Below are 288,358 nucleotides of genomic sequence, written 5' to 3' on the forward strand. Positions count from 1 at the left end.
AGACATTCAGATATTAGTATGGTCGCTAGGTAATTTTCAAAATTTTATAATTAAATTTTTAAGTTTAATGTTTTACTTTTATACTCCATTCTTATGATCATGATATATTTGGTGAAAAAATGGTTATGAAGATTTTAAGGCATCCATGCATTAATTTCCTGAAAGCCTGTTTGTGACAAAAGCTGTAGTTAACTGCTTTAAAATTTCAAGGAGGCAGTTTCAACACTTTTAAGCTTTAAAATCTTGCATATATCAAAACAATATATATCTTTGAATGCTAAAATTTAAAATGAGGAAATATAAAAGAAATGAAAAAATCGACATTTTGAAAAAATATCTGAAATACGCAAAAATATTGTTACAAATCCTGTAAATAGTAAATATTGTAGGAACGTAACCTGTAAATAGTTTCCCGTAATGAATATACAACCCCTTTTTCATTCGGCTAAAGTATACGACCCCTATTTTCTTTCTTTTCATTGATAACGGTCAACGCATTTCGAGAAGCGTGTGGAATATTTGAGAAAATTCTTTTCGGTGTATAAAAGCCGTTAGCGATGGATAAACAGTTAGTTTCGATGGAGATTTCGAACTGAGTGCATTTTTGCTCTGTTTATTGCGAGGCAGTTCGCTGTGTTGTTTTCGTATTTGGAAGTAAATACGTGTGTAAACGTTGAGTTTACGGTGTTGTGTGAGAATTGCTTAATTGCTGATGAATAATTTAGCAGTTGTTGAAGATCTTTCCTGTACATAGTGTAAATAAATTTCCTGTGTTTTTATCAAGAACTGTGTTTTCATTTCAAGAAAGTGGAAGTCGCACCGAATCCGTAACAATTTGGCGCCCAACGTGGGGCTACTTCAGGACTTTCTTGCAGTAAGTGTGACTTTGGACATTTTTTCATAAAAACTTTTTGAATTTGGACTTTAATTTTATGGTGATTACTCGCGCAATGGATGAACAATTAAAACAACTGCTTGATGCAATCAACTCTGTTAAAAATGAATTGGCGGCTAATCAAGACCAATTAAAAAGTGATTTGACTGAAAGTTTTACTGCAAATCAAGAACAATTAAAAAATGATATGGCGGCTAATCAAGAACAATTAAAAAATGATATGGCGGCTAATCAAGAACAATTAAAAAGTGATCTGACTGCAAGTATGTTGGCAAATCAAGACCAGTTAAAAAGCGATTTAACGGTGCTGAAAAAGGACTTAACGTCTAACCAAGAAGAAATTAAAAACGACCTTATTTCGGTAAAGACTGTGATGGAAAATAAATTTAATGACATAGAGCATCGAGTTGATGCTATTGAAGAAAAATTTAATACCGTTGAAAGCCGATTCAATGCTGTAGAAAATAAATTTGAAGATGAAGATAGAAGATTTCATCTATTTAAAGAAGAGATCTTTAAGGACGTGGAAAGGAGATTGGCGACCGCGGAAAGCAGCTCTGTACAGTTTGGCGCTCCCACATCGGTTGCTCGACCGTCCATTAAACTTGCCACATTTGATGGGAAAACTTCGTGGCAGGTTTACAAAACTCAATTCATGATAGTGGCGGAAGCGAACGGATGGGACTCTGCTACCAAGGCCTGTCATCTTGCAGCATCCCTGAGAGGTGACGCAGCGGACATTCTCCAGACCCTTCCGGACAGCCAGCGCCTGGATTTCGCCGCCCTCACAGCTGCGTTGGAGCTTCGCTTCGGTGAGAAGTGCCAGAAAGATTTCAGCCGACTCCAGTTGAAGTCCCGTTTCCAGAAAACTGGGGAAACCCTGCAAGAGCTTGCGGCGGACATCGAGAGACTGTCTCATCTTGCTTTTTACGACTGCCCTGCGGATGTTCGAGACAACCTGGCACTCAACTACTACATCGACGGGGTTCGAGATCCGGAAATCCAGAAAGCTCTACGGATGGCGGATGTCAAAGACCTGAATTCTGCCGTTGTGTATGCGATGAGATACGAGGCCGCCCAAGAAGCAACCCGTGTGGATCGCCATCTAATCCGGACTCAGGAAGCTGATGAGTCTGATTCCAGGACGTCCCACCTCGCTGAACTTGAGAGACAACTCGGTGACTTGACAAGACATCTGAGCAGCATAACAGCCCAAAAGAAACAAGAGCAGAAGTGCTGGAAATGCGGTAGTGAAGGACACCTGCGAAGGAGTTGTCCGGCTCGCCAAGCTACGCGAGGGAAGGAAATCACCACCACTAGAGCTCTGCAGATTTCCTCTTCTAGTAGTGGCAGTGATGGACTTTTCATTTACGCACATGTAAATGGGAACCCCTGCAGACTGATTGTTGACACTGGAGCCAATGTGACAATCATTAGGACAGATGTGGCTCGTGAATTTGGAATGAAACTGCTGTGGACATCGCCACGCGTAAGTCTCCAGACTGTGACAGGTGACAAGATCGAGATTGACGGTAAAGTGGACTTGGAAATAGTGTTTGGGAATGCCACCTACCATCATACGGCATTCGTCGCTAACATCACGGACCCCTTCATTCTCGGATTGGACTTTTTGAAGAAATATGACTTCACTCTCGACTTCAAGACTAATGAGCTGCACTCGATGAGAGAAGACATAGCCGTTTTCCCTGCAGAAAGTGATGTAAAATCCGCTCATCAAATAATAGCCCAAACAGATATATCGATTCCCTCAAGGTCAGAATCATTAATACCCGGCTCCATTGAAGAAAGCAATAGTTTTCGATTTGGACTCATTGAATCCCCCAACTTAAGCAATAGCCTAAAAGGAGTGCTGGTAGCATCTACGCTTGTGGACCTTTCTAAGGATGTAATTCCTGTAAGAGTCGCCAACGTGAGTGGAAGGCCAAGGAATATTCGGAAAGGTGAAGTGTTAGCAACTTGTACTCCAGTAAACTGCATCATTAGAAGAATCAATTCCCCCGAGACTGTGTCTTCTGAGTCCTTGACATCGAAGTTAATTGGGAGTGCACCCTTATCGAAAGATCAAAGAACTGCTGCGGAACAATTGGTGGATGACTTTAAGAATCTGTTTTCATCTACATCGGAGGATGTTGGCCGTACGAATTTAACGCAGCATAGGATCTACACTGGAGAACACCCACCTATTAAACAGCATCCAAGACGACTACCGTTCGCCAAGAAGGAAAAGGTTGAGACCCTCCTGAAAGAGATGAAGGAGAATGATGTAATCGAACCCTCATCCAGTCCCTGGGCCTCTCCCATCGTCTTGGTCCGAAAGAAAGATGGCTCCACCAGATTTTGTGTCGATTACCGACGACTGAATGAAATCACCAAGAAAGACAGTTACCCTCTTCCACGGATAGACGACACCTTGGACACTCTTTCCGGACACAAGTGGTTTTCGACCCTGGACTTGAAGAGCGGCTACTGGCAGGTTGAGATACACCCTGATGACCGAGAGAAGACAGCGTTTACAACTGGGCAAGGCTTATGGCAGTTCAAAGTTATGCCCTTCGGCCTCTGCAATGCACCAGCTACGTTCGAGCGTCTTATGGAGACAGTGTTAAGAGGACTCTCTTACGAATCCTGTCTGGTCTACTTAGACGATATCATCATCATGGGACGCAGCTTCGAAGAACATCTGGCAAATCTTAGGAAGGTACTGCAAAAGCTTAAGGAAGCCAATCTGAAGTTAAGCCCGTCCAAATGTAATTTGTTCCGCCGGGAAGTGAACTACCTTGGTCACATCATCTCTTCTGAGGGTGTGCAAACCGATCCAGAGAAGGTATCTGCGGTCAGGAGTTGGAGTCGTCCCGAAAACATCCATCAGTTGCGAAGTTTCCTGGGGCTCTGCACGTACTACAGGAAGTTCGTGAAGGGTTTTTCCAACATTGCACGACCTTTGCATAAGCTGACGGAGAGCAAGCAAAAGTTTGAATGGTCAAAAGAATGCGAAGATGCATTTCTACGACTGAAGGAGGCTTTAACATCAACGCCTATCCTCGCCTATCCTCAGCCTGAAAAATCCTTCATCCTGGACACTGATGCGAGCAACGAGGGAATTGGAGCTGTTTTATCCCAAGAAATTGACGGAAATGAACATGTCATCGCTTACTGGAGCAAATGCTTATCAAAGTCGGAGCGAAATTACTGCGTCACCAGAAAGGAGTTACTGGCCATAGTGAAAGCTGTAGAACACTTCCATCATTACCTCTACGGCCGAAAATTTCTGCTTCGGACAGATCATGCCTCGTTAACTTGGCTTTTGAACTTCAAGAATCCAGAAGGCCAGATAGCCAGATGGATACAGCGGCTCCAGGAATATGACATGGAGATCAAGCATCGAAAAGGGTTATCTCACGGTAATGCTGACGCTTTATCAAGGAGACCCTGTCCTGAGAACTGCCACTATTGTTCCCGAATCGAGAAACAGTATGGAACGACTAGCCCTACCGCCTATCAGGTGACAGTGACTCCAACATCATCAGAACCTGATCTATGGAGTGATGACCAAGTTCGAAAAGATCAACTTGCAGACCCCGACATAAAACCAATTTTAGAGTTCATGGAAAGTGACAGTCGACGCCCTAGCTGGCAGGACGTTTCCATCTTCAGTCCTGCAACAAAAAGATACTGGGCTTTATGGAACTCACTCCATTTACGGAACGGCGTGCTACACCGGAAATGGGAATCTGACGACGGCAAAACATCTAGGTGGCAGTTAATACTTCCCCGATCAAGGATTTCAGATGTTCTGAAAGAAATACATAGTAGTGCGACTGGAGGACAGTTTGGTGTGTTGAAAACCCTCAATAAAGTTCGGGAGCGCTTCTTCTGGAGCAAGGCGAAGGATGACGTGGAGAAGTGGTGCCATTCTTGTGACGCCTGTGCTGCTCGTAAAGGACCAAAGAAGAGAAGCAGAGGGAAGCTGCATCTGTACAACGTTGGAGCTCCTTTCGAACGAATTGGGATCGACATCCTGGGTCCTCTACCAAGAACTGCTGATGGGAACAAATACATTCTTGTTTCCATCGACTACTTCACCAAATGGCCGGAAGCATATCCCATTCCAGATCAAGAGGCTACCACCGTAGCAGAGACTCTAGTTCAACATTGGATCTCGAGATATGGAACACCTTTGCAGATTCATTCCGATCAAGGGAGGAATTTCATCTCTGCTGTGTTTAAGGGCCTATGTCAAATTCTCGGAATTGAGAAAACTAGGACAACACCACTACACCCACAATCGGACGGCATGGTGGAGAGATTTAACCGCACCATCCTGAATAATCTCTCACTTATGGTATCCAGAAATCAACAGGATTGGGACAAGAAGCTACCTTTGTTCCTGCTGGCCTACCGCAGTGCTGTCCACGAGACTACCGGATATGCCCCATCTCAGATGCTCTTCGGACGAGAGCTTCGGCTACCTTGTGATCTCGTCTTCGGTCGTCCTCCGGATGCGCCTGCATCGCCTGAGGAGTACATCCAGGATCTCCAGGCCCGGTTGGAAGACGTTCATAACTTCGCACGAGAGCGAATCAACATCGCGGCGGAGAAGATGAAGACCCGATGCGACACAAGGTCTACTGGACATGAATTCAACGAATGCGACAAGGTTTGGTTATGGAATCCCATCCGACGGAAAGGTCTTTCACCCAAATTGCAGTCGCATTGGGATGGACCCTACAAAGTCCTTAACCGACTGAATGACGTCGTAGTGAGGATCCAAAAATCACCTAATGCAAAACCTAGGGTTGTACATTATGATCGGTTAGCCCCATACTATGGCCATAGTTCATGAGTATTACGTAAACAACCATGGTTGATAACATAAAAGTTGTAGATAATTTTTGCTTTTAATGTTTAGTAATATTTCTTGGTATTATTGTGTTTTCTGTATCTGTTAGTTATTAATTAATGTGTATATTTGTAAACTTGTGATAGAAGTTTGGCACCCTTTCTGGGGATTGTACTGCCCGGGACGTGCAGTCCTTAGGAAGGGGGCAATGTTACAAATCCTGTAAATAGTAAATATTGTAGGAACGTAACCTGTAAATAGTTTCCCGTAATGAATATACAACCCCTTTTTCATTCGGCTAAAGTATACGACCCCTATTTTCTTTCTTTTCATTGATAACGGTCAACGCATTTCGAGAAGCGTGTGGAATATTTGAGAAAATTCTTTTCGGTGTATAAAAGCCGTTAGCGATGGATAAACAGTTAGTTTCGATGGAGATTTCGAACTGAGTGCATTTTTGCTCTGTTTATTGCGAGGCAGTTCGCTGTGTTGTTTTCGTATTTGGAAGTAAATACGTGTGTAAACGTTGAGTTTACGGTGTTGTGTGAGAATTGCTTAATTGCTGATGAATAATTTAGCAGTTGTTGAAGATCTTTCCTGTACATAGTGTAAATAAATTTCCTGTGTTTTTATCAAGAACTGTGTTTTCATTTCAAGAAAGTGGAAGTCGCACCCAATCCGTAACAATATTGAGTCTGAAGTTTTATTTTGACTTGATAATATCAAATAAGCTTCAAACGGGTACATTTACAAATTTTAAATTATTTTAAAGTGAAAAAATGCAAAAGTTAAAAAAAAAAAAAACTCGAAGAAATTACAAACATTGCTACTAGTACAACACAATTTCAGCGGCCTCTAAAAAATATGCAACTATTGTCGTGGGAACATTGTATTTTCCGACCTACAGTAAACTCCGGATTATCTGCAAGTCATCCAACAGTCAGGAACATGTATTTTGCAGGCAAAAACAAAACTCAATGACTTTTTTCAAAACATTTTTACTGTACTGTACATATTTTCAGTGTTTGTAAAATGTATTACGTATGAACACAGCCAATGTTTTGAGGAAGAACAATTTCTGCCCTCATTTTAGCCTTTTTGCGTTCCGCGGCACTTGTGCCACCCAATTCGGGATAAGAATCAGGAATAATAAATAAGGGTCATTAATAAGGAATAAGGATCAGGAATAATAATTCGGGATGAGGATAAGGATAAGGAAGATAATCGGGAGAACTGTATTATGCTTCTAGGCCCCTTGGGAATTTTTTTTTCTTAGTTACCGAATGTGGTTAAACGAAACTTGATTTCCAGGCATCTTTCAGCGTTCGCTCTGCGTTCTACCATGGGTTTTTGACATGAATCTAAAACGACGACACAACCTAGAGCATAATTGCAGCTCTTTCTCAAAGTTCTCAAGCCTTCTAGAGTAATTGACTTCAAACTTTGATTCTTTTTGTTTCAAATTATTAACTTTAAGACCGGTTAACTACGAAGGCAAAGAGTAACCCTTGTTATTTTCTGTTTTTCTGAGTACCAGGGCCGAATTTAGGTCCATGCCGCCCGAAGCAGATTTGAAATCTGCTGCTCCCTTCCCCCTGAAAGAAGCAAAATTTCCTTCACTCAAAAACACGAAAAAAAAAAGGGTTCGCGAAATTTAAACTGTCAAGCTTATAAAGAAATGTTGAATTTTGCTGACGATTCGGCAAATTTGGAGATAATACAACCATAGAAATCGGTAAAGTTAGAATTTTCCTCCACCCAAAAATTTTAGTTCAACGTGCCTCCGTTTATGTTATTTAACTTTGTACATCGTTCAAGGCTCAAGTACTGCTCTTGGGCAGGTTATCAAATAATTCATGTAAGACTAATTTAAATAATATTTACACTATGTATATTTATTTGCACTCATCAATTAATAGAGCATAGTTATTATCTTTTCATGGCCCTATAGTTTAATTAAACATCTTTTCTTTCATTCTTTGAAGTTTTAAAACATTTCCTTGTAATGGCAACGCAGATGAATTACTGAAAAATAATATAGACACATAGAGTAAAGAAATTACTCTAAAAAGGTAAATTTCTTTGCTCTATGTATGGACATGAGTTAGACCTATAAGGAAATATATATAATGATAGAAAACATGGAAGTAAACAGAAACCGAGATTTGTATCGAATGCTAAGCATGTTAGGGTGTTTCACCAAGGGCTTCACTTGATGAAGCCTTGGTTTCACAGAAGACAGCATCTTTATTTTTATAAGTAATTAACTAACTTCTTTACTGTTTCATTATTTGTCATCGTTTGCTCAGACTTTTTGATTTTAGAAAAAAAAAAAAAAACCTTTAATGTCTTGTGCGTTAACAATTTTATCAGTTGTCCTCTTTATTTATAACAGCATCCTGTTATTATTTTCATCTACAAGTCAACGATTTGAATAATTTCCTCTGTTATTACGTTCAGCGTTCACTTACTTGTGTTCTTATCACTCCTCACTGTTCGATGGTATTTCATTAATAAATGTAACTATATTGCGAAGAGTCCAAAGTTTCCGCTTTTGAATACCGTTCAGTTGAAATAAATGTACAACCCTTAAAAATTGAAAAATATTCGATTTTCATAAGGTGTGTGAAAGTAATCATTATTAAACTTCAAGAAAAATGGTCTCCGTGGAAAATCGAATGCGTATATTTTACTTTCAAGAATAAAAAAATAATTTTAAAAATGTGTAGTTAAAGCAAAATTTATCGCCCCGGAAAATTTTGCCGCTCTAGGCAGCTGCCTACTCTGCCTATTGGGAAATTGGGCCCTGCTGAGTACTATACTATGCTGAGAAATTCATCCTATACTTATTTCCGAGGGTCACCCATGGCTTTAGCAGATATTCAGACACAAACAAGGAAAAAAAAAGTAATAAAAACCGCATTTTCAAATGACGTTTGCCCCCAAAGCCAAGAGCGAGCCACCAAATTATTTATGCTGTCATGTACCTAATATCAAGTATTATCCATATTTGAAAAAAATGGTATGGGTCACACATTGTTTTTGAAGCAAAAATGATCATATATTTAGTACCATACAACGTACCATAGTCCTTTTACTTTGACTTCTACTCAGGGACAAAAATCAGATTTAATATAAAAAGAAGCTTCTCTATGAAAAGTAAATTGAAAATATTTTATTTGTTAACAAATAGAAATTGGCAACAATTAAAATTTTTAAATCACTGTGTTCCTCTCCTTGTTGGCAAACAATGAATTCGGTTACCAATGACGTGAATAAAGGCTTAGCCGTACTTAAAATCTGCTTTAAAAAAAACGTTACAATTCGATGGAAGTTTCAAACACATTCTATCAGACGCAGGAAAAAAATATTCTGTATTTTGGCACTAAATTTTTAAATTTTTGAATGTGTTTTCACTGCAAAAATCGCGACAAAACCTTTTAGGGTTTTCAATTAATATCTTCGTTAATTAATCTCATCCAGACGCAACCTAGCTAAAAACACTCTCGATCAACTCTCCTTTCGAACAAAAATTTTTTTTTTCCGAAATCGGCTAATCCGTTTAGGACAGACATATACACAGATACATAGATGTAAGGCCCCTATAGAGGAGGAGCCGACGCATCCGCCATTTTGGAGCAAACTTGATCCAGTGCTTCGTAGCGATAGCATTGCTGCTGGTGTTTACATTTCTTTAGCATGTGTTAAATTGAGTCAAATGGGTGGTTGTTCGGCTGTAAATTGTGCAAACATCTCCAAAAAGGGATTTCAGCTCTTCAGATTTCCAGCATATGCAGAAAGAAAAAGGAAATGGATAATTAATAGCCCGCGAAGTGACTAGCAGCTTGGAAACGACGCCAACTGTTTCCAAAACGTCGCCAATGTTCTCCTTCGCTCTCCGACTCTCTCGTTCCCTGTTTGGCGAATGATTGCCAATAAAGGTAGCATTCCCTGTTGTACGCTTGCTCCAATATGGCGGATGCATCGGCCTCTCCAGTTACAGGGGCTCTACATAGATGCACAGACACGTCAAACTTATAACCCCCTTCCTTTGTGTGTCGGGGTCGGACATCATCGAAAAAAAAAGGGCTTCCAGTAGGAAATTTTTGAAATAACTATCAAAGTTGAAAATCCATGAATGTGATCTCTGTTCTCCCAGCGGTTGCTCGGGAAAAAAGACAAAAACTGGTAGCAATGCCATGGGCAATATGTACTGCGCGAAAAAAAAAATCTCAATGCACTATGCTGACAGAGTCTTATGATAAATGAACTCAGGGGTTCCCACTGATTATGAGCACGTTCGCACTCTTCTAACTATCGCAAAGAACTCCCTCAAAGAAAGAACACCCCCCAAGGGAAAAATACCCCCCCCCCCTTAAAAATTTCAACGGCGCAGCCTGCGCCATGAAACCTTGCCTAGGTGGGCACCCCTAAAAACCCCTGAATCCAAAAAGGTGTGTACGTGTGTGTGTGTGCGTGTTTGTGTGTGCGCAGGTGTGTATGTGTGTAGGTGTGCTCGCGTGTGTATGTGTATGTAGGCTTGTGTGTGCAGGCGTATGTGTATGTGTAGTTCTGCGCGGGTGCGTGTAGGCATGTGTGTTTATTAGTGATGTTCCGGATATCCGAATCCGTGGATATCCGAGGGAAAATAAAGATCTGTATCCGTATCCGCTACGATTTTGACGGATCTTAAACAGATCTTTTCTATTCTAAAAATTCTTAAATATTTGAATAAAAGACTCTTAAATTCCACTTAAATTAGGTTTTATTCCCTGTTTAAATTATAAGGTATCATTTCAGAAGCCAATTTGTACCACCCGTTGCAAAAAGAAACGGATAATAAGTTTTGAAAGTGTATCTGTGTGTCTATTTGTGGTATCATACCTCCTAAACAGATGAACCGATTTTGATAGTTCTTTTTTTGTTCAAAATGTGACTTGATCGAAAGTGTTCTTAGCTTGGCCTCGTTTTTGCAGAACTTTAAATACCGGAAATATTAATAAAAACCGACCTATTGTTTTTTCGAATTACGGTAGTAAAAACTTAACTGCACGTTAAAAATATTGGCCCCAAATTGAACGAACTAAGTTTTCTGCGTTAACTTCCAAGTTACATACAGAAAAGCTATAATCTTGTTAAGGAAATTTTAAATACAATTCAAAGCCTTTATACACGTGATCGGTAGCTGTTTTGTAGTCGGATAAGGAGAAAAAACTCCATGATTTAAAATTTCTATCCGCTGTCACTTCATATTTGTTTACAATGTGTGTTCTAACCCGCGAAATCCATCTTAATATGAGGTCGGCTCTCTGGGACATGGTTTTTTTAAATTTAATATTAGTTTTGTTATTGATTTAGGGTTTCTGTCATTCTTCATTTTTGTTTTTCTCGGCATCCTTCAAAAAAAGTGAGACTAAATTCTCTATTTACTGTTTGTAAAGGTGTTCCCGGCTCTGTTGTTCTGTCGGTCGGAGTAAGTTGGGTGGAAGGGGCCAGCGCTGCATTTATGCTGAAATAAAATGCGAAAAATTATTTCTAGCCTGTCCAGTAGCAGCTTTACACTCTTGCTCCTGTATCCTACATCTACCGAGCAAGCTAGAAATATTTTTTCACATTCTATTTAAGCATTAATGCTGCGTTGACACATTCCTTCCAACTCTCCCTCAATTTTAACGGAGATTTCTTTCAAGAGTAAATCAGAGTCTTGATTATATTTTCACCGTAGATGACATTTTTTGAAGAAGCAGTGTTATTATTCTGACGAGAATATCTTCCGTAACAAATTAAACACTTGGATAGTTGAATTGGGTAATAAAAAAAAAATTGAGATCCACTGCAAAAACCGCGAAAAATCCTTTAGAGGTTTTTAATTAATATCTTCGTTAATTAATGTCATCTAAAGACGCAACCTAGCTAAGAACACTTTCGATCAACTCTTCTTTCGAACAAAAAAAAAAAAAGTTTTTCAAAATCGTTCCATCCGTTTAGGCCCTCGAGGGCCACAGACAGATACATAGATACACAGACACGTCAAATTTTAACCTCCGTCCTTTGTGTGTCGGGAGTTAAAAATACGAAGATAAGATCATTACAACCGAGCACTAATTTTATCAAGGATTTTTTCAGTTTCACTAAAATTGCTTTTAATTCTGCTACTTACACAAAGCCATTTTATTAACTCCCGGCACACAAAGGAAGAGGGTTATACGTTTGACGTCTCTGTGTATCTGTGTGTTTGCCTGTGGCTTTCTGGCGCCTAAAGGGTTACGGACCGGTTTTGAAAAAGTTTTTTTTCCTTCAAAAGGAGAGTTGATCGAGAGTTTTCTTAGCTAGGTTGCTTCTTCGGATGACATTAATTAACGAAGATATTAATTAAAAACATCTGAAAGGTTTTTCGCGATTTTTGCAGTGAAAACAAATTTAAAAATTTTAAAACTTAGTACCGAAATAAAGAGTATTTTTTTCTGCGCCTGATAGAATGTCTTTGGAACTTCCATGTAAAAAAGAATTCGAATTATAGCTCTTTTTTTAAAGCTTGTTTTAAATACGGCTAGGCCTTTATTCAATCAATTAGTAAGCGAATTCATTAATGGCCGACTAGCAGATTAAAAGCAAAGATATAAATTTTTATCTGTTGCCAGTTTTATTTGATAACAAATAAAATGCTTGTAATTGATTTTTAATCATATAGGGCTTTTATAAATGGTTTTTCAATTTTTCCTCTTGATTCTACATTTGCGACTCAGTCGGAGTTTTTTTTTTTTTTTTTAATTTTAGTTACTTGCCTGCAAAAAGGTTTTTAAAAGATTGAAAGTGGTTGTTCTTTGAAAGTGGACGCCAGCAACTTTTTCAACTTTAGACTATAAACGATAACGGATACCGTTGGGCGAGTAGGAAGCTAATATTGCAGCTCGGCGACAACCTGTTTTCCTCGCCACGGCGACGCAGGCTTTCTTTATACAGTTTGGGATGTGTTAACATGCTCCAAAGTTTGAAACTAGACAAATTTTAGACAACACGTTGAAAGTTTTCAAGGACTGCTGATCGAAAACTTTTCTTGCCAAACAGTGTCATTGATTCTCTCCTTTTTTTAAATTTTAAAATTAATTTGCAGCATTGTTATAGTTAAGAAAATTATTTTTTTACAAAAATTTAGATCAAAAATCTAGACAACAGCAATAAAAATAACCACCCTCCCTAAATATTGCGAAGAACCTCCCCAAAAGAAGTGAAAAATACTCCTCAACACCCCCCTTAAAAATTTCAATGGCGCAATGTGCGCCATACCCCCTCCCCAAGTGGGCACCCATGTAAGTGTTTTTTTTCTTGCTGTTAGTGCTGAAAACTAATTTAATCTTGTGATTGTATTCGATTTTTTAGTTCATAGTTAAAATGTAATCGAAGTTTTTGAAACGAATTTTTGAATTTTGCTAATTAAACAACTATACGTTAATTTGTAATTATTATTATTAAATTTTTTCCAGAAGGGTTCATGACAAAACAATCAAATGAGAATATTCAATGAAAATAACAATGATTTTTTTCTGCATCTGTTGTGAAAATGGAAAGGATGCAAAATATAAATTCGTAGGAAATCACTTGACATAACGGAGCTTTGACTTATTTGCTTTTTTACACCCTGACAGGAGTCGTGGCTTCGACGGACCATCCGTTTCGGTGACTGTGTTATGAAAATCGGAAAAGAATTTAAATCTTTTATTATTAAAAGCTGAGTGTATGTACCTATGTATGCAACTATGTATGTATGTCCAAGTTACTTCTCTCGAACGACAGTGAACTGACCATCGAACCAGGTATCGATGGATTTGTCATCTTCCCGTCTTTATGTTTGGCTATTTAACATAATCCTTCGACAATAATTAGCGGAGATATCAGTTAAAAACTATTAATTAGGACTCTGAGATTTCGATATAAAATCCCTAGTTTTTAAAAGCTTTCCTCCATTCAAATGATTATTCACAGCGCTTCATCTCAACTTTTCATAACGATGCTTTTATTAAAATTTGTAGCGTGAAGAAAATCATCAAATGAATGATCTGTTGCTATTTTTTTCTCTCGAATGTGAGCAAATAAAATTCTGGTTTTTGTTTTGAGGCTTTTCCTGCAATCAGGGGATTTAAAATGTTTCCTTTTTGGATATTTTTCAGAAATCTGCCGCAAAATTTTACTGATTTTTTTTTTTTTTTTGTTCAAGCCTGATTGTTGACCATGTGTTACTTGACATAACTTTTATTTTCGAGGTAGACCGTGCAAAGCCGGGCGACGCAGCTAGTTCAAATATTAAAATATGAACAATTTCAATAAATAAAAAGAAACTTTTAACCACCGCTATTATATCTTGATTTGCTTTAGATATATTCCAAAACCACTTTTTGAAGTTGCTTAGGACGTTTTTTCACACCCTAAATTACGTTTTGGGTGCCCAAAGCTTTGGGTGCTTAGAATGAGATGTCCCAACATGGAAACCCTCACTCATGGAGGAGTTAAGAACATTATTCTATTTTTACAAAAAATTAAAACAAAAATCTCAGTAACTGATTTTTTTTGCTACTACTGCTGAAAATTAATATTAGTTTGTGATTGTGATCGATTTTTTAGTTCATAGTTAAAATGTTAGCGGACACATCTTGTAAACGATTTTTTAATTTTGCTAAATTTACAATTTTTTGTTAATTTGTATTGAAATATGTGCCAGAAGACTTCATGAGAAAAACAATCAAATGAGAATATTCAATGAAAATAACAATGATTTTTTGCTGCATCTGTTGTGAAAATGGAAATGGTGCAAAATATAAATTCGTAGGAAAGCACTTATCATAGCGGAGCTTTGACTTGTTAGCTTTTTTACACCCTGATAGGAGTAGTGGCATCGATGGCCGATCCATTTCGGAAGACTGTGTTGTGAAAATCGGAGAAGAAGTTAAATTCAAATACTAAAATTTGAACAAAATTTCATTATAAATATATAAAGAAACTTTTATCCACGTTAATGTATCTTGACCTGCTTTAGATATATTCCTAAACCACTTATTTCAAGTTGATTCGGTCGTTGTCGCAATCTATAAATATCCTTTTGGACGCTCAGAATGAGATGGCCCAAAATGAAGAAATTGACTTAAATCTGAAACACCTAATTTATGAGACGCTTCGTAGTAGAGCATTTGGCAGGAAATGAGAGAGACAGACAATCCTTGGCATCATCGAAAAATACGTTTTAAAAGGAGAAAGTTTTGACAAAACCATAAAATGTTCATCACGACTGCGGATCTCTTCTTTGTCGGCAATACCTCTTGATAAGAAAAATGAACAGAGCAGATCAACAACAAAACTAACAACTCAAGATGGACCGAAAATGATGGAAAATCCATGGCCGTGATCTCTGTTTTCGCGGGAGTTGCTCGATAGAAAGAAAAAACTGCTAGCTACGACATGGATAACATTGCGAGGCAAAAAAAAAAAAAAGGTATCGAAGCGCTTTTGACACCACTCATACTGAATCCTATCAGGCGCGGCGCCTGCGGTCGGCGACCTAGGCGGCCGCCTAGGGAGAAGAGTTTAGAGGCAGCAAATTTCAAAATGGGAACATTTTATGTTTTTTTCTTTTTGCGAATATCTGTATTCTGCGCCATAAGATTCACTGCTTCAACGATTAAAAAAAAAAAAAAAAGCGTTTGGAAAAATTTATTAAGAATTACGCATTAATATTAAAAAAAAATCGTATGTTTTCTGTGTTTAGTTTAAATTTTTTATTACGCGTAATTTTTGATATGATATTAAAATAACAATAAGAAATGCTCTTCACCTTTGTAATACAATGTTTATTAAGCACTTTTTCTCTTTGTTCCTTGTTTTGAAATTAAAATTTTCGTCAAATGATGTACGCCCGATAATAAGTCGAGAAATCACGTATTCACAGATGCCAAAGCGTCAACGCTCACAATCACGCCAAGTGGAAACAAAAACAGGGGTAGCCAGTGGCGCCCTCTTTGTTGCCATGAGTTTCAGCGATTGCCACGGATTTTAAGTATTCAGTGGGGCCATGCTTGAAGAAAATCATCAAATGAAAGATCTATTGCCGTTTTTTCCTCTCGAATGTTAGCAAATAAAATTCTGGTTTTTGTTTTGACGCTTTTCCTGCAATCAGGGGACTTAAAATGTTTCCTTTTTGGATATTATTCAGGAATCTGCCGCAAAATTTTACTGATTTTTTTTTTGTTCAAGCCTGATTGTTGAACACTTGTTACTTGACATAACTTTTATTTTCGAGGTAGATCGTGCAAAGCCGGGCGACGCAGCTAGTTCAAATATTAAAATTCTAACAATTTCAATAAGTAAAAAAAAAAAAAAAAAAAAACACTTGAAACCACCACTATTATATTGTGACTTGCTTTAGATATATTCCAAAAGCACTGTTTCCTGTTAGAAATGTCTGGCTGTTTTTTGTATGTTACGTTTTGAGTGCCCAAATCTTTGGGTGCTTAAAATGAGATATCCCAACATGTAGACCCTTCCTCTAGTAGGAGTTAAGAAAGTTATTCCTTTTTACAAAAAATTATATCAAAATTCTCAATAACTGTGTTCTTTTTTTTTTTGCCACTACTGCTGAAAATTAATTTTAGTTTGTGATTATGATCGATTTTTTAGTTCATAGTTAAAATGTTAGCGGACATATTTTTTAAACGATTTTTTAATTTTGTTAAATTTACAACTTTTTGATAATTTGTAATTATTATTATTGAAATATGTGTTAGAAGACTTCATGACAAAAACAATCAAATGAGAATATTCAAAGAAAATAACAATGATATTTTGCTGCATCTGTTGTGAAAAGGAAATGATGCAAAATATAAATTCGTAGGAAACCATTTGACATGGCGGAGCTTTGACTTGTTAGCTTTTTTGCACCCTGACAGGAGTAGTATGGCATCGATGGCCGATCCATTTCAGAAGACTGTGCTGTGAAAATCGGAGAAGTTAAATTGAAACATTAAAATTTGAACAATTTCAATAAATACAGGGTGATTATAATTAAAGTTCCACTTTCAAACCGCTGTGAAAATAAAACTACTGGTCAGAATGACCTCAAATTTCAAGGAATATTATTGAAGAAGGGGAGAAACGTATGGGAAAAGAAAAATAAATAGTTGGAATTTTTAGCAATAGATGGCGCTGCAAGTGTCAGAATATGTAAATCAAAACACCTGTCATGCGCCCGGCTCATTGAAGTTCTTACTTGTATTATATTCTGTATTTGGCGTAAAAACGCCAAATACACGTTTTTTTACTTCATTTCGCATCTAAGAAGTTCACTATGACTGTCCCAATGAAAGACCTGGCCGTTCCGATCACCTGATCTTAACCCGTGTGACTTCTGGATATGGGCCGATGTGAAAGCTGTTGTGTTCAGTGCTCCGATTGCAAACTTTGCTGAGCTGAAGGCATGCATTACGCAACACATTCTAAACGTGACCCCGGAAACACTTCAATCAGTCGTGGAACTTGCTGTTTCTCGATTTCAACTTGTTACAGAAAACGGGTACATTATATTGAACATCTTTTGCGCCCGTCTCACGAAAATTAAAGACCGATTTTATTTTAACTGATGCTTCTTATGCGGTGTTCGGCCTCAGGACAATTAAAAACCGATTTTTCCCATTCGATGTGATATGATCTTTCCGTGTTGGATGGGCTTACTTAACTAACAGTATCACACCTGTACCCTCGTGCACGCTAAGTAGTACGGTGTTTTAATGTATAGTTTACACCTTAGGTAATATTTTATGATTTATTTGTCATTTGTAGTCGACTACTATTAAATTATGATGCTAGCAGCGCCATCTGTTGCTAAAAATTGTAACTATTTATTTTCTTCTGCCATCAAGTTCCCCCCTTCTTCGATAATATTCCGTTGAAGTTTGACGTCATTCTGACCAGTGGTTTTATTTTTACAGCGTTTTGAAAACGGAACTTTAATTATAATCACTCTGTATATAAAGAAACATTTAACCACCACTAACATATCTTCACCTGCCTTAGATATATTCCGAAAGCACTTACACCGAGTTGCGTTTCCTCATTGTCGACACCCCCACTGCCGACTTACATAGAACTATTAGGAGTTACATTGATTCTGCTAATTTCCAATCCTTCACCCGGCAACTGCCCAGTGAAAAGGAAATCAGATCTGTCATCCGGGGACTTCCTATCTCCTACAACATTCAGGAGCTTGAATCTGAACTAGCCGAACTCGGTTTCTCCACCACAAAATGCATTCAAATGACAGAGGTAGAGAAAAAACCCTAATGCTGCCCCTCTTTTTTGTTCAGCTACCCAAAAACGAGAAAAATAAAAAGATCTTTAACCTTCAGGCAATTTCCTACTACAAAATTAAAGTCGAGGCAATGAAGCGCAAGGACGGCCCCACTCAGTGCTTCCGTTGTCAGAGACACGGGCACTCCTCCCACCTCTGCACTGTTGAACCAAAGTGTATGAAATGTGGTGAAAATCACTGGTCAAGATAATGCACCAAACCCACCTCCACCCCCCCCCCTAAATGTGCAAACTGTGCGGGAGCGCACCTTTCAAACTCCATTGAATGCACCAAACGACCCCAGCCTCGCAAGCCCCAACCCCCACCCACCCCCCAAGAAAATATTTGGCAAAAAAGAGAAGCCGAGTTCCGCCAAAAGCAGGAAATTTTAGCCGCCCCCAAAGCGACAAACAGCACACACCCCTTAAACACCCAAATTGCGGCCATGTTCGCATCTATAATCAACCAACTACAGACGCTTGCCCAAACAATTTGTTCCACACTCATAAACAGTCAACATGGCCAGCCATAGACATCTAAAAATTTTCTCTTGGAATGCTGCCAGCCTCAACTTTAAGAAGCGAACCGAGCTTACTGATTTCATTATTCAAAATTCCCCCGACATTATTCTCGTGCAAGAAACTTTTCTGAAGCCAAGCAATAAATGAAAAAATTCCAAATTTCACCTGTCATCGGACTGACCGAGTGACTGGTAGAGGAGGAGGTACTGCAATTTTCATCCGCAGAAATATCCCCCATTATGTAAATTCCATTCAAACCACCAGTTTCGAAAATACCACTATCACTCTCGAACTCAGAAATAATTATAAGTTAACAATCTCATCCATTTATATACCGCCGTCCAATGACATCATCGAAGCTGAGCTCAACGTCATCTGCACTACGAACCCCCATTTTTTTTATCGCTGGGGACTTCAACGCTAAAAATCAGCTTTGGAGCGCAGGCTTACCCAATGTAAACGGAGATTCCACGATTTGTGTATCGAGAAAAATTACGACATCATTGCCCCCTCCAAGCCCACCCACTACTCCCTGGGAACTCCAACCACCATTGATTTTGCAATCTCGAACACCAGCTGGCCCGTTATTACGGATGCAGTTGATGATCTCTCTTCGGATCACCTCCCGGTTATGCTCCTCTTCGGCCTGGATTATAGCCTACCTAAAGTCCAACTCACCGCCCCTGTAACTAACTGGGGGAAATTCCATCACATCATGAGATGTACCCTCCCTGGCACCCCCCCCCCTGTAGGACAACTCAAGATATTGATCACGCCATCTCCGACCTTTCCAGCGCATTTAACCATGCGTATAATCTATCAACGCACAATATCAATATCACCAACCAAAGATACTCCCTCCCCCCCTTCATTAAAGCCCTTATTGTGCGGAAAAATAACCTCGGAAAATCCCACCACCATAACCCTGATCCCGCCATCAAAACCCAAATTAATAAACTTCAAAAAGACATCCACTCCCTAATTGCAATTTATAACGATAACAGGTGGACTAATTATCTTGAAAGCCTAAATCCGGAAAATTCCTCCCTTTACCGCCTAACTCGCTCTCTTAAAAAGTCAAAATTCAATGTCCCGCCCATTAAAGACTCCCAAGGCAACATCCACCAATCAGAGAGCGAGAAAACAAAAATCCTGGCAGATACGTTTGAAAATATTTTCAAACTTAATAATGATAACATCTGCCAGAGAAACAAAGATTTTGTCACCAACTTTGTGGATAATAAGCTCTGAAACCACGATAATGATGACCCCCCTCCCTTCATCTCCCCCACCATTATTAGCAATATCATCAAGAAATTGAAACCCGGCAAAGCCCCGGGCGAAGACCAAATTACTAACAGACAACTCAAGTCAACACCTGTTAACGTTGTAACCTGCATTACCAAAATCATTAACTCCTCCCTCAGATTGCACTACTTTCCCACATCTTGGAAAAATGCATTAATTCTCCCCTTCCATAAGCCAGGAACCACTAATAGCCCTGAGAATTTCAGACCAATTAGCCTCCTAAGTAACCTATCTAAGATTTTTGAGCATGTCATTAAGACACTCATTAACAACTATCTAGAAAGCAATAACTTCATCCCCAACCAAATCCGCAGCTTGCCCTGCATCAGCCCGGCGGTTCTCTTGCTCCACGTTAGCATGTTTTGTATATAGGCGCGTATTTATTCAAGTTTTCTTTTTGATCTTACTTCTCCTTTTTGTTTTGTTATTATCCATGATACCTATGTAATCAAGCTACCAGTTTTTTTTATCTCATCTGCTATTTTGCGTTGCTAAGTCCTAAGAGAACGGCCGGTTGAGAAGCCCACGATTTCGCACCAATGAGGTTCCTTCCCTGCCAGGGGATAGCTCTGCTCTCCCATTGGCCCATCCCACTCCCCTTCTCCGGACCCCCCTAAGGGGCCCGCGCTAACGAAATGTTTGGTCTCCTCTCTCACATTCAACCTAACGAGCATGGCAAAAGGACCTCACCGGTCCTGCAGGCCTCTACATACCGAAGCCGAAGCCGAGTTGCGTTTGTCGTTGCAAGGATCTATATTTATCGTTTTGGGCGCTGAATGAAAAGGAAGAAATTGACTTAAATAAGCCTGAAACACCTAGCACATGAGACGCTTCGTAGTAGAGGATTTGGCACCAGATGAGAGAGACAGACAGTCCTTGGCATCATCGAAAAATACGTTTTAAAAGAAGAAAGTTTTGACAAAAGCATAAAATTTTCGTGACGACTGCGGATCTCTTCTTTGTCGGCAGTACCTCTTGATAAGAAAAATGAGCAGAGCAGATCAATAACAAAACTAAAAACTCAAGATGGACCGAAAATGATGAAAAATCCATGGCCGTGACCTCTTTTCTCGGCCGTTTCTCGGAAGAAAGAAAAAACTGGTAGCTACCACATGGATAACATTGCGAGACAAAAAAAAAAAAAGGTATCGAAGCGCTTCTGACACCACTCATACTGAATCCTATCAGGCCCGGCACCTAGGGTCGGCGGCCTAGGCAGCCGCCTAGGGGGGGGGGGGGCAGAGTTTAGAGGGCTGCAAATTTCGAAATTGAAACATTTAAATTTTTTTTGGCGAATATCTGTTTCCGCGCCATAAGATTCACTACTTCAACACTAAAAAAAAAAAAAAAATTTGAATTTTCGGCATCGTGAATTCAAATTATGTTTTTCGCAATCACGAGCGTGTGTGTGTATGAATGCGCGTGTTTGTTTGTGTAGGCGCATGTGTGTGGGTGCGTGTGTATGTGTGTATGTATGCATGTGTGTGCGTGTTGTGTATGCAGTGCTGTGTGTGTACGCGCGCGTGTGTGTGTAGGCGTTCGTGCGTGTGTGTGTGTATGTAGGCATATATGTTTGTGTCTGTGTGCAGGCATGAGTGTGTGTAGGATATGGTTGCAACCTGGAGACGGTTTTTGCAAGAGGAGCAGCATCGTGAGACCGGTCGACGCGACGGTGGTGCTGGCAGAGGGTGCTGGCGGGAAAATAAAATGATAGGAATTCAAAGCAGTCAAATGAGAACAATAAACAATCGTGATTGCTCAAAAAAAATAAATAAATAAATAAAAGAAAAATTAATTTGAATTTTGACATTTTGAATTCAAATTATGTTTTTCGCAATCACGAGTGCGTGTATGTAAACATGTGTGTTTTTGTGTGGGGGTATGTGTGTTTGTGTCTGTGTGCTGGCATAAGTGTGTGGGTAGTTGTGTTTATGAATGTGTGTGTGGAGGGGGGGGGGGGTATGTGTATGTGTGAGTAGGCATATGTGTTTGTGTCTGTGTGCAGGTATGAATGTGTGGGTAGTTGTGTGTATGTGTTTGTGTGTGTAGGACTGTAGGTGTATGTGTGTGTATGTATGTGTTTGTGTATGTGTGCGTAGGTGTATGTGTGTGTATGTGTTTATGTGTGTGTGTGTGTGCATGCATGTGTGTGTAGTTGTGTATGTATGCGCATGTGTGTAGGACATGGATGCAACCTGGAGACGGCTTTCGCTATAGGAGCAGCATCGTGAGGACCCGGTCGACGGTGATGCTGCAGAGGGTGGCGGTAAGAAAATAAAATGATAGGACATCAAAACAGTCAAGTGAGAACTATAAGCAATCATGATTGCTCAAAAAAAAGAGTGTGTACCAGTGCTCGGATATTCAAAATACAGTTCGGAATTTAACAAGAAATTAAATTTAATTGTGGACTTAATAATTTAAAAGTCTTTTGAAAATATTAATACCGGTTTCAGTGCCAAATAGATGCACTGCTTCAGCGGTCGGCAAACTAACTTGACTGAAGATTAACTTTCCGAATTCGGTGAATACGAAGATCGACTTGGAGGGGAGGGGGGGGGGGGAGAGTTAAAAGATGTGATGCATTTGTAGTTAAGTTGAGATTATGCTGACTTCAAATTATAGGCAAACTCTTATCAAAATAGACTTTACTACTTATTACATAGTTGCTTCAATTTGATAAAGTAATGATACTTGAAAACTGTTAACTCATACAAATGTTTGCACCCCTAAGTGTGTTGCTTGTTTTAAAACTAATAAAATAGTGAACATGAAAAGTTCCGTTAATCATAAAAAATTTCGAAAATTTTAAAATTATTTGGACCTTAAGCCTAGTTTTCTTTCAGAAAATGGTGCTCCGATAGAAACTAGGGGGAAAATATTGTCGTGATCTGCTGAAAATAGGTTCGAGATCGACCGGTCGATTGCGCTCGACGGTTTGTCGACCGCTGCACTACTTTAATGTTAAAAAAGATAATAAAGCGGGTAGCAGTGCTTGGATATGCAAAACCCAGTTTGGAATTTAATTAGAAACTCACTTTTTTTTAAGCACCTAACTATTCTTTATTTTATTTTATGAATATATTATTATTTTATATTATTATTATTTAAGGGGGTCCGGGACACAAAAATCGTCAATTTTTGCAATTTTTTTTTATCATGAGAAAAATTTCTAAGTTTTTTTCTGCTTAAAAGGACGTTTGAATCTTGTTTCTATCTTAACACTAGAACGACTGACATTTTCTGTACACCTGGAAAGACTAAAGGGGCCAGTGTGGCCCCTACCTATTTTTGGGGTGAACTCTTTAAAAAAATTCTTCCTGAGTGAGTCCACATGCCCAATGCACCTTCTTTCATGACTAAATGAAAACTTAGTACGTAATTATTTTTAGTTTTTATCTCTATACTGGCTAAAAGGTTGAATTAGTTTTTCTTTAAAAGAGCAATGGCTACCGTTAGGCTGATAAGCAGTCGGTACTGTTTATAGCATTTGCATATCCTACCGGCTGCATAAAGAGGAAGTTATAAGTTAAACAAAAGTAAATGACATTGTTTATGATGCAACAATAAGGAGAAAAGAAAAAAATATATATTTTTTTAATTCTAAAAAAACTCAGGGGCCACTGTGGCCCCTTCCGTCTTTCTAGATATAAGGATCAACATTTACGGTACTATGAGGCAAATGATAAAATGATTAAACCAGCATTCAAATAGAGTCATATAATGAAAAGTCAGAAAGTTCCATTAAGTTCCGTCAGATATTATCCGAGTTATTAAACAACAAACTACGCGAGGGGCCACTCAGGCCCCTCCGTCTTTCTAGTGTTCAATAGAACGAAAGATATAATTATTTTTGTTGCATACACCTAACTAATGTGCACTTAACTTTAAAACTTTAAACGCGTTTTTCTCCATGATGCAATTTTCCCGATTTCTTGCATTCAAACTCTTATAAGTCAGGAACCGATAAAGATAAAGTAATGAAACTTGGAGCATATCTTTTTCAAACAGTTTACTTTAATTTTTATTCGGCGAATTTGAAAAAAAAGTTTACTGCAAAAATTATGATTAAAAAAAAAAAGTATCTTCGAATTTTTCTTCAAATATTTTTTATTTTTTATTGAATTAATATTTTTAAAATCGCCGAATAAAAATTAAAGCTTAGATATTTGTGCGTAATTTATTTTTAAAAAATTGAAAATTGATCAAGAATATTTTGAGTTTTAACAATTTAAAGCAGCCCCATTAAAAAAAAATATTTTCATATTTGTTATGATTTTGCTTATTAACTAAATGGTAAATCAGAGCAAAAGATGTCAAAACTCTAAAGTATATAATAAAAAAAATTTCAAAATGTGTCCCGAACCCCCTTAATGTGAGTGGTGTGTGGGGGGGGGGGATTGCACTTGTCAAATTCGCCTAAGGCGGCAGAACTAATAGAACCGGCCCTGATCCCATACAAAGTAAACACCGAAATTCCAATATGAGCATCGTTTTCTCCTATCACCCATCAGTTTTCAGAGGAGTGCTTCCCAACTTTTTTTCTGTCTTCTAAAATTTCGTAGGTTAAAGGAGCCTCGTATTAACCGTTGAACTTCCTCTGAGGGACTAGAGAAGTGAAGCGTTCGAAAGTATTCTTTGTATATTCAGTAAGTTACCGCCCTATAGCCAGGGCTAAGGCAGAAATACATGAAATACACCGCCAACTCAGTCAATTCCAGCTGAGGACTGCAGTTTCGTGCTTATTAGCACTCATCAGCCCGGCATAGGAGTGCCTGAGCTGGAGGTGGAAAACCTCTTAAGGAAGCCAAGAGTGCCAAACAAACTTGGCTTCCTTAAGAGGTTTTCCACCTCCAGCTCAGTTAGTCCTATGCCAGGCTGATGAGTGCTAATTAGCACGAAACTGCAGTCCTCGGCTGGAAATGACTGAGCTGGCGGTGCATTTCAAGTTATTCGCTCGTTTTATCGCCCATATTTTGCGTGATATTACTTTCTAATTTTTATTTAAACTACTCCAGTAGCAGTCGCATGATAAATAAGTAATGTTAATTTTTCATAATTAGTTCATTTGACTACACTAACCAATAAAATGTAGCCCGTACGTTATCTCTTTATCTATACTAATATTAAAAAGAGAGAGGGCGAATTTTTGTATGTTTATATGTTCGAGGTAATCCCCGGAACCATTGCATCTATTTGAAAAATTCTTTCACTATATGAAAGGTGCATTTGTACTGAGTGACACTGGCTATGAATTATGCAAATACTTACTTACACTATTTTTTTTATAAACCAATAGTTTGTCTTCGCCACCAGTTTATGTTTCTGACCGTTTCATTGTTATAACCCTAAAATCATTCACGATTGTTCCGCAGTGAAAAAAAATCAAACTCTCTTTGTACTGAATGTGGAGGGATGGAGACACGTAAAAAGCAAATAGAAAAAAAAAAAAAAAATATTAATTTGAATTTTTGGCATCTTGAATTCAAATTATGTTTTTCGCAATCACGAGCGTGTGTGTATGAATTCGCGTGTGTGTTTGTGCAGGTGCGTGTGTGTGTGTATAAATAGAAAAAAAATAAAAAAATATTAATTTGAATTTTTGGCATCTTGAATTCAAATTATGTTTTTCGCAATCACGAGTGTGTGTGTATGAATTCGCGTGTGTGTTTGTGTAGGTGCGTGTGTGTGTATATGTATGCATGTGTGTACGTGTGTGTATGCAGTGCTGTGTGTGTAGGCATATGTGTTTGTGTCTGTGTGGGGGCATGAGTGTGTGTATGTGTGTAAGTAGGAGTGTGTGTTTGTGTCTGTGTGGGGGCATGAGTGTGTGTATGTGTGCAAGTAGGAGTGTGTGTTTGTGTCTGTGCGCAGGCATGAGTGTGTGTAGGCGTGTGTGTGTAGGTTATGGATGCAACCTGGAGACGGTTTTCGCAAGAGGAGCAGCATCGTGAGGCCGGTCGACGCGACGGTGGTGCTGGTAGAGGGAGGCGGTGGGAAAATAAATAGATAGGAATTCAAAACAGTCAAATGAGAACAATAAGCAATCGTGATTGCTGGAAAAAAAAATTGAATTTTGACATTTTGAATTCAAATTATGTTTTTCGCAATCACGAGTGTGTGTATATAGGCATGTGTGCTTGTGTGTGTGTGGGAGGGGGGTGTTGGTGTGTGTGTGTTTGTGTCTGTGTGCTGGCATAAGTGTGTATGAATGTGTGTGGGGGGGGGTATGTGTATGTGTGTGTAGGCATATGTGTTTGTGTCTGTGTGCGGGCAGGAATGTAGGTAGTTGTGTGTGTATGTGTGTGTATGTATGCGTGTGTGTATGTAGGCATATGTGTTTGTGTCTGTGTGCAGGCATGAATGTGTGGGTAGTTGTGTATATGTGTGTGTATGTATGCGTGTGTGTAATGGTTTGTGTGTGTATGTGTTTGAGTGTGTATATGTGTTTGTGTGTGTGTGTGTGTGTGTGCGCGTGTGTGTGTGTGTGCGCGTGTGTGTGTATGTGCACGTGTGTGTGCGTGTGTAGTTGTGTATGTATGCGCGTGTGTGTAGGACATGGATGCATCCTGGAGACTGCTTTCGCTATAGGAGCAGCATCGTGAGGAGCTGGTCGACGGTGACAGGGTGCGGAGGGTGGCGGTGGGAAAATAAAAAGATAGGACATCAAAACAGTCAAATGAGAACAATAAGCAATCGTGATTGCTCAAAAAAATCACAATGTCGGCATGAGAACCACGGAAACGGATACATGACTGCAGAGGAAATGGTATATAGTATTCCAGAGTTTCCCAAACTGTGTTCCGTGGACCCCCGGGGGTCCGCGGTGCAATTCAACTAAAATATTAAATATAATTGAGTTCGAAGGATCAGTTACGATATTTTAATTCAGAAAGAATGCACATTTTTGAGGAATAAAAACGTTCGGCTCGAGTACATGCAGAAGCACCCCCCCCCCTCGGCCCTCGGAAGCAAACACACTACACATTAACTTATTTTGTGTACATGACGAAGTTCATATTATTACAAAACTACTCGTAAATAATGTAAAATGCAAAAACTGAGGCACATTTTTACAGCTGGAATATTGTACTTCAAATCAAACATTTTTATTCCTAATTAAATTTCAAATAGAATTTTACTTCCATAACTTAAATTACTAAGGTAAGAATGAAAACCAGATAAGAGCTCTGAAAAACATACAGAACAATGAATAAATAAATTTAAAGGGAAAAACGCTTAAAGATATATTAGAAAAGAAAAAAAGATTTAACCGTGGCAATTTTTTTTTCTTGTTTGTGCATGCCGGGGGAAGGGACCGCGAAGTTTATATTTTTTTTTGGAGGGGGTCCGCGGAGGTCTGAAATTTGGGAACCCCTGTAGTATTCCATTACCCTTGGACGCTGCGAACCATTAAGAGTTGTAGAATGCTTATACATCGAATTTTTTTTAAAGGAATTGGGTCGTTTCCAAAATTTCAAAAGTTTTTTTCTGAAAGAGCATGCTTAAAAACATGGAATGTTATGATAAATTTGTTTAGGTATAATATTTTTAAAAAATTACTTAAATCGTTGCGCTTTCATTGTTTACGTTTCTGTCGTGTGACATCACAAATGATGAAATGCCATTCAGTGGCTTGCCATTCACGGAGAAAAATATTTAATTCGCATCTTTACTCTCGTGCATTGGCAACGATATGGTTGATAGCAAGCATAGAGCGCAATATTTAATTCGCTGCTTGATGATCCTAACGTGGAAACGTAGTAGAAAGATGCGGCAAAGTGCATCATTTGTGACGTCATCAAGACCACGCCTTGTTTGAAAAATCGGACATTTAAAAAACTTAATTAAAAAAAAAACTGTTGGGAAAATAAAAGTATTTTCTGGGTCCATGTTTTTTTTTGCTCATTCTATCCATTTCAATGACTTGAAGTAGTACTTTTGACTGAAGGAAACCATCCCATTATAACTGAGATTTGTTTCGGTCTTTGAATTTAAGCAGTGCAGACAGACGATATTAATCCGTGTGTCCAAAAGTTGCAAGTAGGACTTGTTAAGAAGAAGTATTGTCATCTTGCCCCGTGTTTTGGCCCGTCATCGTGCCCCGGTCTGCCTGTTTGAAAGGATTCCTCTTCATTGCTATAAAGGAAGGCAATTAATTGACGTTTATTCATAGTAATAGGCAGTATATAAACTAAGTTACTCATAAATACTAAAAAGAAACAATCTATCATTTTTGTATCTTTAGCAGAGCTTATTTACACATGCATAAAAGGTATAACGTAGCAGCGGTAAATAATCAGAGCTTCAGAACTACTACAAAAATGACAATTTCACCGTCTTTATACTATTGATGAACGAACAGCCGATAGGAGAGCCAGTAGTATCCAGTTGATGCTGTTTCCTTGCGAAAAACGCAAAAATTAAGACATTCATCATCTTGCCCGGGTCGTCATCTTGCCCCGATCTCCCCTACCTTTTGCGGAAAAGCACGAAATAGTGTTCATGCTGGCGGGATTTTTTTTAATCACGCTTTTCACTTCTCTTAATGGCTTCTTTTCTTACATGGCGGATGGGGATATTTCGATAATTGGGAATCTGGCGCTGTCGTCTTTTTTTTTTTTTTTTTGGCGTAAATAGTTTTACTTTGGTAACCCTGCTGATTTATAGTAACCCTATGCGAATAGATGTTTCCGTTCTCTTTGTTTAGATTTGAAATGAAAAATGCCTCTCGCGCAGGTGCTAGAGCCAAAAATTGACGCCAATGAAGGAAGATCGCCAGATTCCCAGTTATGGAAATTTCCCCCAACTGTTGGATCTGTTTTCGTTTTGATTGAATTTCATTTCCTATTAGCTGCGTGGCCCGGCTTTGCCCGGTCCAAATTGAAAATAAAAATTGTGTCAAGTGACGTATATTTAACAATCGGGCCCAAATAAATAAATTAAAAAAAAAAAAAAATCATGCTAAATTTCCCTCCCAAACAATGACGACAGATATTAAAATACTTTTAAGAAATTAATTCGAGAAAGATGGATTTAAAAAGCGTAACCGTGGAAATACAAAGTAAAATAAGTTTAAGTAATTGGAATGCGAAAGAAAATGGTGAACAATTCGAATGGACATGAGATTTTTTGAACTTGATTTAAAAAGGCTTGTAACTGTTTTTCCTTTCGAGATAGAAGCTTAGTTTTCCGACCATAGGTTGAGATAGATGAGATAGATCTGGAGTTAAAAATGTCGCTTCTTCCAATGGTGTCAAAAAAAAAAAAAAAAAAAAACTGTGGGACAATTACTTTACTTTTTATTGATAGATTTAATGAAGAGAGTAGTGCCTAAATTTCAGCTAAGCCCAAACAAATTCGAGCTAAAAAAGCAAATAACGCCCGCCGTAAGTAGGGTAGAGCATTGAAACAAATTGCGTAAAACGCAGAAAATTCTACCCTTTTCAACGACTTGTAATATTAATGTGTGCAAATAATTTTTGACCCCCATATTCGGCAATTTATGTAACATTGGGCCTAGATTGGAATAAAAACAGAATTATTCAGCGAATTTTTTTCGAACCGATCTGCAAACCTTTTCAGGACTTAAAGGAACAAACTGAAAATTTCATCGAAATCGACCCGGTAGTTCTCGAGTTTTGAACGTTCAAACAAAACAGACGCTTTTTGAAGACTTCATTTTATACTATGTAGAGAAGACAACTTTGAAACACTGTTAGATCTGTTTTAGCTGTGCAATTTCAGTCAGAGATTAACAAATCCTATGAGCTGAGAGTAAGTACATAAAAATTTAGGGGAAATTAGTGATTTTCAAACTTTAATTACTCCGGTCCATGATGTCCCCGGGGGTTGAATTTTTGTATATGCCCTCAATGGTCCCCCAAATATATGTATACAAAAAATCATTAACAAAGACCGCCGGGGAGCTGTTACAGACCCCTGGGAAGGTATAATTTGGGGGACAGAAGCGAAGGGGAGGGGGTCAAATGGCACAAAAGGCACATCAGTAGGGCACAAGAAATTTGTGTGCAAAATTTCAGCTCGATCCCTCTTTTCGTCTGGGCTGTAGCCCGGTCAAATAAGACAAAAAGTTTTTTGAATAGCGATTTTCTAACTTAAATTCCTCCTCCCCCTGAAGGACCTGGGGATTGTATTTTGGTATACTTCGTCAAGGGTCACTAGAGATGGAGTATTCCAAAAATCAACTCCGGGGGTCTTCATGGGGCTGAGTTACAGAGGGGTGAAAACCCCAACTTGTTCTGTCGTGTAAACTGTTCTTAGTCGCGTGTTTAATTTCTTTCGTCTTTCTTGGCGGTGGATATTTGACTTTGCTGGTGGCTGATAATTTAATTTTCTTGGCGGCCAGGTGATGTACATAAATTCATCAAAATCTAAACTTGAACTAAACGGTTAGATTTTCATATGCTCTAAAAACCAGCCTTTGCAAAATTTTGTACTTTTTGCTTCTCTTTTTTTTTCTTTCATTTTTTTTGTTGCCGCTAAAAATTTTACGAATTTCAGTTGTTTTTTCGCCCCTCCCCCCTTTTTAGTCCCAATCGCCGCCTCTGTGTAACAAAGTTCAAAACAAAGTGGCTACTCCATTGAGGAAACCGAGACTCTTTCGTGTTAAACGACCGAACGAGCACAAAAACAGGAGTTTCCACCTAGCAGGGACGTAGCCAAGGGGAGGGGGCCCTGGGGTTCGGACCCCCCCTTCCCGATAGGTCACTGTCCCCCTGCACTTACATAAACAGAATTTTCAAAAAAAAAAAAAAAATTTAATTTAATTTTTCAAAAAAAATTAAATTAAAAAATTCTTTTGCCCTAAATATTTTTATTAATCGACAACTTTCATACTTATATTATATCATTACTTAATTAAACTAATTATCATATTTATTAATTGTAGTTTTGATTGGAATAGTATTAATTTATATAATTAACAGTTAATGCTTCTGATTTAGCATGCTTCTATTTTTAAAGTTCGTGCAACCTTGCCCCTTCCCCCTTAACAAAATCCTAGCTACGTGCCTGCACCTAAGGGGGGAGGGGGATCATGACACAGACTGCACCATTTAAATTTTAGGGTGTGTGTGTTTTGAGGGGTTTTCTCATTTTAGGGGGTGGGGAGGGGTCTTCGCGTTATTGGGGGGGGGGGGTCTTGCTGTTAGAGGGGAGGGGCACCCTCGACTAATAAATATCAGCTTCCATTAGTTGAGTGTGCAGATTTTTGAAGAAGAGAATTTTGTTGACCACCCGTCCGTTGCAGTGATGCAAATTCCCCATGTCAGGAAAATGCTATGCGCTGCCGTATCAATTAATTAGGGTAATGCAAAGGGAATCTTTGTATGCAAGAAGTCAACCGGGTTTTCCATATTTAACCTATTCGAAGAAGCGAAGCGATTGGACTTCGTTCCACTTACACCCCCTCCCCTCCACAACGCAATTCATTGTTCCAGTTTTGGAGCGGATCATTGAAGAGGGGCGTGGGTGATTGGGGCGATCACTTCACTTTGAATTGTTTGTAGGGGAAAAAATAGCTAATCGGCTGTGATTTATTTGAACAGTATAAAATTATATAACAGAATTTAAAAAAAATACTAATTACTTTTCATGTAATGCACTTAAAAGGACAAAATAACTATTTTTCAGAAATGTTTAACATGCAGGGAAAGGCTTTATTGTGACAAGGCTGAACTAGATCCGGTAACTTAACTGTTTTACTGGTAAGACTCATTTCAGGGGAATGAAGTAACGAAAATGTTTTGAATCAAGATGTATCAGGATACTAAGTATCCTGATACATCTTGATTCTAAGTCTTAGAAAGAAGCTAAGAATCTTGGATACAGCGGTGCAATTTCCGGCTTCAATTTCCTAGTACAGCGGGGCCTCTCTATGTAATTTCTTTACTCTATGTTTCAGGGGAATGAAGTTTCGAAAAAATTGTCAACAATGAAAGCTACCTACTGGAGTTAGGGTTACAGTTTCAACTATCAAAATATCACCAAACAGGCAATGGCTTCGTTCAAATGTAGAAGCAATTTTCACCAGTCATACCTTGACGGGCGATTTTCTAGGCTAAAGAGAAATTCAAAGGCTATAATAAATTTAACAAATACTTTAGATTAATAGTCCAATTCTATTACAGTTTAAAAGACCGAAAAAAAAATCTCTATAACTGAGGATCCAGAGCATCCAATTTCTCAAAAAATCAAAACGGCAATTACGTTTGCTACTGATAAAAAGATGTACTGAATGATTGTAATAACTAATTAAATACAGTACAACCTCTTAATAAGGGATATTAAGGAAACTAGACATTTTGTAACTTAAATAGAGGTCTCCCTTATTCGGAGGTATATCTGTTTATGCATGCAATGTGTTAGCTTAGTACAATTCTTTTTATGAACTTAGACTATTAACAGTTAAGATTAAATATTATAATTTTTCATACACAACTAAATAAAATTCACACTTAATATATTTTTTTTTTGAGTTTTTATTATTATATTAATTATAATTAAGTCAAAATTTGGTAATTCCCAAATTTTTCAGCATAAAGCAATTATTATGAAGCATTACATGAATTTGCTTCATGTCACATAACTTGTAATGCAAGACATTGTGAATTGCAATTAGTTTTATTATATAAAAAGCTAGGAAGTTGTGCCCTCTCCTTTGGCCCTGAGCCTACTTGAATAAGTATCTTGATGGGCAAATCGTGCATGTAACTTTCAGCAAGACTTTTACAATATGTACTTGTTTCTTTAAATTATGTTAATGTTAAACTCTCCTCCACATTAATTTTTAGAGGAAAAGTGAAACTTGAATTCCAGTAAATTCACTCTTTCTTATGCACTAGCACTTGCACATAAATTTTTGTAATTTTTTTCTCTGTGACTGTCCCTTAAATAAAGTGTCCCTTAATTAGAGGCAAATAAATGGAGGTCCCTATTCAAAGGGACTGAGACCATGAGAAATGTCCCTTAAATAGAGGTGTCCCTTAAAAAAGTTCTACTGTACATATGTATGTAAGGAACACGTGGTAGCTATTTGAATGCACTAATTCCAGCTTTATATATGTATGTTTGGGTGTGTGTGTGCGCGCCTGTTTATGAGCCTGTTATATATCGCACCCTGCTAATAGAACTGGCATGACTCAGCATCACCAATACTTCAGTAACAGAATTGAAAAAAAAGTACTAAGCACTTTTCATAATGCACTCAAAAGTACAAAATAACTTTTTTGGGTCAGAAAGGGCAAAATTTAAGTATTCCTACATTGTTAAAAATTTTCCAGAAAATTTACGGTAATTGTTACTGCCATCCATGTTGCCAGTAATTATTACGCTAAAAACCAAATGTTACTGTAAAATTTTACGGTTTCCTCGGTAGGCCACAGCAACCTGAGCTGGGGTCGCTTATTTTTCCGGTATAAATTACTGTAAAAATCAGCGATGCGTTAAGTCAGCCATTTTACAGTAACAATTACCAGAAAATCTTCGTGAATTCTTAACAGTGTATAGTTTTCAATTATTCCAAGAAAATGACTCCACAAAGGAGGAAAAGTGCGGCTCAAGTCAGATAGAGAATTTCTCTAACTTTCTGTCATAAATTGAGTGTTGAAACATTCATATTTTTCTAGGAAAGTTTGGTTTGAAATGGCTTGAGCCGCACTTTTCCTTGTTTGTGCAGTCACTTTCTTGTAATAATCGAAAACTACAGGAATACTTAAATGTAACCCTTTCTGACCAAGAAAAGTAATTTTGTCCTTTTGAGTGCATTATGAAAAGTGCTTAGTATTTTTTAAAAAAAATTCTCTTATTTTATTCTTTTTACTGTAAATGTATTTCAGAAATAGTATAATGTTACGATCCGGAAATTTCACCTATTTTTTTCAAATAAATGCTTTATATTAAAGGGGAAAAAAAACTATATACGTGTCTAAAACTTTAAACATTTGGAACTAAAAATTATTCCTTGTTTCCCTCTAGGATTTGTTTTGTGTGCAAATTTAATTAGAATCATTTGAATATTAACGGTTTCCGAAACTATAATTCATTTCGCAACATAGAAGTTACTCGTGATAAAGATCCTAATATGTGTCTTTACTTAGCCCCGTTTTCGATTATTGGTATAGATGAGGATAAAAATCCTAAGAAAGCAATGAGAGTGGATAAGTTTCATGCTTGCTCCAGAGAAGCCATGATTCAAAATTTTTATCATAATTATTATTAGTATTGCTGTTCTAAGGCAACAAAATTGGCAACAATGGGTTGTATATTTAAACATTTAATGGAGGAAATTACACGAAATTGGCTGTTTTCCATCCTAACCGATTTTTTTTTTTTTAATTTTAGAATTGAATTTTTTAGCGTTTAGTTGTATCTTAAGATTACGCAAATCATTTAGTGAAATCCTGAAGTCTCTAATTGGTCTAAATGCTGCGATATAAGCAAAAGCAGGCCTCAGGTTTTTCCGTGACAATCAGGCCAAGTACGATAAAAGTGCTTTAAAACAGGAACTGTTTTAAAAATGGAGTTATAGAACAATAAATAATCCAGCCCATTTAACTTCATATAATTTAGTTCGAAGGAAAAGAACTTCAAATTATGAACGCAGAAAGAGGTCGATTGTAAAATAAAGTTAAACTATATTACATTTCAGGGTACCCGGTACCTATCACTACATGGAATTTAACCGGTTGGGTGGGTTCTCGAAGACAGCTCTTGCTTTTTTGATCCAGAACAAGAGCTGAGCAACCCCTCAATCCAGGAGTTACAGAGAAACTAAAGGGGCAAATACACCGTTTCATTCCTCGAGGGTAACACGGGTTCCCCAAAATTATGGGGGTGCGTGAACACCCCACTGTTCCCACGAAACAGTTCGCAAACCACTTACGACTCTAGACGCCGTGAATTCAGATACAACACCTGATCCGATGGCGCATATTTGTCCACATAACTTACCACCCCAACACCACCGATCAGATAGGGGAGGGTGGCCCAAAGCGGGTAGGTTTTCGAAGAACGCTAGAAAATTGTAGTTTTTGGATTTTAATCGCAACAATTCGGGTTTTATTTCCTAGCAGGTTTCTTGAACTTCAAAATAAAAAGTGATTTTTGTATTATTTCAAATCCAAAATTTTTCTTTATAATCAAATTTAATAAACATGTGAAAAAAAACCGCTTTGCCCTACCATTGAGCCCAAAGCGGTTAAGCTTAACTAATTGTAGTTTGATACATTTTCCAATCAAATATGAAGTTATGAATAATTAAAATAGTTGACTAGCTACCTGCCATTATATAAAGAAATATAAAACAGTTGTACTTATCCAATTTAAAGTCAGTACATTTGTTTATAAAACATAAAGAAATAACTGAGTTAATTAACAGACTAATTAATTGCCATCCTAAGAAATAACTTTTTAAATTTATACTTATCCTATTGAAAGAGAAAATTTAAGTCAGCACACGAGTCAATAATTCTTAATATATAAAAATCTTCTGTGCGGACGTTTGTCACCATAAGGCTTTCAAACAGCTGGACCGATTTCGATCAAATTTTTTGTGTGTAGTAAAGTTGTGGCAAGCATGGTTTTGAAGCGCGATGGATCGAATCGTAAACGTTTTTGTTAATTAATTTATTTATTTAAACATTGGATGGTTATATCTCCTAAATGTTTAATATTTATTTTAACCTATTGTTGAGCGAGAACTGAAATAAATATTTAACTCGTTGCCAAAGGACAATAAGAAAGCCAGCTTTGCTTTTTGTAATGAAATTTCCTACTGTGATATGTCAATTGAGAATAGATAAAACGTAGAGAGAGAGAGAGAGCGAAGCCTTCATTTCTTGAAAGCAACGACTTTAGGTCCAGTGATATATTTTAACGTAAAGAATTGGAAGGTTTACGCAAAACGTGTGTTCTGTCGTCGTAGTTGAACCATGTGGCCGGATCGGTGCTTTAGATTTCTCTAACCAAATTATCAGAAAGTACCGTACCTAGCAACATTTGTTTCTCGGCTGAAACCCATCTGAGTTTTGGCACCAATGTCCAGAATACTTTAAGGATTATTTAGTATTAGTACATTATTAAAGGAAAAGATGATGGAACTTAAAGACGAAAAAATGTTATTTTCGTCCAGATAAATTACAACAGGATAGTTCTGTACACAAATGATCGGTGCAGTGGAAGATCTTTATCTTAGGTGGAAACAACAAATTAAGCGATATATAAAGTTAAAATCGTTTTTTAAAAGATCGGACTGCTAATCGGTCGAAGTTGGCTTCGCTCACTGATAGGCTGGATTACAGTAACGTGGTGGCTTGGCGACTTTGGCTATAAAAAATAAGAGTTGCGTGGTCATTTGTTTACATTTTAAAGCTGCTGTTTACTGTTAATGTAATTTATTCTATTTTTTTTGTTTATTAGGCGAAATATTTCAAATTGCAAAAAAATGTTTTTCGTTTTTAAAGAGTTTTTAGTCATTTTAGTTGAAGAATGTGTTTATTTTACATCGGGAAGGGGAGAGGGATGAGTGATTTTCGCTTATTCAGAGAACTGTTTTTACCTTTATCATTTTTTTTAAACGATATCCTTTCGATTGTTTTGTTCTTTTTCATATGGGGGACGTTACAGCGGGATTTCCCGTTTGTTCTAGGTGGGTAGTTAGTTTTTTACGCTTATTATCTGAGGACGCTTTTTATCCTTTGAGAATGGCTGAAGGAACAAGCTATCAAGTACGGGAGAAAAAAATAGTTAATAAAACAACTGCTCAGTGGGCATTAGATAAAACAAGTTGCAATAAATATACGCATTCTGACACCAAGCAGCTTCAAAACATTTTTCTTTTACTTATTTTTTTCAACAGAACGGTTCAAACACTTGATAGTTTATTGAAATTTCTTAATTTTTCAATTTACAAAGTTTGAACAGAACATCGTCTGTCGGGTCCTCTAGTTTTAAATAAATATATGATTAAATCCTATACCCGCTTTGCCCGAAGGCACGTTTTTTATTTCAATAATTACAATCTTAAATTAATAATTAAAAAAAACGGAATGACCATCGTAGTTTATTGGTTGATAGTGTCACTTTAAGTTAATATTACTGGCAAAAAAAAAAAAAAAAAAGGCTGTTCTTCAAGTAATCACACGTTACAAAACTTCATTTATTATTTTTTTTAATGTATCATTTTTTTTTATTTAAGTTTAACCCCGGTTGCGGAATGGCGCTTCGCTGGGACTGATAATAACTCTGGGGTGTTCGGGTGAACACGACATACGTATTCATCGCAGCTAACACACCGTGGGGGGGGGGGGGGGGGAAGGCATACTAAGGCCTACCCGTTTGGGCGACCTACCCTCTTTGGGTCATTCTCCCCTACATATCTAATCAAACAGCCGTAAGGTGAGAAATTTAGCGTTACCCAGGCCAAACCACATGGTGCCCTATTCGTCTGAATGGGAATTTAAAAAGTTTTTTTTGACCACGCGATATTTGAAGGTGCCCCATTCACCATTAGCAATTACAGAAGATCGCTGCCATTGATCCCCGGATCCTCCCGTATGAGTCCGACGCCTTACCGTTCAGGCCACAATAGTGCTTTTGGAAAATCACACATTTATGATTTTTAAACACTTTTATTGTACTTGGCCTGATTGTCACGGAAAAAACTGAGGCCTGTTTTTGCTTATATCTCTGCAACTAGACCACTTAGAGACTTCGGGATTTCAGTTAATGATTTGCTTAATCTTAAGGTACAACTCGAAGCTGAAAAATTAAAATTCTAAAATAAAATTATTATTTCGTTTAGGATGGAAAACAGCAAATTTCATGTAATTTTCCCATTAAATGTTTAAACATAAAATCCATTGTTACAAATTCTGTTGAATTGCAACAGTAATGTTAATAGCAATTATGATGAAAAATTTGAATCAAGGTTTCTCTGAATCAAACATGAAATGAATTCCCTATGATTGCTCTCATCATTGCCAATAGTCGTTAACGGGGCTAAGTAAATAGACATATTCCGATTTTTATCACGAGTAACTTGTACGTTTTGAAGCATAAATTAGTTTGGGAAACATTTAATACTTAAATGGTTTGAATTAAATCTGAAAACAAATCTTAGAGAGGAACAAGGATTAATTTTTAGTGCCAACTGCTTAAAGTTGGCATGTATATGGTTTTTTCCTTTTAGTACCGAGCATTAATTAAAAAAAATAAGGTGAAATTTCGGGATGGTAAAATTATTCTATTTCTGAAATACATTTACGCTAGAAAGAATAAAATAACAAAATTTTTAAAAAAGCACTTTTCATAATGCACTTAAAAGGGCAAAATAACTTTTCTGGGTCAGAAAGGACAATTTAAGAATTCCTGTAGTTTTCGAAAATTCCAAGAAAATGACACCACAAACAAAGAAACGTGCGGTTCCAGTCATTTCACCAAACTTTCCCCAATTAGAGAAAAATATGCAAGTTTCAACTCTCCAAGTTATGATTGAAAGCTTGATAATGGTAAGAAATTCTCTTCATGACCTGAGCCGCACTTTTCTTCGTTTGTGGTGTCATTTTCTTGGAATTTTCAAAGACTACAGGAATTCTTAAATTGTCCTTTCTGACCCAGAAAAGTTATTTTGTCCTTTAGAGTGCATTATGAAAAGTGCTTAGTACTTTTTTTTAAATTATGTTACTGATAAGTATTGGTGATGCTGAGTCATGCCAGTTCCATTAGCAGGGTGCAATATATAAGTACACTTAAACAGGCGCGCACACACATCCACACATACATATGTAAAGCTGGAATTAGTGCATTCAGATAGTTACACGTGTTCCTTACATACAATATGTATTGAAATAGTTATTGCAACCATTCAGTACATCTTGTTATCAGTAGCAAACGTAATTGCCTTTTTGATTTTTTGAAAAATTGGATGCTGTGAATCCTCAGTTATAGAGATTTTTTTTCGGTCTTTTAAACTGTAATAGAATTGGACTATAAAACTAAAGTATTTGTTAAATTTATTATAGCCTTTGAATTTTTCTTTAGTATTTACTTAACCAGAAAATCGCCCGTCAAGGTATGACGGGTGAAAATTGCTTCTATATTTGAACGAAGTCATTGCCTGTTTGGTGATATTTTTATAGTTGACACTAACCCTAACTCCAGTAGGTAGCGTTCATTGTTGACAATTTTTTCGTTACTTCATTCCCCTGAAACATAGAGTAAAGAAATTACATAGAGGGGCCTCGCTGTACTAGGAAATTGAAGCCGGAAATTGCACCGCTGTATCCTAAGATCCTTAGCTTCTTTCTAAGTATCCTGATACATCTTGATTCAAAACATCCCATTGCTGTGTCTCAATTGGTTGTAAATTTAAACTTAGATATTAATGCAAGTTTATGAAGCACGTTTTTGAAATTGCATTAAAACATAAATTAAAATGCAAACCAATCCGCTAGCCACTTGATTCGGTCTCTTTGCGAGATTGGTGAAAACTATTCTCGAGAAGTGATCATGTTATCATAACCCCGCTTATTAATGCACCGCATTATCCCATGATTCCGGCTTCAATTTCATCTAATTTTTATTATAGACGGGGCCTCTCTATGTATATTTCTTTATTCTATGCCCTGAAATGAGTCTTACCAGTAAAACAGTTAAGTTACCGGATAGAGTTCAGCCTTGTCACAATAAAGCTTTTCCCTGCATGTTAAACATTACCGAAAAATATTATCAAATTATCATGCCGTGGCGCGAGTTTTATTGTCGAAACATGCGGGTTACTCGATCATCGGTTATTATATATATGAGGATTCTATGAAAGAAGTTATTCATATTCACGAAATTAGTTGTATTTCCGTACACATGTGCAAACATTTTCTGCCTTTAGCTGGAAAACTTTATTTGCCTAGTTTGCTCCTCGTGTTTGCTCGAGTGTTCCATCGAAGCCCCTCCTACTGCACTCTTTCGGAATTCCAAGCACCCCGTACATTGATCCAAGGTCCATGGAAATTCGAGGGGGGAAAGAAATTTCTAATCGCCTTGATGGAATATATGGATGAGTGACTACCGTAAATTGTTGGGAAAGGGAGAAAAAAGTGAGGGAGGGGAAAATATCGAACTTGTGATGACGTATTCATTCATCTAGACTTTTAAGGGGGTGGCCTGGTTTCCTTTCTTTTGATTCTTTTTACCCATAATGCAAATCATTCATATCCGAAATGGACGTAATGGATGGGTGGGACTGCGTTAACATACGCCGATGATGTTGGCTTGCTGTTTGACATCTCTTTGCGTTGTACAATCAGGAGCTGCTGATGATTTTAATCACTAATTTATGTCATCAGGAGATTGTTGTGATGATAATGTGAGGTGATTCCCGTAATCGTGGAGTTGAATCGTGTGTTTTCATTTGTGTTTAAGATAGATGTTGCTGATAGAAGTGCACCTCCCTAACTAAATTAAGCCTAAAGTTTTTGATTAGGTTTTGAATTAAGGTAATACTTGTAACCAGCGTCGATGAAAAGTCATGCTAGCCAAAGTGAAAACAAGGTTCCCAGCCGTAGGAAGGGCGGAATTGGTGAAGTGTAAGCTTTTACGTTTTATGCAGGGGGGGGAAGGGGGCCTGTGACCAGGGGTACCCACAGGGGCATTATGTCTCCATCAAAATGGGGGGAGGGGATTTGAATTTTTTTTATGTATTTAAATGTATTTATTGATTTATTTTGAATTTAAATTATTTTATTTTATTTCATTCTGTTTTCTTATATTTCATTTATTTATATAGTTTGTGTGTGCGTGTAATTCCACGTCAGAACTTTTCTAATAAAATTATGATAATAAAAATAATTAAAAATAAATAAATAAAAAATATTTTTAAAAAATAAATAAAATAAAAAAAAGCTAAAAATAAAAAAAGGAAAGAGGGTTGAGAAAACTGGGGGAGGGGGGATTTGTGCCATTGAACTTGGGAGAGATGGGCACCCCTGCCTGTGACCAAACGGACTCTCCGTGGCTCTCGGCGGCCCTTTCGTAACCCACCTTTTTTTCTGTTTTTTGAGCTTGTTTTGTGTGAAGTAAAGGAAGTGCAGTAGAACCTCGTTGCTCCGGCCCCCGTTTATCCGGAATCCTGGATAATCCGGATCAACTTTGTAGCCATTAAATACGTTTTACTGTGATGAGTTTAAAAAAATTAAAGTCGAAGATGAGTGTAAATTTTCACAGTTCGCTTTTTTATTTTAATCTATTAAAGATGAAGCGTATGTATGAGAGTGTTTCATTCAAACGGCACTGTTATCTGAGTCTAAAGACATTGGACCTTGCCTTGTTTAGAGAAGTGATGTGAAAAAATATTTTTACGTTTTTTGAGACCTTTTTAACAATTCTGTGCAATTTTATAAAATTTGTTTGTTTTTGTCGTAATGTCGATAAGGCTGCTTAGGGGAGAGTGTTGCACCTTGGGACACTTTTCATATTTTAATTTTTATCGTCAATTATTTGAATACAATTCAAAATCTAAAAGTCACATTAAAATAACCCAACATATATCCATGCAATACGTTTTTTTTTTGAATTCAGACAGTTTGAAAATAAACTATTACCAGCCATTTAAAGTAAGAGTTCCGAGCTGTCCCCTGCTGTAAGAGTCCCTAAGTACAACATCGTGCTGTACCTTGGGACACATCCTGTTGTACTATGGGAAAGTCTTCATGATTCAGGAAACAGCTATATACTTGAACCAATTCAGCACCAAAAAACAAAAACAAAAAATTTTTTTTCATGGTAACGAATGAAATCATGAATAATGAATAATTCATTATGAATAATGAATTAGGAATTATTATCTAACAGTAAATGTGTTTAAAAGGCTACATAAGATTAGAACATTGTTCCATGTTCCTAAATATATCTTAATTATTAAGAATCATGCATATGTTGCACCTTGGAAGGTGTCCTAAGGTATAATATGTTTGGCTGTTCCAAGGTCACCACGTGGTTTAGGAAAAACCAATATGGTGGCTAATCTACATGAACTATCATTATTTTCTCACAACCAACACATTCAAAGTACTTCTCTTTTATAGCAAAATAAACTAAAGTTGATTACATAAAAAGTAGTCGAAAACTTTGTACTGCATAGTGAATAAAGTATGACAACGTATATAAAGTACAAATTCAGAATGAAAAAAGGTTAAAAAACCAGCAAACAGCTGTTTCGGCACTCTAAAATACAAGTGCCATCATCAGTGCAAATAAAAACGAAGACAGGTTCAACCCGACTAAAACACAGTCGAGGCGAACATTGGAAGAGACGAGTTGTAAAAGATATGAGAGCAGTATCGGAAACGATGACGTCAGGGTTACGTCAGAACTACAGAGGACAATTGCACTCAGGAGAAAAACGTCACGGACAAAAAATAAATCAAATAACAGACTTCCAAACATTAGGAAAAGGGGGGAGTGTGGAGGAGGGCAATTGTCCTCTGTAGTTCTGACGTAACCCTGACGTCATCGTTTCCGATACTGCTCTCATATCTTTTACAACTCGTCTCTTCCAATGTTCGCCTCGACTGTGTTTTAGTCGGGTTGAACCTGTCTTCGTTTTTATTTGCACTGATGATGGCACTTGTATTTTAGAGTGCCGAAACAGCTGTTTGCTGGTTTTTTAACCTTTTTTCATTCTGAATTTGTACTTTATATACGTTGTCATACTTTATTCACTAAAGTTGATTAGTTTTACAAATACAAAGACAGAAAATGAAATAAAAATGAAGAAAATATTTACTTTGGAGTCGTAAAAGTTTCTTTCTCTCACAAAATTGTTAATTTTACTCATTTGATACTGATTTTTTCTATGGCACCATTTAGTGGTGAAGGTTACTATTAGAGATTACAACAAACATGGCTGCTAAAAATAGATTCTTAGAAATTAGCAGCGTCTCAAAAGGTACAAACGTCCCAAGGTACAGCACTCTCCCCTATTTCAAGATTTGCTTTACTTGCTACTGATACTGCATGGTTTATTCGGATTATTAATCATCCAGACTGCCTTTGGTTGACTTTAAAATTGCATGACGCGGCCAAATGTAGCTTCAAATGGTGTTTAATCAGTTTCAAATAACTTCTGCAAAGACATCAACTTTACATCTTACAAAAACATCAACTTGACATCTTACAAAAACATCAACTTGACACCTTACAAAAACATCAACTTGACACCTTACAAAAACATCAACTTGACACCTTACAAAAACATCCACTTGACATCTTACAAAAACATCAACTTGACATCTTTCAAACACATCAGCTTGACATCTTACAAACACATCAACTTAACATCTTACAAACACATCAACTTGACATCTTACAAAAACATCAACTTGACATCTTACAAAAACATCAACTTGACATCTTACAAAAACATCAACTTGACATCTTACAAAAACATCAACTTGACATCTTACAAAAACATCAACTTGACATCTGACAAAAACATCCACTTGACATCTTACAAAAACATCCACTTGACATCTTACAAAAACATCCACTTGACATCTTACAAAAACATCCACTTGACATCTTACAAAAACATCCACTTGACATCTTGCAAAAACATCCACTTGACATCTTGCAAAAACATCCACTTGACATCTTACAAAAACATCAACTTGACATCTTTTTCACTTTTGAGGTAGCTCGTGCAACGCAGCAAGTAATTAAATAAATATCGGAAAGTGACTGGAATCAGAAGCTGAAAACGTTTTATGCAAACAAAAAGGGGATATCGGTAGCACAGAATATCGTGTTTTCCATATCAATAATCCATCTCTACCTTGTCAGAAACAATATTTTTAACAGTTGACTCAGCGGAGGAATATGTAATCTTCTTTACTAATAATAAAGCTGAAAGTCTCTCTGTCTGGATGTCTGGATGTCTGGATGTCTGTGACACGCATAGCGCCTAGACCGTTCGGCCGATTTTCATGAAATTTGGAACAAAGTTAGTTTGTAGCATGGGGGTGTGCACCTCGAAGCGATTTTTCGAAAATTCGATGTGGTTCTTTTTTTATTCCAATTTTAAGAAAAAAAAACTATCATAAATTACGAAATTATCATAACGTGGAACCGTAACATGGGCACAAGCCAATTGGCGAGATACGAAATTATCATAACGTGGAACTGTAACGTCGGTACAAGCCAATTGGCGAGAAAATTCACCATACATTATTTGTAAATATACAGGCAAACCAAAAGACCTTTAATTTTTCTATTACGGGAGACGCCGTGCGGGTGCCACTAGTCTCTAATAAATTGATATTTTCTGTTTTGCAATTACATTTTTTCGTGCAGAATTACCAAGAAACCGTTCTGCATTGGAAGAAAAGGGCTTGATGACTGAAAACTTCTTTAGTGACTGGAATCCTAAATTGAAAATGAACTAAAAAGTAATCCTGTACACCGTTAAATATTCAGGAAACTTTTATGGTAAATATTACTGTAAAATGGAGTGTTTACAGTATAGAAAAAAATTACAATAAATTGTACCTAGGAAAATAAACCATTGCAGCGCCAATTGATCCACCACGTAACTTACATTGTGAGGCAAATAACACAATATTTCCCCTCACTCGACGTGTACCAACTGGTATGGTGGGCAGCAAAGCCGTCTGCCAATCCGAAGGTCCCGAGAGCGAGCCTGCAGCTTGCATTTTGCATTTTTTAACTCTCGTTTATTCTATCGTAATAATTTACAGCAAAATAGAATTTTACAATAAAAGTTACTGGCAACATGGATGCCAGTAACTTTTACTGTGAAATTTCAGGATTTTTTTTAACAGTGTAACCAAACGTGCGTGTGCAATATTCTGGTATATTTTGATGATTATATTAGTAAAAGTTTTGTGTTTTTTTATGCTTTTATTAAACTAGTTGGCCATTTGATGCAAGCTGTCCATCATATACACAGTCGGGTCCCGATAACTCAAAGCTTATAAATTCGAATATTTCTTTATCTCGAAGTTTTCCTTGGATCCCAAACTCATGATACTGTTAAGGAAACTTCCCATAACTCGAAATACCAATAACTCGAGAGGTTTAGCCGGTCCCTTGGGACTTCGAATTATTGAGAGTTGACTGTAGTTGATAATTGAATGGTTAACAGTCCATGGTTCATGACTAAAATTAGGTGACAGTTGAATTATTTTACACCATAAATTCTTTTTTCGTTACTAATTTATTGTTTTCGTTCTTATGTTTCTCATAACGATCTAAGTGCTTTCCCATGTTTCATCTTATTTTTCAATGTTTCTATTGGCTAAACTACGGCAATCAGAGTAAAAAGTTGTCATAGCACGTGAATTAACACGTTGGAAACATTTTTATTCGGCGAAACTGATCATTAGAAAACAATAAATCATTCGTCCTCACGAGCATTCCCACGTGACGGCCACAAATAGAAATGGCGCAACCTGTGAAAGTCTGTCTGTCTGAATCCGACCCTCCTCAAAAATGCAAGAAACATTTTTTTCTGTCTCTCGCTCTGACAGTCAAGGAAAGTTCATCCACTGACAACAATTCATTACCCCTAAATGTTGAAAAACATCGATTGTTGGGGCTTCACTCATCAATCAGTGTTTTTTTGCTCTGGCTATGGACTTAGCTGTTGTGTAACTATCCTTCAGGTGGGCGTTTGGGGCGTGGCTTAGCTGCATTCATCACCACGGTGATGAGAAATGTTTGTTGCACTGCATGAGACGTTTCAGAGACAGTGTAGAAGGCTCCCGCTTATATATATATATATATATATATATATATATATATATATATATATATATATATATATATATATATATATATATATATATATATATATATATATATATATATATATATATATATATATATATATAAAGAAACACTATCATATTTTGTATTTATAATCTGGACAAGTAAACCAAAATGAACTTCACTAAAAATGAACTTCACTACCCAGTTCAAATAGGCGCCACAGGCTGCTCTATGATACTGGTAGACAACACATTTGATAGCAATATAATGATTGAACAAGAACGAAAAATTCTTTTAAAAGAAGGAAAAAATAAAAAAATCCCAAAATACCCTGGGGCCTCATCAGGGGGTACTCCCAGATGAGGCTCCAGGGTATTTTGGGATTTTTTCATTTTTTCCTTCTTTTAAAAGAATTTTTCGTTCTTGCTCAATCATTATATTGCTATCATTTATATATATATATATATATATATATATATATATTCATTTTTTTAAACTTTTCACCTCATAGTTTAACTTGGTATTCTTCGGTCCACTTTCATGTCCAGGAGTGACGTAATAAAGCTTGGGCTCTATAACGCGTCAGATAAAACAGGTTTTACTTTACTTTTGGTTTTTAGTAATGCAAAAGTTAAAAAAAAAAAAAAAAGTTGAAAACAACTATATATAATTTTTAATATGATTTAAGGAAAGGCCACCAGCAGTTGACAATGTACTTGTAAAACAAGAAATACCGACGCAAAATTGCAGATTACAGCAGACACGTGTTTCAGGGTTGTGAAAATTATTCAACTTTAGTGTTCTTGTAATTGACCTTTATAAAGAAGAAATAAATTAACAGGAGAAATACTATTCTTAGCTCAAGTGCCAAATCTTCAGCTAAGAATAAGCTGAAAGGCAAGCATTGCACATTTAAGCATCATTTTGTAGTGTTATAATTTTTGGACAATTTTATAACTTGGCTATTTTTTAATTTTTGCTTCATAAGTGTCAGCTACTAGAAAAAGAGTCAGCAACTGATCATTTTACCTTAACTGCTCAAATGATGGACACTAGCATGTTTTGATGATCACGAAGCTTTCTTCCTTAAAAGTCGTATGCATGCTCAGTGCTTGAATAAGAAAAGATGCCAAATGAACGATTCTTCCATAAAAGCCATACGCATGCTCTGTACTTGAAGGAAAGAGGCCAAATGAACGATAGTTCCAAAATAAACAATGCCTCTATTGCGTAGCCAGAGGAAGAAGAGTAACACCGAAATGTGCCCTTTCCCCCAGTTTCGCTGACACGATAACCCCCCCCCCTCTCCTGATTTTCAGTTTTAATCATACCTTTTGATACACGGAAGGGGGGGGGGATATTAAATGTCGGCGAAACTAGGGATAAAACTACCGAAAACCATAGGAAAAAAATCTCAAAGTTTTGTGAGGACAACAATGAGGGAACTATATTGTTCATATATCATATTGTTCATTCTTCATACATACGATATATACACATATACAGTGTATGAACAATATCAATACATCCATATTTAAGGTATTATCATAACCATAATTAAAATTTAATATATGCATGACTGTTCGGGTAACTATTAGTTTCAATGCGTCACTTATTTCACTTATTTCTAAACAAAGCCATAGTCACGTAAGTTCATTACAGTAGTTAACTTTCATCACGCAAAATCCTTTTTTCGTGCAATTTGAATCCTCTAATTAACTGACTCTCATGTTCTCCGCTCTGTTATTAGTGGGGCACTCCGTAATTAGGGAGGCAAAATCGGAACCGAAAATAACTTTCAATTTAGCAAATGCAAAAGCGCGGGAGTTCTTCGTGAAATATCATTTCACGAGCTGCTGAGTTTGCAAAATATTGACCTTTAGAACGCAGCAGCGCACTTCACTTCCGTTCGGACCGTTTTCGTTTTATGACAGCCTTTTATCGCCGTTGCCATACAATTATCCTGATGGGGAATAATAAAATTTAATTAACATTAGATGATTGTATTATGCAAATTCGGAATATTAGTTTCAGTGACAATGGGAAAAATCGCAGTGCATTCGAAACCTTGTTGTTGTAGTTACAGGACAGCATTTTTCCCGTTGAAGATTTATCGAAGTTGTCGTTTTTCGTGAGCGATATCATTTCTCTTTGAGTCGCGGCCCGATTCAATCTTATTTTTGAAAATATGTTGTTTGATACTGTTTTAATAGAAACTAAATACAAAAAAAAAAAAAAAAAAAAAAAAAGAAAAGAAAATAAATTTGAATTCTGAAATTTTGAATTCAAATTATGTTTTTCGCAATCACGAACTGCGACAGAAACGTACTCATTGGAGTTATTGTTTCTATAGAAACGACTCCTGTCCTCCCAAGACAGCCACTTCTCCTGGGCGGTTGGTTACGTGTGCATAGTTGTGTGTGTATGCACGTAGGCGTGTGTGAGTGTATGTGTGTGCAGGGCCCGATCAAGCCAAAGTGGTGTCCAGGTCCAGGTAAAATTTGGTGCCCCTCTTGCAAGATAATCGGTACATTTCCGAAGTTATAGTTCCAAAAAAAAAGTGCAAAAAGAACAAAATTTACCCTATTTTTGTGCCCCAAAAATTGTGGTGCCCAGGTCTATGGACCCGCTGGACTATGCATTAATCAGGCCCTGTGTGTGTGAAGTCTTGTGTGTGTGAAGTCTTGTGTGTGTATGTGTGTGAGTGCGTGAGCGTGCGTGTGTGTAGGACATGGATACCTCCGACCAGAAAAAGCGGATAACTCGGGACCGGAGGAGCCGCGCCTGCAGAGGCCGGTGGGCGGTGGTGCTGCAGAAGCCTCTGGTTCAAGCTGAAAAAGGAACCGGACGCCAAAGACGGTCAAGTGAGGACAATAAGCAATCGTGATTGCTCAAAAAAAAAAAAAAAAAAAAAACATAGTTTGAACGGGCTGTTATTGTAGTGTGGCAAGAAGCCTCTCTAAGGGCATGGGGGGGGGGAGGGGAGGGCAACTTATCAAAGGTAATACTTATACTATCTCGCTGTGAGGACTCTCAGAGATAACAAACTTTTTCCCTGAATTCATTTTTTTCTTTTTTTAAACTATAATCCCCACATTAAAAATAGTTTGGTTTGGGCCTACTTCAAAGAACACTATTTTCTAAAAGCAGCACAACATTTTATTAAATACTAGTGGTACCTGCACGGCTTTGCCCGTAATAGAAAATTAAAAGGTCTTTTGGTTCGCCTGTATATTTACATATAATGTATGGTGAATTTTCTCGCCAATTGGCTTGGTTACGGTTTCACGTAATGATAATTTCGTCTTTTTCTCGTCCATCTTATGAGAATTTTGTTCTTAAAATTGGAATAGAAAAAGAAGAAAATCGAATTTTCGAAAAATCGCTTTCAGGTGCACACTCCCATGCTACAAACTAACTTTGTGCCAAATTTCATGAAAATCGGCGGAACGGTCTAGGCGCTATGCGCGTCACAGAGATCCTGACAGACTTTCAGCTTTATTATTAGTAAAGATAATCATATTAACTGAGGAGCAGTATAAAAATTGAAAGTGTGTACGTTCTACAAATAATTTTTTTTTAAATCTAAAATTTGTACAACAAGTTCCTCTACGTACTTTCGTCTCTTTAAAAAATATTTGTATTCAGAAGTTTTTTCTACGGCGAAAGGCAAGAAATAAAAAAGGCTTGTGCAGTGGCACCTAGTACGTTAGGTAAATTTGTGCTTATGTTGCTTAAAACGGTTAACAATGTGTCGAAAAATAAGATCTTAGAAAAAGTTCTATAAAACGTTGACCCAATAAACTTTCTCCACTAACTTTTGTAATAGCCAAGTTTTATAGAAAAGCCATAGGAACAACTTACTGAAAAAAGAAATTAATTTGTGAAATTTTATAAACTGTTTAAAAAATCTTTCAAAACTCTAACTTTTATTGAATTGTAACACATATTTCTTTTCGGAGTTACGCTAGAAGTCCTCCTTGACAATTTTTTGTTAGCCAAAAAAGGGTTAGTTTTGATTACTTTGAACTCAAAACTCAGAGTACTGATAGGTCAAATTTCTTACTTTAACTCAAAAATCAGGCATTTCTGCATGTTGGTACGGAGTCCTTCAAAGGAAGGGAACCCCTTGTTTCCGCCGTTTGTTACGTAGGTTTCTGTACAATATCTGATGTACAGAAGAACTCTAGTTATTTAAACTCTGACTATCCGAATCACTGATTCACCGAACCGCTTTCAGAAAAAAAAAGAAGAAAAACTACATATTAAATTATTCGCATTTTCAGAGCTCGAAAACGCTACCTTGCGGTGATTAACACTACTACCGAAAAAGGTAAAACATTCCATTCGACGTGTTTTCTTTGGGGTAAATTACAGGCTTCAGACAGTTCATGGTGTAATGTAATTTCAGAAGAATAGAAAAGAAAGCTTCCCACAAACACGATGAAAAATTACTGTCATTCACTAAGCGTCAAAGCAAGTTATAAGTTACGGCATTTGCCGCCATTTTACAGTACCTGCAGCGCCCCCTATAGTTTATTGGAGTTTCGAATTGTCTTTCTTTGAACTAATTAGAAACTATTTTTCACCAAAAATAGATTTTCCCCCCACTTTGAACATACCTACATTAATTAATTTCAACGCACCCTTTTTTCAGAGAAAATCCAATTATCCGAACTTTCGATTTCCCAAATAGGGTCCGATCCCAATGACTCGAATAACCGGAGCTCGACTAATTAAAAATGACTCAATATGGCTGCCGCCGAAGATCGGCATGATTTTTTCCCAATTCCTTGCGCCATCTGCCGGTGAGGTTACGCAACGCTCTGGCGAATAAAAATGGCGTCTTTGAATAATTGACGTCGGTGAATGGATTTGGGACAGGCACGCTTTTCACTGTGGACATTAAAGATGCACGATGGAAGAGTAATAAAAGCTGTTTGGTTGGTAAGGAAAGACCACGCGACCTATTTCATTCGTTATTGACATTCGACGGCTGCCAGGTTCCATTAGAACGCTTTGGTGTGCTGTTCTGTTGGAATGCCATTGTGGTTTGCAAACAAATACACTACGGTATAATCAAGTTTTAACTTTGAAATTGATTTTTCGTAACCATTTTCAGTGTATGACACTGGCGATTTTGTGCCTCGCATTATTTTATTTCTAATCCCCGCCTGGAGTTCCAAGATAGGCTAGATTATTACTGAACTTGTTCCTCACTCGCGGTACCCACACGGCTTTGCTGGTAGTAGAAAATTAAAAGGTCAATTGGTTCGTCTGTATATTTAGAAATAATGGACAATGAATTTCTCGCCAATTTGCTATGTTCATTTGCTCGTCCATATTATGGTAATTTGTTCGTCCATGTTATGGTAATTTGCTCGTCTATGTTATGGTAATTACCTCGTCCATGTTATGGTAATTTGCTCGTCCATGTTATGGTAATTACCTCGTTCATGTTATGGTAATTTGCTCGTCCATGTTATGGTAATTTGCTCGTCCATGTTATGGTAATTACCTCGTCCATGTTATGGTAATTCGCTCGGGAAAATGGGTTTAAAATTGGAATAGAAAAAGAACAAAATCGAGTTCTCGAAAAATTGCTCCAGGGAGCTCACCCCTATGCTACGAACTCATTTTGAGCCGGATTTCATGAAAATTGGTCCAACGGTCTAGGCGCTACGCTCGTGACAGACAGAGATCCAGACATACAGACTTGCAGCTTTATTGTTAGCGAAGAAGATAAAGATACCCGTCTGAGTTTCGTTCTAATAAAAGTAGATATCCTGCATGATTATTGAATTTGAATTTTTGGGAGGATGAAAGTTCTATATTTGGCGAATGGAACTCCAAACTTCGCCGAATGGAACTTAAAATTTTGCCGAATAGGAACTTCAAATTACCGAAGGATGATAATTTTGCCCAACCGTCTGACAGAAATTCCCGAATGAGGAAATTTTTGAAAGGTCACAACGACCTGTGAGGTAATGTACCATAGGTAATGTACCCATTTTTATTAAAAAATTGAATTTTTAGCCATTCTTATACTTATAAGTATATTACAAGCTGATTTAATTTGCTGCTAATATTCTGAAATTCAAAATAAACATGCAATGAAAGCGTTTGCATTTTGTTTAAAATATTTTTTTAATGACGCCATCCCCTCCCTATTCATTCCCCCTAGCTGAAATTGCAAATAAATAAATAAATAAATAAATAAATAAATAAATAAAATAATAAATAAAAAAATAAAATAAGTAAGTAAATAAACATTGTTTCTATCTATTTATTTCTCTCAAAGTAAATGAAGAAAATCGATCCTTTTCTGAAAAAGATGCGGACTTACAGGGGTTAAACGAAAAAAGAATTGAGACATTTACTGCTGTAATCACTTACTGTATAAAACAGAAAAAAATAATCAAAACATTCCATTTGCGCTGTTGTTTGTTTATTTTTAACGGTGATTGTGTAGTGGATTCTTGTTATTTGAGGACTTAGTTGATTCCACGAGACTGACAACTCTTATTTTGTTGCAGAATTCTTGAGTGAGTTATGATGATGATAATCGGGTGGAGAGCCATCATATAAAGGCAACTACGCATTTACAGTGGAAGTTTCTCCTAGGAATTGCATTTACCCGACAGTATCCGTTTCAAATACATATTTAAAAGTTCTTCAACACACGGCATGATCGTGAGATATGGAAGCTGACGATTTACTGTACCTTGAAAATCCGCCGACATGAACCAAGCTTGAACCTGCGACTGTAGGCGAAAGACTGCTTTGTCTCACCACTACGCTACACTGCCGGCGAAATTAGGTAAAAGAGTATTTTTTGTCTCTTATTATTGATTATGTTGCTTTTCCTAAATTTTATTGATGATAATTTAAGGTAGTGAGAAGCAAAGGGATGTAAGTGGACAATTCAAGTTTTGAGTAAAACGCATTTAAAAATGACATCCTAGGTAGGCTTTCATTAATTTTTTTCTAAATCATATTGTACAGCAGCACCTACCAGGGCTACTAGTACTATCTCTTGCCCCAAGACAGAGGAGAGGTTCCCGTACTATATGTACTGGTTATCTCCAAATTTTGAATTTTGCCACTTACATCTATTTGCTTGTCACTGCCTCATTTGATACCTTTTCACCTTTATAAAATCAGTTTTTATATACGGAAGAAAATTCAGAATGTTTTTGGGCGATGGGGGCGATCGCCCCACCCTTGAGGAACTAAATGCAAGTGGAGGTCATCTTTGAACGAATGAGGTTCAAAACTCTCGCCAGGGCCGATCCTAGCAGGTGTGCAGAGTGTGCACAGCACAAGAGTGGCCAAAGCAAGGGGCGGCCGCAGGCCGCATCATATCGTACTTTTAATCAAGCAAAATTCCTCAAGAATTTCTCAAGATAACATAATAAGTCGAATAATTATGCAGAATTTTAAATGTTCAATTATCAAAGTGCCAATTTTCCAACAGCATAGCATAATGAGAAAAATGGAATGTTAGAGCACATTGTGTTGCTCCATTATCCATTAACATCAACTCTTTACTCACATGCTTCATTTGGTTGCAAAATTTGTGACAGAACTGGTAATCAGGCATGGATACAAGGGAGGGGCTCTAATGCTAATCACCAGTCTCCCAAGCTGTTATTGACTCTTAACAATGAAGACATATTTTATGTTAAAAAAAACTATGCTGATAGAATACTCTCGCAAGTATTTCAAACAACAAATTCTGTGTTCAGCAGTCGTGGATGCGTGGAGACTGGAGAGTTGCGACTCTCCTGAGAGTCAATCATGTATAATTAACGAACTAAAATTTTTAATTTCCCCCCTTACAGCAATTTTTTTCTAATTAAAATCACGAATGAACTGCCCGGTTTCAGATCAGGTAGGAGGACAGGGCCCTTGCCCCAGATTACAAATTTTAAGTGTAGCTCCAAAACGAAGATCCAAAAGGATGCCTTGACAAGACTAACGAAGGCTTCAAACTGCGTTTTTAGGACTTTAATTCCGTAAAATTTTGCTGGTTGAACCACCGATTTTAAGGATCCAATTAAGTCTCTTATTCACCCTTTCTACCTTAATGTAATCAAACATAGCCTAAAAATGGTGACCTAAAAATGTCTTTTTTGGGAACAGCCCTTCCTAACGTCATCAAAAATTGCACAATGGTATTTTTCGAATTTCTTTTTTGAAAATTTTACTGTAGAGGACCCTGAAATTCATTCCCTAAGATTACTACCAAAGATGATCTGAATTAGCGTCTCTAAAGAGGCCCCCAATCCTACCCCCTCTCGCTTAACGTGTTCAAAATCAAACTAAAATTGAGTTTTTCAATCATCAGTTTCGAAGAACTTTGGGGAAAATACCGCAGATCCCCCCTTTCTCCAACGTAATCACTATAGCTCAAACTTTCGTTTTTAGGTGGTTCCGTGAAGCCACCAAACCCTTCCTGCCTAAACTAGCCTGAAATTGACTTCAGTTTCAAAAAACAGTTCTTGAGGGCACACTGAATCCCCAACCGCTCTTTGTCCCATCGTTATCAAACAATGCCTAAAATACGATTTTGGGACTTCCATTTCTAAAACATTCTGGATGGCTTACATAAATTTTCACGGCGCTAGTACATCTGGCATTCCCCATCAATCGGAGACACGTCTTTAGTTGTATTTTTCAGATATTAATATCGAAAAATATTCAGAAAGATCCGCTGAAGCTTCTCGGTTTCCTTAACGTCACCAAAGATAGCACAAAACTGCGCTTTTTAGAGCCCCAAAATCCTTCCTTCACAAAAATAGTCTAAAATTGATTTTAATTCCGAAAAATATTTCTCTCAGTTCGGAATATTTCCCCGTTTCCCCTATCGTGTTCAAATCTAGCGAAAAATGTGTTTTTAAAACAATAATGTCAATAAATTACCAGAGGAAAGATGCCAGACCCCCTACCGTCACCAAAGACCGCCTAAATATGAGTTTTAAACTTCAATTTTGAAAATTTTTGGCAGGAGACGACCAAATCTCCCTCCCTCCAGCAACGTCAACAAAGATAACCCAAAATTGCTTGTTTAAAACTTCCGTTTCAGAAAATTTTCCGGAAGAGCGCCGATCTTTTCTAAACTAAGGTTACAAAAAATAGCTGCAATTTAACATCAATTTTGAAAGAGTTTTAGGAGAGAACTCCAACAGTACTTTTCCCTCAAGTCTCGAAAAATCTCCTAAAATTGCAATTTTTGACGTCAATATTGAAAATTTCTCCATGGACCTTGAACGTTCCCGACCCTTTTGTCCTTGCAACTTGCAACCAAACACAACCAAAGATTAATTACAGCTATTTTTCATACGCCAATTTCGAATATTTTCTGAGGGCGATCCCCCCCTCCCCCCGTCTCTCCCTCCTCCGTCTTTCCTCTGATGTCACCAAAGACAGGCTATAAAATGCGTTTTTACGATTAGTAAATTTTTTGTACCTATTACTTTCTTCAAAGATATAAATTGTACCTAAGGAGCTTTTTCAAACTTTTTACATAAATTCACCCTTCTTGTTTTTATTTTTTAAATTAGAACTTGATACAGAAATTTGAAGAAAGATTTATACGAGCGTTATAGTTAAAACATGCAAATTGCTCTTCAGGGGCGGCACATTAGGTCTTTGCACACGGGCGGCCGACACCCTAGGATCGGCCCTGACTCTCGCACGGAAACTTTTCGAAACTCAAGTTTTAAAAAAGCTACTTTAGAAGATCTTTGGGGATATCTTGAGGAAGAATGGGTTGGTAGCCTTCTCCCGGATGTTTTGCATAATTTAAGTTATAAAGTACCGATTTTAGACCATTTTGCGTAGTGTTACCAGAGGGGATGAGGTTCAGGAAATTTTTGTAACTGATGTTTTGAAAAAAAAAAAAAAAAAAACAATTTTAGACGACTTTCATGATGTTGAGGAAAGAGGGGTTCGAAATATTCTCCTGGAGATAATAAGATATTGAAGTTATAAAAACGGCAATTTTAGAATACCTTTGATAACGTAAAAGGAAAAGAACAGATCCGGGAGCCGCTTACCTCCATCTTTTACACTAAATCTCTAAATTTTAGTTGCTTCAAATAAAAATGATGTTGCACCCCCCTCCCATGCATGTGTAAATTAGATACGTAGTAAGAGGTACGTAAAAAAAGTCAATCGCCCCTCCTTGGGAAATTTTTGGATCTAGCCTTGTTTGACATCAAGCTTAACTGACTGCCGAAGGGACATAGATCTTTTCTAGTCGTGAAGCAAAAAAAAAAAAAAAAATGTCAATGTTTCTTTTTTTGTACCTAAACGGTGTAAATTGTGTAAAATTTTTTGAAAACTCTATGCGTGCTATGTTATTTTCTGTGGTTAATACATAATATGCATGCAGAAATTTGTCTACATCATTTTCGGTTGTCTACCTTCTATATTTCATTTTTCGAATTTATTTCGAAAACGGAGGAATTGAACTACTAATTCTATCCTCATATACATAATTTATAGCAAATTAACTGATCGAGTAACGCTCTGACGTCATCAACAATTAAACTCGCGCCTTAGCATGATAATTTGAGCACATTTTTTGGTAATGTTTGACATGCAGGGAAAAGCTTTATTTTGACAAGGCTGAACTGGATCCGGTAACTTAACTGTTTTACTGGTAAGACTCATTTTAGGAGAATGAAGAAACGAAAAAGGGGTCAACAATGAACGCTATCTACTGGAGTTTAGGATCAATCTACTGGATTTAGGATTAAAATGTCAACTGTCAAAATATCACCAAACAGGCAATAGCTTCGTTCAAATGTAGAAGCAATTTTCACCCGCCATATACGAACGAGCGATTTTCTAGTTTAAAACTTTTTCTTAAAACAATAAAAAGCTTATTTCTTCACACATTTTATGATCGTAGATTTATTAATAAACGAAGACACCGGTGTAATGTTTGTGATACATTTTGTAGCTACGGTTATAGCAATGAAATATGTTCCTTCCTGTGATTTTAAATTTTCTATGGATGCTTTCACTTCAAAATAAACATTGGTTTCACTTTAAAGAATATATTTATTAATGATTACTTTAATTATTATTTATTAGCTGTCAATTGTCAATTTTAAGTATGACACATCGAAATTTTTCTTACAGATTCTTCCGGGAGATAGCCAAAAAACTACGAATTTTGTATCCTTCAAAAATGTTATTTCATTTATAAATGTATTGTGATGCCATTTTGTTCTGAGAAAATATGATCCATAATTTTAGATTATTAAAGTACTGATTCATATCTTCAGTGATGGTTCTGGGTTTAGTTATACAATAGTAGCTCCTCTAAGTAGCAAAGTTTCATTAGCATTCTGTATTCAACTGTTACTTTTTATTTTTTAATACCACCAATCAAAAAAATGAAGTATAAGTAGAATTTAAGACAATGAATAAATAAATAAATGGAATCTAATTAATCTGACTATACCGCAGTTTTCTTAGTTTTTTCTTCTGACTACACATTCTTCTGCTTAGGATATTTTTACATAAAACAGCACCTGTGTTTACTAAAAGAGATTTAAGAGAACTTCTCCAATCTGATTTTTTAAAATATATATTCAATGTTAAAGAAAAAGGGATTGGGCTTCGAAATTCGTCACTTTTCAATCTAGAGTTAAGTGGAAAGCTTTTCCCACAAATGAAGAAAAAGATTTATGCAAAAAGTAAAAGTAATTGTTGTTTGTGTTCGTATGCTCATCGCATGGGGTATATGTAAACATGGGATGAACGGAAACAAACTGCATAATCACAGTTGTTGGGATTTCAAAACTAAAGTAATGGTAAGTAACGGCTCGCAATCAAGGAAGGACATTCAGAGAGTTCAATGTGTTTCTAACTGCTGTGTAAATGACACCAATGTTTTTAAGATGGTTCTCTAAAAAAAGTTGTTCATCAAAGTTTAGTGATAACTCTCTGAATGTCCTTCCTTGATTGCCGAGCTGTTACTTACCATTACTTTAGTTTTGAAATCCCAACAACTGTGATTATGCAGTTTGTTTCCGTTCATTGTTACTTGGAAAGAACTTTAAGTTTCAAAGGATGCCTTTGAGTACTCTGACGAGATTCGTATGGATTCGGTGTCTGTAGATCACTTTAATTCAGCATGTTGACTGTAGTTGCTTGTAGTCTGCATGGTAGCTACACCCTGCCGTCTTTAGACATGCTTTTAGAAAATAAAATCACAACCAATCAAAATCAGGACTGAAGATCGTTTTCAGATGATTCGCTCAAAAAGACTACTGCCATGATGACCCCAGCTCCTCCCAAGGTCGTTCCCACAACTGAACCCACCACGACGACGACAGAAATGACAACAACGACAACGGAACTGGCGACAACAACATTGGAGCCAACCACCACTGAGGAACCAACAACTGAAGAACCGACCACCACGGAAATGCCCACGACAACAGAAATGACTCCCACAACTACTCAGATGACGACAACCACGGTGGCTACCACAACCACGACGAAGGCCACGACCACGATGAAGCCCACAACTACCACTACTGCACCTACAACTACGACTACCCAAACGACTACAACGACTACTAGAAGAACAACCACCACGCGTCCAACTACTACAACCTTGCCTCCGACAACAACTCCGGATCCTTCAGGTATTGTTGTTACAAGGCTTGAGAGAAAGAACAGTGGAAATTTTCAATTTCAAAAGATTTTTCATGCTGCAATAAAAATACAAAACATATTTTTACAGCAACACTTACATTAGTAGAATATTCAGCTTGAAGGAAATCTAACTTAAGGATTCAAAGAGAGGTTGGGTGAGATGAGTTCTTAAGGTTTTCTCTAACACTTCCAAATTTTCAACTCTTTCCAAATTCCATCGGTAAAAGTTAAACTTGTGTAACTATTCCAGAAAGATAGCTCATTGGCACTAAATATTCCATGATTAGAAATTAGGCTGGCATAATTGTTTTAGAAGGTTTTCTCATTGGCGCTCATTTATTCCATTATTACAAAATACGATGGGATTATCATTCCAGAAGTCTAGCTCATTTTGCTCGTTTATTCCATCATTAAGAATTACACTGGCAAAACTATGAGAGAAAATGATTTATCGGTTGTGGTATGACATAAGAGGGAATTGGCAACTCTTCGCTGTTTAACGAGTAAGTACCTCTGGGCTGGAAAATTAAATGAATCAGTTAACCAACGTTTTGATGCACAAAAATTGCAAATTACTGCAGACACGTATTTCGTTCTTATAAGAAAACACCTTTTTCAATGCAAAGAAGTGTGAGCTTTTGGATATAAAGTCATCCGAGGAAAGCATCTTTCCTCGGATGGCTTTTCATCCAAAAGTTTATCAACGTCATATTGATGAAGGGCTTCCTTCTAACCTCGAAATATGCGCATGCAATATCTTTGGCAATTTGTGTTTCTACAGCATGAGTTGCTTCAGAACAAAGAAAAATACCATCCTTCATAGAATGGAATGCATACAAAAAATAATCTCAGATTTTAAGAAATCTCAAAGAGAATCTTTCAGAATTCTCTCTCCTATCGAGTTAGAATCTAAGCTTATTAAATCAACGTGGGTACTTTTCCTGTACCACAATACTACTTTCTAACTTAGTTTACCAGTTATCGAAAAAGGTCGGAGTAGCTATATTTGCTATATCCCTCCCCTCCATTTGGTGCAGTCAGCAATGCCAAGTTAAATTTCCTGACACCCTTCCGTTTTTTTCTGATCGGTTCTATGCTGATGGAAAAAAATCCTATTTTTTTGGAATTAAGTTGCAATTGATGTTCAGTTTTAACTTCACAGATCTACAACTGCCACCAACTCGAGGTTTGGGATACTATCAGTTTCGAAGAATTCAGGCGACATTAAGTATTTCAAGAAATGTTTTGACGCTGGATTTTAATCGGATAGCTTATCCAGCCTGGTTTAGTCTGCCAATCCTTAGAACTGGCGACCGAATGTCTGGCAATATTCGCAGACCTGATTACTAAATAGGCCAACTAGGTTGTGATCTAGGGCCTCCAGATGACTGAAATGAGTTTAGTCTCTATGGCTAAAACTGTTTTAGCTAATGGCTAAAGTTATCAAGTTTGAATACAGGGGCCCCCAAAAACGTATTTGGCTTATGGCACCTCGATATCTTAATCGGACCCTGAATATTTAAACTCGCCCTAAAACATCCCTCTTCCCCAGATAGCAGTGGCGTACCTAGCATGGGTGACACCCGGTGCTGTAATTTTGGGTATCACCTCCCCCCCCCCTTACAGACGCAAAAGAGACAATAATAAAATTTTATGCAAACATGAAATTCATGCAATTTTCAGAAACAACTACATTGGTGCTATGACGAAATTTTTAGTCGGCTAATATACAAGAAAACAGTGAAAATGGAGGATCTGGGGAGTTTTTCCGCGGAAGATTTTCAAATTTGTAGTCTTAAAAATACATTTTAGCTTCATATTTTTCAAAAACTTCCAATTCCACTTAGGGTGTCATCTACCAGACGGGTGACACCCGGGGCGGGCAACCTCCCTCGACCCCCCCCCCACGTAGTTACGCCACTGCAGATAGGTACAGTGTTTCCTGATACCTTTCTACCTGTGCTATATAATCAGTAAATTTCTTCCAGATACCAGATACGCTGCAACGTCCACCTTCCACCTCTCGGACCTGCTGGCTGCGGGGACGCCCGTGTACAGCGACGGGCCGGTCCATTCCTCGGAGGAAGGGCCAGAGGGCTTCGGTACTTCGGCAGACTTCGGAGACAACGAGGCGAAGCCCGAGCGCTCCTGCCTCAAGATCGGAGAACTGACGAAAGGTGGCCGAATGAGCAAGAAAGCCGTCGAGGAGCAGAACAAGTGCTGGAGGAACCCGGCCAACTGTAAACTGGGATTTTCAGCAAGCATCTTCGGGCAACTCATTTTCAACAGGAAAGACGAAGGCAGACGATATCTGTACAGTACCGGTTAGTATCGTGTCGTGTAGTACATGTTGCGGATTTCTTCAGAGTAGAAATTTAGTTAAAGCAGATGTCGGACCTTATACTGTCCACCTAGGAGAAGTTGAGCTATGGCATAAAGCAAGTCCATTTCTTTCAAGGGAGAGCAATCAGTAAGAAGAGGAATTGTTAGGCGCAGAGTTGGGCTACCATTGCAACCCTTTTATTGGCGAGAAAATCCTGTACCGCTTGCTACTTCTTACTTGAATAGTAATACTGTTCGCCAAATGGGCAATTACACCGCCAACTAAATCCATAAGTTCTTAAGCCGTTTTTCCTCACACCTATTTCAACTAATGGAATCGTTGAATCAGTCGGCTCAACTTGCGAGAGGTAGACTGTAATGCTTCCACAGTTTATGTTACTAGAGTTGGAGCAAACTTAACTTGGCCGCATTGTTAATGATACGCATATCCTACTCACAGCATTATGACACTGTCAGGTTAGGTCAACCCCAACTTTAGTCCTGATTGAGAAGGATGCTGGAAGTCTACTTCCATTTAGCTAACGACAATCTACTACCAAGAAGGCTTACAAACTGGACCCCCGGACTACGACTTATATGGAATAGTTATACTGTTCTTACTGTTCTTACTGAAGCTCTGTCTTGAAATGTTTCTTTGAATCATGGTGAATCAATCCTAATTCAAAGATTACTTGACATTGTAATATAGTTTAGCCTTGAATATTTAATTATTTCATAAAATGTTACTTTTAATATAATTGTAAGTGAACGTGACTTTAGGTTTTTAAAATATTGTCAGAACGACTGAAGATGAGATAAATGTTGTAACGTAAAGCTTGTTCCTAAATTCAACTAAAATAAAATGGATATTAAACGTCAAGGAGTCTCAATACATTATCTGACAGACATGACTCCGTTTCACTGAGCTAACAACAATGCTCAGTCCATCAGTTGTACGAATTTTCAATTACTCATAAAAGTTGATTGCAAATTTGATCTTATTACTATTTGAACCACGTGGGTATAATATATAACTTTATAGTCACCAAACGTACAGTAAAAACAAATCAGAAACGTTCCTGGAAAAAACTGGTCAGCTAATGGGCCTAGTTTCTGCAACTAGGCATGTCTTGAAAAAAAATAGGAATGTTTTTCACTAATTTTTAGTAGCGTTTATGAAAGTATCCTGGAAACTGTCTGAAGAATTCCAGAAATCTCCTCGGATAAAGACAATCGTGTCTCTGGCACTTTTCTGATTTACCGAGAAAGCTCCGAGACCATTATTGCAAAAATCGCCAAAGGTAAGACAGAATTGCAGGTAAGTATCAATAATCTAATTCGCCTGCAATTCTTGTGAAGCTGAGGAATCTAGACACTTATTCTCTCCCATTGGGAGCTTAATCGATCTGGACGAGCTCTAATCGAACTGAAGCCGATACACTAAATAAATATGCTCAGTTAATTTTGAAACAGGGAGCTAAACATACTTTTTCCCAACAGTGAGAAGTCTGCATTCGTGCAACTTGTAGCAATTCAGGAAACCTTTTGACAAAGATACTTTATTTCACATGAAGTTAGTGAAAACCTGTGAAATCGCAAAACGTTAAATAGAAATTAAAGGTAAAGTTTCGGAATTATTTTAGTGTATGATTAAATAACTATGAACAACATCAGTAAGGCACGAGAGTTTGTAACAAGATGCAATTTCGCTTCAGTTATAAATTATAATTAAACAGTTGGCGACACCTGCAGCACGAGCTAATATGTTTTTTTAAACTGTTGTCAAAGTTTGAAAAAAGTTTAATACCTTTCCCTCACTTTTTCCTTAATCGTCCTAATATTAAACGCCTGTAATATATTGCTCCCCTTTATATATTACTAGCAAAAATACCCGGCGTTGCCTGGGTCAGTAATAATTGTGAGAAACAATCGCTATTTTCTTTTGTTTTCTGTTTTAACTGAAAGAACTCAAAACACACCGCTTAGACGTCATTAAAAATTAAGCTTCATCCTTACCCATAAAAGTAAAATCGCAATAAGTATAAAGAACGATAGAGTATTCATTTAGAAACGAAAGTGCAAAGTGAAGCATATAAAAATTTGAAGAATTTCCAAAATATATCTAACAAAACAAAGGTGACTAAAAAAACTGTGCGCTTTATTTACTTAAATAGTACACACACACAAAAAAAAAAAAAAAAAACCTCTCTTCTATGTTTACCTAAGTGTGCAAAAAGTGAGTTTCCAAATGTTTAAATAACTTTAGACTCATTTTTGCTCCGGAGAAGCCTTGATTCAAAATTTACATTATGATTACTTTTAATGTTGCTGTTGTTAGGCAACGAACAATGGGTTTAATCCATAGACTAATAATAAGAATAGACCATAGACTAATAATAAGAGTAGACCGAGCTATGGCAACCCTTTTGCTGCTCATAAACCAAACCATGTGACTGGTGGATATCCTAGCAACAGCGAGCGTTAATCGTAGCAGACGATCAACGCCAGCGCGAAATAAAATAAATAGAATTGATGGAACACGGAAGAATGATCTTTTATGGAGTCCGATTTGTAAATTTGTTATTCTAAGTTGTAAATATTTTGTTAATATAGTGAGTTTTTCGTTTAGATAGTATTGTGCATTTTCTTTAGTCAATTTCAATAACTCTCTAAGCAATTAAAGATGCAAGCGACCAAGAAGAATCAGCAAACGGTAAGATTTTTTACCTACAGTTTCAATTTAAGATACCGATTAGTACATTTTTGCGTTAACGCAAAACGTTTACGCCATTTCGTTCACGCCAACGCTGACAGCTCCAAATGAAATAAAAGTTACCGAAAACTGATCAAAAACTATTACTAATGTCAAAATAATGCATAACTAAAAGAAAAACAGTTCAATCTCTGCACCTGGAAGTTTTTTAAATGAAAACACATTGTCTTAAAATACATGTCGAGTGCCAAACTATAGATAATGCTGCCATCTAGCAACCATGCTGCCAAAGTCTTCGCCAAGCCCTTCCACTAGTCACATGATACATCTATGAACCAATTTTCTTCATCAGCAAGAATGAGAAAGCTCAGTCTACTCTTATTATTAGTCTATGGAATAGACCGAGCTATGGCAACCCTTTTGCTGCTCATAAACCAAACCATGTGACTGGTGGATATCCTAGCAACAGCGGGCGTTGATCGTAGCAGACGACCAGCAATCGCGAGAAATAAAATAAATAGAATTGATAGAACACGGAAGAATGATATTTTATGGAGTCCGACTTGTAAATTTGTTATTCTAGGCTGTAAATATTTTGTTAATATAGTGAGTTTTTCGTTTATATAGTACTGTGCATTTCCTTTAGTCAATTTCAATAACTCTCTAAGCAATTAACGATGCAAGCGTCCAAAGAGAATCGGCAAACGGTAAGATTTTTACCTACAATATCAATTTAAGATACCGATTAGTACATTTTTGCGTTAACGCAAAACGTTTACTCCATTACGTTCACGCCTGCGCTGACGTAGCAGTTCCAAATGAAATAAAAGTTACTGAAAACTGTGATCAAAAACTAATGACTAATGTCAAAATAATGCATAACTAAAAGTAAAACAGTTTAATCTCTGCACCTGGAAAAAATTATAATGAAAACACATTACGTCTTAAAATATATGTCGAGTGCCAAACTATAGATAATGTTGCCATCTAGCAACCATGCTGCCAAAGTTTTCGCGAAGCGTCCCACTAGTCATATGATGTATCCATGAACCATTTTTTTCATCAGCAAGTCTGTGAAAGCTCGGTCTACTCTTATTATTAGTCTATGGTTTAATCTTTAATCATTTGATGTGGAAATTACATGACATTCAGTTTTCGTTCACGCCGTTTTTAAACTAAGATTCTTAGCAATAAATTATAGCCTAAGTTGGTAACCGATTATGTAGCTATCTATGGTGAAAAAATGGTTAAAATCCCTCCAGTAGTTTTAAAGTTTACCCCGGACATCCGGACAGAGATTAGCCCTTTATGTATAAAGATAAGGATGCAACTCCTAAGAAAGCAATAAATGTCAGGCTTGCTCCAGAGAGGCCTTGATTCAAAATTTACATTATGATTAATTTTAATGTTGCTGTTGTTAGGCAACGAATTTTCGAAACAAAGGGTTTATTTTTTAATCATTTGATGTGGAAATTACATGACATTTACTGTTTTCGATCACGACGATCTTAAACTAAGTTTTTTAGTAATAAATTATAGCCTAAGTTGTTCCCCGATTATGTAGCTATCTATGGTGAAAAAATGGTTGAAATTCCTCCAGTAGTTTTGAAGTTTACCCCGGACATCCGGACAGAGATTAGCCCTTTATGTATAAAGATGAGAGCATTTCTCTCTAAATATGGAAAGGAGCTTCCCACCAAAATCTTATACTTATGACCTGGGAACCACACAAATTGTGCAATAAGGAAAAAAAATAAATGGATATCAATAAAAAAAAGTAAGTGAATCTATTTTTTGACTCCCAAAGTCACCTCCGTTATCCAGACTTAAAGTCTAGATAACGGGAGGGGGGAGGGGCTTTAAGTCTGCTGCAATGTTTAGAAAAGTGGCCAAATTTATGTACTTGGATGGTACCATGCGACTTCATATGTTCGTCGGTATATGGCCATCTGTCTGCAAAGTGGGTGAAAGATGTCTTCAATTCTCACCGAAACTCCCTAAATTTGACTACTTTTTCTAAATATTTCGACAGACCTTAAGACCTTTTAGGTAATGGGGAGACGAGATCCAGTAATGAATGTGGCCAAAAACAAGTTTATCACTCTTTTTTTATTGCTAATTATTTAATTTTTTTTCGTTATTTAACTATCGTATGGTTTCCTGGTGAGAGATCAGTGAAAGTATAGTTTGCAAACCACTGATTAATGTTCCCATTCTCCAGCCGAGTTGAACCTCAGTCAGACATCCTTCAGATCAACTGCAGCTGTCTGATTGGTTAAGGCTTCAATTGACGATTCAGGTGCCTGACTGAGGCTTAGCTCGACTGCTCGACTGGTGATTATTATCGATAGACAATTCAACTTTGCTCTCATTCACCAGCTGAGTCGAACCTCAGTCAGACATCCTTCACATAACTGCAGCTGTCTGATTGGTTGAAGAAACCTCAGTCAGGCATCATTCAGATCAACTGAGGCTGTCTGATTGGTTGAAGAAGTCTTCGATCGATTCAACTGATGTTCATCTCGACTGATCAGTACGGCCGATAGACTATTAAAACTTTGTTTTTAGGAGGCGATGAGGAGGGTACCCCCGGTGTGGCGGTGTACTACAAGGGCATATACCTGCACGCACTGGTGTCTACGGGGGAGCACCTGTGGAGGGTGCATGTGGCTGGTCTGGTGCTGAACGACACCTGGAGCAATGTTGCCTTTGCTTGGAATGAAAAGGAAGGACTGGATGTAAGTATGGTGAACCTGCTCTCGCGATCTTTATCTTTCTCGTATACAGTATAACTTCGATTTAACAATACATGATTTAACGATTTCCTCAATTTAACGAAACATTTCACTGATCCAGATTTAATTGCTTTGAATATACAGTAAACTCCCGATTATCCGCGGAATTGGGTGGCACAGGTGCCTTCGATAATAAAACTCATGGATAAACGGCAAAAAGACTAAAATGAGGAACAAATAAGGTAAAATTTGTCTTTCCTCAAAAATTTTGCTTTGTTGATGTGTAATACTTTCTTGAGACAGTGAAAGTATATATAGTACAGTACAAAAGTTTGTATTTTCGCACAACAGGACTTAACCTCAACAAAGAAAAGATGTATGTACTATGAAGAAAGTAAAAAACAAATAAATAAAGCAAAAACAATTGAGTTTGACTTTACAAATTTTCGCCAATGAAACAGGCATTGGTATTTTCTTTTAACTACGAAAATACATGTTGCTGATTGTGGATTGAATCGTGGATAATCCGCCCCCCTCACTCGCGGATATTCGGGAGTTTACTGTATATGCTCCTCAATTTAATGAAATCCCTGATTTAAGGATAACTTTTTCCAGTCCCTTGACAATCTCTAAATTGAGGTTGTACTGTAGCAACAAAAACTCACAGGTCGCGTTCGAACAAGTCAACTGGTTAACCCGAACTCACCGGCTCATTTTCGAGTAGAGCCAACGATTTACCAGTCGTACCTGAAGTCATTCTTACAGTATTACCAGTTGAGCACCTAGTCATCCTCAGAGGAAATGCATTCTTAAGCCGTTTACAATACAAATACAATACAAAAGTGACGACCAGCAACAGGTTCTGGACCCAGCTAGACTCTTCCTAGTCAATTTACAATCCTCAGTGAAGATCAATGGCCCTTTTAAAACTTGCTCATTACCACATCTTCCGGTAAGCTGTTCCAAGGTTCCACTACTCTGCTAAAATAATAATTTTTCCTAATATCAATGTTAGCCTGAGATTTAAATAGCTTAAAACAATGACCCCTTGTCCTGTTTTCAGTGCTATACTTCAGCCCCATAACATCACTCATTTTAATAAATTTAAATAACTGAATCATGTCCCCTCGGTCTCTTCTTTGCTCAAGACTGTGCATTTTTAGCCTTCTAAGCCTGGAATCATAATCTAAGTGGGAAAGTCCATTTATTAGCCTTGTAGCCCGCCTTTGAACCCTTTCCAATACATTAATGTCTTTCTTAAGATAAGGAGACCAAAACTGAACAGCATACTCCAAATAAGACACAGGGTACATTTGGCTTATCAAAATTCGTCAGCTTCAATTGAAGTTTTAAAAGTAGGTTTGTGTGCATTTGTATTCTCAAGAAACCGCGGCTTGAACCATGACCCCACTTAATTCTGATATGCCGTGACAATCTCTGAAACGTATGGCAACAAAGAGGGCGCTGCGGTTAACCCCTGTTTCCATTACGTTGCCATTGATTGGTGGATGCAGGGGCTCCATTCAGCGCCTTTTGCGGTAAAAAAGGGCGACGTCCAATCAAAAATAAACAAACTTTGAAACGTTTGAACAATTGAATTCGAAACAATGATTGGTGGATGCATGGAGCTGCATCGGTTTATCACAGAAAACTCATAAATTGTTAGGACCCGCTAAGCGTCAGCGCCATCTGGTGGGGCCCTGCTTGAACAAAAGGGGTCATATGACCACGTGAAATCAGAACAATCGATCATTAACTACTTAATTGGTGTCATTAACGTCGTGCGATGAACCGTCCGGGTTAGCCAGTCGTCGAATCAAAAACTACTGTAGACTTTGAGAAACGGCGTAGTAGTTCTTACAGAATAAATGATGTGCGTCTTTGATTGTTTTACAGTGGTCTAAATAGAAATAAGTTGATTTCTATTATTAGTCTTTCTTTGCCTGACGAGAAATTTAAATAAAATTCTGTCAAGTATAAAATTTAATGTCTAATCCATTGGATGCAATCTTTGTCATTTTTGGGCTGATAACTGAGGCTTAACTCCAATTAACCTATGAGTTTAAGATGCAATAAAAATATTCATAAAATTCACGAAATAATTGGATAAAATTAAAATCATCTTTTATAAGTTGGTTTATCAACACGGGAAAAATATCTAGGCATTAATTGGATCTTTCATTCTAACAATAGGAATGTGGAAGCTCTATTGTTTTCAGTTAATTTTCATATATTAAATGATCTGATGAGTGTCTTACTTAAAGTTCTAGAAGCTTGAATGCGTCGCATTTCGGTGTTTTAGGAAATTAGCCAATGAGGTTGAACATTTCAATTTGGCGTGAAAAAGGCAGACGCCTCATTGGTTGTATCCTACGTAAGTGAGTCAGTCTCGGTTTCTTCTTTCAGCCGCCATTCGCCTGATATTGCACTATTGCAGCACTTCCTGCAGTTTACATGAATTACGAATAGTCTGTGAAGATTTACGTAAAACTGTGCTTGACTGAAATCCAGTGAGTTCCCATGCAAATTAAGCCCTGATTATTAATATGAACAATCACATAAAACTGTACATGAGCTGAACTCGATTTAGCTCTCATTCAAATTAAGCCCTGATTATCAGTACAGTGAAACCTGTGTAAGTTGACCACCTGCGGTGCAGTACTTTAGTGGTCAACTTAGACAAGTGGTCAACTTACAAAGGGTTTGTTGTATGATTCTCAACCAAATTTGGTGCATATTGGTGGTCAACGTAACTAGACAGGTAATCATCTTACAAGGGTGGTCAACTTTACAGGATTTACTGTATGAACATTTACATACAACTGTACTTGAACTGAACTCCTGTTAGCTCCCATGCAAATTAAGCTCTGAATATTAATATGAACATTTACATAAAACTGTACTGGAGCTGAACATCAGTTAGCTAACATGCCAATTACATCCTGAATATTAGTATGAATATTCAAATAAAACTGTTCTGAGCTGAACTCAAGTTAGCTTCCATGCAGATTGAGCACTAATTATTAATATGAACATTTACATACAACTTTACTAGAGCTGAACTTCAGTGAGCTCCCATGCAAATTAGTCCTAATAATAATAAGAACATTTTCACAAAACTGCATTTGAGCTGAACATCAGTTAGCTCCCATGCCAATTAAACTCTGGATATTAATATGAACATTCACAAAAAAAAAACTACTGCAGCTGAACATCAGTTAGCTCCCTTGCAAATTAAACCCTGATTACTAAAAAACTTTCATTTTGGAATGAGTTTCCATCTCATTTCCAGTTGTATGTGAATGCCAAGAGAGAAGCTTATGTGAAGTATCCAGAGAAAGTGCCCCCGCCGCCCCGGCAACCCATGAAGCCCCTGCAACTCACAGTGGGGTGTCGTCGACTGGGCAAGGGCGTCTACGAAGACTTCGTCAGGGGCAAGTTGGACGAGTTCGTCAGTTGGCAGCATAGAATCGCTCCAGAGAACGCTTCGTTCTTCTTGGGAGGCATGGGTGAGTTCTTCAGTTCAGTTCTCTTGTAGGGAATCCTGAAAAAGACTTACTGTTTAAAAAAAAAATTCAACAGAAGAAGGTTTAATGATAAAAAACCAAGTTCTTGTAGAAAATAAGTGTGGTAAGTTTCAATTTTTTTTTCCTCAGAGTTCTAAATTTTAGTTCAAAAATATTTCAATAGATGGCGCTACACATAGTAAGCCTGTAAGTCAAAAAAGAAGAATTGAAATTCACCGATTTTTCCTCCGATTGCGACACGTGATTACAACTGACAATTGTTTGAAAATATTGTTTTGTTCTTTTGTTCATTATTTTTGAAAAATTATGATGTAAATTTCCATTTTATTATAATTTACTGGCTTACTATCTAAAGCTCCATCTACTGGATAATTTTTCAACTAAAATTTAAAAGTCGGGGGGGGGGGGGGATTTACGGCCCACCACATGAATTTTCTGCAATAACTACTTTTTATCATTTACCATTTTCCTGTTATAATTTTTTTTTAACATTCAGTCTTTTTTTAGGACACCCTGTAGTTCATTCAGGGAGATGTGATAGCGGATGTAAAAGAAGAGGGTAGCTGTTTGGCGCCAACAGTTGCCGTTTCCATGTAATATTTGCTGGAATGGCGGATTCTGTTCTTGACATTTCGTTTATTTGATCGGCACAGTTTTCAATCACTCAGTCGCCAAGCAGACAACGGTATCGCCAATTGCACGCTGCGAACATCAAAGCTATGTGAGAAAACAACAGCTGAATAAATCCAGTATTGCTGAACACTGTTGGGAATCGAATCACTCTTTTGATTTTAACTCTTATCAAATTATCCAAAAATACCCCAATTCGTTGGATCTTGATTTTTGGGAATCTTTTCACATCCTGAGGAACCGTTCTAATTTAGTTAACGATCTTACTGCAATTCCCTATTTTTCCTCTGTGTGGACTCCTTTGTTAAAATTGGTTTAGATTTTCTATTATTTTTATGTAAACGTCGTACATTTCTTACTTTTATTTTTTCATTTTTTGCTTTCTTATTTCGTTTTGTGATTAACTAATTCCAATATGTCTATCCTTCACTCTGTTTTTTCTGCATTTCTCCATTTGATACATTGCTTCCATACATAGTTTTTCCCGCTGGTAAATTTATTGCTAATTTATTCAGAGTGGTTTCATTTTTGGACTTTTTGCATTGTTTATGGGTTTTCTTTTAAAATTTATTACTTAACGGTTTTTTCCTGATGGAATTATATAATAAATTTTGTCTCCATGTGTCATTTTATCTTTTTTGTTTTGTTTAATTTCTATTTTTTGATATTTATACTACCTCCTGTTCCACCGTGTTGCTTTTCTCGGATGACTTTTCATCCAAAAGCTCACACTTCTTTGCATTGAAAAAGGTGTTCCTTGTAACACCGAAACACGTGTCTGCAATCATTTGCAAGTTTTGTGCTTAATAACGTTGGATTACTGACATTTTAATCTAATACAGTGGTTTAAGCATATGAAAGGGCTGGTTTTGATCAAAAACTTCCCTTCAGAAGGCATTTAAAATCAAAAAATCCCTTTCAAAAGGTATGCTTGATCAAAAAAAAAACTCTCCAAAAAGTACTTTTGATTTAAAAAAAAAAAAACCCTTCAGAAGGTATTTTTGATCAAAATTCCCTCCAGATGGTCTTTCGATCCAAAAATCCCTTCCAGAAGGTATTTCTGGCTGTGCTAGTGCCCTTGCTGTTAATATAATGTTGCTTTGATGAGATGAAGCTTGACCTTGACAATATTTACTTCTTTCCGGGAGGATTTCAATGGAAAAGGGAAATGTTACTGTCCTGGTTGAGATGAAATACCTTCGCTAAACCACAGCGAAAGATCCTATCTCAGGTTAGCGCCAATTACCTTACCCAAATACGCCCAGAAGAAGTTAACCGTGGTTAAGCTTCAACTTATCACAGCCAAAGCACAGCACGGCAAAAAAAAAAAAAAAAAAAAAAAAAAAAAAAACATTAGGATTGAAAGAAAATTGTAATATTTTCAAAACCAAAGCATAGTGGAACTTTAACAACATGCAGAGAAGCGGAATTCGTTGGAGGTTCAATAGGTAAACCAGTGTTAGAAGACTGAAAGAGATTTGTTAAACTTAAATAAATATTAAACAGAAATTACATTTAAAATTAGCTTCAACTATTACTTTTATCGCACATATCAATACATCTGCTTATATAAGTACCAGAGTAGAACCATCAGTGGTTGACCCAGCACTACACTGTTAAAAATTTTCCGGAAAATTTACGGTAATTGTAACTGGCATCCATGTTGCCAGTAACTATTACCGTAAAAATCAAATGTTACTGTAAAATTTTACGGTTACCTCGGTAGCCCACAGCAACCAATCGGCGCAGGGATCGCTTATTTCTCCGGTAGAAATTACCGTAGAAATTAGCGATGCGTTAAGTCCGCCATTTTACAGTAACAATTACCAGAAAATCTTCCTGAATTTTTAACAGTGTAGTAGTTGATACTTTTAAAGAAAAACCAATTTAAGGGGTCACAGTACCTCAAAAATGATCATTCGATCAAAAAATATTTTATTGCTTATTTCAAAACTACAAATTGTTCCAAACACATGGAAAAAATTTCATCGCTTTAGTTCAAATAATATTTAAAAAGTTATGTGTAGTTTTAGGTCATGCTCGCTATGTGTTCTTATGCAAAAGAAAAACTTTAAATTGCTTTTTCTCGATGATCGTGTTTTTTTTTTTTTGTGTTTTCATGTCATTAGAATCCCTAAGGATTTTTTCTATTAAAGATACAGCTTTAAAGTAATACTTTTTGCAGTCAGGATAATATAGTTAACAAAACTGTGCATTGGATAAGCATTTTATAAATTACTCAAATGTTTAGAGCATGTTATACATTTAAAAAAAATACGATTTTTTACATAATTAATCACAGAAAATGTTCCAATACATATATAAACAAATGAATGCACAGATTTTTAAGGATGAATATTGTGATTGCTTAGCAAAAAACTTTTTTTAAATAAGTGCAAAAATAAAAAAGCCTTAGAAATTTTAAATTTTTTGAATTTTTAAAAAATGGGGACAGTATTTTAAGATTTTGAAAATAAATTATTCGTTGTGAAATGAGTGTGTATGTTATGGTTTTAAAGAAAAACCCAATATTCATAAATTTAAAAAATGTTCAAAAGGTACTGTGACCCCTTAACAGGAGAAACCAAATATCAGATAAGAACAAGCTGAAAGGGAAACGTTGCACATTTAAACACTACTTCATATTTTTTGCAAAATTTTATAATTTATCTTGTTAATTTATTTTTCCTTTAAAAGTGGCAACTGCTAGTGTCGACAACTGATAGTTTTACTTAAAGTCCCATAACAATAGAATAGTGCCTACTACTTTTGCCAGAGTTCAAACTTTTAGAGAATTATTTATATTTAACATGGGAATTTTTTGCTTGGGATGTTGAAATTCAACTGAATCACAGATAAAACTTCTTTTATTTTGATTTGTTTACTTTTTTTCATGTCTAACTATCTCATGTCTAACTGAATATGAGCAAACAATTTTTATATTTTTATCGAAACCCGAAATCCACGTATTAAGTCCAAAAAAGGAAATAAACAACTATTGTCATGGCAACACATACCATGATGTGAGTCTTAATGAAGTATTGCCACAGTCGACGAAAAACATTTCATTGCGCGCGCGTGTCATCGGCACATTATCTCCCCATTACGGAGAATATTTCTTTTTTGATGGCAACATGAGACGCCCAAAGTGACAATAATCGGTGCAATTGAAGGATACTGCGAACCAATTTCACACATTAGTAATGATTGTTCCATGGAAAAAGTGGTTTTTCCTCTTAGACATACGTGATCCGAAAGGTATTTGTTCTGTCCTAGATTCTGATTGCTAATGTCTTCGACTCTAAATTTTTATATTTAAAATTTCGTTAACTGATTTCTCTAAAGTTTAAATGAAAAAGAACATTTTCTTTGTGTGAGTCGGGGGGAGGGCGGGGCTGGTCAACCTTTTTGGGAATAGTGCAATGTTCTGAAAAATTAAGTTCTGTTTGCTATTTTCAAATTTTTCAACATGCTGAAAAATATTTTAAAATTAAAAAAATAAATAAATAATAATAATTAATTCGAATTTTGACATCTTGAATTCGAATTATGTTTTTCGCAATCACGTGTGCGTGTGTATGTAGGCGTGTATGTTTGTGTCAGCGTGCAGGCATGAGTGTGTGGGTATGTGTGTGTATATCTAAGTGTGTGTGTGTGTGTGTATGTGTGCATGTATGCGTGTGTGTGTGTTTGTGTCTGTGTGCAGGCATGAGTGTGTGGGTATGTGTGTGTGTAGGTGTGCATGTATGCGTGTGTGTGTGTGTAGGATATGGACGCGACTTGGAGACGGCTTTCGCTAGAGGAGCAGCATCGTGAGGCCGGTTGAGAGTGGTGCTGCAGAGCGAGGCGGGGGAAAAATAAAATCAAAGGACGCCAAAACAGTCAAATGAGAACAATAAACAATGTGGTTGCTCAAAAAAAAGGGCTGATTGTGTGATGATTCAAATAGAATATTGGTTTCTATGCCAGTCTGAGTATTGGAGAAACTCTGTACTTAAAAGATCGTTTGTTAAGAACACTGGCCAAATACGGGTTAGATGCATTTTGTTAAGACAGCGCGCAACAGGGTTAGCAAGGAAAGACAAGTTCTAGTCCTTCGCATGAAGAGCTTCGCGATTTATAGTAACATGGCTTACTTAAAAACACTTATTCCCAAATAATTTTCAAAATAAAGAAATGAGAGAAAAGCAATGCAGTAACTGTGCTCTGCGCAAATACTATAAGGGAATAGTGAGTACAGGGTCATTCATTCCATACGAAATGAGCAAAATTCGCAAAAAAGTGGTAGTAGGGTGGTAACAGATTTTGATGAAATTTGGTATACAGGATCCTTTTATGCCTATGTAAAAGTATCTACAATACTTTTGCTTAAAATTTTTTATTTGGATAGTTACATGCGATTGAAAATTGGTCTAATTGAACAGCATTCTCATAAATGCTAAATGTTGCATTTTTGAAGGCTTGTTATCTTATCTTATCTTAATTATTAGATCTTATTAACTATTTAATGAAAACATAAAAGTTATATGTTGTTGCAATCTATGGAGTAGGGTAATTAATCTGATATCAATAAAATTTTCAGAGTTAATATAGTAAACTTTTAAACAAGTTTCAAAAACTGAAAATATTTCTATTTTCTCATAATTAAGCATTTTTTTTTTAAATCTCAACCTTTAATGAATGCTTTAGCTTTGATGAAATTAATATCCAATAATGTGCTAAGTATCATAAAAGAAATACCTCACTTTTGAAGTTGTATTTTAACTGCTTTGTCTTCAAAATCAGTTTTAAACTTAGTGACATTTTGTAAAATGATGATTTTCCCCTACACATAGACACACAAATTCAAATGAGGGATCATTTAGAAAACTTTGAAATTTTACAATAGAGCTGTGTTTCTACTATTTACTTGAAGAAACTCGAAATTGGTTTTTGATTTCCAAACGTAAAATAAAATTCAGAAAAATAGCATTTTCTTTGTGTTTTATGGGTCAATCCATACAGGTTCGGCAAATGTGTGCGCTCGACTATTTTTAATTTTTTTGAAATTCATATTCATATCGCTAAAAGCTGCATATGAAAGATGCTTAAAACCACTTTTATTTTTTTTCTCTCACTGGACCTTTGATTTTTTAGAGGCCATTAAAAGTGATTTTCGTAGTCAAAATTGGGACTTTTAGACCTTTGCATTTTGGCCAAAATCTATTTGAATTACATTTATGACAGCTAATTTAACGCTTTGATGTTAAAGTGCATATGTTGATAGTCTTACATGCTGGGTTACGTAGCTGTAAGTTAATCGTTAAAATAATGGCAACAGTTTAAAGTTCAAGGTCAAATGTAAAAATTTATTCATTTCAAAGGGGGATAACTCGCGTAGGGGACGGAAACACAAAATGAAATACTGCAAAAACTAATCACTGGAACCATGCTAAAAAGAATATGTAACTGCTGCTGTGTGTTTGTGTACCCTTTATAGATTATAGCCCCTCCAAAATCGGAAAAATGACAAAAATGACATTTTTAGACCCCTATAAACCAAAAGGGGAAGGAATTAAAAATTAAATTTCCTGGCCAATTGAATATTCCATTCAAGTACTAAACATGTTATACATATGTTTTTTTTTTTTTTTGTAAAAAAAATACAGGTCTTTGAAATTGAGCAATTTTGCTACTCAATTCACACACTAAAACAGAAATAAAAAGTGTAGAAACTTCGTGGCACCTTCTTAAATTACATATATTGTGTCCTACATAATGCATTATACTGAAAAAACATATTGTAATTTTCAAAATAATTATTTTAATTAGATAACTTAGAAATATTTGAACATGAATGAGTAGTTTATACCGTATGGAACCTGTATGGATTGACCCTTATGTGAAATTACGAGAATTCAAAGAACTAGATAAACGACTAAATGATGCAAAAGCATGTAAAACTAACATTTATTTCAGTTTAAAAAATGTACATTTCAGCATGTACTTCACAAACATGCTTTTGAGAAAATAAAATACGAAAGAAATGGTTAGTTTTGCTAAACTTACGAAATAAAAAGAAGTAACTAATGAAATTTTACCTTAGTTCAAGTTACTCTAGTAACAAAAATACTCTGATTCCAATGATTGAAATTTAGTAGCATCTTAAAGACACTTCAATATGTTACGTAAAAAAAAATGAGTAAATTTAGAGCATTCCCTCATCTTCAAAAAAGCGTCTGAAATAGAGGAAAAAATGAATTTTTTTTTAAATTTTCGATTTTTTAAAGTACAATTTCGTCATCAAGAAATTCATAAACAGTTACTAAATTAGATCAGATAGTTAGTTACAGATAGTTTTTTAATCTGAATCATTTTTACTGTTATTTTTTAATTAAAAGAGCTAGAAGAGTGATTTAAAATCTGAAGAAAATTGGCAAAATTTCAACCTTTGTTAACATCTCAGAAATAAAAAAAAAAAAAAACGAATAAATTTTACTTTGCGATTTTCTAATGGTTATTTGTTTATAGAATGCGGAAATATTTATTTTTTAAGTGTACGTTTTAACTTATGGAGTTATTGAGTCACAAACTGGCAGCAATGAACTCTGAAAATTTAGGCTTAGCGTAAGCATCAACTTCTAATTTCAATAGCAAAGCAACAAACAGTTCTTAAACTTCCATACTTTGCATTCCTTCATAGATACGCATGGTTTACCTAAATAAAAATTTTCATTGAAATCTGTGACCTGTCAGCCACAGCTGATTTGCTCATTTTGCATGGAATGACCCTACAGTGAGACATTAAAATTTCATTTTTTTTCTTTGTTAAAAAGACACAGAAATCAACTCATTTTAAATGGTACATATTATTTGGCACTATCATAGGTATTATAAAAATGGATCTAGAAAAAACTACGAAGTCACCTAAACTATAAAAATAAAAACGAAATGTGTGCAATTTCGTCCCACTGTTCCCCCAGTAAGTGGAAACAGTAAGAATCACTAGTTTACCTGGAAAATATGAATAATTTTTGTCGTTTGGTTTTGTATACCTTTGGAGAGGTTAAATTTCGTGTCGTCTTGACACACAGTAGAGACATATTCTGGAACCGGAGATTGAATGATGTAGATGATTCTGGATTGGTAAATTGTCAAATGATGGTTCTATGTTTTTTGTTATGCTGTCTCCAAATTTTATGAATAGACAAACAAAATTTGCCGAATAAGCATATTTTTGGAAGATGTGTTATGTTTGTTATTTAAATTTTTGACGCAAACTACTAATTAATGTTCTCTTTTTTATTTCATGCCTACAAAGATCCAAGTCAATGTAAGTATAACTTCGAAACTTTTTTTCGGACTAGTGTGTTCCTTTTTACTTCCTTTTACAAAAAAAGGAAGTATTGTAATCGCGAAAAAATTTTCACCCAAAAATCGACCTTAAATTCCATTTTGCTCACCCCCTAATGAATGTTGAGTTTTTTTTTTCAACCCGACCACACGTGGATATGTGCCTAGGAACGTACAGACACCCGAAATATCCATTTTGACGATCTCCGAGTTAATTACAACGAGTTTTCTCGTGACTTCTGTATGTACGTATGTATGTGCGTGTGTGCGTATGTATGTCGCATAACTCAAGAACGGATTGTCCTAGAAAGTTGAAATTTGGTACGTAGACTCCTAGTGGGGTCTAGTTGTGCACCTTCTTTTTTGGTTGCATTCATATGCTCCATAGGGGGTATCTTGCTCCTTTTTGGGGGGAAATCATTGTTAATTTCGATGTAAACTCACGTGGTGTTATAATTTGGCGGACACTTGGCGATATATCACCAGTCTTTTGGTCGCCAACTTGGCGATTTTTTTTTTTTAAATCTGGTTTCTATTTGGCCACTGTTGGTGATATTAAGAGAGTAAACTATTGAATCATATTAAAACTGCCAATAATGAGAAAATGACATTAAATTGGAGTAAAAGGAAGTCATGTGATGCACACACACATCAGCTCGTTTTATAAACGATTATATGTAGAGTCATACCCCGTTAGTTCGAACCAACTTTAAACTATATCAGCAACACTCGCGATCCCTGTCCTGTCCCTAGAGGTCCCTTTCAGTTCATTTTGACGAGGTTTAATTGTAGTATGAGAACTCATTTTCCCGTAATATTTACAATACAGGTAATCTAAATGATAATCGCGATTATTTTCATAGATTAAACCTTACTCCACTGAATAACGCATCGAGTGCAGGAAGAATTTAACTGTTTTTAGGGTTTCATTCACCAGAAATTGAATGGTTCTGTATTCATTAAAGTAGGGTAACAACCCCAGTAATTGGCACTTTAAGAGTTTATCCTTAAACTTACCTCTGTTTTCATTTCTTAAAAAAAGAAATATTTACTTGTAAAAATTTTTGTATCAAAGAATGCACATCTGTGCATCTATTTATTTCACTAAAAGATAAAACTTTGAATAAATACTTTTATAAAAATTATTATATAAAAATATATCTATAATAAGTTACCAGAATCACTAGTAATTGGCACCTGATACCCCAGTGTATGACACTTTGTGATCCAGTGATTGGCACATGTTAATAAAACTGGAAAATCACTTTATTTTTTCATTTTTAGATTATATACAAATTTTATCAGCATAAGAAACATAGTTAATGTTAATTTAAAGTAGGCAATTTTGCATAAAGTAATGTTAAATAACACTTATTGACATTAAAAATGTATTTCAGAGAAATAAAGATTTGGAATGTTACATGGAAAAAAATATCGAGATTGTTGCTGTTTCATCAGTCGGCATGCAGTTTTGATTTTACGATTTATAGCTATTTTCACATAAAAAAGAACATTAACCCGATGGTTCAAAGGGACCATAAAAAATAGAACAGTTCTCTACAGTTGCAATTTCTGACTGTGATGGCCAAACATATTTTTTTTTATTGTTTCTTTTAAATATTTAACAGTAGATTCTGGACGTTTCAAATCAATAGTAGAACTCATATAATATTGTTGCTGAAAAAGTATCAGAAATAAACGAAGTGACACATTGCATAACACACTAGGGACTATAAGCATATATGCCTTTTACAGGGGACTAGCAAAACTGAAGCACCACTAAATGGCATTAATCATTTCTTCAAAACTCCAAAAGGAAACAAAAATTTACTTCTACCCACTCACAGTAACATCTTTCCACGAGACAAAATTTTTGACAACCAAAACTGAAAATATATTTAAGCCAGATTTTAATGGATTGATGCGCATGCTTCCCTTAAGCCAGAAAAGAAGCTTTTCCAACAAAAATGGCTGATTTGACACAAGCCACAATTGTTTCTCTTTCCTATGCTCTGCTACTATTTAGTAATCTGAATTGAAGTTATAATGTTTATAGTAAATGTACATTCAGAGTTGATATATGGCCTATTTTTAAAAGATTGGATATGAATCTTATTTTAAGATATTTTTGTTGGAAGTGTCAATCATTGGTGCCCTGCCAATTACTGGTGGTGTTACCCTATGTAATGTTCAATTCTTTAAGCTGAATATTTCTTTAAGCAAAGAAATATTTTGATTGAAAATTAAAGAAGAAAAATCTGTTATTAGTATTTGTATATTAAATGAGTTGAGTATCAGAGTTTAAAAAACTTTAAAGTATACAATTTTTTTTTTTTAATTCAATCTTTATATATATATTTTTTTTTTCAACAAAAAATATTTTGATTGAAAAAAAATATGAATTTTTTATTAGTATTTGGTTATTAAATGAGTTGAGCATCAGAATAGAGAAAACTTTTCAGTATGCAATGTTTGATTTTCTAAGCTGCATATTTTTTTTAACAAAGAAATATTTTGACTGAAAATTAAAAGGAAAAAAAAAACAATTTGTTATTAGTATTTGGATATTACATGTGTTGAGTATCAGAATTTAGAAAACTTTAATGTTCAATTAATTAAGCTGCATATATTTTTAAACATAGAAATGTTTTGATAAAAAATTAAGAAAAAAGAATTCGTTATCAGTATTTGGATATATTAAATGAGTTGAGTATCATAATTTGGAAAACTTTATGAAAAAATAAATATTAACCGATTGCTATGAATTTATATTTGACTAATTATTCTTTAATGACCTTAAATAATGTATTGTCTGTTTAATATTAAACAGCACTTTTTGTAAAATCCTAAGTATTAAGTTGAAAGACGTTGGTACTTTTGATTGCATTATTTTGTTGATACTTCTAAAATTAAACCATTGACATTAAGGAAATCCTTTTTTTTTTTTTTATAAGTACTGAGAAATGACACACAGAAAATAAATATTTTTGTTGATGGTGTTGGTTGGCATTGAAGCGACGATATGATGCTATGCCATAGGATGTCTGGCTTTGATAAAAAAAAGTCTAATCTTGGGAGAAAAAAAAAATTTCTTGAGGAGATCACGCAGTAAGACAGGCTACATTTACTCAGCTGGATTACTACCGTTGCACGTTATTAGCTAGTAATTCAAAATCACTCGTTATGTTTTATTCAATTCTTCTGACACTTTTTTAAAAATATTTCATATGTTTTACGAGCGTGCTCTATGTTTTCGAATAGAACATACATTTTTTTCGAGCAGAACACGAAAAACCAATCTAGGTTATCTAATTAAACAATAAATGGATTTAATTAAATCACTTGTTCTTTTACGTGGCGCCATCTAGAGAGTAACTTGATAACTAGTCAGCGGATCTCCTGCTACACTAATAAATAAAATCAGAAAAACATTGGACAGACACGGAAAAGTGGTTATTAAAAAGAACGTGGATGATTTGAAACACTCTTAATTTTTCTTAAACGAAACGACTTCCCATTAGTATGCGTTAATCAAACAAGGCCAGAACTACATTGATCGCCAAATGAGCAATAACTATGCCAACAATATAAACATGCATTTTCTTTCTTAAACTGGTTCCCCTTACCTCTATTCTGTCGGACTTCATCTTATCAGAGATAAAATCCATTTGAAGTGACTTTGAGTATTGTTACGCATCCTAATGTTCCCAATTCGTTTTGCAGTGTGCAACCCACCAAAACATCCAATGAAATGCTCCACTGACATGAAGAAACTTTTGAAGCAATTGGTAAGGGTATCTTAAAGAACTCTACGTTAGATATTTTTTTTTTTTTTTTTTGTCTTTGTGCGACATTGTGTTACTTTATCAACTCTATCTCACTTGCATTGTTACCCTCAAGTTTAATTTTAATTACTATTTATACTATTTATACTGTTGAATGCTTCAATGCGAGTTATTGTCTTTTTTTTTTCTGGAGTCAAACAGTCGAATTATTGTTCTGTGTGAAATATTTCTTACTTGTGTAAAATTTGTAAATATTACTGTTTAATACATATTTGTGTTTGTACTACTGCGGACAGTGCCTTTGGCGCTCTTTAGTGTTGAATTTACTACTAACTCATGTTGAACTATAGTCAAGATTTTCTTAAGGTTTTGTTATGACGTTTGTAATTTATGTTTTATAATTTGTAAGTTTTAACTTAACTTTATTTTATTTTGCTTACTGTTATGTATATGTATTTTGTTAGTAAATCTTATCTATAATTAATATTTTATCTAAGTGCCAAATTTCGGCTAAACTTAAATGAGTTTGTTCTGAGTGGTAATATCTCATGTTGTTATGCGTAGTACTTCTTAAACCTTTCTCTTTTGTAATAAATAACATTTTTAAAATTGTGGTAGAGCGAGGGGGAAGGGTCTTGTGTCATCTAGTCTGGCTTTTCAAGTGTGCTGCTTCCCTTATCCAAATGTATCGTAATTTAGTGTGACGTCCGACTTCCACAGTACAGCACACATGCCATACTGCCCCGTTTATAGGCTAGGCAACCATTCACAGCACAACACTACATTCACACAAAAAAAGGACAGGAGATAGAAAGTACATCCATGCCCAGGCTGGCATTTGAATCCGGAACCTCCCAATCGCTGTCGAAGGGTTACCCCTTCAAAGAACCCTTATGTTTTAGATATATTGCCACTCTGTGGAAGTAAAGACTGTTGTGACGAAAGGCTCCAGGAATTTTTTTAAAAATCTTTTTATAACCAGAGCCTTTAGCCTTTTCACAGGAAAAAAAAAATCTGGTTTGCTATGACTAAAACCCTTCCCACAGAGGGAAAACGGTTACTTTTCTTTCTTCCGCTTCTTTTTATTTAATTATTTACTTGTGGTACCCGCACGGCTTTGCCCTTAGTTGAAAATTAAAAGGTCATTCGGTTCAACTGTATATTTACAAATATTGGATAACGAATTTCTCGCCAATAGTCTATGTTCATTCGCTCTCCCATTCCACGTCATGATAATTTCGTAATTTACTCGTCCATCTTATGATAATTTTACTCCGGAAAATGTTCTGAAAATTGAAATTGATAAAGAATAAAAACGAATTTTCGAAAAATCGCTTCGAGGTGCACTCCCCCATGCTACAAACTAACTTTGTGCCAAATTTCATAGAAATCGGCCGAACGGTCTAGGCGCTATGCGCGTCACAGAGATTCAGACACCTTACAGACATCTTGACATCCTACGGATATCTAGACATCCAGACAGAGAGACTTTGAGCTTTATTATTAGTAAAGATTTTATAATTCTTTCAAATTATAAATAAATGAGTGATAATGTCAGCATAAAGTTTTAATTGATGTAATGTACTTGGATTTTTGTTAGGACGACATGGACATGACAGATTTGGACACTGCCATGACAACAATCCAGCACATTGCTGATGTATCCAAAACGTCTGGCAAGGTCAAGCAAAGTGGTGAGTTCATTTTTCCTGAAAGCAACTAGTGGAAAAGCGAGTTCAGTTAATGATACAACGTCATTGAAAGTACAAAATAGATTTTTTACTTGAAAAAAACTTAATTTCACAAGTAGTCGTTTTGAGTCTAAAGAAGCGACATTCGTCAGTATTTTTTCCAGACAGCTGCTTTGAGAATTTTAACTCTTTTTTTTAGCATTTTTATTTGTAAATTTAATTTCCTGTATGAGCTGAATTTGATATTTGTAACTATTTGAACAATTGTTTAGAGGAAACACGAAAAGAGTTTGTTAAAAAAAATGTCTACTTTATATCATTTATCTTTATCTTATCTAATTTATTTATTAGTTTTTATTTATTAGAAGTATTGCCAACTACAGAAAAAAATTAGTTAAAGAGGCAACAATGATATAAATAACAAATTTTTTTTAAAAAAAGTACTAAGTACTTTTCAAAATGCACTCAAAAGGACAAAATAACTTTTCGGGGACAGAGAGGACATTTTAAGTATTCCTTTAGTTTTCGAAAATTCCTAGAGAATGACACCACAAACGAAGCAAAGTGCGGCTCAAGCCATGAAGAGAATTTCTTATCATTATCTAGCTTCCAATCATAACTTAGAGTGTTGAAACATGCATATTTTTCTTATTGGGAAATTCTGGTTTAAGATGACTAGAACAGCATTTTTCTTCGTTTGTGGTGTCAATCTTTTGGAATTTTCGAAAACTACAGGAATTCTTAAATTGTCCTTTTCTGACTCAGAAAAGTTATTTTGTCCTTTTCAGTACATTTTGAAAAGTGCTTAGTATTTTTTAAAAAAAAATCTGTAATTTTATTCTTTTTAGTGTAAATGTATTTCAGAAATGGAATAATTTTACCATCACGAAAATTCATCTTATTTTTTCATATAAATGCTTGGTACTAAAAGTGAAAAACCTATATACATGTCTAAAATTTTAGGCAGTTGGCACTAAAATTTAATCCTTGTTCCTCTCTAGGATTAGATTCCAAATTAGATCTCTGCTTGCTAATTTTATGCTTGCTTCAGAGAAGCCTTGATTCAAAATCTTCATCATGATTGGTTTTTAACATTAGTGCTGCAAGGCAACGAAATTTGTAATAACGGGTTTTATATTTAAACATGTAATGGGGAAATTACATTAAATTTGCTATTTTCCATCCTAACCGAAATAAATTTTTTTTCAGAATTTTAATTTTTCAGTGTTAAGTTGTACCTTAAGATTAAGCAAATCATTGAGTGAAATCCAGAAATCTCTAAGCGATCTAATTGTTGAAATATAAGCAAAATCAGGCCTTAGATTACTCCATGACAATCAGGCCAAGTATAATAAAACTGCTTAAAAACAATTAAAACAAATTATGCATTTAAAATATTAAAACGTAAAGACTAAAAAAGACATAAATTGTAAAATGACAAGTTAAAAAAAATCTAAATCACGTCAATGAATGAAAAAATGAATAAATGAAATTGAATTTTACAATCAAAAAATTTGTAAACTTTAAATTAAAAAGACAAATTATCAACATAGTTCCATCTGGTAAAAACCATTTTACAAGAAGAACGACTCCTAAGAGTCTTACTTGGGCACAGCAAGTTGTATCGATTATTACATAAATTAGAGTAAGAATGAGTCAAAAAAATCTGGATTATCAATTTTGTAAACGCAAGTAATAAACAAATAATTCCTCTTCTTGTTATCAATAATATTAATTTTTGTGCGCGTCTGTCCGTGTGTGTATCTGTGTGTTTATAACCCTATCTCCTCCGAACTGGCAACATCTACTAGGTCAATAATAGTGTTATTGGATGCGGGACATCCAGGGGAAGACATTTCGTTATGTCTCAACCCTCAAAACCTTACGACGCCGGATATCCGGTTGAAAAATCATCAATTATCTCTCGCCGCAGATGGTGAACTTGGGTTGGCGAGCGAAGCGAGCAGGGTTAGGATACCCTAGTTATTATTATTGTTCCCTTGCCCCCCCCCCCCCTTTATACACTATCCGCCTACGGCCGCCACAACCTGCTCTCTTCGGCATTTAAGCAATCGGAGAATAGGGAAAGAACCAGGGTTTCTCTTAGCCAGTTTTGCCGGTTCAAACTTTTGAATATGTTTACTTTTCTTGTTTATTACTTGCGTTTCTAGTCTATAGTCAATTGAACTGCTTCGGTCTTGACTGTAATCGATAACATTTCATTTATCTTGACTCCGTGTCTTAACCTAAATTATTTTACCACTTTCATCTAAAGGTTCCAAGGAGTCGGGCAAAAACAAGGATTCACTGGTGACAGAAGACCAAGAGGAGGAGGAAGAGGACCCTGAGAAGAAGAGGAGGAGCAATCTACGGGACATGATTGCTATCGTCAAGAAACTCGTCAACAAGACTGCCACGTCCTTTAATCCCAGTGCTGAGCCGGAAGACCTAGGCGTGCTCTACGTAAGCTTCCTCCAATCAAAAGCAAAATGAGTTATGAACACATTTAATGCAAGCGACGTCTCTATGGGCAATATTTATTTATTGCTTGTAGTGAATTAAATTGGCATGGGCAATGTTTTTCTTTTTATTTATTCGTTCATCAGAGGATCGTAAATTATTTTGCCCGTTCATTTAAAAGGCTTACCTAAAGTTCTAAAAATCTGATATTAAGAACCATTAAATATTAAACATTATAAATTAGTTGAATTATAAGTAATTAAATACTAGGACAATAGGCAGTAAAAAAATTAAACTTACTTCATTAACTTCCCGGCGTAAAAATATGATGACGAATACTGAAGCATAAGTGATGCCAAAAGTTTTATTCTAAAATGGAAAAGAGAAACAACTAGGGTAAGGGCACCAGTACCAGACAAGGGTCCAGTAGCAGACAGTCACAAGTTTGTATTTAAGTAATAAGAATTTTACGCGGGTAAAAATGATGTTGCTGTGGCCCATGAATACGGTGCAACAAGCACCTAGTGTTATCAGAGTGAATTTTGTGAGCCAGTCGGTATTGACAAGGCAGTGGTGGAAGGTTATGAACAGCTACCACAAGGTCAGCTGGTATTTCATATTCATTTGAATTTAATACGGTTTTAGTTCTAAAAATAAAGAACTTTTGCAAATTTTGAAGAAAAAAAGGATTTATTTTAGGTGTATCGAAAAAAACTTTTTTTCGAAATTCAATCTGTAAGGTGTTAAAAAGTTGCCCCTACCGAACCACATCTTACAGAATTCTTTTTTTCCGAATCAAAAAATATTTAGGTGTCCCGCACGAGGCTACAAGTTTATAATTTTCTTCAAAAAATCTATTTTTTCTAAATTTTTTTTAATAACATTAAAAATGTTAAAATTTGTTCAAATTAAAGATTGTGAATAATAAAGCCCGGAAATTATCGTTAAATAAAAGGTTTTGCTCTCGTGCGGCTTGCTCTCATGCTTTAGTTTCCTGCATAGTACGCAAAAAGCAGGATTTTTTTAAAGTTCAAGTTAGAATTTTCAATACAAATGTATTAGCTTTTTTTTTTGCAAATGTTGGTTAAAAAGTTTCTTTGTTAATAAAAAATGTTTGATGCATGTCTTTTGTTTGAAAGACAGAAATTATTTATTTTCTGATTATATTGCAAGATTAGTTTTGTGAAGTTGGAAAAAAAAAGGTTTTAAAATAATCTTACAAACATCGTTTTCATTTTATTACATAGAAGTATGTTATCACAAGAATTAATTATAAAAAACTAAACGCCTAAACATATGTAGAATATTATATGTATTATCATATTATATAAAGCTTTTTCCATACTACTGTTTTTCAACAGCTCTAAAAGGATGCGTGAGTTTTGCTAGAGATTTTTTCAGTGCACCATTTGTAGAGTACTGGAAAGTTACATAATAATAAACAACTAGCGTTTGGTACACAAAAGTGAACCCTTTGCTTCGTATGGGATGGGAAGGGATTTTTGCCCGGGCTATAAAACCGCGGGCTATAGCTCTACAGCAGTTAGTTTTAGAGTTTAAATAATTTTGAACATTTAGCAAAAGATCTCTGCAAACCTCATGACCTTCCAATATGTTTTCTAATATTTTTCTTTTCTTAAGGGAGTCGTGCTTGGCTTTTGCTCAAGAACAGCAAATTTCGAACAAATGCGATGTCTTTGATTTGTGTACTGCTGTATCCAATTTAACTGTCTCAGTAAAAGTTTTAAAATCAGTTATTTTAAAATCGATTAAAACTATTTTATAAAATCAATGAAAAACTATACAAGATTAGAAAAGTGTTGACATTTGAAGATTCTATTTCTTTTTGATGATCTTAGTCATTTTTGAAATCTATTGTTTTAAAGACTTTTCTAAAATCAACTGCCACCATAATTATTCCTTTTTTTTTAACAGAAAATGCAAGAAATTGTTAGTACAATTTTTTCGGAGAGCAATGCTGATTTATGGAAGGAGCTACAAGCAGTAAGTGGATTTATTGTCTCTGCATTTTTCCTTAAAAAAGTAAATGATTCCCCCCCCCCCCCCCGAAACGAACATCATGGCACCAAATACTCTAATATCGCTTCACTCAGTCCAATTCATTTCACTCTGCTTGGATCCGTGCTTTAGTATTTATAGGGCGAGATCCTACTAGGCTTGACCTACACTCATCGAGTTTCCTAAAACTGTTACTATAAATGAGAAGTTTCAATATTGAAACTTCGAACAGCAGCAACCCTATGATTGAAGCACTTTTGCTTAAAGGCAACCCTATACCATCGATTTTGCAATACTTTTACCTACATTTTTGTAATACAGTGGATTCCGCTTAATTGGACCACTGGTTAACCGGACCAGCTGCTTATTTGGACCAAATCTTAAAGAACCAAAACAATTTCCATTACACAAGCCTATAATATTCGCTTAATTGGACCGAAAATCCGCTTAATCGGACGAAGGAATATGAGAACAAATTGGAAAAAAATTAAAAATCGTCCACTTGAAGCGAGTTTCAAGTGGGTCAACGAACCTAATAGTTAGTGCAATAAAAATTAAATAATGGTTCCTTGTAACTTTCAATTGAATTCGGCAATATTTACAAGAAAAAATGTTAAACGAAACAACCATTTCATAGCAGCACTGTTCCAGCGGAAATCAAAATTTCAGTGAAATTTCAAATTTCTTCAATTTAGTTGTAAAATACGCAATTTACATTTCATTGGAAATTTTCAATGACCGATCAGTATTTTTTAGCAGTTATTTCTTCACTCTCACATGTTTAATTACTTTTGATTGCTGAATTGAATCGATACTGACGACTGGAAGGAATGACTAAAACCATTTCGGTCTGGGACGAGTGTAAAAAGTTTATTCGCTTTATTTTAATTTAATTTTTAATAGGAAAATTTCGTAAACAGCAATTTCTCTTCTTTGTATGCTTACCATATGTATGGGGACTCACAATAATCATAAGGGCATTTATATGTTTTGTGTATAATATGTTCATTCAAGCTGGGTCCTGTTCGCTTAATAGGACCAGCCGGTTATTAGGACCAAAATGATCCTGTTCCAATGTGGGCCTATTAACCAGAATCCACTGTATAACTTAGGTGGAGACTTGATGAGGGTAAATTACTCATTTTTTGGGCACCTTTTGCCCCTGACGACCCTGGTTAGGGACCGGAAAAGGGTAGACATTCTCACTTTAACGTTTTCTTTACAGCTTTAACTCTTCATTAAAACAATTTTTGGAAACTCGATGAGGGTAAATTACTCATTTTTAGGCACCTTTCAACCCCTGGCAACCCTGATTAGTTCATGTGAAAAATGTAGAAATTCTTACTTTTCACGTTTTATTTACAACTTTTACTCTTCATCTATGGTAACTAATTTAGGATACTCGATGAGGGTCGGTCAAGCCTAATGGGATCTTAGACTATTAGGCTCTGATTTTTTATTTGGAGTGAAGTGAATAGAACTGAGTGAAGCGAGATTAGGGTGTCACGAAGAAAAGTTTCTAGTCCCGCCTTTTACAGGGGCGCAGCGAACTTAATTTTTTGAGTGGGCGGAAATTCTTATTTTACGGAATGGAACTCTAAATGTTGTTGAATGATGATGATTTTGCCAAATCATCAGACAAAATTTACAGAATTGTAATAACTTTGCCGAATTGTCAGACAAATTTTGCAGAAAGGTGATAGTTTTGTCAAATCATCAGAAAAAATTTGTCGAATTATAATTTTGCCGAATAGTCATACAAAATTTGCCGAATTCTGACAATTTTCCCGAATCGCCAAAGTTTGCTGAATTGTAACTGTGCCGAATCGTCGGACAAATTTTGCAGAATTGTGATAATTTGGCAAATCATCAGAAAAAATTTACCGAATTATAATTTTGCCGAATAGTAAGACAGAATTTGTCGAATTATGACAATTATTCCGAATTGCCAAAGTTTGCCGAATTGTAACTGTACCGAATCGTCAGACAAATTTTGCAGAATGGTGATGATTTTGCCGAATCATCAGACGAAATTTGTCGAATTATGATAATTTTGCCGAATTGTCTGTAAAAATATACCGAAATATAATAGTTTTGCCGAATCGTCGGACAAAATTTTCCGAATAAGGAAACTTTTTGAGGTCATCTGTGACCTCCTGCAACTTCCTGTGACCTCCCATCGGGGCGCTCCTGACCTCTTATCAAGCTAGAGAATCAAATTCAATAGGAGGTAAAATAAAAAGTAAGACGAAACATTACGAGTAAAATTCACAGAATTTTAATGTTTCAACTTTAGATCTTTCCGCTTGTTTAGGGTGAATGGAAAGATATAATTTTTGGCATTGCATAAAAATCTATATTTTCTGAGAGCAACTCTACTGCAAACCTAACACGGCAGTATCGTACTGTTTCGGTTAGGATCTGCGTAGCCTTCACAATACTGCCAGATTAGGTATGCCGCAATTAAAGGTATGAAAATTTTGATTTAGCTCAGAAATCTAAGTCAACAGAAATTACGACAAAAATGGTTTCCCTGCATAACTGCACAGCATGTAAAACGTTATAATAAGTTAATATTTAAAAGTAAAATTCTGTACAAACTGTCTTATGTACGATATTTGTTTGATTGTATCTGTCTTGACAGGAGGGAGAAGATGGTGTTGCTTTGAGCAACTCGGTGCAGGACTGGGCCATGTCCAAGCTGACGGAATCCAAGGTGACCCCGGAAAAGGAAGTGGACTTGCTCATGATATCAGACAATGTTGGTGAGTATGTAACCGCGAAACAATCGGCCCGATTCAATTCCGCTTTGGATTAACTTTGATATCGTTTTTGATTCGATCAGAGGGCTACTTTGATGTCAGTTTGGTGAATCGGAAGCAATGTAATCTTCGTGACAGTTTGGAAACAGCTGGGAAGAATTAGGGTAACGGCACCAACAGACATGCGTATGACATCGCTCTCTGGTTAACTAAATTTTCTGAGCTTTTTAATGTATTTAGACTTTTTAGACTACTTTTTTCTCATGCAACTACATCTCATCTAACAATTGGCTGCTTCTGGATCCTTTGAATTACAGTCGAACCTCCATATATCGAACTTCCTCATATCAAAATTTTCTATATATCAAAATCCCAGGAAATTTCTATGTTCATTACGTAGAAAAATTGTTTCTATATATCGAAAAAAATCTCTATATATCGAATTTTTTTTCGAGACATTCGTAGATTTTTTCCACTTTAGACTGTTTGTCTCATGAAAAATGAAGGTTAGGGGAGAAAATTATGTTTACTTAAGTTTGCTACGAAACTCATAAGGAATCTGGGGTTCAGGGGTGTGTAGATAGGTCGTTGTTTCGTTCTGGAGTTCTTAAATTCCCTCAAGTTTATTTCAAATCTTAGTTGTAACCAGTAACATTGTAAAATCAGTTTCAAGTTCTCCCTTTTGTCTGTTTATTATCATTCCTAGTCTTTTTAGCTGCAGTAAAAATCATTCAAGTTAAGTAGATTGATTTTTTACTTTTCTTTCGATTACATTGTCATCTTATAATGTTGCGGATCAAGTTGAATTGAAGAAAAATGAAGATGTATATATGAACGCACAAAAATGTAATTTCTGCTATTTTTTTAACTATTAACTTTTATTTAATCCGATGCTTGTATCAATTTAAAATTGGGTTTCATACACGTAAATTAGCTTTAATTTCGATGTTTTAGGAGACTTTTAGGATAAAATACGATCGTTTTTATACGTCGAAATTTTTATATATCGAATTTTTTCCCTACAATTTGCTACTTCGATTTATGGAGGTCCGACTGTAGTTAAAATTTTTATTTGCTCAATTTCGAAAAAAGTTCCGACCCTCAGTAACAGACACCGGTAAATCTGATGATATCCAGTAACAGATTGGATGAGAAAAGGATGAGTAATGGACAAAATTCCATTTTTCTCGTCAAAATGTGCAATAGTTCTTTATTTTTAGAACTCAAACCTTTTTAAATTTAAATGAACATGAAACACCAGCTGATCTCTTGGTGGTCGTTCATAAGTTTCCAACACTGCTTTGTAAATACCATCTGGCTCATAAAATTCACTTTGATAACACTAGATGGTTGCACCGTATTCCTAGGTCGCAGCAACATCAGTTTTACCCGCCAAAAATTCTTATTTAAATCCAAACGTAATGGTAAGTCTGTTACTGGTGCCGTCATCCTACACGGTATGAGAGTCTTTCGGAGTGCCTTCATCCGATTCCCCATACGACAAATTTGATGTCTGCTTGATGAATCGGAAGTGGTTTCATCAGCAGCCGCGTTCACAACTTACTTTTCGACCCGGTGAATCCCCGCTCTGGCTCCGCAAAAAACCCGATTGAAAAATTACCCCGTTTCCATGTAAAAAGAGGTTCTCCCATTGCACCAGAGAAAGCGGTTTTTACCCAGCATCCTTAGCGGGTATTAGACGAACTTGTTTCGCGTAATGCATTCCGGGTAGAAACACCGCTTTCACTCCAGTAGCTAGCAGGAGTAGAAAGATTCCACATAAAACCCGCTAATAACCGAAATGTGGTGAGAAGCTGATTGAAAAATTCCCCGTTTCCATGTAAAAAGAGGTTCTCCCACTGCACCAGAGAAAGCGGTTTTTACCCAGCATCCTTAGCGGGTATTAGACGAACTTGTTTCGCGTAATGCATTGCGGGTAGAAACACCGCTTTCACTCCAGTAGCTAGCAGGAGTAGAAAGATTCCACATAAAACCCGCTAATAACCGAAATGTGGTGAGAAGCTGGTTTTTTCCGGGGTCGAAAATGTCCATGGCAACGGCCCTAGCGTGACTGGTTGAAAACAAGAGAAAAAAGCTCGAGATGTAAGATAATCGCATCAATCCCCTTCTCCGTATGACAAGTTAGATAATAGCTTAATGAGACGGAAGCGATTTCACCCACGAAAAGGGCAGACTGCCGATGAAAACAGAGTAGCATTCACATACGGTTGCCGTACATCAATCACGTGACTGAATTCACCCACCGGAGAGAAGGGCGCGCAGCTCGGCGGAAACCATTGAAATGCTGTTTCAGGTGGAAAAAATCGGTGTGGACGTGACGGACGGCCGATAAGTGAACAGCCCCTGCTTGATTGAAACCAACAGGGGAAAAAGCACGACCGTCGCGAGAATCCTTCTGAGTGTATCGAAAGAAAATCGATGACAATAGTGAAGTGCTTATTTTTACTCTCGTTTGTTTCCGAAGTAAATATAAGCAAGCTTGGGACACCAAAAAATTTTCAGACGGACTTGGAGGTTTATTTTGCACCCGCACTGGATCATTACGATTCGCATTGACGTCATAACTCCTCCCTCAACCGTCGCAGCACTGAAATTCCATCAGCAGAGACAGATTAGGATTGCGCAATCACTTTGAAATAATCTAGTGTATTTAGTCATTATTAGAGCCCGGATAATGATATGCAAATATATATGTGCACATGAAATCGCATATGCTTGCCATTTTTAACGATAACGCAGTTAAGTGCATGAAAATGCCAAATGTTTAAAATAAAAGCATAGTACTGGGTTTTCTTTTATTCAAATATTTTTTCCGCATCGATAGAAAAACAGTTTGGAAAACACAAAATATTAACTTCGCCACAAGGAACGGAAAATAATAAAGCTCATAGAAGCCAGTTTCTGGTAATGGATGCGGTCCCTTAACTGTGCCAAAGAAGTAGGCCTATTTCTATACAAACGTGAATTTAAGTACCTTCGCAATCAGAAGTCAGCAGCAGTAAGATCCGGAGACCATGGGAAAAGACATGACTGTTTCCTACTGTCGACCTCAGAAGTGTTGTTACAGGAGTCGCTATGTGCGGATGCTCTCTATTGTGCATTCAAGTATGGGCCACATCACCTGTGAAAGAAACGATTTGAAGTTCGTAACTATGAGGCTTCTTGAAGTCAAAAGGGCCATTGATTCAACTGCAGTGCCACCTTCGGTCAAAAATGTAATTATTGTATTTTCATTTCAAACAAAACTCATATGTTTTTGAACGTTTATGTGCTAACCGCATCGTTTTATTGTAAAAAGTTTAATAATTATAATGTTCTAAAAGGTCTAACGATTTTTAGATCACTTGGAATGTTACTTTCTTCATTTGGCATAGACAAATACACTATTTGGTGATTTCGAGACTAATTCAGTTTTTCTTTTCCCAGCGAGTCAGAGCTTAAAAGGCAATCCCAAAGACTTGAAGAAAAAGCACGCTCCTTATCTCTATTACCCGGATTACGGAGAAAATCCGAGGTGGGCGGAGCTAAGAAGGAATTGGGGTGGAGCATCCGACCAAGTACGAGTTCCAGTGGCTGTTTTCGGTGAATCTGGTAAGTGCACAGATGGTCAAAAGATTTTAAAAGGACACATTGAAACTTTTCCCTCCTCCCAAAGAAAGGAACATTTTTTTCGAAGTATTTTTCATACAATTATAGCTAAAGTTTAACTTAGGGAAAATGGTTGAACAAAAAGTCATTGATAGAATACCACATCTTTGGTGACTAGGGGACGTTAAACATGCTTATGCTTGTGGTCACATAGTCCTCCAAGTGAAATGATACCTCTGGGGGTGTTAGGCCAGAAGTTATTCGACTTCTGGTCTGGTTCTAAGTTATCGAACTATCCAGAGACGGTGCCATCTGTCGTGTTTGAGCCAAATCGGACTTCCACCTAGAAATAGGCGCTCAGTTAAACGAAAGCCGTACCGCTCTGCCTTAAAATAGAATAGCATTGCTATTCGGGCTTCGGGTTTCCAAGTGGCATAAGTAACAACAACAACATACCACATGCTCTGCATTACTGACAATCATAATTTCCTTTCACAATCATAATTTCCTTCCGATTCAGAATTGATGCTTTTATTTCTTCCTTAAAAACGAGCTTGTTTTTCATTCTTAAATTACTAATTTTGGCCTCAGCATAGCGTAGTCTTGCAAAACGAATCTGAACTTTAATTCTTTTACATCTAAAACGCTAAAATTTTTCTTAGAAAATACTGTTTGTCATATGATAGGGGAGTGAAGTAGAACTTCTGCATACACGGGTCTGGGTACCCGCAGACCCGCACTGCGGGGTCTGCGGGTATCCAGACCCCGCAGTGCGGGAAGGGGGTGACACTCTTAAGGGGCCCAATGGCCCAAGAAATTGAAGAAAAAATTGCAAAAAAAAAGAAAAAAAAACTTGAACTAAAACTTTTCAGCTTTAAAAATATACACTGCTAGCCACTTGGTAAGGGGCATTACAGATTTATTTCAAGGGGGCCCACTATTTATAGATCCGGACTTGAACTTTTGGCTTTTTTTACAGACTACCTGAGGGAAATCTCCTTGTTGATTATCGTTGGCTATATTTCAGTTAGAATGAAATCAATGCAAGAACAATCTATCTAGATCGGGGTTCTCAAATTGGGTGCCGCAAAATTTGGCGAGGTGTGCCGCGAAGTGTCTGGTTTTTGTGGCAATTCCCTCCAGGGCTGTGAAAGCATATTGAAGAAACATACTATTACTAATACAGCAACAGCGGTGATTTTACCAGAGGAAGAAGTTGTACAAGTTTTGTTTCCCATCGGCCCCTGGGCCGATGCGCTCTCCCGTCTATCTGTCCTTGTGCCCTTAAGTCTAAACACCTTTTTTATTTATTTACTTTTTTTACATTTTAATTTAATTTATTTATTTTTGGTGCAAATGTCTTGTCTTTTTTTTTTCGCTCACAAACTTGTGCGATTTTACTTCGCTTTCCTTTTCTTAACTCGTAAACTTCTGTACCATTGTTTATTTTTTCTTTTCTGTTTCTTTCTTTTTTTTTTTGCACCTTTTTTTTGCACTTTTTTTTGCACCATTTCTTTTTTTTTTTTTTTTTGAGGCCAAGGTTGGCGCCCTCTCACCCAGTCCGCCCATGGTCCCAAATGTTTAACATGTTAATCTTTCAAAATGCGGCTGCTATCATGTCTTAAGACTAATTCCTGTTACACTCGCTGTGGCATGTCACGACCAATAGTCTTTCACTTTCCAACAAGATGCGACACCCCCCCCCCCCTTTTCTGACAGAAGTTCCCCATTTTCTCAATAGCGAGCTTTCTTGTCGTTGGGTTTGTCGAGTTGCTGACAACGACAATCACCTTGTTCCAGTGGCGCAGCGAAGGAGCGGGGGGGGGGGGGGAGTGAAAACACCCACAAGAGGCATTGGTTTTAACATTAATACAAATCATAATTTAGTAGTTTATGCATTATGAAAGGGTTGTTTTGAACAACCTCCCCCTCCCAAAAAAACCCTATCAAAAAACCCCTTCAGAAGGTTTTATGATCAAAAAAACCCCAGAAGGTATTTCTAGCTGCGCTAGTGCCTTATTCCATAGCCACTGCGCTCTCCGGATCTAACTCCTGGCGATATTTTCATGGCGTTTCATCAAAGATAGTGAGTTCGTATCCTAAGAGATTTGCAAGGTTTACGCCAAAAGATCACAACAGTATTTTCTAAGATTGATCATAACATGTTACTGCCAGTGAAACAAGAATTAGACTTTAGACTTAATTCCTTGTATCGAACATTTCAGGAAAAAACTTGGTTAGATCGGGTTTTTTGGCGCAAGATCCTCGGCTATACTGCACCAATCAAAGCTTCTACAGTTTCATTCTCCAGTAAATTCAACCTTGTTGCTGTATTGATAATACATTTGTTTCAATAAGGCTCCTAAATCCTGGAGGAAATTTTGATATGTATTTTATAGAGACAGAATAGGACGCCATGAAAAAATTCTAATTCTTTACAGAATACCGCGAGTCAGAAAAATTCGAGAACCCTCGATCTAGATACAAAAGTAAGATTTTAAAGGTTTAAACCAGGGTTCTCAAACTTTTAGACATTGCGACCTCCTTTTTAGACTAAGTATTTTGGCAACCTCCCAAAGTTTTAACTCTGTCTAAATCCTAAAACAATAACTAAGAACTACACAAATGAGATAAATAAATACCTTTGTGCTGAACAGTAATGTAAGAAAAACAACGTTAGAAGAAGCACAAATGGTTAAGTTTTATCCTTAGAAACACAAGTAACTAGTAAAACAAATATGAATTTTTGTCTCTTGAATTGTTTTATAATAAGAGACAGTAGTCTACCTTACTGATTGTATAATTTTGTAGTTTTATGACAGTTATTGACCTTGCGCTCCTTCAAGTTCTATCATTTCACGCAGTACGAAAAAGAAACAAGCAAAGACTAATAGAACACGAAAACCAACTTGTTCATGTATTAAAAGCTTTATATGTACTCTTTTTTTTTTAAATAAAAACACAGCAATTAATAAATTTATTTTTAACTTTTCTTCCACATCTCGCGACTCACCGTTTGAGAACCCCTGGTCTAAACAAATGGTTTAGTGAGACCTTCTATTTTAAACAAAACAATATACAGGTTTCGCATAATACCTGATTTTCACCGCAAATGTTTTAATGAAAGGCAAGTAACTTCTTATTGAATCACTATTTCCTGTCATTAAGTTTTACTTTTTCGTATAATAGTCATATTAGTTTTTGTACAATGTCCACTCACGTATTTGATTATTCATTGCAGTGGAACCCGTCAGTGTTCAATCTTTGTATTACAAAACCTTTCACAAGATGGCGTCTTTGCAGAATTCTATCACGTAAGTTTTTTTTTCCTTCACATCTAGTTCAATAAATTTTGCCAGAGGTCAAAATTAAATTCCAATTTTTTTTCGACTTTTTTTCTGAAGTGACCTAATTTATTCCTGGTTTAATTTATGAAAACAAATGTAGTTGCATTTTGAGAATTAAAACAACATTACTGTTAAGAAAAAATGAGATTCCATGATCATTTTCGATCATAGTCAAAATCCATGACTTTCCAGGCGCGCAGACACCCAGTTTATAGTTTTATATATGTCTCAACTGCACTGAATGCAGAGAAAATTTTGAGTATAATAAATTTTAATTTGCTTTTTCTAGTATTGGTATGCTGTCCTGTCTATTTAACTGTTTTTGCAAAACACATACTACACGCAAACCTGTTTTTATGCGGTCTTTTTTTATGAGCTTTTTTTTTTCGATTTTTTTTTTAGCACTCACGATTGCTTATTGTTCTCACTTGACTGTCCTTGACGTTATGGTTCCTTTTTCAGCTTGGACCAGGGCTGCAGCACCACCGTCCACCGGCGGCTGGTCCTGAGCACTTCCACCGGAATCCACTTTTGCTGGGCGCTGGCGTCCATTTCCTACACACGCATGCTCATACACACTCCCCTACGCGCGCACGCCTTTACACACATACACACGCCTACGTGCACACACGTAAGCCTGCACACACAACTATACACACGTAATCACCCAGGAGGAGGGACATGCTTGGGGGGGGGGAGCCATGTCTAGAAACAATCTCTAATCAGTAGGGTCTTGTCGCAACTCGTGATTGTGAGAAACATAATTTAAATTCAAAGTTTCAGAATTCAAATTAGAGTTGATTTTTTTTTTTTTTTTGGTGCGATTTTTTTTTTTTTTGTGGTATATTAAAATTTTAATCAGATTGGGATTGAATAGACAAAATTATTCTTAAAACGAGTGCGAGATAGTTTTTTTAAGTGACGACATAGGCACCCCCGATGGGAAGTCACTGCGACCTCCCCAAAAGTTCCTTGTTCGGGAAACTTTGCCCTACTACTCGACAAAAATTATCAACACTTGGTTTATTTTGATTTCGTTTAAAGATTATTTTGTAAGTTTTTGGGTCATTTTCTATGTGAGACTTTTTTTCTGCGAGTTCCTATCCACCGCATAAAAAATATTTTTCAACTGTGTAGCGAAAATAATTTTTTAAAGCTACTCGTGAAGTTTCGAACAATTTTTTTATGCGGTCCCTATAAACCGCATAAAAACTGATTTGGGTGTACCTCAAAAGTAGCCACCACTGGAAATAAAACAGAGTTAAGTTAATCTTAACAATGAAAGTTAGCAGATCTAAAAAGAGTTGGCAGTTAAATTAAGCTTAAGAAAGAAAATTTGAACTTTCCCTCTTGTGCGAGCATTCCAGAATTTTCCATTCCTACCTTGAGACCAGGCCCGACGACACTGACGCAAAAAAGAAAAAAGAAGGAAGGAAAAGAAGGATATATATATATATATATATATATATATATATATATATATATATATATATATATATATAATGTGTATATATATATATATATATATATATATATATATGTATATATATATATATATATGTATATATATATATATATATATATGTGTGTGTGTGTGTGTGTGTGTATTGTATATATATCTAATTTGAATTCTGACACTTTGAATTCGAATTATGTTTTTTGCGATCACGAGTTGCGACAGGACCCTACTCATTGGGGGCTAATGTTTCTAGAAACGGCTCATGTCCTCCCAAGCCTGCCCCTCCTCCTGGGCGGTTACGTGTGTGTATATGTGTAAGGACTTGTTTGTGTGTGCGTATGTAGGAGTTTGTGTATGCAGGACACCGCCTAGGAGGAGGGGATTCCGGTGGACAGTGCTGCTAGTGGTGGCTAGGACCAAAGGAGCAGCTCCGTCCTCCGGTAGACGGCGGTGCTGCAGAGGCCCCTGGTCCATTCTGAAAAAGGAACCAGACATCAAGGACGCTCAAATGAAAGCAATAAGCTATCGTGGTTGCTCAAAAATTGATGAAAACTCCGAATAAGAGAAAACCTAAAGATGAAGTAAAATTTACTCTTTTGATATTTACTCTTATAGCACTTAAAATAGAGTTAATTGTTTTTAGTAAGCAGTTTTGATATAGTTTTTCCCTCTACTTTTTTTTTTCTTTCTTCCCCTTTTCTTTTCCCTATTTTTTTCTTCTCCCCTTTTTTTATTTTCCCCCTTTTCTTTTCTTTTTCTTCTTTTTTTCTTTTATTGGGGGGGGGGGGAGATGCCTGTTGACATAACTGACAAGGGTCCCGCCTTGGCACTCGGCGGCCTATCGGGACCCCTCTCCTTATTTTACTACCCCCGTTACGTCGTATTAACTCCTTTTAATTACAGTCAATGAATTAGCAGTTGTTTTTGGACGATTAACATAACTCTTGCTTATGATTGGGTGAGTAAATATTGTCATGTAAATTAATTTTGTTTTTACAGTGGTGCCAATGTGTCGGGGATCTTTCTGGACAGCCGCATCATCACATTCGATGTCAAACCCACCTACGAGAAAGATGTCCTTCTTGAAGACCCCGTCATCATTTTCTTGGAGCACCAAAGACACGTAAGAAGTCTTATTGCTCATCCTGGTTAAAAGAACATTCAATGCTAGATATCCTACTTCATATCATTGACGGATACAAGGGACGGGAGGGGGCGATCGCCCCTCTTCTGAGGGGCTCTGCTGGCATTTTTTCGGCATTGAAGTCCCAAACTTATTTTTTAGACCATCTGCGAAGAACTGAATGAAGCTCTCAGCTGGAAATGTTTTGGAATATTTCAAACTTGGGGTCTTAAAAACTGCGATTGTAAACAACCTTTGGTATTATTAGAGGAAGGAATGAGGTGCAAACTCTTAACGATATTCGGTTATCTATCTATCTATCTATCTATATATATATATATATATATATATATATATATATATATATATATATATATATATATATATATATATATATATATATATATATATATATATATATATATATATAAATGAATGTTTGTCTGTATGTCATCCATGAACTCAAAAACTACCCGGCAGATTTGGCTGAAACTTTCACCGGTTGCTATTTTTGGTACAGGGAATGTTTATAGACCAGTTCAAAAAAAATCCGATCGATAGTTCCTTTTTTATTCCAATTTAAGTCACAATCCATTGGATAAATACGAATAAAATTATCGGCTGCAGAAATTAATTCGCGTGAAAGATCTCATTGATAAGAAGTTAGCTGTTTCCATTTTTCTTGAGTTTGAACAAATAAATTCTTTCTTCATTGTTTTATGGCTTTTCATGCAACAGGGGGATTTAAAACTTTTTCTATTTGATATTTTTAGCGATTGATTGATCTTGCAAACTGCGTGAGTACAAAATTTGAGTATAGTCACGGCTTCACTTGATACCTGGATCGATTATTATGAAAATTGCTATATATATGTATTTTTCCACGGAGTAGGTGCATAATATGCTCATTGAAGCCACTCGCCACCAGGTGGCACTGCAGAGTAGCAACTTCTGCCCCGTTCAACCGATTGTCATGAAAATCAGTATAATGATATATTTTTTTGTTGGCGTAGCAACGCGCGTCGGGTACAGCTAGTAATACTAATATATACTTATAATTCGGTTCTATAACTGTCTATTTTTTTCAAAATTGAAGTTCCAAACACGCAATTTCGTCCCTCCCTTGAAGAAGTCCTGGATGCGTCCTTGCTTCATATCGGTGTCTATCTTGAAAGGAAATAAGAATAAAGTAAAATTATTAAAATATATACATATTTTAAATTAACAAATTGAAGGTTCGTTTTCAAATTTGCAGTGCATAAAGAAAGAGCAGTGCATTAAAAAAAATAATTCTTCCATTGAAGCACTATTTTTCTTTTCTTTCGCAGTTAATTTGTACTTTAAAAAAGTGTAGGAAAATGTCAGATGGGCCTGTTCATGGGAGGAAATGATCATTAAAATAGATTTCTTCTGAACGAATCTTTATAAAAAGTATTTTTCTCTAAAGAAATCAATCGAAGAAATAAGTGAATTAAAAAATGAAGGTAGAAAGATATGAATGAGTGAGGGAAAGAATGGATAAATTAGCGAAATAATAAATAATTGAAGATAGAAATAAATGAGTTAATTATTGATTAAGTAAATGAGTGAATAAAATGCTAACTGGAAGTGAAAATTACTGAATGAATAAGTAAACAAATTACGTAATGAGTGAATACGCATATGATTAAAAAATATGAATGAATGAATAAATGAAGTAAACCACTCTTTGTACATGAAATACACCGCCAGCTCAGTCCTTTCCAGCCGAAGACTGCAATTTCTTGCTTATTAGCACTCATCAGCCCGGCATAGGAAAGTGACTGAGCTGGAGATGGAAAACCTCTTAAGGAAGCCAAGAGTGCCAAACAAACTGGTAGCTAATATAGAATTCGCACAGACCAGACGAGTGACCGAAGCAATGGTTCGGTTCAACTCTTCGAGTTGAACTAATTTATTTATATTAGCTACCAGTTTGTGTTAGCTAATTTATATTAGCTACCAGTTTGTTTGGCACTCTTGGCTTCCTTAAGAGGTTTTCCATCTCCAGCTCAGTCGCTTTCCAATGCCGGACCGATAAGTGCTAATAAGCACGAAACTGCAGTCCTTGGCTGGAAATGACTGAGCAGGCGGTGTATTTAATGTATTTCTGCTTTAGCCCTGGCAAATGGGCGGTTATTTACTGAACATTACTCTTTGTCTTGCATGCACCTGTTTTACAAATTGCACCAAACATATAAAATTAAAACAAGCGTGATATAAAATAAATAATTAACTTAGGTAAATACACCAGTAATAGCCAATGCTTCAGTAGTGGCCACTTCAGGGTATATATTTGAACAAAAAGGATTCGACATCTCCCAATAGATTCAAAAGTGCGTCAGGTTGCGTGCAAGTTGGTAAACCTTCTGCACGTTTGATCCCATTGGGAAAGGTGGAATATTGTTTTTCAAACATAAACCTTGAATGGACTCCCTACTGAAGTTTACCTTTTTTCACTGAACATGAATAGATCTTAATCGAAGCTGCTTGGAGCAAAGATGAAATTGATTCTATGTATGGGGAATGTATAGTTATACAGGGTGAGTTTGATCGAATCTACCATACGAAAGGGGGTGATAGAAGAGCCCAGACGGAACATAGAACCACCCATTATCGTGTCAAATCCTTACAGTGGCGGATCATGCGATTTTGGGGCCCCAGGCGCAACCTATCCGGAGGCCCCCTTCAATTGACACAACGAAAGTGATATGGTTTCCTATATTTACAATGTAAAAAATCATATTTTTTTTAATCAACAAGCTTTTGGGGGGGGGGGGGAATATTCTTATTTAAAAAGGAAAAACAACGATATTTCTGACAAAAAAAGTTTACTGCGAAAAATTGTCTTTGTTTTTTGGTAATTTAGGTAGTGCAGGGTGTGAGATCCGAACCCCAATTTCAGACTATCTAGCAAAATCGCAGCTTTCCCCTGTTTTTGAATGCGCATCATTCAGTGGCGCAACCAGAGAGAAAAAAAAAATCTTAGGGGCCGGAGGTTTTTTCCATTTGGCCCAGAAAAAAAGAGAGAGGAGAAAGAGAACCTTTAATTGGATAGGAAAAATAAGGAGAGAGGGGGTCCGGGGGAAAGTTCTCCCCCGGGAAAAATTTTAAACTCGTAGTTTTAAAAACGCAGTTTTAGACTTTCTTTGATGATGTTAGGGGGCACAAAGGTGCAGCTGCAGGCAGGTCCGGATCTGCGCACCCGCAGACCCCGTAATGCGGGGGTGCACCTGGTTTTTTTACGGCCCAAGAAATTGAAGAAAAAGCTGAAAAAATCTAGCACTCTAAGACTTATTAACGTTACAAATATACACTGCTGGCCTCTGAGGCCCTACAAATTTTGTTGTAGGGGGTCCGAAATTTATAGATCCGGTCCTGGGTGCAGGGGTCTCAGCGGAAAGTTGTTGAAATTGAAGTCCTAAAAACACGATTATATGTTATATTTATTGACGTTAGGGTAAGGGATGGAGCTCAGGGACTGCCTTTAATCGATTTTTTTTTTTCAAAACAATAGATAGAGATCAATTCCTCCCCCCCCCCCCCTTCCCAATTTTCGAAACTGTATAGTTTCAAAAATACAACAGTAGACAAACTTTACGGGATATTTAAAATGTGATGAAAACCTTCGTGAGAGATTTGCTTTTGTTTCTTTCTTGAAAATTGTACAGTATGATGCAATCCATACTTAAAGGATAACTTAATAGGCTAGACCGGTTATAGTTTAGACACATTTTACATTTTGATTTTTGTTATATTTGTTATTTTATATTTTTTTTTACGAGGGTTACGTACCAAATCAAAATTTCATCGGATTCAAGCAAAATTTTCTTATTAAATAATGATTTCAAACCTTTGTAGAGATAATGTATTCGCAACAATAATATCTTAAATTTCTTCTCGAAATTTATTAACTATACTCAACGTGAGTCAAGTAGATACACAAAAGAATAAACTGTTGCGCTGAAGTAATAAGCGAAATGAAGTTTTTAAGGGTTGTTTTGAAAAAAGATTTTTACAAAATATTTTGTTCGAGTGAGATGCTAAAAGTAAATTTGATTTAGTTAATGTAAATAAAGTATGGCTATCTTCTCCGAATTACGCTCTTTTAAATATTTCTAGAGTAATTTCATTCATTTGAGGGTTTTTTTTTTTTTTTTGAGCAATCACGATTGCTTATTGTTCTTATTTGACTGTTTTTTGGCGTTACGCTGATTTTATTTTCCTGCCAGCACTCTCTGCCAGCACCACCGTCGCGTCGACCGGCCTCACGATGCTGCTCCTCTTGCGAAAACCGTCTCCAGGTTGCGTCCATGTCCTACACACACACGCCTACACTCTCATACCTGCGCACAGACACAAACACACACTCCTACACACATACACACACTCATGCCTGCACACAAACACATATGTCTACATACACACATACGCACACTCATGCCTGCACACAAACACATATGTCTACATACACACATACGCACACTCATGCCTGCACAAAGACACAAACACATATGTCTACATACACACACACGAACACCTACACACACAGCACTGCAGACACAACACGCACTCACATGCATACATACACACACACGCACCCACACACATGCGCCTACACAAACATACACGCCTGTGATTGCGAAAAACATAATTTGAATTCAAGATGCCAAAAATTAATTTTTTTTTTTTTTTTTTTTTTTGAGCAATCACGAATTGCTTATTGATTATTTACTTGACCAAAGTTGGTGTTGCTCTGATTTTTCAGATTACCATGGCGATGGCTGTTTTTATTACTTATTTAGAGAGCAAAATTTTCGTAGTCATAGTTACAAATCGTCTGAGGCCAGGCGCTTCAAATAGGGAGGGGGGGTGAGAGGGGCGGTTGCACTCCCAAATTTTTCACTCAGAAAAATAAAAAATGGTCAATTCATTTAAGATAACTTATAAAATCATTTGCTTGCATTTTCAGAACAGAAAAAACTGATTTAGAATAATTATTTTCCTTAACTAAAGAAGTAGTCTCTTCATATGGGTTAAATATGTCAAAAATGCGTAGTCTATGTTATGATCGGGCATCTTGTATGAGATGCCGGTACAGTGTTGAGACTGCGCAATTTTTACGCGTAAACTCCATGTCATTTTACATAAATATTAATGCTCATGTTATATTTTAATGTTTAGCTAGTAAGTATTCATTGACTCCTTGTACTAGAAACACATTTTAGTAACTCGATGTATTATATGCTTTCTTAGAAACTCTTTGTAAAGCTATGCTCTTTTTGAAAAACATCCTATATCAAAAAATACTTTCACGTCTACAAATATATCTTGATGCTCTTTACTTGACAATCTCTGAGTGACACACGATGGTATTCAAGAGTTAAATCTATAAAAGTCCTCTGGACGAATTACTGGAAAGCGACTTTTTCAATGATAGGAAATCTGATGTCATTTTGATTGGTATGACTTTGTTTGAATTTTCGTTTACTGTACTTATATTGTGGAGCGTTTTTTTGAACAATGCTACACTCTATCACAAAACTTTCAATCCGTTAATCATAATTCATGGATTGACAATTGAAACTTAGTAATTTTCGAACAAAATGATCAATTCAGTTTCTCAAGAAATTGAGACAGGATTTGATTAGATACATTTATCATTGGTCTTAAGTTCAATATTACGTAGATCGGTTACAGAAAACAAAAAAGAAAATATTACACTTATAAGTTAAATTTATAGCATGAGGGAAGAAGAACTGTTTTGTGAATTGTGCGACTATACTTTTTAATGACGCAAAATAAATACTAGCCCAATTTAAAAAGTTTTCTTGGTTATTTTACAGAGAGGAATCTGAAGGAAATGTGTTTTTTAACATAACTTTCTTGCTTCCATTGTTTTTTGACTGTTTCAATCAGGTCAGTCATTTGAAAGATGACTTTTGTGTCTCGCTCTCAACATCAAAATTGCCTTATTATTCTTAACATTAAAACCATTTTATTATCACTTCCTGTTAACCAATATGTATTTTATACCATACTGAGGAAAATCCTGTTCAAGAAAATCGACCCCCCAAACGAAATGCCGAAAATACCGCCCCTGTCTGAGGCTTAGCTCAAGCAGACTTGGCATTTAAAAAAGGCTTTTTTTGCGTAAAATTAAGTTTTTCAGAACAAAAAACTTATCTAGATGAAATTAAACAGCAAAAATTCATCTGAATACAAAATTTAAAGATTACTAATTCCCATCTTTTGAGATTGATAAGAAATAAAAATACATAACGTTATATGCTGCAAATAATCTTTATTATAAGTGTACCTACTGGTCGATATGGGCTATTAATTCTTCATCTGTATTACCGTATCCGAATCACCATTTCTTTTTTGTGGATATGTCTTGTATTACCAGGAGGGTGTACAGAAATTTTGGGACCCATCACAAATAAAACTTTTACGGGCCCCCTCCATATTATTTACCCCTACTATTTGGGCCCCCATCAGGCTCGGGCCCGGGTCAACAAGTGTCCCTTCTCCCCCCCCCCGTGTACTCCGCTAATGCGTATTACCAATTCTAGAAAATCCAAAGTCATAATATGACGGGTGTAACGTTCTTGACCATTTCCATTATCTTCCATTTGTAGAAACAAGAAACCCAACATGTAGGTACTTATCGCAATTCATGATTGTAAAAAGCGTAATTTGAATTCAAGAAGTCGAAATTCAAATGCGAATCCTGGATGTTCTTTTTTTTTTTTGTGTGTGTGTGTGTATAGGGGGGGGGGGGGTCATTTCTAAGCCTTTCTGGAAAAAGAAAATAACTATTAAAATTTGTGAGCGTAAGTATAATTCGGTTTCAACTAGATCTAAACGCAACGTATCAACTTGACCGAAACAACACCATTACGTTAACTCAGAAACGTGGGAAAAAAACATCAGCGAATATCAGAAACTTCTGTTAGGAAAAATCATGTCTTCTATTCAAGGAACACAAATCTTGGTTTAATATGATATAACTACTTAAACACCCTACGCGACAGTTGAAAACAAACTATAAAAATTTACTTTTGTGCGCAAGAAAGCAGTTTTTTTTACGGAAAACTTGCAAACAAAAAAAGACAGCTGTGGAATAATCATAACTCGGCGGCAGGGCTGTGGAGTCGGAGTCAGGCTCATTTTAGGGTAAAGGAGTCGGAGTCGTTTGAAAACATGTCGACTCCGACTCCGGGTTTCATTTTTTTTCTTTAATTTTTCCTGACTCTCCTTGCATTTTTTGAAAAATTAACTACCAATTAATTTGATTACATGTATAAATACCTACTAATAAGAAAATAACTCATTGTGGCAACCAGCTGGCTTGATTGTTTATCGAATTTTCTGTAACTGCTACCTACGCCGTCTCCTAGTTTGCTTATTTTCTAACTTAATTTAACTGATAGCAAACAATTTTGTTGCCTAACATTTTCTAAATAATTACTTTGAAATAAAAATAATATATTTTTTACCTCGATCTCTGTTATAAAATAGTAAAAGGAATGCATGTATCGCTTGAGCAAGTCGAGAAACTTTTCAGGGTGCTTGGTAAATTCAAAAGAGTGTTGGTACGAAAGCACAAATACAAAAGATCCGATAAAATATAGGGGATAATGTTGTACCTTGGAACACTTTTCATATTTTAATTTTTAACGTCAATTATTTGAATCAAATTTAAAATCTAAAAGTCACATTAAAATAGCCCAACATACTTCTATAGAATATATATTTTTTAATTCAGACAATTTGAAAATAAAATGTTGCCAGCCATTTAAAGTATAACTTCCAAGCTACCCCAAGGTTCAACATCCTATTGTACCTTGGGACACATCCTGTTGTTCTATGGGAAAGTCTTCATGATTCAGGAAACAGCCTTTTTATACTTGAACCAATTTTGCACCAGAAAAGAAAAAGTTGTTTAAAAGACTACATATAAGATTAGAACATTGTTCCATGTTCCTAAACATATCTTAATTATTAAGAATCATGCATATGTTGTACCTTGTAACGTGTCCTAAGGTACAAAATGTTTGGCTTTCCTAAGGTACAATCACCAATTTAATGAAAACCAAAATGATGGTCAATCTAGAAGCACTATAAATAATTTGCTTATGAGAAAATAATGAAAGTACTTCTCTTTTATGACAGAATAAAATTCAGTTGACTAAATTTACAAATACATACAAAGACGGAAAATGAAATGAAAAAGAAGAAAATATTTACTTTTGAGTCATGAAATTCGCTTTCTCTCACAAAATCGTCAATTTTACTCATTTGATGCTGATTTTTACTATGGCACCATTTAGGGTGAAAGGTTACTATTAGAGATTATAAAAACACGGCTGCTAAAAATAGATTCTTAGAAATTAGCAGTGCCCCAAGGTACAACACTCCCCCCCCCCCTAAATGTTTTTTTAATTCTAAAAATTTTATCTAAGAAAGCTTGGTTAACACTGAAAAGTACAAAATAAAATTAGTATATGATTTATTGCTTACAACACTCAATAATTATAATTAATCCTAAAATCTTCATATTAAGGTTCATTCTGAAGCCGTCAATTAAAAAATTAAAATTAAAAATTGAGCCAAGAAATGTAGGTATCTAGTTAAAGCTATTCGTACAAAGCTGTATACCGCCACATTTTGTGTAAAATTTGCTCCAGACGTACATGTACACGACCTCTCTCCGCAATATAGTGCAATATTTTTGTTGAAATTTTTAAGATGAAATTTAAGATTTATTATTGGGGAATTTTTTCAGAATTAAAGAATCTCAATTTGTATAAACTCTGAAATTAAGTTGAGGTGTCACCCACCAGATGAGTGCCACCAGGGAGGGAGGGGGAGGGGCGCCACCTCTCAAGAGAAAAGTTTTTGACTTAGCAAAAAAGTTTTTTTTTCTTTCAAAACTCTTTCTCTCACTCTTCTCAGTGCTTTCAAAAATTGAAAGCACATGATTTGATCAGCATCTGTTAAACATTAAAGGGGAGAAAATTAATCTTTTTCATTTTTTTAAAAAATGGGACTTTTTAGTAATCTTACTTTAGAAATCGCACCTATCGGATAATTTGATTTTCATATTGAATTTCTAACGTTGTATGCATCTTAGGTTTACAATAAAATACAACGCGAAAATTTCATTAAAAAGGAATTAATATTTGAATCTCTATTTAGGAGTTTTCCCCCCTTCCCATAAGGGGGATTTGAAAAAATAAATTTAAAAAAATAAAAAAGCCGCAGTCGGAGTCGGATGTTTCAAAATCTTGGAGTCGGAGTCAACCATTTTCCTTCCGACTCCGCAGCCCTGCTCGGCAGCAAGAAAAATTCAGCATCGTAAAAAGAATGTTGCGTAGGAGCATTGCCTCAAAAAGAACTTTTCCCGACTCTTTTGAAACAATTTCGTTTTTGAACTTATGACCAAAAAGGAAAACGCATTGGAGAAAAAAAAGTGTGATTGCTCACCTAAATCCCAGGGCTGTTTTATTTTTGTAAATGCTTTTTTCTTTCATTAAACTAGCAAGATTCTGAACACTTACAAGACAACACTCACTGACTGAACTACTGAATTGGATTGAAATGGACCGGACAGAAAAGTTCTCGCGGCGATTTTCCAAGGTCAACCCAACTCCCCTGTCTTAGTGCCATAAAAATGCCTTTCCTTTTGTTACTTCTTATCTAACACCCCACTTTCTCAGGGACAAAATACGACCTTGAAGAAAAAAGCGGGAATTCTCCTATCTCAGAAAAAGTGCTGAGTTACGGTACAGTGCGAAATATGCTAGATGAAGTTTTCCGGAGGAAAGAAACAAATATATATTTTGAAACTTAAACCTTATACACATACAAAAAAAGAAAAACTGTCCAAAATTTCTCTTCTGGAAAAATTTAAACAAAGCCACCAGAAGCCTGGGGCCCCTTTAGATGCAGGGGGAATTATTGGGAGCAATCAGCCAGCATCTAAAATCCATGACTAATTGTCAATTTCCAGTAGTTTTGAGCATTTTCCACTCAAAATTATGATTTTCCAAGGCATATCCACACACACACACACAAAAAAAAAAAAAAAAAAAGCAGTTTTTTCTTCCAGAAAAATCCAAACGAAGACAACTGAAGTCTGGGGGCCCTTTAGACGCAGGGGGCCCTATTGGGAGCAACCAGCCCGCGCCTAAAATCCATGACAAACTGTCAATTTACAGGACTTTTGAGCATTTTCCACTCAAAATTTTGACTTTCCATGGCAAATTCTCAAAAGAAAGTTTTTGTCCCAGAAAAATTCTAACGAAGGCAGCTGAAGTCTGGGGCCCCTTTAGACGCAGGGGGCCCTATATTGGGAGCAATCATCCCGCGCCTAAAATCCATGCTGTCAATTCCATGGGTTTTGAGCATTTTTCACTCAAAATTATGACTTTCCATGGCAAATTCTCAAAAGAGAGTTTTTTTCTCCCAAAAAAAATTCAAACGAAGGCAGCTGAATCCTGGGGCTCCTTCAGACGCAGGGGGGCCCTATTGAGAGTAATCAACCCGCGCCTGAAATCCATGACTAACTGTCAATTCCATGGGTTTTGAGCATTTTCCACTCAAAATTATGACTTTCCATGGCAAATTCTCAAAAGAAAGTTTTTTCCCGGAAAAATTTAAACGAAGACAGCTGAAGCCTGGGGCCCCTTTAGACGCAGGGGGCCCAATAGGGAGCAATCAGCCCGTGCCTAAAATCTATGACTAACTGTCAATTTCCAGCAGTTTTGAGCATTTTCCACTCAAAATTTTGACTTTCCATCTTTTAGGAAGTGACGCGGCTCCGAGGCCCCTTGCTTTGCTGGAGGCCCCAGCTAGCGCCTCATGCGCCTATTCGGTGATCCGCCACTGAATCCTTAACTGTAACCGAGCTATATTAAATATAAGAAAATATAGCCAAAAAAAAAAAAAAAAAAAAAAATCTGAGAAAACGATCGAATTCTGAGATTCCTGTGGAACCTGTACCCAAAATAAGTACAAGTTTGGAAAGACAAGACTAAATCCTACAAAATGACACTTTTCTCATCAAGATAGTCGCATTTTACAGCGAGCTACAAGTTTGAAACACTGGACAGACTCAGAATTGAAATGGTGCCAAAGTTTTCAATCGACATTTTCAAAATAACCGTATGAGCTACAATCGGGCAAATCTCTCAAAAACTTGCCCATTTCACAAGCTTTCAGATGATACAACAACAAATCATAATGGACCTTCATTAAGTTCAGTAGAAATTCAGGCTTTTGTTTGAAACTGTAAAAATCTCCATTCGTTGAAAAAGGAAAACCAGCGAACAGTCGCACTTTTCTGTTTTAAATTTTCTTTTTCGCGTAAGTATGTCGCTTTCTTTGTTTAAGACAATCATAACTTTATATCAGGATAATAGTTTTAGCATTTTACTAAGTGAAAAAACACAATAAGTAGTAATAAAAGAAACATTACTTTCCCGTGCTTTTCACAAAGGAAAAATCAATAATAAAAAAGTTACACTAACATCACAATCAGTACATTTAAAATATCTTAAAATTTACGGTAGATGCTGAAATTGATCGCCACCACACCTAAAACATGCCCTTGCTTTTTGTAAACGTTAACAACCGTTGCTCTAAGTGAAATTTCATTTCTTAGTTTCACTACTACTGTTCCATCAAGCCAGTTGCTCAATTCCTGCAAACTGGCTACTTCTGTTTTGCAAACTTCTGGTTTTAAGAATCCCCAAACAAAGAAGTCCACTGGAGTCAGGTCAGGTGGTCTAGGTGGGTAGGGAATGAGGACCGTACGACCAACCCATTGGGATACTGTTCAGTCAGAATATCCCGAATGGCACTTGAAGAATGTGTAGGGGCTCCAGGGTATCCTGGTATCGAGGAGAAACAACTTTTACATGCATTTTTGAACCACCCTTCTGTACATATATAGCCAAAAAAGGGGGGGGGGGTAGCTGCTGTAGATAGTGAGAGTTTACTCATTCAACATTTTGGCTCTAGAAGTGTGAACCTGATACCTCTAGAATGTGTGCGAAAACCAAGTTGATTTTTTTTATATGTATAATTTTGATTCATTTTTATTGTAATTTTAAACTCAATGCATTCACAACTCTAGAGCTCCTTGCGGTGATTAACAATACTACCGAAAAAGGTAAAACATTCCATTCCACGTGTTTTCTTTGAGGTAAATTACAGGCTTCAGACAGTTTATGGTATAATGTAATTTCAGAAGAATAAAAAAGAAAGCTCCTCACAAACACGATGAAAAATTACTGTCATTCACTATGCATCAAAGCAAATTATGTTATGGCGTTTGTTTGTTTTACCTTTTTCATCCGCCATTTGACAGTGACTGCAGCGCACCCTATAGTTTATTGGAGTTGCGAATTATTGATATTTAGTTTCTTCATTCCAGAAAGCAAATCTGCTGCGAGGGGATTCAGCGGAAGAACTCAACCAACCAAAGGTAAGACCTTATTACTGATTGTCTAAACTTATTTAAAGGACTAACGCGCACTCTAACTACCATATGTGAATGTTTCATACTGCAATCTAGTTTTCAAATACTAAGCAAACTCATACAGCTTTCTCAGTGCTAAAAATAAGTTAATGTCCCTAGCTTTTCCAATAGCACACAATGTCAAGAATTAAACATAAAAGTCACTGTGTTTTCGAAACTAGGCTTCGCAAGTGGTCACTATTTGCATAGTTAAAACACCAACACTTTAGCAACTTTTTTAAAATAAAAGATCGAATTCCTTGAAGCAATTTTACTTGTAAAAGTAAATATAAGTAAATAGGTTATTTGTGGTCTAGGTTTATTACGTAGAATTTACAGCGTGTCGGAGATATATATATATATATATATATATATATATATATATATATACATACACTGACCATTGAACCAGATATCGATGAACCCGTAATTTTCCCGTCTTTATGTTTGGCTATTTAACACAATCCGATAATAATTAGCAGAGATATCAATTAAAAACTATTAATTATGATACTTAGGTTTCGACTTAATATCCCTATTTTTAGAAAGCTTTCCCTCCATTCAACTTATTATTAAGTGCTTCATCTTAACTTTCCGCAACAATACTTTTATTGTCAATTTGTAGCGTGAAGAAAATTATTGAGATGAAAGATCTATTGCCATTTTTTTTTCTCGAATATGAGAAAATAAAATTCTGGTTATTGTTTCGAGGCTTTTTCTGTAGTTTGGAGATTTAAAATGTTTCCTTCTTGGTTATTTTTCCGGAATCTGCCGCAAAATTTTCCGTTTTTTTTTTTTGGTTCAAGCGTTATTGTTGATCACGCGTCACTTGACATAACTTTTATTTTCGAGGTAAACCGTGCAAAGCTAGGAGACATATAAGCTACCTTTACTAATGTACGGGCATGCATATAAGCTACCTTTACTCCTGTTCGGGCATAGGATTATTTCTAGCCCACTGATTGGTTGTTCTTGGATGTCAATCAAAGTTTCGACGCGATTGTACTCTTATTCTGTCTCAAACACTATATTTCTAGGTTAAACTATCCATTGAATAGAATTTGTGTCTAAGAATAAGATCTGTAACTGTGAATTCAATGTAGCTAACGAAAATGTCTTTGTTATTCCCAAGAAATTCAATCTCTTATAACACAAATTATAATGTACAATTTAACAACTACTTTAATAACAAAGTAAGTGGTGGCGCCCTCTCTTAGAGAATACAAAAAACTACTTTTCATGAAATCACTGGAATTCGAATTAGAACATATTTTTAACGATGTGTCAGTGTAAATTACTTTGTAGCCTACTAAGTAAACTATTCATATATTTATTTATTTTATTTTTTTCATTCTTCATAATATTCAATTTTATTCTTAAAAATAAATAATTTAAAGATATTTCTTTGCAATGAAATCATTGACAATAAAAAAAAACAAATATTTAATAATTGTCGACGTAAGTCCTTACTTGTTGATTGCTTACGTAATGTAAAATAAGTAATTTAAAATGTTTTCATTTAAATTACTACAATTTTCACAATCATACAAATCAATTTCAAATTACTATATTTCTAGGTTAAACTATCCACTGAATAGAATTTGTGTCTAAGAATAAGATCTGTATCTGAAAATTCATTGTAGCTAACGAAAATATCTTTGTTTTTCCCAAGAAATTCAATATTTTATAGCACAAATTGTAATGTTCAATTTAACAACGATTTACAAGCAAATACTGGTGGCGCCATCTCTTAGAAAATACGAAAAACATCACATTTAAGGATGATATTTGAATTTTAATGAGAATATATTTTTAAACATGTCTCACTGTAAATTGCGTAATAACTTACTCTGTAAATTGTTCATTTTTTTTCCACATGGTTCATAACATACTTGTTTTTTTGTAATTGAAAACAAGTAATTTTTAGATATGTGATAAAATCACTGCCAGTTAAAAAAGCCAATATTTTATAATTACTGAATTTAGCCCTCACTTCGTGATTGCTTACATAGTTCGAAGAGGTTATTTTAAAAATTTTCATTTTCAATCCTGCAATCTTTAAAATCACATAAATGAGTCTCAAATTATTAGTTATTATTGTAATTGGAGAGAAAACCTTGCAATTAACGAAAAAATTTTTAGTTAAAAAAATAATTCATAAAAAGACGACATTTTTTAAAAATTTCTGCACTTATTCACTCAGCATATTTTGGGTGAAATCGAAATTTTTAATTTCGCGGATATATTTAAGTTATATACGGTTGGTTTTTGACCAATCTATAACTTGCGGTCAGAATAATGAACTTATCCGACATAATTCGAGCAAAAAAAAAGCCTGAAACTCTGGTTCCGAAAACCACGTAGAAATTTTTATTTCATTCATATGTCCATGTAAAAAATTATTTATGCAGTTTGAATCGTTTAATCGCTTTAAATAGTTTATTTTAAATTTTTCTTCAAAACTGAGAACAAATGAAATTAGAAAATTTTGACGATCAAGAGTTCCTTTTCATCCCAACCTCCTGATTCCAAAGCCCATTTCCTACAATCTTCGAAATTACGATCATCACTACTGTGTAATAGTATTTCATGACTTATAACTTCCTTTATAAATAAAAATGAAAACCTTTATTTTTGAACTCAGACATGGTAACTGTTTTTGCATTGATTAAGAAAGAGGCAACATGAAGTTTTTTTTTTTTTTTTCATAAAATGATATGCCAATTATTAATTTGGTCTTAGAAAGAATGCAATTCATTAAAATCAGAAGAGACATTTTCGTCTGAAATAAACTCGATAAAATTTTCAAATGTCCGGAAAGTTACAAAATTTTGTTTTTACAAAATATTTGTTAATGAACCAAAATTTGTTAAAGAAATAAATAATTACAGAAGTTAAAAAATGTGTTGACTACTTCTTTTTTACATTTAAACACTTTCTTTAACCAGTAGAGATTAATTTCAAATTATAGTAAATATTAATTTGAAATTAATGTGTATTAATATTACATTTTTGTGTATGAATTAAAATGAGAACACTTTGAATTACTGAGTTCATGCTACGTAAGCAATCGCTAATCTAGCTAAAGGATAAAGTCAGTGGTTATGAAACATTTACAATTTGAATAACAGGCTTTTAATTTAAATATCAACTATTTCATTACAAAGATATAAAATTAATAACTTCTTATAATAAAAATTTAAATATTATGAAGAACACGAAAGGGAATTGAAAAATTATCTGCGTAAACTACGAAATATTTTACATTGATGCGTACTAAACGTTGATTCAACTAATGATAAAAAAAAACAGTTAACATGTGTGACTTTCAAAAAGAAAAGCTTCCATTTTCATTTTCAAATAAAGTTAAGAGTCATCAATATTATTACGCAGTAATGATCGTAATTTCGAAGATCCCAGAAAATGGGCTTGGAATTAGCAGGGTGATGTACCGAACACAAAAAGGAATTTAAAAGATAAAATTTTTACTGAGAAAGATTCGTTTGTCCTCAGTTTTTAAGACAAATTTAGAATAAACTAAAAAAGCTATTGAACTGTTAACTACATAAAATAATTTTTTACATCAATATTTGATTGAAATGAAAAAAAAAAATGACGTGGTTTTTTAGGACCAGAGATTCATGGGTTTTTTTGCTTGAATTATGTAACGGGTAATTAAGTTCATTATTCTTATCGCAAATTATAGATGGATCAAAAGCCAACCGGACATAGCTTTAAAATATGTGTGATTTTGTTTTTTTTTTTTTTTTTTTTTGTTTTTTTTAATAATTTTACCAAAATATGTATTAATGACACAAAATTCGCTGATAAACTATGCAGAAATTTAAAAATCTGTAGTTTTTTTTTTTTTAAATCTAAGAAATCTTCTCGTTACCAGCAGGGTTTTCAATTATAATGATGTGCAGTAATTTGAAACTGATTTGTATGATTGTGAAAATTGTAGTAATTTAAATGAAAACATTTTAAATTACTTATTTTACATTACGTAAGCAATCAACAAGTAAGGACTTACGTCGACAATTATTAAATATTTGTTTTTTTTATTGTCAATGATTTCATTGCAAAGAAATATCTTTAAATTATTTATTTTTAAGAATAAAATTGAATATTATGAAGAATGAAAAAAATAAAATAAATAAATATATGAATAGTTTACTTAGTAGGTTACAAAGTAATTTACACTGACACATCGTTAAAAATATGTTCTAATTCAAATTCCAGTGATTTCATGAAAAGTAGTTTTTTGTATTCTCTAAGAGAGGGCGCCACCACTTACTTTGTTATTAAAGTAGTTGTTAAATTGTACATTATAATTTGTGTTATAAGAGATTGAATTTCTTGGGAATAACAAAGACATTTTCGTTAGCTACATTGAATTCACAGTTACAGATCTTATTCTTAGACACAAATTCTATTCAATGGATAGTTTAACCTAGAAATATAGTGTTTGAGACTGAATAAGAGTACAATGGCGTCGAAACTTTGATTGACATCCAGAACAACCAATCAGTGGGCTAGAAATGTCCCATGCCCGAACAGGAGTAAAGGTAGCTTAAATGCAGCTGGCATACATGGCTAGTAAAAATATAAATATTTGCAACTTTAAACAATGTATAACAAGAATGCTTACAGTTGAAATAAAATGCTGTCTGTTGCAAAAAGATGTTTTTTTTTTTTTTTTAAGTACCTTAAAGTTAACACAAATAGTGTCAAACTGCGAAATGTCGCGTAAATTTTTTTTTTCACTCTCATAAAATTCTGAGGTACGAAAATTTTGTTTTTCTTTCTTAGATCGGAAGTTGGGAATGTGTACGATGGTCGGATTCCTTGGAAATTCCGGAGTAAGTGAATGAAAAGTATTTCCTCCTTCGTATAAATATGCTCATAGCAAGCAATCTTGTTCAGTTAATCCGTTTCTTCCTAGATGGCGCCACAAGAAACCTTGAAAAGTAGAACTCCAATTATCCGAATCAATTGGGGCCCGGACCCATTCAGATAATCAAAAATTCGGAAAATTGAATTTTTCTGAAAAAAAGCTCCCTTTTAATCAACTACTGTATGTCTGTTGAAAATGAGAGAAAAACTTTTTAAAGAAATAGAGCTTTTATTAATCAATTAGAAAGGTGAAGCTTTTCATTTTCATGCTAAGGGAAGCCGCCGTGGAGCCAAAGGGAAAATCACCCGCTTCGATTCCGGTTCTGAACTTTCGACTCCGACTCATTTACATTTAAATCAGTTCCACTCCAACTCCGGACGCACTAACAGGGTTGAGGACTTTAAAGGAAAATGACCGATTCCGGCACTGGAAATTTTTGAACCTTCGGTAGTCCGACTCCTTTACACTTAAATCAGTTCTACTCCGACAATGACTACGGCCTTGTAAGCACTGGCAGACTTGAGGACTTTGAAGGAAAATGACCGACTTCGACTTTTGGAAAATTTAACCTTTGACTCCTGTCTCCAACTTTTTTACGCCGAATCAGTCCAACTCCGACTCCGCAGAACTAAGTGTGCTTGCATGTGCTCTACATTAATAGTCTGTCCTATGTATATTTTATTTGTCTGAAATGCCGGGTCAATTGGCCATTAGGTCATTAAACCATGGGCTCTCCAATATCTCTCGGCAACATAATTAAAATTTGTTAGTTCTGAGCAGTCGTCCAGACGAGCAACGTCCATGACTTGTCCACAGTTGCGAAAAGTACAGCTCGGAGAATCCGTCAGGTGGAAACGGTACAAACATTTAGACAACATACATACTGCACCCACAGCAGCAGCTCGAGGAGAATTCGGGATACAGTGGGACATCTCACACAGTTTTCTCCAGGGTTTGCCGTCGGCTGCCTGGGAAGCAGCATGACGAATTTCTGTAAATTCTTTTGATCTCCAATTTAGCAGAGTGGAGTGGTAAGGCTCCTTATGGTCTTTGGAGAATACTAGTTCATTTCATAACCAAAAAGTCAGCCTTTTCACTTCCTGGCAGACCACAGTGGGATAGTACCCACTGAAAAGCTACAGTTTTCCCAATACTTCTCAGGAGTTTTTTGCAGCTCTGTGTACGAGAACTCTTAAGTTCATGGTGATTACAAGATAGAGCCTGTAAAGCAGAGGTCGAGTCTGAAAGTATTACTACTTTTTGGCAAGGAGGCAAATGAGAAGCAAATATTTAATCCCACCGCCTGCCCCAAGGGATGTAACGTAGCAGGCCTCCTCGTGGTGCACCCTCGATAACGCTAAATCTGATACAGCGTCTGTCACTCTTCTTGTACTATGTATAATCCGTATTGTAAGTGAAAGTCATTGTTTGAGAAGGGAAAGGATAAGACTGTGCGTCGACATATTCATTATTTTGCGAATCGCAGCTATTGCAATAGCCTTAATTTTTTTTAATCAAATTCTCAAAACGATTCTGATAATAGGACATTTGGATAGTTAGAGTTTGGATAATTGGAGTTTTACCGTATTTAGATCTTTAGTGGAGCCATCATTGAGCAACCTACTAACTGCATCTTTCACTTCGTGAAAATCTCTAAACGTAAAAATAAGAAAAAAAACAACAACGTATAATTGCACAAAATTGCAGAATACTGCATGCACGTGTTTCGGTGTTACGAGGAACCCCTTTTTTACTGCGAAATAAGTGAACTTATGCACGAAAAGACATCTAACGAAAGCCTTTTGCCGGATATCTTTTCATCCAGTAGCTCATTTCTTTTGCATCGAAAAAGGCGTTCCTTGTAACATCGAAACATGTGTCTGAAGTTATTATTTATGTTTTGTGATGTTGTTGTTCCTTAATTTTACTTTTCAAGTACAAAGTTGTTTGTTAAACAAAATCTGTAAACTTTTTTTTTTTTTTTTTTGCAGTGTTTCCAAACCTGGTGGCTGGACTTCGGAAGGGTGCACTGCTTTCAATGCGACCGAGCTTTATACAACCTGTTCATGTGATGCTCTAGGAATGTATGCACTTATCGCAATTCCACCCATACCAAAGGTACGTCCTCCCCCAACCACGCAATTTCCTTCACCAATTGCGTGAATCCTTATTCTTTAATTTCCGTATGGGCATTACAATACCCCTACTTTTCGATGCTCTGAATCGATACCGAATCGAATCGATGTCTTTGATATTGTTAACACCGAAAAGAAATGAATCCATTAAATCAAATGAGTCGAGTGCTAAAAATCACGAAGTTGAATTTTGACATTCATAAATATAATGTATCAAGATGAAATTTCCAAGTACGCCAAGTTTGATCTCATTAGTCAAGATATTTTCCTCTGTATTCAAGTTAAGTTAAAATGCTGCAATATATTCATGACCCATTATTTTGAAATAAAAACGTTTATTTACATATGTACACGTATATAGTATTTAACATCTTTATAGAGGTAATTCAGTCACGTTAAGGGTGACTGCCATCAAGATACCGCATCGATTGATTCAAGAGTCAAGTTTCTAAACCGGCATTCAGCCTATTTAAAGGGCGCATACCACGTCATTAGATCACGTGATGAATTTACATTAAAATACTTCAACTTCAAGTTTAACTGAAACGAGAAAAAATACATGCAAATTATAAATGCAAATAAAATATTTAACACACATCATGAATTCAAATTATGTTTCGCAATTACGAGTTCCTCTATGACCAAACTCGTTGAGTTTCTTGTTTCCACATACGGCTACCATCCCCCGTAATCGACCTTATTTATACCAGACCCTTTCGACTTTAGTCCTGTAAACACCCGATTATCCGCTAGTCATTCAACAATAAGAAACATATGTATTTTTGTAGCAAAAAGCAAAAACCAATGGGTGTTTTTTCTCGAACAATTTTAAATTTAAACTTATAGTCGTTTTTGTTTTATTTATTTATTGATTTACAGCTGACTCTCTTTATTCTGAACACTCATTGGACCAAAAAAATTGTTCAGATTACAGAGGTTTTCATTATAGAGGGAGTCTGGATAATGCACGTATATTTATTCCATTGCGTTAGTAGACTGTGTGAAGTACTTTGTCCAATGAGCTATACCAGTAACTGAGATAGAAGTGCTGAAATTTGGATTGGTGGCTAGTGCAATGTCTAATTCAACTCAGTACAACCCAAACTCTTGCATTTTTTCTTTACTTTTCCAATTTAAAAAATTTAACGTATCATCTTTACTAATAATAAAGCTGAAAATCTCTCTCTCCGGATCTCTGTCTGTCAGGATCTCTGTGACGCGCATAGCGCCTAGACCGTTGGGCCGATTTTCATGAAATTTGGCACAAAGTTAGTTTGTAGCATGGGGGTGTGCACCTCGAAGCGATTTTTCGAAAATTCGATGTGATTTCATTTCTATTCCAATTTTAAAAACAAAATTATCATAAGACGGACGAATAAATTACGAAGTTATCATAACGTGGAACCGTAATATGGGCACAAGCCAATTGGCGAGATACGAAATTATCATAACGTGGAACCGTAAAATGGGTACAGGCCAATTGGCGAGAAAATTCACCATAAATTATTTGTAAATATACAGCCGAACCGAAAGACCTTTTAATTTTTCTATTTCAGGCAAAGTCGTGCGGTTACCACTAGTTCAGTATTAAAATATTACAATACAGCTATCGGTACCATACCTGAAAAAAAAAGTTATTTTTAATCTGTTTTTGCGTTGTATACTCTCATGCAAGGTACGTGTTATCATCGAAGTGAAAATGTTTCCGTGTGATTCTCAGCCGCATTTTGCTTGTAGGTAGTCATGCTTTAAAGGTTTTGAATAAAAACTAAATACAATGGTTGGATTCTTGAAATAAAGTTTACTGATAGAAACTCCAGGCTCATATTGCTCAGCTAAATGATTTCATGTGATGCAGTAATATCCAGAAAAATATTTTTTCGTCTTCCTCCCTCCATTTTCTCTTTAATGCCCTTCAATCATTGCGATAAAACCGTGAAAGTATTTCAGTCTTTCCAATTTGGTTCATAGGAATTCCCGAGTGCCGATTGTGAACATGTTCAGTATTACAGGGGGTTCCGTTTTAACCTACAAGACCTTTATTTTCGCAACCGTTAGTCCTAGATGTATACTTCCAATTGCAAAGATGTTGAATATCAGATGCAGAGTTAAAATATTGAAAGTTTGAAGTAAAAATAAAAATAAGTCAAAAATTACAAAATTTAACTTTTTATACGGGCCCTAGGTCCCCTAACTTATTTTTAGGGAAATAATCTCCATTGAAAAATAATTCCAGCACAAAAAGTTTAAAATTAGTACTACCAATACTTAAAATACATCGCCAGCTCAGTTACTCCATCCGAGGACTGCAGTTTCGTCAGCCGTTCCATCAGCCCGGAATAGGAATCCTATTTCGGAATATTGATTCCTCTTCCGGGCTTATGAGTGCTAAAAAGCACGAAACTGCAGTTCTCGTATGGAACAACTGAGCTGGTTGTGTATTTTAAGTATTTCTGCTTTAGCCCTAGCTTTAGGGCGGTAACTTACTACAAAATAGTACTACCAATGTTCACCGAGATATGAAACGCAGCGTTTTGTAGCTTACACCGCTTTTCACTCGCCGTCAATAACACCTTTTGGGGGAATATATAGCGGTTAACGAGTGTTTGAAAATATATGTGTGCATAGACTATGGTTTTTAAAATGTTTCGAGATTTTGTCGTGTGTTTTTGTGAATCACGTCATAACATTTGCATTTCTTTTTGAATAGCAGTGAAAAAAATAAAATACCTTGTTTTTTTATTTCGACAATATCATTCTTCGGAAAGGGCGATAAGTTCCAGTCTCATCTTCTGTATGGTCCCTAAAAACTTTGAACTCAAATATCTCCTTGAGTTTTGTCGCATAAATGTCAAGTTTCTGTTGTGTCAGTAAGTTTTCAATGGAGATTATTTGTCTAAATATGAGTTTGGGGACCTAGGGCCCGTATAAAAAGTTAAATTTTGTATTTTTTGACTCATTTTTATTTTTGCTTCAAACTTTCAATGTCTTAACTCTGCATCTGATTTTGAACTTTTTTGCAATTGGAAGCATACGTCTAGAATCAACGGTTGCGAAAATAAAGGCCTTGCAGGTTAAAACGGAACACCCTATAGAGGGACAGTAATCGAATGGGGTTAAAAATAGCGTTCATAATACTGGAGTGTTCATGTTATAGGGTGTTTAGAGTACAAAGAAGTCAGCCTATGTTAAGTCTATGGAGATTCGCCGGGATCATCAAAATGTGTTAAGAATATCGGGGTGTTCACATTAGGGAGTGTTCAGATAGAGGGAGTTCACTGTATTCATTTTTTGTGCTTTCTTCATCGTACATGTCCTTGTTCTCTAGTTGTATCTCTAGTTGAATTTATTATTCATACAGTTGTACGCATTTCTACCACTGAACCACCCGCTGCATTTTATTTTATTTTTATTTTATTTTATCTTTTATTTATTTATTGAGATTTCTCATTTTCTCATCACATTTATGTAAATATTTTATCTCTCTCTCTCTCTCTCTCTCTCTCTCTATATATATATATATATATATATATATATATATATATATATATATATATATATATATATATATATAAAGACTTAAAAAGGCAGAAAAATGTAGGTATGTAAACGAATAAAAGATCACAAACAAATATAATTATAAGAACAAACAAGCTGCTTCTTCGTCAGTGGGAGGGTGCAGCATGCCCTAAGCAGAGCCTCACATGTTTCGGAACTCGTCGCGATAGTCAGCAAGTAAACCAGATTATATCATTATAAACTAAAGCTTGCAATAAATACAGAATGAATATTTGTTAAAGATGAAGTACCCACTGACGAAGAAGCAGCTTGTTTGTTATAACAGAAGTTGCTTGTTATAATGTTGTGTTTGTTTGTGATCTTTCATTCGTTTATATACTCACATTTTTCTGCCATTTTAAATCTTAAATATTTGATATAATTCTATGTGCTGCAGTTTGCGCTTTGTTTACATTGATCTTTCGTTCGTTTCAAGTTCTGTATATATATATATATATATATATATATATATATATATATATATATATATATATATATATGAATAAACATCAAGGTCTGCTTTCTGATTGTTTCTTCCTTTTGATGGTTCACCTGAAAATTCTTTCATTCATTATTTTTCAGGTTTTCTTGTTCAATTTTCCTCCAAGGCTCTCGGGGAGGGTAGCAAGTTATTGGGACCTTCCCTCTTGCTAAACAGAAAGGGCCTTGTGAACTTAGGGACCGGTCCTCCCCTTGAGAAAGTGTCGGTCCCCTAGTTCACCTTTTTTTTTTTGATGTTCTTGCTTTTTGCATCTTCAATTTTATTTAGATTGTTCATCCATGAATATGTTTGTACTGTTTTTGTTTATAGCAGCTTTGCGCTGGCATTAGAGTACACTTTAGTATTTATTCTTTCAATTTTTCAGTGTCTTTGAATTTAGTATAATTAAAATATGTTCTTAAAATGTATCTCATGTTGTGTATATATATATATATATATATATATATATATATACATATATATATATATATATATAGAACAAAATTATTCTGTATGTATCAAAATTGAATGATGGGATGTTTGTAAATTTTCACATGCGTCATCCCCTAATTTGTTCAGTTTAACACTGTTCAATATGTACAAAGGGATGGCGTATTAAATTAAAAAAAAAAGAAAAGTTGTGCACGTCTCTCTGTGTAATTCATGGAATGTTATTTTTCCTGGACAGAAATATGTAGAACCAGAGGATGAGGTGTGGGTGTTCGCGTTGCGCGGACTCGGATACTCCTTCTCCATCATCGTCCTCATTGCCTACATCAGCGCCATCGCCTGCAGACCGTAAGTACCGTTGCTGATGCAGAGACTCAGTGACTAAAATTAGTTAACTACACAGTTAAGAATCCAGGAACAATTGGAAGTAAATATTACTGCGAAATGAAGTGTTTACAATAAAGATAGAGATTAACTTTGCCATGAAATTTACTGGTTAAAGATCCGACATGGATGAGTTTTGATAAGGGACCATGTACAAAACCAAATTAACCACAACTCTGAATTTTCAAACAGTAACCCCTATTTGTTTTGCTACATAAATGAGTTTAAGGGGGATGAATGCATCTACGGTACCCCAAATTTCATTGCATTCCGTCCAGTAGAACAAAAGATATTCGTGAAAAACTATTAAAAGTCGCATTTAAAATGGCATTGCCTACGTCAGCGCCATCGCCTGCTGACCGTAAGTACCGTTGCAGATGGAGTGACTCAGTGACTAAAAATTAGTTAACTACACTGTTAAGAATCCAGGAACAATTGGAAGTAAATATTACAGCGAAATGTAGTGTTTACAATAAAGATAGAGATTAACTTTGCCATGAAATTTACTGGTAAAAGATCCGACATGCATGAGTTTTGATAAGGGACCATGTACAAAACCAAATTAACCACAACTCTGAATTTTCAAACAGTAACCCCTATTTGTTTTGCTACATAAATGAGTTTAAGGGGGTTGAATGCATCTACGGTACCCCAAATTTCATTGCATTCCGTCCAGTAGAACAAAAGATATTCGTGAAAAACTTTTCAAAGTCGCATTTAAAATGGCATTGCCTACGTCAGCGCCATCGCCTGCTGACCGTAAGTACCGTTGCTGATGGAGTGACTCAGTGACTAAAAATTAGTTAACTACACTGTTAAGAATCCAGGAACAATTGGAAGTAAATATTACAGCGAAATGTAGTGTTTACAATAAAGATAGAGATTAACTTGGCCATGAAATTTACTGGTAAAAGATCCGACATGCATGAGTTTTGATAAGGGACCATGTACAAAACCAAATTAACCACAACTCTGAATTTTCAAACAGTAACCCCTATTTGTTTTGCTACATAAATGAGTTTAAGGGGGTTGAATGCATCTACGGTACCCCAAATTTCATTGCATTCCGTCCAGTAGAACAAAAGATATTCGTGAAAAACTATTCAAAGTCGCATTTAAAATGGCATTGCCTACGTCAGCGCCATCGCCTGCTGACCGTAAGTACCGTTGCTGATGGAGTGACACAGTGACTAAAAATTAGTTAACTACACTGTTAAGAATCCAGGAACAATTGGAAATAAATATTACAGCGAAATGTAGTGTTTACAATAAAGATAGAGATTAACTTTGCCATGAAATTTACTGGTTAAAGATCCGACATGGATGAGTTTTGATAAGGGACCATGTACAAAACCAAATTAACCACAACTCTGAATTTTCAAACAGTAACCCCTATTTGTTTTGCTACATAAATGAGTTTAAGGGGGATGAATGCATCTACGGTACCCCAAATTTCATTGCATTCCGTCCAGTAGAACAAAAGATATTCGTGAAAAACTATTCAAAGTCGCATTTAAAATGGCATTGCCTACGTCAGCGCCATCGCCTGCTGACCGTAAGTACCGTTGCAGATGGAGTGACTCAGTGACTAAAAATTAGTTAACTACACTGTTAAGAATCCAGGAACAATTGGAAGTAAATATTACAGCGAAATGTAGTGTTTACAATAAAGATAGAGATTAACTTGGCCATGAAATTTACTGGTAAAAGATCCGACATGCATGAGTTTTGATAAGGGGCCATGTACAAAACCAAATTAACCACAACTCTGAATTTTCAAACAGTAACCCCTATTTGTTTTGCTACATAAATGAGTTTAAGGGGTTTGAATGCATCTACGGTACCCCAAATTTCATTGCATTCCGTCCAGTAGAACAAAAGATATTCGTGAAAAACTATTCAAAGTCGCATTTAAAATGGCATTGCCTACGTCAGCGCCATCGCCTGCTGACCGTAAGTACCGTTGCAGATGGAGTGACTCAGTGACTAAAAATTAGTTAACTACACTGTTAAGAATCCAGGAACAATTGGAAGTAAATATTACAGCGAAATTTAGTGTTTACAATAAAGATAGAGATTAACTTTGCCATGAAATTTACTGGTAAAAGATCCGACATGGATGAGTTTTAATAAGGGGCCATGTACAAAACCAAATTAACCACAACTCTGATTTCAAACAGTAACCCCTATTTGTTTTGCTACATAAATGAGTTTAAGGGGGTTGAATGCATCTACGGTCGTACCCCAAATTTCATTGCATTCCGTCCAGTAGAACAAAAGATATTCGTGAAAAACTATTCAAAGTCGCATTTAAAATGGCATTGCCTACGTCAGCGCCATCGCCTCCTGACCGTAAGTACCGTTGCTGATGGAGTGACTCAGTGACGAAAAATTAGTTAACTACACTGTTAAGAATCCAGGAACAATTGGAAGTAAATATTACAGCGAAATGTAGTGTTTACAATAAAGATAGAGATTAACTTGGCCATGAAATTTACTGGTAAAAGATCCGACATGCATGAGTTTTGATAAGGGGCCATGTACAAAACCAAATTAACCACAACTCTGAATTTTCAAACAGTAACCCCTATTTGTTTTGCTACATAAATGAGTTTAAGGGGGTTGAATGCATCTACGGTACCCCAAATTTCATTGCATTCCGTCCAGTAGAACAAAAGATATTCGTGAAAAACTATTCAAAGTCGCATTTAAAATGGCATTGCCTACGTCAGCGCCATCGCCTGCTGACCGTAAGTACCGTTGCAGATGGAGTGACTCAGTGACTAAAAATTAGTTAACTACACTGTTAAGAATCCAGGAACAATTGGAAGTAAATATTACAGCGAAATGTAGTGTTTACAATAAAGATAGAGATTAACTTGGCCATGAAATTTACTGGTAAAAGATCCGACATGCATGAGTTTTGATAAGGGGCCATGTACAAAACCAAATTAACCACAACTCTGAATTTTCAAACAGTAACCCCTATTTGTTTTGCTACATAAATGAGTTTAAGGGGTTTGAATGCATCTACGGTACCCCAAATTTCATTGCATTCCGTCCAGTAGAACAAAAGATATTCGTGAAAAACTATTCAAAGTCGCATTTAAAATGGCATTGCCTACGTCAGCGCCATCGCCTGCTGACCGTAAGTACCGTTGCAGATGGAGTGACTCAGTGACTAAAAATTAGTTAACTACACTGTTAAGAATCCAGGAACAATTGGAAGTAAATATTACAGCGAAATTTAGTGTTTACAATAAAGATAGAGATTAACTTTGCCATGAAATTTACTGGTAAAAGATCCGACATGGATGAGTTTTGATAAGGGGCCATGTACAAAACCAAATTAACCACAACTCTGAATTTTCAAACAGTAACCCCTATTTGTTTTGCTACATAAATGAGTTTAAGGGGGTTGAATGCATCTACGGTCGTACCCCAAATTTCATTGCATTCCGTCCAGTAGAACAAAAGATATTCGTGAAAAACTATTCAAAGTCGCATTTAAAATGGCATTGCCTACGTCAGCGCCATCGCCTGCTGACCGTAAGTACCGTTGCTGATGGAGTGACTCAGTGACTAAAAATTAGTTAACTACACTGTTAAGAATCCAGGAACAATTGGAAGTAAATATTACAGCGAAATTTAGTGTTTACAATAAAGATAGAGATTAACTTTGCCATGAAATTTACTGGTAAAAGATCCGACATGGATGAGTTTTGATAAGGGACCATGTACAAAACCAAATTAACCACACCTCTGAATTTTCAAACAGTAACCCCTATTTGTTTTGCTACATAAATGAGTTTAAGGGGGTTGAATGCATCTACGGTCGTACCCCAAATTTCATTGCATTCCGTCCAGTAGAACAAAAGATATTCGTGAAAAACTATTCAAAGTCGCATTTAAAATGGCATTGCCTACGTCAGCGCCATCGCCTCCTGACCGTAAGTACCGTTGCTGATGGAGTGACTCAGTGACGAAAAATTAGTTAACTACACTGTTAAGAATCCAGGAACAATTGGAAGTAAATATTACAGCGAAATGTAGTGTTTACAATAAAGATAGAGATTAACTTGGCCATGAAATTTACTGGTAAAAGATCCGACATGCATGAGTTTTGATAAGGGGCCATGTACAAAACCAAATTAACCACAACTCTGAATTTTCAAACAGTAACCCCTATTTGTTTTGCTACATAAATGAGTTTAAGGGGTTTGAATGCATCTACGGTACCCCAAATTTCATTGCATTCCGTCCAGTAGAACAAAAGATATTCGTGAAAAACTATTCAAAGTCGCATTTAAAATGGCATTGCCTACGTCAGCGCCATCGCCTGCTGACCGTAAGTACCGTTGCAGATGGAGTGACTCAGTGACTAAAAATTAGTTAACTACACTGTTAAGAATCCAGGAACAATTGGAAGTAAATATTACAGCGAAATTTAGTGTTTACAATAAAGATAGAGATTAACTTTGCCATGAAATTTACTGGTAAAAGATCCGACATGGATGAGTTTTGATAAGGGGCCATGTACAAAACCAAATTAACCACAACTCTGAATTTTCAAACAGTAACCCCTATTTGTTTTGCTACATAAATGAGTTTAAGGGGGTTGAATGCATCTACGGTCGTACCCCAAATTTCATTGCATTCCGTCCAGTAGAACAAAAGATATTCGTGAAAAACTATTCAAAGTCGCATTTAAAATGGCATTGCCTACGTCAGCGCCATCGCCTGCTGACCGTAAGTACCGTTGCTGATGGAGTGACTCAGTGACTAAAAATTAGTTAACTACACTGTTAAGAATCCAGGAACAATTGGAAGTAAATATTACAGCGAAATTTAGTGTTTACAATAAAGATAGAGATTAACTTTGCCATGAAATTTACTGGTAAAAGATCCGACATGGATGAGTTTTGATAAGGGACCATGTACAAAACCAAATTAACCACACCTCTGAATTTTCAAACAGTAATCCCTATTTGTTTTGCTACATAAATGAGTTTAAGGGGGTTGAATGCATCTACGGTCGTACCCCAAATTTCATTGCATTCCGTCCAGTAGAACAAAAGATATTCGTGAAAAACTATTCAAAGTCGCATTTAAAATGGCATTGCCTACGTCAGCGCCATCGCCTCCTGACCGTAAGTATCGTTGCTGATGGAGTGACTCAGTGACGAAAAATTAGTTAACTACACTGTTAAGAATCCAGGAACAATTGGAAGTAAATATTACAGCGAAATGTAGTGTTTACAATAAAGATAGAGATTAACTTGGCCATGAAATTTACTGGTAAAAGATCCGACATGCATGAGTTTTGATAAGGGGCCATGTACAAAACCAAATTAACCACAACTCTGAATTTTCAAACAGTAACCCCTATTTGTTTTGCTACATAAATGAGTTTAAGGGGGTTGAATGCATCTACGGTACCCCAAATTTCATTGCATTCCGTCCAGTAGAACAAAAGATATTCGTGAAAAACTATTCAAAGTCGCATTTAAAATGGCATTGCCTACGTCAGCGCCATCGCCTGCTGACCGTAAGTACCGTTGCTGATAGAGTGACTCAGTGACTAAAAATTAGTTAACTACACTGTTAAGAATCCAGGAACAATTGGAAGTAAATATTACAGCGAAATTTAGTGTTTACAATAAAGATAGAGATTAACTTTGCCATGAAATTTACTGGTAAAAGATCCGACATGGATGAGTTTTGATAAGGGACCATGTACAAAACCAAATTAACCACACCTCTGAATTTTCAAACAGTAACCCCTATTTGTTTTGCTACATAAATGAGTTTAAGGGGGTTGAATGCATCTACGGTCGTACCCCAAATTTCATTGCATTCCGTCCAGTAGAACAAAAGATATTCGTGAAAAACTATTCAAAGTCGCATTTAAAATGGCATTGCCTACGTCAGCGCCATCGCCTGCTGACCGTAAGTACCGTTGCTGATGGAGTGACTCAGTGACTAAAAATTAGTTAACTACACTGTTAAGAATCCAGGAACAATTGGAAGTAAATATTACTGCGAAATTTAGTGTTTACAATAAAGATAGAGATTAACTTTGCCATGAAATTTACTGGTAAAAGATCCGACATGGATGAGTTTTGATAAGGGACCATGTACAAAACCAAATTAACCACACCTCTGAATTTTCAAACAGTAACCCCTATTTGTTTTGCTACATAAATGAGTTTAAGGGGGTTGAATGCATCTACGGTCGTACCCCAAATTTCATTGCATTCCGTCCAGTAGAACAAAAGATATTCGTGAAAAACTATTCAAAGTCGCATTTAAAATGGCATTGCCTACGTCAGCGCCATCGCCTCCTGACCGTAAGTACCGTTGCTGATGGAGTGACTCAGTGACTAAAAATTAGTTAACTACACTGTTAAGAATCCAGGAACAATTGGAAGTAAATATTACAGCGAAATTTAGTGTTTACAATAAAGATAGAGATTAACTTTGCCATGAAATTTACTGGTAAAAGATCCGACATGGATGAGTTTTGATAAGGGACCATGTACAAAACCAAATTAACCACAACTCTGAATTTTCAAACAGTAACCCCTATTTATTTTGCTACATAAATGAGTTTAAGGCGGTTGAATGCATCTACGGTACCCCAAATTTCATTGCATTCCGTCCAGTAGAACAAAAGATATTCGTGAAAAACTATTCAAAGTCGCATTTAAAATGGCATTGCCTACGTCAGCGCCATCGCCTCCTGACCGTAAGTACCGTTGCTGATGGAGTGACTCAGTGACTAAAAATTAGTTAACTACACTGTTAAGAATCCAGGAACAATTGGAAGTAAATATTACAGCGAAATGTAGTGTTTACAATAAAGATAGAGATTAACTTGGCCATGAAATTTACTGGTAAAAGATCCGACATGGATGAGTTTTGATAAGGGACCATGTACAAAACCAAATTAACCACAACTCTGAATTTTCAAACAGTAACCCCTATTTATTTTGCTACATAAATGAGTTTAAGGCGGTTGAATGCATCTACGGTACCCCAAATTTCATTGCATTCCGTCCAGTAGAACAAAAGATATTCGTGAAAAACTATTCAGAGTCGTATTTAAAATGACATTGCCTACGTCAGCGCCATTGCCTGCAGACCGCGTTGATGCATTGACTGAGTGACTAAAATTAGTTAACTACACTGTTAAGAATACAGGAACAATTGGAAGTAAATATTACTGTAAAATGAAATGTTCACAGTAAAGATAAAGATTAACTTTGCCGTGAAATTTACCGAAAAAAGATCCGACATGGATTAAAGTCTTCTTTAAGAATAAGTAAAGTTTGTATAAGGGACCATTAAGGTGGTTCAAAAAATTTTTTTCAGCTAGAGTCCACCACACCCCCTATTTTTTTTACTCTTACTAATAGTATTATGCTGTAAAAGTTTTACCTTCTTACTCAAATTTTAAGAGGATGCTCAATGACCTCTTCATTTAACAATAGCCGTAGCATAGAAAATGCCACAAATTTAGAAACATTTCAATTTACTCAACTGTTTTTGCGTAAATAATCACTTTATTGCAATGCATATGCATATTTCTAGTGTATATTATAATATGTAGCATTGTTTTTTCAGTTCGAAGTATTATTTTAACCCCCCTCCCTATACTGATGACGCTTGGGGGAGGGGGTTGAGCACCCTCTTTCAGTTGAAATAGGAAGCTAAAATTCTTCTAGTATATTACTAGAGACGAGTCTAAAAATATTGAGAGGCGTTTTGTTGTCTAGGAGAAAAAAAATTTTACGTGTATTTTTGAACCACCCTAGGGGATCCCTCTTTTTTTTGCTACATAAATGAGTTTTAAGGCTAAATACATCTAGGGTACCTAATTTCATTGCATTCTGACTGATAAAACAAAAGATATTCGTGAAAAACTATTCAGAGTCGCATTTAAAATGGCAGTTACAAGGTTAAAAAGACCAATGCAGTAGATAACGAATAAATACCTTTGTGCTGAAAATTAGAACAGTTAGTAATCCAACGCTGTATAGCACAAAAATTGCAATTTTTGTGCTATATAACGTTGGATTACTAACTGTTCCAATGCAGTAGAGTTACATTTTTTCAATATTTTTTTTTTGTTTCAAGGGAAATAACTCAAGTTACTCGCAATCATTCATGTAGTAATTAATTGACAGTTTAAGTAATAAACTGACAACTTTAGGGTTTTGTTAAAGCTATTTAGTTCTATAAAACTTCAGGGAAAAAGAAAACCTTTAATATTTCTGACCTGACCTGAGCAATTAAGACTTTTTTTTCCGGTAAGAGAACATCAGACAGAGAGTAAGCAACCTCATTACGCAAGCCTATGCTAGGTGCCACGTTGTACAATGTGCAGTGGCCGTCGTGGCCTAATCGGCACCCCTTACCGATCGAGTCCTTCCCGGACTCGATGCCAGCCGGAGAATGATTATCTGTCCTCATTAATGGTGACTGGGGCACATTAAATAAGTTTTTGGTCACAAAGCCTTCCAAGTTTTCATTGTAAATCAATACCTCTGGAGGGTGCTGGATCAGGGGTTTTCCCGACTTCACACTCTAGGGTCCCACATACTTGACACTATTTGTGTCTTAACAAGATGGATGGAACCCTGGAGACAGCTCATATTTTTTGAACCAGACCAGCAGCCGAGCAATCCCTAGTCCAGCACCACCAGAGGTATCGTTTCACTTGGAGGATTTTGTGACCACCAGCATATTTAACGTCCCCAAATCACTCTTAATGAAGACTGGATCTTCGACCGTCTAGGATCGAAGGAGTCTGATGTCTTTAAAGGGCAGTTCACAATACAGCCATTCGTCCTGTCCATTCTGTTTTTTTTTTTTTTTGATGTGACGGGCTGCCGACGAAAGGCAGCATTCACATTCGATTACCGTACATCAATCACGTGACTGAATTCACCCACTAGAAAGAGAGAAGAAGGGTGCGCTGCTTGGCGGGAACCAATGAAATGCTGTCCTACTTTTGACGGCCGTCAGATATCAAGGTTCTTCTGATCGAAACCGGTCCCGACCAAGATGGCTTCCAGTCATGGCAACCAGGAAAGAAAACCTGTTTCGGGTGGAAAAAATTCGTTACGGACGTGGCCGACCAACTGGTTAAACCAGACGTAGGGATAGTTGCGGGAACCCTCGAGTGTATTTCAGTGCGAAATGGGCAGTAGGAAGTGCAGTCCCGTGTTCAGATATGTATTTCTTCTGAAATACAGATATATAGATGGGGATATACTCTGCATGTAAATGAGGCTCTTTGCAGTCAACGTGATCAAACAAAGGCGCGTTTTGAACCTAATATTTTTGACAGTAGGGGAGACCGGGGTTAGTTGTTACAATTTTTTTCAATATTTTTTTCACACTAAACTATTTAAATTATTAACACGCGTGAAACTTTAAAATGCATCTAGATTGTTTAACATTCATAACATATTTTTTAAAAAATGATTAGAAGCTACTACTCCAAAATATTTCAAGGTTTTTGAATAGAAGTTGATTGTAACAACTTACCTCACCACGGGGCATGTTGTTACAGTATATGGGGTTAGTTGTTACATGAGATATATTTTTGTGATGAAATGAATTTTACACATTTTCTGATTTATTTTGTTAAATTTTAAAAATACTTAACCACGTTAAAAATCAAAACTTTTTGGCTTTACAAATTTACTTCATTAATGACTTATTCTAATAAAATATCATCATCATTATCATTGTCCGAATTATTATTTTTACAAGCATTTTATTTATCGAACTTAGCACATCGGTCATGTGCCCATTTGTCACAAAAACGACATTGAAGCCCTTTAGTTGGTTTTTTAGATTCTGAGTACGGTTTAGAGCACTCTATGCAGAACCAGTTTTCATCATCTTCATCCGAAGGACGCACTGTTTGGACGCACTTTTTTGCTTTTTTTTTTTTGCCTTGTGTCTGTTGATTTCTTCTCTGTTAGACACAATTTCCTTTTCACAGATTTTTATTTATCAGCTCCGGCGTGCTAAACATTTTTTACTGGTGTATCTATTAAAGTGGCGCTGACCTATAGTTTCCGCTTGCGATCCGTCTTCACTTCTGCACTCCTGCAACGTTGGAGAAAGACCTACATTCGAATAATACATTATTTATTATTGTTATCATTGTTGTAATTATTATTTATTCAACCATACATATTAACAATAAATTAATCATAGAATGAAAGATATCAGAAATATTACTTTTATTACTATTGTCATCCAACTACAGTACTTTATATGAATTAAATCATTTAAGAAAACAGATCAGAAATAAGACTTACCACCACTAGCATTTTTCATCTTACTACAGAATCTCTCTAGTGTCATGAAATTCATCGGCTGCCTTTCGTAATGATCTACCTGCAATTACTTCTTTAGCCACATCCAGGTATGTTTCTTTAGGTGTTTTGCCCCTGCCCGTCTTGTTTTTATAGTCCCCCGCTATATCACATTTAAAAAGAAAACATAATATTAAACTAAAACTTGCATGGGGCAAGTTGTTACTTGTAACAACTAACCCCAACAAAATTGTAACAACTTGCCCCATACGACGCCACTTTAGTTCTTGGCACATATTACTGGTATTATATCTTTGTGCAAAACTTTTAAATACGTTAGCAGTTACCTAAAAAATGTAGGCTTTCACGTGGTACAGAAATAAATTCGTTTTCTGCAGCGGCTTAGTCACAAATAGATAAATAACAGCAGAAAGAAAAATTACTTCCAGACTCAAAAAACCGTTTTCCTTGAGCATGCTACTAACTGCAAGCACTCCAGTGATTGTCAGGGAATGCAGATGGGTGAGTGCTATCATCTACTGCAAGGAAAGTCAGTTTCTCCTGGCGGTTATTTTTAAATTCGAATGTAACAACCTGCTCCGTGTAACAACTAACCCCGGTCTCCCCTACTGTATAGAAGAAGTCTTTTCTTTCTTGATTTGATGGTGCTGTACCACTTTGTAGTTGGCATTTTTCCCGAATCTTGGACCGTTTCGTATATAATAATGCTAACTCGAAATCTTGCCACCACATGGCACTGTAAGCGACTTCTTTATCCAGTGCAGCGCAACTTTACAACACTTTGACACCACTTTTATAACTGCAGCTCTTGTCGTCCGTTATTGAAGTGGCAACGTACTTTGGCGGGCGCCAAGTGACCTCAAATTGTTAGATCACGCAACAGTGACCTGTCGGCTTCGACCAACTGGCTGTTACCTAAAAGAGCTGCCGGCGCGCTTGCCACTTGCTTCGTTCGCTCTTTACATTGAGATTGGTTGCTCCGGATCAGATTTGTGCTATAAACTCCGCCCACTCTCAGTGTCTAGTTGTTTAAGGTCTATGGTCACTCCGAGTATGATTTTCTATTGCAGGTGTCTACATGATCAGTTCCATATCATCCGTCTAAACTTGTCCATAGCAGCTGTCGGCACCATGTTATCTTTCTTCTCAGTGGACTTCAAGAGACATGACCCGGTGAGAAATTTCTTTTTCACTCTTTTGTTCTTCTTTCATTTTTCTGTGCTAAGTGGCACGTTAATATTTTTTTCGGGACATCATCGTAATTTCATCAGATCTGAGCGGCAACGAATTTTCAATTGAAGGCTCACCTAGATTTTTTGCATGAAATTAGTTAAAATCAATTATAATTCACGTTCCAATTACCTTGGATTGCTGGAAACATTTTTAGCTGATGTAGAAAAATGGGGGGGGGGGGGATTATGAATATTTAAATTTTAATCTCTGCTAGCATTTTTTTGGCCTCATATTAGAGGATAAAGCTAAAATATAGATTAAAATTGGAATAAACTAATAGTTAATGTTTAATTAATTAGATTGATTATAGAATATTGTATTGTCGTCGGGTCTGAGGTAACATACAAAATTTCCAAAGAATCCGACCACAGGAAGTGGGTGAAAATTGAGTTGCACGATTCCACCCGAACAGACACCAACGAAACGAAGTCAATAAAAACATGGTAAAAAAATAGCTTGAACAGCTCTCAAAAAGTTTTGAATTTTTCAAAGGCAATTTTTTCTTTAAAAACAGTTCTCAACAAAGCATGTGTGTCTATAAACAAAGTCATTCGCTCACAACTCTTTTGCCATATCCTATTGATCCATTTGTGGTCATTCTTGAGACTGCTCACAACACCCTCCCCTCCCCCTCCATTTTCAGTAGGTAGCCCGTATTTAGATCCAATCCCGTTTTTGAACCGCTTCCAATCATCCAAGAGTTTGAGCATATCCACATATAAATAATAGCCGATGATCGAGTAACCCGCGTATTTCAACAATGAAACCAGCGTCACTGCGTCATAATTTGATAATATGTTTTGGTAATGTTTAACATGCAGGAAAAGGTTTAAGGCTGAACTCGATCCGGACACTTAACTGTTTTACTGGTCAGACTGTATCATTACAGGGGAATGAAGAAACGAAAACAATTGAAGCTACCTACTGGAGATTAGGGTTCTTTTACTAGAGTTAAGGTTCAAATTTCAACTATCAGAATATCACCAAACGGGCAATGGCTTCGTTAAAATGCAGAAAAAGAGAAGCATTTTTCACCTTGTCATACCTTGACGGGCGACTTTCTTGTTATTATTAGAATACACATGAAATCAAAGAATCAAACGCTAAATTCAAATTAATTTAAGGTATATAGCTGGAATGTAATACCAATCACTGTCACAAAATGAGTGGGAGGGCTGCCGTTGTTTATCCTTCACAAATTTTTGAATATTAGGTTGTGACAGTGGCAAAATACACGTTCATTAGCCAGTGAGTTTCGTGAGACTTTATGAACGCACCCTGGGCAGGCTCCAAGGACGTAGCCAAGGGGGGGGGGGGTCCATGGGGTCCGGACCCCCCCCCCCTTCCCGAAAGACCCTTCTCCTTTTTTCTCAGTTGTTGCATCTCGCATGAACAAAATTTTTTTGAAAGATAATGATTTTATAAAACGCAGCATTCTCTCCCCTTAAATATTCCCAGTAATCGGCAATTTTCTCAGCGCTTGAGTCAATTCAGAACACGAGAACCTCGTGCAACAACTGCAGCTTCCCAATTTTCGTTTCCTTTTTGCTGTGTCACCTACTCCGTCCGAAACGGGGAAATGTCCCTTTCGACTTTCAAACCAGCTGGGTCCTGTGACCTTGAAATTGAGCCCCTCTCCTTGGTCCATCAAATTGCCATTGGCAAAGTAAAAACAAGCATTTATTGCCACTTCCGCTGTATCCCACAGGCTCTTTGGCGTGGTTTTCTTTCTTTCTCTTTTCTTTTTGGATTTTCGTGGATTTCGTAGACGCATGTTGTACGAAAGACAGCCAGAGTGAGGTGCGTTCCTGGTGAATCAGTAATTGAATTCCGATTCTTTTCTGTTTTAACACGCAGTTTTTATCTACGTTATACTTATAGAAAACATATCTTGAACAAAATTGTATGCAAAAGAAAATTAAGTTTACCCAAACTAGGTAAGTCGCAGTGCTCCCTTTTAAAGTTTTCTTGATAATACGAGCAATTTTACTTGTTAATGTGTTTTTCCATTTAAAAACTAATTTTAGATTCTAAGCCAGCAGCGAAAAAAGAAATTCTACACATTTCGTGTGTTTGAGGATGAGAAAAATAATTATTGATTTTTTTTTTTTTTTTTTTTTTTTTTTGCATTTTAACTCTATATTTTTGGCATGGTTCATTTCAGATTCATTTTATATTTTGTTAAAAATTTTATTTGAACTCTTAGATTACTTTTAGCATCTCTCTCCTTTCTGAGTGACAAATTACGTAGATTTTTTACTGATGTTTTCCCCCCAATATTTAAGCATGATCATGGAACATATAAAATGCCCAAAAAAAATTCGTGTTTGAAGGTAAAATAAATAAAATAAATGAATAAATAAAACTTGAAGTTGATGTAACAAACTTTTTACGGTATCAAAATTTTATAGAAAAATTAAATTGAAAAGTACTTGAATATTTTACTGTGATTAGTTTATGAAATTACAAGTTCGGCCATGTTAACGCATGTGATAAGTAATTTATTAGAAATTATTACTTTTAAATCTTACTGAATTGTGATTCTATGATCCCAAAAGAAAAACAGTTAGTTTTTAATTGACGAAAAAAAATCTTATTCGATGTTGTTCCATAAAACATATTTGTATATGCATCATTGGAATACATTTTCTGATTGTTATTCACTGGCTTTGTACTAAGGAGTTATTTAATTAGCATCTATGCATCCATCTTTAGTAAATTGTGAAGGTAGCATTAAATTAACAAAAAACAGGCATGTGCATTTAACTATAAATTACTAGGTGAAAATTACCGCTATTTACTGCGTTACAAGCAAAGAAACAAAAAAAGGTGAATACGAGGTAAATGTTTTTGAGCTTTTCTGTTATATATTGCCTTTTTTTTTAAACACTTATTTTCTTCAGGCTAAAGATATTTACTATTTCTTGCAATAGAGTGTTTTGCTAACATCGTATTGAAGAAAAAAAATCATTACCTGCGTCGTAAAATATGATATGTATTGTTGTTAAAATTAACAACATGTTGTTAAAATAAAATTACACAGATGCTTAATTTAATTCATTAGGTATACATTCCATTAATCGGCATGTAAAAGATCCCTTAGGTCGTATCACTTATTTTCAGGAGGACAGAGGTTCACCCATATTTGGAAACTTTGTATGTGATTTCCACTTAACATAAACTTTTTGTTAACTAATTTTAACTAATGACTCTATTAATTTCAATTATTTAATTAATTTTAGTTAATTATCATATTTTAATGATCAGTTTTAATTGGATTTATCTTAGTCTTGTGTAATTATCAGCTACTAATTCTGCTTTAGCATGCCTCCTCTTTTGAAGTTCGTGCAACCTTGGACCCCCCCCTTAACAAAGTTCTAGCTACGTGCCTGCAGGCTCTAGTAGTTTTGTCGTTCTAGGCGGTAATGACAAATCCCCCCCCCTCAAATTGGATAATAAAAACATAATATATAAAATTAAGATATTAATAAAATAAAAATAATTGTACAGTGCTAACAATTAAAGTGAGTTTCTTGTTAAATTCCAAACTGAGTTTTACATATCCAAGCACTGGTACACACTTCAAATTATCTTTTTTTGCATAAAAGTAGTGCATCTTATGGCACTGAAACATATATTAATAGTTTCAAAAGACTTTTAAATCACGCAATTTGCTGCTTCTAAAATTAAATTAAATTTCTAGTTAAGTTTCAAACTATGTTTCGCATATACAAGCACTGGTACACACTAGGTTATTTCTTTTAGCATTGAAGCAGTGAATCTTATAGCGCTGAAACAGATACTCTTACTTTTTAAAAAAGTTTCAACTTCGAAATTTGCCGCCCCTAAAATCTACCTCCTAGGCGGCCACCTGAGTCGCCTACCCCAGGAGACAGGCCTGACGCACCCCTACTTGCTTCTCGTCACGTTGATGGAACCCGTCAACGTGCAATACTGCCTGCTGTCATGGCAACGCCGACCGAAAACTGGTTTTAGGGAGAAAAAATCGTTGCGAACGTGACGTGCGAACGATGTCTGAATAACGTTTATTAATGAAAATCCAGATTCAGGACATGTGTGAATAATATATATATATGACTGTGCCATTAATATACTGTGCCTCATCATAGTGAGTTACCGATCTGTAGGCAGATGTCGCCTCATTGAAACTGAGAGTGCCAACGAACTGGTGGGGGAAGTAAATTTATCTCACCGGTACACAGTTCAACTTGTCCATTGAAGACAAATCTCGCGGGTATTAAACACAGGGCTGTGATTTAGAGGGACCAAAATTGGGCAATTGCCCCTCCCCTTGACTTGGAGAAATCAAAATATTTTTATGTAAGTTGGCGCGGTTTTGGATGTTTTTCGGTAAAATTTGCATCGAGTATACACCCTAAACCCCCTCCGGAAAAATTCGAAATGACGGACCTAATTAAACAGACTAAAAATTTAGTAAATCGTAACTCTAATGTTTTATTATTTGTTCACAGGCCTTCCTTGATTTTCTTCTACGCCCCCTGGGGAGGTGGGTCCTCCAAGTTGAGAACTGTTGACAGAACAAAAGTAAAAGAGTACATAACGCTTCACTACGTTAGTAACATTTTTTAACAAAATTAAACAAAAATTATTTCTCATTTTTTACTGAATATTCAAGAAAGTTGTTTTTAACGTCATGGGAATGCGTTCGAATTTTCGATATTTTGGATTTTTGAGGTTCTTCTGTGCTCAATAGATGACGCACCTTAAAATCTTGAGCAGAAAAACTGTTTGATCGCGTCCTCTATTGAGTAGCTTGTTAACTAGAGTGGCAAATTGGCTGAGAAAATGCCATCAAAATCACTGAATGTTCACCTTTTTATCTAACTTTCTGAAGTTTTAATATTTATATTAGGAATATAATTTCAAATTCATAATTACCATAAGTTATCACAATACACAAACAATATTTACTTCGAAGATTACCGAATTATTTTATAATTCAGAAAGTATATTTATACCAACAGTAAATTTTTTGCTTTAATTATATAAATAACAGACTGACTGTTTCGGGACAACAACGTGTTACATGTACATTAGCACACCAGAAGACAACGCACACCCATCACATTTTGACGAGTGTTAAGAGAATTTGTGTAGGCAGTTATGCGCGACAGATGGCCTGCGAGCCATATCCTGCCCACCAAGATATCCGTGTGGCATGTTGATTACTCAATGTTCCAATTCGAAAAGCAAGATTATAAGAATGTCTCAAATTTCGAACTTAGTTTCTTAAGAGCTGATGTATTCGAAAAAAAATTATTAAATAAAAACAAAAAAACCCGACTGCGTAAAAACCAAAAAAAAAAAAAAAAAACTAAAAAGAAAAATATATAAGCCCAGTAGTTAAGAATGTTATTAAGTACTACTGAATAACTACACCGTTGAAATTGTTTTATAACCGTACACAGATAGGACAAATCATAAATTCAAAAGCAGAATAGAAGGATCAACAGTCGGGGCTCATTCAAATTTTACGGGGTTCCTTGAATCAGAAAGGAACATAAATGCAATTTCTAATACAGTATTTTATGCATATGAAAGACCTGTTTTGATTTTTGAAAAATTCTTCAAAAGGTATTTTTGATCAAAAAATCCACTTCAGAAGTTATTTTTCATCAAAAAACGCTTTCCAGAAGGTTTTTTTTCACCAAAAAACCCCCTCCAGAAAGGTATTTTTCATCCAAAAAACTCTCTCCAAGAGATATTTTTGATCCAAAAACCCTCTCCAGAAGGTATCTTTGATAAAAAAAAAAACCCTATCCAGAATGTATTTTTCATCAAAAACTCCTCCGGAAAGGTATTTCTCATCAAAAAATTCCTCCGGAGATGTATTTTTCATTAAAAAAACCTCCTCCAGGAGGTATTTTTGATCAAAAACTCACTCCAGAAGGTATTTCTGGCTACGCTAATGCTCTACGATGACGATTTAATGCTAAAAATGTTTTTATAAATTGGCAACGACGGCAACTCTTTCATTTGAGTATAAAATCCTTGTTTCTGTTTTTTTCCCAGGAATTCTGCCGCGTCTTGTCTGGCTTCATTCATTACTTCTACCTGTGCGTCGGAGTGTGGCTGGCCATCCTGACGCACTCGCTCTTCAAGGGGTTCATCAAGGGGGTTGTCGACGGCAGAGTGAGGTTCTACCTGCTCATCGGCTGGGGTGAGTTCCGCTCGTAGTTAATGTGCAATGTCTTTAATGTATTGGCGAATGAAAGGATACGAAAGAGGTGTGGTATAAAAATACCAATGTCTTCTCTTTAAATACACAATTTCTTGTCTGAAGCTCTTTTTGAATCGAATTAATTCATCAAAAGTGTTAGTTACATCTTAAACTACAACTACATTTCTGACAAAAAGTTATAACGATTTACTTACTCTTAATTTTATATTCTTCATTATTTATTCGAATTTAAGTAAAACAGCAAATATATATTTCAAACTTGTATTCATATAATGGAATAAAGAGAATTAATTTCAAATATTTTACCGGTACGAACAAACATTAAGACATTACTGCATATTTAACACGGAAAGTAATAATTACATTTGTCTAAAATACTTCCCCTGCTACATTACTAATAATAATAATGTTACAGAAATAAAACATTTCTCAGATCACCACACAGAGCTAATTATAGCCGAAAGAACGTGTTAAAAACAAAGCAAATATTAAACGAAAGCACTAAATACATTTCACAATCAAGTTAAGTAAATAACACCAAATGCAAAATAAGTTTGATAAGTAGCCAAATGGCATCTATTCCTTCTCCGTGCTCTGGGACGGTAGATAGAGTAGCCAAGTGCCGACGGATGATATGAAAAGAAAATCGCGCAGCTACAGGGTGTCCAGTAAAGGACTTCCTGATTTCAAAATTCGATATCTCGAAAACAAAGGACGATATTAAAATAAAATAAACGGTAGCGTTATTGCGAAACCCATAAAAATCATATACAGGAACTCCGAACTTAGTTTTAAAAAATGCCAACAGGTGGCGCTGCACAATGTAATTGCAATAGAAGTCTCCATAAATAGTGCTGCGAAAAGTTCAGTTGTTTTAGCAGTAGTTTAGTCTCTCAGATATGCTTACATATACGCTACAAATGATCGTCCAACCTCTTCGCAGCACTACTTATGGCGACTTTTATTGTAATTACAGCATGCAGCGCCACCTGTTGGAAATTTTTAAAACTAATTTACAAGTTTCTGTAATAATTTTTATGGGTTTCACAATAAACCTTCCGTTTATTTATTCCAATGTGGTCCTTTGTTTTCGAGATATTTAATTTTGAAACCAGGGAGTCCTTTGCCTGTATGTTTTATGTATCTCTACTGTATTTAGCAGTTATATTGCATGTAACTGTACGGTGTTGGCATCTACGTTGTACAGACATGTGCTGAATGTTCATGTGATCAACATCTGTAGACCAAGCTTTTTAAATTGTTTGGACATGTGGCCACGATTAATAAAACCTTTGATGGTTAATGGACTCTTGTTAATGTAAGAAACAAAGGGATAAATAACTCAGTGCGCGTTCTATACAATATCACCAAAATCTAGTGTACGAGCTGAATACGAAACAAACTTTTCGAAAAAAAAGTATCGTTTTAAAACCTAACATTACGAATATAAAACATGTTTTTAAATATCATTCGTGAAATATTATATTGCAGTGATATACAGGGCGTCTTGAAATAGACTGACTGATTTTAAAAATTAATAACAGGAAATCGGATGAAAAAAAAAATTCTTGTAGAAAATTTATGTGGTGGGCCGTAATTCCCCCCCCCCCCCATAGTTCCAAGATTTAGTTCAAAACTTTTTCAATAGATGGTGCTGCAGATAGCCTTTAAGTCAGAAAATAAGGATTGAAATTCAATGACTTTTCTCCGATCACGACACGTGATTGCAGCCGGCGGTAGACATTTTGGAATATTGTTGCGTAATTTTATGTATTAAAAACATTTTTCGAAAAACTATAATGTAATTTTGTACATTTCTTTGATTCGCGGTTTTACGATCTGCAGCGCCATCTATTGGACAATTCTTGAACTAAAATTTCCGTTGGGGGGGGGGGCAAATCTTACGGGACACCGCATGAATTTTCTGCAAGATTTTTTTTTTTTTAATCATTAACCGTTTTTCTGTTATAAATTTTTCAAAACAGTCAGGCTTTTTCAGGGCGCTCTGTATTTTAATCGTGTTGAGCTATAAATGATTAAGAGGGAATGAAGTGATTTTTAGTACTGTAAAAGCATTCGTTTTCGCGAATAGAAAATTTTGAGGAAATGTATGTATCAGTGATTTCGCGATTTTTAAAACATATGAAGTTCAAATAGATCGCGAGAATCGAATTTTCGTGAATATGATTGGCTCGCGAAAATAAGTACTTTTGTAGTTATCAAGTCTATTCATGGCTAGAAAAAAAATCATTTTTTTAAAATTGAAATTGGGTTCAAATAATTTGATGGTTTACTAGGCAAGGGAAATGAAATGCCTTAACTTGAAAGTGATTTTGCATGACATGACATGAGTAAAAGTGAGTAACCTTGCCAATCAGGAAGGTATGCTTGCCGGCTGCCGGATGCCTATGCATGCGTCGTGAAATTTGATTGGAACTGTTGGTCTACTAGACAAAACTATAAGACTTTTGGTCGATCGGATTGATTTTAAAAATGTAATGTAATGTGCATTTTGATGTGTTTCCCAACAAAATTAATTGAATCCCCCCCCCCCTCTGTTGAAATTTTTTAAATGACGCACTTGGATATGACTTCGTTTTTTAACTGAGCAGCGTTTAGGACGTCCAAGAAATTGTATAGGTAATGATAATACTGCTGCCATCTATGAACTATCAACCTAAGTAATTAAATAGACTCACATATACTACGGCTAATAGAGATGTATTTTGCTACTGTGAAACTGTTAAGATTTCAAAATAAGTATTTCAGCATATATGAGAAAGAAAAGCTCTCGAAAGAATTCGATAATGTAGAACTTAAAATGTGTGACAAAATATTTTTTATCTGACAAAATTATGCGCATTATATCTTTCAGTTTTATTTCTTTTTTATTACTGTATATATAAACTAGCAGTACTCGCCCGGCGATACCCGTGCTAAGAATATAAAAAAAATTCGTTGATCAAAAAAATCCACGACCACCTCCTCACCCATGTAAAATACTCACTTTTCAAAAAAAAAAAAAAAAAAGAACCTGTTAATGTCTTTTTGAAATTTAAAACTATTCGCGAAAACATTTTGAAAAATCTACAGAAGCTTTAAGACTCAAAATAATCATCCAACTGTATAGTTCATCGCTTAACGTGCCAAGGTTCCATGGTACCATAACCCTATCCTTTTGCGAATGAAGCGGTTTTTATCTGCAATTTGAAATGCTTCATCAAATAACCAAAAAATACATCAAATAGTATCTCTCAAATGTAAAATAATTTTGCAACTCTATTGCTTGTCGCCAAACTCGGCAAGCGACCACGCTACCGTAACTCAGCTCTTAGCGAGCGAAGCAAACTCCGATTGATTAACCATCCCATCTAACGAAAAAGAAAAAAAATCCCGTGGAATATTCGAAAATCGTCGCCAGAAAAAAAAGAAGAAAACAACAAATTTTATTTAATTAAAAACAAATCAAACTTTTTTTTGGAATTCAAAACAATCCGCCAAAACATTGAATTACATTTACAGGTAACAAATAAATACCTTTGTGCTGAAAATTAAAATAATTAGTTATCCATCCTTGTGCTTCATAACTTTGGGTAACTAATTATTTTACATTTACAGTTGCTTTAAAACTTTAAATAATTTTCCAACTATTGTTATCGCCTAACTCGCCAAAAGAACGGGATACTGGAATTCAGCATTTTTGCGAGTGAAGCGGATATACATTTTTTTCCTTTTATTTTCTTTGCAATTAAAAAAAGTTTCGCCAAATAAACGAAAAAGACGTCAAATTACATGAACAGTAGCTTTTAAAAGTAAAAAATTCCCCTAATCTATTTTTTATCGCCAAACTCGCCAAGTGACCCCACTGCTGTAACCCAACCGATTTACAGTTGATGCAAACTCCGATCGATTAGCAACATGATCAAAGAAAAAAAGTCCCTTGATTAAAAGGAATCCTCCCTCCCCCCTCTGATGTAAAATAATCAATTTATTTTACTAAAATGCGTAAACAGCCTTTAAATAGCTGAAAACAATTATTTTCAATTTAAATATTTCGCCAAATAAAAAAAATATTTTTCAAAATTACATTAACAGTAGCTTTTAAATTGTAAAAAAAAAATCCTGCAATTCTATTACTTATCGCCAAACTCGCCAAGTGACGGCGCTACTGGAACCCACCCAATTAGCGAGCGAAGTGAACTCCGACCAATTAGCGATCCACTGTTTTTAACGAAAATGTTCAAACGAAAATTACACAGCAGAAAAACAACGTAATTTAAAAACACGGTACATCTACTACGAAAAGGAAATCTTGTATCCCGTACCCCGTAAAATGTAAGACAATTTGAAAAATATGCTTACATCGACGTCATGTCTGCTCCGTCTTTTCTAATTTCTATTTTAATGGAACGTTCGCACTTATTTATGACTCGATTTATTCATTTAGCAAATAATTTTACATGTTAATGGATCATTTAAAGTCTATTTGGCGAATTACTGCGGATTTTCATTTGGCGGAATTTTTACTTTAAATGGCTTGGTTTAATTATTTGGAAAATTACATTTCATTTCATTAATTTTGTTTCAATTCTTGTTTTTTGTTGAAAAAAAAAGCACAGTGACAAAATAATGCATGGTTTCATCATAAAGTTTCTACGTAGATATAATTAAACATGCTAACAAAATAAGCTAAACAAAAACAATCGATTAACGAGATTAATAATGCGCCGTAAAGTACCTATAACGAAAAAAAAACTTGTCTCCGATATAATAAAGGTAACAGTTTTCAAAGAGAGTCGACGGCTCTTTAAAATCCTCGTCTGCAATAGTTTCGAAAATATTCATCAGAATGGGTGAGTCTAAGGGCATAAAAAACACGTTTCAAATAAGAGAAATATTCCTCAGTATCGCCATTAAAACAAAATATATCATTCACCCTTAAAAATAACGTTTTTTTTAAGACTGCACATCCATTAAAATCGTACACGAAAACATCGACTTGCGAAAGCCTAATCAAAAGGGTAAATATATTTTAAATGCCCTGCTACAGACAAAGCATCAATGCATTAAAAACCGATTGCAAGAAATTTTACTTCTAGCTACTCAAGCAAGAAATGGCAGCAAATAATATTGTTCAGCCTTTCTTCAAGCTAAAATTAATCTCGCGCAAAAAATGGAGGAAGAAATTTCTTTTTGAAATAAATTAATTTTTACTTCAAATGCTTATAACTTTTTTTGTATTCATGCTTCGATGTCCGTGGTTTTAGTCCTTGCGGATATTTTCGAAATGATTATTTTTTACAGGCTTTCCAACGGTACAAAAACCGAAAAAATCGGACCATTTTTTTTGGCATAGACGTATGTTCAAGTGGACATAAAATTGAGTTTTTAATTAATATCTCCGTTAATTAGCATCCTACGTGGATGAGGCTGAAATATTCGTAACCCTCGTAAAATTTAGAATTTTTTTAATACCTGGTTCGACCCTGAACTCGAGCCCATTGTTGAGAATGTTGCATATGAGTGCAGAACATTCCCCATCCCGTTTCACCCCCTTAAAATCGAAAAATTCTTTCTTAGCACACGCTTACGTCATAAAATGAACCTATGTTCCAAATTTCAGTTTTTTAGCGTCAGTAGGTTTGGCTGTGCGTTGATTTTATTTTTTCAGATTAACTCCCGGGTGTCCGATATGGCTTACCAAGTTCGCAGGTGGGAACGGAGATCAAAAAATTCAATTCGGTGGTACGTGGAGTGTCGTAATTGTTATGGATTTAAAAAACTAATCTTGTATTACACAAAACATATACATTATAGATAATAATGGATTTTGAACTGGATTTACATGGAAGATATTGCAGTACTTCACAGGTTAAGCCTCTCACTGGAGGAGATGTTTGCTCACGACACTTTTCTTTGAGATTGTGATTCATGCTACGGATAAAACACTTTTTTCAACTTATTCGTACCTATAGTGCAAATTTACAGGTAGTTGCTCATCCGTTATGCTATCGTAATTCACTAAACTTTTCTTGCATGTAAGGGAAACATAAACACAATAAAAAAGTAGTAACCACTTAATATGCCAGAATGTCACTGCATTTTCGCCCAATGTCTAAAGTATTCGTTCTTAACAAAACTCAAACCATTTACCAGCTTCGTAAGAAAACGGCAGTTTTTTCCTTTTGTGTGTGTGCTGCCATCTACTGACGTTCTCAGCAATATCTTTAATAATTTCCGTCTTATTCACCATTGAAATTATTTGATATATATGATTTTAATTTTCCAAATAAAGTTGTTAAAATATTCTATTTGATGATATTTTAACTTTAACACCCGTTGTACTTTGCCCTGGAAAAGGAGCGGATGCAGAAATTTTTTAAAGGAAGCAGGGGATTCGAAGTCCCCTTAGCTTCTCAACAAATTTGCTTAACTGAATTTTCATGAGTGTCATTGAAAATGCTTTTTAGATAATCCCTTAATACCAATTAATCCACTTAAGTCCAGAAATCTTGTTCTCTAATTTACTTCGAATGAAGACGTAATATAGAGATCAGAGATGGGCAATGGCGTCCTTTTTAATCATCCGTTCATCAGAGGATCGTTCATTCTTTTTGGCCCGTTCATTGACTCGTTCATTTGAACGCCGTCGTTCAGTTAAAAATGCTTCAGGTGATTCTCTATGTAAGATATACTCACGTAAATTTGAAATATTTCACAAGAACAGCAGCAATATTCTTTCAAGGATAAACAACAAAAATTATTTAAAAGTAAGAAAATGTGCCTATAAAAGATTAATCAAAAAATATTTTACTTAGGCTCAGATGCTTACAGCCAATTTTTACCGATGGACCAGTGGCGCCCAACCTTTTTTTGCGCGGAAGTCACAAATCATCGTGGGCCAGAGCACATAAAATTTCAAAATATTTCATTCTGTACTAAGCATGGAAAATACGGAAAAGGGAAGAATATTTACTAACCAAATTCACATCGCACTACTGCGATTTATCGATAAATTTACATTATATATGCATTCTTTGACACCCTCTTTTAAATTTTTAAACTTCAGGCCTAAAATTTCAAGAATTCCTTTAAATTCATTCAGTGTGCTTTTTCTTTACTAATAATAAAGCTCTGAGTTTGTTTGGATATCCGTCGGGATATCTGTCCGGATCTCTCTGACGCGCATGCCTAAACCATTCGGCCAATTTTCATGAAAATTGGTACAAAATCAGTTTGTAGCATGAGGGTGTGCATCTCGAAGCGATTTTTCGAAAATTCCATTTTATTCTTTCTCTATTCCAATTTCAAGAACATTTTCCCGAGCAAATTATTATAACATGAACGAGTAAATTACCATAACGTAGACGAGCGAATTATCATTACGTGGGCGAACAAATTATCATAACGTGGACGAGCAAATTACCATAACAGAGGCGAGCGAACTAACGTAGCAAATTGGTAAGAAATTCATCATCAATTATTTGTAAATATTCAGGCGAACAAAATGACCTTTTAATTTTCTACTACGGACAAAGCTTTGGTGGATACCACTAGTACTGAATAAACATTAATACAATACACAGCGATATTTGTTCACTTCTTTCAGCATGCAAAATCGTGCAGAACATAAAGAGCTATGCTTAAAGAAGAAGTCTGAATTATTAGAGCACGTTTATTTATGCTTCGTCAATAAACTACAGTGAAACTCCTCCGAGCGGCCACCTGTCTTAAGCAACCACCCCTCTTAACGGCCACTTTTTGCGGCACGGATTTTTTTTTGCCCATAGACTTAATGTTAAAAACAACCCTAGCGACAGCAACCCAACCCTTCTGAACGGCCACCGAGTGCATGCGTCCATTGTATTTTTCAGGAAAATCTATTCACTTTCTGTTTCTAACCTGCTGCTTTTCAGTTCAAAGAGGATAATTCTTATTGGCCTTTAACGAATTCCGATACTTTTGGAGTAAAAATGCCATTTATGTTTATTTTATTAGTTGGTCAGAGTGTGCGTGTAATCCGGGTTGCAAACAACTCTGTCGGCGATCATTTTATGAATCGCGAACTAATTATTGAAATTCAGAGCTTTATGAACGCGGAAAATCGGCGACAGAATTAATAGAGTACAATTTCGAATTCCTTCCAGCACGAAACAGCAATAAAGAGCTTTGATAATTACACTGCCGACTGAGAAACATTTTGTGGTTAACGAGTCAGCGAAAATAAGCGTTTTTCAATCAAATCTAGTATTAGTTTGGGATTGGTTCAGTTCGTTGTGTGTAATTGACGTCTTTTGAGCAAATTCATTTTCATGCCCTTCAGGCACTAATTCGGCCTCTGACAATCCATTTGCGTTTTGTAATCATGAGCAAACTAAACTTTCAACTGAAGTGATTTTGGGGATAATAAATAAAGTCATCGGAAAATCAGATGCAATGACAAATGAATTGGTTAGAGCTATTTATTTATCATTTTAAATTGAAAAACATTTTGAATAGCAAAAAGCAACATTTTGAATTCCATTTTAAAAACAATTGGTGGAGAAGATTAAAATTTTAAGCCTCAAAGTGTATCCTTTCTTCGAAACATGTAAACAATAATTAAATTATATACTATTTCCCTTTAAGAACAGTCTCACACTTCATTCTATGTATTAGACTTGCTTATGTTGTGTATTTTAAAATTATATTGCAAATGTAACGAAAACCCTTTAAAGCGGCCACCCCCTCTCAACGGCCGAAATTTTGCGGAACGGAGGATCGGCCATCAAAGAGATTTCACTACATACTAATATGTTTCATCAAACTGTTTAAATTTATTCGGAACTCCAGCGCTCGAATACGCTACCTTGCGGTGATTTACAAAACTGCAAATGAAACTAAAACATTGCCACGTTGCGTTCCACGTGTGTCTGTTGACGTAAACACAGGCAGTTTGTTCTGAGTATTTATTAACGCAATCGAAGTGTCTTAGTTTGCTTTCAGCTACAGAAATTAATTCGTCCCTTAGTAATATTCACGAGCTTCTCAAAATAATGTTAGTTTTCATTATTTCCTTCATAATTGGTGAAAGCGAAAATTCTGGATTAACAAACTTGGATAACGTTATACAAGGTAAAAAAATTTTTTGTTTTGTATGAATTTGTAAGAATATGGGGTTTTTTTTAATCTTAAATTAATTAAACTTACCATATTTTACAGCAGCATTTAGTTGGAATGGACAGTATGCAAAATATTTTCTTGAATATATTATCGTAGAACAAAATGAATAACCGAGAAAGAATTTACTTTATTCCTTTTATTCTCAGCTGAAAGGTTCCGCCAAATTTGTTTAGGGTTATAGTTTTAGTATTGTGCGAGCTAAGTATCCTTGGCGAGATTTCGCGTTTTTAGTTAAACCATTTTTAATTTTTATCATGAGTGGAATAAAATGGTAGTAAGATTACAGAATTCGATAAGTGAAAAGAAATAATGGTCAATCAACTGAAAAGAAAACTACCACCATATATCCGTAACAATTTTGTTGATGATTTGCATAACATGACACAATTAAATCGTAACTCAGAAATTAGAAAAATCGAAACAGAAAATTTTTAAATTAACCGATTTGGGAATTCGAAAGAAATAACTCATAGAAATGCAAAAATATAAGCGCTACCCAAGCAAGGCAAAAAAATATCATCTTCTTTCGATAACAATTTGTAATGTCATATTGAATTTTCTAGCATTAATTGTTATTCTTGTCAGGCCACAATTATTATTTAGTTTTATCAAGAATTGATAAATATCGAATTCAACATCGTGGAAATAGCTGCTCAGAACTACGAACTACGTAGTTTGCATTAATCTTTGACGTTTAGTAATGCTTCTTGAATTCTCATTTCTTTCTACGTGGGCCAGAATATCCACAAGACTTTGAAAATTAATTTAAAAAGAATAAAGCGAAAAAATCATACGTACGAACAAAAATCACAACACTTTTAGCATTTTCTTCGTTACCATGTGCGTTTGTTTTAGTTTTTAAGTCCGCCATTAGACAGTGACTTCAGTGCCCCCTATAGTTCGTTGGAGTTGCGAATTTTCAATTCATCTTTAAAAATACTTGTTTATTTATTTAATTATTTTAATACAATTTTTAGTTTTTGGCATTGTCACCAGGGATGGAAATTTCATTGCAACTAATTCTTTAGAAAATTTTGAGAAATCCTAGATTTGGGTTACATCTCTTTGCTTCTCACTGACTCATATGAGGTCACACTTTGAGGGGGCAGGATTTCATAAAATTGTGACAATTTTGATTATGAGAAGGGAGGGGTTAAAAGGATTGCGACGTCACGCATTCTTTACCACGATATGGTTATACAAAATAGCGTGACACGAGATAAAGGTGGGATGGGGAATCTGAAGCTTGCACAATAGAGAGGGAGTCTCATTTGTTGAAAAAAGTGTAACGTCATTTGTACGGGACGCCCCTAAGTTCTGTTCTTTTTGTTTTTCAGGATTGCCTCTTGTGTGGGTCGGCGTAATCGTTGCATCATCACCCAGTTACGGTTACGAGGACAGGTAAGATCTAATCTGTTTGTCTACAAATGGTTTTAGTTCCAATAATTACAATTTATTTCCATTAATTACATTTTAATTTCCATTAATAGCTAGCGCGTGAGTAATTACTTTTTTTCCTGGCTCTAATGTTCCCACGCGTGTTACTGGGCGCCATATTATGAAAAGCAGAGTACGACTGCAGTTATGGCGCTCGTTTCACGTTTATTGGTAATTTTTGAATTTATCTTATTTTGTTGTTATTATTATTATTATTGCGTTTTAACGCTATAATATTAACGCTATAATAATTGCGTTTTAACGCTAAGATTGTTGTCAATTTAGAGGGACAAAGAAATTTTCCTCGCTTAGTCAAATACGCCGCTTGATCGTATAATCTTTCTTGGAACCGAAGATATTCGACTAAGCGGGACCGATAGTAATTCGAAAAAGAATAAAGATAAAATGATGCGGTCTGCATTAAACAGAAGGAAAAGAAGCCGGATTTTGCCTGGCAACGAAACAAAAATAGTTCTGTGGGCGACCAACAGATGGTGCTGTCCTATATCTAATGCAGGATGATGCAAAGCAACAAACGATATAAAAAAGAGCAACTATTGCAGAAAGTTGGAGTTATGCCTTGGAATGCTGTGCATATGAGAAAGCCCTTTTAGTTAAACTACATTATAAGAATTATGGAAATACAAGCTGCGTCGCTCGGCTTTGCAGGGTATACCGCGAAAATAAAAGTTATTTCAAGCGACACGTGCTCAACAATCAGACTTAAACAAAAAAAAAAAAAAAAAAAAAACAGTAAGATTTTGTTGCAGATTGTAGAAAAATAATCAAAACGTAAACATTTTAAATCCAGCGAGTACAGGAAAAGCCTTTAAAACAAAAGTCAGAATTTTACTTATTCATATTCTAGAAAAAAATGGCAATAGACATTTTCGTCTCCATTTTGTTCTTCACGCTGCAAAATTTTTAAAGCATTATTACGGAAAGTTGAGCTGAAGCACTGGATAATAATTTGAATGGAGGAAAGCCTTCGAAAAATAGGGGTTTTGTGTCGAAACCCAAGTATCATAATGAATAGTTTCAAATTGATCCCTCCACTAATTATTAGCGGAGGATTATGTTAAATAGCCAAGCATAAAGACAGGAAAATCTATCAATACCTGGTTCAATGGTCTGTTCATTGGCGTTCGGAAGAAGTAACTCGGATATAGATACATACATAGATACGCTCAGTTTTTAATTATATAGGATAAAAAACTGCAGCGCCATGTATTGGTCGCCAACAACCATTTTTGTTTCGCTGCCATACAAAACCGGGCTACTTTTCTATCCGTATCGTGCAAACCGCATTTTTTTTATCTTTATCCGTTATCGAATAGTTCAACTTTAAAGTTCGTACTGGCTTTTGGATCACCATGTACTTTGAGGTGTATTCCCCTATGACGAACGTTTCAATATTTAGTAAATCCTCTATAAGTTGCAATAAGAACTTTGCACCGACCCATCAGGGAAAAAATTTACTTCTGAACGCACTCCTACCCTATTTCACGGAACAAGAGCCTGATAGTACTTTCATAAAAATAAGAAATTGCAGCGTCAAATAGCAATTTACAGTAATATGCAATTTGAAGTTATTTCTTTTTTACTTTTTATGCACAAAAGGTACTTATTTAACAAAAAACTGTCATTTTGTTTATTTATCTATTTTTTTTTCTTTTTTTTTTTAATTCTTAGCTGCAAACTTCATTGCAGCAATTTTGTACCCGATGAAGATCAACAAATTTCAACTTAAGATTTTCCCCAAAATTAACAATTGGCATAGCTTGAACATGCAAAACAAAATCCTCGTCATGAAAAACATATACAGTAAAACCTCTCAATGAGGGGCGCTAATGGGACCAGGCATTTTGAAACTTAAATAGAGGTGTTCCTTCTTCGGAGGTATTTTAGTTTATGTAAGCAATGTTTTAACACAGTCATGCTGTGTTTTTTATGAACTTACACTATTAACATTAAAGATTAAATTCTAAATATTGTATATCTTATACATATAAAATCTGAGTATCTATCTATCTATCTATGTCCAAGCTTCTTCTCCCGAACGACAGTGAACTGACCATCGAACCAGGTATCGATGGATTCGTCATCTTCCCGTCTTCATGTTTGGCTATTTAACATAATCCTCCGATAATAATTAGCGGAGATATCAATTAAAAATTATTAATTATGACTCTTAGATTTCAAAATAAAATCCATATTTTTCGAAGGCTTTCCACCATTCAAATTATTATTCAGTGCTTCATCTCAACTTTCCGGATGAACGCTTTTATTAAAATGTATAGCGGGTGAAGAAAATCATTGAGATGAAAGATCTGTTGCCATTTTTTTCTCGAATATAAAGAAATAAAATTAGGCTTTTGTTTTAAGGCTTTTCCTGTAATCAGGGTGTTTAAGTTGTTTACTTTTCGATTATTTTGCCGTAATCTGCAGCAAAATTTTGCTGTTTTTTTTTTTTTTTTGTCCAAGCCTGATTGTTAAATACGCGTCACATGACATAACTTTCATTTTCGAGGAGGACCGTGCACGTCGTAAAGTAAATGAGTGATTTACAAGTTATTTGAGTTCTTTGAGGGTTTGTACCTGGAAAACGGATTGATGTAATTCTTGTACGACCATGTGGATAGAATCCATCCAAATATTTATCTGAGTGGTATGTTGCATTAATAAACACCCGGGAAACACCGGGTAGTAGACTATTTTATGTAAAAAGCGGATTGTTATTGTGCATAAATATTTCCGATATAGTCTATCAGATGTAATTCAGTTTAACGTGAGTAAAGATTATTGTTGATAATGCATATATTTTCCCCTTTTGTGCTGACTGAAAATGTACTCATAACTTGTATCATTGATAACGATTATTAACGTTGATGAGGTGTTTTGGCAAAAATATGTTTTACTGGTGTTTTGCAAACCTTGCTTTACGCGCATTTATTTATTCCTTAACGCGTTAGAAACTAGTGTCAGTGTACTACAAAAGCATCAACTGGACTGCTCTTACATTTTTTAGGTAGCCCGTGCAACGCCGGGCACGCAGCTAGTATATATATATACAGTGTGATTATAATTAAAGTTCCACTTTCAAAACGCTGTAAAAATAAAACCACTGGTCAGAAGGACCTCAAACTTCAACGGAATATTATCGAAGAAGGGGGAAAACATATAGCAGAAGAAAAGTAAATAAGTTGGAATTTTTAGCAATAGATGGCGCTTCAAGTGTCAGAATATGTAAATCAAAACACCTCTCATGTGCACGACTCATTGAAGTTGTGATAAAAACGCCAAACACACGTTTTTTCCTTATTTCGCATCTGAGAAGTTCACTATGACTGTCTCAATGAAAGACCTGGCAGTCCCGATCACCTGATCTTAACCCGTGTGACTTCTGGATATGGGGCTATCTGAAAGCTGTTGTGTTCAGTGCTCTGATTTGCAAACTTTGCTGAGTTTAGGCACGCATTGCACAAACATTCTAAACGTGACCCCGGAAACACTTCAATCAGTCGTGGAACATGCTGTTTCTCGATTTCAACTTGTTACAAAAAACGGGGGACATCATATTGAACATCTTTTGGGTCAGTGTCACGAAAATTAAAGACCGATTTGATTTTTACTGATGCTTTTTATGCGGTTTTCAGTCTCAGGACAATTAAAAACCGATTTTACCCATCCGATGTGATATAACCTTGCCGTGTTGGATGGACTTACTTAACCAAGAGTATCACACTTGTACCCTCGTGCACGCTGAATAGTACGGTGTTTTAACATTTTGTTTACACCTTAAGTGATATTTTATGATTTATTTGTCATTTGTAGTCGATCACTATTAAATTAGGATGCTTACAGCACCATCTATTGCTACAAATTCCAACTATTTATTTTTCTTCTGCCATGAAGTTCCCCCCTTCTTCAATAAGATTCCGTTAAAATTTGACGACATTCTGACCAGTGGTTTTATTTTTACAACGTTTTGAAAGTGGAATTTTAATTATAATCACCCTGTATATATATATATATATATATATATATATATATATATATATATATATATATATATATATATATATATATATATATATATACTAAATAAAACTCACAGTAAATGAAAAACATATACAGTAAAACCTCTCAATAAGGGACGCAAATAATTGCATGGATTTGCTCCATGTAATGTAATTTACAATGCAAGACTAGATAGTTAGAAGCTACAAAACTAGTTAGTTTCTGTGTTAAAAGTCTAGTTATTTTTTGTACCCTCTCTTTTGGCCCTTAGCTCACTCGAATAATTATCCGAGTGTGCTAATCATGCATGTCAATTTCAGCAAGACTTTACAATATAAACTTGTCTAACTTATGTTAGTGTTGAAATCTCCTCAATTAATTTTTAGAGGGAAAGTGAAGCTTGAACTGCTGTAAATTCACTTTTTCTTATGCAGTGACTGTCCCGCAATCAGAGTGTCCCTTAATTAGATGCAAATACATGGAGGTCCCTATTCAAATGAACTGGAACCAGAAAAAATGCCCCTTGGAATAGATATAGAGAATTTCGAGAAACATGAAAATCAGGGCAAAAAAAAAATAATAATTTGAATTTTTGTTTCTTGAATTCAAATTATGTTTTTCGCAATCACGAGTGCGTGTCTGTATGTAGGCGTGTGTTTATATGTGTGAGGGGGGATGTGTGTTTGTGTGTGGGGGTACGTGTATGTAGGCATGTGTGTTTATGTCTGTGTGCAGGTATGAGTGTGTGGGTAGTTGTGTGTATGAGTGTTTGTGTGGGGTGGGGGGAATGTGTATGTATGTGTAGGCATATGTGTTTGTGTCTGTGTGCAGGCATGAGTGTGTGTCTGTGTGCAGGCATGAGTGTGTGTAAGTGTGCAGGCATGAGTGTGTGTATGTGTAGGTGTCTGCATGTAATGCGTGTGTGTGTGTGTGTATGTGTACACACACACACACGGATAGTACTAAAACAGATTCTGTTACAGTAAACTAATTTCGGAAATTTCGAATTGCAACACCAATATTTTTCTTGCGCAAATTGATCCGCGTATTGAAAATCCTGAAATTGCGTTGTAACGAGCGGCGTGTGACAAAAACTGCAAAGATTAAAATTGTTTATGTTAGTGACAATATAAAAAAGAAGCATTTTGCATAACTCACAGGATAAGACAGTAGTAGAAGCACCAACCACTAAACACCAAGCGCAAAGCTTAAGGACAAAGTCTTTGAAGTGCAGAGTGGAAAGTGTGTTTCTTCAATTGGTGCTTAAATGTTCGAACAAACAATTTTCTTCACATGTCGATCGATCCAACGCCTTTTTTGGCTCATCAATACACTGAACAATTTGCGCAAAGAAAAGTGAGTGTTGTCATTTGAAATTTTTGAGATTCTATCACTGTAAACGCAGTCAGGAGATCACTGCGTTGTATAAAATCAGCAACCTCAAACGCATTCCTTCAGATAACCGTATCTAAAGTTCAGCGAATAGGCCGCTAGGACTCCGTATACAGGGAAAGTTACTTTTGTATATTCAGAAAATTACAGCCCAATAACCAGGGCTAAAGCTGAAATACATGAAAACACCGCCAGCTCAGTCATTTCCAGCCGAGGACTGCAGTTTCGTGCTTATTAGCACTCATATGCCCGGCATAAGAAAGTGACTGAGCTGGAGATGGAAAACCTCTTAAGGAAGCCAAGAGCGCCAAACAAACTGGTAGCTAATATAGAATTAGCGCAGACCAGACGAGTGACCGAAGCAATAGTTCGGTTCAACTCGAGGATTGAAGGCAAGGTATATTCAGTAAATTACCGCCCAATAGCCAGGGCTAAAGAAGAATTACATCGCCACAGGCACGTAGCTAGAACTTTGTTAAGGGGGGGGGGGGGCAAGGTTGCACGAGCTTCAAAAGAGGAGGCATGCTAAAGCAGAATTAGTAACTCATATTTACGTTAAAAAATAAATATAATTAAAACTAATTATGAAAATATAATTAACTAAAATTAATTTAATAATTGAAATTTATAGAGCAATTAGTTAGAGTTAGTTGACATTGCTGTCTTTGTGGATTTTAAATCGGCTTTTGACCGCGTGTGGAGAAGATTGCTCTTTAAAAAACTTTCTAACTTGAAAGTTTCAGGCTATCTCTTTAAATGGATTAGTGACTTCTTATCACAGAGGTTCATAAATGTCAAATTTGGAAGTTCTCGTTCTGGCTACGGGCAGACTAGGCAAGGCCTTCCTTAAGGCTCAGTGATCTGCTTTATGCTGATGACCTCGTCATATGGTCAACTGGCTCTAATATCCCTGCCTTGGAGGGAATCCTTAATAAAGCCCTTGAAGCTCTTGAAGCATGGACCCTGGAAAACGAGTTCAAGATAAATTCTGAAAAGACAACTTTTGGACTTTTTCACTCTGAGCACAAAGAAGCACGACATCCGTTTGATCTATAGTGATACATATTTGAACAGGACTGATTGTGCAACTTACTTGGGCATGGCACTGGACTCTAAACTACACTGGTCTAATTACATTCATCTCGTGGTCGAAAAGCTGACGAGTAGATTTAACTTGCTGAAAAGAATAGCTGGTGTAAAATGGAGAGCTACCCAGAGCGTTCTTATCTCCACCTTCAATGCATACATTAAACCAATTTTCGATTACAGTGCTGAACTCCTTATCACCGCTTCTGATAGTGCTCTAGATAAACTGGACGTTACACAAAACAAGGCATTAAGACTCATTACTGGTGCGGCAAAATCAACCCCTATTGCTGCTATGGAATTGCAAACTGCGACTTATTGTTTGTCAGATAGAAGAACCTTCAGTGCTCTATCTCTAGGTGAGAGATTGCTTAGAAAAGAGGGATTTTGGAACAGCTACATCCCTCCTCAGATCAAACTCAAAACACAACATCCTTTCTTATTTGAGTTTCACAGACTTGGTACAGACCTCGATGTCTCGAGCATCAGACAGCCCAATTTTAGACCATCTATTTTCCCAGGTACTTTAAATTACGCTACTGCTAATTTGGACTTGGTGTACTCTTCGTAAACAGTCTTCCTCACAGGCTGAGTTAAGGGCTTCTGCCCTGGCTACTATTCATGAAAGGTATCCATTTCAAAATTGGCTTCACGTTTATACCGATGGATCTGCCACAGCCTCCACTGGTAGGGCTGGTGCAGGCGCTTTTTCCAAATTTTTCAGCCTGAAGGAATCTCATAGTGCCTGGTCAGATAATTTTGACGGTGAAGTTTTTGTAATTTATGTGTCCCTTAGGGCTATCACTGGGATTTCTTGCCAAAAAATTGTTATTTTTGTTGACTCTCAAGCTGCAATACAATCAATCACAGACTATAACCTTTTCCCAACAGAGACTGAGTTTGAATGTAAACTCATTATTAGTTCACTTCTTGAGACCGGTAAAGACGTTGTGCTCCAATGGATACCAAGCCACTGCGGCATCCATGGCAACGAGCAAGCTGACTTGTTGGCTAAAGAGGCTTCAACATTAAATCCACCTCGCCTCCCAATCCCTCTTCGAAACGCCAAGCGACATCTTGGGAGCAATATCAGGCTCAAAAGAATTTCATCTCTCCGTTGCATTGCCAGCGGAAAATCTTGGGCGTGTCTTCTTGAAGACTAAACAAGACTGCAACTTCCCTTCTCCCTAGAGTTGAAGGGGTTACATCTTTTCGTCTCATTACTGGTCACGATTACTTACAAGCCCATCTTTTTAAAATCGGACTGGCCAGTTCCCCGCTGTGCCCACTATGTGAAGGGACTAAGCAAATGACAGGGGAGCATCTTTTTGATTGCCCCGTTCTTCTCGACGTGCTGAAGGATGTCGACTTCAGGGAGCTTCCCCGCTCTGCTACAGCATCTTTGTTGTATTGGACTGAAAGACGCCTTATGTCCGAGAGGACGTTGGTGGGCGTAATTTAAAAAAAAAAAAAAAAATTAGTTGACAAAAATTATTTATGTTTTTTAATTTAGTTTTTTATGAAGTGGCAAAGAAATTATTGTCAGTTTATAAAATTAACATTAAACTATAAGTTATCCCATACTAAGTTTTCAAACATGGATAGAAAAATTTCATCACATAAGCTTCCTCTGTTCTGATGCTTTGCAAATGAGTGATATAATTCCTATTAATAAAAAGTTCACAATAAAAGAAAATCGGAAAACAAAAACTGTTCTAGGGATTACTTGGAAAATGCAGGTGATAATTTAATAAAATATTAAAGCTTTGTAGTATATTTCAACAAAATATGTACAAGTCATTTTATTTGAAAAAATAAAGAAATTTGTATCTATCGAGTCGAATGTATAACTGTATAAATGCTATATAACGTAATTCCGCCACCCTGTTCGATTTGAACAAGATTTCTCGCAAAATTCAACCACCCTCTCGACGAAAATATTAGCAAGGTTTCATTTAAAAAACTTTAACTAGTTCTTTATTTATTTACGTTTATAACATTCTCTTGATCAGACGAAATTGAATGAAATTTCTAATTTTATCCGTTTTCTAATTATCATTTCTAACTATCATTTAAAAGCTTGAACAAACTATTAACTCTTTGAGGGACAGACTTCCTTTCCTGCAATCATTTAAAAAAAAAAAAAGGCGCATTGCCGTTTTTTTATCGTTATTATTATTTTTTTTTGCAACGAATTGGTAAAATAAGCTATCTTAGAATCCGTTATGGTATTTTTTTTTATTTCTAATGGGGCTTCGTTAGTGGCTTTAGCTTTTTCGGACCTAGGGTGAACCACCGATATGGCATCTAGTCTTTCATATGCTAACATTAATTCGCGGATGTGACTGGCACAGGAGGTTTTGACGCCGAATTTCCACCAGATGGAAACACTTGAGCTCTCTGCGATGCGAAACTGCACTAGGGGTTTAATTTTGTCAAGCCAAACGAATACCACCTATCTCACCACCAAACGCGAGTTCTGTTTATTCTGCTGATACAACACAACTTCTGTACAAAGCAGTCTTTTTCAAATTAAAACTAGTATGTTGTGGCCATTACGAAACTTTCTTCTATATTTTTCTATTTTTTCTGATCCCTCCCCATGCTTGACGAGGAAGAAATATTCCCAACAAAAACAAAATTACACATGCAAAAACTTGACGACCATCCCAATGTCTGAATTATTGCAAAAGCAAAGCAAAGAGTGAAAATTGAAAGTTATTTTAAAAGCCTTGCTTGAATTAATTACAAATATTTTATTTGTTAACAAACATAAGATGGCAACAGTCAAAAATTTTAAATCATTGAGATAATATTTCCGATCATTTCATACAATTAAAGTCACGAGAAATACGCAGACGACGATCTATTACGATTTATCTTTCTTATTGTTGCATTAATAAAGCTATTTTTATTCGAAAAAAAAAAATCAGCACCTCTTGCAGCGATTGGCGTCAATGTTGAACCAAAGCCTGTTTACATATGGATTCACATATATTCCAAATTTCAACCAGAACGTAGCATTTACTTCTTGAGATAGGGCACTCGCAATGGAAAAAAAGAACGGGCGATTGCGCTACCCCATTTTTAGCTGTTGACACCAAAATAAAATCAGCTCTTATACCCACTAAGGGCTACTTGCTGATAAATTTTTCTTTCATTCCGTTCATTATTTCTTGAGATACAGCAGTCACAATTGACGACAAAAAACGTTCTATAGCTCAACCCCCGTTTGTGTTATTGACACCAAAATTGAATCAGCACCTGTTCCTGTTAATGGCAACATATGGATCAAGTTTTGTTTGATTCCACCAGTTACTTCCTGAGGAATAGCAAGCACGCGCAACTCAAAAAACGTCCCATTGCTCCACCCCCCTTGGAGGAATTCGCACGAAAAACCAATGGGCACAAGTTCACATAGCGGCACATATGTGTACCAAATTTCGTTCGATTTCATGCGGTAGTTTTTGCTGTAGAGCGGCCACAAAAAACTGGTCACACACAGACGTGACACACATACACACAGACAGACAGACAGTTTCCAAAAATAGTCGAAATGGACTCAGTACACCTCAAAACGTTCGAATCCGTCAAAATTCGAAAATTTGCACGAATCCAATACTTTCTTCTATATATTAGATATAGAAGAAAGTAAAAAAAAATTGTAAACAACTACAGGGAAAATGGCAATATGCTCTGTTACAAATTATCGTGACAATTTTTGATTATAACCTGCTTACTTTACTGTCTTGGCGGCAAGAAGGAACTGCAGTTTCACGAGGTTCTCGTGTTCTGAATTGACACGGATGCGGAAAAATTGCCGATTAATGGGAATATTAAAGGGAAAAATACCGGGTTTCATAAAATTTTGCTCTTTTGAAAAATTTTTGTTGACGTGAGGTGCATTAACTGACAAAAAACAGACAATGGTCTTTCGGGAAGGGGGTGGGGGTCCGGACCCCATGGACCTCCCCCTTGGCTGCGTCCTTGATCGCCAGCTTAGTCATTTCCAGCCGAGGACTGCAGTTTCCTGCTTATTATCACTCATCAGCCCGGCATAGGAAAGTAACTGTGCTGGAGATGGAAAACCTCTTAAGGAAGCCAAGAGTGCCAAACAAACTGGTAGTTAATATAGAATTAGCGCAGACCAGACAAGTGACCGAAGCAATAGTTCGGTTCAACTCGAGATTGAAGGCAAGGTATATTAGGTAAATTACCTCCCAATAACCCGGGCTGATGAGTACTAAAAAGCACGAAACTGCAGTCCTCGGCTGGAAATGACTGGGCTGGTGATGTATTTCTTCTTTAGCCCTGGCTATTGGGCGGTAATTTACGGAATATACCTTGCCTTCAATCCTCGAGTTGAACCGAACCATTGCTTCGGTCACTCGTCTGGTCTGCGCTAATTCTATATTAGCTACCAGTTTGTTTGGCACTCTTGGCTTCCTTAACCCTTACAGGCGCGGGTCATTAAAATTTTAGAAATACACATAATAAACTAGTATGTTGTGGCCATCACGAAACTTTCTTCTATATTTTTCTTTTTTTTTTTTCTGATCCCTCCCCATGCTTGACGAGGAAGCAATATTCTAAACAAAAGCAAAATTACAGACGCCAAAACTTGACGACCATCCCAATGTCTGAATTATTGTAAAAACAAAACAAAGAGCGAAAATTGAAAGTTACTTTAAAAGCCTTACTTGAATTAATTACAAATATTTTATTTGTTAACAAACATAAGATGGCAACAGTTCAAAATTTTAAATCATTGGGATAATATTTCCTATCATTTCCATACAATTAAAATCACGAGAAATACGCAGACGACAATCTATTACGATTTATCTTTCTTATTGTTGCATTAATAAAACTATTTTTATTCGCAAAAAAAAAAAAAAAAAAAAATCAACACCTCTTGGAGCGATTGGCGTCAAAATAGAACCAAAGCCTGTTTACATATGGATTCACATATATTCCAAATTTCAACCAGAACGTAGCATTACATCTTGAGATAGGGCACTCAAAATGGAAAAAAAGAACGGATGATTGCGCTACCCCCCCTTTTTAGCTGTTGACACAAAAATAAAATCAGTTCTTATACCCACTAAGGGCTACTTGCCAATAAATTTTTCTTTCATTCCGTTCATTATTTCTTGATATACAGCAGTCACAATTGCCGACAAAAAACGTTCTATAGCTCAACCCCCGTTTGAGTTATTGACACCAAAATTCAATCAGCACCAGTTCCTGTTAATACCAACATATGGACCAAATTTTGTTTGATTCCGCCAGTTACTTCCTGAGGAATAGCAAGCACGCGTAACTCGAAAAACGTCCCATTGCTCCACCCCCCTCGGAGGAATTCGCGCCAAAAACTAATGGGCACAAGTTCACATAGGGGCACATATGTGTACTAAATTTCGTTCGATTTCATGCGGTAGTTTTTGTTGTAGAGCGGCCACAAAAAACTGGTCACACACAGACGTGACACACACACACACACACACACACACACACATACATACATACACACACACACACACAGACAGACAGACATTTTCCAAAAATGGTCGAAATGGACTCAGCACACCTCAAAACGTTCGAATCCGTCAAAATTCGAAATTCGAAAATTTGCACGAATCCAATACTTTCTTCTATATATTAGATATAGAAGAAAGTAAAAAACACAATGGATGGGATAAATTGGTTATCTGGACATAGATTTCAAAGTCAAAATTTTTTTTAATTCACCCCCTCTAGCTGGGGGTGGTGTCCCCGTTTGTGACCACCGCCCTCCTAGAGCCGAAATTGTTTTCTGAAGAGGTTATGTTTACCTCGTATGATAATTGGAGTAATTTCAAATATTTCAAGCTCTTAAGCATTTTTACTTATTATTTCAATAATTTATGCCATTAAGAATATTTAGAACACAAAATCCAATATTTTTACTATAAAAATTCCAAGATACAGATGAAGTAAAATTCAAGAAAGTTTATATAGATTATATAAAATTATCTAAATAAGCAACTTAAAATGTTAAAAATATTTTTGGCACATTGTTCTTGCTTTATGGTGCATTCTTTTTGTGCTATAAAATATTAAATGGAAAAATACTACTGTATAATACCATTTACAGAAAAAATAATATCAAAGCTGAGAATAAAAAAGTATACAACTGTCTGGCAGGAAAGGCAGATCTCAAATGTGTGCTGTCATGGGCCTTCAAATTCACCTGCTCTGGGTCAAGAACCCAAAATAAATAAACCAAAGCCCGTTGAAAACTATTCTTTTGGGTCCCCCATCTCTGAAATGTTTCAAATTACATCTTTCACCCACAACAGTGAGATCAATGCTCTAGAAGGGCGGTGTCCACATTTGGGGACACCTGGAAAGAAACTTTGTTTATGCATTCAAAAATGAACTTGAATCTTTTGCAAAATTATGATTGATTAGCTCAGGATTCCTGAGGGAAAATGGTTGACTAATTTAGATTATGGTGTAAATTTTAAAATCTTGAAAAAAAATATTTTATTTGAGCTTGAAAATCGAGGTATTTTAAACAAGAAATTAAGCCAACAAAAAGAGTCATATTTAATAGTGTTGCCATCTGTGTGCATTAAAGAGAAATAAAAGCAACTAATGCAGCGATTTTTGGAATTTTAAAGAAAAAACTTTTTTTTAAAGAAATTTTTAAAATTGGTGTCCTTTTTTGTGACCACCGCGCCAGAAAGGGTTAAGAGGTTTTCCATCTCCAGCTCAGTCACTTTCTTATGCCGGGCATCTAAGTGCTAATAAGCACGAAACTGCAGTCCTCGGCTGGAGATGACTGAGCTGGCGGTGTATTTCATGTAAAGTTAATTTTGGACACCCCGTATAAACTATTAAACATTTTACATGTAAGGGTTAATAACAGTAATGTTTAAGCATTAATAATATTTAGACATTATTTTGGCAGCTATGCTAACTAGATTCGGATCTACGGTAACGTTTGGGTCCTGCGGCGACTTATATGATGGTGACGTTATATCTGCTTGGAGTGGCTGCTATGGCGAGAAATTAAAGAGATATCGCTTAGTTGGCATCATTTTTGGAGCCAAATTTGGCGAAAAATAGCTAAATGTCGCCAAATTTGGTGACTTTTTAAATTTTAATAGGTTACTGCTAATAGAGTTTAAAAGTATATGCGAGTGTTGATTTTTTCAGCTATCGCTTTTAATTTATTTTGTAGATTATCCGCGGTTACTATGTCGCCCTATTCTGCAGATAATTGAGAGTTTACTGTACTTACACTGACCACTCATAATATCAATGCATTATATTTAGTAGTTTGCTTTAATATTTCATCATTATACGAGTGTCTAGGGTGGCTAGATTTTCCTCCTGTAGTGCCTTTGGCGTCTGATATATCAACGACGTCACATGCGTTTGTAGTCTATAGATACCGCAAGAACTTGGAGATATAATATAAAGTTGGCGCCATTTTTTGGTGACTTAGTTTTGGCGCCAAACGTCACGAAGTTTACACGACATTTTAACCTAGTAGTCATTATTGTCGTGTAACCATCATCAAAGTCACGTGACATCTGTGATGACGTCATCCACCCAACAACCAAACAGGGGTGACCTCAAGGGGAACATAAATACATACAGACATGTATCCGGTCCGATTTTAACAGTGTAGATATCAGATTTTACAGTGCTAAAAAAGTGGTCAACTACTAGCGCACGCTGGTCAACTACTGGAAGTGAGTGGTCAACTGCTGGCGAAATCTCCCTTTTTAACTTCTATTCGAAATAACTTGAAAAACAGTAAGTAAAACAGAAAAATGATTAGTAACCGTTGATCCTCATAGTTTTATAGACACATAGAAAAATTTTCAATGTTTTTCCAGTTTTTTTTTTCCTGTGAAATTAAATAGAACTTGTAGAAATTGCCACTAAATGGCCAACTACTGGCAAATCACTCTACTACAAATACACCTAAACCTGCGTCTGTGCGATTGGTGTAGACCGCATAAAAAACGATCGTATTAATAAGTCGCTCTAAATTTCACAATTGAGCACTCGTTCTAAAGATAGTTCAGTCAACTGAGTCCCAATTGGTGTGAAATTTTCATAGACCGCACGAAAAAAAGAAAGGAAAGAAAGAAAGAAATCGCACAAAAAAAAAAAACGCACAAAAATGTGATTAGATGTATTTTATTTGTAAACAAATACAAAATGGCAATCGATAACCATTTAAAGTCACTGAGTTTTCAACTATGAAATCGTTGCCAATCACGTGAATAAATTTGAATGAAAAATTACCCGGAAACCACACGATGGGGTAATAATTAAAAAATAAATAAATAGCGAAAGAGCGTTGGGAAAAATTTTCTGGATGCACAAATTGTATGCCCTCGTATCCCTGTTATCGAAATATGAGCTCTCAAAGTCTGCCAAAATGTAAGAAAAGTCGCCAAATTTAGCGAGTTCCGTTGAGTATGGAAGACATCTTTCACACGATTTATAGATGGATGCAGGCGGTGAATTTTCCCAATTGTTCTCGCCAAATCTTTAAATTTGGCGTTTTTCTCAAAATTTTGTCTGGTTTTAAGATTTTATATCTTGATAACGGGAGGCAAATAATTTTTGCGTCAGAAATATGTCATAATTACAGTTCTAAATTACTTGCAAGTTCTAAACAATTCATTTTGTTTAGGTACATATATTTTAGATGTGTGAGGAAGTTTTCATTACTGAAATTACGAAAAAGTGCCAATTTTTGCAGTTTTGGATTCCAGAAAGTCTCACATACCTGAAACCTAGCAAAGATCTCTCTCGTTCAAGCCGCTTTTCGGAAAAAAATAATTAAAATTGGCTCATCCATTTAACCAAATTGCTTCTGGAAATCTTTACTAATAATAAGCTAAAAAAAAGTCTGTGTATCTGGATATCTGTGTCTCTGGCTGTCTGTGTGTCTGTGTTTCTGGATGTCTGGAAGTCTTTTACGCGCATAGCGCCTAGACCGTTCGACCGATTTTCATGAAATATGGCACAAAATTAGTTCGTAGCATAGGGATGAGCACCGCGAAGCGATTTTTCGAAAATTCGATTTCTTTCTTTTAATTTTAAAAATATTTTACCGAGCAAATTATCATAACGTGGACGAACAAATTAACATAGTAAATTGGCTGGAAATTTATCATTTATGATTTGTAAATATACAGGCGAACCGAATGACCTTATAATTTTCTACTACGGGCAAACCCGTGCGGGTACCGCTAGTTAGCCAATAATAGCTAATCGGTTGGAAATCCTCACTCACAACAGCGAGATTCCTGTTTTCGGAAGTAATCCGCGTTTAAGTGGTCGTCCATAAACAATGTGACGCTTTGAGGGAGAAGGGGATTCGTGAAATTTTAGGAAAAAGGGAGGGAGGGATGTGTCAAAGGGAGGGGTAAGTTGAAGCGTGCCACTTTGTAAGACTCGGGAGGGTGGGTTCAAAATGTTGAAAAATTGTTCACCTCGTTTATGTACAGTCCCTAAAAGAAAAGTTATTTTTCTCAAACAAGAAGAAAAGTGAAAACAAAGGGTCCTTTCGGGGGAGGAGGGATTCATTTTGTCACAAAGATAATGTTCATAACCATTGCGACAGGGACAAAATGCAACGTAATCAACAGCTGCTATGGAACCAGTAGCGACGATTTATCAAATCCGAATGACGTCATGATGTAATCGATAAACCACTTTGCTGTGGACGAAACTAATTTTTAGTGATGGGAGCACAATATGCCAAAGAGCAAGTAATTGTCGTTGAAAAGTGCAGCTTTACAATCTGACCACCAAGGAGATGATAAGGCTAATATCCGGTTTACAGGCGGAAATGGACGTATCTATTAGTTTTCCGGGACGCCAGCTATTGCATATGTCTGTTAGTTTTTTAAAATTGTCACTCACTTTGAAACGAGCAAAACCATAATCTTCCGGATAGGAGCGGTCATGTGGGTTACGGTGAAACACGCGAGGCAAATTTTTACTTTTCCCCCTTCCTTCAGATAGACTCGTCTCAACTGGACGTTTGCGAATATTATAGCAACCGTGGGCAGACAGTAAGGAAACAGCACCAGTAACCGACAAGGGTCCAGTAACAGACAGTCGTCAGTTTGGATTTAAATAATAACAATTTTAGGCGGGTAAAACTGGTAGGCTGTGGGACGAAGGCATAAAAGATGCTTAAAAACATGGTTTCGTTTGCCAACTTCGGGGACTACAAAAAGTGATATTTTTCTGAACCCTTAGTGTCTACAGATGAAAAAAACCCAATGTTCACAAAAAAATAGTGTCTCATATTTTTTTTACCGACCATTATAGATACATGAAAAGGAGTGAAACTGACAAGCAAGAGGCAGACAAATTTTAAATACATAAAAAATATTGTACATGTACATTTAAAATATTATGCATGTGCGTTAAAAAACATTATGCATGTACGTTAAAAACATTATGCATGTACGTTAAATACATTATGCATGTACATCAAAAATAGTTTTTTTCAAGAAGCAAACTCTTCATTCTGAAATATCATCGTCAGAATCACTGAATTCATCTATCCTGTTTTTGTGTATAGAGTTATTTTCCTCCTGAGAGTTCATACAGCTACAGTCACTAGAGGAAAATTATGTGCATGAACAATTTTACGTCTCGCATGTACTGCATCTCTTCGAAGAACACCGAGTTTTCGGGCATGCACAGGAGACTAGTTTTTGAACATTATCTGGTGCAATGGAAATAGTGCTCCATTGTATTTCAATACTGCCTGCATTTATAGTCCATCCAATGTTCTGATGAATTGGGAGCATGGATTAAATCAGTGGTGCTCAACCTACAGCCCGCGGATCAAATGATGACCCATGTGCCCCGTCGTTGTATGCAGTGTTAAAAAACGAAAAATATATTTTAAAACCTTCCAAAAATACTAGTAATCTTCTTTCGATGTTATGAATTTTGAAGTCAAGTAGTCAAAAATTGATTTCTGAAACACAGATGCAATAAAATAAGCATGTAGTAATTAAGACAGCAATTTTGATTTGTAATTGTCTTTCGTTTCCCTTGTTTTCCCATGCTATCTAGAAAAACTTAAACCATATAAATAAATTTGATATTTGTTCTGATTCACGAGATTCCTATTAATGTGAGTTGTGGCCCGCAGGTAAAAAAAAAAATTATTCACCACTGGATTAAATTATTCAAGCATCAGCAATGAATATTTGCTTGATAGTTAGTGCACAAACGAGGGGACAGGGTAAGAGTCACAGTCCGGAATTGGTTCTTTTTCACTCCAGTTCCGCAGCCCTGGTAAAAACATTTGCGCTTTTAATTAATTTTGATTCAGTCATATTAATCTCTGATTTTCGTCAATGTTAAGTCTATGAGATATGGTATTTCTATATTTACTAATAACTTTCGTTTTTACTTCCTTTTACAGAAAATGAAGTACTGTATTCGCGAAAAAAAATGTCACTTAAAATTCGGCCTTAATTTCCATATTGCTCAACCCCGAATTAATGTTGAGTTTTTTTTCAACCCGACCACATGCGGATAAGTGCCTAAGAACGTATAAACACTCGAAATATCCATTTTGACATTCCCCGAGTTAATTACAACGACTTTTCTCGTGACGTCCGTATGTAGGTATGTATGCATGTGTGTATGTGTGTATGTATCTCGCATAACTCAAGAACGGTAAGTCCTAGAAAGTTGAAATTTGGTACGTAGACTCCTAGTGGGGTCTAGTAGTGCACCTTCTCTTTTGGTTGCATTCGGGTGTTTCTAAAGGGGTCTTTTGCCCCTTTTTGGGGGGAAATCATTGTTAATTTCGATGTATACTCAAGTGGTGTTATAATTTAGCAGACACTTGGCGATATATCGCCAGTCTTTTGGTCGCCAAGTTTTGTCGCCAACTTGACGACAAATTTGGCGATTTTTTTTAAAATCTGGTTTTAATTTGGCCACTGGAGGTGATATTTAGAGAGTAAACTATTGAATCACATTAAAATTGCCAATAATGGGAAAATTACATTAAATTGGAGTAAAAGGAAGTCATGTGATGCACACATCAACTCGTTTATTTTACACTACTTTGACGAGAAAGTAGACTAAAAATGAGCTCAAAATATCGTCTGTGATCAGAAAGCAATATTATTTAAAAAGGAAAAGATAAAACATCGTGATATGAAATATACTTTTTAGTTTTCAATTTATCGTCTGCTAATATTTAATTTTATAATATTTTTTAAACATCTATTCGGAACTCCAGCGCTCGAATACGCTACCTTGCGGTGATTTACAAAACTGCAAATGAAACTAAAACATTGCCACGTTGCGTTCCACGTGTGTCTGTTGACGTAAACACAGGCAGTTTGTTCTGATTATTTATTAACGCAATCGATGTGTCTTAGTTTGCTTTCAGCTACAGAAATTAATTCGTCCCGTAGTAGTATTCTCGAGCTTCTCAAAATAATGTCAGTTTTCATTATTTCCTTAATAATTGGAGAAAGCGAAAATTCTGGATTAACAAACTTGGATAACGTTATACAAGGTAAAAAATTTTATTGTTTTGTATGAATTTGTAAGAATATGGGAGTTTTTTTAATCTTAAATTAATTAAACTTACCATATTTTACAGCAGCATTTAGTTGGAATGGACAGTATGCAAAATATTTTCTTGAATATATTATCGTAGAACAAAATGAATAACCGAGAAAGAATTTACTTTATTCCTTTTATTCTCAGCTGAAAGGTTTCGTCAAATTTGTTTAGGGTTATAGTTTTAGTATAGTGCGAGCAAAGTAGCCTTGGCGAGATTTCGCGTTTTTAGTTAAACCATTTTTAATTTTTATCATGAGTGGAATAAAATGGTAGTAAGATTACAGAATTCGATAAGTGAAAAGAAATAATGGTCAATCAACTTAAAAGAAAACTACCACCATATATCCGTGAGAATTTTGTTGATGATTTGCATAACATGACACAATTAAATCGTAACTCAGAAATTAGAAAAATCGAAACAGAAAATTTTTTAATTAACCGATTCGGGAATTCGAGAGAAATAACTCAGCTACAAATGGAAAACAATAAGCGCTAGCCAAGCAAGGCAAAAAAGTATCATCTTCTTTCGATAAAAATTTGTAATGTCATATTGAATTTTCTAGCATTAATTGTTATTTTTGTCAGGCCACAATTATTATCTAGTTTTATCAAGAATTGATAAATATCGAATTCAACATCGTGGAAATAGCTGCTTAGAACTACGAACTACGTAGTTTGCATTAATCTTTAACGTTTAGTAATGCTTCTTGAATTCTCATTTCTTTCTACGTGGGCCAGAATATCCACAAGACTTTGAAAATTAATTTAAAAAGAATAAAGCGAAAAAATCATACGTATGAACAAAAATCACAACACTTTTAGCATTTTCTTCGTTACCATGTGCGTTTGTTTTAGTTTTTAAGTCCGCCATTAGACAGTGACTTCAGTGCCCCCTATAGTTCGTTGGAGTTGCGAATTGGCATCTGTTAGAGTTGTTTATGTTCTTAAGATTTTGTAGGTCAATTATTGCTCTATTCGGTGATTCGTTAATATCTTTTTTGTGAAGTAAAGTGCCTTCTAATTTTTTGTACTTAACAATGTCTATGTGCGCTGGCTCTAGTGTAATAGACGAAATCTTGAGATGAAGATCATTCAGAGCTGCGGATTGATACAATTTTTGATTTCCTTTTAGTTACAAAATTACTAAGCGAAAGTAAGTAAATTAAAACGTATTAATATATTTTGCAACGAAAAATTGAGCAAAACAGTAAAATTTCAGTTGAAAGACTGTTTATTAAATTTTTAGACTATAAATATTGTGTTTAATAGCGCCATCTAGAGACAAATTTTTTTGTATAAGTGCTAACAGTCCATGGAACAAAGTTCCTATTTCAATTACTAATTTAAACTCAATGAGACAATTCCAGCGTGTGAACATTGTATTTTTCTATTGAGTTCATCATTTATAATAGATTTCAAGCAAGTTCACGTAGTCCCTAAGATTGGTAAACGAACTTGAACGATATTTGCACTCGGCCCATAGACTATGGTGCTGCTGCGACCCATGAATACGGTGCAACCATCTAGTGTTATCAGATAGAATTTTATGAGCCAGTTGGTATTTATATACAAGGAAGTGGTGGATGGCTATGAACAACCAACCATGAGGTCAGCTGGTGTTTCATATTCATTTGAATTTAATAAGGTATTAGATCTAAAATTAAAGAACTTTTACACATTTTGAAAGGAAAAGGGGAATGGGGTCGCTTCCAAAATTTTAAAAGTATCTTTTTCTGAAAGAGCATGCTTAAAAACATAGAATCTGACCATTTTTTAAACAATTTCTTTTAGTTTAATTTTTTAAAAATATTACTTAAATCGATGCTCTTTCACCGTTTAACGCTTCTGCCGATGACATCACAAGTGATGAAATGCCATTCACTGTTGCCATTCATGGTCCAAAATATTTAATTCGCATCTTTACTCACGTGTATTCGCAACGATAGGGTTGATAGCAAGCGTAGAGCGCAATTGTAATTCGCTGCTTGATTATCATAACGTGGAAATGCGGTAGAAAGATGCGCCATAGTGCATCATTTGTGACGTCATAAAGACCACGCCTTGTTTGAAGGATCGGACATTTAAAAAAAAATAATTAAAAAATAACTGTTGGGAAAATAAAAATATTTTCTGATTACATGTTATTTGTTTTTTGCTTATTCTATCAATTTCAGTGACAAAAAGTACTGCTTTTGACTGAAGGAAACAACCCCATTCTATTTATTACTCATCCTTTCCTCATCCCATCTGTAACTGGGTATCATCAGTATTGTCGGTGTCTGTTACTAGGGGCCACACCTTTTTCTGAAATTCAGCAAATAGAAAGAGAATAAAATGATTGAGAAGATCCAGAAGCACCCAAACCAGGCTTGAAGTAATCGCCGATTACGTAATCGTAATCTGCGTAATCGATTACATCTTTGTGTAATTGTAATCATCATCATAATCTGTCAATGGGACACTCGTAATCTTGTAATCGTAATTTTAATCAAATGTTTCTTGCATAATCGTAATTGTAATCTAAGTTTAGATAATCGTAATTTTGTTCCGTAATCGTTTAATCCCGACTTGCTGAAAGTGAAAACTTTCAAGTTGCATCTCTACAATGCTATGCAGTCGATGGGATCTGGACTGAGGAAAAGATTAGACTTCAATAGAAACATACAAAGGACTAGACAGCAGGGCCTTTAGGCCCTGCTGTTAAGTGCTCGTTAGCAAAGGGTTATAAACAAGCCGCATCTTAAGTAGTTTGTGGGTTTTGTACCTTGTAGGTGTCATTGATAGGAACGCGTCCCCAAGTTGGATTGGTCATCAATTTTCCTTTTCATCTGTGAATGACAAACATACAAGCGGAGCTACCGCCTCGGAAAGAGAACAATACCAACAGTGCTGTATGAACACATGTTTTCGTTTCGAGAAAGTTCTAAAAAACAGTTATATGCCTTTGGTGGTTTTTTTTTTTTAATTTCATTAGCGGAAGAGGAGGATTTTTGTCAAAAGAAGAGCGAATTTGGATTTGCCCTTCTGTGCTCATTCACGCGCACTATCTTAGCGGTTCTTTGATTTTTGTGATGACATCACTCTGGTAAATGAATTTTCAAAATATTTTCGCATCAAATTTAATCTTAAATTTATACTTTATATTTTAATGCTGATAATTTTTAATAGGTACATAAGAGAAAAAAGTTTGCATTTAAAGATTTTAAAAACATTTGTTGTAACGTCTATGAATTATTTTTAAATGTTAACTATCGTTTTGTGCTTAGAATATTGTCAATATATGCCTTTTGCATTTTAGTTTGTTTTACATTCATGTTTTTTGAGGAAATAAAAACACTTCAGTGTTCTTTAAAAACTGAGATATAAAAATATTATTATAAAATGCTTATGCATGTGGGGAAAAAAATAATGCCTGGAAATCATAGCAAAACTTATTATACTCATTTTTATTTTTTAAAGTTCTTTCCAATTATATTGCTTTAAAAGTGTTCAAGCACCATCTTGAGGACCTCCCATTGAGCTATAACACTAAGAGGAGAGAGAAGTTCCCCTTCTTCTACACTGAGGATCACGGTCTGAATTTCGAGCGAGTTTGGCAAAACTAATTGCATTATAAAATATCTTGTTTAATGGCAAAAGACCGGTTCTTTTGCCACAACGATTTGAACACATTAAGGATTTGAAAATTGCATGGCAAAAGGCTTTACATGATAAAACTTGAGTTTAAATGTTAAAAGTGCGATTCTTTTGCCATACTCGCTTGGGCAAAAAACGGACCGATTAGTTCGCTCTCCTCTTAGTGTTACAGCTCAATGGGACCTCCTGACCAAGAATTTGCAATACTCGAATACGACAGTAAAAAAGCTATTGTCAGAACTAACTTCTAGAATGAGTCACTATGAAGAATCGGAAGTATTTCAAGTGGCTTTATTTTTGACCCAAGGTTCAAATGCTACTGCTACGATTCATGCACAAAAAATAAAAGAAAAGAAATTATCAAGGAAGAAATAAGGTCTAACAAAGACTGTTATAACATTTGTATTGAATCAGAAGCCAAGGACACAAAAGATGTGTCACCAAAACAGCCTGCAAAAAAAGGGAAATTGTTCGCATTTTTAGAAAAACGAGCCAGCACTTACAAAAATAATAATTCCTTAATAGAGGAGAAAATCTAAAACGAAATAAATACTAATAAAACTAGCGCACCAAATGGGCATAATATTGATCCCCTAGAATACTGGGGATCCAATATTCATGTATACCCATTACTGAGCAAAATTGCTCCCAAGTACTTGTCAATTTGTGCATCATCTGCACCAGTTGAGCGGTTATTCAGTATTGCCGGAAAGTTTTATACCTCACAGAGAATGAGGATGAAACATGATACATTTAAAGCATTGGTATTATCAAAATGCAATAAAAAATTGTTTTGATTGCAGTATTTAATTTTGAACATTTATTTTCCTATCATTTATTTATACTATTAGCATATATTTTAATACTATGCATGTTTTGCAAAATTAAATACAAAGGTTTATTTTTTTTTTCAAAAAAATAGGTTGAAATAAATAATCTTATAGCAAATTGTAGAGAATAGAATGTAGAAATATAGTACATAAATTTTAGAAACTGTATTGATTGTATGAAAAATAATAATAAAAATTTAAATCATGTACAAAATGCATTATGATGGGGCAAGTCATTTGGATATGGCACACCTAATTACCTGTGCAGGATATATGGTCAAAATAGTTATGTAGCATTTAAAAGCACAATCAAAAATCATAATTTTTTAACTATGACATTGTTGCCGCAAAATAATAAGAATAATATAGTATATGTGTGCATGTATTTTCCTCTCACGAGTCCGTAATCGTAATCAAAATCGTAATCGGCACATCGTAATTGTAATCGATTACATTTTTGACATAATCTAATTGTTGCTGTAATCGTAATTACGTTTTGGCAGAGGATTATAATCGTAATCGTAATCTCCTATCTTTCGAGCTGGTAATCATAATCGTAATCGATTACATTTTCTCGTAATCAACTTCAAGCCTGACCCAAACCTTAGATGAGATGTAGTTGCATGAGAGAAAAATAGTTTCAGAAGTCTAAATACATAAAAAGGCTCGGAAAATTGAGTTAATATGAGAGCCATGTCTTAAGCATGCCTGTTAGTGGTGCCGTTACCCTAATTATGTAGTCAGCGATGTGCATTGAAAGTTCACAATCATATTTTTGTCGATGTCGCAAAGAGTATGATTTGACTATAACTAACGGATACAAACTCACGAGTCATTTTCTGGAATTTCAAGAGTTGCTGCGAATCTTGTAAAAGTTGGTTTGCAGCGCCAGCAGAGTACACCTCAACTTGACTCGCCAGTGCCAGTGTTGACGTTTTGAAAAGCCTGCACGCGGCAGTCGGCAGCTGGTCATTTTTCCCTTGACTTGTCATGCTGTAGTTTTACCTTTGAATGTCTTTTACCTGTTTTTAGTTCTTTACAATGATCGTACTTGTTTATTGTTTTAAAAGATATTAAATTGGTTCTTGGTAAACGAATGCTATGTGCTCCTTTTTTCGACTCTGCATCTGAGTTTTCTTTTTGACTGTTGGTTTCTTTGCAGATGCATGGTGGGCCCAAGTCGAGGGATGAGGTGTTCCTTGGCATGTCCTCTGGCCTTCATCAGTGTGGTAAGTAAGATTCGGAAAAAAAAAAGAATATCGAACACTGATTTAATAAATTTAACTCATAAAAATTAAAGACTTTATTAAATGATTTCTTTTGTATTTTCTTTCTTTTTATATACGGTGTGGCCAGATGCCTTCCTTCTTTTAAACCTCAATAAAACACATTTTGTGGTTGGTACAGAATGCTTTAGGTTTTTTTAACGATGTAGTTGCATATTTAAAGTTTCGTTTTAGTTCGTAAAGTTCGATAGTATCCATCAAGAAGTATCAACTTATAGAAAAAGTACTTGTTGCTGTTGGTGTCGTGTGGCAAGTACAAAATGAAAATTAAAAAAAAAAAAAGAAAAAGTTTCAGTAAAACAAAAGAAAAAAGAATTTTTTTTAGTAAGAAAAAAAGTCAAATTAAGCCGGTGGCTTGAAGAACGGCCCTGGCAACTTCTTTCGCCTTGTTTGTACACAGTGTTCGCTTTGTACAGTTCAGGTATATTTTGAAGAGGACCACTATGATGGACGGGCAATTGAAAATGTGTTCCAGGTCAAGTCGCTTGCCCGGCCAATGTAGGCAATCTTGAAAGATTCCAGATCCATCGGGTTTAATTTTCATGCCCAAAGGTACTTAATATATGAAATAACTTAAACTTAAAATATAATAAAAAATAAATAAATAATCACGGATTAAGGGCAGTTCACTTATCGGCCGTCCGTCCCGTCCATCCCGTTTTTTGACGTGACGGACTGCCGACGAGAGCAGAGTAGCATTCACATACGGTCGCCGCACATCAATCACGTGACTGAAATCACCCACCAGAGAGAAGAGGGCGTTGCTTGGCGGAAGTCGATGAAATGCTGTCCTACTTTTGACGGCCGTCAGATATCAAGGGTCTGCTGATCGAAACCGGTCCCGTCCAAGATGGCTAGCTATCATGGCAACCAGCAAAGAAAACCTGTTTCGTGTGGGAAAATTTGGAATGGACGGGACGGACGGCCGATAAGTGAACAGCCCCTTAGGCTGGGGGTTTGTTAATGAAAGAACGTTTTTCTTGACTTCAGTTTCAACCTGATTCATCTGGATGCTTTGTAAACCGCTTTGTAGTGCTGTAGCCTGATAGTAACCACCAAGAAGTACCAACGTACAGCATATGTACTTTTTGAATAATCATAGGTTGAGAGTTGATTTTGGTGTTAAACGACCGAAAAAAAAAGTCTTTCTTTCTGTCTTACTGTTTAAATAAAAATAAGCCTATTTGGGGTACAATTTTAAGGATGAATGAATAATGCTTGCTTCATGCATCAAATCATTTCCCCCATTTAGAGCTCTCTCATCTGGAGCGTCGTCATCTGTTGTAATTTAACTTCACCGCAGATCAAAAGAGAAGAAGTCGTTCAAGAGCTTAAGTGAGTGTTATGACATTTTCTTGCTTTTGTGAATTATCCTGCTAACACATTTTCCGTCTTCGGACTTTTTTTGGATCCGCTTGGACAATTTTATGAATGTTCTTACCGTAAATGTAAACCATACGTTGTGCAAAACAGTTGAAAATTTTAAAAATCATATCCAATTACTATGTGACTCCCTCTATCTGAACACTCTAACGGAAACATCCGGATATTCTGAGCACATTTTGATGGTACCGGCGAAACTCCATAAACTTAACATAGGCTTACCTCTCTGTACTCTGAACACTCCAGTATTATGAACGCTATTTTCAATCCCCATCAGTTATCACCTCTCTACATGCTAAACATGTTCACGATCGTGTGCTTACCACTCTGTACTCTGAACACCCCAGTATTATGAACGCTATTTTCAATCCCCATCAGTTATCACCTCTCTACATACTCAACATGTTCACAATCGTGTGCTTACCTCTCTGTACTCTGAACACCCCAGTATTATGAACGCTATTTTCAATACCCATCAGTTATCACCTCTCTACATACTGAAAATGTTCACAATCGACATGAGAACATATGAAGAATACTTGGATATAAAATAAAATTCTTTTATTTACAATTTAAAAATATAGACGTCGTACATCCTGCCACCAGCCGGCATGCAAGTAGGAGACAGAATCTAGCAAATAAGCGACTCGCTTATAAATAAATTTTTTTTTGCTGTTGACACACGCTCGGTGGCTAAACTTTTCAGGATAAAGTAAAATTACATGCAAATTCGACTGAATATGCAAAAATAATAAGTCCTCCACATGTTCGTGGCTCTATATTTCGTCGGTCGGAGTAAGTTCGGTGGAATGGGTCAGCGCTGCATTTATGCTGAAATAAAATACAAAAAATTATTTCTAGACTGTCCAGTAGCAGCTTTACACTCTTGCTCCTGTATCCTACATCTACCGAGTAAGCTAGAAATAATTTTTCAAATTCCATCTAAGCATTAATGCAGCGCTGACCCATTCCTTCCAACTCTCCCTCAATTTTGACGGAGATTTCTTTAAAGAATAAATCATATTCTTGATTATATTTTTGCCGCAGTTGACTTTTTTTTGAAGAAACTGCCATTATTCTGACGAGAATACCTTCCGTAACAAATTTTACACTTGGATAGTTGAATTGGGTAAAAAACATTTTGAGATCCGTATCTGTATCCGTATCCGCGGATCTTGACACTAATGATCCGGATCCGTATCCGTATCCGCGGATCTACTTTTTTAACGACCCGGCAGCATATAAGCTACCTTTACTCCTGTTTGGTCATAGGAAAATTTCAGGACCACTCATTGGCTTATTCGAGTGTCAATCAAAGCTTCAAAGACGCCATTGTAATGTTGCTAGTCGTCTTTCGCACTGTGTTTCTTGCTTGTAATCTGCTAAATACGAATAGGCATTTGCAAATGATATCTTTGATTGAATGTTGCTGGCAAAAACAGCATTATTATTTCCAATCAATTTCATTCTTTGCAAAACAAATGAAAGCTGCCTTTGAGGTACTATGCTTTGAAATAAAAATAGGTGGCGCCACCTTTGGGCAAAAAATGCATGTTTTGCGACATTGTTTTGATTTAAATTGAAGTTATTTTAAAAATAATTCTCATGGTAAATTATTTTGTAGATGGAAAAGAGCGAATTCTGCAATTTTTTCATATTCTTAATGACATTTAATGCAATTTAAACAGCTCTTCTTATAAAGAAATGATTACCATTTAACCTAATAATAAATACTTCTAGTGAATAATTTAATACATAATAATTTCTAATATAATTTTCTCTTGTGCCATTTTTTTCTAGCTAATTTCTATTGAATATGAGTTAGCATTCAAGAATAAGACTTCCAATTGAATTTTGAGTGAGTCTGGCAAACATATCCTTCTTGTGTCCTTCTAATTTCATAACGCATAAAATAAAATAATGCTCTGCTTTTTTTAAAAACCTGTAAAATATATAATTAAGCGAATAAATATCTTTATAATAATCTTTAATTAATAATCTTTAAGCAAAAAATGTCGCTTTTGAAGAAAAAGCTATTGGAGTTTAATTTAACTCATTTGTCAACTAATTCTCAATGTAAGTTTTTTTAATTAAACTGCAAATTCTTTATCTTTTAATATTCTTCATAATATTTAAAGTTATGTAAAAAGGAATAGGTAATTTAAACTCTTGAATGAAATAATTGAAAATAACATTAAAAAGCAATGTTTCATAATGTAAAATTATATAAATATTATTTCAAGTCAAACTTTCAGAAATCGCACCGTTTTTACCTTAAATTCATTTATTATTAATAAAAAAAAATTTTCACACACAGTTGATGAGGCAATTCAAGAGAATTTCATGCAGTTTCATTTACTATTTAACTTAAATACATTTTGGGGAAAAAAAGTTTTACAAAATTCTAACTTGTAACTCAACCATTTTTGAGACAATTTTGAAATCAATATATGACTTTTAATGTATTGTAATAAAAAATACAGCGAAATTTTTTAGACTGACCCATGAAGAGAACTGCAGCTGTTAAATATTTTCAGCAAAATTAGCAAAAAAGTTTTCCTTATTTTTTTGCTGTACTGCTGATAAGACTTTCGTGGTTTCATGAATAGTTCTGAAACAATTTGAATGTAATCATTCAAATATATTAAATATCATACATTCATTGAAATTTTTTTTAAAGTATTTAAAAAAATTGAATTTAATGAAGGTGGAAGCCTTTCTTTTTTAAATACAGACATCTCAATTGTTTTAGCATTTTATAAAGAGTACACATCGACTATTTATAATTTAATTCAGGATTATGAGTTTAACCAGTGAAGACACACATAAAGCAATCCAATCAATGAACGATACGATAAACAAAATATAGACAAAAAAAAAACGGATTAACATTAAAAAAATGGACAACATGTAAGAGAGCTATATAAAGCTTTTAACCAATAACGATATGATATTTTGTTCAGCTGACGTTATCAAATAGTAGTGCACGAACAGCTGATTCTTTTAAACATAATCTTGAAGTAAAGGATTAGTTTTTTTTTTTTTTTTTTTTGTAAAGAAGGAAATTCTTCCAAAACAAAAAGGAACTTTTTCCAGATGGACTCACTTCTCAATTAAAGGTCTTATTCTTGAATGCTAACTCATATTCAATAGAAATTAGCTAGAAATAAATTGGCACAAGAGAAAATTATATTAGAAATTATTATGTATTAAATTATTCACTAGAAGTATTTATTATTAAGTTAAATAGTAATCATGTCTTTAAGAAGTGCTGTTTAAATTGCATTAAATATCATTAAGAATATGAAAAATTGCAGAATTCGCTCTTTTCCATCTACAAAATAATTTACCGTGAGCAGGGGCGTAGCTAAGGGGGGGGGTTTTGGGGACAAAACCCCCCCCCGAAAAGTTAGTCTCAAAAAAAAAAAGAGAAAAAGAAGAGAGAAGAGAAAGAAAAAAAAAGAAGAAAAGGGAAAAATTCCAAGCGATTATACATATATATATGTATATATGTATATATATCAGGGTTGGCCGAATTGGACCCAATTGGGTTGGACCCAATGGGTTTTTTTGAAAAAATCCATTAAAAAAAACCCATTATTTAGCCCACTTTTGGGTTTTTTTAAATTTTATGAGAAGTTTTAAAAAAAATTAATTAATTTAAATACTTTTACAATTTAAACTTCTTTTTTATTTGTTCTTCACCATAGACAATGAACATAAAAAATGAATTTTGAGCTTTAATAGTATTTCTTAACTCGTAACGGCATCAAAAAAATACTTCAAAGATTTTAAATAAATGTATTTAACTTTTTCTTCTGGTCAATAAATAACTCAAATTATCTTGACCAAGTCTTGTCACGTCTGGTTTTCTCAATATTTGTAGATTGTACAGAGGAAACTAATCTAGTTAAAAGGCTTTCATGTAAATTATTTTCTGCAAACCAACACGTCACAAATCTTGAATAAACACAAGGTAAATTTTTTAGAAATAAACAGATTTTTCAAACGGTCGACAGAAAACAGAACAGGTACAGTATTTTCATTATTTTACAAAAAAGTTTAATATTTCTTACCCTGTACACAGAAATAGAAAAACAGGCAACATAAAATTCAAAGAAATGTCTTGATTAAGCTGGAATTCAGTAAAAAGGGATTTAAACTAATTGAGGTTCTACAGTAGTTTTGCATAAAAAAATGAAATACTATAAAGTAAAATGCAAAAAAAAAAAAAAAAAAAAAAATTAGTAATTAAAAACGAACAATAGATTTTATCACCCGAGAAGTAACTTTGCCTTAACTGTTGGTAATAATGAAAATTAAAAAATCTGAAACTTAAACATTCTTGGGTTTTTTCGTCTTTTATACTTTTCTTCATAAAATGCTGAATTTTAACTAGTTTTCCAGCTTTTTACCCGAAGATAATTTTTGCGCTTTGTCCATATACTTACGCTACAATATGCTACAAGTACCCCACATTTTCCCTAAAGAAAGACAAAAAAAACCCACATTTCTTTTAAAAAACCCAACTTTAGTTGGGGTTTTTTTTTGGGTTTTATTTAAAAAAACCCAAAAAACCCTGGGTCCATGGGCTTTTTTAAAAAAACCCGGGTTTTTGCCAACCCTGATATATATATGTATATATATGTATATATATATATATATATATATATATATATATATATATATATATATATATATATATATATATATATATATATATATATATAAGAAGTAACCCCCCCCCGAAAGTCGGGTCTAGCTACGCCACTGACCGTGAGAATTATTTTTAAAATAACTTCAATTTAAATCAAGACAATGTCGTAAAACATGCATTTTTTGCTCAAAGATGGCGCCACCTATTTTTATTTCAAAGCATAGTAGCTCAAAGGCAGCTTTCATTTGTTTTGCAAAGAATGAAATTGATTGGAAATAATAATGCTGTTTTTGACAGCAACATTCAATTAAAGATATCATTTGCAAATGCTTATTCGTATTTAGCAGATTACAAACGAGAAACACAGTGCGAAAGACGACTAGCAACATTACAATGGCGTCTTTGAAGCTTTGATTGACACTCGAATAAGCCAATGAGAGGGCCTGAAATTTTCCTATGACCGAACAGGAGTAAAGGTAGCTTTTATGCGATCCGGCACATCACTAATTCTTACATAACATTTTCCCAGTCGATATTTTACGCCACGGTCAAGGTTTGGCAGGGATTTCATTTGCGTCTGGAAAGTGAAAAACGTATTAGGATGAGCTGTTTTTTATTTCTTTTACAAAGAATGAATAGTGTAAAAGAAAATAAAAAAATCGCACTATGTATGGCATGCTTTGTTTTTAAATAGTATCGCATCATATACAAAAACAAAACAAAAAAAAATGTATCGAAAAAGATTGAGTCTAGATTCCAACTTTTTAATAAACGTTTCTTACACAAAAAGGTTTAATTTTTTTTTTTATAGTGAATTTAATAATTAAATCACCCCTGGTCAGGTTAACTGCAATGCAACATTTTTTAAGGTAGTGAAGTAAGAAATTAACATATTTTTGAAGTCGGAGTCGGGCAACATGTTTGCTGAAGTGTCTGTCTAGGATGCCGGTATCATCAGTGAAGAGGCAGTGAAATGAGTGTCGGAAGTTGAAAAATCATGGTAAGAGTATTGCTCAATGTAGGTCCCATTGCCGATCCCCTGGGAACCCCCGCCATAAATGGGTGTTTAATTGATAGGCAATCTTGGATTCTAACTTGAAAAGTTCTTTTATCTAGATAGTGGTGGATGAATTTGATGTAGTAATATGGGAAATTCAATTTGATAAGTTTGTAAACGAACCCATCATGGCAAACACGGTCGAAAGCTTTGCTAATGTCAAAAAATACACCTACACAGGGCCGCGCCAAGCCTGATCGGCGCCGTCGTGCAAATGTCTTTTGAGGGCCTTTTTGCTCTGGCGTTCGAGGAAAATATAGTTAACACCTGGTGGGAGGTATTGTAGACAAATATAAAACGGAAAAAAATACGTTTGGCCTTTAGTTTATACAAAAAACAAAAAGTGTGAATATTTAATTTCGCAATATGGTGTACGTTTTTACTTCATATCTCGAAATTATTTTGCGTTCTGCAGCTCCTCTGATATAAGTTAAAGCCACTTTGAATATCTATCTAATCTCTAAATGATGAATAATTAATAAAACTTTTATGCCTGTCAAAACATGACAACAGAAGTAGTGACGCAACTGAAAAATAGGTTTAGGGGGCACAAATTGAAAAAAAAAAAAGAAAAAAACTTTTAATAAGAGGGGTCCGAGGATTCTCCCCGGAAAAATTTTTGAAATATGTATTTTGAAAAACGCGATTTTAGACGGTCTTTGGTGGTGTTATGGGGGGAAAAGGAAACAAGGCGATCTGCGGAAATTTATAGAAGCTGAAGCCTTAAAACATGATTGCATAGCTCATATCTATAGACGTTAGAATAAGGAATGGAACCCTGAGATTCTTCCCGATCGTTTTTTTCTTTGAAAAATAGATAGAAACCAATTCCCCTTTTCTCTCCACCAATTTTTCGAAATTGAACAAAAACGCAATTAAAGACACTTTGAAGATTTTTACAAGAACGAAATTCTGGAGCTCCCCCCCCCTGATTTTTTTTTTTTTTCAAAATTAAAGTCCTAAAACCTAAGCAGTGTTCTGTGATTTTCGGAGAAGTGGTGCAGAGGCTATTTAACTTAGGTTTTTCAAAAGACTTATGAAAAATGTACGTTTTTATGATATTTAAGAAAGGAGGTTCGGAGGCCTTTGCCCGAATATTTTCTGAAAATGAAGTCTTAAAAACGTGATTGTAAGACCACATTTGGTGACATTAGGGCCGGCATTCTTTCGAAATTGAAGCTCTAAAAACGCAATTTAGGTGATTTTCGAACGGAGTTTCAAGCGATGTTGTTTCGGATTCGGGAACTTTCTCGAAATTTTGTGAAATTTAAGATCTGGAAACGAAATTTGAGATGCTCCGTAATGCCTTTAGCGGGGGGGGGGGGGGGGGGGGAGTGATTCGGCAGAGTAACATTTTGAAAACTTTCTTATTTTCAAGCGAACTTAAAAATATAAAAGGAATAGGACGGAGGGGGAGTAGCTGACCAATTTGTGGATATTAAAGTTTTAACCTAACATCATTATTTTTTCCTTATTAAAATCACTTTGTTGGACGCGTTCCTCCCGCCCCTTCAGAAGTAAATTTTTTTGAAAAACATTCAACCAAGCATTCTGGAGAGGAGGGGGCACGGGGCAGTGCAACCAAAGGGGTGTCCTGTGGACAACTCTGGTTGCGCCACGAAACAGGAGGTGACTGATTATATTTCAGAATTAAAGGATAATATTGCAGAAGATATTTCGCTTTAAAATCTGAAACTAAAACTTGCCGTTAAAATGAATACTTCCAACTTACGAAGTCGTTAAAAAGGCATTGAATTTAATGTCTAAAACAAACACATTGTCCAAAGCTCTTTCTTAAATTTAATACACAAATAGTTGAAGAAAAAGGGGATGAAACTTGAAAGGGGAATTGAGCATGATGAAATTGGAATTGAGTAATCATGGTCAAGTCGTTACTTTTCGGAACTAAAAGTTAATCTAAATTATTGTCTTTAAATAATCCATATTACGCACAAGTAAATAATATGCTAATGTGCTTACCGTATTTTTTAATGTATGATAGCATGATGCAGTGGAATTACCAAAGACAGTAGTTAAAAATCACAAAAAGACATATTGCACAAATTATAACATATTCACCACAAGAATAAAATGGGGAACAGGAAATTTCTTGCACTGCTTCGTATGCTCAACCTTGTGAAATTATAGACATACCGAAATAACATTCATGGCTCCCACATATGAAGAAAAATGCCGATGTATGCATTAATTAGCATCACATGTTTTCAGTATAAAAGGTTGCGCTTCTGAATAGCATATTCAGACACAACAAGGCATTCTTTCCCCCTTATAGATAGGCAGCAAGTAGGATTGTCTGTTTTAATGAGCAGTATAATTTCACAGGTACTTTAATAGAAAAGTAAAAAGTTCAATTTTATTTTATTTTTTGGGTTTTAGATTTTTTTTTTCATTTGGAGCATTTATTCGTAGAGCTCGGCGCCTTTTTGGCTCTGGCGCCGTCGTGCACCGCACGACTTTGCACATAGGGACGGCGCGGCCCTGCACATACAGCCTGCCCACGAATTATAAACTCCTGTTTGTGAAAATTGCAACACTACGAAGGACTTACGCGAGTGAGCTGAAAATTGCAGGAAATGTAAAGTAGGGCATGATTAGAATTGCAGACCGGTAGCGCATGCGTATGCTGAGCAGCGCCCTCTGAACGGCGGATCGAACCGAATATAAATAGACTGCTGTAGCAAGGCGTGTATGATTATCGGTGGTTATATGCTAGAGCAAACGTTAACTGAAGCTTTACTATGCCTCTTCGACGAAAGAAAGCGAAATTTGAGCAAATTTCGGAGTTTAACGGGACAGAATCGTCGGCCTTCGTGATGCTGGCTTGTCTTATCGTGCAGTATCCGCTCGTGTGCAGCGTAACAGCAGCACAATCATGCGTGTTTGGAAGCAGTGGACGGACGAGGGTCGGACAGCTCGGAAATCCGGGAGTGGACCTGATTGGCAGCAGGTCGTATTTTCTGACGAATCCCGTCACAATTTGTGGCACCATGATGGCCGAATTCGTGTCAGGCGCTGTGCCGGTTAACGGCACATTCCGGACTGCATTATCGAACGCCACAGTAGACGAAAACCCGGAGTTATGATCTGGGGTGCCAGAGCATATCATGGACGATCACAATTGCTACGAATTGTGGGCAATTTGAACAGTAAACGATACATAAACGAAGTTTTACAGCCCCAAGCTATTCCTTTCCTGCAAGGATTGCCAGGGGCTGTATTCCAGCAGGATAATGCCCGTCCACATGTCGCCAGGACTGTCAAATCCTATCTTGAATCGCAGCAGGTACAGCTTCTTCCTTGGCCTGCATATTCCCCGAATATGTCACCGACTGAACACGTGTGGGATTTCCTTGGGCGGCGTCTCGCCCGTGATCCTCGTTCCGCTGCTTCGACAGACGAACTTTGGTTGCGCATACGAACAATATGGAATACTCTTCCGCAGGCAGATATTCAAAGTTTGTTTCACTCCATGCCAAGTCGTGTAGCAGCTCTTACTGCGGCGCGTGGTAGCCACACAAAATACTAATTTCTATTTCTTTTTATTGTTTGTTTGGTTTGAAAATGTAATCATTTATTTGTACCATTACCACTCAACTGTGTATTAAATTTCTTTCAACTATGATGCTTCCTTCATAATGTTGCAATTTTTACAAACAGGAGTGTATGTAATTGGTTAACGTCCAGTTAAGACGAGTCTATTTGAATGAGAGGGAAAGTAAAAATTTGATGCGCGTGTTCAGCTCATTTGAAGGTGACTCTGCTTTAGAAGCTAACACACATCTGCAAAAGCTGACATCCCTGAAAACTAATAGATGTATCCATTGACGCCTATAAACCGGATGTTGGTCAGACTGTATTGCGAGTTTTTCATTATTGATGTTGTCTTGAATTAAATCAGTCATTTATACAATCTGTTGTTGGTGGTGACTTATTCCTCTTGTCCAGCTGCTGGCATGTCGAGGTCCAAGAGCCCAAGAGTCTTCAAGAAATTCTACACCAGGAGTTTACTGGAACAGATGTCCTCTCTGTCAAGCCTTGTACAATGTAAAAGATGATCCGGAGATGCGTGCACTAATTTACATTTAGTACAAGTCACATAAGTTATTTAATCTAAGTGAAAGGAAAGGCACTTGATGCACCTGCTTGCAAGCCTACTAATTGTTGCCCGAGGCAACTATCAGTAGGCCGATTGACACACGAAGGCAGGGGACTGATTTGACTCTTTTATTTACTGGGTAGGGCTGTTAACCCTACCCTCAACCCCATTTTAGTCGCCTTCTACGACATGAATTGACATACATTGGGACTGTTCTTGCCCATTGGTTACCACATGGTCACCTTTGGGTCACCTCGGTCACCACACGGGGTATTTATACAATCTGATGTATAGTGGAGTTGGGGGTGGGGTAGACGCGGGAGGGTTTTCATAAAAATGGTTAAAGCCTTTTTCACCTGAGAAATAGTAGGCTCATCATATTCGTGAGCATTTAAATGGAAATTTTCCTCCAGTGTAGCTGTGTCGCTGGCCTTATCTTCAATTGTATAATGCGATCCTCCGTGATTGACCTGAAGGCATAAGATAGTATATGACTAATTGGTAAATTTTCTCTCCAGAGTGTAGAAGGATTTTTTTTAAAAAGTGAATCATGGTAATACATGATTGTGTTTATAAAAAATTAAAAGGAGCATTTAAAAGTCCCCCATTGCTTTTCTTCCAGCTCCAGCACCAAGATGTTGTTCTTCGTGTCCTTGGCCTTTACTGGCATTTGGATCCCTGGACTCGTTGCTTGGCTGGAGATGGATTCGCACAATCTCAGGGGTTGGAGGAAACTCTTCCAGATAGCCAACTCGTGGATGGTGAGTGCTTTTGCTGAGCCAACCAGGCAGCCGTTTCTGGTCCCTGCGTTCCTTTCACTGTGGTATTGTGTTTTTGAGTTTTTTCAGCAATCAGCATTGCTGTTATCGTTCGTATATAAAACACAATTTATGCTTAACATGGAGCCAAAAGAATAGCTTAGTAAGGAAAGAAGTTTAAACAGGCAGCAGTCGAAAGAGCATTTTTAGATTGAAACAGTTTTTAATAAGAAGTGTTTGAGAATTAATTATTTCATTTTCATTAAAATTTATTGAAAATTCAAATGAATAATTAATTTTAACACTTAATATTATTTTAAGTTTTAATTATTTGAAGAGACGCTGGTTCTTCCTGGATGCCCGAACCATTCCTAGTTCTACCCTGTCTGGAGAAGAAATTTTGTTAATCGATTAGCTTTGAACGAAAAGTATATTTACCTGTATGTACGATCATGGCTTCTTTGGCAACCACAAATCATTTTCTCATGCAAGCATTGGTAGTCTTGTCTCACAGTGCAACAGTGAGGTAGCAGTTATTACAATTCCTTCGGAAATAGAAAACAGTTAACTTACTTTTCTCCACCTGCCTCGTTTGAGTTTGACGGTCACAGCATAAAACATACTACAGTGCAGGAACTGAAAAATTATTTATAGATGATTTTAAGCAAGTCGTAATTTTAGCTCCTGCATACCCATTGATGTGTCCATCAGAAAAATTTCTCTTCGATTCATGAGTTTACGAGACATTTTTCAAGTGCACTTATTTATTTCGCAGGGAGTCTTCATCGTTTTTCTGATGGGTTGCGGATCCAACCATTTTCGATACGCAGTTTTGGATAAATATTTCAAGTTTCTACGCACCATTTTTCATGTAAGTATATTAGTATGTATAGTAACAATCTTTCATTTTAAAGTACAGTGGACTCTCTGTGTCCGAACACTCCCAAATGTGAACACTCCGATATTCTGAACACATTTTGATGGTCCCGGCGAAACACCATAGACTCAACATAGGCTGACCTCTCTGTACTCTGAACGCCCTATAATATGAGCACCGCAGTATTATGAACGTTGTTTTTTTGACCCTACTCAGTTATTACCTCTCCATGTACTGAACATGTTCACAGTCGATACTTGGGAATTCCTACGTATCAAATCGGAAACCCTGAACTACATTTACAGTTTTATCACAATTATTGAAGACTGTTAAGGGGAAGATGGAGAGAGGAAGATGAAAAATTATTTTATTGGATATTACTGCATCACATAAAAGTCATTCAACTGAGACATAAGGAGCCTGAAGTTTCTGCCACTGAACTATATTTCAAGAATACAACTATTGTACCAGGCAGGGTTGGCGAGATTGGACCCAATAGGTTTTCTTGAAAAGACCCATTTAAAAAAACTTATTATTTAGCCCACTTTTGGGTTTTTTTAAATTTTCTGAGACGTTTTTAAAAAAAATTAATTAATTTAAATACTTTGACTATTTAAACTTCTTTGTTATTTGGTCTTCACCACAGACAATGGACATAAAAAATTAATTTTGAACCTTAATAGTATTTCTTAACTCTTGACGGCATTTAAAAAATACTTCAAAGATTTAAAAAAATATATATTTAACTTTTTTCTTTAGCTGGTCAATAAATAACTCAAATTATCTTGACTAAGTCCTGTCACGTCTGATTTTCTCAATATTTGTAGATTGTACGGAGGAAACACTCTAGCTAAAAGGCTTTCATGTGAATTACTTTCTGCAAACCAACACGTCACAAATCTCGAATAAACAAGGTATATTTTTTAGAAATTAACAGGTTTTACAAACGGTCGGACAGAAAACAGATGTACAGCACAGGACGTACAACAGGATGTACAGTATTTTCATTATTTTAGGAAAAAGTTTAATATTTGTTACTCTGTACACAGAAATAGAAAAACAGGCAACGTAAAATTCAAAGAAATGTCTTGATTAAGCAGGAATTCAGTAAAAAAGGATTTAAACTACTTGAGGTTCTACAGTAGTTTTACATAACAAAATGAAATACAATAAAGTAAAATGTAAAAAAAAAATGTAGTAATTAGAAACAAACAATAGATTTTATCACTCGAGATGTAACTTTTCCTTCACTGTTGGTAATCGTGGAAACTAAAAAATCTGAAACTTCACTATTCTTGGGTTTCGTGGTCTTTTATACTTTTCTTGAGGAAACGCTGAATTTTAACTAGTTTTCCAGCTTTTTTTACCCTAATTCAATTTTTGCAATTTGTTCATATACTTACGCTACAATATGCTACAAGTACCCCACATTTTCCTTAAAAAAAGACAAAAAAAAAACACATTTCTTTTTTAAAAAACCCAGCTTTAGTTGGGTTTTATTTAAAAAAGCCCAAAAAAAACCCTGGGTGAATGGGCTTTTTAAAAAAAAAACCCCGGGTTTTTGCCAACCCTGGTATTAGGTGGTATTCAGGACTATTTTCAAGAAAATGCGGTTGATAATCACCCAGAACCATTTTCACTTGGATGATAACATGTACCTAGCATGAGAATACACAATGCAAAAACAGATTAAAAACCACTCTTTTGTTTTTGTCTCCACATATTGTGCCGGTAGCTGTTTTGTATGTTAAATGTTATGCAAAACTTTTTAAATTAAAAAAGAAAGAAGTAAATGCAAGACTTTATGTCCTAATAAGTTGAATCAGACATTGCACTAGCGCCAAACATTAGAAGAAACATTAATGGGTGCCAATGTAAATGGTATTTATAGGTTTCATATAATACGTACATACTCTAAAATACAAGAACTTCTTAAAATACTAATGCGCGGAGAGAATGATACTATATTGTGTAAGAAAAGGAGAGAAAGGAAGGCCAACATGAATTGTAGGCCGCAGGGCCGTATTATGATTTTGGGAGCCTTCGGACAAACACTTTTTTGTGGGCCCTCAAGCCTTGCCAGTTAAGTCATTGGCCAAAACGATTTCAGCTCTTTGTGACCCCTAAAAGGAGGGTACCCTAGGCCACGGCTTAGTTGGCCTATTCAGTAATTATGTCCTGGTAAGCTCAGGGTTGCACTACGGTTTCATCGGACCCTGTTCCTTTCTTTAATCAGTACCAAGTTAGTTCCAAAAATACAGAATTCTTGTAGTTTTTAGAGGGCCCTCACACCTTACAATTTTAGCCGTTGGCTAAAACAATGTCTGCACTTTGGTGGGGCTCTTAAAAAGTGGGAACCTAGGAGCACGGCCTAGTTGGCCTATTCAGTGATCAGGCCCTGATATTCCCAGGGCTGCACTATGATTTCATTGGGCCCTGTTCTTTTCTTAAATCAGATCCAAGCTAGTTCCAAAAATTTATAATTCATGTCAGTACAACGTTCCAAATTACAAACCATTTGCAGTTTAAAAGAAAAGCCGTTAATTTTTTAGGTGATCGTACCGTACCGTTCTTTTTAAAGAATCGGTCTTTTAGACTCGTTCCTTCATGAACGATACACCCCTAACTTAAAGCGTAGTCGTGCCACCAAGAAATGGCGGATGAACTAGAAGTGGAAACACTCCGCATCATTTTATAATAGGTAAGATCAGCAAGAACAAGTAGTGAACTTTTTACTGATCGCGCATATTCGCTGATCGTACCTACTACAAAATAAAGTGCGCGCATATTCGCTTATTGTACCTACTACAAAATAAAGTGTTTCCAGTTTATCGCCATCTGTCCGAAATTGTACGACAAAAATTTGTGTTTTATACGTGTTGCAGGTGTATTGTAGTGTCTCAAACGCAAAACGAAAAAAATCACTATTTTACAAGTTAAAAAAAATAATAATATTTTTTTTAAAGTTAAATACATAATGGTTCCTTAAATTAGCTTATATCATAATCAAAAGCTTAAGTTTTAAATTTTTGCAGCAAACTCTAAATGTATGAGCAGAAACTTGTTATTTGTGTAAACGGATTAAGCTGAGTGAACGTTCACTCAGGCTTTCAATACTCGTTGTGTTCCATGCTTCACCCAATTTACCGAATGAATGGATTCGTGTGTAGGTACTCCCTGAAAATTTATTTCCTCTATAAAACTTTTCGTAGCATAGCTTTGTATTTATGACTTTCGAACTTTTTTTTTTATTTTTTATTTACTTAGTTACTGTTTTTTTTTATTTATTTATTTATTTTTATTTTTTATTTATTTATTTATTTATTTATTTATTTTACAGAGTAACGAAATCAGCCCAACAAACAATTTTATATATACAAATGGATACCGCTTCGAATACAAAAATTGTAAGTATTCCTTTTGCTTTCTCTCTCTCTCTCTTTTTTTTTTCCTTTTTTTTTGTGCCCTTCAACTTTCCTGAGTGCCAAAGGCTACCCTTGAAATTATGAAACAAACAATGGTAAAAGTAAAAGTAAAATCGTTAAGATAACAAACCTTTTTAGAAATAAACGAATTGGAAATTTCTTTTCAATATTACAGTACACCTAAAGAAAAAACAATACAGTGGCCGTCGCTTATATGAATCACGTTTGGTTCTAAGCAATTTTGATTCATTAAATCGGCCGATTCAATGAAGCGGCAAGTTCAATAAAGCTAGATTCAGGGCGGTCATTCCAAGCTCGTCAGCTTGCGAGATCGAGATTCTCGCTCACGTGATCGGTTGTGACGTTGAAATGTCGCAAAGTAGTATTCTAATCTACTCGAACCAAACCGCAAGCTAAGTTCGAGTAGATTAAAATGCTACTTTGCGACATTTCTACGTCACAACCGATCACGTGAGCGAGAATCTGGATCTCGCAAGCTGACGAGCTTGGAATGATCGCCCTGTTCTGATTTTGTCGATTTGATTCATTAAAGCGGCGGATTCAATTGACCACTGATTCAATTAACCAGTGTCCACTGTACCTTGTGTAACAAAACGTGCAATAAGATGCTTTTTTTTTTTTTTTTTGGCAGTAAATTCGTATTAAAAAAAAAAAAAAAGTGGAAAATGTTCGTTTCTTTTTTTCATAGGGTAAAGTGAAAAATAATTTTTTTCTAATGAAATATTTTACATTGAGCTTACAATAACTCAACTGATTAAAAAGTGAATGCATGGTGCAAGAAATGACAAAAAAAAAAAAAAAAAAAAAAAACACGGAAGTGATCAACTTACTGTATTTGAATTCTTCGCCCGTCATCCTAAATCACCCTGCATTTGATCCTAGATAATCTCTAAATGCAGTTAAGAATGTGTACCTGTGATGATTTTTTTTTTTAATTTTTGAGCAGTCACGATTGCTTATTGCTTTTATTTGACTGTTTTTGGCGCTCTATCATTTTATTTTTGCAGCACCACCATCCGCACCATCACCGTCGACCGGCTCCTCACGTTGCTGCTCCTATAGCGAAAGCCGTCTCCAGGTTGCGTCAATATTCTACACTTACACGCATGCATAGCCAACTACACACACACACACATACACAAACACATACACACACCTACACACTCACGTACACCTACACACACATACACAAACACACACACAAACACATACTCACACGCATACATACAAACACCTACACATACACACACACACAAAAATCTACACACACATACACACAACTACCCAACCATTCATGCCTGCACACAGACACAAACACATATGACTACACACACATATACATACCCCGCCCCCACGCACACACATTCATACACACAACTACCCACACACTTATGCCAGCACGCAGACACAAACACACATGCCTACACACACACATACCCCCTACACACAAACACACATACCCCCACACACAAACACACACACTCGTGATTGCGAAAAATATAATTTGGATTCAAGATGTCAAAATTCAAATTAATTTTTCTTTCTTTTTTACTATTAATTTTGTTTTATATTAATGATATTTATCATGAGTTTTACTATATTTAATACTTGTTTTAAATGATCTTTTTTTTTTCTTTTTTTTTTCAGATTATTACTGAAGAACAACAGATCGATATTCATCAGATTGAAGAACTTTGCTATTACTTATGTGTTCTGTGTGCTTTTGCTTACAGCTGTGAAGCCGAAACACTCTTCAATCAAATTGGGAAGTTGCAGTCAATCAAACATTGGCATGCTCAGTATCGCAAATTATTTTTTGAGTCTCAACTACGAATTAATCGATTGATAAGTTCGGTAAAATCTAACCTTTTTAAAGGTATGAATAAAATATTGAGAAGGAAAAAGAAAGTTTCAATTTTTACGTCAAAAGTTGCACATTCTCTGACTTGAAAATTTGGACGGCAGCCAATTTTGTTCGGAGCTAGAGGCTATTTTTTATCGTTTAATCATCGCTCCTACAGAATAACAGCAGCGAAGATTTTCTTTTTTTGTTTCTTCGGACAGACAAAAAAATTTCGGACGGAAAGAAAAAAAGAGTAGGAATTTTGTTTAATGTTTAAGTAGAAATGTGAGAAAAAATGGAAAATCAACATAAAGTACTTAAGCAAATAAGTGAAAAACGGGGAGGGGGGGGGGGAGAATGTAAAGTTATGGGAGACTTGCTTTCTTGCTGACATAACTTAATAAATAAAATGAGTTTCCAAAAATGAGGAAAAAAGCACCACAGAGCTAACCAGAAGTGATTAAACAAGTAGAGGAAAGTGGGGCAAAGTAAAGTTGTGAAATATTTGCTCTGTTTTTAGCGTCACCTATCTAGTTATATTTGAACTATGTTGTACCACATAGAGTCTATTACTGTCAAGTAAAAATTACCACCGAAGTTTAAAGCATATGATAACACAGGCAATTTTCAAAAATTGATACTGATACCGTAATATTTTTTTGTAAATCAAACATTATTTTTCAAATTATAAAATGATAAAGTTCGTGAAATTAGCTTTAAAAACGTCAATTGAGACCTTCTAATACTCAGTGTAGTACTTATTTAGCTGACATTAAGCTTATTTATATTTTAAATATTTTGTACAATGAGTCAAGTATATGCGGGGCTAAGTGGATGGGGCAAAGTGAAATAGTCTATTTCGTTTACTCACTCAATCATTTACTAAATCCCTTATTTATTCAGTTATTAAGTAATTCATTTTATATTCCTTCATTTAGTACTTCCTTTATTTGTTCATTCATTCGCTTATTTTCTTATTCATTCACTCTCTTGCTCACTCATTTATTTCTCTTCATGTATTAATTACTTTATTTATTTAAATATTCGTTTATTGTTTCATTATCTTTTCATTTCTTCATTCAACCTTTTATTTACTAATTCATTGGATCAATTTTTTTACGAATAGAAAATATTTAATTAGAAAAACACTTTGTTTTTCATTTTGCTCCATAAAAAATTTAAAAAAAAAATAAAAAAAAGTGAAAATTTCCTCAAAAAAAAAAAAAACTCAAATTACTACCAAAAATGAAAAACACTGTTTCATGCGGGTTTTATTTCAAATTACAATGTTTTTTCTTTATGTACTGTAATTTTCAAAATCAATTTCCCATTCGTTCAAAGATCAGTCACCTTCCTTTTTTCACTTTGCCCCACATTCCCTACTTTAAAAACCTTTAGACAATAATAATTGGATCAATAAAACATTTAAGGAAACAAATTCAAAATTAAGTAGAAATATTGAAGTACTTAGAAACGTATAACAATCACTCCTTTCAAAAAAAAAAAAAAAAAAAATCGTTTTTTTTTTTTTGGGGGGGGGGGGGTTAGAACAATTCTGTGGGCGGTTAGGGGCTCATCTGTTTTTTGCGGGGGGGGGGGGGGCAAAAATGGAGAGATTGTAATTGTTACTAATTGCTCCCTTTCATGAAAGAACAAGTTCTCAAAAGCTGATTTTATAATGTAAATATGACCCCTCCAGCTATCTAATAAATTATATCCTGCTCGTCAATTTTATTGGTATACGTGTAACAGATTTAGGATTCTAGTTATCTAGTTGGGCAGCAGATCGCCTGCTACTCTAACAACATATCTATTTGCTAGTTATTATTATTATTATTATTATTATTTTCATTATTATTATTATTATTATTTTCATGCAGGGAAAATGTAAGAGAATGACACTGCTGTTTTCTTGGCATTCTTATAAGAATGGGGTGGTTTCCTTCAGTTCAAAAGTACTACTTTTAGTCATTGAAATGGATAGAATGAGCAAAAAAAAAAAAAAATTACATGGACCCAGAAAATACTTTCATTTTCTCAACAGATTATTTTTAATTAATTTTTTAAAATGTCCAATTTTTCAAACAAAGCGTGGTCTTTATGGCATCACAAATGACGCAATTTGGCGCATCTTTTTACTACGTTTCCACGTTATGATAATCAAGCAGCGAATTAAAATTGCGCTCTACGCTTCCTATCAACCCTATCATTGCCAATACACGTGAGCAGAGATGCGAATTAAATATTTTGTTCTGTGATAGGCAACATTGAAAGGCATTTCATCATTTGGGATGTCATACGACAGAAGTGTAAACAATGAAAGCACACCGATTTAAGTAATTTTTTAAAAATATTAAACTTAAATAAATTATTTAAAAAATGGTCAGATTTATGTTTTTAAGCATGCTCTTTCAGAAAAAAAAAATACTTTTAAAATTTTGAAAACGACCCCATTGTTTTCTTACATTGTCATTTATTATATTTATATTTGTAATATTGTCAAGATTATGCAAACAAGCGCTTACTTGTCTCAATTCTTATGATTAAAAGAATGGCAATCAATTAGTACGAGCTCACCGAGCTCACCTAATGCAGCGTAGCTTTCAGGAAGCCAGGAAGTTATGAGGATGGAAGTTATTTGTAAGAAATCGCTGTATTATTTTCTCCTTTGAATCATGTGCAAAAAATTTAGAGCTTACGATTTCGCTGTTCATTAAATTAGCATTCAATTTACCGCTGCAGTTAGTTTGCTTCAGGAAATGAAAAGCTTGCTTTCTGAAAGCATTATGTTGTAAACTAACTGCGTCGCCCGCCTTTGCACGGTTTACCTCGAAAATAAAAGTTATGTCACGTGACGCGTGTTCAACAATCACGCTTGAACAAAAAATCTGTAAAATTTCCCAACAGATTGCGAAAAAATAACCAAAAAGGAAACATTTTAAATCTCCCTATTACGGGAAAAGCCTCAATACAGCAGCCAGAATTTTATTTGTTCATATTCGAGAAACAAAATGGCTACGAATCTTTCTTCTCAATGAATTTCTTCCTGCTACAAATTTCAATAAAAGCACTATAGCTGCGTCTCCCGGCTTTGCACGGTCCACCTCGAAAATAAAAGTTATGTCGAGTGACGCGAGTTCAACACTCAGGCTTGGACCAAAAAAAAAAAAAAGGTCAGTGAAATTTTGCGACAGATTGCGGAAAACCCCCAAAAAGTAAACCTCAAAACAAAAACAAGAATTTTACCTGTTCATATTCGAGAAAAAAAATGGAAACAGATCTTTTATCTCAATGATTTTCTTCACCGCTGTACATTTTAATAAAAGCGTTGTTGCGGAAAGTTGAGATGAAGCACTGAATAATAATTTGACTGGAGGAATGCCTTCGAAAAATAGGGATTTTATGTCGAAATTTAAGTGTCCTAATTGATAGTTTTTAATTGATATCTCCGCTAATTATTATCGGAGAATTATGTTAAATAGCCAAACATGAAGACGGGAAGATGACGAATCCATCGATACCTGGTTCGATGGTCAGTTCACTATCGTTCGGGAGAAGAAGCTTGGACATACATAGATATCCTCAGTTTTTAATTATATAAGAGATTGTTACGGAAAGTTGAGATGAAGCATTGAATAATAATTTGAATGGAGGAAAGCCTTCGAAAAGTTGGGATTTTAAGTCGAAATCTAAGCATCATAATTAATAGTTATTAGTTGATGTATCTGCTAATAATAACCAGAGGCTTATGTTAAATAGCCAAACATAGGAGCGGAAAAATTTCGAATCTATCGATACCAAGTTCGATGGGCAGTTAACTGTCGTTCGGAAGAAGTAACTAAGACATAGATACATACATACATTGATACGCTCAGTTTTTTGTTATGTAAGATAAAAAGTCTTCGTGCATGAAATGCGACGGATTTTAAGCAACAAATGCAACTTCCCAATTTTCAGTGCTCTCAATGTTTGCCTTTCGTACATCATGTTTTGTACTTCTTTAGTATTAGATCCATTTCATTTACAAACTGAATAAAGTGTGATATTTCTAACTGCTTGTGAAAGTGTTTGTCATAAAATGAACACTAATATGGCGTGGAGTCTTTGTTTGGTATTATGGCGCTGCTGAATGCATTATCTTCAGCGTATTTCAACGCTGCAAGGGTAGCTTGCCTACCCCACGAATATGGTAATTTCTGCTAAACTGAGAAGCTCCTAGAGAGGGCTCATATGATTTGCCGGCTAAACTAAGAAAGCAGTGCCTCCCAAATTGCTCATTTTAAGAAAATGAGCATTTCAGTGTGGTGCTATTTCGCTAGGTTAGACAAACAGTTATCATTGTGCACAAAGTTTTTCTTTACATCTTAGTGCTTTTAGGATAGAGCCATTTCACAGTATTTCGGGCTAATCTGCGTTGCGCAACATGAAACCTTTTTTTGCCATAGTTATTTAATTTACTGTTTGATTTCAAATTATTTTAATTTGAGTTTGTGTGTTGGTTCGACAAACTTAAAAAAAAAATAATGTGCTAATCAAACGGTAAATTAAAAAGTTATGGAGAAAATAGTGTTGTTACGGACTCTACATAGTTGTCCAAAATGCCGTGAAATGAAACGACAGCATCAGGCCAGGATCTGCGTACCCGCAGTGCGGGGGGAGGGGGGAGGGGGCAAGTCCTTAATAAGCCCAACGGCCCAAGTAATTGGGGGGGGGGGGGGGAAAAACAGCACTCAGACTCATAAATGTTTCAAATATACACTGCAGGCTTCTGGAGCAGGACTCTACAGACTTTTCTGCGGAGGGCCTAAAATGTATAGATCCGTGCCTGAATTGCATATATTATTATGCTAAACCTGGGAAGACGAGTCAACTACAAATGCGCAAAAAATTTAGACAATATAGTCCATTTGAGAAAACAAGTCCATTCCTTAAAATAGGTAGAGAAGGAAGAAAGGACACATGCCATATTATGAAATTTAGCAACCTTTTGGCTATATATATTAAAAAAAAGAACCAGTATATTTTCTCTGTGTGATTATTAGAGCTGAAAGATTTAAGTTGCAGCAAAAACTGCATTTAGTTGGCGAAAAAGTAAAAACGATAAGCTTTACAGTCTTTGTTGCAACCCTACTTTCGCCAATTTTCAATTGAAATTAATTACAGGAGGAGTTGTTATCTCTGACCATTGACTGCTTAAAGAAGTAAAACCAAGATACCACCCACTTACGTAGGATATGACCTGTCCAACGAGACATCTGCCTTAAAATAAAATGTTTTACCTCTTTGGCTGATTTCTGAAATTCCAAGGCGACGTATTCAAACTCTAAAAGCAACGATGCATTTGCAAATTTTGTTCCAACTTTCCTCAACACATCGCCCCTTCCCGAAAGTGGACAATTCTGAAACAAGGCGGAGCCGAGGGTCAACCCTTCGCGGTCAAACTTTACACTCCCGATTATAAACGACTTTCACTCTTAACAAAAAAAAAAAAAAATATTAACTGAATGCAGATTAATGCACGCATTTGAACTTAATAAGTGCAAAATCTATTTTTAGACACACATTACCTTTTTCTTTCTTCCATCTCCCTTCCAAAGACATCAAACCTTCAAAGGTCACCGAAATTAGACATGTCAAAACCTGAAATTTAAATCTACACTCTAGTTGCCTTCTATACTTCAGATCTACATCACTTACTAATTTTTAGATCTATATCGTAACTGAAATCTACATAACTTACGAGCGGAAGCAAGTTTCAAGTGTCGCAGAGTAATCTTCTGCTCGCTTACGTGTGTAATCTGTTTGCAATGAGGAGGGACCCATTTTTTAATTTTACGTGCATTTTTTACATACACATCGTTTCAGCCAGGGCATATGACTTGTGACCGGAGGTTCCCAGGTTCGATCGTCGCTGGTCGAAGATCCACCGTCGTCATTGATGGTGACTGGGAGACGTTAAATATGCTCGTGGTCACACTGTCCTCCATGTGAAACGATACCTCTGGGCATTCGCTTCTGGTCTGGTTCTAAATTATCGAACTGTCCGTAGATGGTGCTGCCATCTATCGTGGTGTCTGAGCCAAATCGGATTTCCACCTAGAAATAGGCGCTCGCTTGAAACGAAAGACGTAAACCCTCTGCCTTAAAATCGACTAGCATTGCTATTCGGGCTCGGGTTCCCGAGAGGCATAAGTAACAACAAACAACAGTGTTATTATCTTCTAAAGCCATTTTATAAACTAGTAATAATTTTTCATATCGCACCTATTTTCACTGTACCACGTTTTATGTTCAATACAGTCATTTTTAAGCATAAGACAATTTTTATCGTCTTTACCCCTCATTAACCCCGACACACAAAGGAAGGGGGCAGCGGCGTAGCGTAGGTTTCTGCCGCCCGGGGCAAGCACCAAATTTGTCGCCCCTCTTACATTGTCAAGTAGAAATTTCACGGCAATGAAAATGAAACTACCGTTTTGACATTTTTTATAAGAATAAAAATAAATTATTTTAGCAATACAACTAAAAAATTAACATTTCAGTGATAGAATAAAAATCACTGCATTGCCATTCCTATGAATTGGAAATATAGATGAATAAATAATAAATTTAAGAATCTTCAAAAAGATAAAAACATACATAATAAAAATCATATCCATGTAATATAGATAATGGCAAGGTAACCATGCCTAAAATTTTAGAACAGCACTCATGTACGATTGGCTGCAGTGAAAGTAAGCATTTCGGAAAGGACCAATAAAGCATGCCGGCTCGACGGATTGCTAGATACGCAGGTTGCTTCGGGTATGCCTGTCTGTGTCTCTAAGCGTCAGGTGGAAAGCTATTACTATTTGTGATGATACTAAAAGTACAAGTTTGTTATTTCATTCTACAATTTAAGACTATACATGATGTTCGTTTATTTTCGACCTTGTTAAATGAAAGAGAGGAACGTAAGTCGACTAAAAAATCTTAGAACGGTTTATCTCCCAGGTTTTTTTTACTGATCGTTGCAATATAAGTTAAAATTTCAATTTTTCAGTCATACTGCAGGATTCAAATATATTTTAAGTTCAAGAATGGCACCTCTCTTAAGTTGGAGCGCGACATTATCGCGTCATGAATTGTTGTCGTTATGCCTTTCGTAACGCGACACACATCTAAAAAACATGCATTTTGGAATGTTTGACTGTTGGTACTGCTATACATATGCGATCTTTCAGTTTTTGCAATGTTGTAGGCAATGGGGGATTATAAACACTGTCTAGGCGGCGACATCATGAAGAAGGTAGAGAGCAGCCTCTGTTAGTACTAGGTACCCGGAGCACCCAAGGGTAGAAGTCTGACTTTGCTCCTTTGCCTGCAGACCTTAGCTGAGCATAATGGAACGGCCTTCACGCCTTGGGTGACCCTACCAGGAGATTACTCTCCCGACGTTCTTCACCCGTTCCGCCCAGGTACACCCCCTCGCCGACTTTGAGGCGGCCTGCAGGACTTGAGGGGGCAACCATTATACCTATAAGAAAACCTGACAAAAATGCAACCTCACCTGATGCTTATAGACCTATTGCCGTAACTAGTATACCCTGTAAAGTTATGGAGAAGATGATTCTTACTAGACTTACCTTTCATCTCGCTTCCAAAAATCTTTTACCAAAAGAACAATTTGCATATCGGAAAGGCCACAGCACTACTGATCAGGTTTTGTATTTATGCCAAAGGATCAGGGATGCTCAAAACAACAAGCCAACCAATCACACCGCTGCTGTATTTTTGGATCTCTCCAAAGCTTTTGATAGAGTCTGGTGGAACCGTCTAATAATTAAACTTCATGATAAATTTGGAATAGAAGGCAGAGCACTCTCATGGATAGCAGATTTTTTAAGGGATAGACTGATTCGTGTTAAATATAATGGAGTTCTATCCAGTAGCTACAGTATGCATCAAGGTGTCCCTCAGGGATCCGTCCTTAGCCCAACCTTGTTCTCATTGTACTTGGCCGGGATTGAAAAGATAATATCAGATGGAGGGTGTGAAGTTGGGAATGTTCGCTGATGACATTGTCCTGTGGTGCTCTGGCCCCGATGTCAGTCTTATAGAATCAATTCTAAATTCAACGTTAATTGACGTGACGAACTTTGCAGATGACTTTAAACTGGTTTTTAATGTTTCAAAGTCATATACGGGATTCTTTACTACTAATAAACATCTTTACTCGTATCGCCCCCAGATTTTCTTTAATAACCAGCCTCTCTCATATGTCAAACACCCTAAGTACCTGGGTTTCGTTTTAGATCCAGAGATCACGTGCAATGGGCACTTACTACATTTGGTCAACAAGAGTCGCAAGAGACTGAACATCCTTAAGTACATCTGTGGAAGAAATTGGGGTGCTGATGCAAAAACACTCAGGGCAACGTATATTGCTCTTATTAGACCTATCCTAGAGTATGGGTCCCCACTATACTTCAGCGCCTCTTTAACGAATCTCTCCAAATTAGAGAGGGTTCAGTTATGTGCAGCTCGTATCATAACAGGTTTGAAAAGCAGCTGCCCGAACGACATTGTACTCTATGAGGCAAATCTTCCACCACTTGGTCTTGAAAGAAACTCAAATTCGTTAAATATTTTAACAAATTACGCAGCTATGGAAACCATAATAGAACATCACAATATTTGTGTAATTGGATAAATAATCAAAGATTAAAGAAATATAGCCCATTTAGTTTGCCTGATAATATGAAGATAATTTCTAAATCAGTAGAGCAGTCCTCTCTAAGACCTTGTGTGAGCCCGATTGTGGGCCTATCCGGAGTTCACTTCCATACTGAACTTATGTCCGTCACTAACAAAAACACAGATGCTCCAGATTATTTAAGACAGTTGGCTCTAGAAGTTATAAATGGCATCCCGAGTGATGCCATTTTGATTTACACAGATGGCAGTAAAGATGAATTGAATACCACTGGGAGTGGTGTCTTTATCGAAAGTCTTTCTGTTCAGCTTTCCAGACGCAACCCGGATAACTGTTCGGTATTCAGAAGTGAATTAATCGCCATAAATGAAGGATTAAATACCATCCTTCACGACACTAAATATGGTGACATTTGGATCCTTACTGATAGTCGGAGCTCGATTCAATACCTACAGAACTGGAGCAGTGTGTGCGACCTTGTGGGTATACAGATTATCACCTATCTCAAAAATCTAACCAAGGGAAGGGAAGTCCACTTTCAGTGGATTCCCTCTCATGTAAACATCCATGGCAATGAAGCCGCAGACATCTTGGCTAAAAGAGGTTGTTCAGAGTTGCCCAACAAAGACTTCACATTAACTTATAAGGAAAATTTTCTCTATGAAGAAACAAGGAGACAGGCAAGTCTGGATCACCCCTCCCGCCCATCCCTGGTACTGCAGGAAGACCCCGGGAGGCTCGTTAGATTTCGAGGGTGACAGACATGATCAAACGGCCGTCTCGAGACTCATAAGTGGTTATCTGAAGAACATAATTTTCAACTCTGGGTGTAAGATCTTCTCTTTGTGCAGCAAATGCAATCTGAAACCGGCATCTCCCGACCACATCCTTGATTGTTTGGGGTTCACTCTGGCAGATGTCTGTGCTAGCCAACTACTGCTGCTTGACATCGCTAGGGTTCATGGCATCATGAATCTGATCTAGCTGCCGCTGGATCAATGAAGGATTGTAAACAACAACAACAACAAACTGTCTTTGACGAAACCTCATAAAAACAAATTACGTGGGGTTAGGTTTGGGGATCTGGCTGGCGTAAAGGGTAAATCATCGTTACTTTCAACCAATTCGGCCAATCCAGCCTTGCGGAACGTCAGTGGCGCAGCGAAGTGGGGGATTTGGGGGCAAACCCTCCGCCCAAAGGTCTTGGTTTTAACATTGTTTCCAATCCTAGTACAATAGTTAGTACACGTGTAAGGACTGTTTTGACCAAAAAACCCCTTCCAGAGGGAATTTCTGGTTGCGCTAGTGCGGAATGTGCACATCTAAGTAATTTAGTTCGTCAAGGAAAACGTTCAAAATTTATCTTTCTTTTTATGTATCATTTATAGTGGTAAGTCTAATAGCTTATCTTACTATATAAAAATCTTCTGTGCGGACGTTTGTCACCATAAGGCTTTTAAACGGCTGGACCGATTTTGATCAAATTTTTTGTGTGTATTTAAGTTGTGGCAATGGTTTCGAAGCGCGTTGGATCGAATCGAAAGCGTTTTTGTTAATATATTAATTAATTTAAACATTGGATGGTTATATCTCCCAAATGAAAAATATTTATTTTAACCTATTGTTGAGCGAGAACTGAAATAAATATTTAACCCGTTGCCAAAGGACAATAAGAAAGCCAGCTCTGCTTTTTGTAATGAAATTTTGTACTGTGATATGTCAATTGAGAATAGATAAAACATAGAGAGTGAGTGAAGCCTATACACACACACACATTTCTTGAAAGCAACGATTTTAGGTCCCGAGATATATTTTAAAGTAAAGTACTGGATGGTTCACGCAAAACGTGTGTTCTGTCGTCGTAGTTGAAGCATGTGACTGGATCGGTGCTTTAGGTTTTCCTAACCAAATGATCAGCAAGTACCGTACCTAGCAACATTTCTTTCTCGACTGAAATCCCTCTGAGTTTTGGCACCAATGTCAAAAATACTTTAAAGATACTAATCAGTAATCTATTAAAGGAAAAGATGATGGAATTTAAAAGCGAAACAAATTTTATTTTCGTCCAGATAAATTACAACAGGGTAGTGATGTACACAAAAGATCAGTGCAGTGGAAGACCTTTGGTGGAAAGAACAAATTAGGCAATATATGAAGTGTAAAAAGTTTTCATTCAAAAGATTGGACCGTTAATCTGTTGGAGTTGGCTTCGCTCACTGATCGGCTGCATTACAGTAACGAGCTGGCTTGGCGATTTTGGTTACAAACGATAGAAATGCGTGATCATTTGTTTACATTTTAAAGCTACCGTTAATGTAATTTATTGTATTTTTTTTTAATTTGGCGAAATATTTCAAATTGCAAAGAATTGTTTTTCGTTTTTAAAGAGTTTTTAGTCATTTTAGCTGAAGAATGTTTATTTTACATCGGGAGGGGGGGGGGATAAGTGATTTTCGCTTATTCAGAGAATTGTTTTTACCTTTATCATTTTTCTAAACGATATCCTTCCGATTGTTTTATTCTTTCTCATATGGGGGATGTTGCAGCGGGATTTCCCGTTTGTTCTAAATGGGTAGTTAGATTTTTACACTTATCTGAGGACGCTTTTTATCCCTTGAGTATGGCTGAAGGAACAAACTATCAAGTACGGGAGAAAAACAATTCAAACATTTCATGGTTTATTGAAATTTTTTAACTTTTCAATTAACAGAGTTTGAACAGAACAACGTCTGTCGGGTCCTCTAGTGAATTATAAATTTTTAAAACTGGGATATCCTTTTATGCTAACCCTGTATATTTTGCTTTGAGGAAAGTGTCCTGGGACTGGTAATTGGAATTTATTCTTTTGAGACACAGAGCACAACAAACGATGTATATCCGTCTCTGGCACTACATAACTATGATCCTCTTATATGTAATTTGCCAAGGATCGAGTAACGCGCAAATTTCAACAATAAAACTGGCGCCACGGCATGATAATGTGATTATATGTTTTGGTAATCTTTAACATGCAGGGAAAGGCTTTATTGAGACGAAGCTGAATTCAACTATCAATTTCAACTATCAAACTATTACTAAACAGGCAATAGCTTCGTTCAAATGTAGAAGCAATTTGCACCTCTCATACCATGACGGGCGAATTTCCAGTTATAAAATAACAACACTTTTTTTTTTCCATTTCAAGTTCTTCTGCTTTCTAGAAGAAATGCCTAGTTCAGTATATGAACTATTTTGCTCTTTTTTTAAAGACGATTTTTTTAATTTGGTCCCAGATTTTGATCAGTAACGTTCGCTGGATTTGTATCCGATGCTGTTCTTTCCTTCTTTCCCTATTACTCCATGTCCATTGTTTAATGAATACGGTCGATGTTTGATATACGGTTAGTGTTGCTAAGTAAGGAAAAAAAACGAGTTTATTCCCCGGATTTTTTGGGAAGGAAAATTTAGAAACTCTATTCAATTTAAAAGTAATTAATGAACGGAAACTATGCATGTATTTTAGCGTTTTACCTACGCGATTTAAAAACTGTATTCCTTTTACTGTTGTAAGTGCAATTTAAGTAACTTTTCTCTGAAAAAAATCATACCAAATAGACTGTTACGAGCGTTATAGCTACCTTTAACTGACTAGATTTTTATCGGTTTAAAATTAAATACTTAACTGATTTAATTTGAACTTTTAAAATTTTTATGGGTACTATCAATTTGTGATTACACTTTTCAATGATTTATTTGCATATTTAGCACTCTTTAATAGTAGCATTCAGATAAGTCATATTTTTCATAAAACTTGTCACACCAGCAAGGGTTGCTTATGTAGTTGTTATTTTTGGACATCAATCAACAATTTAAATTTAAAAAAAAAAAAACTTGTGCAGATAGCATAATTTTTGGTTTTAATTCAATTTAAATTTTAAGTAGTATTCTGTACTGAGGACAAAGAAAATTTTTTTAGGGGTGGTATCATTTTGAAAAATCCTACATAATCGTGTTTTAATCTTAGAATCAACGTGGAAAAGCACGGAGTATTTTTACGTCAAAATTTCCCAACGTTACGGGTTTATTCCCCAAAATTCCCGGGTTTAAATCAAATGATTTTTTGGGGTAAAGTTTTAAAGTTAATGTTTCTGAACAACACATACGCATGTTTTTGTCTTCACGATTGCTTTCAAGAACTGTTTTTTTTCCCCCAAATGTATATATTATGCATGTCTTTTTTTTTTCTTTTATGCCCGAGTCATTTCATTTTTATTTCCAAACAGATGGCGGTTCCTCACTTTTACATCTCATCCAGCAGATTCTTTGGTTTAACTAGTTAACACTTGCAAGTATTTCTACCACGAATAGATTACTTTATGATTATGAGCCTGAAATGTTTCTACTTGGGAAGCGGCTGAACTGCGAAAAACATCCCGAATATTTGACTTACATCCTTGATCAAGAGATTCTCAGTCATGCTCATATGAATAACTTGGTTTTAAGAGGCAAACAGAGGCTGAACATTTTTAAATACAGTAGAGTCTCGAAAATCCGAGGTTCCGCTTAATCCGAGGTGCTTTGTCATTATTTTTAAGGTATACTTTTATCGACAAATATGTTTTTGTCTGAAAATTGAAATATTTTGCGACGTAGCACTTTCCTAACAATATACAAGGTAATAAAAAGAAATTGAAAGGTTTATGTCAATAACATTTGCCAAGTGACATGAAATATTCTTTGACTATTAGAGATTCATTAAGTAAGCCTTGGAGAAAGTAGGAAATTGGTTGATACAAAAAAAAAAAAAAAAAAAAAAAAAAAAAAACCCTTGAAATTAAAACATTGTTTTGCCTCAAAGGACGAACACACAGTTTTTTTGGAATATCCGATTGCGATATAAACGGAAGTGCGAAACTTGACGCTGTACGAAGCATACATACGAAATTTTATCCTTCTATGACTAACGTTTTTGTATTATGTGAGAAACATAAGTACGCTCACGCGCAGAAGCAAATGACATGACAAAACTCATCAAAACTTAATCGAGGACGATCAAAGGGCAATTTTCGGTTGACTTGAAGTTGACACACAAGAACGTGCAGATATCAAAACTCGTTTAGGGTTAATTAAAACATAATTTTATATTGATATTTGAGAGATAAATTTTTAGAGAAGACAACAATATTTCCTCTTCATACCTTAAGTAAAGAGCGCATGTCCTTCGGTAGTCCAAATAATTTTTCGGATAATCCGAGTCTTCAGTCATCCGAGCTGGGAGAGCCCGAATTACCTCGGATTTTCGAGATTCTACTGTATATCTTTAGTAGGACCTGGGGAGCAGATGCTCAAACACTTTTATTGCGTTCATTCATCCCGTTCTTTTAGGTTTATCCCCAAGATTCATCACGTCTCCGAAATAATTGTTCAATGAATTTTGTATTGTTTGGGGCAGACTTGCAGCTTATTCCGAAACAGAAATCTCTTTGCCAAATACTTTGCTAAGCTTATTAGTTATGGTAACCAGAACAGAACCTCGATTTATGCGTGAAACTGGAGCAATAATCGACGCTTTAAAAGAGAGAGAGAGACCAGTTAGCTACGATGAAGGTGAGGATTTCTTGTGTAAGGAAGTTATATATAATTTGTTTCACTGACTTGTATGGTTTGGGTGCTGCTCCGTCATTTCAAGAACGAGTATTCTTCTAACCTAATTTATGATCTTACGCTAACAAGGTCACCCAAGATAACCGGAATACCTCGGACAGCTTGCCTTGGAGATTATTTATCAAATCCCCTGCTATGCGTTGCATTTGCAGTAAACAATGGGCACTGGAGCAGTTTTGAAACAGCGAAAGAAAGCAAAAACGTGAAGTAGTATTGACTACAAATCGAGTGTATTTAGCTGAAAAACGCAAAATTAAGGATATAATCTGCATCGAGATCAATTTCTGGCTGCAAACAAAAGTTAGTTTAATTGAAAGAGAAAAAAGGAACCACTTAGTTCAAATACTGAGGTTGGTATTTCTTCTAGAAAGCAGAAGAACTTAAAATGCACAAAATGAAGTTTTGTAATTACAAAAAGTGTTTCGTAGAAGCCGTGATAACAATGTTGTGCTGTGTTAATACACACACAAAGGTATTATGAGGACTAGACGTATTTAAATACGTGGTGATAGTAAAGGAATGTGGGGTAAAGTGAAGTAGGTAAATTACTTTTTTCAAAATGATCAAGTTGGAAATCTGTTCTGAAAATATGAAATAATCAGTACATCCTCATACATACCATAGCTAATTCACTGATAGAGTAACGCTGACTTCACCAACGATGAAACTCATGCCATTGCATGATAACATTTTCTGTCAAAGTTTGACATGCGGTAACTTAACTCTTTTACTGGTGAGTGGTCAACAATTAACGGTATCTGCTGGAGTTTAGGGTTAATCCACAGGAGTCAGGGTTAAAATTTCAACTATCAAATTATCACCAAAAACGAGCAATTGCTTCCTTCAAATGAAGAATATACTTTCACCCCTCTTATCTTGACGGCCGATTTTCATGTAATAAAATAAGCATCATTGTTGATGATTTTTTCTTCTCTTTCCATATTTTCCCTCTTTATTTTGAAATGAATGAAATGTGTTGAAATTTAATTTGTGTTCCGGCCAACGGAAATGGTTTTAGTATGATGTACGGCCATCGGGCAGAAACAGTTTGAGCACCACTGCACTAGATCATCTATTGTTGAGTTGAATAAAAAGAGCAGGGAATAATAATAATATATAATTATAAGATAAAAATAAATGTAAAGTGCTTCAAATTAGAGTGAGTTTCTAGTTAAGACGGAATTTTAAAATACTTAACATAAACTGTTTCTATTTGGTAGACAGTGTACATGGTAAAGAGCATCTTATAGACAAAATTTCAAGTTTATCGGTGAGAAATTAATCAACTTATGACACGTCCAATAATCCGGACATATGTTATAGAAATACATATTTCAGATAACAAAACGATGAAACATCGAATAAACTCCTTTGTAAAATATTTCTTTGTAAATTAATGCCGCTAAAAGCAGAGTAAATATTTTACAATTTCACTTTGCCCCACAATTTCCTACTTGAGAACATTAAACGTAGGGGTCTTCAGCCTTTTGAACATCAAAAAGTTCAAAAGTTTGACCGGGACAGTCCCGGTTTTCGGACAAAATCCCGGTGTCCGCCGGTTGACTTCATGTCCCGGAAAAAGATAAATTTGTTTACAAATGGCTAAAAAGTTCTAAAATTAATTATCTGGGAAGGATCATTTAGAATAATTACTTTATCATTTGCAACATTGACTTGCAAAATGAATACCGGATTAGCATTGAGGATATTAACAAGATTAAAACCAAAAATAACAATGTCTAAAGAAGTCCTATAAAATGAAAAGTATATCTAAATATTGTTTAATTTTTTATTCCTCATTCAATGTGTTTTTTCTAACAAAAATAAATCGTAAATATTTAATCTAGAAGTGAAATGTTCAAATTTTTTTCTGCTTATGTCAATTTTTAGTATCCCTGTTTAGGTTCATAATCAGTAACCATTTGTTCATAGCATTGAGCATCCATAAACTGCCCTATAAAACACTCCAAAAATCAGCCACAGGTGTCGTAACCTTTTGAATACTAGCACGTTGGGGTGGGGGTGGGGGGCATTCCGGTATACGGATCATGATTTAACTTTGGTGGAGAGCGTAAGCTCTTTTGTCGGATGTCAGGGGATTGAGTCATTGTTGGAACAGATCATTGTAGGTGTGAGGGGATTAAGTCATTGTTGTAACAGGTCATTGTAGGTGTGAGGGGATTGAGTCATTGTTGGAATAGATCATTGTAGATGTGAGGGAATGAGGAGGAAAAATATACATAAATAAGGGAATCATTGAGGGCCACTTGTGTATGTACAATATTTACAAACACATGTAAAGTAGTTTTGACAATTATGAAATGAAAGATAAATAGGAACGTATAATATGAGTGACTATTTACAATATTTACGCAGAACATCCAACGAGGAAGATCAATACGGGTAGGGCCTGTCCTACCCATAAGGTGGATTCGGGAACCGAACCGGCTGCCTGAACGGCAGAGAAAAAAAAGGAGAAATTTAGCCATCGGGAAGAAGGGGAGTGCGCCTGGATCGCTTTTTCCCCTTGAGTTGGTAAGAAATAAACAGTGTATCAGGATGGAAACCAGTGTCTTATTCTTATAAGTAATTTTTTTAGGCCACTTAAGAATAGCTGTTAGGTTTTACATTGTGGCTGGCATTTTTTAAATTAATTTCTTCAGTCTGCTTCCTAAAACTCTCTAGAAGAGGTATATGGGTGGTTTTCAAATGGATTGACACATTAGGTTCGACAGACCTTGAAACTTTTTGTGTTATAAACATTAAAACTTTCCTAGGATTAAATTCCTCACAGTTTATAGCTTTCTAGCCAGGTGATTATTTGTGTGAATTAATGTGCTTAGATTTTAGAAAAGAATTCCAAGAAAAACGTTTTCCTAAGTCACGACTTTTTCTCATGAGTGTTACTTCATAAACCACTAGCTGCATTGCCCGGCTTTGCACGGTCTACCTCGAAAAAAAAAGTTATGTCAAGTGGCACGTCTTCAACAGTCAGGCTTCAATAAGAGAAAGAAAAAACTAAAATTTCCCGTCAAAATAATCATTTTCAAAGATACGAAACGGCGAATTTAAAATTCCTGAATTAATTAAATGCCCCTCCATAAATACAATCAAAATTCTTGATAATATTTTGACGCCAGTACAAAAAAAAAAAAAAAAAAAAAAAAAAGAAGATAAATCGCCAAATAATAGTTAAACCTTCTGAACGCTGATTTAAAATGAGATCGCGCAAAAGATAATTTGCCGACAGGAAATTCTGTTCCATTAGGCTTAAAAATACTTTAAATTTTTTTCTGGGTGATTTTACAGCCTCGTATTTTTTTTTTTTTTTTTTGTAAATTCGAAGGTGTTAATTCAATTTCAGGGGTATTTTTCGCGAGGTTTCGAATAGCGCTAAGTGCGAACTGATCGGATAATTATTTCGGGTTAGAAAGAGGCTTTTAGTACTATCTTCAGGCAACTGACTCCGATGGAAGCAATTGACCAAGATAAAGTAGTTCATTGTGGAAAGTCTTTTCAGACCTATATTTTTGAACTTTCTCGTTTTGGGTCTGAGCACCCAGAACGTTGAACAAAATATTATTATAGGCTATAGAAAATTCCACATCAACCCTGTGGGTTTTATACACTTTCAAAGCATGCAGAAAAAATATTAGCGGTTGAAAAAAAAATTATGCTTTTGAAAAAAATATTCAAATTTTACTGTTGAATTTAATTTTTTTTTTTGTTTACACAGCACAGTCTTTTAGAATGGATGGTCCATCAAAGCCATGACTGTTGTAGGAGCTTAAATAGCAAACAGGACATAGCATCGCTGTGTCAAGACTTCTTTATTTTGCGTCGTTTCTTTCTCAACACTCATACAGCTGTAATAAAAATAATAATAAATAATGATTCACGATTCATTGTTTTGTCATATACTTTTATCTGTAGCTATTTCAATAATCACAATTACAAAATAAACTAGAAAATCGCCCAACAAAGTATGACGTGGAAAAAATTGCTTCTACATTTCAACGAAGCCATTGCCTGTATGGTGATATTGTGAGAGTTGAAATTGTAACCTCAACTCCAGTGGATTCACCCTAATCTCCTGTAAATAGCGTTCATAGTTGACTTTTTTTTTTTCTTTTCTTCATTCCCCTTAAATGACAGTCTCACCAGTAAAACAGTTAAGTGACTGAATCGAGTTCAGCCTTGTCACAATAAAGCCTTTCCCTGCATATTAAACATTAACAAAACATATTATCAAATTATCATGCCGTGGCGCGAATTTCATTGTTGATAGGAGCGTTACTCGATCATTTGCTATTATGTATATAAGGATTATTGTATACCTTACAGAGTGCCATTACATTATATATTTTATATTATTATTTCATGTTCAAGAAGTAATGAGAGTTACATTTTGTTAAAAAGTGTTTTTACGTATTATCGTATTTGCATCGTTATGTACTGTGTTGTATGTTATGTATTGTACACACATACCGTCTTACCACTTTATTCAGTTAAATGTCATATTATTTTTCTGATCTGTATTTTCTCGGTCATTTTCGAAAATCCCGCAATTTTGAAAATCCAAAATAGTTCTGATTTTCGACATTCAGTGTTTTCCACTGCAAATTCATGACGTCATACTTCTTGTTATCCTCTCCCTCCCCCTTGTTACGAACTGCTACAGTTTGGGGAATTCCCCTCCATTCCTCAAAGCGAGACGCAATTTGTGCTTGACTCCCATCATTTTTATTTTCAGTCTATTTTTCTTTTGAGGTAATGAAGTTGTTTCCATTCCTCAACTTCTACTTTTAGTCACTAAAGTTGATAGAATGAGCAAAAAAAAAAGGAAATTTTTATATTTTTGACACGTTTGATATTTCATTTTTTTTTTTTTTTAATACCCGATTTTTCAAGCACGGCGTGGTCTTTATGAAGTCACAAGTGATGATTTTTGGCGCGCTGAATGCTTACGCTTGGACTCTACCGCGTTCCCAGGTTATGATAATTGAGAAGTGGATTAAATATTGTGCTCCACGCTTGCTATCAACTTTATCGCTGCCAACATGTGTGATAAAAAGAATCGAATTAAATATTGCGCTCTGAGCGAATGGAATCAGTGAATTGCATCTCATCACTTGTGATGTCGTGCGCAGAAGCGTAATAAATGAAACTGAAGGAGCGCAGCGATTAAAATAATTGTTCAAAAATATTAAACCTTGTCTAACTATTTTAAAAATGGTCAAACGATATGTTTTTAATAATGCTGTTTCAGAAAAAAATGCTTTTAAAGCTTCGGGAACGACCCCATTTTGTGTCAAGTACAGGGATTGGATTTGGCCGTTTTTCTTTTCTTTTTTTTCTTTTGAACATTCACAAATCGCTCATTACACTCACTTGACCAAAGTTGATGTTGCGCCGATTTTTTCAAGATTACCATGACAACGGTCGTTTTTAATATTTATTTAGTGAGCGAAATATTGGTCGCCATGCTCACAAATCGCTTGCATTTACTCAAGGCATAAATTAAGCAGATTTTACTTTTAAGAAGGGGAGAGGTGTAAAATTCTTTTTTCTAGAAAGGAAAAAAAAAAAAAAATGAACAAGATGAACTTAAACAGCAAAACTTCATGTAAATAAAAAATTTCCAAATTACTAATTTCCATCGTTTAGGATTCATACACAACGGTAAATGCTGTAAATAATCTTCCTGATTAGGGGATATCGGCCATAAAATCTTTATGCTAATCACGCTAGCATAAATATGCTGATTAGCATAAGCGTGAAATTGCTAATCACTGCTAATCATTCTTATGTTAATCACGATTTCTCTTTTTATGGATATGCCTCATATTACCTATTCCACAGAATCGCCTGTTATAATATGGTGCGATTTCCTTGGCCATTTCCATTCCTTTCCATCTATAGCAACAAGAAACCCAACGAGTCGGGTCCTATCGCAATTCGTGATTGCGAAAGTAAAACATAATTTGAATTCTGGGCGTCAAAATTCAAATGATTGGGTTTTTTTTCCATTAAACTGAGTGCAGAAAATTTTTGGTCGAAAGAAACTGAAATAATTAACTTAAGTGCAGGAAAGCGTTGGTAGGTTTCACTATAATATAATTTACTGAAATTCAAATTTCAATTTCATGACTTTGTTATACATGTTTGTTCGTAAAATAATGTTCGTACTTTTGCGTAGGAACAAATTTTTTTAAATTTCGCTCTGATAGTTGCTCCGATGAAAATTATTCTCCAAGCAAAATAAGCAGTTCATCTAGTTCTTAGAAGTAAATAGTATTTGTATTCTTCTTTGATAAAAATAATACGAAAATTTGAAACTTCATATCCACTATAAATTTTTGCAACAAATAAATTAATAATTATAGGACAACGGAACGATTCAGAGGGAAAAAGGTCTCTTTATATCGAAATTTATATCTTCTAAACATGTTTTTATTTAATGATCGTAATGAAAGGATACCTACATAGAATGCAGAAAACGAAGAATAGTCCAGCAAATGAATGCTCATAACAGGGGTGTAGCGTTCATTGAACATGCGAGAATTTTTAAATTTCAGAATATTGTTAGGCGTAGTTAGTAAGTAAACATACTAAAAGTCCCCGCCCCTAGCTGGTGAGCTAAAGGTGGGAGTGAGGGGGGAAGAAAATTTTGGGTTTTTCGAGAAAATGTCAGAAACGATGAAAAAATACGTTAAAATGAAAATTCAAGCTAAATAAACATCCCACGAAACTGTTTCTACACAAATTTGTCAGATTTTCAATAATTTTCTTGGTATATGTTATGAAAAATCGATGATTTTCGGAAGAATTCTCTCTTTTTGTCAAACATTTGCTCATAGTGCCTCCCAGGATCAGTATTCATGAAAACTGTGAATGACAAAGTTGTAGAACTTTTAATTTCCTTTAATTTGATGTGGTATTTTGTTACATTTTATTCAACCAATCAAAAGTAACAGACTTTCAAACACGAACTTTCATGGCAAAAAATGGAACACTTGCCATTCACAAATTTCAAACTGACTCGAAAGGATCACACACTTCCTCTTTCCTCAATGAATTCCACAATCCTGATCAGGGTTGCCAGACGTCGCGGATTTCAAGACACAGTCCCGTATTTTGAAAAATTGTCCTGCGTCCCGGGGAACTTCCATATGGGACGGCTAAAGTGCCGTATTCTGACTGATGTAACGAGACATTATTTTAAGAGAAAAAAATAAAGTAAAACAAATGTAAAATAATGAGCATAAAGAAAATCATGTAGCAGCAAACGCAAAACTTATTTTCCTTTTGATTTGGTTTATATGTTTATTTTATGGCCGAAGATCACATGAGGAACCCCGCAGGCACGTAGCTAGAACTTTGTTAAGGGGGGGGGGGGTCCAAGGTTTCACGAACTTCAAAAGAGGAGGCATGCTAAAGCAAAATTAGTAGCTCATATTTACGTTAAAAAATAAATCCAATTAAAACTAATTATTAAAAATGATAATTAACTAAAATTAATTAAATAATTGAAATTGATAGAGCATTTATTAAAAAATTATTTAACAAAAATTTTACATTAAGTGGCAAAAAAATTAGTCAGTTTATAAAATTAACATTAAACTAAAAGTTTTCCCATACTAAGTTTTCATACATGGATAGAAAAATTCCATCACATAAGCTTCCTCTGTTCTAATGCTTTGAAAATGAGTGATATAATTCCTATTAATAAAAAGTTCACAATAAAAGAAAATCGGAAAACGAAAACTGTTCTATGGATTACTTGGAAAACGCAGGTAATAGTTTAATAAAATATTAAAGCTTTGTAATATATTTCAACAAAATATGTACAAGTCATTTTATTTGAAAAAAATAAAGAAATCTATATCTATCGAGTCGAATGTATAACAATGAATGCAATATAACGTAATTCCGCCACCCTGTCCGATTTGAACAAGATTTCTGGCAAAATTCAACCGCCCTCTCGACGAAAATATTAGCAAGGTTTCATTTAAAAAGCTTGAACTAGTTCTTTATTTCAAATAATCAGTAATCCAAGTTTCAGCACAAAGGTATTTATTTGTTATTTAGTTCTTTATTTATCTACTTTATAACATTCTTTTGATTATACGAAACTGAATGAAGTTTCTAATTTTATCCGTTTTCTAATTATCATTTCTAACCATCATTTAAAAACTTGAACAAACTATTAACTCTTTGATGGATGGAGACTTCCTTTGTTGCAATCATTAAAAAAAAAAAAAAAAATGCGTATTGCCATTTTTTTTAAATCGTTATTATTATTTTTTTGCAAAACGAATTGGTAAAATAAGCTATCTTAGGATCCGTTATGGTATTTTTTTTTTCTTTCTAATGGGGCTTCGTTAGAGGCTTTAGCCTTTTCGGACCTAGTGCGAACCACCGATTTGGCAACTAGTCTTTCAAATGCTACCATTAAGGCGCGGATGTGACTGCACAGGAAATTTCGATGCCGAGTTTCCACCAGATGGAGACACTTGAGCTCTCTTCGGTGCGAAACTGCACTAGGGGTTTAATTTTGTCAAGCCAAACGAATACCTGAGAGATCTTTTACCTGTCGAGTAGTGGAATGTATGGTGAATGAAATTAAGCATCTATGTATTTTTATTTTAACAACATTTTGGAAAAAATGCAAATGATTGCTTTTGATAAATGTTTTTTATAAGGTCATGAATGATTTAAACATTATTGGCGATTTTCCTCTGATGTTTTCAATTTGATGTTTCGTTTAAAAGATCAAGAGGAGGCATCGCACCCACCTATCTCACCACCAAACACGAGTTCAGTTTATTCTGCCAATACAAAAAAAACATCTGTACAAATCAGTCTTTTTCAAATTAAAAATATAATTGTAAACAATTACAGGGAAAATGGCTATTACGAATTATCGTGTCAATATTTGATTATAACTTGGTTACTTTACTGTCTTTATTAGCAGTAAGCAAGTGTTCGACTCGAAAATTCCATGATTTGGAGTCAAACGTCAAATTTTGATCATTAAGGAATCTTCGTCCCGTTTGCGATTGCGATAATACAGTAGCATTAAATTAGATACATTTTCAACAATATGTAATATGCATAAAGCTAGCCAATTTTTGAAATCAAAACTTATAGGTTTCTTATAGCCTCAGTTTGTAAATTTTTTGCTCAACAGTCATCTGATGTTCAAAAACCTAAAGACAATCTTTTGTAAAAAAAATCTTAGAATGATTGTGGTTAAAAATCCAGTAATGATTTAAATTTACCTTCCAAAATTCATCTAACAATAATAACACTTCTGATTCTTTCATTTTCAAATTGGTATAACTTCCATTCTAGCAGCGATTTTGTAATCATCATGTATTCTCGAAAGCATATCATATTTTATAACGTAGGTATTGACTTTTTTTTTCTTTCTTTTATGTGATGTTAGTAAAAGATATTCTATTGCAAGAAATAGCAAATAATTTTAACTTGAAGAAATTAAGAGTTAAAAAAGAAAAAAATCTAAGATAGACGTGAAAAACACAAGAAAATGTACCTCGCATTGACCTTTTTTTAATTATATGCGTAGTAAATAGCAGAAACTTTCACCTAGTAATTTTATAGTTAAATGCACATGTCCGTTTTTTGTTACGTTTAATGCTACCTTCGCAATTTACTAATGATGGATGCATAGACGCTTATTAAATAATTCCTCAGTAAAAAGGCGGTAAATACTAATCAGAAAATTTATTCCAATGAAACAAATACAAATATGCTTTTCTTGAAAAACGGAACAACATCGAAGAAAGATTTTTTTTCTTCAGTTAAAAATGACTAGCTGCTCTTCTCTTGGGACCATAGACTCACATTTCAGTAAGATTTAAAAGTACGAATTTCTAATAATTGCTTTTAAATTACATGTGTTAATATGGCCGAACTTGCAATTTCATAAACTGATTACAGTAAAATATTCAAGTAATTTTCAATTTCATTCTTCGCTTCATAAAATTTTGATACAGCGAAAAGTTATTTCGTTGCATCAACTTCAAATTTATTTATTCACTCATGTTCAAAAAAAAAAAAAAAAAAAACGAACTTTTCAGGATTACAGTTTAAAAGTTGTAAGCTTCCGGGGAGATAAGTAATCTATTATTGTTAAAAATAAACTAAAAGTTTAAATAAGATTATTAATCAAAATATAAAATGAATCTGAAATAAATCATACCAAAAATATAAAGTTCAAAAATAAATTAATAATTAATATTTATTTTTTCTCATCCTCAATCATACGAAATGTGTAGAATTTTTTTTTCGTTGCTGTCGGAACTTAGTTTTTAAATGGGAAAACATATTAACACATAAATTGCTCGTATTGTTAAGAAAACTTTAAAAGGAAACACTACAACTTACCTAGTTTATGTACACTTAATTTTCTTCTGATTACAATTTTGTTCAAGATATGTTTCCTATAAGCGCGTGGTAGAAAAAAACTGTGTGTTAAAACAGAAAATAATAGGAATTTCAATTACTAATTCACTAGGGATGCACCTCACTCTGGCTGTCCTTCGTGTCTAGGAAATCAAGTCTAAACGGGAAAAGAGTCAAAACGAAAAGAAGAAAGAAAGAAAACCACCCCAATGGGACTGGGGAATGTTTGTTTTCAATTACTTTGCTGATGGCAATTTGGTGGGCTGAGGGAGAGGGGCCGAATTTCAAGGTCACAACCCAGTTGGGTTGAATTGGAAATTCGTCGTTTTCGGACGGATTCTTCGCGACACAGGAAGAGACCGGCGACAACTCGGAACCCGCAGTTATTTCACGAGGTTCTCGTGTTCTGAATTGACTCGGACGCGGGAAAATTGTCGATAAATGGGAATATTTAAGGGGAAAATACCGGGTTTCATAAAATTTCTCTCTTTGGAAAATTTTTGTTGTCGTGAGGTGCAACAACCGAGAAAAAGCAGACAGTGGTCTTTCGGGAAGGGGGGGGGGTCCGGACCCCATGGACCCCCCCCCCCCTTGGCTACGTCCTTGGGAACCGAATGGTTGTTTCTTCTTTGCTCATTGACTAATGTTGGAAATATATCTCTGCGCATGCGTCGTCAATCGCAAAGAAAACGATTTTTATGCTTTGATAAGCAACATTTTGTAAGGTTTAATGCTTTGTTGCGATTGAATTTTTCAGATTTATCAAGAATAGATGTCGCAAAAATACCCCCTCCCCCCTTTTCCCGCCTAGAAGCTTATTCCGTGTTTACTTTTCTTAATTCTGAAAAACCCTGATCCTGATCAACGTCAACATTACCTTAAGCTCGGAGCGTATTTGTCTTGTTTTTCAACAGCTTCATCATTAGCGGATTTATCAGCTGACCGTTATGAAAGTTGGACAAAAACCTTGTTTGACCGTCGTTTCAATTTTCAATCTAACATTGATGTCCATATGGTTTATACAGTCGTCTCTTTTTTCCTAACAGTTTTGCAGACTAGGTATCCTCAGTATAGCGCTGACTTTCTGCACGTCCTCTGTCCACCAATTCATATTGCACATGCGTAATTATGTAAATTTTTGTCCGATTCCTTGGTAAAGGACTGTCTATATCAGGGGCGGCTCGTCGCTATGGGCAGGGTGGGCCCGGCCCACCCAACAAATTGTAATCGCGTGAAGCTGCCCCTGAAACTGAGAGTCACGCCTCTGCCCTTAGCCAATCGCAATGACTGAATCAGAAAGCGAAAAACCGCGGGTGATAACACCCAAAGGAATTCATTGCAACCTCAAGGGTGGGCAAAATTCGCCGAGCCCAAACGAAATCGTAGTTGTCTATAGCGTTTTGGAGGGAAGAGTCGAGGTCAGCGGAGAAGAGTCTAGCAACGTCGCTCACTAGAATAACCTGTAAAAGGGCAGAGAATCAGCTGCCCCTGCCCACGTGTCAGGCAAAACCTTTTATCATACCGTTCCGCTTCTGTTTCTTTCTTTTTTTTTATGTCTTAATTTTTTCCTCTTCAACAGCTATTACTATATATATATATATATATATATATATATATATATATATATATATATATATATATATATATATATATATATATATATATATATATATATATGGCATGGAGATTGCCGGTTTCATGAGATTCCGTACATTTGTTTTACAACGCATGCATAATTTTTTTTAGTTATTTGTTGTCTGTTTTTGGAGTTAGAGATGCTTATTCTCAAAATTTCTGTGTAAGGACTTTCTTTTCGAATAGTAGAGCAGCCCGGTGATCTGACGCACTGGCAAAAAAAAAAAAGGCTGATCCTCAGATTTTTTTGGTCGTCCACGCAAAAAATAAAAAAAATTAAAAGAAAGGAAACTCCATAATACCTAATGATAATATTATCCAACACTTGATCTTTTACGTCAGTTTTAAGATTAACTTTCATAATTTTCTATGATTTCTCAGTAGCTTTTTTAAAAATTGTGTCCATTTTTTTGACCATAGTTACTTCTTGTCTTAACATTTAAATACTTGTGTAGCAGTTATTTAATAGAGTTTTATTTATGTATTTACTAATGCATTTATTATTATTATTACTTTGTAAAAAAGGAAGGGGGAAAATTTCAGCCGTTTTTTTTTTTTTTCATTAGTTTTTAACGGTTCGCGAACATTTTTTTTACAAGTTAACAAGAAAACAGCACAAGTCCGCATGAATTTTTTTGAAAAGCTTTTACAGGCCCGCATGTCAAAAAAGTCGAGAGACACTGTAGAAATTACATTACTGTTTTTCATCAGATCGCAGTTCTATTGGTACGTACCTTAGCTTTTTTTTTCTATCATATAGGATAGGTATAGTTTTGACATTAATTAAAATATTTAAGATCCTTTCAAGCTAATGTGCCTATAACTAGTCAATTAAATATTTTGTTAAGGGTATATGTGTGACCGTAATTAATTTTTCAACCACTCTTACTCAAAATTATTATTTAATAATGATGATAAAACATAAGTTGAATTTGAAAGTCGATTAGTAAAAAATGCAGCAATAGGAATATTGTGTTTATTTCTTTTATTTCATTTACTTATTTTTGTTGTTGTTCAGACGGACCTTTTAGACGCTATTTGTCAGTTATCCATGTTTTAATTTTAAGGTTGCTTGAATTGTTATGTCAAGATGCGTATAGGGTCATTCCATAGAAATGTCAACCTCAACCTCAGAAATTTTTTTTCCCCAAAGCCTTAATTGTGACCTATCATTTCATTCAGCATACTTCCTAGTACATAAATCTAGTAATAGTTTGCAAAAATTTCATTCGGTATTTTTCATCTGGCTTTAAACGTGCGAGGTTGTAGTAAAGGCTTAGCATGTGCAAAAAACATGCGTCTACGTTTTCTTGTGTAATGTAAAATTTTTTGCAAATTTTTAAAAGAACTATATTTACTCTAAATGATTAGATGTTGACCGAATAAAATTGACTGTTATTTTTGCATACATTATAAGATAAGTACTTTAATTAGTTTGGTTATTTCACTGAAAATATTTACTTTACGTTAGTCACGAAAATGTACTATTTTCTGTTTAAAAACTAAACCAGATGATTGAACCAAACAGCACTTTTTATTTTCTTACATCTGTATCATATCTTCTTAAAAAGTGCAAAATATTTATTTCAGTATCAGTAGATATAAAATAATTAGTGTGACTAACGTAACATTTGAGCTGTGAATAACGTAACAGTTTGCATGTGACTAACGTAACATTTTAAAAATGACTGCTAATATTTAAACTTATTTAATTTAAAGTACATTTTCATGTACAATTTTGAATATACATGCATTCTATATTGATTAAAAATATAAAGGGTGAAAAATACCAGTAAAATTACATTGTATAGACCTTCTGTTTACTTTAAAAAATACTTTTTTAAAGGTCTTTATAAAGATACTTCCAATTTAAAGAATTATTAAAAAAGAAAAAAGGTGAATAAAGCAAATTGAGTACCCTGCTGAATTAGCATTCAACACAAGAATCCAAGCTTAAGAATTAAGTTAATAGAAGTACAGTCTTAACAAAGAAGAACGTCTCTATTTTTTAGAAAATACATGTCCACCTATTATTAAAATGAAGTAAGGGCTGCTCGTTGGAAAACATTTGAAGATGTTACATGATACAGTGACAATAAGCGCCGCTGCCATATATTTCAGAAAATGCAAGAATGATCATTTAGAAATTCAAACATTTGCGGTGATATCTGGAATTCAAATGCATTCTGCAAAAACGTTCGAATATTTTTTTTCTTCAATATTACATTTTAATTCAAAAGCATGCACAACACAATTCGTTCGATGAATCAGTAAACCTTAAAAAATAATATGCCATTGAAAAGTACTGCGGAGTTTCTTATGACGATAACTAGTATATCGGCAGAATACTAGAATTCGGTGAAACCGTCAATTTGCATAAAGTTAATTTTTTTAAAGAGAGATATTTAGGATTTAATTAGCCCAAGAATGATGTTATTCAGTTTGTAAAAGCATTTTTTTTTTATTTGTTATTTTTTTCGCACATTCAAATTGAGTTAATTGAACTGAATCCTTCCATTCAATTTCTTACACTATTATAGAAAAAAAAGTAAAGAAAGAACCATTATGCAACACAAAGAAGGTTCCTAAAAAGTGTAAAAGTAATATAAGAGCAAGAAATCAATTATAAAAAATATTTTATGTGCATTCATTGTTTGTTATTCGATGGTTACGTTAGTCACGTTACGTTAGTCACACACAGTTTTTCGTAAAAGTACCATTAGGGGCCAAAAAAGATTCATCTGTAACAAATCTGTAGTACATTTTTAAAAATAGATTGTTTAACTCTTACAAATATATCGGCCAATTTTAAATGCCTGCGTAAGTTTCAGAAAAATTTACCTCGTAACATAAGCATTGTTTCTCAGGGTTGCAAAAATGTTACGTTAGTCACAATGCCTTTTTTGGTGAAAAAACACCTGCCAGCGCTTATTTTGCTTCAAATTCTTGGTGGAAATGAAAAATAGTCACCTTGTACATTTTAAATCTGCATATTAAACCAAAATACATTCATTTTTACTGCCGGTGTAAGTAGAAAGAGTTTGAAAATCAGCTGCGAATGTTACGTTAGTCACTATGGAATGACCCTATACTGTAATTAAAGTTTTTTTTTTTTTTTTAATATTGTTGAATACCTTTTTATGCCTGTCCTGAAAATAATTTAATTCACCAAGCAAAACCATTTTTCACGGGGGTGTTTTTAGTGGTAAGGGGTCTTTCTCTTTTTGAGAGTCTGGTTCCTTAATGTTTGACGGTGTGCCACCCCTCTTGGAGGGAGGGGAATGGCACAGTTGATGAGATTAATATTTTTATTACAACATATTATTATTATTACTGCTGTTAATATTATTATCAATTCGATCGCTTAAGGGAAGCCGAGTGTTTCATTTAAAATATGCAAGGTGTTCCGTTTTAACCAATAAGACCTTCATTTTCGCAACTGTTTGTTCAAGGTGAATACTTCCAATTGCAGAAATGTTCAAAATCAGATGCAGAGTTACAATACTAAAAGTTTAAAGCAAAAAAAAAAAGAGTCAAAAACTAAAAATAACTTTTTATACTGACCCTAGATCTCCTAACTTATATTTAGGGAAATAATCTTAATTGAAATATATTACTTACAGAAACAATTTGACATTTATGCGACCAAAACTCAAGGAGATATTCGAGTTTAAAGTTTTAAGGGACCAGATAGAAATGAGGTAGGAACTTATCGTCCTTTCAGAAGAATGATAGGTTGTCAAAGTTAAAAAACAAAGTATTTATGTTTTTTAATGGTATTCAAAAACAAATGCAAATTTTATGCTGTGATACGCGAAAACACTACAAAACATTAATCAATTTGAAAAACCAGTTTTGCACACAAAAATTTTAAGCCTTTTTAAACTGCTATATTTTCCCTCAAAAGGTGTTATTGACAGTGAGTGTGAAGTGGTGTTGTAAGTCACGAAACGCTGCGTTTCATATCTGGGTGAACACTAGTCGTACTAATGTCAAACTTTTTGTGTTGGAATTACATTTTAATGGTGATGACTTCCCTGAATATAAGTTGGAGAACCTAGAGCCCGTATAAAAAATTGAATTTTGTATTATTTGACTCACTCTTATTTTTGCTTCAAACTTTCAATTCCTTAACCTTGCACCTGATTTTGAACATTTTTGCAATTAGAATGCATCTTGCACAAACGGTTGCAAAAAAGAAGGTCTTGTTGGTTAAAACGGAATATCCTGTATAATCTATGTACACACAAACCTGTTTTTGTGCGGTCTTTCTCTTTGTACAATTTTTTTGTGTGATTTTTTTTTCCCGCGATATATGAAAATTTCAATCAGATTGGGACTCAATTGACGAAATTATTTATGAAACAGACAAAATGTTTTTTAAAATGAACGAAGTTATCTTTAAAACGAACAATTTGTTTTTATGAGGTTCTTATCCACCGCACAAAAACAGGTTTGCGAGTATTAAATCAAGTGGTATAGTTTTGTAGGGCTATCTGAAGTTTGTATTAACTGATTTAAGTATCATTTTATGTTCCTCAGCATTATTCCAAACCATTGTTTCCAACCATTGTTTTTTTGCATTCCAACCATTGTTTTCATCATTTTATCTGTGTAAACATATAAGGGTCATTCTCCAGAAAACGTAACTATTGAACGCAAATATTTTTCAATTTCGAAACCTTTTGTTTTCTTTTTTTTTTTTTTTTTTTCATTCTTACAAGAAAGTGTTACCTTCTAGAAATAACCATAAACAATGGCCCAGCTACGTTCCAATTATTTTACTCATAAATAAAAAAAATAAAAATCATAAATTTTCATATTATGACATACTATGTATATGTTCACGGTGCACAAATTGTGCTTAATAGATTACTGGGAGTATAATCTCAGGAAAATTGATGGGAGCATCACTGCTTTTAATTAAACAAGTTATTAAGCAACAAAAACAGTCACACAAGGTGTATGACACGCCACGAAGGTGAGAATTCACATGTTGTGAACCAAAAGTTTTCAAAAAATAAATAAATAAATAAATAAATAAAAAATTGTCAGGTTTAAATAGATATATTTTTGATGACATTAAAAATCACCGTTAAATGAATTGTTCCCTAAAGTTTTTACTGTAAAAGCCGTGTGACAGAAAAGTTACACTTTTTGAAGAATGACCCATAAACATAACTGCGGGTCCACCCACTAAATTAAGGCACGAGCCGCCACTGGTCTATATAAATAATGTCAAATTGTTTTCAACATTTTTGCCCTCTCCTACCCCCTTTGTCACAAAGTTCGTTTTACAAACTACTTTTCATATACATATTCGTATTAAAAAATGCTTGATGTCACATTTCTTACTCTTTCATTTCCCTAGTCGAAATTTCACGCCCCCCCCCCCCCCCCATAAACATCATTTTAGTTGTAGTAATCCACAAATACTTCTTTATTGTCCATCAGGATTGTCGAATTTATTGCGGAAAGAGAAAGTGCGCGATTCTTTCGAGTCAGTTTGAAATTTGTGAATGGCAAATGCTCCATTTTCTGCCATGAAAGTGCGTGTTTGAAATTCTGTAACTTTTGATTGGTTGAATATAATACAACAAAATTGCATATCAAAGTGTGAGAAATGCAAAGCTCTACAACCTTTCCGTTGATAAATTTCATGAATATTGATCCCGGGAGGAACTAGAAGCAAATGTTTAACAAAAAGAGAGAATTTTCCCGAAAATCATCGATTTTTCACAACATATACCCGGAAAATTATCAGAAATTTGACACATAGGTGTAGAAACAGTTTCAGAGGAAGTTTATTTAGCCTGAACTTTTATTTGAAACGCATTTTTTCCACCGTTTCCGACATTTTCTCGCAAAACCCAGCTCACTCCCTAGGGACGGCGACTTTTAGTATGTCTACTTTCTAACTGCGCCTAACAATATTCAGAAGTCAAAAATTATCGCATATTCCATGCACGCTGCATTGTGTGTCCAGTGACTGGACTAGAATTCACAAAAACTTTTCTTGTTAATACGATTAAAACGGTTGCGCAACAAACACCGCCTTGTTCTTGAAAGATGGATTCTTTTGTCACAATTGGCTGCAGTGAAAGTTATCTGTCCGGAATGGACCAATCATTCCTCCAAACAAGCATACCTGCTCGACGGATCGCTAGATGCATAAGTCATACAGAATGCCGATCTATCCGTAAGTTAGTCCATCTGCTATATGTGATGCTACTAAAAGTACAAATTTCGTTCTTTTTTTTTTTCTCTTACTTAAGACCAAAGATATTAGACTCTTTTTGATCTTGTTTTATGCACTAGAAGAACGTAAACAGATTTAAAAATGTTAATAGCAAAGCTACGCTTTAACTACTAGGCTCTTTAACTGGTTGTTACAATATAACTGGAAATTTGAATTTCGTCGATTAGCTAACTGCGTCTTTAATTTTGAGTTCGTGATTATCACCTTTTTAAATGAAGGGTGATAGATGTGATTTGTATTCCATTCGACAGCTGTCTCGGATAGTGTTGCCTGATAGGGGAAATTTTCCCTAGTTTGGGGAAATCTGGTGCTCTCTGGGGGAATTGGGTTTTTGAGGGGGAGTTTTTTGAGGAAATATTTTTTTCTTGGGGAAAAATTTTTTTTTTCGTATTTAAATTCGCGTCTTGACATCTGGTAGTTACATTGTTTGTATCAAGCAGCGTTGGTTTAGCCTTTGTTCAACTTTATGGATTTCGCATTACGTGGAATATTATGCTACGGAATTCAGATTAATAGTTCTGCGTGGAGTGACTAGTTGATTCGTGAAACAAGCAAAAATAAGTGTGATGAAGAATGTTCTTGAATATATAAATATATACAAAAATCATAGATCAAAAATCATCTGATGAGAGCCGTCGGTCGCAATATCAACGTCAACGTTACCTTAAGCTCGGAGCGTATTTGTCTTGTTTTTCAACAGCTTCATCATTTAGCGGATTTATCAGCTGACTGTTATTATGAAAGTTGGACAGAAACCTTCTTGTTTGATCGTCGTTTCAATTTTCTAACTGACATTGATGTCCATATGGTTTATATTAGTGATGTTCCCGATATCCGTATCCGTATCCGCGGATATCCGAGGAAAAATTAAAGATCCGTATCCGTTACTTTTTTGACGGATCTTAAACGGATCATTTCTATTCTAAAAATGTTTAAATATTTGAATAAAAGACTCTTAAATTCCGTTTAAATTAGGTTTTATTCCCTATTTAAATTATAAGTTATCATTTCAGAAGCCAATTTGTATCCCCCCCCCCCCCGTGGCAAAAAGGAAGGGGAAATAAGTTTTAAAGGTGTGCATTAGTGTGTCTTTTTGTGGCATTGTAGCTCCTAAGCAGATGAACCGATTTTGATAGTTCATTTTTCGTTCAAAAGGTGACTTGATCAAAAGTGTTCTTAACTTGGCCTCGTTTTTGTAGAACTTTAATTACTGGATATATTAATTAAAAACCGACTTAACGTTTTTCACAATTATGGTAGTAAAAATTTACCCGTATGTTAAGAATGTTGGCCCTAAGTGAAAGAACGAAGATTTCTGCGTTTGATTTTTATTTGAAACTTCCAACTTATATACAGTAGGAGCTATAATCTTGTTAAGTAAATTTTAAATGCAATTCTGAGCCTTTATACGCATGATTGGTAGCGATTTCATAGTCGGAAGATAAGGAGAAAAAGCCTAATGATTTAAAATTTGTACCTGCTGTCAGTTCATATTTGCCAACAAATGTGTAATCTGACCCGCGAAATTCATCTTAATATGAGGTCGGCTGTCTGGCACATGTTTTTTTTTTTTTTAATTTTTATTAATATTAGTTTTTGTTAATGATTTGGGGTTTCTGTTATTCTTCATTTTTGTTTTTCTCGGCATCCTTCAAAAAAAGTGAGACTAAAATTCTCTATTTACTGTTTGTAAAGGGGTTTGTCGCGAGGATTGATGGAGCGACAGATCTAAAGGTTGCGTGTTCAGATCACGTCCGGGTCACCACTGTCGCGAGGTCCAATTGGCCGCGAACATGAGAACATCTGAAGAATACTTGGATATAAAATAAATTCTTTTATTTACAATTTAAAAATATAGACGTCGTACATCCTGTCACCAGCAGGCATGCAAGTAGGAGACAGAATCTAGCAAATAAGCGACTCGCTTATATATAAATGTTTTTGCTGTTGCCACACGTTCGAGGCTAAACTTTTCAGGATAAAGTAAAATTACAAGCAAATTCGACTGAATATGCAAAAATAATAAGTCCTCCACATGTTCCTGGCTCTATATTTCGTCGGTCGGAGTAAGTTCGGTGGAATGGGTCAGCGCTGCATTTATGCTGCAATAAAATACAAAAAATTATTTCTAGCCTGTCCAGCAGCAGCTTTACACTCTTGCTCCTGTATCCTACAACTACCGAGTAAGCTAGAAATAATTTTTCATATTCCATCTAAGCATTAATGCAGCGCTGGTCCATTCCTTCCAACTCTCCCTCAATTTTGACGGAGATTTCTTTAAAGAATAAATCGTAGTCTTGATTACATTTTTGCCGCAGTTGACTTTTTTTGAAGAAACTGCCATTATTCTGACGAGAATACCTTCCGTAACAAATTGTACACTTGGATAGTTGAATTGGGTAAAAAACATTTTGAGATCCGTATCAGCATCCGCGGATCTTGACACTAATGATCCGGATTCGTATCCGTATCCACGGATCTACTTTTTTAACGATCCGGCACATCACTAATTCTTACATAACATTTTCCCAGTCGATATTTTACATCAAAAATCGCACGGTCAAGGTTTGGCAGGGATTTCAATTTTGTCTGGAAAGTGAAAAACGTATTAGGATGAGCTGTTTTTTATTTCTTTTACAAAGAATGAATAGTGTAAAAGAAAATAAAAAAATCGCACTATGTATGGCATGCTTTGTTTTTAAATAGTATCGCATCATATACAAAAACAAAAATATATATATATATATATATCGAAAAAGATTGAGTCTAGATTCCAACTTTTTAGTAAACGTTTTTTACACAAAAAGGTTTAATTTTTTTATAGTGCATTTAATAACGACTACAGCGATGTAAGATTCTTTATCTCATTATGTTAAAAAACGAAATGGAATCTTTCATAAGAATAGGGGGAGGGGTTTGAAAAATCTTACGTAACCTTACTGGGGGGAGGGGATCAAAAATTGCCAAAATCATCCTTACATAATTACTGAGCCACTTATCCATTTTGAATAGGGATAATTTTGGATACAGTGATACATTTCTTATTCACACAAGTGTTCTGCGAATGAAGTAAGGCTTGGGAACCCCAAGGTAAAACAAGATAGGTGTTCCCAGATCGACAACTGGATGGAACGGCAGGGACGACATGAATTTGCGCTGCAAGACGACGAATGAATGACAGTATTCAGATTTGGAGAAGCAACCGAACCATTGCTTCGGTCACTCGTCTAGTCTGCGCTAATTCTATATTAGCTTCCAGTTTGTTTGGCACTCTTGGCTTCCTTAAGAGATTTTCCATCTCTAGCCCAGTCACCTTCCTTTACAGAGCTGATGAGTGCTAATAAGCACGAAACTGCAGTCCTCGGCTGGAAATGTCTGAGCTGCCGGTGTATTTCATATATTTCTTCTATAGCCCTGGCTATGGGCGGTAATTTACGGAATAAGCAAGCAGATTGTTTCAAATTTGTCGGGCTCAAAAGGGCCCGCGGGGGGGGGGATATGGCGGATAAGTTGCGCAATCAAAACGGGGAGGGGTAGTGGGAGGGTATTTTAAAATTAATTGTATTTATGTATTTAAATTTATTTATTGATTTATTTTTAATTTAAATTATTTATTTTATTTTATTCTGTTCATGTTTTATTTCGTTTATTAATTTACAGTGTGAGTGTGTGTATCTTCAAAAGTCAGGGCTTTTCTAATAAAATATTAATAATAATAATGATTAAAAATAAATTAATATATGAATAAATAAAAAAATATTAAAAATAATAATAAAATAAAAGAAAGAGAGCTAAAAAATAAAAAAAAGGGAAAGAGGGTTGAGATTTCTTTTTGGGGGGGGATGGCACCCCTCCTCAGGTTAACTGCAATGCAACATTTTTTAAAGTAGTGAAGTAAAAAATTAACATATTTTTGAAGTCGGAGTCGGGCAACATGTTTGCTGAAGTGTCTGTCTAGGATGCCGGTATCATCAGTGAAGAGGCAGGTGAAATGAGTGTCAGAAGTTGAAAAATCATGAGTAAGAGTATTGCACAATGTAGGTCCCATTGCCGACCCTCGGGAAACCCCCGCCATAAATGCGTGTTTAATGGAGATGCAATCTTGTATTCTAACTTGAAAAGTTCTTTTATCTAGATAGGGGTGGATGAATTTGATGTAGTAATATGGGATATTCAATTTGATAAGTTTGTGAACGAACCCATCATGGCAAACACGGTCGAAAGCTTTGGTAATGTCAAAAAATACACCTACAGCCTGCCCACGGATTATAAATATGTATTTGTTTAACATCCATTAAAGACAAGTTTATTTGAAAGAGGGGGAAAGTAAAAATTTGATGCGCGTGTTCAGCTCATTTGAATGTGACTCTGCTTAGTTTAGAGGCTAACATCTGAAAAAGCTGACATCCCTGAAAACTAATAGATGTGTCCACTGACGCCTATAAACCGGATGTTTGCCCTTCCATCTTATCGATGGTCAGACTGTATTGCGAGTTTTCCCTTATTGATGTTGTCTTTAATTAAATCAATCATTTATACAATCTGTTGTCGTTGTTGTTGACTTATTCCTCCTGTATAGCCGCTGACTTGTCGAGGTCCATGAGCCCAAGAGTCTTCAAGAAATTCTACACCAGGAGATTACTGGAATAGATGTCCTCTCTGTAAAGTCTTGTACAGTCTAAAAGATAATCAGAAGATGCGTGCACTAATTTACATTTAGTACAAGTTACATAAGTTTTCTGATCTAAGTGAAATGAAAGGCGCTTGATGCCTTGATTGCAAGCCACACGAAGACACGATTGACACACGAAGGCAGGGGACGGATTTGACTCTTTTATTTGCTGTTAACCCTCCCTCCACCACATTTTAGTCACCTCCTACGACATGAATTGGGATACATTGGGAGTGTTCTTGCCCATTGGTTACCACATGGTCACCTTTGGGGCACCTCGGTCACCACATGGGGTAGTTATACAATCAGATGTATAGTGATGTGTAGTGGAGTTGGGGGTGGGGTAGACGCGGGAGGCTTTTCATAAAAACGGTTAAAGCCTTTCTTCACCTGAGAAATAGTAGGCTCATCATATTCGTAAGCATTCAGTTGGAAATTTTCCTCCAGTGTAGCTGTGGCGCTGGCCTTATCTTCAATTGTATAATCCGATCCTCCGTGATTGACATGAAGGCGTTTCTCTCCAGAGTGCAGAAGGATTTGTTTTTTTTTTTTTTAGTGAATCATGGGAATACATGATTGTGTTCATAAAAATTTAAAAGCATAGCATTTAAAAGTCCCACATTGCTTTTCTTCCAGTTCCAGCACCAAGATGTTGTTCTTCGTGTCCTTGGCCTTTACTGGCATTTGGATCCCTGGACTCGTCGCTTGGCTGGAGATGGATTCGCACAATATCAGGGGTTGGAGGAAACTCTTCCAGATAGCCAACTCGTGGATGGTGAGTGCCTTTGCTGAGTCATCCAGGCAGCCATTTCTGGTCCCTGCGTTCCTTTCTCTGTGGTATTGTGTTTTTGAGTTTTTCAGCAATCAGCTTTGCTGTTATCGTGTGTACATAAAACACAATCTATGCTTAACATGGAGCCAAAAGAATAGCTTTGTAAGGGAAAAAATTTAAACAGGTAGAGTAGAGCAGTCGAAAGAGCATTTTTAGATTGAAACATTTTTTAATAAGAAGTTTTTGAGAATTACTTTTTTATTTTCATTAAAATTAATTAAAAACTCAAATGAATAATTAATATTTGCATTTAATATTATTTTAAGTTTTAATTTTTTGAAGCGACTCTGGTTCTTCTTGGATGCTCGAACCATTCCTAGATCTACCCTGCCTGGAGAAGAAATTTTGTTCATCGATTAGCTTTGAACGAAAAGTATATTTACCTGTATGTACGATCATGGCTTCTTTGGCAACCACAAATCCTTTTCCCATGCAGGCATTGGTAGTCTTGTCTCACAGTGGAAGAGTGAGGTAGCAGTTATTAAAATTCCTTCGGAAATAGAAAACAGTTAAATTACTTTTCTCCACCTGTCTCGTTTGAGTTTGACTGTCACAGCATTAAAACATACTACAGTGCATTAGCTGAAAAATTATTTATTGATGATTTTAAGCAAGTCGTAATTTTAGCTCCTGCATAGCCATTAATGTGCCCGTCAGAAAAATTTCTCTTCGATTCTTGAGATTACGGGACATTTTTCAAGTTCATTTATTTATTTTGCAGGGAGTCTTCATCGTTTTTCTGATGGGTTGCGGATCCAACCATTTTCGATACGCAGTTTTGGATAAATATTTCAAGTTTCTACGCACCATTTTTCACGTAAGTATATAAGAATATACAGGGTGCCCAGCAAAGGACTCCCTGGTTTCAAAATTAAATATCTCGAAAACAAAGGACGATATTGGAATAAAATAAACGGTATGTTTATTGCGAAACCCATAAAAAGCATATACAGGAACTTGTAAATTAGTTTTAAAAAGTTCCAACAGGTGGCGCTGCACGCTGTAATTGCAATAAAAGTCTCCATGAATAGTGCTGCGAAGAGGTTGGACGATAATTTCTAGCGTCAATGTAAGCATATCTGAGAGACTAAACTGCTGCTGAAACAACAAACTTCTTCACAGCACTATTTATGGAGACTTCAAGTGCTATTATATTGTGCAGCGCCACCTGTTGGCAGTTTTTTAAACTAATTACTGTATTCATGTATATGATTTTTATGGGTTTCACAATAAACATACCGTTTATTTTATTCCAATATCGTCCTTTGTTTTCGAGATATTTAATTTTGAAACCAGGGAGTTTTTTGCTGGACATCCTGTATATAGCAACAATCTTTCTTCTTACAGTGGATTATCTCTTATTTATAGAGGACCCTCAGAATTTAGAATTAGAGCACCTTGGAATTTTAGCCATTGGCTAAAACAATTTCAGCACTTTGGGGCTCTTAAAAAGTGGGAACCCTAGTACCACGGCCTAGTTGTCCTATTCAGTAATCAGGCCCTGGTTTTCCCAGGGCTGCACTATGGTTTCATTGGGCTCTGTTCTTTTCTTAAATCAGCACCAAGTTAGTTATAAAAATATATAATTCATGTCAGTACAACGTTCCAAATTACAAACCATTTGCAGTTTAAAAGAAAAGCCGTTAATTTTTTAGGTGATCGTACCGTACCGTTCTTTTTAAAGAATCGATCTTTCAGACCCGTTCCTTCATGAACGATACACCCCTAACTTAAAGCGTAGTCCACCAAGAAATGGCGGATGAACTGGTAGTGGAAACATTCCGCATCATTTTGCAAAAGGTAGGATCAGCAAGAATATGTTGTTTAATTTTTACTGCTCGCTCACATTCGCTGATCGTACCTACTACAAAATAAAGTGTTTCCAGTTTATCGTCATCTGTCCGAAGTTGTGCGTCAAAAATTTGTGTTTTATACATGTTGCAGGTGTACTGTAGTGTCACAACCTCAAAACGAAAAAAATCACTATTTTACAAGTTAAAAAAAAAAAAAAAAAATTATAATAATAATATTTTTTTTAAAGTTAAATACATAATGGTTCCTTAAAGTCGCTTATATCATAATCAAAAGCTTAAGTTTTAAATTTTTGCAGCAAACTCTAAATGTATGAGTATAAACTTGTTATTTGTGTAAACGGATTAAGCAACTGTTCACTCAGGCTTTCAATACTTGTTGTGTTCCATGTTTCACCCAATTTACCGAATGAATGGAATCGTGTGTAGGTACTCCCTGAAAATTTATTTCCTGTATAAAACTTTTCGTAGCATATCTTTGTATTTATGACTTTCGAACTTTTTTTAAATTTTTTATTTACTTAGTTACTGTTTTTATTATTATTATTATTATTATTATTATTATTCTTTTTTTTTTCTTTTACAGAGTAACGAAATCAACCCAACAAACAATTTTATATATGCAAATGGATACCGCTTCGAATACAAAAATTGTGAGTATTTCTTTTGCTTTCTCTCTGTTTTTTTTTTTTTTTTTCCTTTTTTTTCTGTGCCCTTCAACTTTCCTGAGTGCCAAAGGCTACCCTTGAAATTATGAAACAAACAATGGTAAAGGTAAATGTAAAATCGTTAAGATAACAAACCTTTTTAGAAATAAACGAACTGGAAATTTCTTTTCAATATTGCAGTACACCTAAAGAAAAAACAATACAGTGGTCGTCGCTTATATGAATCACGTTTGGTTCTAAGCGGTTTTGATTCATTACAGCGGCCGATCCAATCAAGCGGCAAGTTCAATAAAGCTAGATTCAGGGCGGTCATTCCAAGCTCGTCAGCTTGCGAGATCGAGATTCTCGCTTACGTGATCGGTTGTGACGTAGAAATGTCGCAAAGTAATATTCTAATCTACTCGAACCAAGCCGCAAGCTAAGTTCGAGTAGATTAAAATGCTACTTTGCGACATTTCTACGTCACAACCGATCACGTGAGCGAGAATCTCGATCTCGCAAGCTGACGAGCTTGGAATGACCGCCCTGTTCTGATTTTGTCGATTTGATTCATTAAAGCGGCGGATTCAATTGACCACTGATTCAATTAACCAGCGTCCACTGTACCTTGTGTAACAAAACGTGCAATAAGATGCTATTTTTTAATTTTGGCAGTAAATTCGTGTTAAAAAAAAAAGTGGAAAATGTTCGTTTCTTTTTTTCATAGGGTTAAGTGAAAAATATTTTTTTTCTAATGAAATATTTTACATTAAACTTACAGTAACTCAATTAATTAAAAAGTGAATGCATGGTGCAAGAAATGCCAAAAAAAAAAAAGCACGGAAGTGATCAACTTACTGTATTTGAATACTTCGCCGTCATCCTAAATCACCCTGCATTTGATCCTAGATAATCTCTAAATACAGTTAAGATTGTGTACCTGTGATTTTTTTTAATTAAATTTTTGAGCAATCACGATTGCTTATTGTTTTCATTTGACTGTATTTGGCGTCCTGTCATTTTATTTTTCCAGCGCCACCCTCCGCACCATCACCGCTGACCGGCTCCTCACGTTGCTGCTCCTCTAGCGAAAGCCGTCTCCAGGTTGCGTCAATATCCTACACTTACACGCATACATACACAACTACACATACACACATACACACACATACACAAACACATACACACACCTACACACTCACATACACTTACACAGACATAAACAAACAAATACACACGCACAAACACATACACACACGCATACATACAGACACCTACACATACACACACAAAAAAACCTACACACATACATACACACAACTACCCAACCATTCATGCCTGCACACAGACACAAATACATATGACTACACACGCATACACATACCCCGCCCCCACGCACACACATTCATACACACAACTACCCACACACTTATGACAGCACACAGACACAAACACACATGCCTACACAAACATACACATACCCCCTACACACAAACACACATACCCCCACACACAAACACACACGCCTACATACACACACTCGTGATTGCAAAAAATATAATTTGAATTCAAGATGTCAAAATTCAAATTAATTTTTCTTTCTTTTTTACTATTTATTTTGTTTTATCTTAATGATATTTATCATGAGTTTTACTCTATTTAACACTTGTTTTAAATGATCTTTTTTTTTTTTCCCAGATTATTACTGAAGAACGACAGATCGATATTCATTAGATTAAAGAACTTTGCTACTACTTCTGTGTTCTGTGTGCTTTTGCTTACATCTGTGAAGCGGAAACAAATTCAATCAAATTGGGAAGTTGCAGTCAATCAAACATTGGCATGCTCAGTATCGCAAATTATTTTTTGAGTCTCAACTACGAATTAATCGTTTGATAAGTTCGGTAAAATCTAACCTTTTTAAAGGAATAAATAAAATATTGAGAAGGAAAAAGAAAGTTTCAATTTTTACGTCAAAAGTTGCACATTCTCTGACCTGAAAATTTGGACGGCAGCCAATTTTGTTCGGAGCTAGAGGCTATTTTTTATCGTTTAATCATCGCTCCTACAGAATAACAGCAGCGAAGTTTTTCTTTTTTTGTTTCTTCGGACAGACAAAAAAGTTTCGGACGGAAAGTAAAAAATAAATAGATCAATTAATTAAAAAAAACTATGTTCAAGTTTTAAGAGTAGGAATTTTGTTTAATGTTTAAGTAGAAATGTGAGAAGAAATTGAAAATCAACATCAAGTACATAAGCAAATAAGCGAAATACGGGGGATGGAAGGGGGGGGGAGAATGTAAAGTTATGGGAGACTTGCTTTCTTGCTGACATAACTTAATAAATAAATTGAGTTTCCAAAAATGAAGAAAAAAGCACCACAGAGCTAACCAGAAGTGATTAAACAAGTAGAGGAAAGGAGGGCAAAGTAAAATTTTGAAATATTTGCTCTGCTTTTAGCGTCATCTATCTAGTAATATTTAAACTATGTTGTACCACATATATGTTGTACTCTAATCATATATTCAAATAGATAAATCATTTCTGCAGAGCGATACAATCTTGAAAGGCCAAGGCTACTCTGACGTCATACTTATCCTTCCCACAATTCCCTTCTTCCCCCTTCAATAGTTTGTTTTTTGTTCTCGAGATATAGTGTGTGTGTATCTGTTTTTGTGCCGTATGGAATATATTTTATAATATGTGTACATTTAGTTTTTAGTCATTCCTAATTAAATCTTTACGTTTTGTTCGTCTACTCGTCTATTGACTGTTCTTCATGCGATCAGAAAACTCAACTATCACACCGCTGCCTATCGAGATAAGAAAAGGTAATCCAACCTTTCCTTACAACATTGATTATGAGACTGATATTCTCTAACAGTGTATATGTTGAAGTTCTGAACAAAGTTAGGACTGTATATATAATTTTCTACTGAACTGCGTTTAATAAGAAAAAACTAAATATGGCTCAAGCAAATTTTAAAGATTCCACTCAAATAACGAAACTGAATTCTGACAACTATGCCACTTGGAAATTCAAGATTCAAATGCTCTTAATGCGTGACGGGCTGGATGATCTTCTTGATACACCCCCGCCCGCTGAACCTAATGCTGATTTTTTAAAGAAAGATAAACAAGCGCGAGCTATAATTAATTTATGTATAGACGACTCACAAATTATTCACGTAAAAGATGAAACAACAACTGCCGGCACATGGCAAAAATTAAAAACGATACACGAACGATCCAATTTAAGCAGTAAACTATATCTGTTGCGAAAATTATATTCTATAAAAATGCCTGAACATGCTGATATGATCGAGCACATAACTCACATGACAGATTTAGTCGAAAGACTAAAACCTATCGGTGAAAATATCCCAGATCAACATGTAGCAGCTCTTTTATTAGTTTCGATTCCCGAATCTTACAACAATCTCATCACTGCTTTAGAAGCAAGAGATGAAGCACTTACAACATCGGATTTAGTAAAAACGAAACTAACAGATGAATATAATCGAAGAATAGAGCAACAAGCGGATAGAAATCCTAACACTTCAACTGCTTTTAAAACTGCAATTAATGCAAGAAATTATAATAATAAGAATTCGAATACATTATGTAGCTTTTGCAAGCGGTACGGTCACACACGCGATCGATGTTTTAAATTGCAAAACAAAAATAAAGCCGATTCTAATAATAAGAAATCGGAATTTCATGGAACCAAAAATGGCGGAAAACCTGCTCGACATTGCATGATCGCTGACTCTTCAAATTCTCGTAAATCACACGAAGATCTTTCCTCCCCTCCCGCGGCGCCTGTAGATCAAAACGTCTCAAGGTTAACCGAAAGAAACTTTATTGCGAATCCGACTCATTATTCCGAACAAAAAACAAATGAAATAGTACTTTATATGAACTTTGGATGTAGCTCCCATTTGTTTTCTGATGAGGTGTTATTTTCGGAATTAAATTATAACAAATCCTTAGCTGATATAGTTTTAGCGGATGGAAGAATTTTGAGGTCAAAGGCTGTTGGAACTGTAAATCTCGATTTGAATGATGAATACGGTCTGCAAAATATCAGTTTGACCAATGTTTACTTTGTTCCAGAATTAAAAAGTAATTTAATATCCGTGAAGAAGATAACAAGCAAGGGATTCTCTGTACTTTTCGAAAAAGAACATTGTTTCGTGAAAAAGAATAATGAGATAATTATGCATGCGCATTCCGATAATGACAGTTTATACAAAATTGTTTTAAATAGACACTCAGAAAACTCTAATATTGCAGTTGAATGCAAAAATAAAAATTGTATCCGAATATGGCATTCAAGATTAGGTCATAGAAGTTATGACGCAATCAAGCAACTCGTACGCGAAGATCTTGCTGATGGAATTAAATTGGATAATTGTTGTCATAGTAACAATTGTCCAGAATGTATTAAAAGTAAAATGCAGCAACTTCCATATCCAAAAGTTTCTAATGTGCGCGCAAGTAAAGCACTGGAACTCATACACAGTGACGTTTGCTCTATGCCCACTCCTAGTATTGGTGGAAAGCATCATTTTGTCACATTTATCGATGATTATACTAGATACACCGTCATATATTTACTTGCTAAAAAGAGTGAAGTTCTTTGTAAATTAAAGGACTATGTAGGCATGACAAAAAATAAATTTGGAAGAACTATACAAACTCTCCGAACTGATAACGGCGGTGAATACATAAATAGTGAAATGAAAGATTTTTTATCTAGTAACGGTATCAAACATCAACTCAGCGTTCCGCTTTCACCACCTCAAAGTGAAGTTAGTGAAATAAAGAACAGAAGTCTTACAGAGATGACTAGATGCCTGCTGTCCCAATGCAAACTACAAAATCAATTTTGGGGTGAAGCTATTATTACTGCAAATTACATTCAGAACAGACTTCCAACTAGAGCTTGCGAGAAGACGCCATATGAACTTTGGAGCGGAAGAAGGCCTAATTTAGCTCATATGAAACAATTCGGTTGCACAGCCTATGCTTACGTACACAAGGAAAACAGAAGAAAGTTGGATGAGAAAGCAATTGAAGGAACTTTCGTTGGTTATGATCAACGTTCTAAAGGATACAGAATATACACCGGTGGAAATCGTATAATTGTCAGTAGAAGCGTAAAATTTATCGAAGACTGCTCGATAACTGATAGCGTTGAAATTTCATCTCCTCCACTAGTCGAAGATTCACTCGAAGATGAAGAATATGATTATAAATCTGTGGATGAATCTGAAATGACATCTGAAGAAGAGCGAATACCCGAAGAGAAGCCTAGACGATCAAAAAGAAAAACCAAAGGAAAACCACCAGATCGCTTAGGATTTCTTGCCAATAAACTTAAAAATGTTCCTGAAAATTTCGAAGATGTAGTTAAAATGAATCCAGCTAAAAAAGAAAATTGGCTTCAAGCAATAAATGAAGTATCGAATCCTTGTCCCGGAATAAAACTTGGGAGTTGGTTGATCTTCCACCTGGAAAGAAAGCCATTGGAAATCGATGGGTATTTAAGCTGAAGAAGAATGAAAACGGAACAGTAACACGTTGCAAAGCGCGCCTTGTTGTAAAAGGTTATAGTGAAAAATTTGGAATCGATTATGAACACACTTTTGCCCCAACAGTGAAATATACAACAATCAGAACCTTTCTAGCAGTCGCAGCATACGAAAAAATGCAAGTGAGACACGCTGACGTTACCACTGCATTCCTTCATGGCAATTTAGAAGAACACTTGTACATGAAACAACCGGAAGGTTATGTCGATCCAAAGCATAAGGATAAGGTTTGCAAATTGAAGAAAGCAATATATGGATTGAAACAAGCAGCTAGAGCTTGGAATAAAAGAATTGAGGAAATTCTAAAGAATGAAGATTTTTCTCAAAGTATTGCAGATCCATGCCTATTTCTAAAAAATGATGGAAACGACAGAATAATGATCATAATCTACGTCGACGATATACTTATAGCATGTAAAAATGAAGATAAAATTGCGAAATTAATCAAACAACTGAACAAATTCTTCGAACTGAAAGATTTAGGAGAAGTAAGAAATTACTTGGGAATCAACATTGAAAGAGATGGGGACAAATTTCTACTAAACCAAAAATCAAAAATCGAAAAATTGAAAAAGAAATTTAGTCCAGATATCAAAAAGCCTTCTTATACACCAATGGACACATCTTATCCAAAAGAAGAGGATTCCTCTCTCCCACAAGTTGATAACACGCAATACAGGCAAGCAATTGGAGCTTTACTTTATATATCTACAGTAACCAGAGCGGACATTACCTTCACTGTGAACATATTAAGTAGGAAGAATGAATCTCCCAGTGAAAAGGATTGGAAAGCAGTTCTAAGAGTCATTGAATATTTGAACTCAACGAAGGACATTTATTTACAAATTGACTCTAGCAGCCCACTAACTCTTTCCTGTTACACAGATGATGATTTCGCATCTGATCTTGCCACTAGAAAATCAACAGGGGGTACTGTATTCTTCTTAGGGAACAGTCCTATATTTTGGTCCACTAAGAGACAAAATTGTGTTTCATTATCTTCAACCGAGTCTGAGCTCATTTCTGCAGCCACTGCTGCTCAAGAGCTGAAATGGATATTAGATCTACTTAAAGATTTTGGCCTAATTCAAAAATTGCCTGCTAAAATGTTTGAGGATAACAAATCAACAATTTCTTTAATTCAACATGGGAAATTGAATACTAGGTTAAAGCATCTTAATGTGAAATATTTCTTTTTGAGGGAAATGGAAGAAAATAAAATAATTAAGATAACCTATTGTAACACTAACTGTATGATTGCAGATATTTTTACTAAACCTTTACCTAAGCCAAAGTTTATTGACTTTAGAAATAAGTTAAATTTAGTTTAAGTTTTGTAATTTGAATATACGAGGGGGAAATGTTGTACCCTAATCATATATTCAAATAGATAAATCATTTCTGCAGAGCGATACAATCTCAAAAGGCCAAGGTCACTCTGACGTCATACTTATCCTTCCCACAATTCCCTTCTTCCCCCTTCAATAGTTTGCTTTCTTTGTTCTCTAGATGTAGTGTGTGTGTAACTGTTTTGTGCCGTATGGAATATATTTTATAACATGTGTACATTTAGTTTTTAGTCATTCCTAATTAAATCTTTACGTGTTGTTCGTCTACTCGTCTATTGACTGTTCTTCATGCGTTCAGAAAACTCAACTATCACACCGCTGCCTATCGAGATAAGAAAAGGTAAGCCAACCTTTCCTTACAACAATATTGTTAGATTGTTGACCCGCCTTGCCTTCCCAAATTTTACAACGTGCACCTTGAGTATAGTCTATTTTCCACTAGAGAAAAAATTACCTCTGAAAGTCAAAGAATATAATAAAGCAATTTTCAAAAATTGATGCTCATTTTCTAATATTTTGATGTAAGTAAAAAATAATTTTTATTATTATTAAATGATAAAATGCTTGATATTAAAATTTTAAATATTAAATGAGACACTGTAATATTCAGTGCAGTATTTATTTGTTTAAGATAAACTTATTTGCATTTTAAATGCTTCGTACTGGTAGTCAAGTGCATGCCAGGCAAAGTTGATGGGACGAAGTGAAATAGTTCATTTCATTTACTAATTCATTCTTTAATCAATTCACTTACATACTCATTTATTAGTTTTTTCATTTGCAAAGCTTCATTTCGTCACCTCAGCGCTAAGACGTCTAATACCAAGAATAACACCAAGATATCCTACTGCTGCTTGGAGGTGACGATTTATTAATTCCCTTATTTATGAATTTTTTTAATTATTTTCTTATTCTTTCATTATTTTATTCACTCATTTATCTTTTCTCACACATTAATTAATTTATTTATCTATTAGTTTATTGTTTCATTTCCTTTTTATTTATTCAATCATTCTTTTGTTTACTCATTTATCTGCTAAAAAAATGTCTCAAAAACGAATAGAAAGTATTTCATTATAAAAAGATTTTGTTTCTCCCTTTGCCGCATGAAAAAAAGAAGGGAAAAATTTCCACCCTTTTCAGGAGGTACAAAATTACTGCCAAAAAAAAAAAAAAATATGTTCCAATGCTAGTTTTGTTATAAAATATATTGTAACGGATTCGGTGAGACTTCCAACTTTCTTGAAAGGATGACACAGTTCTTGATAAAAACACAGGAATTTTATTTACACTATGTACAGGAAATATCGTCAACAACTGCTAAATTATTCATCAGCAATTAAGCAATTATCACACAACACCGTAATCTCAACGTTTACACACATATTTACTTCCAAATACGAAAACAACACAGCGAAATGCCTCGCAATAAACAGAGCTAATACACTCTCAGAACAAATTCTCAATCGAAACTAACTTTTTATCCATCGCTAACGGCTTATATACACACCGAAAAGAAATCTCAAAGATTCCAGAAAATGCTACAACGTTCTACAACTACACTTTCATTGATAAAATCAGTGAATGAAATAAGAAAAAAAGAATAGGGGGTTGTATACTTTAGCCACATGAAAAGGGGTTGTATATTCATTACGGGAAACTATTTACAGGTTACGTTACTACAATAATTACTATTTACAGGATTTGTAACATTGCCCCCTTCCTAAGGACTGCACGTCCCGGGCAGTACAATCCCCAGAAAGGGTGCCAAACTTCTATCACAAGTTCAAAATTACACACATTAAAAAAATAACCAATAATGCATAGGAAACACAATAATAACAAGAAATATTACTAAACATTAAAAGCAAAAATTATATACAACTTTTATGTTATCAACCATGGTTGTTTACGTAATACTCATGAACTATGGCCATAGTATGGGGCTAACCGATCATAATGTACAACCCTAGGTTTTGCATTAAGTGATTTTTGGATCCTCACTACGACGTCATTTAGTCGGTTAACGACTTTGTAGGGTCCATCCCAATGCGACTGCAATTTGGGTGACAGACCTTTCCGTCGGATGGGATTCCATAACCAAACCTTGTCGCCTTCGTTGAATTCATGTCCAGTAGACCTTGTGTCGTATCGGGTCTTCATCTTCTCCGCCGCGATGTTGATTCGCTCTCGTGCGAAGTTATGAACGTCTTCCAACCGGGCCTGGAGATCCTGGATGTATTTCCTCAGGCGATGCAGGCGCATACGGAGGACGACCGAAGACGAGATCACAAGGTAGCCGAAGCTCTCGTCCGAAGAGCATCTGAGATGGGGCATATCCGGTAGTCTCGTGGACAGCACTGCGGTAGGCCAGCAGGAACAAAGGTAGCTTCTTGTCCCAATCCTGTTGATTTCTGGATACCATAAGCGAGAGATTATTTAGGATCGTGCGGTTAAATCTCTCCACCATGCCGTCCGATTCTGGGTGTAGTGGTGTTGTCCTAGTTTACTCAATTCTGAAAATTTGACATAGGCCCTTAAAAACAGCGGAGATGAAATTCCTCCCTTGATCGGAATGAATCTGCAAAGGTGTTCCGTATCTCGAGATCCAATGTTGGACCAGAGTCTCTGCTACGGTGGTAGCTTCTTGATCTGGAATGGGATACGCTTCGGGCCATTTGGTGAAATAGTCGACGGAAACAAGAATGTATTTGTTCCCATCAGCAGTTCTTGGTAGAGGACCCAGGATGTCGATCCCAATTCGTTCGAAAGGAGCTCCAACGTTGTACAGATGTAGCTTCCCTCTGCTTCTTTTCTTCGGTCCTTTACGAGCATCACAGGCGTCACAAGAATGGCACCACTTCTCCACGTCATCCTTAGCCTTGCTCCAGAAGAAGCGCTCCCGAACTTTATTGAGGGTTTTCAAGACACCAAAATGTCCTCCAGTCGCACTACTCTGTATTTCTTTCAGAACATCTGAAATCCTTGATCGGGGAAGTAATAACTGCCACCTAGATGTTTTGCCGTCGTCAGATTCCCATTTTCGGTGTAGCACGCCGTTCCGTAAATGGAGCGAGTTCCATAAAGCCCAGTATCTTTTTGTTGCAGGACTGAAGATGGAAACGTCCTGCCAGCTAGGTCGCCGACTGTCACTTTCCATGAACTCCAAAATTGGTTTTATGTCGGGGTCTTCAAGTTGATCTTTTCGAACTTGGTCGTCACTCCATGGATCAGGGTCTGATGATATTGGAGTCACTGTCACCTGATAGGCGGTAGGGCTAGTCGTTCCATACTGTTTCTCGATTCAAGAACAATAGTGGCAGTTCTCAGGACAGGGTCTTCTTGATAAAGCGTCAGCATTACCGTGAGATAACCCTTTTCGATGCTTGATCTCCATGTCATATTCCTAGAGCCGCTGTATCCATCTGGCTATCTGGCCTTCCGGATTTTTGAAGTTCAAAAGCCGAGTTAATGAGGCATGATATGTCCGGAGCAGGAATTTTCGGCCGTAGAGGTAATGATGGAAGTGTTCTACAGCTTTCTCTATGGCCAGTAACTCCTTTCTGGTGACGAAGTAATTTGGCTCCGACTTTGATAAGCATTTGCTCCAGTAAGCGATGACATGTTCATTGCCGTCAATTTCTTGGGATAAAACAGCTCCAATTCCCTCGTTGCTCGCATCAGTGTCCAGGATGAAGGATTTTTCAGGCTGAGGATAGGCGAGGATAGGCGTTGATGTTAAAGCCTCCTTCAGTCGTAGAAATGCATCTTCGCATTCTTTGGACCATTCAAACTTTTGCTTGCTCTCCGTCAGCTTATGCAAAGGTCGTGCAATGTTGGAAAAACCCTTCACAAACTTCCTGTAGTACGTGCAGAGCCCCAGGAAACTTCGCAACTGATGGATGTTTTCGGGACGACTCCAACTCCTGACCGCAGATACCTTCTCTGGATCGGTTTGTACACCCTCAGAAGAGATGATGTGACCAAGGTAGTTCACTTCCCGGCGGAACAAATTACATTTAGACGGGCTTAACTTCAGATTGGCTTCCTTAAGCTTTTGCAGCACCTTCCTAAGATTTGCCAGATGTTCTTCGAAGCTGCGTCCCACGATGATGATATCGTCTAAGTAGACCAGACAGGATTCGTAAGAGAGTCCTCTTAACACTGTCTCCATAAGACGCTCGAACGTAGCTGGTGCATTGCAGAGGCCGAAAGGCATCACTTTAAACTGCCATAAGCCTTGTCCAGTTGTAAACGCTGTCTTCTCTCGGTCCTTAGGGTGTATCTCAACCTGCCAGTAGCCGCTCTTCAAGTCCAGGGTCGAAAACCACTTGTGTCCGGAAAGAGTGTCCAAGGTGTCGTCTATCCGTGGAAGAGGGTAACTTTCTTTCTTAGTGATTTCATTCAGCCGTCGGTAATCGACACAAAATCTGGTGGAGCCATCTTTCTTTCGGACTAAGACGATGGGAGAAGCCCAAGGACTGGATAAAGGTTCGATTACATCATTCTCCTTCATCTCTTTCAGGAGGGTCTCAACTTCTTCCTTCTTGGCGAATGGTAGTCGTCTTGGATGCTGTTTAATAGGGGGGGTGTTCTCCAGTGTAAATCCTATGCTGCGTTAAATTCGTACGGCCAACATCCTCCGATGCTGATGAAAACAGATGCTTGAAGTCATCCACCAATTGTTCCGCAGCCGTTCTTTGATCTTTCGATAATGGCGCACTCCCAACTAACTTCGATGTCAAGGACTCAGAAGACACAGTCTCGGGGGAATTGATTCTTCTGATGATGCTGTTTACTGGAATACAGGTTGCTAGCACTTCACCTTTCCGGACATTCCTTGGCCTTTCACTCACGTTGGCGACTCTCACAGGAATTACATCCTTAGAAAGGTCCACAAGCGTAGATGCCACCAGCACTCCCTTTAGGTTATTGCTTAGGTTAGGGTATTCAACGAGTCCAAATCGAAAACTATTGCTTTCTTCAATGGAGCCAGGTATTAATGATTCTGACCTTGAGGGAATCGATAAATCTGTTTGGGCTATTATTTGATGAGCGGATTTTACATCATTTTCAGCGTTGAAGATGGCTATGTCTTCTCTCATCGAGTGCAGTTCATTAGTCTTGAAGTCGAGGTTGAAGTCATACTTCTTTAAAAAGTCCAATCCGAGAATGAAGGGGTCTGTGATAGCAGCAACGAATGCCGTATGATGGTAAGTGGCATTTCCAAACACAATTTCTAAGTTCACTTTACCTTCAATCCCGATCTTGTCACCCGTCACAGTTTGGAGGGTAACGCAGGGCGGCGTCCATAGAATGTTGAGTCCAAATTGACGAGCAACATCTGTTCTAATGATTGTAACATTGGCTCCAGGGTCAATAATCAGTTCGCAGGGAAACCCGTTTACATATGCGTAAACAAACAGTCCATTACTGCCGCCACTCGTCGATGAAATCTGGAAAACTTTAAGATGGGGCTCATTCCAATTTGGCGACCTCCGCCCCGCGAGATTGCCATGGCTTAGTTTTCCTGGACCTGCGAGGGAGAGGTGCTCTTCCCTCTGGTTTCTTGGCGAGCTTCACAGTTTCTTCGTAAATGACCCTCGCCGCCACATTTCCAGCACTTAAGTGATTGTCCATTTTGGTCCTTGGGAGCCGAAATCCTTTTGAGGGTTCCTGCAATTTCTTTTATTTGCTTTTCCAGTTCAGCAAAGCGTGACGAAACCGGATCAGGCTCATCAGTTTTCACGCCGCGGATTGAATGGCGATCCTTGCGGGTTGCTTGCTGGGCGGCCTCCAACTTCATCGCATACACAACAGCAGAATTCAGGTCTTTGACATCCGCCATCCGTAGAGCTTTCTGGATTTCCGGATCTCGAACCCCGTCGATGTAGTAGTTGAGTGCCAGGTTTTCTCGAACATCCGCAGGACAGTCGCAAAAAGCAAGATGAGACAATCTCTCGACGTCCGCCGCTAGCTCTTGCAGGGTTTCCCCGGTTTTCTGGAAACGGCACTTCAACTGGAGTCGGCTGAAATCTTTGTGGCACTTCTCACAGAAGCGAAGCTCCAACGCAGATGGGAGGGCGGCGAAATCCAGGCGCTGGCTGTCCGGAAGGGTCTGGAGAATGTCCGCTGCGTCACCTCTCAGGGATGCTGCAAGATGACAGGCCTTGGTAGCAGAGTCCCATCCGTTCGCTTCCGCCACTGTCATGAATTGAGTTTTGTAAACCTGCCACGAAGTTTTCCCATCAAATGTGGCAAGTTTAATGGACGGTCGAGCAACCGATGTGGGAGCGCCAAACTGTACAGAGCTGCTTTCCGCGGTCGCCAATCTCCTTTCCACGTCCTTAAAGATCTCTTCTTTAAATAGATGAAATCTTCTATCTTCTTCTTCAAATTTATTTTCTACAGCATTGAATCGGCTTTCAACAGTATCAAATTTTTCTTCAATAGCATCAACTCGATGCTCTATGTCATTAAATTTATTTTCCATCACAGTCTTTAACGAAATAAGGTCGTTTTTAATTTCTTCTTGGTTAGACGTTAAGTCCTTTTTCAGCACCGTTAAATCGCTTTTTAACTGGTCTTGATTTGCCAACATACTTGCAGTCAGATCACTTTTTAATTGTTCTTGATTAGCCGCCATATCATTTTTTAATTGTTCTTGATTAGCCGCCATATCATTTTTTAATTGTTCTTGATTAGCCGCCATATCATTTTTAAATTGTTCTTGATTAGCTGCCATATCATTTTTTAATTGTTCTTGATTAGCCGCCATATCATTTTTTAATTGTTCTCGATTTGCAGTAAAACTTGCAGTCAAATCACTTTTTAATTGGTCTTGATTAGCCGCCAATTCATTTTTAACAGAGTTGATTGCATCAAGAAGTTGTTTTAATTGTTCATCCATTGCGCGAGTAATCACAATAAAATTAAAGTCCAAATTCAAAAAGTTTTTATGAAAAATTGTCCAAAGTCACACTTACTCCAAGAAAGTCCTAAAGTAGCCCCACGTTGGGCGCCAATTGTAACGGATTCGGTGAGACTTCCAACTTTCTTGAAAGGATGACACAGTTCTTGATAAAAACACAGGAAATTTATTTACACTATGTACAGGAAATATCGTCAACAACTGCTAAATTATTCATCAGCAATTAAGCAATTATCACATAACACCGTAAACTCAACGTTTACACACGTATTTACTTCCAAATACGAAAACAACACAGCGAAATGCCTCGCAATAAACAGAGCTAATACACTCTCAGAACAAATTCTCAATCGAAACTAACTTTTTATCCATCGCTAACGGCTTATATACACACCGAAAAGAAATCTCAAAGATTCCAGAAAATGCTACAACGTTCTACAACTACACTTTCATTGATAAAATCAGTGAATGAAATAAGAAAAAAAGAATAGGGGGTTGTATACTTTAGCCATATGAAAAGGGGTTGTATATTCATTACGGGAAACTATTTACAGGTTACGTTACTACAATAATTACTATTTACAGGATTTGTAACAATATTGTCCTTTCTTTATGTACCGTAATTTTCAGAACAAATATCCAATTTCTTCATTTTGAGCAGCTTTTAAAGCAGCATTTATAACAATTGAGGCTGATCTATGGAACAGGAGCAGACACAGACCACCTCATTAGGGAAAGGGATTCATGCTGAAAATTGAACCCCCCCCCCCACACACACGAACCTATGGTCTTGGATACAAACAAATTCTGAAACTGCTTGGGTGTCAATGAAAAGCTTCAAATCGGTAAGAAATAAGGCACTTAGTAGGGCACAAACGTTAGTAATTAATCTCATAAGCTATAAAAAGAAGAAATATTTCAGGTACATAATTTAAAAAATAATAAATGGAAAAAATTACTGAAATCCTTTTTTTTTTCCTTTCAAGTTGTTTACATGTGAAAACAATGTCTTCGTTTACATTTGAAATAATAATACAGAGTTAAGAAAGAACACAGTCATTGCAAAAGGCTATAACGACAGCTAATAGATCTTTTCGTTTATAGATTTCAAAAAAATGCCGACCGAAAACGTGAAAGTTTCAACGGAATGTTATTAGAGTATACTCTACTATATATTAAACGTAATTCATCGTGTATTATTGGAAGTGAATACTTTTACAGTGTAATAGAATAACGTATAGAATAGAATAGAATAACGTCAAGAAAACATTATATTGGTCAATGCCGGCCAACAATCGCAAACGCGTGAGAGAACTGAGCCCTCAAGAACTCTAAAGGGGGAAAATGGCTAAACTAGAAAACTATGTTTAAGAATTCAAGATTACTTCAATAAATTTCAATGGAGTTCAGCTGCACTTATAAAAATTGACGCTTATCTCATTTACTTTGGTGAAAAAAAGTCTTGACTTGTAATTGTGTGTGTGTGTGTGTGTGTGTGTGTGTGTGTGTGTGTGTTTTTCAAATTGTTTATATGTCAAAAAAGCCTTTTCATTTACATTTGAAGTTATAACTTAATAGCTTGAAATATATCAAACTAAATGGAACATTTTAAAAAACAAAAGACAACAAACTAGAACAAAGAACCCAGTCAATAGCGGTGAACGCAAAGAAAGGACAAATCAGAGCTGAGACAGTATATGCGATGTGCGCTCTTAGATGCATATTTGAAGGCCATTTCACAATTACATAGGTCATTCAACTATATTCAACTTCAAACTATTCAGTAAGTATTTTATTCTCCAGAGTTTAATTTCAACCATTCGTAGATTCAAATGGGAAATAATTATATTTTATCCGCTCATTTTCGCGAGTTTGGTGAAAAATGGGGCAAATACTTAAAATAGAGCTTCAAATGGGCAGCTAAAGATATTTGATTTGGCTGAAATTTGGCATGATAAATAGGCTTGATAAGAGGCAACTTTTCCACATACAGACTAAACATATTTCTCAATTTCGTTTTTTTCACTCCACCCTAATGTGTATATTCATCTTCTGAGCTGTGATGCATATTGACTGCATAAACTGCAGTTCCTCGCGTACAATCCCTCTCAGGCGCTCATAAACAAAATGTAGCCGTTTATTTCGAGTGTGAATGTTTATTTATAGTCACCGTAAAATTTTTCATCATCATTAGTCATCAAATTGCATGTAAAAAATTGTCAATAATAAGTTAGTTATGTTTCTGATTTTATATTTATTTTGTATCCGTTGAACCGTTTTTTTATTGAAGTGAATGAATTACGGGCAACATTTAATTATCAATTCCAGTTTAGTGAAACATTTTCTGCTCTTCAAATTGTATGTGAAACAATTGCCAATATTAAGTAAGTCCATTTCATAATTATGATATTTTTCTATTTACTTTGTATCCAAAGAACCGTTTTTTTATTGAAGTGAATAAATCTCGTGTATTATTTTGTTTTATTTTCTGGTTAAATGTAACATTTCCCCTTTGTATGATATGTATATATTTATCTTGAGAGGTGTGAAAAGATGCATCACACGGTGTGATGCATATTTACTGCATAAACTACACAATGCATTGTGTACAATCCCTTAGAGGCAATTCTAAAAAGAACTAACTTACGTAGCGCATGGTTCGAAGAAATCCCATTTCTAGTTTCAATGTGTGAACTTTAGGATGAAAAGTCAGCCGATAAAAGTGGTAAACTCATCTTTTCCGTGTCATTTCAAATCACAACTGAATCTGTTTTAAATTTTATCAAGTTGGAGAAGGGGCTACATTCCTCCAACCTCTACCCCTCCAACATTAATATGTCGCTAAACATAGCGTATATATTTATATATTTCTCTGAGTAGAGACTTAAATTCGTAAAAGTATTGCAGTAATTAGAATCTCCAGAATTTCAGTCTAATCTTGTGTAAGTTCTGACCTCTTAAATGGCGGCGGGAGTGGCGTGGGGGATATTGCCCCCTCATCCTGGGAACAAACTAATCTATATTTCATTGATTTAATTAATTTTTATTGAAGGTAATAACTTGAGATAAAATTATCTCGATCGCAGAAATAAATTACTTCCTCCAAGCCTTTCCGTACCATTGCAGATGACTGTTTAGTCTCTTGTAAGTTTTCACTACATACGAGAAGCTTCCCCCCCCCCACCATATACAAACCATTATATATTACCTGGTACAAATTCAGATCTGGTGTACGTGTGAGGAGGTAGAAGGTTTTAGCCCCTTGCCCCACCCCTGAATCCGCCAATGCCCATGTAGATTTAGTAAACAAATAAGAATATCATCCACGAAAATCTGCACTGGATTTGAAATGCAAGAACTAAAATTTACAGTTATATGCTGAGTAGGTATTTATTAAGGAAATACTGAACAAAAAGGAGTCATAAATGTTAAATATTTAGAAGAAATCAAGTTGGTGATCAATTTGCATGAGGAAAAATCAAAAAGAAAATGAAAAGGGAGACAAGATTAAATTTAACAGTATCAATATCAAACCCTTTTCCAAACCATTATTGAAATTAGATTTCTCATTTTCTTGAAAAATAGTCACAACCCTAAAACTTTCAAAACAGGAAAGCTTCCTGGAGTTGGTCTGCACGTTTTTTCCCCTTTCGTTTTTCTCTTTTATTGCCCATATACGATGTTTGTGTTTGTATAAATTATATACCATTTCTCATTGAGATATTAAGTCAAGAATGTTTAGGAAAACTATGATGAAAAGTTGAAATTTCAGAAATTATTCTGAGTGTCGATCGTATCGAACAACAGATATTTGATGGAGTCTGCTTTTTCCAGAGAAAAAGCCCTTTATTAAGTGACTAAACCGAAGCAGTCGTTAGTAAACCGGTAACTTCAAACCAAACTATACAATTACAGCAAACGTGACAAATTTAGGTAAATTAAAAATTTTTGCTCACACATAGTTGAATACACTATGATTTTTCATTTATCTCATAAATAATAATAATAATAATAAAACGTTTTTCGTTCCAAAATAACCAAAAAATCACTTTTATTTATTTATTTATTTATTTATTTTTTTTTTTGTTTTTTCATTTTATTAAAGAATGGCATTCACAACAAGAAAATACAGACCGACGAAATTAAAAATTGCGAATTGTGAAAAGCTGAAATTAGCAAAAGGAACGCATTCAACCACTTCTCGATGGGGAGTAGATTCCCTGGGCCCCCGGGAAACATCGTTATCAGACTTTGAAGAAAGGAGGAGCTCGCAAGTGGCTCGCGTTGGGAAAAAGGGGAGAAAGCTAAAGTGATTTATGGCAGAGTTAATTAGGAAAAGTGGAAGAGACTGGTATTTTTCAGATTTCTTACTTTAGCGACACCTGCATGAGAAGATTGGAACTAAATGTCCGTAAATTGAACAAGTTTTTAAAACATCCACTCTTTAAAATATAAAAATTGATGAAAATGAAATTTAAAAATAATCATTAAGACCCTCAAAGTCTTATGAATCATCGATAACTGTTTTTCTTTCCAATATTATTACAGGATTTGTAGTAGGACGCAAAGTTGTTCAGTTTTTAGTGCGTGTATGGTTGCTATTCTGAAACCGTCGCCAAGCGAGATTTTCATTTAAACTTAATTTAAATTTCAAAAACGCAAAATTTTTCTACTATATTATCTCAATCCATTCTAGACTGAAAATCACGTCGTATGCAACAAAGATCGGGAGGCTAATTGCTGTTAATTTTGATTACGGGAGTAGATTGATTTTCCCTTGGCGCCAATCTCTTGGAACAACAGCCTTAAGAGACTTTGTTGCTGAACAAATATCAAAGAAAGAAGCCAAGCCTTCCCCATTCCAGTAAATCACCAAAGATACCCTTATTCAGTGCCCCTCCTTCACCTAACACTTACAACAAAGAAAGGGCGGCAATTTGAAGAACCGCCCCGGGCGGCAAACACTGTAGCTACGCCAATGCTACACGCACACGAGCGTACACAACACTCATTCACCCACATGCATACATACACTCACACACGCACCCACACACATGCGCCTACACAAACACACACGCGCTCGTGATTACGAAAAACATAATTTGAATTCAAGATGTCAAATTTCAAGTTATTTCTTTTTTTTTTTTGTATAAAATGACTGAACTATATCGGATAATTTGATTTTCAAATTGAACTTCTAACAGATACAACTCGAAAATTTTTAAAAAAGGATATAATATTTCAATCTCTACTAGGGGTTTTCCGCTCTTCCCATGACTCTGGGGATATTTGAAAAAATAAAAAAAAGCCGGAGTCCGACGTTTCAAAATCCAGAAGTCGAATTCGGCACTTTTTCTTCCAACTTCGCTGCCCTGCTACATCCTCTCTAATTCTTTATTTTAGTTCCCCATGTCCTTGCGGAAGAGTCACTTAACGTGAATAATGATATGTGAAATATAAGATGAGGTAAAGACCGATGAGTTTTTTTTTCCATATATTTATATATTAATGACAAAATAAACTGGTGGAAAAAAATCATAATTAATGGCAAAGTAAAAAATATTTTTAATACTATCTTAATTTTTGAAATTCCAAATTGTTCCTTTATTGCTTCTTTTAAAGCTTGAGTAAAACCTTTAAAAAGGTGACAGTAATTAAATATTGAATGTTACGTTATCATAGTAATTTTGGTCGGAAATCATCAAAATTTAGTTTAGATAGTATTCAACAGATAGCAGCAGTAATACTTTATATGGGTGGTTGCGTAACTTGTGAAGCAATTGAGCAACAACGGCGAGTTGACCTTCGATTCCAATGTGAATTTCAATCCGATTTTATATTCCAGAAGACAAGAGTAAGCTACTGTGTTGATAGTTTTCGCCATTTAGGGGCCATTGATTAATTACGTAAGGATGGTTTCGGCAATTTATGACCCCCCCCCCACACTCACATGTGCAGGAATGTAAGATTTTCCAAGCCCCCCCCCCCCCTCCTAATCTTACGTAACATTCCAATTCGTTTTTCAAAATAATAAAATATTGCGCGCGGCGTAGTTAAATACGCCGCACATACTAACATAAAGAAACGTTTTAATACAGTTCTTTGCCTCATATATACGAATCTTACATCACTGGAACCGTTTTTAAATTCATTGTCATTAACGTAATTTAAAAAACCTTTTTGTGTAAAGAAATTTTTGCTGAAAAGTCGAAATCTAGACTGAATGTTTTTTAGACATTTTTTTCCTTTTTTATGATGCGATACTAATTAAAAACAAAGCATGTCATACATAGTGCGATTCTTTTATTACATTTTACAGTATTCATTCTCTGTTAAACAAGTAAAAACAACTCATTTTAATTGGTGTTTTATTTTACAGACGCAAATGAAGTATGATCCATGACAGACCACTGACCGAGCGATTTTTAATATAAAATATCGGCTTGGAAAATATTACGTATGTATGGATTTGACACCCTTCCTCCCAAAGTAAGGAATGTAGAAATTTTTACAACACCCCCACCCCTCTCTCAGGACCTTTACATAATTCATGAATGGCCCCTTAGAACAAGAGAGTAGGAAAATATTCATACGCTTTAATTCATACAATAGACATAGGAAGCGGCGGTCAAAAGAGCCTAGATACTGCCATCTGTCGCATACGGAAGAAACTATTATCGTAGAAGCGTTGGTTTTGCCGTAGATTGCTATCCAAATCTTAAGTGTGTATATAGCCGCTCTTCCAGACATCCGTTTGGAGATCTATTTGGATCACGGTTTCATGGCCGCTGGATGCATTGAAAAGGGATAAAATGGAGCGAGTGAAGACTTTCTCTCTTGAACCACAGACCCCCAAGTCGCGTGATAGAATTTATAGCAAAGCATTGGAAGAAATCAGATTTCTTTCGCTAGTTTCACGCAGAACGTGTCAACCATTCGTGATTGTTGAGTCACGTGATTTGGGGTCTTTGGACCAGCTTTTGCTAAGCCAAAGAGATTGCACCTGCTCCCTCCATTTACTTATTCCAAGTTTAAAGGCTGGATGAGGTTGTTACGGTTACTTTTTACTGCCTTCAGAATTATTATTAATATTATTTAAGCAATGAACCAGTCTCGAAAATTTCAATCTGGAGGAAGGTTTCAGCAGTTCAAGAGACATTTGTGATGGCCGTCACTATGATACTTGCTACATAGGCAAGGTATAGTCTGAATGTACTTTTATCCGCACACACCCCACCACTTAGATGTAAGCCTTAGGTTTTACCGTCCGTGGGGTCCGCGTAGCGGGCCCCTCGCACGACTGGGTGCGGTGGTCGATAGTCGTGACGTGCTACGGACGCGCTTGGTACTTATTGCGCCGGGGAAGGTCCCCGTGCTGGGCGTCAGCCCAGCTGGGAGTTTACCCCTTAATGTTTGAACCTTGCTCACCATGAGATACGGTATGTCTCCCCGTACCTCGTTGGTATGCCAATTCAATAATGAAAATTCAGCTCGAGATCGTCAGAAGTCTCTGAATTACCCCCTAAAATAAGCCAATGTATTGTAATACAAAAATTCAAAATGACAAGACGGGATTATCACAGTGAAAAACAAATTATAAGCATTTCTTTCTTTTTTTTTTTTTTTGAGCAATCACGTTTGCTTATTGCTTTCATTTGACTGTTTTTGGCGTTCCTATGATTTTATTTTCCCGCCAGCACCCTCTGCAGCATCACCGTCGACCGGCTCCTCACGATGCTGCTCCTCTAGCGAAAGCCGTCTCGAGGTTCCGTCCATATCCTACACACACACGCATACATAGACACACATACACCTACACACACACAAACACATACCCCCCCGCCAGATCCCCCCCACATACAAACACACAACTACCCATACACTCATGCCTAGACACAAACACACATGCGTACATACACACACACACTCGTGATTGCGAAAAAAATAATTTGAATTCAAGATATAAAAATTCAAAATATTTTTTTTTCTTTTTCATTTTGAACGGGCGCAAAACACTGCTGTCTGATTTGATTTCTTCAAGAAAGAATGTCTTCTTTTATAAAAACGGAAAACGAAAAACAAAGGAACAAAGTTGTTATTTTTTAACCGAACTGAAATTTAAGTGACTATATGATTAAAAATGTGTCAGTGGATACAAACAATGAAAATAAATGAATAAAACAACAATTAAGTGCGAGTAAAAAGTAAAAAATTGCATATACAAGTGCGTCAAAATTACGCATGTTATGCACAACGTCAACACAAGAGCTATTGAAACATTTATACAGTTTAGGATACGCTATAATGCAGACACAAACCTCATGAGCAGAAAACGCTCCGGCAGTTACAGAGATTGCGTGTTCTGATTCGTCGTTGTTCACATGTGGTCAAAGTGATAGTTTGCTGCAGATAAAACCGTCTTCTTTTTACATCGGAAGTGAAATCCGCTGTTTTCAAGGAACTCATTCGGGAAGTACTCTTTAATAATTCCGTTTAAATATGCGCGTATTCCGCTCATTTAAATGAGACTCAGCTTAATTTAGAGGCTAACATATATCTGCAAAATCTGACATCCCTAAAAACTAATAGATGCTTCCCTTTCCCCTCGTAAACCGGATGTATGCCTTTCCATACAATCCGTGGCTAGACAGTGCCGTAGATTGCTATCAAATTCTTAAGTGTGTATAGAAGCGTTCCCCCCGTTATCCGTTTGGATATCTATTTGGATCACAGTTTAATGGCTGCTGGATGCATTGAAAAGAGATAAAATGGAGGGAGTGAAGACTTTCTCTCTTGAACCACAGACCCCAAGTCACGTGACAGATTTTAAAGCAAAGCATTGGAAGAAATCAGGTTTCTTTTGCTAGTTTCATGCAGAACGTGTCAACCATTCGAGATTGTTGAGTCCCGTGATTTGGGGTCTTTGGACCAGCTTTTGCTAAGCCAAAGAGATTGCACCTGCTCCCTCCATTTACTAATTCCAAGTCTTAAGGCTGGATGAAGTTGTTACGGTTACTTTTTATTGCCTTCATAATTATTATTGATAACATTTAAGCAATGAACCGTCTCGAACATTTCAATTTGAAGGACGGTTTTGGGAGATATCTGTGATGGCCGTCAATATGATACTTTACTAAGTAGGCAAGGTGTAGTCTGAATGCACTAGCTAATGACTAATTTTCAGTGATCTGAGTTAGCTTTATACAAAGCGAAAAGCAGAGGTGTCGCTCTGATGTGGTTTTTTCCTCCCTCTCTTTTCTGAAATGGTGAAATTCATGCTTTTTTTTTGAGCAATCACGATTGCTTATTGTTCTCACTTGACTGTTTTTGACGTTCCTATGATTTTGTTTTTCCACCTGCACCCTCCGCAGCATCACCGTCGACCGGCTCCTCACGATGCTGCACCTCTAGCAAAAACTGTTTCCATGATGCGTCAATCTCCTACACTTACACGCACCTACACATATATACATATATACACCTACACACATACATAAACACATACACACACACCTACACACTCACATACACACAACTACTCACACATTCATGCCTGCACATAGACACAAACACATATGCCTGCACACACATACACATATACCCCCCCACACCTACACACATACACAACTACCCACACAATCATGCCTGCACACAAGCACACATGTCTACACACATACCCCCTGCACACAAACCCCCCCCCCCCCCCCCCACACACAACAAACGCGCCTATATATACACACACACTCGTCATTGCGAAAAACATAATTAGAATTCAAAATGACAAAATTCAATTTTTTTTTTTTTTTTGGAGCAATTACGATTGCTTATTGCTTTTATTTGACTGCTTTTGGTGTTCCTATGATTTTATTTTTCCCGCCAGCACCCTCTGCAGCATCACTGTCGACCGGCTCCTCACGATGCTGCTCCTCTCGCGAAAGCCGTCTCGAGGTTATATCCATATCCTACACACACACGCATACATACACACACCTTCACACACACACACACATATACGCTTACAAACACCTACACGCACGCATACAGACACACAAACACATACACACCCCCACAGATACCCCCCCCCCCCGACACATACAAACACACATACACGCAACTACCCATACACTAATGCCTGGACACAACCACACATGCCTACATACACACACTCACACTCGTGATTACGAAAAACATAATTTGAATTTAAGATGAAAAAATTCAAATTATTAAAACGAAAAGCAAAGGAACAAAGTTGTTATTTTTTAACCGAACTGAAATTTACGTGACTACATGATTAAAAATGTGTGAGTGGATACAAGCAATGAAAATAAATGAAGAAAACAACAATTAAGTCGAGAAAAAAGTAAAAAATTACTTACACAAGTGCGTCTCATTATCTAGCGTGTACGCAAAAATTACGCATGTTATGCACAACGTCAAAAGAAGAGCTATTAAAACATTTATACAGTTTAGGATACGCTAAAATGCAGACACAAACCTCGTGAGCAGCAAACGGTCCGGCAGTTACAGAGATTGCGTGTTCTGATTCGTCGTTGTTCACATGTGGTCAAAGTGATAGTTTGCTGCAGATAAGACCGTCTTCTTTTTACATCGGAAGTGAAATCCGCTGTTTCCAAGGAACTCATTCGGGAACTACTCTTTAATAATATTAAGGCTAACGTGATTCTAGGAATTTCCATTCAAATTGAAAAATCTTCTGTATCCATACAAAAAAAGATACATTTAGAGTTATTATAAATAAAAATAATGAAAATATATTTTTTTATCTTCACCCTTGAAATACATTATGCCTTTTTGAATTTAAATTTCAGGACGACCACGTGCACATCCATTTATTCAATTTGTGTTATCATTTTAAATATTATTTGGAAATTATTGAAAGGGGAGGGAGGTAACGTTTTAATGTTTAACGCAGCTTTTGATAACAATTAAGGCAGTCGGAGAAAACTCTTAGTTGTTTGTTTTTACTTTCTTCTCCTAGATGGCACTACTAAACCAAATTCGCAATGTTTTGACACTAGAATAGAAACCAATTTCTGGTTCATTTTTAACGAACTCCTTATTCAATAAACATCTTGGTACGTAATTGACATTAGGTTATGGATGAGTGGAATTGAGAGTTACTGATTGTACCTTTTGTGATAGTTTTAAAGTTATTCAATTGAACAGGTGCTTTTTCAGTTTTCTTTTAATATTTATTTACTAGAATATTGCCCGTCAAAGTATGACGAGTAAAAATAGTTACGACGATGGAGACAAGAGATCATGGAAGCGATGTCGCAATTACTTTCGCCAAATCAACGAGCCTCTGAAAAGGTCCCATTGTCGATTTCTACAAAATTTTCTGGTTTCAGTCTACCGACGTGATGATCGAAAAGTATGGATTTTTTTTAATCAATTGTTTTTTTTTTTTTTTTTTCCGTGATACCTCCCAAAGTACTCGAAAAGAGGCAAACGTGATATTTCGGTAGTTAAAAAAGTTCCTTTTTCACAGTTTCTATTTGAAAATTTAGTATTCCTTTTCACTTAGCAACCGCACGTTTGCAGAATAGCATTATTCTGCGGAATCGAAATACTTCATAATTCAATTTCAGTATGATCCTATTGCTGTCCCATTTTGAAATTTTTACCACGTATAGAACACATTAGTACGCAAATTGTATACTTTTTCACAAAAAAAAAAGAAAAAAAATCAACTTTCTAAAATATTCAAGGTCAAATAATGATATGCATGACCTTGAAATATTAATGTCACATAACCTTGCCTTTGCCGCAGTCTTAGACCATTGAGATATACATAAACACAAGCTATTCCATTCAGTTCGCTGAAGCAGTAGTAAAGGCGACAAGTTTTATGACGGGGGTGGCGAGGAAAAGATCAATATATATATAGTTCGTTGTCTTGTACCACGTGATTTGGTAACCGGTCCTTTGGATTTCGGTGCATTCTTCCTTTGTCGCTGTGCTACGAGAGCGCAACTTTTAGAACCATTTTTAAATCGGCATAACTCAACAACATACTGTAGAAATTGACGAAGAAAAAAGAAAAATTAATTTGAATTTTGACATCTTAAATTCAGATTATGTTTTTTGCAATCACGAGTGTGTGTGTGTAGGCGTGTGTGTTTGTGTGTGGGGGGTATGTGTAATCGTGTGTAGGTGGTATGTGTATGTGTGTGTAGGCATGTGTGTTTGTGTCTGTGTGCAGGCATGAATATGTGGGTAGTTGTGTGTGTACGTTTTTGTGTGTGTGTATGTTTAGGTGTCTGTATGTATGCGTGTGAGTATGTGTATGTGTGTGTATGCGTTTCCGTGTGTGTGTAGTTGTGTATGTATGCGCGTGTGTGTAGGACATGGATGCAACCTATAGACGGTTTTCGCTATAGGAGCAGCATCGTTAGGAGCCGGTCGACGGTGATGCTGGTGAGAGTGGCAGTGGGAAAATAAAATGATAGGACGCCAAAAACAATGAAATGAAAGCAATAAGCAATCTTTATTGCTCAAAAAAAAAAAAAAAAAAAAAAAAAAAAAACCACTGATCAATAAATCAGTAGACTATGAGATTGCGGGTGACAAATAAAAAAATATTACATTTATTTCAATTTTTGGCATCTTGAATTCAAATTATGTTTTTCGCAATCACGGGCGTGTGTGTGTATTAATGCACGTGTGTTTGTGTAGGCGCATGTATGTGTAGGCGCGTGTGTGTAGGCTTTCGTGTGTGTGTGTATGTAGGCATATATGTCTGTGTCTGTGTGCAGGCATGAGTGTGTGTATGTGTATGTGTGTGTAGGAGTGTGTGTTTGTGTCTGTGCGCAGGCATGAGTGTTTGTATGCGTGTGTGTGTAGGATATGGATGCAACCTGGAGACGGTTTTCGCAAGAGGAGCAGCATCGTGAGGCCGGTCGACACGACGGTGGTGCTGGCAGAAGGTGCTGGTGGGAAAATAAAATGATAGGAATTCAAAATAGTCAAATGAGAACAATAAGCAATCGTGATTGCTCAAAAAGAAATCGTCCCAAAACATTTCAGGCAGAAGGTAAAAAATTTAATTCGACGACTATTCAAATCCCTAGGAGATTTATTGCAGCTCTGGAGAAACGTCTTCCGTGGAAGAACGCAATCACGTTTTCTTCGGAGGGGGGCGGGGAGGGGAGCGGGGAATGAGGCCTAGATTGAGAACGATTGCCCCTTTCCCCTAGACTCCAAAAACATTACAAATGCAAAAATTTAATGCATTTTCATTTTTTTCATTTTTTTTTTATGTAAGTGCTTATTTTCTAAAAATTATGATTTTTTATTCTTTTTTTTTAATTTCAAAGCGATAAAAGACTTTTCTAATGGAAAGAAAATAATTTGCTGCTTTTTTAAAAATTAGTAATACATTTATTTGTTGGTTCGTTTATTTATATTTTACGTATGTATTTCTAAAGATGAACAAGGCATATTTTATTTCGAGAAATCAGCATGCAATGTTTAAAAGGCACCTTATATAATTAAAAACTGAGCGTATGTACCTATGTATGCAATTATGTATGAATGTCCAAGCTTCTTCTCCCGAACGACAGTAATCTGGTCATCGAACCCGGTATCGATGGATTTGTAATCTTCCCGTCTTTATGTTTGGCTATTTAACATAATCCTTCGATAATAATCAGCGGAGTTATCAATTAAAAACTATTAATGAGGACTCTTAGATTTCGACATAAAATCCCTAGTTTTCGAAGGCTTTCCTCCGTTCAAATTACTATTCAGTGCTTCATCTCAAATTTCCGCAACAGTGCTTTTATTAAAATTTATTGCGTGAGGAAACTCATTGAGATAAAAGATCTGTTGACATTTTTTTCCCTCGAATATGAGCAAGTAAAATTTCTTCTTTTGTTTTAAAGGTTTTTCCTGTAATCGGGGGATTTAAAATGCTTCCTTTTTGGTAATTTTTCCGCAATCTGCCGCAAAATTTTACTGATGTTTTTGTTTTGTTCAAGCCTGATTGTTGTACACACACCACTTGACATAACTTTTATTTTCGAGGTAGACCGAGCAAAGCCGAGCTACGCAGCTAGTACTTTCATTAAAATCTGTAGCGTGAAGAAAATCATCGAGAAATAATATCTGTTGCCATTTTCTTCTCGAATATGAACAAGTACAATTTTGACTTTTGTTTTGAGGCTTTTCCTGAAATCGGGAAATTTAAAATGTTTCATTTTTGGTTATTTTTCCGTAATCTACCACAAAATTTTACTGATTTTTTTTTTTTTTTTGCTAAAGCCTGGTTGTTGAATACACATCACTTGACATAATTTTTATTTTCGAGGTAGACCATGCAAAGCCGGGCGAAGCAACTAGTATTTGATATAATTTGCAGTCAGTTAAGAGAATTCAGTAGGCGCCGCTTAATGTGATCACTTTGGGACAAATATAATTTGATAACAATAACCGACGGATAACAATAACCAAAAAGAATCCAGGAGGCACAAAATAATGTTTTTTTTTCCAATTAAGGTGCATTTATTTTGGCAACCTCAAATTAAAACCACAATGACTAAACTAAGCGCAATTTCAAATTATAAATTATTAAATTAACAGAACGGAAATATCTGAATTCTAAAAAGATAAAGCTAAATTATGCAATTTTTAATCACATAGTAATAGGTGAAAGTAAAATATGACTGTTTTCCTTGACATTCGTAAACCAGTTTCAAAGCACATTCAGCTTTTCTATCTTTTCCAGCATGGTTTTGCTTGTTGTTTAAATTTTAATTTCACTTCGCTTTGCTTTCAATCTCGACACAATTCTTTAATAGTTTACAAAGTAATGGTAACAATGGAGGTCCTACATCAATGCCATGTCTTGCGACTGAATTTTTTTTAGGTGCAAAAGAAAGTTTTCTTAGGGGGAGTCTGTGGTCATCGGGGGCGAACTTTCTGTAGCTTTATCCTAGAAAAATTTTGAACTGCTATTGAAAATCACAAAATGTTACACAGAAAGTTAGTCTCGTCAGGGTTTGCCTACGTATTTCTGTTAATTGAGGAACAAAAACGGGGAAAAAATTGAAAGTTTATGAAAAAGTGATAATAATAAACGAAGACGCTGATTACAATATCCGACTTTTTTAACGTGTGTTAACATACAAGTGTTCCGGGACTTCGTGATTCTGATAACATTAAGCGAATGATAACATTAACCGTGATCACATTAAGCGGCGCCTACTGTATTAAATAGATAATAGAAAGTCGATTTTTGGATTCGGGAAAGTATAGGCTCGTTTAGTTCTTAAAAATAACAGAATATATATTTTAGTACTAGAAGAAAATCTAGTGACAATCGCTTAAAAGTGCATGAAAAACATCAAGCAGTAAGTTTTCAGAATTTCTTTACCACCGTTGCTATAATTTCTAAATAACTTTTCTTGCCCGCAGTGCCGCAGATTAGCGATAGCACCCTCTAACAAAATGAGCCAAATCGACGTTAGAGGAGCGAACAGTTTGTGTTTTCCTCCACCTCACCGCAGGTGGAAATGCTTAGGTATTACTCACACAGGGATTCCAAACATTCAAGCATTTTTAATGAAGCTCCCCAATTCCTTGCGGCAGGGTCACTTACTTGACTTTAGGATTATAAATGTACATCGAGCTATTGCTTTACATATATATATTTGCTAAATGAAGCAAAAACAACTGGTGGCAAAAAAGCAATAGCAACGGTACGTATTAAAAATATTTTAAACACTATCTTAATTTCTTAAATTCACTTTTTTCCGCTATTTTTTCTTCTGAAACTAAGATATAGAGTTTGAACGGGTAACAGTAATTTAATATTGAGAGTTATTAAAGTTGTTGTATGGCTGTATCGGAAGGAATGAAATTTTAGTTGCATAAATATTCGATAGATCGCAGCAGTGGATCCTTATTTTAGTGGTCGCATATCTCGTGAGGCAATTGAGCTATTTGTTGTACGGCGAGCTAGCTAATCTCCGATTCAATTCCAATATAATTTGGTCCAATATTAATGAACGAGGAGTTATTTCTAGAAATCAGCATACAATGTTAGAAATGCATATTTGATACAATTTGCAGTTTCAGCTAGTTTAGAGAATATCAATTAGAAAATAGAAAATCGATTTTGGTATACGGGAAAGCAGGCTCGTTTAGTTCTTAAAAATTACAGTATATAAATTATAGTACTAAAAGAAACTCCTGTGACAATCGCTTAAATGTGTATGGAAAACATCGCATCGTAAATTTTCAGAATTTCCTCTTAAAAAAAAAGAACAAATGTTGCCAAATCTAATTAGGAGGAAACATTTATGTCCTCCCTTTTCCTAACCAGTTTATTCACTTCCGGTTAAATTATCCAAATAATACTAACTCAAAATTTCGCCGCCAGGGTGCGACGAGCCAATGGCTTCTCTACTCACATCCTATTATTTTTTCCACCTTTTCAAAATTTATTAACCGTCTTATCATTAAGGTAGAATCCATGTCCATTCAACAAGGGCTGCAACATGATAGTCTCGGATTTTTTTGAATTTAACATATGTTAAAATTCATAAAAAAATTAAGAAATAGATTTTTTTTGAGCAATCACGATTGCTTATTGCTTTCACTTGACTGTTTTTGGCGTGCTATCATTTTATTTTCCCACCGCCACCCTCCGCACCATCACCTTCGACCGGCTCTTCACGATGCTGCTCCTAGAGCGAAAGCCGTCTCCAGGTTGCATCCATATGCTACACACGCGCGCATACATACACAACTACAAACACGCACACACAAATACATACACACACATACACCTACACACACATACACAAACACATACAAACACATACACACGCATACACACACATACACACAACTACCCACACATTCATGCCTGCACACAGACACAAACACATATGCCTACACTCCCATACCACATACCCCCCCCCCCCACACACACACATACACACAAGTACCCACACACTTATGCCAGCACAAAGACACAAATACACATACCTACACACATATACACATATCCCCTACACACATACACATACCTTCTGCACGCAAACACACATACCCCCTACACACAAACACACACGCCTACATACACACACTCGTGATTGCGAAAAACATAATTTGTATTCAAAATGTCAAAATTCAAATTAATTTTTTTTTTTTTTTTTGCCCAAAAAAGTTCCTACGGCGAGATACAGGCCGCCAAAGTTGGCGGTCCTGTCAAAATTTCTCACTTGGGATTTTCGTCAAAATCTTTAAAATACATTATCTGAGAAAAGGTAGAACATATTTTCTTGCGATTTGTTTTATTTAAAAGGATATTTTTTCTTGTTTAAAAAAATATGCTACATTTTGAAACATGTGTTGTAATTTTTTTTCCCGCAGTATTTTGAAAAAAAAAAAAAAGAGTTTAATGTTCTTGATTTTTCTCAAATATGTCAATTTCAGAAATTTTCATTTTTTACATTTTATTAGTACTACTGAGCTCTACGGTCCCTGAAAAGGAGAGCTTCAACTTTTTCGTTTAACAGATTGTAGAGGCATTTGAAAATAATGAGGGTTTTTAAGGAACTCTTTACGTTATTGCAGACCTGTAAATTCAAAAAAAAAAAAAAAAAAAAAAAAATCGCAACAAGTGGCCAGAAAACACTTTTAAAAAAGTTATATAGCGAAATTTTCATTCTGAGTCGCCATTTTATTCAGGATATGAAATTTAGTGAGAACATTTAGCTTAACGATTCTTTCGGCGCTAGGCTAAAAGGTTGCATGGGGAAATTGGCTGGAGACAGAGTTCTAGTTTTCATTAAAAATAAAACTCCAGGATAAAGTAGAGACTAAAAATGAAAATTTCGCTATATAAAATAATTAAAATTGCTTTCTGGCCACTTTTTGTGGATTTTTTTTTTTTTTGAATTTTAAGGTCTGCAATTATGTTAAGAGTTCGTTAAAAACACTCATTTTTTCAAATGCCTTTAAAATCTGTTAAACGAAAAAGTGGAAGCTCTCCTTTTCAGAAACGTAGTGCTCAGTGGTACTAATAAACTGTAAGAAAATGAAAAGTTTTGAAATTAACATATTTGAGAAAAATTAAAAACATTATTTTAAACTTTTTTTTCTTTCAAAAGACTGGAAAAAAAATTAAAGCACATATTTCGAAATGTAGCATATGTTTTTAATCAAGAAAAAGTATCTTTTTAAATAAAACGAACCGCAACAAAATATATTCTACCGTTCCTGAGATAATGTACTTTAAAGATTTTGACGAAAATCCCATGTGAGAAATCCAAGGAGGATAGAAGAAAGGGGAGACGCTCAACGCAACAAAACCTGAAGCTAAAACCGTAACCGGTTTTAACTGGCGCGGGGAAAAGTCTACCCAAAACATTCGGCTTTAAAGGGCTTTATCAGCGCTATTTTACCGAGAATGCTGTGTTTAATAGTGAACATTTCCTGTTGATTTAACTAAAATGCCCACTTGTGTTGCGTACGAGTGTACAAACAGACCGGGAAACAAGATTCCAGGGATATCTTTCGTGCCATTATAAAAGAAAATTTAAATTTAAGATTTAGGTATTGGGGAAAAAATATTGAAAAAAAAAAAAAATGCAATTCACTTAGACAATTATATTCAAAATTATTGCACTTTAAAGGGCAATAGTGGGCAACACAAAGGGTTAGACATTTTGCAGGCAAGAAGTCATTTATGCCAGGACACTGGCCTGGACACCGTTCTGTTAACAAAGATATAGGAATGAAATTTTTTAGCTATCAATTTTATTATTTATTATGTTTATTTATAATTTGCAAAATCTGCGTTTAGTAACAAAAGTAATCCTTTTAAACCTCCACCACAACATGTTGTAATATAATGCAGCAAAATTTTTCTATGAGCCTAATTCTTTTAAACATAAAATTTTAGATAAGTAATTTTTTTTTTTAAATTAGGTTTGGTACATTTCTGACAAAGGTAGGAAAAAAAATACTAAAAGTGTCCTGGCAAAACTATTTTTTGCCCATATTTGCCAAAGTGGCAAAACTAGATTTGCTTACTTTATGGGGATTGGATATAACGTGTTTAATATCATAGTAATTTTAACTGCATTCTAATAATTTTCATGTTTTTGTGCCTAAAATATTAAATTACATCAGTGGAACAGTAATCCATTGTTTTAGTGAAATGCTTTTCTTTTTTATTTTATGAATACAGAAAGAAAGTGGAGAGTAAAAAACAATAAAAATCAACTCACTGACTTTGGTATAAAATATTACACTGTCCTAACTATTAAATAAGAAATTCTCACCTTTTAATTTTTAGCAGGGAAGTAGTGCAAATTTTGCAATGCCAACAAGTAATAAAAACTATAAGAGGTCAACTATGGTTATACAGTGTGAAATATAAATGTGATAAAAATGTATAATTCTTACTAAATGAAATTTTATTATTGACAAATACTCCTAAGAATAGTCAAAGCTCATTCAAATTCAGTTGGATCCAGTATATCAGGATATTTTTTTTTAACATTGCATCGCAATATGCAAGTTTTAAACCATTATCTATTTCCCCTAGTTTACTTTAAATTGTTTTAATTATACATTTATATCAATGAAGAACCTAGTCTTGATCTGCTTTAATTTAAGTTTCAATTGGATTATTCAAATTGTACAATTGTTGTACTTGTTTTCCCAGTTTTTGTTACTATCCTGGAAAAAAAAACCCTTGCTGGCAGGATGACCAACCTCATCAAAAATTTAAACTGTTATTCTTTTTCCAGATTTCATTTAGATTTTCAAGCTATTTAATTTTAACAGAAAATAGTCAAAGAATATAGAAAATTATCTTTTTTCTCTAAAGAAATAATACGTTTTTTTCTCCTGACTGGAGAAATTGATATCCGAGGAAAAGTAGTTGAGAACTGACAATGTCTAGTCATTTTAGACAATCATCCTTTGCATTTATTTTCCTGTTTCAAATACAAATTGGAAATTCAATTTTTATTTAAAAAAAGCCATCTTTGGAAGCATTCGTTTAAGCAAGTTTAATATTACATTTATTTTAAGCTAGATGTCAAAGAAAACCAAAACTAGAATTTAATTAAAGCATGTTTAATATCTTTTATTAATTTACTGAGGGCAAAATAAAAAAATTACATAAGTTGTCTGTAAAAATTCCATTTTTTGTTTCCTTTTGAATGCTGGCAAAAAATCTATTTTTGCTTTAAGGGGAAAACCGTGGTTTTTTCCACCCGTGGCGAAATACTTGCCAACCCTGGCAACACAATTTGAATAACTCATTTCTTGTTCGAAATATCTCTACTAGAACCATAGAAAAAAGAGGATAGGGCGCATATTTTTTTTAATGCAAGAAAACTATAAATTTGCTACATCATATTATAATATATAATGATGATTCATCATATTTTAACTATCACAATTAAAAACAAGTTTAATGTTCCAGAAATACAGTGCGTAAAAATTTCTCATTTGTGCAAATGGCTTAAGCAATACATACATTTTGAACTACAAGGCAGATTTTTTTTTAAACTAAACTTATTGAAGAGAGTTCTTGACAAAGAAAATGTAATAAAAAAAATTATTTAAATTTCAGGCTATTTTAAGGGTATATTTTAAGAAATTTAAATTTTTGTCATACATTTGTATTTTGCTTTCAATGTGTCAATATTTGTTGTGTATAATAAAGACATTTTCTGTACTTAGTACATTCTGTAGTTCTTTCAAACAATGTTCAAAATTTAAGATTGAAGGCATCTACATTTTTAGTATAATTTATTTCTTATGTGTTTATACTCTAATTCTAACTAAGCACAGTTTTAGGCATACTTTTCCATTAATTAAGTGCATTTAAGCTTCTGAAATTTTGTGGTAATCGGGGGAAATAAATAACTATTCTACATTCCAAAAATGCATTCACTAACAACAAAAATGAATCAAAATAAGAAATCTCAAAGAAATAGCTTTCTTCATAGTTGTATGTGATAAATAAAACTTTTTTTTTTTTTTGCTCCGACAATAAAAGATATAAAAGTGCCGCACATTTATTTCTCTTTCTGAACGTTTTCCCTATTACTCTACATTGAATACCATTGCTTTCTTGGGTAGAGTTTTCCCATCCCCTCTCCCTTACCCGCTCTGTCCACGGCTTCAAGTGCTCGCAGCAAGTTTACGGCTTTGGGCGTCTCCCCTTTCTTCTAGCCTCCTTGGAGAAATCATGACAGGACCGCCATCTTTGGCGGCCTGTATCTCGGCCCAGAAATTTTTTTGGGCGAAAAAAAAATAAAGAAAAATGTATTTCTTTATTTTTTTATGAATTTCAACATATGTTAAATTCAAAAAAATCCGTGACCATCATGTAACAGCCCTTGTTGAATTGACATGGATTCTAACTAAAACATTTTTTATAACTTTTAAGAGCTATACAGGGAATTGAGGATCATTTGGATTCCACGCCGAGAGTCCGACTTCGTCGGACGTACTTTTCTCCTCTGCGATGCCAAAATTTCCACCGAGGAAGGTAGCGCACCGCGCCGGGGATAACAGCGTAGAGGCCCTTGTCAGGGCCGGCGGAGGAAACACCGTCATCGAAACTGTCCCCCAGGCGTCGGCCGCTCATCAACCTCCTTCACCGTCCTTCTCGACCACCTCTACGATCTCTTCTCGGAGTGATTCTTCTGGACGCAGGTTATTTCCAGCCCAGATTTCCATCGACGACGTCTTTTCAAAATATGAATTTGATTTCGACATGGTCAGGAAGACTATCAAGAAAGCCATGCAAGATGTGGACTCCCCGACGCTTACTGGAACTCTTGATTATCTTGAGTCTATTTCCAAGGAAATTGTCAACATCCCACCTCCCGACTGGCCCTCCTTGGATCGACCCCCTCATGAGCAAGTTAGTCATCTAATCAGGATAGTCAAGAGCAAACTGCGTGCCATCAACGGTGGAAACAAGGATGATATGGAGACCTCCACGGACTGTGAATCCATCTCTTCCACCCAAATCAACGTCCCCATCAAAAACAAGTTCACCCCGCTCACCCCGAAGGAACCAGAAATGACAGATGCCAATCCTAGTACAGGTGTAGAGGCTCCTGCCAAAACCACCGCTAGGAAGCGCTCACCACCCCCATCACGGTACCCGGCGTGCCAGACCAAGTCACATTGCTGAAGGAACTCTCAGAAATTTGTGCCGGTACAGTCCAAGGCAAAATCTCCGCAGAGGACCTGCAAATTTTTATATCCATGGAAGACGACTTGGATCAAGTCGAACACTACCTGAAGGAGCATAAGTTTTACTTCCATAGCCGACTGATGCCCAAGGAACGCACCTCAAAGTCGTCATCCGTGGGTTGCCGCTGATATTCCCCGCTGCAGAAATTCTTCAGGAATTGAAAGAACGCAACTTCAACCCAATCAAGGTGGTTCAAATGAAGACCGGGCCCGAGAAGCGTCCCCTTCCCCTGTTCATCGTCCTACTTCATAAGTCATCCGATGCTGACAAGATCTTCGACTTGACCAGCATGGGATATCTCCGCATCTCCGTGGAGCACCTCAAGCCCAAGTTCATCCCAGTACAGTGTTTCAACTGTCAAAGATATGGACACGCTGCATCCAAGTGCTTCCAAAACCCCCGATGCCTGAAATGCTCCCAAGACCACCGCTCCTTCGAGTGCAAGAAAGATAAAGAGACACCAGCATGCTGCGCACTCTGTGGCGGCAGCCACCCTGCCAACGCACCGATTTGCCCTCGACGACCCAAGTCCCGCCAGCCAAGACCCGAACGGACCTTTCCAGCTGCCAAGACCAACGCCTGGACTCGACCCCTCATCACAAAGACGAAGGACCCTCTGGACTTTACTCCAAGGCCTGTAGCCCTCCATCAACTCGCCAACCAGCCAAAGCCGGACAACGCCCAGATCATGAGGATTCTCAAGCAGGCCCTCGACCAACTCCACGCCCAGCAGCAGCAGCTGAACCAACTTCAAGATCTCATAAGCGGTCTCGTCACCCCAACGGGACCATAGCTTTTCTCTCCCCCCCCCCTTCTTTTTTCCAACAGGTAGGCCTTATGGCCTTTTGTTTCTGCACCAAACAACCCCCACGAAGTCAGATAAATGGGACTTAGTCCCACTCTTGATCAAAATTTAATAAGATGAGATGAGGAATAGAGGAGCTTTTGGCTCAGGACGTTCCTTCCCATATGCTCATGTTATAAAATAAAAAAAATTGCTTGCCTTACCTCGTCCAAGGCGAAGACCATGAGCTCAAGGAGTTTAATCTAAGCTCCCCAACTGCTTGCAGTGTAGCAGGGAAACTGTCATGATGTTTGAATTTTTGAATTGCAAACGTAAGAGTTTACAATGCTTTACATATATATTTGTCATGAGTAGCAAAAAAACCTGATGGAAAAAAAAGCAAAAGCATTGGCATATATTAAAAATATTTTAAACACTATCTTAATTTCTTAAATTTCATATTTTTCACTTTTATTTCTTTCGAACTAGAAGAAAGGATTTGAAATGATAACAGTAATTTAATAGTAAAAGTTATCATAAGAGTTGAATAACTATATCGGAAATTATTAGTTTTTAGTTGAGCAAATATTCGATAGATGACAGCAGTAGATCTTTATACGAGTGGCCGTGTTTCTAGTGAAGCTATTGAACGACATTGCCGTTCCCGATGAGCTAATATCTGATTTAATTCGAATATTGATTTCAAAAAGATTTCTTGTTCTACAGGGCTTCGCAACCGGTGTGCCGCGGCACACTGGTGCGCCGCGATAATGAACCCGGTGTGCCGCTGTATTTTCGTAATTATTGAAAAAGAAAGAGCCTTGACGTATTTTATTTTTAAGTGACAACCGAATAGCGTTTGTATCGTTAAGTAACTTCTCAACTGACCCTTTCGATTATGTGCAATAAGACATACCCGACAAGGGGAGAGGCGGAATTTACTGCCCCACCTCTTTTAATCTTCTTGTGCAAGTCACAACTGTGATAGGAACAGGAGACCCTCGGGTTTGAAGTGATCCTATTACTTTCTGTTTTTGAAAACGGATTTAAATTTACACGAAATCAACTAATAATATAGAATTTTTCTAAATCTTTCGCAAACGGGAGTATCGTTCCCTCCTCCAGGAATTTTAGCCCCAGCTTTAGCTTTCGTTTTCCTCTTTTCGAGTTCCGATATTAATTTCCTTTTATCGTAGTTTCTCAGAGCTCGGTTCTAAGACTTAGTAAAATAGAAATTAAAACCATGCACTGTTTCCTCCATCGTGAAGCTCTCATGGTAAGACTTACCAGATGAGCTGAAGTCAACTTTAGCCTAAGTGGTGAATTTCATAAAATTGATGCCGCGTAATTCTCGAATTTTCTCTATACTTAGTAAGGAAATGGGGGCAGTTCAACTTTTTCATGTAGAGATTCGCTGTATTTCAAGTGGTGAGTTACTATCAAAAATTTTTGAATTGAGGGAAGAGGTACGAGTTTTTGATTTTAAAAAACGAAATGCAGTACGCCAGTTTGTTGCAAGACAAATATTGGCTGACAAAACTAGCGCACATGGCTGACATTTTTGAAAACCTTAACAAATTGAATCGGAAATCGTAGTACAAGGAGAGAATTGGGGTTACATGTATGGACAAGCCCAAACAGGTTCAAATTAAAAACTCAGCTGCGGAGAGAAGAAGTAGTTCGTGGCTCATTGGACATGTTCAAACGGACCGTCAGCATGGTATGTGAAGAAAATGGCATGGAAGAAAAGCTGCTGAATGGGGTGTCAGAACATTTAGTCATACTTCAGGACACAATTAAGCACTATTTCAAAAAACGTAACATGGAACAGTATCACTGGACTCGCGATCCATTCTCTTTATCTGCGGATGCATCACTTAAAGACCTTTCTCTGAAGGCACGAGAAGAATTTATGGACCTCAAGAGCGACCGTACTCTTAACTTAAGTTGAGCGAAGTGCCTCTGGACGAGTTTTGGTTGCTTTTTAAAAATGAGTATCCCACTATCTCTTGCCTTGCTATTGATGTGTTGCTACCATTTTCAACCACATATATTTGCAAACGCAACCTCTCAGCCCTCGCACTTATAGAAAAAAAACAGTAAGAGATCATCTCTAAAGAGCCTGGATCAAGAATTTCGTTAGCTCTTTCCAGCATAGAGCGGAACATCAAACGTCAAAAATTAGTGTCAAACGGAAATTAGGTGCTTAGTTTTAATTTCTTGCTTTCTTCTGTCTTAAAACATTATTTGATAAATCGTTTAACTACAGTGTGCTTTTTAATGACATGTTTGACAGAAATGCTTTGAAACATATGAAGCATAATTTTCTGTAAATAGCTATAGTTTTGTTGTTCATTGTCAACCTCAATACATTCGAAATATTTCTGCTTTCTAAATAAATTTAAATACACTGCGTTTGTTATAATTGTTTTATTCATATAAAAAAAGTCCACCTCCCCTCCTTCCTCATCTTTTTATCAGTGAATGATAAAAACATTTCTATATTACCATTGCGAAATTAAGTTCAGTGTGCCCCGTTAATCTAGAAATTTCTTAAGTGTGCCGCAAAGTAAAAAAGGTTGAGGAGCACTGTTGTAGAAGACAAGAGTAAGCTACGTACCATGCGTTGATAGTTTTCGTTTTCTTATGTTCTTTGAAATTTATGTCTTACATAGCTGCCTTATTGCCGGCCGTTCGCGCACTTTTCTTAGGTATTGATGGTTAGTAGAGGAAAATAGAAAAACATTCATACGCTTTTATTCATACAAAAGACACAGAAAGCGGCAGTCAAATGTGCCCTGTTTATACTCCCCTTTCTCGTATCTAGTGAAGTTTTTAGGAACTCGAGGTCAGAGTGGACTTCGTTGTGGACGTAAAAAAAAAAAGAAAAAAAAACTAATTTGAATTTTGACCTTTTGAATTCAAATTATGTTTTTCGCAATCACGAGTGAGTGTATGTGTATGTAGGCGTGTGTGTGAGAGGGCGTATGTGTGTTTATGTGTAGGGGATATGTGTGTAGGCATGTGTGTGTGCAGGCATGAGTGTGTGGGTAGTTGTGTGTGTTTGTGTATGTGTGTAGGTGTATGTATGTGTGTAGGTGTATGTATGTATGTGTGTAGGTGTATGTATGTGTGTGTATGTGTTTGTGTAGGTGTATATATGTATATGTGTGTGAGTGTGTCTGTGTAGGTGCGTGTATGTATGCGTGTAAGTGTAGGATATTGACGAAACCTGGAGACGGTTTTCGCTGTAGGAGCAGCATCGTGCAGAGCCGGTCGACGGTGATGCTGTATAGGGTGCTTGCGGGAAAATAAAATGATAGCACATCAAAACAGTCAAGTGAGAACAATAAGCAATCGTGATTTCTCAGAAAAAAAAAAAAAACACGACCTAAATACTACTGAATTCTGCAACCACTGCCTGGGAAACAATTAACACTCGCTTCCCTAATGACGAATGGCTTCAAATCTATAACCCTGTTGGATTTTTCCCGGGGTGCCGGCGCTGGAATATTTTTTTACTATTTTCCGTTTTATCAACATGTTGGACCTTTCACAACCCATTTCGATGGAGAACTCAAAACCATTCATGTGGCCTTACAACAACTTGCTTCTGATCTGCACCCCTTCCAAAAAGCAGTAATGCTTTCAGACTCGACCTCTGCTTTACGACCTCTGTCTTGTAATTACCAAGAAAATAAGGATTTTCGTATTCAGAGGGGCAAAAAACTCCTGAAGGGTATTGGGAAAATGGTAGCTTTCCACTGGGTACCATCCTACGGTGGTGTGCCAGGAAATGAAAAGGCTGACTTCTTGGGCATAAAAGGAACTAGTATTCCCCAAAGGTGACGTGCAGCCTCGCCACTGCGCTCTGCTAAATTGGAGTTCAAAAGAGTTTACAGAAATGGGCCGTGGTAGCCCGTAGGACTCGACCGATGCATCGGCCTGGCCGATGCATCGGCGCCGATGGTTCAACAATTTAGCCATCGGCATCGGCATCGGCGGCCGATGCTAACTTTCAGGAAACATCGGCCCATTGGCCTTAAAAAACATCGAAAAGCCGATGGAATTGGCCGATGTTTTTCAAAAAAAAAAAAAAGGATCTTTGCTGTTTTACTTTTTTTATACAAAGTAAAAGGATTTATTGTTTTCATATAAAATTGTTTAATTAAATTTCACTATGAATTTCCATTTTACTCACCCCTGAAAGAGTTTTTAATACTGCATTCAGGTACCAAACAAGTTAATTATTGCGTTGTTTCTTGCAGCTGGATGTACGTATGTATCTCTCATAAGACATAATTCAAAAATGGTAAGCTGAGAAGGTTAAACTTTCGCATGTGGAGTGTGCGTAAGTTCCAGTTGTGCACTTCCCTTTTTGTCTTCGATCGGGTGTTCTGAAAAGCCTGTTTACTCATTTTTTGTAGTTATTAATTTCTTATTTCAATGCAAAACTAATATAGCGTCTCTGACTGACGATCATTTAGTGATATATTGCCGAATTGGAGACTATGGAAACAAATATGAGATGGCGAAACCGGTTTTTGTGTCATTTTATTAGAGTCCCGTTGAACCGAATGTAATTTTTAATTTTTCGATATTTGTAATATGAATTACACTAATGCAGTCTTTTCTGCATCGCTTCGGCGGAGTTACAAGTTTGGGGCCCGTCAAAATACATTTTGGGGCCCTATTTCTCTATCCTAGAAGTTGTAAAACGTTTATCAGAAGCATTTTTGTAACTCCTACGGTGTCCTTATGGTTATGGGGCCTCTCGCGTAATTGCAACATTTGCTTTATTTTAAATCCGCCACTGCACGTCAAAACAAACTCGGGTGCAAGTTTTGAAAGGATTTTTCTGCTCAATGTTTATGATTATTTTTGGACTCTGTTTTTTACGACTATTTTTTGAATTTCCGAGAACACTTGCGTGCCTCTCCTCCCACTCCCTCAATTTCTGAAATTATAAACTCTAGTTGTACTTCTGAGTTGTTTAAAACTAACACCATTCATAAAATTCGAGATTTTTTTTTTTTTTTTCACACTTTATCTACTGTTTAGAAAGAATTTAGAGCATTAATGTAAGAAATTGATTAACGACGTTTTGAATGGTGACATAATTCGGAAATCAAAGGGACTTATGAATTTTTTCTTCGGAAGTGCTGAAGTAGATTCAGAAACTCTTCCAAGGCGTTGGTGGCAGCGGTTCTGTACTACTTTTTTCTGTAGTAAGTAACTATTTTTATGTATTTATATAAAATCAATGAATTAGTTATTTTCATTTTTTATAGAAAAGTTTCAAAGATTTTCTATTATGCAATTTTTTAAATTTCAGAAAATTATTATAAAATTGAAAAATTTAATTTCAACTTGTTTGTAAAGCTTCATAAAAGATTAAACAATCAAATTGTTCAATATTATGTGTGCAAACATTAGATCAAGTAGTATATGTATTCAGTTATTAACTTGGTGTAAATATTGAGTTTGTTTATTGTAGCTGCGTTTTACGAACCTCGCTCTTTTCATGGCTATTTCTTTTTTCTGCAAAATTTATGTCACTGTTATAGTTTTTATGAAAAACTTTTCTATTCATAAATTTTAAATAAATATAAAAATATTCCTATTTTGATTTAATATTGTAATTTATCTGTTACATTTTTTGTTTAATTTGATGACTAAAAATGTCTACGAGCAATCTTTCCACTTTAATTGCTTAATTTGTTGACGGTTTCATAGTTTTATTCTTTTTTTTTTTTTTGAATGATTAAACAAAATAATTTAATGTTTTTTAACTATGTTTAGTGTACCTAAATCGATACATTATTACAATATTACTGAAATCTGTTCAATTTAAAAAAAAAAAAAACAAATCAATTGGTTATTAAACGGTTTCTTTGTTTTTCTTCCTTTTTTTCTTTCTTTTCTTTCTTTTTTTTTTTTTTTTTGGTTGTTGTTCTTTCTCTTGCATCATACAGCAGTCAAAAAAGGAGAAGCATAACTACACCCATACAGATTGTACGTAGTACGATCTAAAAGTTGGGGACAAGCTGTATAAAACCTTACCCAGAATAGTTTACATTACCGAAGCACATCCACCTTCAAAAGGTCACCTTGAGGGGCTACTGCTGCCAGTGTTCTTATAACTTTTGGAAACACTCCTGGAAGTCATTTTTCGCTACCTTCTACGATGCAGCTTTATCTTCTCCTGACGGAAGAAAGCGGCGTCCATGCAAATGTTGTTTTGCTGGGAACAGGTAAAAGTCTCACGGAGCATAGTCCGATGAAACGTTATGTTATTTGTTTGTCATATCAGAGTGACTAATCGAACCGCGCATCCTCAACATGAAAGTCGCCTTCTTCCTCGCGATGAAGTTAAAGCAGCAGCGCAATAGGCTTTACAGGAGGTTGCAAAAAAATGTCTTCCAGGAGTGCTTCTAAAAAGCTTACGAACGTTGGCAGAAGGGCATAGTCGTTCAAGCTGACTATTTTGTAGGTAGATGTGCTTCGATAATGTGAACTATTCAGGGTAAGGTTTCATACAACTTGTTCTCGAACTTTTAGATCATACTACGTACGTATGAGTTTTCAACTTACTACTTCATAACGTTTTTGAGTGACGCAAGTTTACGCGCTTGAAGACATCACAAGAGAATTTGCGATAATTAACTGAGGAGGCGTTCAAAATGGATGTTTCGGTCATCTATATGTTCTTAGATACATATGTATGTACAGATGCGCCGAAAAAACTTGTGAAGTATTAATTGGGTGATCGTGAAATAGAAATTTAGGTCGATATCTGATTTTTTTTTTCTTTTTTGTGATTACAATTCCTTATTCGTAGAAAGGAAGTAAAGTGAAATGAATCAATGATCCTTTAAATCCCCGACAATCTTATCAATTTATTTTTGTTTGGTTTTTTTTTCTTTTTTTTGCCATCGGCCAACGGCATCGGCCATCGGCCATCGGCAATCGGCCATTTTGAGGAAAACAATCGGCCATCGGCCATCGGCCATCTTTGAACAATCGGCCAACAATCGGCATCGGCCCATCGGCCAAAAAATGCCATCGGTCGAGCCCTAGTAGCCCGATCGATAGAGTGTCGGATTCGGCGCCGGAGGGTCCTGAGTTCGAACCTCTATGGTCGAAGACCCACAGTCGTCATTAAAGGGGACTGGGCGACGTTAAATATGTTCGTGGTCTCAATGTCCTCCAAGTGAAACGATACCTCTGGGGGTGCTAGCACCAGGTAGCTATTCAGGTCTTGGTCTAGTTCTAAATTCTCATTAACCTGTTCGATCCGGTGATTGTGCTTTTTTTTTTATTAAATACGTCATCCTTTTGTACACATTCAACAATGTTAAATTTCAAAAATTATGGGATGACGTACGAGAAAATTTAACAATACTCCACACTGATAAACAATTTTGATATATACAGAAGAAAATAATTTTGTTCAATAAGAAAGAATATATATAAATATTAACATTAAGATGAATAAAAATAAATAAATAAATAAAAATAGATGAAAGCAAAAGAAAATAAAGTGAAACAAAAAAAAAAAAATAATAATAATAATAATAATAATAAAAATCAATAAATAAATAATAAAAATAATAATTTTAAAAATTAATTAAAATGCTTAATGCCTATATATTAAAAAAAAGTAAGTAAATAAAAAATTTATCCAAAGAGAAAATGTTCGTGGTCAATTAGAAATGTAATAAGATCTGTAATTTTCTTTTTTGCTGCAGGAAACGAATAATAGTTTTTTAAGTCTTGAGTCCAATTGCCAGAAGAACGAAGATGGAATGAAGAAGTGTGAATGCAATGTTGTATGTAATGTTGAGGATTTCCAATTGATTTGCATCTGCAGAGGTCACTATTTCTAATATGGAATCTTTTCAAGTATGAAGGGAAAGGGCCATGGCCAGTAAAGAAAAAAAATTTCATGTCTATTTAAATTCAAAGAAGTAAGTTTAACTTTCGGACGGATTTTGTAGATTAGTCTTCCTGTTATGTCTTGTTCCCATCGTTCTTGCCAATCATTCAGTAGATCTTGTAATAATTTATGCTTTGCAAAACTTCTTGGAAATGGCAAAGGATGCTGTTTTGTTGGTACTAAGAGTCCATTTGCTGTTTGGTTTGCGAGAAAATCTGCTCTATTGTTTCCAGCAGAGGTTGAATGACCTTTAATCCAAGAAATTTTGATATTATCATGATTTATTAGTTGTTGTTGGATTTCAGCTATTAAAGAGTTTGTTGGGTTTAGATTACCAATTGATTTAATGACTGATTGGCTGTCACTGTACATAATTGATGGTAAGTTTTTGTGGGTTACAGCATGATCTATTGCTTCTTTTATTGCTAACGCTTCTGCTTGAAAAATAGAGTTGGAGACATTTAGAAGAAATGTGGTTTCGTCAGTTGGAGTTGTGTTATTTAAAATAAGGAAAGCTGCCGTTGTAGCTTGTTTTGTTTTCGAGCCATCTGTGAAGTAACGGAAGGAAGAAATATTAGTGCTTGAATTTTCCAAATTTGGTGAGTTTATTTGTAATGAAGATGTTAAGGAAACACTGGGATGAAATAAAATTGTTTTGATTTTCTTTTCAAAGGAAGACGCTCGAAGAATTCCAAAACATGTGACAACGTCCTTATTAAGTCTGAGTAATGTTCCCATTTTTGCTTCGTAGGAAATTTGAATATCTAAAGGAGGTATACCGGTGATTATTTGTAAAGAATTATTTGCTGTTGTTGCATAAGCTCCTGTTAAATGTAATAACAAAGGACGTTGTAATTTCAAAAGATTTAATTTCAATCTTGTAGTTGGATTGCTTGCCCAAATTGGAGATGCATAAGCTATTATTCTGAGAAAAACAGAATCATATAAGCGAGCTCTGAAACGAATATTGTAGCCCCAATATTTTCCTGCCAGGCGTCTTAAATGTTGTAAATAATTGGTTGATTTGGTCTTTAGGTGTTGTATATGTGGTAAGAATGAAAGGTTTTCATCAAGAATGATTCCTAGATACTTTAAAGTCCTTACTCTTTTAATTTTTTCAGTCCCATATTTAATATTTTGATTCTTAGTTTTTCTTCTAAAAAGTAATAAACTTGATTTATCTGTTGAGACTTTCAAATTATAATAATCTGCCCATTTTTTGAATTGCATTAAAGCTGAGTTTGCTTCATCTCCCATGCTCTTTATTGTTTCTTTAACAACGCCAATCACAAAGTCATCTGCGAATGCTTGAATAAAAACTCCTCTTGGCATTGAAGTGTGTAGAATATCTTCTGCTATTAATGACCACAAAAACGGACCGCTGCAAGATCCTTGTGGGACGCCTATCATTTGATTATGAATTACAAATTCATTATTAGAATCCATTATTAATTTTCTGTTTTCAAGCAGACTGTGAAGGAATTTTTTCAAAATATTAGGACACTGTAATTGAGAAATTTTGTTATGGAGTTGTGGATGTGGAATGCTATCAAAAGCTCTTTGAATGTCTAAGGAAATTATTAATTTATGACCTGTTATATTATAATCAAGAAGATTTTCCCAAATATTTTGTAAAGCATCCTCTGTTGAATATCCTTTTTTGAAACCAAATTGATTTTTTGGAGAAAAATTTTGGTAATAAAATTGAACTCTTTTAACAACTATTCTTTCTAAAAGTTTTCCTAATGTTGGTAAAAGTGTTATAGGACAATATGAAAAAACATCTTTAATATCTTTACCTTGTTTGAGAAATAAAATCAATTTTCCAATTTTAAAAACATCTGGAAAATAAGAAAGCTTGAGGCATTTGTTATAAAAGCAATGTGGTAGTTGTGGTAGTTTTTCAAAGATTAGTTTAACTATTGCGTAATCTATTGAATCTAATCCGGGGGCTTTTTTACTATTACAAGAATTCAAAGAATTTTTAATTTCTTCAATTGAAATTTCTGGTTCAACATTTGAAAGATCATTGAAAGATGAATATGTAGTTGTTGAGATCTGGCAGTTAGATAACGGATTTCTTTGCGGTATTGAATAAAGTTCATTTAAAATGAATTCCAAATTTTCTTTTTGCGTAGCTCCGTCATTAAAAATTGGCAAAGTAGTTGGACGCTTAATTTTTTCAAAACAGGATTTATAAGCTTTACCAAATGGATCAGATGCTTGCTTGCAAAAATTGCGCCAACTTTCTGTCTTTTGTTTTTTGATGTTTCGGAAATATTGGGCTCTGGCTTTTTTGTATTCAATTTTGACTCTAACATTTTCTTCTGGTGTTGGCTGCTTCTTCAATTTTCTTTTTAATCTATTAAGATTTGTTTTTTCTTTTTGTAGATCATTATTCCACCATTTTACTTCAAATTTGTTTGAAATATCTTTAATTTTAAACGAATTGTTGCAACAATTCTGAATAGTAGTAATAAAATTATTTGAGAATTTATTAAGTTCAAATGGTGTTAAAATATTCTGGCAAGAATTAATGAATGGTGTTAATTTTTCTGAAATCTCTTTTTCAAAGTTTTTAATTCCTTTAGATGTGATTTTATAGCGTTTAATTGCATAAGTCGAAAGCTCTTTTTGAAATTTAAGTAAAATAAATTTATGGTCACTTAGGGAATCTACATCATCTATAACATTCCACTGGTAATTATCATTTTGAATTAAATTTCCTTTAATAAATGTTAAGTCAGGCCAGCCATTTCCATTTTCATGTTCAAAAGTTGGTGAGTCATATGAACTATTTATTAATTGCAAGTCATTTGCTTGGTAAAAATTTATTACTCTTCTTCCTCTTGGATCTTCACCAGCATATCCCCAAGATTTACTTCTACTATTGAAATCACCCATAATTATAATATTTTTATTTGAAATATTTCTCAAAAGACTTTCGAGATTACGTAGAGGGATTCTAACATCTTCTGTTGGTGTTATATAAACTGAAATAATAACAATTGAATCTTCCTTGAAATCAGCTGATATTGCTATATGGTTTTCTTTTTGGTCTATTTGAGAAACTATTATATTTGAGTCAGTACTTATAACAGCAGCTTTTTTACTTAAAGAATAAAAATTTTTCCAATTACTAGGTTGTTCTGGTATTTGATCGTTTTTTAAATATGGTTCTTGAATAAGGAAAAACTTCGGTAACATTTGAGTAGATAAAAGTTTTAAAGAACTAGTAGCGATGCTTCTTTTGCCTAAATTTATTTGAATACAATTCAAAGAGTTAAAAGAATACTTTGAGAACTGAATATTAGAAGAAGGAAAAATTGTAGATGAAGTAAACAAATTCGGATGAGACAAATGATGAAGAGAGGAAGGAAAGTTAATAGAAAACACAGTATTATTCGTCATAATTGATATTCGATTTCAACTTTTGAAGAACAGAAAGATAATATGGACAAGATGAGTCAGAAGCAGGGTGATCAATCAAATATAAAGGAGAAGAGCTTGGAAGAGATTTAACGCAATTTGCGCATTTCGTGAAATTGCTTTTGCATTCATGTTGAGGGTGATTTCCAGAACAGAAAGTGCATTTTTGCAAATTACTTTGGCATTTGCTAGACAAGTGTCCAAATGCTTGGCAAAAATAACACCTTTTTACATTAATATATTCTCTCAATTTGTAAGTTTCCCATTCATTTTGTAAAAATTTGCATTTCATGAGTATGTTAAATGTGAAAGGTTCGCACTCTATTACGAAATTCTGTCGACCGTTTCTTGTTTTGTAATTGAAATTAATTTTGAAGTTTAAATTTTTTCCTGTATTTTCAAAAATAATGTGGTTTATGTGTTCAGTTGTTGTTTCTTTAGGTAATCCTTGAATTAAAATCTTTGGGTTTATTGTAGTTGTAGTTTTAATTCTCGTATTAAGCTGTATGTTAGGTATTGTTAAGAGTGCTTTTTGTAGTTTTTCTTTGTCTATTTTATTGTAAAGATCTATAGCCAGACCTCCAATCCTAATAACACGTAACTTGTGAATACGTATGTTGTCGCTTGCTGGATTGTATTCTTTTTTCAAAAGTAATTTTAAATCGAAAGAAGAAGTATTTTCACGAAGAGGGTAGACTAAGACGGTATATAATTTTGGATTTTTCTTCATTACATCAGCATACGAATGTTTATATAAAGGAGAAGCCGTTTGATTATCGGTAGGTTTCAATTCTGTAAACGTTTTAGAAAAACTATTAAGTGAATGAACAGGAGAAAATTTAGTGTTGTCATTTTGAAGATGAGCTTTTAGAGGTGTATCAAGCTCACTCTGTGTTGGAGAAGTGTCGACTACTTCGTAAATTTCATTTTGAAAGTCTAATCCATCAGAGGAATGCGTAGGGAAAATAACATGATTAGTATTCTGAAGGTTGAAAATATTATCTTCTTCAATTCCTACCTGGTTTTCTGCATCTTTGTAAGTTGAGGTAGTTTTCATAGTAGTGTACAATAGGTTTGTGGTAGTTCGATCTTCTTGAGTTCCTACGTCTTTATACTGTTTTTTAATTTTTAAAGTGTCAAAGTCAGATATAGCAACTCCTTTCAAGGAAAAATCTTCATTTCCTGTCAGTTTAGTAATAAGTGAAGAAGGTGACAAATTATTATTTTGTGCTATAGATGAAATAAGATCTTGACAGGAAATATTATCCGAGTCAATAATTCTTGACTGCAGAATTGTTAATATATTTATAATAAAAGATCTGCATTCTTCCTTAAAGAAGTATCTCTTGTTTGCATTAGTTTTGGCATTAATAATATATTTAATGCAATCAATTAATTCATTAGAAGTGTGTTTAATAGTTGGTCTCAAAACTACTTTATCTGCTGGCTGAATGCCAAACAAATCTGCTATATTTCTTTGAGAAGATGTTTCATTCACATTATCACACGAGGAATCATTTTCTGAAGATGTTAAATTAATTGCATGAATTTTCGTCTCATTAACAGTAGGTACTAGTGCTGCAGTTGAAATTAATGGCGATTTCTGAAATTCAAAATCACTTTCCATTGTTGTACTTTAAATTTGTTTTCATTAAATACTGCAATTGCATAAGCTAAGGCAAAAGCAGAAATATCGCCAACAATGAAAAGAAAAATCCGCCAATCTTTGGAACGAAGTATTTCAATTTGAAATGTTCATACAGAAGTAAAAATATGAAAGTTCGTTATGTGAAAAAACAGTTAAGACACATTAAAGTTTCACAAAGTAAATTTGTGAGTCCAGAAGCTTAATGCAAAAGTCAATTTCAAATGATATTAGCACATTTGACATGAAGCTAAGTCATTGTAAGTTTAAATTTATCGATCATATAATATCATACAAACTTCAATGTGTTTTTTCCAAAATTACGTACTTTCTTTAAAATTGAGCAAAATTCATAGAAAAAGATACCTGCATGTTCCTCATTGAAAGCTTCATCAGATTACATCAGAAAAAAGGTATAACTTTGATATACACCCCCAAAAATTAGGCGCCAAATCTGGCATTCCCTACGGACTTTTTAGGGTTGCTGTTCCTTATTTTGGTGTTGCCAATTTAGGTTTTTTCAGCTTTTAGGTTTTTACTGTTTTTTTAAAAGTTTTGTGGCAACAATTTTTGTGGCAACGAAGTTTTGTGTCAACAAAAACAAAAAAAGTCGCCAAATTTCCGATTTGGGGGGGTATATCAAAGTAGTTCCAGAAAAAAATATAATTAACAAAAATTTACTGCTAATATCATTAAAAAACACGGAGATTAAAATTAGCAAAACAACAAAGCTTAATTCACTGTTGCCAATCCGGTGATGGTGCTGCTATCTATCGGCGTAAAAAATAATGGAGGCAAGGCACTTAGTATGCAGTCCTCGACATAAATACAGTTGTAGTCAGTTGTGACTCGGAATCGAAATCGAAATTTACAGAAATGCCTTCGTCAGGCTGCTGAGGTTAAACCCTGGAGAAAACTGTGCGAGACGTCCCACTTTATCTCGAAGTTCCCTCGAACTGCTCTTGCATCCGTTTTCAGACCTTTAACGGTACACGATTGTCTCAATGCCCATTTGTACCGACCGTGTCTACCTGATGGATTCTCCAACCTGTACTTCTTGACTTCTTGTAACTGTGGGCAAGTCATGGACGCTGCTCATCTGGACGATTGCTCCGCACTAACTAACTTGAATTGTGTTGCGGAGAGATATTGGAGAGCCCGTGACTTAATGACCTAATGGTCAATCGACCCGGCATTTGAAAAATACATTTCTGCCATGTTTCTCATACGTAAGAAACTATTACCGAAGAAGGGTTGGTTTTACCGTAGATTGCTATCTAATTCTTAAGTGTGTATACATCACCCGGTCTACCCGTTTGGATCACTGTTTGATGTCCACTGGAGGACGATGTTACTGTAACTTTTTTATTGCCTTTATTATTATTATTACTACTAGAAAGTCGCCCGTCAAGGTATGACGGGTGAAAATTGCTTCAAAATTTGAACGAAACCATTGCCTGTTTAGTGATATTTAGATGTTTGAAATTTTAACCCTAACCCCCGTGGATTAGCCTCAACTCCAGTGGATAGCGTTAATTTTCAACCACTTTTTTGACTCCTCATTCCCCTGAAATGACTTACCAGTACTGTCTTACCAAAAAAAAAACAGTTAAGTTAACGGATCGAGTTCAGCCAAGCCACAATAAAGCGTTTCCTTGCATGTCAAACATTACTAAAACATATTATCAAATTATGATGCCGTGGCGCGAGTTTCATTGTTGAAGCACGCAGGTTACTTGATCATCGGCTATTATATATATGAGGGTTACCATTTAAACAATGAACCAGTCCGGAAAAATTCCATTTAGTGGTCTTTTTGCAGTTCGAGAGATAGTTGTAAGGGTAGTCGATATGATGCTTTTTCTACGTTGGCAAGATATATTCTGAATGTACTTGTCCATGAACAGATTTTTAGTGATTTGACTTACCTTTAAATCTAGCGAAAAGCAGAGGTGTCGTTCTTGAAGATCTTTTTTCTTTCTTTTTTAAAATCGTAAA

The 288,358-nt window shown here is 35.7% G+C and overlaps 1 protein-coding gene across 1 annotated transcript; it reads left to right on the forward strand.

Annotated features, from left to right (window-relative positions):
- The first annotated feature begins 58,014 nt into the window (after nucleotides 1–58,014).
- On the forward strand, nucleotides 58,015–195,612 carry LOC129229754 (adhesion G-protein coupled receptor D1-like). The gene is made up of 25 exons (XM_054864124.1): nucleotides 58,015–58,390; nucleotides 60,389–60,724; nucleotides 66,004–66,173; nucleotides 69,463–69,691; nucleotides 81,383–81,447; nucleotides 83,045–83,138; nucleotides 85,411–85,598; nucleotides 87,531–87,599; nucleotides 90,259–90,379; nucleotides 93,824–93,988; nucleotides 97,227–97,299; nucleotides 99,791–99,914; nucleotides 112,378–112,428; nucleotides 117,274–117,323; nucleotides 119,350–119,476; nucleotides 124,221–124,330; nucleotides 135,795–135,897; nucleotides 142,012–142,159; nucleotides 152,680–152,743; nucleotides 177,536–177,602; nucleotides 178,912–178,994; nucleotides 189,496–189,634; nucleotides 190,407–190,502; nucleotides 193,849–193,915; nucleotides 195,602–195,612. Exons 1-25 carry the CDS (start codon nucleotides 58,015–58,017, stop codon nucleotides 195,610–195,612), a joined length of 3,126 nt encoding a protein of 1,041 aa, XP_054720099.1.
- The last annotated feature ends 92,746 nt before the right edge of the window (nucleotides 195,613–288,358 follow it).

Source organism: Uloborus diversus, chromosome 9 (assembly GCF_026930045.1).
Source record: "Uloborus diversus isolate 005 chromosome 9, Udiv.v.3.1, whole genome shotgun sequence".
Lineage (NCBI taxonomy): Eukaryota > Metazoa > Arthropoda > Arachnida > Araneae > Uloboridae > Uloborus > Uloborus diversus.

Coding starts and splice junctions, on each gene's coding strand:
- LOC129229754 (XM_054864124.1), top strand. CDS start 58,015: ATGATGACCCCAGCTCCTCCCAAGGTCGTTCCCACAACTGAACCCACC. Junction 97,300..99,790: donor TCTTTGCAGAATTCTATCAC/GTAAGTTTTTTT, acceptor TTGTTTTTACAG/TGGTGCCAATGTGTCGGGGA. Junction 177,603..178,911: donor CTCTGGCCTTCATCAGTGTG/GTAAGTAAGATT, acceptor TCCCCCATTTAG/AGCTCTCTCATCTGGAGCGT.